Here is a 288,358-nt window from a genome sequence, read left to right on the forward strand (position 1 = left end):
AACTGTTCTAAAACAGTGTATTGTCATGTCCCTGTCTGCACTAAAACTAGCTCCATAGGCAGTAGGCTTCAACCACCAATGTGTCCCTTAGAAAAGGAAACTCAAGCCTCCAAGAAGATTCCTCAAGTGGTAAACCTCTCCATTTGATCAAATATTCAATGGTAGAATGAGATTGAAGCTTCTTCTCACACTGACCTATGACAACCTTTGGGATGTATTGAATAAGACCTTCTTCATCAATAGATGGTAGCACATCAATTGTATCAACTGGATCACTGTAGAAAGGCTTGAGCTGACCAACATGGAAGACATTATGAATCTTTGTGGAAGAGGGTAGCTCCAATCTGTATACTAAGTTTCCAATGCGCTTTAAGATCCGATAGGGGCCATAAAATCGGTGAGCAAGCTTGTTACTAGATTCATCTTTCAAAGTAGAGTACCTAGACTTGGGTACCTTTAATGAGACCAATTCTCCTTCTTGGAATTCTAAAGGCCGCCTCTTCTCATCAGCGTACATCTTCATTTGGTCTTGAGCTTTCCTAAGATTCATCTTACACTACTGAAGAAGGGTTTGCATTCTTTCCAACTCTTCTTTCCCACGAGGATTGATTCTTTCAGTAAAGATGACTGTGGGTAAGGGCACCTTATAGCCGTACATAGCCTCAAAGCAAGAAACTCCAATGCTAGCATGAGTAGAGTTGTTATAGGCAAACTCAGCCAAGTGTAACCAAGAATCCCATGAATTTTGGACATCATAGCAGAAATGATAAACATAAGTCTCTAACCATTTATTTACCCTTTCTGTCTGTCCATCAGTTTGTGGATGATAGGCCGTAGAAGGAGCCAATTTAGTGCCCATAGATGTTAATACACCCTGCCAAAAGCTACTCATAAACTTTGATTCTCTATCATGAACACCTGTGGTAATCCATGTAGTCTAAAAATCTACTCCATGAACTGACTGGCCACTTGAGAAGTAGTAAACTGGGTCTTGATTGGAATGAAATGGGCTGCCTTGGTGAGTCTATCCACTACCACATATATCTTATTCCATCCCTTCTTGGTAGTAGACAAGCTAGTAATGAAGTCCTTGGTAATGTGTGTCCATTTGCCTATAAGAATGGGTAATGGCTGCAACAAACCACCTGGCTTATGGGTGTTGTCCTTATTCTACTAACCAGGCATACACTTCATAACAAAGTCCTTGACATCTTTCCACAGCCCTTTCCAATAAATACTTTTGTTGATCTTGTCATAGGTCTTGAAAACTCCAAGATTTCTAGCTAAAGGCGAAGAATGTAGTTCCTCCATAATTTTCCGTGTAAAAGAAGAGGTAGAGGGAATGACAATCTTGCCATTTAACCAAATAAGGCCATTTTTAAGGTGATAATGTGAGTTTTCTTCCATGAGACCTTGCTGTAATTTCTGGAAAATATGGCTGAGCTCTTCATCCAAAAGATAAGCCTCCTATAGTTCTTCAATCCAATCACTATGTAGTTCAGTCATTGCTGAAACTTTGCAAGCCCACATATGAGAAAGAGAATCAACCACTATATTGTCTTTACCCCTTGTATGAGTGATGTCAAAAGCATAATTCTACAATGTAGCTACCCACCTACACTGCTTAGGAGTAAGATTGGGCTGAGTAAGGAAATACTTAAGACCATGTGATCACTCTAGACTCTAAATCGGTTGCCATACAAATAATGGTGCCATTTTTTTATTGCATGCAAGATAGCCAACATCTCTTGGTCATAAACATTCATGGCCATTTCTTTATCTGTAAGCTTATGGCTTTCAAAGGCAATCACTCCATTCTCCTGTAACAAAACAACCCGAATGCCTCTGCCACTAGCATCACATTGTATGATAAATTCTTTCGAGAAATCCAGTCATACTAGAATAGGAGTGGAAGTAAGGAGTTCCTTTAACTGGTTGAAACTACCATTTGCAAGAGCATCCCAAAAGAAAGCTTCCTTCTTCAACCTATCAGTCAAAGGAGCTGAAATAGCCGCATAATGCTTAGTAAATCGGCGGTAGAATGAAGATAGACAAGAAAACCTCTAAGAGAAGTAGTAGTAGTAGGTGTTGGCCAATCTTTTATGCATTGCGCCTTCTTAGGATCAGCATGTATCCCTTTTTCACTAACAATATGCCCCAAGTATTCCACTTCAGTCTGCATGAAATAACATTTCTTCTCCTTAGCAAAAAGCTCGTGATGTCTCAATACATCAAAAACTTTCCTTATGTGTGATAAGTGATCATGTAGAGTCTTACTGTAAATCAGAATGTCATCAAAGGACTAAGACAAACTAAAAGAGGAAAGACTGCAAAATCTTATTCATGAGGCTCTCGAAGGTAGCTGGAGCATTTGTAAGCCCAAATGGTATCAATAAGAAATGATAGAGCCCTTGATTAGTCCTAAAAGAAATATTGATTTCATCACCCTCTCTCATGCAAATCTGATGATACCCTGACCTCAAATCAATCTTCGTAAAGAATCAAGCCCCCTTGAGCTCATCAAGCAAATCATCAATCCTAGGCATTGGATACCTATTCTTCATTGTGGTCTTATTAAGATCCCTATAGTCTGACAACACCTAGAAACAATGCCTAGCATTGCAAAACTTTTTAGCAATATTCTATACAATTGACACATTGTTACCAAATTTTCACATTAATTTAATGCAAATGTGATTGTAATTTCGTCTTTGGAGGACGTGTCTCTGTAGTCCGACAAGTGGAAAATCCTAGTTCAAATGATTTTTGTGCTAGAGGGTGGACTTAGGAAAATACCAAATAGAATTCGATAGTTTTATCTAATCAGAAGGGATTATTTTTTATTAGTGGAACCATGAGTATTTGAGTTAATATGAGCAAGGAGGGGAAACATTTTGATAATGGCAACCTCATAGGCAAAAATGCAAGAGAGGTTAGTCGTATAATGAAAGTGGAAAAGAAGCTAACATTTTAGCCTAACAAAAAAAAAATATTATGTAAGAGAGGATGCTAGTTGAAAGAGAAGGGGGGGTGTTCTTCTATGTGTTATGGTTCTAAAGGTTAGGAAATGAGTTTTTTTTTAAAAAACCATAACTAAAAGAAAAAATGTTGCATGAGTATTTGAGTTAATATGACCAAGGAGAGGGCGCCCTCATCCTAGGGGGCACATCATAGTGGGAGATGAAGAGAGGGAGAATGGGAAAAGACTAACTGGAAGAGGAAGAGGAAAGGGAGAGGAAGTCCAAAAGCCAATTGGAGAAGAGGAAGGGGAGGAGTTAGTGGAAGTTGAAGAGTCATGAGAAAGAGAGAAGGGGGTACCATCCTATAAAGAGGGAGAGAGAGCAAACTAAAGGGAGAGAAGGACGCCATCATCAAGAAGGGGACACTATCATCCTGAAGGAAGTGCCATCAATTCAAGCCATCCAAGCAAGAGGATTTGAAGAAACAATTGAAGTTGGAGAGAGCAAGAAGAGAGAATTGAAGCCCATGCATATTCCATAGCCATTACCATGTCTTCTCCTTCTACCTCCATTTTGGAGCCTTTCTCTTCTCTTCTCTCTTAGTCATCAATATAAAACCATGGAAGCTAAGCTCGTATGTTTGGACTTAATCAAGATTAAGTCTTAAAAGAGTTACAAGTGGCTTTTCCATGGCAACAATGCAATTGACCAATTGATCTCTTGGGAGAGGGAAAATGATGAGCTCACCATTGGGAACGATTGGATAGACTCCCCTTTGCTGGACTTCAAAGAACACGGCTTCCAAAGACGCAATTACGAATCTCGTACTTTATGTAAGTGCCTTAACTTGTTTAACATTAAAAAAATAATTTTACATAAATATTTATTTAGTTTGGAATTTTTATAAAATACCTTTAAATCTCCATTTCAACTCTGGATAGTTTTTAGAATTTATATAGGTCTTATTTTATTTTAAAAATAAAAAACTTTTAAAAATATTTTAAATGGCTTAAAAATGATATAAATAAAATTTTATGAAATATTTGGTTAAACAATTATGAGATGTGATATTTTTTTGATAAATTATGTATTTTTGGAAGTATTTTTAATTTGTTCTAGAATTTTTGGAAACTGATTACTATATCTTAAAAATAAAAAATAGTTATTTTGGATGAACATTACATTATTTTTTTATAAAAATCATGTTTTTAATTCAACCAAAAATTAGGATCTTCTATAGAAAACCTAAGAATATAGTTTTTGGCTGTTTTATGAAAAGTTCTTAGGGTTTTAAAAAAATAAAATTAATTTGATGTTATCTGTTTGTTTGAACATTATTAATATAAAAGATGATGTGTCTAACTTTATGCAAATTAAAAGTGTTGATGAGGTATTAAGTTATATCAACATTAGAAAAAGATTTTTTTTAAAATAAAATTAGAGTTTATGGGATTGAGGGATGTTAGTTGTTAGTATTTAAGCGTCCAATATAGAAATAGAGATGAATAGCAAGATTAAGCAAACTTTTTGAGTTTTCGATATTAAATTAGTTGGACTACTACAAACGAGTGTCGTAACTATTGAGGAAGGCTAGTACAAATCATAGAAATTAGTTATCAATATCACCTATTCAGTGCAACAACTCCTAGGAGTTGGCTTGACATCCGGGTTAAAAGTGGCTTGGTCTTTGGCCAGTCATAGTCGATGCACATCCTGAAAGATTCATATTTCCTTCTTACTAGCAAAACTAGAGATGCATAAGGTGAAGAACTTGGTTCTATGAATCCCATCTCAAGAAGTTCCTTAATTTCCTTGGCCACCTCCTCTCACTCACACTTAGACAATCTGTAGGGTGGCTTATTGATTGGCTTTGAGTTGGGCTCCAAATCAATAGGGTGATCTATTGCTCTCTTGGGAGAAGGCAATGAAGTAGGCACCTCAAACAAATCCCTATACTCCTCAAGAAGAGCTGTCAAGGCTAAATGACTTGCTGACTTATTGAACTGATCTTCCATTTCTTTATTCAAATGCAAAACAAATGTATGTGAATGCTACTTGTAATCCCTTTTGAGTTATTGAATGGTGATAAGCTGAAAATATGATCTACTAGGAATTCCCTGTAAATGGATGAGCTATCCATTGAATATAAACTCCATATACAGCTGTGAGAAATCCATAGTGATTTTTCCTAATGTCATCAACCAATCACAACCGAGTACAATATCTATAGGCCCCATTTCCAAAGTAATCAGGTTTACTTTTGCTTCAAAATTTTCAGCCGTCTGTAAAGAAACTTGTGGGCATATTTGTGTGTTGATTTCTTATTCACCATTGGCCACTTGAACTCGTATAGGATGTTGTAAATCAGTGGGAAGACAATTCAGCTTGTCCATAATAGACTTATTAACAAAACTATGTGTACTGTCACTATCTATTAGAATGAACACAACCTTTCCATGAATGTTACCCCTCATACAGAGTGTATTAGGGCTCTTAGAACCTATCCAAGCATCCATGGAAATAGAACAACTAGTGGCAGCAAGTGGCTCATGATAAGTCCCACCTAGATCAAAAGGAACACTCCCACCTGGATCAAAAGGAAAAGAGTCAGATGGATCATAAAAATACTCTTGCCCAACTTCTTCCTCAAGATCTTCATTTTCAGCATTAGGTGCCATTGCATTAGCTTCATCAATCTCATCTTCAGGATCCTCAAAGACTAACATACTTTGAAGTTTGGCTTTGGCATTTTTATATACACACTTTGCAGCATGATCAAGTGTTTACTTTTTCCCACACTTGAAACATAAGCCTTTTTCCTTTCTTTCCTTATAGAGGTCCATAGGGATAGACTTAGGATTCATGTTGACTGAAATGGATTTAGGCCTGCTATCCCCTTATTTGAAGTCAACTCTAAGATTGCTTGCTGCTTTGAAATTACTTTGAGGTCTTGAAGCATTGAACGATGGATAAGTTGGCACCCTTAAGCCTCCATTTGGCGCATGATTGCTACCATAAATGTTGCCAACTTGTCCTTGTTTTAAAACAATCCTTGGCTATCCAAAACCAGGTTGAAATGAAGACTCTCTTCGATATTTCCTTCCATAGTGCTCCGCAAGCTCAATAGCTTTAAAAAGAGAAGTAGGGTTTTGTGCCATGACATCAATTGATAAAGATGGCTCTAAGCCATACATATACTTGTGGAGCTTAGCCTCATCACTGAGGCTCTCTACATACATGGTTAGGTTGAGAAATTGGTTAGTGTACTCTCTTACACTTAGGCCTCTTTGCTCCAAACCATACCATCTCCATGCCAATTTCTCTTTTTCAAGAGGAGAGACAAAGACTTCGGCCATAAGTGTTTTGAAAGCTTCCCAATTCTCTACAAGTATGTTCTCCTTTTTAATATACCTCCACCAAGTATGTGCAAATCCTTCCAAGTGTAAGGAAGCAAAATGAATCTTCATGTCATCAGTTCTAGGAAATATGTCAAAGTAAGATTCCATTTTGGAGATCCACTCCTCTAAATCAGATGGTAAAGATGACTAACCATTGAACTTGGCCAAAATGATCTTATCTTTCAGTTCTGTTTCATGGAATGGTTGCTGTCCCAAAATAGTCTGATCATGAGTGCCAGGCATTGAACCCCCAAAATGAGATGGAAATCTCCCAATATGTAGCTGAGAGCCACTATGAGTTGAGTATTCAACCCAAAAGCTTGGGAGTTGACTCTGTTCAAACTGCCCAAATAGTCATCATGCCTTTGTGAAGTCTCACCTACTTCATATTGGCTATTTGGGATACCTCTTCATCCAATAATTCTATGACCTTGACCATTTTGGTTAGGTGCACCCATTGGGAGAATTGAGCCACTATTTGAGCATTGGATTCCACTAACTTGTCAATAGAAGCCTTTGTTTGAGTCGTTGAATCCACTAATTTCTCAATAGAAAACTTCGTTTCATCAATAGATAAAACCATCTGCTCCACTCTTGATAATAGGCCCATATGACTTTGTTGATGCCTTTCTTCATGTGCACACAAGGTATTATTAAGTGCATTGATTTCTCCAAGTTTTTGAGGCTCTTCAAGGCTCTCTTGGGGTGTATTCTCCAACATAGAATCTCTGATTTGCTGAGCATAATCATTCTCGACCTTATTTTTGCATTTATGCCCTGCCATAATAGTGCACTCCTATAGTATCCCCTATCAAAAAAATGGCTATAATGTGGGCTAGGAAACTCTAATTCCAAAACTTTTTTGTTTAAATTGAAGCTAAGAATTCCCTCTTCGAGTTGAGCTATAGCACGCTATAACAGGTTAAGGATAGAAAATTCTACAACTTGATCTTTGAGTCTGAATTGTCCAGGCATGCATCCTGTTTTAACCAATGAATGCCCTGTTTCCACCCTATAAGGTAAAATAGTAACCCCAAATGGCTACCAAACCCTGTAAAAGGCTGAGTAGAACCTGTGGGTACTCTGTAGTACTTGCATATATACTTCAGTAATGAAGTTTGTACCTGTAAGAACCTGTAAATGCCCTGTATTGTTCTATAAAGTTCATGTTTTACCCTATTTTGCTCTGTTTTTCTCCTCCTGAAGGTACTATAGACTTTGGAAACTCTTGAATCTTCAATTCTCCACTCGTTGTACCTATGTGAGGGATAAAACAGCATGACAGGCTCCCTACACGAGCTTCAAATCATCGGGAGGTGGGCAAAGTCCCCCCCGGATTGGTTGGTTGTACCCCTTCGGGATCTTCAATAGTGAGGGAGGGTCACCTCTCTTTTATCCCACTATCTCCCTCGCTATTCACCTTTTTCCTCGGTGGGTATATCAACATGGCAATGGCATTCTATTCTAATCAACCAATATGAAATGCATTTCTAAAATATTCATTCAGCCCCTTTCATGAGATGCAATTGGATGAAATCTGGAAAAATTGGATAAGGAGAGGGTCTTACAAATGCAGTTCAGTGACTCACTAATTACTAGCACTTACCCTTTTACAATATTTCAGCTTGGGCAAAAGAATTCAATCAAATAAATCAAAGTTATGCATCAAACTTGGTAAATGATATCTATGATGAGATATGATTGAATCAATGTTGAAATTCAATGAAATGGGCTGAGATTCATAGAAATAATACTAATCTTTGATCTATTGATCAATTCAGAGAATAATTGATCAATAATCTCTCATCAACAAGTGGAAAAGCATTAGCAAGTGGACTATTGAGAGATTTCAAGATTAAGCAAGAAAAGTACATTGATTAAGCTTGAAGAGGATGGTAAATGTCAACTCCAATCCCATCAATGGAAGAATTCTCCATAATTTACCATGAATCCACCATAAAGCTTGAAAGATCCATGGAATCTATCTATATAAGCCCCAATATGACCAAATACATGAAGAATCAATGCCTTGAGCTTGCTGGAATACTTGGATACTAAAGATTCAAGCCTCTTGAAGAAAAGCCCCAAAATAAACCTTCAATATGAGCTCCAATATGCTCCATGAGCTAAAATCCTTGCAATTTGTTGAAGAATCCTCACTGAAGTGGTTTAACGGACTAAATTGATGAAAAATCTTCAAGAAATTGTTGGGAAATGAAAGCTTGGACTGAAGCTTTCATGGCTGCCCATGGACTGTTCATCTAGGGTTTCGAGAGAGTGAAAGGATGAAGAATATAGCTTCATTTGAGAGTCTACACATCAGAGAGTTGAAGTAAACAATGCCAATGATCATTGAGAAGCATCAGTGATGGAGATTTGTTGAAGATTGATGAAGAACAAGGCTGGAAAAATAAGCGCAAATTTCAAGTTGCTGTCCTACACACGTGGCTGTTCATACAATCATGAAAATGGTGTTCTACTTGTTGCATTTGATGCCTAGAAGGCCATTATGCATGCCATTGTTGAAGAGGAGCAAGGATCAGTGAAAGAGGAGAATATCTCTACTGAAAAACTCCATGGAAGCTTGGCCAAAGCTTGGAGAAAGAGGAAAGAAAGACCTTTTTTGAAAAGTAACCATAGTTTAATCCCAAACTAAGCCCGATTAACTCTCATTTAACCTTGTTACCTCCAAATTACATGAAAATTTGATGACAACTTGCTACTTTAGCCATCCTCTGCCATATCTAACCTTGAAGATCTCCAAATGTAGTCTCTTGCTAGCTGTAGATAGTCTGCAACCCTCCACTAGTCATTGTCTTTGCCAAGTACTTGTCTGAAATTGATTTTGATGGAGAAAAATAGGATAGAAATAGAAGGAAAAATGGATCAAAGACCAATGCTTTGATACCACTTGTCAAGAAGTGGATTGGAGAGAGAGAAAAAGGAGAGAGAATACTACATGGGAGAGAAGGGAGAGTGTAGAAGAGAGAGAAATAGAGTGACGAGGAGAGAGAAATACAGGAAAGAGAAAGAAGCCATTAAAGCTGTGAGCAAGGTGAGAGAAGGACAGTAATGTATTAATGTGTCAAAAAGATAGGAAAAATTACATGTCCTCTCCTTTTATACCAATGTCAATGTGAAATGGAGTGTCATCAATATTATTCACGCACTAAATCCTTATTATTTCTAGCTTCTTACAACCTTGCACCTTAAGAAGGGGCTTATGCACTCATCTTGGCAATATATCCAACTATTCCTAGATTCCCTCTTGTTTGATCAGCTTTCTACACTTGTTTTTTGTAGCTATGTGGAGTTGCAGATTGGTTTCTGTAAAGGATTGGTTTTTAGGTTACCATTGATATTTGTTAATCTTTTTATCATATCTTACTAGAATAGACTTTCTAATAGGTTAATTCTATTTAGCATGTGCATCCAATAGTTCCTTTAGCAAATGCTGACCCCCTTGCTAGTCTATGCTATGGAAATTGCTATAAATTACGCATAAGCATTATGTGACTTTGTTTAAGCTCCTTTAGTGGTAATTGTAATAATACACAATATTGTGCATATATTCTACAATGTCATGCATAAGTAAGGTTTGTCACCATAGGGGTTAAGCTTTGTGTTTGTTAGTACTAGCTATGGTTGACCAACTTCATCTTGAAAGTGATAAGGCAAGGTTTTAACATTAGAACCTTTATCTATGAGAGTGTCGACACTAAACCCTTTTATTGAAATCAACCTAATTCAAAGGTACATTGTAGGAATAATTGGCTCATCCTCAAAATCTAGATAGTGATTGTGATAGTTCTAATATAGAAGCTTGAAGTATTAGTTTGGGTCTTGTGATTTATGTGGCTTAGATGCACTTGTCAAGTAAGTATGTAGCTAAGCTTCAATAAAGTTTGGCAAGTTTTCCCAACTTTGTTATCTTCCCATTGTTCCCACATTGCTATGTGCACATCAAGGATGAGGAACTCCATTGGCATGATAGCATCAATCTCATAAGCTAGCCAAAATGGAGTTTGACCTATGGCTATTTTATATGTTGTTGTATAGGCCCATAAAGCTCCCACGAGCTTGTTATCCTAGTCTACTCTATAGATGGCCTGGAAGGCATTGGATGCCCTCAACATTAATGGGTGTTATAGGTCCATAATTACTTGAATATCTACAATATCCATTGCTATTCCATTCATGAGCGTAATATGATCCAAGAGAAGTCCATTGAAATGAACTTAACCTAAATTGAATTAAAATAACAAGAGATGTAAGAAACAACAATTGAATCAAATGACCATAGCCATGCCATAAAGGAAATGTACTAAATCTACTCCACAATGAAGCCATACCTAAATGATATTAAAGGTACAATGAGAATCATGGATGATAACAAGAAATTCAAGAGACAAAAATTCAATCAAATGGCCTTAGCCATGCCATAGATGAAAATGTATTAAATCTACAACATAATGAAACCATAACTAAAAGATATCAAAGGTACAATGAGAATCATGGATGAGAGGATACTCCAAGAAATCTACCTCTCGCTATGGTGGGCATTGAGTATTCACCCTCAATGTTGGTGGGGAAGGCAACAATGGCACACCCTTGCTTTTTATACTATAACCCCAATCAAGGTATTTTTCCCTAAGCTTTTAGTTTACAAAAATTGTTTTATTACAATCCATCCTCCCTACCCAAAAGTTTTGTCCTCAAAACTTGAAGACAAAGAAGGTAAATGAATGGTAGAAATGAATATAGAAGGCCTAATAGTGGAGCAACCTTGCATATTTATCTATAAGTTAATATATTAGTTTTAATCAGCAAAACAATTTGATTTGCTTAGCCAATAAGGATTTCAAAAAAAAAAAAAAGATGATCATAGAGAATCATATCGGTGGACCTAAACTAGAACATCTATGGACACGTCATGCCAGCCTTTCTTCTTTGCTTCTCGAAGACATTTGACCCTAGGAGCCGTAGCACAATAGCCTTCAAACAACAAACAACCTAAGAATTTGAAGGGAACTCCTACTGAAAATGTGAAACAACAAATGGCCTAAGAATTTGAAGGGAACTTCTACTGAAATTTTCAAATGGCAAACACCTAGATTTTGCATGGTGCCATAAAGTTTGAGAGTGATGATGTAGTGCTATGGGTGCCATATGAGGATACAGCTACAAATGCTCTTGCTTCATAGAAGCAAGGAACAATGAGGTAAAGAAAATGCCTATGTTAACATATTTCTTCACTGAAAGAAATAAAGGTAAAATGCAACACAAAACAACCCTCCAAATGTTGTTGCTTCATAGAAGAAAGCTAAAATGCAACAAAAGATAATTCTTATCATAAACAAGGCCTGCTTTCTTCTAAAGAAAAGTTTTTTAAAAATGTAAATATGCAAGTTCACATTGACTACAATATTAAATAGGCACTAAAAGAACTAACTCCATCACTGTTGTTAGTGCTATGGTTGAGCTATTTTTTGTTGACATTACTCCTTACTTTTGGAAGAGTTTTCATCCTTTTGTAAAACAAAACGGAAAATCTTTTCTAGATTACACTAATGTTTTTCCAAGTAGAACCTTCTTCAGGTCTATCATTCCACTTGACTAGTATTTGTTTTCAAACATGATCATATGTATGATGCTCATGAAAATCTAAGATCCATTCTAGTTTATGAGGTTGAAGTGATGCTCATGAAAATCTAAGATCCATTCTAGCTTAGGTTGAGGTGATGGTTCAATGATATCCATTAAGACTCCTCGATCCGCTAGAATATCATCATCATTACCAAGCTCTTTTTGCAATTAACTAAAACAAAAGACTAAATGGACTCTACTTGAGGATGGTAGATATAATCTGTATGCAACTTCACCAAACATTTGAGGATTGAAAATGGGACATAACATCTTGGAGACAACTTAAGAACCAGTCCAAACTTCAAACATTTGGAATGTTCTAGAACCCATAAGTAGACCTTATCACCTTGTTCAAAAGTGACCATATATTAATATTCATCTAAATATCTCTTATAATAGCCTTAAGCTTGTTAAATATTCAAGGATGCTACTTTTAGTGTATCAAAATGATATTTGAAGAAAGTCCTTTACATGTTGGGTTTTCTCATTGGCCAATCCCATCTAACTGTGATCGAGGTTAGACAACTCTAAGATGGGTAGATTATCTTCTCAATTAGACTATTTTTTGCTTATATATCCTCATAGCATATCTTTTGGAGCTTGGTTTACTTGCTCAATTTGCCCATCCATTTAAGAATGATTAGCCACACATAGAATAAGTTTGTATCTAACCTTTTGAATATAGCTTTCCAAAAAAGTATTTGAAAGTCAAAGATCACTTATGATATTAGCTTGCAGTCCATATAGCCACCACAAATACTATGCTAGTTTGGGAGTTTTAATAGCTATCTTTATTAGAATAAATCTACACATCTTAGTGTGTCTATATACTACCAATGGCATCATGATCATGATTGGTAGTAGAAAGTCCAATAGTAAAATCCATAGAAATACTTTTTCACTTACTAGTAGGAATCTCTAAAGAATGCAAAAGTCCACCTGCCTTTAGGCGCTTAGCTTTATTCAATTAAATATGTCCACATACATGTGCATAGGTCTTTCTTTTCCTTGGATGACTTGCACAAGGACTATCATGACACTCATTAAGATTTTGATGCCATGTGTCTAAGTCATGGGGTACACATATCTGAACCTTATGATGCAAGTATCCATCATATATTATTAAGTTCTTCCGTTGATCGAGCTCATCACTTATAAGAGAGGATCCCTATGTGGAATTCACATATTTTGCATGGATTCATGAAGGATATCTTATTATAACCACATTCCACACATTTGCATAACACTAGTCATGCTCACATTTGTCTCATGGAGATTCTAATAGATCACTCTTGAACACTATAGTCTCAACCTCATGAATTCTACTTAAAGCATTAGCTACAACATTATATCAACCCTTGCAATAGCATAGCATGTAGTCAAACTATTGAAGGAATTCAATCCATCAAGCCTTTCTTCCCTTCAAATCATTTTGGGAAGTAAACCACTTGATAATATCTTGATCAAATACTATCTCAAATGTAGCACCATACCAATTATGATGCAACTTCTTCAAAGCATAGACAATTGCATAGAGCTCATGTTCATAAGTAGAATAATTTTGTTAGGCCTTACCTAGTTTTCTTCTTTCAAAAGCCATAGGTCTATCCTCTTGGAGTAGCATGATCTGAATGGCTATGGCATTAGCATTAATTTCCTGTATAAATGGTTTGTATGGATCCACTATATATATCATTGGTATATAAGGTTTGAGCTTATCAAAACTTTGTTATTTCTCACCCCAAGATAAAGTGCGACCTTGAGCTTTCAATTAGTTTATCTCCTTTAGATTTCAATATATCTTTGTAGTAAAATCCTACCAAACTAATAAATATTTTTATCTCCTTTAGATTTGCAGGATGAGGCCATTGTTAGATAGTCCATTGTTTAGATCTATCCTAATATCTTCTTTAGATATTATATGGCCAAGGCAGTGACCTTCTATCTTGAAAAATTCACATTTACTTTCCTTCACAAAGAGCTTATGCTTCTCAAGTAAGACTAAGCAAATATGTTTCCAATATTCTTCTTTATAATAATTGTAAATAAGATTCAAAAGGCCCTTTTAGGCATATCCTTTGTATGTATTCAAACTTGATGATACCCTAACCTCAAGTTAAACTTGGTGGGATATGGTGCTCCTCTAAATTGATCAAATAACTTATCAACATGAGGAAGTGAATGCTTGTTCTTTATTGTGATTCTATTTAGACCATGATAGTCTACGCACATCCGCATGAACCCATTCTTCACCAAACAATATTGGTGGAGACCATGGAGAAGAATTGGGTTGAATAAATCTCTATTGGAGATAATTAATTAATTGCTTATCTGTTTCACTTGCTTCACTAGCACTAAGTCAATAAGGTGGTTGATTAATATGTTTACTCCCTAGTAGAACCTCACTAATATGCATTACAATAACTTCAAGAGGAAAACCTAGAAGCAAATAAGGAGGGAACACATCATTGTATTTCTTGAACAATTTTTGTATATTATCATGCACATGTGGTAGAGAAAGAGAGGAAGACTTAGTAAGAGAATGCTATGATGAGGAATTTTCTTTTAAAGAGAGAGTCAAGAGTATGCATACTTAATTTATCATAAGATCCTACCAAAGAAATATATGCAATATCATCAATATAAAGCACATACTTGTGCGAAGAAAAAAAGGAGACAATACATAGCAAAAATAGATAAATATGATTTCATTATGTTTGGATAAACAATTAAGTTCATCTATTTAAATAAGAGGGGATGCTGGAACATTCCACTGACTTAGGAACAAAACATGCATACTGTTGTCCTCAAATGCAATAGTGTTATACTCACAACTATACTTCAATGTGCTACCCAAACTATGGAACCACTCTTGACCTAACACCACATCTACCTTTGTTATGTTCAAGACTTGGAAGCTCAATTTCATAGTATACACTTGCATCTGTAATGGATGTACTTTCATATTACATACATCGATTGACACTCCCATTCATAAAAGAGATAACATAAATATGAGATATTGGGCACTTGGGGCAAACATAACTTCTTAACCATCATATAGTTAAGAAAGTTGTGAGTTGATCCATCATCCATCTGAATATAGACTAATTGCACCTTGATCATACCATGCATATGGACCAAGTCATAGGGACCAAATGTCGATTGCCATGGGGAGGCAGTCAAACAACATTGGTGCTCATCAATTTTATGGCTAACTTGTACAATTGAATACTTAGGACAAGCTTTCGAAGAAAGCACTTACACTATATCCATTACTTTTTCTTGCTCTTGTTTTTATTAGGATTGTTGCCCCTAAGTTGTATATAATCTTTATATTCATGAGGGCCTATGCAATTGAAGCATAACTTCCCCTTATGTGCTCTTGCAAGCTCTTTACTTAAAAGTGACCCTCTAGTCCCTTTGGGCTTGTTAGCACTATCATCTTTTACTACAACACTGAATTTTTTCTTCCCCTAATGTTGATGCAGAATTTTAACATGGAGATTAACATTTTCCTATCAAACATATCATAAAAATTTTGCAGACCCTTGATGGCCCCTTCTAATGTTTTAGGATGTTGAGTTTTTTCCTTGGCCTAGTACTTGTTGTCTCAACCTCAAATGAAACATCAAATTTTTTGAAAGTCATCTAAGCGATCAAGCTTGAGAATGATTCCTCCATATTTATAGTGGGTTAATGTTAGACCCTCCATATTTATAGTGGGTTAATGAAAAGAACTATGAAAAGGAAATGTCGATTGCCATGGGGTTCAATTTATAGTTCTTTTCATTCTCTAGGAGAAATTCTTTTTGAAACATTTCCTCAAACTTTTCCCACATCAAAGGATGAGTAGTGATATCAAGTCTCATCCATCACTTGTAGGCCTTGCCCTCAATTGTGGTTTTACTTCAAGGGCTCTAACAAAATCCAGTGTGCGACTTAACTAATGCAAGTCACTCTTGCAAAAAAGTGTTGACTACATCCTTGTTATGATCTTATTCTTCTCCTTGAAACATAGATGGCTTCATATTCTTTAATGCATTATCAACCTCTTGTGTAATAAGAAAGCAAGAGCCTAGAGGTGGTCTATTGATGGCGTAGCTCTAGGGGCAACCCATCTTCAAGAGGTGTGCCTAGGATGCTCGAAGCTTATTGTCATACAAGATGCTTTAAAATATCTCAAATCTTTGTAACATTTTCGTTGAGAGCAACAAAATAATTTTCTAGTATCTTCATGTAAGTAGAGAACCAAATTCCATTATGTCAACTAGTTCAAGTACATCTAAATCTTCTAGGTCACTCATGATTTGACCCCCATGCATATGTGTAGGCTTACCATACTATATATGCAATGGTGAGGGCCATGATGTGATACTTGAAACTATATGAGAGAAATTACCACTTACCCATGATGTCTTCAGTGTAGAACAATAGAAGCCTCTACATTTAGATTTATCTTAGTAAGTCCATTCACACTTATTGCCTATCCTTCAACCCTTTGGTCTATATACCCTTGTGCCCTAATGTAGGCTATCCCTTGACCCCTTAACCTCATTAGCACCTTATCATACAAGCTTCTTGCGTGCTATCTAGTGCTATAGTCAAGCTATCCTATGGCTCATGTTTGATCAAGACCCTTGTCTTGATGGGTGGGGGGGAGGAAGGGAGGGAGGGAACAAGAAATACCTAAAGCCACGATCTTGAAATCCTTGTACTACATAGAAAAATAATATTGATACTTTATCTTGTATCATAATGTAATCCTCATGTGCAAACTCTCCATTGGAGTATTTCACAGCTTGATATTTCCCATTTCTTCACACACACACACACACACACACACACACATACAACATTGGGACAATCTCTCTCCAAATCAAACATACATGAGTATGTACTATAAAAATTACACGATGTAATAGGATAAATTTTGAGCAAGGAGTAGAGAATACATAGAAAATATGAGAAGAATAGAAACTTCTTTAATTTCAAACAAATTGATATAAAGATGGCCCTGTCCACGTATGTGCATCCACTTTGAAGCTTAGATGGCAATCTAGCAGATAGATGATATGCTAAAAGCTTAAGGCTAGTTGGATGAACTCTGATTGGATGAAATATAGATTGATGATGGCTTTGGAGGGGTCTTTCTTTTATAGCATGGGAAGGTAGTCTAGTCAATCTATTCGACCATATTATAAACCTTCCCTAGTCAGCTAAGGAATATTTTTTGTTACTGTTTGGGCTGGGGACATTGCCCCTAGACCCTCATCACGGGGAGCAACGCTAGTGGCCACTTCCATGGCCCTCTGACTGTAAAATAAGGGTTCCTGATAACTCCCACACCCTGCAACTTGATGCTTTGTGCCTCGAGTTGTTACTAGCATAACTACTCTATCTAACCCAACTATTAGATCCACAAAGGTCATTTTTTTGCGATCCGGTCACATAGGCCTCATCTAATATACAAGTCAAGACCTAACCAATGTACGAGTTCACACATGGCTTCTCCTCATAATGGGGGCCTTACAACTTAGAGCACCATGGATTATTGGTGGCACTTTATGAGAGTGGGCCATTGAGCGTATCTAATATGTACACACATACTATAACTATCCACTCCAGCTTCTTTTTGTGTCATGAGTCAAAGGCACGAGGGGATGGGTGGAGGTTTATATATATATAAAATGGCCTATGAGACAAAGAAGTGTGTACATCTGGCCATGCCGTCTCGACTAGAGAACAATGAAAATGAAAATGATTAACTATGACTACTGCAAGTATCAACTACCATCATTTACAAAATGATCTCTTGACGATCCTTCACTTAACTTCTAGGATCCACCCTGATCAATTATGACTCTCTAAAAATAATGCACTCTCCTTAAGACAATAATGTTTGTCATGGGATGGTCCAAGATATCTACTAAGAGGAGGTACTTGTCTCTGATGGTGAGGGATGATGGCTCGAATTTGCTAGAGATAAGAATGTCGGGCATGGCGAGAGGTGGTAGGCATTGTGCTATATGGAGCGTGGCTACTTGATCTATTGTGATAGCATTTGTAATAGTAGCAAGTAGTGAGCTAGCTCTAGAGCTAATATTGAAAAACTCCATAAGAACCTGCTAGCTTGGTGAGAGAGAGTAGAGTAGAGCAGTTTATTATCGTCCTCCATAGAAGGCCAAATTATGACCCATGGGACCTTTCTAGATATACAATGATTCTCCTCCCCCATGGTAGGAAAGGGTAGCTACAGTAAAAGAACAATCTATGCAGCGTTGGTTCTCCCAAAAGCGTAACATGCGGGTGATGAGAGCCCCTAACTTCAATATAGGAGTAGTGGTCAAAAACTGGTGAAGTGGCCCTTGTAAATGGATATCAACCCGTATGTGTGCATATTCTGGGCATCTCATAATCATGTGCTCCTCTGATTCTAGACTTTGTAGTCCACAGAGCTTGCATAACCTCGTCTCTCTTGCCTGTCCACTCCATGCACCTATCTCGATCAATAAAGTGTGTGATCGAGTTCGAAGTCGTGCAATACTCCATCTAAATACCACTAAGAGCGGGGTCTCTGTATGGCTGTGTGTGTGCCTCTGCTTGCATGTAGGATAGATATGCATACTGTAATAAGCAAGTTTGCCATTTGCTCCCTTGCTTTTTGATGTTTTGCTTGATACGCTCTTGTAAGAGGTCTGATTGAAATGTGTCCATGCATATATCTTTGGATGCCATATCTAGATATCTATCCACTCCCCACCCTTTAAACCATTTTCGCATATCCAACACCCATCCTGTTGAAAGCACTTTACTTTTCCACATTTTCTGTAAGTGTGTGCTAGCATCCCATGCCCATTTGGGGAGCCTACTATCATCCATTTGACGTACTCAGGTGGCATATCTCAGTATTTGGATCATAGCATGTACATCAATTGGCCGACGGCTAGTTTCCAAAAGCATAAGTACATATGGCGTGGTGCTTTTGATGCCCAAATGTCTACGAATAAAAGCTTTTTGCAGCTTCTCAATGTCATTCCATGCAGATGAGGAGATGCTCCCCCCCACACTTCCACTCCATATAATACTGTTTGTAGAACATATGTATCAAAAATCATACAACGTATTTTCCAGCATTTAGTATCTATTCAACTGCAGTCGTTTTCAAAGTGATAATACTTGCTTTTCCTTGCCGCTAATTGCTGCTCCACACATGTATGCCATCTATGGTCTGCAGGTATCTCAATCCCCAAGTATTTGAAAGTAGATACTACCTCTATAGACTGTCCCGCATAATGTACTTTTGGTGGGGTCTTTGATTGCGTGGTGCACACAACCATTAGCTTTGTTTTTTATACATTCACTATCAAACCACTATCTTGACAAAACAAAGAGAGAGAGAGAGAGAGAGAGAGAGAGAGAGAGAGAGAGAGAGAGAGAGAGAGAGAGAGAGAGAGAGAGAGAGAGAGAGAGAGAGAGAGAGAGAGAGAGAGAGAGAGAGAGAGAGAGAGAGAGAGAGAGAGAGAGAGAGAGAGAGAGATTCATGGTTATTTGTGAGACATCTCACTTCAGGATAACCTTCACTCTACAAATGCAACCATGTGTGATTCAAACACCTAAATCAAGCCTTGTAAGCCCAAGGTCTAGACATCATGCAACAATATTATGAGCAAGTGTAGTTAATGTCAAAGTATCATTGAGCCATGAATGGATATAAGCCTGGATATAAGCCTAACATATTTGCTAAGGGGAAAAAAAAGGTAAAATAAAAAAAGTGAAACCATTCACAAAAGGCAAAATCATGTTACCATAATAGATAATGATCATGCATGAAGGAAAACGAACTATATCTCTTTTGATTCAAAAAGATATTTGTAATGTCTATTCAAAGAAAGCCACCATTCTAGGCATGTATCTAGCATTGGAGTTATCGGCTCCAGGTCCTTGCCATTGGCATGTGCTTACCTTGCTCATAAGAGCACTTCAATAGGTCTATTAGTGGATGGATGTCGGCTTATGACCCCACAAGAATAGAGGTTGTGTGCCACATGCATTATGGCTTAAATTGGCTAGTTTCATATGAGCATCTAGAGGCTATGGTAGTGGTGTGTCCATATGATACCCTTGGTAGTTGTCCAAACACCTCTACTAGAGTAGCATCGTCTAGACCCCATAGTATGCATGGACTTAATTGATTAGGTGGTCTTCAAAGTCTACCTTGTAGCAAAACATCAAGCCCTCATTTCAAAGAATCAAACATGAAGGTTTCTAACTTCTAAAGTCATCCTAAAATGATGTGTCAACCCCTTTGCTGTAGCATAATCACACCTCAAATTCTATCTTATTACACAAATGACTATGGTTAGTTTCCCCTAATCCTAAATAATAATGTAGAAGGCCACTTGACTAATTTGGTCCACCCATCTATAAGATGGGACGATCACAAGACCTCCATCCACCCACTTTTCAAACACATATCCAACAAGCCTTAACTATCTAAAAAATGTATGATATCACACTAATTTGATATACACAACAACTTCCTCAATCAACTTATTACACAACATTCGTTACATGATCCTTTAGGCATAACACATTAATCAATAATGCTGCAATATTCTTTTACTAGCACTAAAAGAACTTTTCATTGATGTAGTTCCACAAAAACAAAAAATGCCACCCCAATGGTAGTTGGTTCACCCCACTAACTTCTTATTTCTTTGATAACCTCGGATTCAACCTTTGAGTCCCAATGCTTGGGTATTTTCCTAAGGGACGTCACATGTCTTTGTAGGTAGCCAGTAAGGCATCACATTAGCCGATTATTCTCTATGGATCCAACACTTGATCCTTTTGTTCCTTTGAGTGATTTTGCACATTAACGAGGGTTTCGATCACCACCTTTGCTTGTCAACTTTATTTTCAAGTATGCTACCTAATAGGCAACTCAATCCACCCCATTGGCAAGCAAATCTTGTTTTGCCATCCAATTGGTAGTTTAGTTCACCACATTGGTGACCACAATCCACCCGATTGGTTACTCCCCCTAACCTTATTAATGCTTCTTATTGGCTCTAGTAGTAGAAGGGAGGAAGCTAGTAAGAAGATGGAATATTTACACAATGCACTTTAAGCATGCTACAAAAAGAAATTAACAATGCACTTTTCTTGTTTTTCATAAAATTATCATTTTTTTGGAACAATATTCAATCTCGTTTGAATTCAACTATTACCACACAACAACCATTCAATACTAGGGTGTCGATAGTTTGGTTATTTTGCATGTTTAGCATTCCATTCATTAAGGGCCAAGATATTAAGAATTCAAAGGTCATAGAAATGGAAGGTCAAAGGTCATGATAGCAAAATGTCATAACAGACCTTTGAAAAAGATCCTTCTTATTTTTGTGGAGTTCCTTTGTATAGTACTTTTTTATTTATAGTACAGTGACAACCTGAGTTACCCTTAGTTAACTTGAGTTTTTTCTTTGAAAAATTACCCTTAGTTAACTTGAGTAAAGTGGCCTATTTTTAGGAAAGAATTCTCATAACCCTTGTTTGTACTTCATTATTGTGTATTGTTTTTTGGATATTAAATGACTCCTTATAGGACTTTTGTTAGCATTTCATGTTAGAGGTGAGTTTTCAAAGAAGAACCACCTCATCATTATAAGAGCCTCAACACATGCAAGTTTATGAACTCGAGTGTGTTGGTCCACAGGCCAAAGTGTCAATGACCACACATGAGTACGTCAAAGATTGGACCCATTTTGCATCTCCATGCCACAGACCTAAGTATGGGAGAGAGAAGAAGGACGACGGGTAGCGAAAGAGAGAGAAATCTCACCTATTAGTGGGCACAACGTATCAGGTGCAGAGATGTGTAAGCACTTCTTCGACCACATCTAGTACCTCTAATTTTGGTGCGACCAAGTGGACCTATCAAGGTCACGTGTTTCTTGGAGTTGAGGTCAATGCTCCTACACCACACGCAATTTGACTTGACCTAGCTGACTCGCCCAAGTCAATGCGACTTGTGTGTGAGTGGGCTCTAATTCTTAGTAGAGATGTCCTAGGGAACTTAGAGTAAGTGGCCTAATTTTAGGAAAGAATTTTAATAACCCTTGCTTATAGTTCATAATTGCGCCCTTCAACAATGACAAATTTTAGAAACAACGGAACATTAATGCTGCTTCTAGATATCTTAATCACTTATGATTAATATTTGTGCCGATTAAGGTTGCAGGCCAATGTAGTAGATGGAATTGTGAAGTGTCCTGATTGCAGCTGCTCGATCCCAAATTGGGTTCTGTCCAGTCTCAGAGAAAATTCCCATCTCGTGTTTCATGTAATCCGCTCTTGCCTACACATATGGCCGGTATGTACTGCAGGTGTTTGCTGAATAGCTAAATACACTGCCAAATGCCTCCTGTTATTGCAACATTCAAAGAAGTCTGTGGAAGTTTTAGATTGTAAGGAGACCCAACAGAAAGAAAAAAGAACAGGTATGCTTCTACCCTCCATAACTTCCCATGCCCTCAGTGAGGAAGGGTAACAAGCATGCCCCCTTGAGTTTCTTTTTCCAATCTTTACAATCCATTTTACATCAAAGCTCGGTTTTTCGTGAACACTGCAGGTTGGATCCATCTTAATTGAAATTTGGCTTCTATAAGGTCCAATTTTCTGGTCCTGCATTAGACTGATGAAGTTGTGCTTGCCGGTGAGAGAGATTTTTTATTCTGTGCATCTTTTGTCCCATTAGGATCAATCCTTTGTTATAGCATTTCAGGTGATGAGTGATTAGGCAAGATTTTGTGACATGATCATGTGCTATCTTGGATTAGACCATCTAATCCATATGTATATCCAACTATAATGCATCCCCTATCTATCTGCTTGTGTGCTACCTTGGATTATATCATGTAATTCATATGATTATGTGCTACCTTGGGTTATACCATGTAATTCATATGTATATCCAGCTATATTGCATCCCCCATCTGTCTGATTCTAAACCATGGCACCTCTATTATGATGTGGATTGTTAAAGGGTATGGGCTAATTAATCGAAGAAATGCTCATGACAGCTCATGATGGATGAAACATCTTTCATACTGCAAGCATTCCTCGTTATGTTCTGGTTACAAGTATTTAATAGACAAGCTTACATAATGATGTGCTATTACCATGTTTAAAAGATGAATTGAGCTTTTAGCAATGTAATACTGTCTGCCAAGAACAACATTTCCGTGTAGGTCCAGTTGTAGAAAGGGTAGGCTTGGAATGCAGCTTCCTCCAAGCTTGAATATTATTTTCAAGGTGTGATCGCAGCACCTTTAGAAGTTCAAAGAAATTAGATGCTCAAACTTCATGTTGCTATCACAAGCATCCAGACTTTGGGCATTCGACTTTGGCAACAATTGTATTACTAGTTGCCTCGAGATATTTTGTATTTGTCAAGCTCATTCCCTAGCTATTCAGAACTCAGTTGTGTTGGAGTTTAATGTTTTTCCTATTTTCACAGTGCTGACATTGTAACAATAGTGGCTGCAAGTACCAACACTCCATACTATTACAACTCCATCTTAACCTTTTAATTGATGACATCGTTCACCTCACATAAATTCCTTCAGCAAATCTCTATGTGTAATTCCTCTGCATTTGTCTCCCAATTCTACACCTGTCAAGTAAACTGCTTGAGTCCCATGTTGAGTTCTTTGGATAGCTCTAGCACAATATGGTACCAAATTGGATATTGGTCTAGCTATTTCAAGTCTAATAGCAACATCCAAGCTTTTGCTAGCAACAAGATTTTGAAACACCTTCTGCCCTGTCTTCCTTTCTAAAATAGACTAACCCTCTCCATTCTCTGCACCGATCTCATCTATTGACACCATGGCCTCTCAAATTGTGCCTCCTTGATGCACCAATTGTGAACAACCTCTACACATGGAGGATGCTTGACAGGCTTCTCTTGAACCTAAATACATGCGCAAGCACTATCATCTTCTTCCATGAAGTCTTGTCCCCATGGTGGTTTTGCAAGCTCAAATTAAAGACGAAGCTACACACTCCCCACTTTCCATTTGTGCTTGCGGCAGTGAGGACACTGCTTCTTCAATTCCAACATGAGACCTTTCAAGGGGGGAAAATAAAGAATGTGATGGGGCTAACATTGACTTGTGGTTAGCCGAATGGAAAGCTTACTTTGTTTTGTATTAATTTGACAATATAGATTATGTTACAGGGAAAAGTGTATGCTTGGTGGTTGGGGCTATGCCCCAAGCCAGGGATTGGGGGACAGATTTTCAATCTGTTTGTCAGATTCAGTTTGTGATGGATGACTAGATTGAAAATTTTCATAAGTTGTTTGAGTAGACATATTGTGGAGAAGATCTTGGATGTATATTCATAGGAATTTAAGGACCTTCTTCATAAAACGAAGGTCCTAGAGAACCTGCAGGTCTTACTTTACTTGTGCTATCTCTGGTTGTTGTTGGACTACTAGAATGAGGTGCTACACAACCCTCTACATTCTTTTAAGGATGTCTATAGGTACACCGAGAACTTTGATAATACTTTGATTGCAAGTAGGGTTAGCTAGTTGATGGGTGGCTCCCATTGAGGTGCCTTTACCTTTGAGTGGAAGAAAGCTTCTACCCTAGTAGCATCTTATCAATCGCCTTTGGAGTCATGCAAGAAGAAGAATGGTAAGCTAAAGTGACTCATAGGGAGGATCACTCTAAGGGTCATTGTTTGGCATGTTCTGAGACTAGGCTTTTTTGTAGAGATAGAGAGCGTCTAGAGAACAAAAAGGCTAAGTCGACTTTAAAGGCTTTGGTAAACACCGTAGAAGCTCCAAGTATTTCTTCTAAAATTTTAGCATAGGAATCCTTTGTTAATGCAAGTAGTTGCAATGGTTGTTGTGAAGAAAAGTGACGTGATAGTATGCACTCATACCATATCAGAGAGACAATAGGGTTTGCAAGGAGAAACACAGAGTGTACAACAAACATTGAGAGAAGAAAACTCAGAAACTTAGAAGAAGAAGAAGATGAATAATGAACACCGAATTATGCTGAATAAATCAAGTTGATACAATGGGGCAAAAGCTTGAAGATGACCGCACTGTCTTGGCTGATCAGTCGGTACCGTTTGTAGGGAACTTGCATTGTGAAGGGAGCAAAACAGAGTTCTTTGGGCAGTAGGATATTGGGGTAAATGCTGAATGATTAAGGCAATGTAGAGGGAGCGAGACACAATCCTCAGGGGCCATTGAAGTCATGGAGAAGATGATGACCAGCAACCATGAGCTCCTAGGGTGTGAGAATTAGTAGGGTGGCTTGCCTCAGGGAAAAATGCAGTAGTAGAGGGCCTTCTAGCTGCAAAATGCAGCCTAAAGAGGTAGTAGACTGCCTATGGGCCGCACAACAAAGTGTAGAAAAACAGCTTTTAAGCTGGTTGCCTGGTAGCAATATGCAGTTAACAATTTGAAGAGGATGGTTGCCAGCCACTCTGGGAAGCATGGGCAGCTGGGTGACCTGATCGGCCCCCAAAACACAGCATGGAGAGGATGTAGACAGTGCACCTAGCAGCAAGGGAGCTCAAACAATAATAGTGGAGAGGTTGGAGAGAGGAGAGGAGAACGCGGGAGAATTAGAAGATGAAACTGATGAATGAATGTGAGGGATGAGAAATGGTGGATCAGTGCCCTATTTATAGGCATAGATTGTCTGGAGGAGTGGCGCCCCATTAAGTGGGTGCCATCCCTTTTTGGGGCTGGGGCTGTCAATGCAAAACCAAAAGGAATGAATAAAAGGAAATACACTAAATGACTTGCTTTCTCAATAGTTACTCCATAAATAAATTAGTAGAGAAATGCTTTGTTAATGAGAGTAGTTGCAATGGTTGTTCTGTAAATAAAACCGTGTTTGAGCCACATGACCTTTTGAAGGTCATCGACAATATAAATAACCAAATTGTTAAAATTTTGTTTGACAATGATTCTAGCCATAATTTTCTTTCTTCTAGATTAGTACAAATTAACTCCACATGGTGCCCATTGACCAAGAATATCGTGTTTGTTACGCAAAGGGCCCGACTGTAAGAGATCGATACTTCAACTCCATACAGTACGTGCTGATCAAGAATATCATGTTTATTATGCAGAGAGCTTGAATGTGGATTATTGGGATCGACTTATGCTAAGATTGGATCTTTTGATCCAACAGTACCATAAGTTTGTGGACTTTCGATTGATGAGCGTCGATTATGTCGATGTTATCCTTGGCATGTTATGGTTCTTTGCTAGATCTTCCTCTTTGTGTGATCAAGGGCTGTTCACCCTCTGGAATCATTGAATCTAATGTACATATGGCATTAGCTTTGGAATTCAATAGATGTTTTGTGATCTAGATGTTGCTACTTTTGTTTGTTTTATTGAAAAAGTATACTTGTTTGTGGTGCATGTAATTCTTTCTTTTAATAGTAATGTTGATACTAATTTAGATACGAGTAAACACTTGGAGTTGATTCGACATGAATAATTTGATGTCTTTACATTTGAATTACTTGCCACCATCTTGTGGTATAGTAGATCAAAGGATTGAGACATTGCCCAATAGCCGTCCTGTCTCTTGGCAACTTTATTGGTTTAGCTTGAAAGGGGAAGATGAAATAGCTAGGCAATTTTATGATTACCTAGCAAAGGGCTTTATTGAACCTAGTAAGTCTTCGTGGGGCATGTCTATTCTTCTTGCAAAAAAGAAGGATGGCATGATGTAGTTCTGCGTAGATTATTATTAAGCACACCTTGTGTTTTTCTTTGAGCCATTTTGGTGTGAACCCACACTATCCATGGGCACTCGTAGCCTCGTGTGGGAGGGGATTCTACCTCATGTGAGTACACTTCAATGTGTAGGCCTATATGACCTTAGGGTTGTACCTTGTACTTTCATTCTTGTGGTTCGCTTATTAGTGACGGTATTGTTACATGCTTCTTTGTGTGTCTACTCTTACTCTCACTCTCTACTCCACTTGTCTATTGAGTTGTGCATTTGATCCAACAATGGTATCAGAGCCATTGTTCCACCGGCCCGTGTGGCCATTGCCCCATCGGTTCCATTGCCAGCTTCGACACATGGAGTCCCTCTCACAGCACTGCTGCTCACAGCCGCTGTTGCTCCAACCATCTTAGTTGTGGCCCCTTTAGTAGCCACTATCCATGTCTGCCATTTTCTGTGGTGCTCTCTCTCTTTTCACAGGTTGCATGCAGCCCCTCTCATTGTGCAGGCCGCATACACCCTCTCTCTCCGCAACTTGTATACAATCTTGCATGCAGCCTCTCTCAGCCCTACCTACCTCAGCCTTGCTCGCCATTTTCTGCACATTTGAAAAAAAAGCCTTAGAAACCCTAATTTTTGAATTTGGGGGTTTTTAGAGATTTGTGCAATTTCTATTTTGTCTTGCCCCTCTCTGCCATTAAAAGGCATCCAAACCTAAGAGACATTGAATTGAAAGATTGCCACTACAATGACTAAAAGACTGCAAATTAGAATGATACACATGATAACTGCCACATATAGCAGTGCATATGATACTCAATGCTTGCGTAAGCATCCATATGATAATGTCAAACTCGAGTGTGTATGTAACTCAACATAGAATCCCCAAAGTAGATATATTGTTAGCAAATAGTACCTCCAATGAATATACAGTAGCATGAAGTGACTTCTAGACCTCTAAGCCCATTTGTACTTCAATGAAACTTTTGGCACTAAGGTCCAAAAAGCCCCAAAACATTTAGATGCGCGTCTCCACTTGTACATAAAATGATTAATGAATCCTGTGGCTCCCATTATCGAAACCTTGCCATGAATGGTATGGCAAACACAGTTACACAGAAACAAAAAAAGTGTAGCAACCACACAGAGAAGACAAACTGTAGAATGCTGATTGCTTATAAATGAATAATGAGTACAAAGATGATAGCATGAGTGGGGCCTCAAACCCTTGTACCTCTAGGACCGGGGCATAGGTGGCTGAAGGTGTGGGTGTTGGAGTGTTGAATGGATCCTGAAAACACAGCAGGTAGTCTCTGATAATGATTGAATTTAGGCAACAGGAGTCTGGGTGACCAGTTCACTGAAAATGCAGATTAGTGTGGGAAGTGATGATCCTGCCTGTCCAGAATAGGCTGGAAACTCAAGGCAGAAGCAGCAAGGTGGGCTGTCTGGAGCTGGAAACACAGCAAGTTTGATGCCAGTTGATGGTAGATGACCTCAAAACAGAAAAACACAGATGCTAGACTGCTGGCAACAGGCTGGAACTGATTGTGATCGGCTGGGTACCTCCTGGATGATGAAACACAGCTGTATGAGTAGTTGCTAGCTGTAGAATGCCTCTAAATCTGGTTGTGGCAGGCTGGAGCAGCTCCAGAATGTGTGTGACAGCCTGGGCAGCAGTGTGATAGGCTCTGCAAACTGAAGTATCTGCAGAAGGGGTGTACATAGTAATGGACATGAAGAGGGCTGATGATAGCTGAGCGGAACAAAATGAGGCATGAGGATGCACAAACAAAAGACTCCTATTTACAGAGGATTGGGGGTGCATTTGTCCTACTATCATAAAATAAAGCTATTGATTTTTGGTGATTTAGCATTACTTGCCTTTTGGGACTGTTTTAAGTAGACTAAACTAGTGGTTAACTTACCATAATTATGTCTGCAAACCTCAATATTTGTGTCTCAAAACCCATGTCCTGCACACTGTATGCACAACGTCCTGCCTACCCAAATATATAGGAGTTAATCATAGGTTAATCGTGAGCTTGGAAAAACACATCTTGGTGACAGATCGTTTGTGGTCATGTGAGTAGGCAGTTGGCATGGAGAGGGACTGTGCTTGCATGATCCTCTAATGAGTAGAGCCTAGTTTGGTGTGTATCACTTGAACCTTGTACTTGCAATCAATTACCTAGGGTAACGTTTGCTCAATGAGGTAGAGATGGAGGACACAACCTTCATCATAGAGGCTAGTTCATCCATGGTGGAAGTATTGGATACCTTGCCCAACCATGAGAAATTATACCCCCATAAAGCTGTGGTCTTTCTCGCTCCCTTTGTGGACCTTGGGAGTACCCACTTGAGATTTGTTTTCAAGGAGACTCTCAACATCAGAAGGTGCTTCGGCAACTATTCTTCTTGAGACGTCCGCCTAGGATATAGTGTGGATAGTAGACACAATGAAATGTCCCCCTAGGATCCAACCTGCATACAAGACTTGACGCTGACGCAAGCCAAACTCACAATAAAAGGGGTTGGACATTAGACTCACCTTCCAACCATAGAGCCAAATGGGCTCACCCCCGAGCCTAGGAGCTAGTAGCACTCCAGATCATGACGGCATCCTAAGGGTTGGCATCCCATGCCACCAACCCACACCATTCCGGTGTATGGATGTTGGGATAAAGGCTCGTTTGACCTCCGTGTATAGTACACACAGACTATTCAGTTGTACATGTGAATGCATCCTTATATGCCCTGACTATAAATACATTTTATTCTTTTTGTACCAACACATTGTTGGTACACTCAAATCTAATCGTACTTTCACTCTTTTTTTTTTTCGTAATGGACTTTCACACACACAGACACTCTCTCTCTCGCCTCTCTCTCTCTCTCTCTCGCCACTCTCACTCGAACTGGTGCACATTCCCAGTTGAGCTCCAACAACTGGTATCATAGCTGATGGTACAAGCTGGTAGTCACTGCACATTCTTTTTGTACCAACACATTGTTGGTACACTCAAACTAATCGTACTTTCACTCACTCTCTCTCTCTCTCTCGCCATCACTCTCACTCGAACTGGTGCACATTCCCAGCTGAGCTCCAACAACTGGTATCATAGTTGATGGTACAAGCCAGTAGTCACTGCACATAGTGCAGTCGTCATTGAGACCGATAGGTCAAACGAGCTGCTGAGGTGTAGGTAATAGCCATAGGCTATAGTCACAGCAGAGTAGGCGGAGGAGATGGACTGCATGTGATAGTCAACAGGTCAAGGGAGCGACTAGCGGGCGAGCGCTGTGCGTGATGACAGGGGTCCAGCATGGGGACCAGACGGCAGGCGCATGCGGCAACGGGCAGTTGATGGGACGGAGTCTAGCGGGCAGGCGACGTGACAGGTCACGCGACCCACGTGATAGGTCAACGGACCCTCCCTCTGTCATTTTTCATCAAATCAAAAATCTTATTTTCTTCCAAATCTCTTTTGAAATTCCTTTCTTTGACCGAGGTTCATGCTCGAAGGACAGGTCACAAATCTGTGCGAATCTGGCCCAAAAATTTGAGGCTTTTCTTGGTTTTGATCTCATCCATGCTTGACAGCAACGTTCAGGTTAGAAATTGTAGACATTGCGTGTGGTGACCTCAATTAAATTGGGGATTTTGCCAAATTTGTTAGAATTTCGCTCTTTTGAGTAAAATTTCATAACATTGGATCCCAGAAAATTGGGGCTTTTTATGTATTGGTAAAATTTTGCTCAGGTGGGTTAGATTGGCTGACATTTATGCACTTTTGGACCTGAAATTTTGGGGCTTTGTGCAGAATTTGGTAAATTTATGCATTTTTTGCCCGTGTGGTGGCTGATTCATGTACAAACAACAGAGATTTATTACTGTTTGGGGAAGAACAGCAGTGTGTTTGCTAGTTCAGCTTGTGCTTTTACAGTCCAGGGCATTTACTCTTGTGTTTGTGATAAAATGACTGCAACTTCTTCCAATTCAGACATCAAGAGTTTGATGGAAATCAAACGGTTTGATGGTCATGGCTTTGACCTTTGGAAAGACCATATGCAAGGCATATTGTTCCTAAAGGATTGTGAGGATGCTTTGCAAGAAGATAAACCCGCACAAATATTTGATGTAGATTGGGCCAGAGTAAACAAAAAGGTTGTGGCTTATATTAAGATGGGTGTCATTGATGAAATCTTGACAGACATTAAGGGTTTAGATATAGGTTATGCAATATGGGAGAAGGTGAAAACTACCTATGAGATCACCACACCTGTTAATTAGGTGCATTTAATACTCAAGTTGGTGAATATGTGACTGGATGAGTCAAAGCCTACAACTGAGCACTTGAGTGCATTTACAGGCATTTTAAATTAGCTCAAGAATGCAAATTTGGACTTTGATGATAAGTTGAGGGGGATCTTTTTGATCATTACACTGCCTAATTCTTGGGAGACCTTGGTGGTTTCTCTCAGCAATAACCCCAATCTCTCATATGATGGGGTGAGGGGTACAATCTTGAATGAAGAAATTAGACGTATGTCTAGTGGAGAATGCAACAACTCAACTTATAATATAAGAGGCAGGGCTGAAAAGAAAAATGCAAATGCAGGATAGAGAAACAGGAGCAAGAGCAAAGAAAGGAAAAGAGTGACATTACTTGCTATCACTGTGGTTGGAAGGGCCGCGAGAAACCTGATTGCAGGTATTACAAGAAGGAACAAGAGAGAGAAGAATGTAGGAGACAAAAAGGAGGATAAGACAGATGCATATGAGACAGCCAAAGGCAAGAAAAAGGCCAATGTGGCCTCTAGTGTGGTCATAGAGGAGCTTTCGGATACAGAGGCTGATGTATTATGTGCAGTTGATTATGATGCCCTTGTATGTCACATGCAGAATATGCAGATTACCAAGGCTGATGTGATTGATGCACTTTTGTTAGTTGATGATGGTGTCACTCAGACTTGGATTGTAGACTCTGGTGCCTCTTTTCACGTAACTCCTTGCTTGGAGTGTTTTGCTATGTCTTGGACTTGGTGCATTCTGATGTATGTAGTATGCTCGTGAAATTGTTGGGTGGTGCTGCATATTTTGTCTCCTTTATTGATGATTGTTCCAAAAAGATTTGGGTATACCTGTTGGAAAAGAAAAGTGAAGTGTTTGTTGTTTTTAAAACTTTTCATGCATTTGTGACCACTTAGACAAGTAGAAAGCTGAAATGCTTGAGAATTGATAATGGGGGTGAGTTCACATCTACTGAATTCAAGTCCTTTTGTGACATGCATGGAATTAAGAGGGAGCTTACAACTCTTTACAGCCCTTCTTCAAATGGGGTGGCTGAAAGATATAATAGGACTTTATGTGAAAGAGTGTGGTGCATGATGTCCACTGCTAATCTCCCTCATGAATTTTGGGGAGAGGCACTCAAAACCGTGGTTCACATTTGCAACCGCTCTCCAAACAGGTCCTTAAATAATGGCATCCCTGAGGAGGTTTGGTCTGGCAAATCGGCCTCATATGACCATTTACGCATATTTGGTTGTGATGCTTTTGTGCATGTTAGAGATGAGTTGAGGGATAAACCTGACCCAAAATCTACCAAATGCATTTTCATGGTCTATGGTGATGAGGGTGAATTTGGCTACAGAGTGTGGTTACCTCAGTCTAAGAAAATTATTCGCAGCCGTAATGTTGTGTTTAATGAGGCAAAATTACTGAAAGGTACTTTAGCCTCTAACGAAGATATAAAAAAGGTCAAATTTTAGAATTCACAGCCACCTATTACTTCAGATAATGAGCCTCATGGTGCTGTACCACAGGATGAAATTGATGATCAGTTGGCTATTTTAGAGCCAGATGATGATGGAAAGCAAATAGAAGCACAAGGAGGTCATGGACAGAAAAATAGACTTGCTGGTAATGAAAATGAAGGTGCTGTACAGCATGAACAGCAGCTGAAAATGACTTATAGCAGCCAATAAATCCTGAAGATGCCATACCTCCAGATTCAGACCCAGTTCTTGAAAATGTTGTTCATTGGGTACGCAAGTCTACACATTTAAGAAGGCAACCACATAGGTTTGACCCCTTCTTGCATTATGTGATGCTTACAGATGAGGGTGAGCCTCTTACATACAAAGAGGCTAAGTCATGCCAATTTAGCAGTAGTGGGAGCTAGCTATGCAGGAAGAGATTAAATCTATGTATGCTAATGATACTTGGGATCTTGTGTCGTTGCTCAAAGGAAGGAAGCCTCTTCCAAACAAATGGGTTTACAAAGTAAAGACAGTTGATGGGAAACCCAAGTACAAGGCAAGATTGGTTGCTAAAGGGTATGCACAGAAGGAAGGGATTGACTTCTAAGAGGTCTTCTCACTGGTTGTGAAGATGACCACACCACGTGTGCTGGGAGGTCTTCCTCTTTGCAGTAAGAGCATGTGATGCTTGGTGGAACCCAGCTTTTGAATAGGTGGCTAGGCGGAGCTCTTTTGGAGGGGCTGGGTTGGTTCTATGTGGGAGGGTGGGGGTGCTCTCGAGCAGGCCAGGTAGGGCAATTGGCTGGTACCACTTTGTTTGATCATTGCTTGATTCTCCTTACAGTTGATGCTCCCGCTTCAATCCTTGATATGCGATCCTGTCAGATCCTTGACTCAATCTACAGAAAGGAGAAGGTGAGGAGATAGATTGAGCAGCTCTGGACTAGGGAGTGGGCCAGGGTGGACCAGCTGTAGAGGAGGTTGCAAAGGTCTTAGCGGAGTTGAGCAGGATCTGCGAGGAGGCAACCCTACAGGCCATGCAATAGAGTTGGGAGGAGGAGAGAGTACTCTCGCGAGACCTAGCAGCCACTCAAAGACTACTCTAGGAGGCACTAGCGGATCCCACTCTCCATACGCAGGAGGTGCAAGCACGGTCAACCCTCGCCGGTCTTGAGGACAAACGCTCTGAGCTCTCCTTCCATACTTCAGCAACCTTTTGGGCGCGGAAGGGGGACATGATGTGTAGGGAGTTTTTTCAGGTGCATCAGCTTCACACCTCAGCAGATTAGATTCGCAGCCTCCGTGATCAGTACGGGAGGATTCGCTCTATCCCAAATGAGGTGATGGAGATTGCCACTGACTTCTATAGACAGCTTTTTCAGCAAGAGACAATCTCAACCAGAGTAGAGTGTTGTAGACAGCAGGTTTGGGATTGCATTCTGTCCCTTGTCACAGAGGAGATGGGATGCTCCCTCCTAGACCCCTTCACAGAGAAGGATCTAGTTGGCGCCTTCCATGGACAGGATGGGCACAAATGTCTGGGAGAGGAGGGTCTTTCTAAGGCCTTCTTCACTACCTACTGGGAGGTGGTGAAGGACTCCCTACTACTGGCCTTTCAGGAGATTTTCAGCTCAGGACGGATACCAGGGAGTTTATCGGCAGGTCTTGTTAGTCTCCTCCCAAAGGGGGGAGACCGGTTGGAGCTGTCCCAGTGGAGACCGATCACCTTGTTGTTAGTGGCCTATAGGGCTTTGGCCAAGATGATCGGTAGTCGACTCCGCCTCGTGCTTCCAGATATCATCCATGATGCCTAGACAGGTTTTGTCCAGGATAAGAGTATCCTAGACAATGTCTTCACTTTCTTCGAGGCGATCGAGTGGGCTCAGCACAATGGTCAGGGATTGGCAGTACTCGTGGATTTCGAGAAGGCCTATGATAGGGTTGATTGGGACTTCTTAGAGGGTACCATGGTGGTGAGGCTAAGCTTCTCCCATGCATGGATCTATGGGGTTTTTGCACTTTACAGATCGGCTACTAGCAGGGTTCTCATTGGTGGCAGGAGGGGGGAGGAGTTTTGGCTAGAGAGATCTGTCCGGCAAGGTTGCCCTCTTCCCCCGTATCTGTTCTTACTCTTTGCGGAGACGATGTCCTACCTCCTCTGCTCATGTGTGAGCGGGCTACATGCCCTTCGACTTCCGGTGAGGGAGGAGACTGAGCTGTTGGACTTAGAGTATGCAGATGATACCTCTCTCTATGTAGAGGATGATGAGTTGATGTTGGAGAGAGTGAGACTAGCTCTGTAGGTATTTTGCACTGTAGTTGGAGTGAAAATCAACTGGCGAAAGTTGGTTGGTTTTCTTACAGATCCGGACTCTAGCACGGGGTGGGGTGTCCACTTGGGGTTTAGATGGGTGAGATTGTCCGATATCTAGGGTTCCAAGTGGGACTCGATATCACTCTTGCCCAGCAGTTTCTTCCAGTTCTTGACTCTATTAGGTGGAAGTTGATCTACTGGAGCACTTCTACCTTTCCTTAGTGGGCCAAGCCTTGGTGGTCAACCAGGTCCTCCTAGCGACAGCTTGGTACATCGCCTCTTGTTGGTGCTTCTTCTCGTCTTGTGTGGTTCAGCTTCGCCGCCTAGTGTGGAATTTTCTCTGGGTTGGCTCAAACGGTTCTAGGGATTCCTGGGCCAAGGTGGTGGCATAGGCGACCATCATCCGGCATCGGTCTGAGGGAGGGCTTGGGATCATCGACCCAGAGTTCCAGAGCCTAGCCCTTTTGGGCAAGCTAGTGATCCATGGTCTCACACCAGGTGGATAGATCGGAAGGTCCTTCTGTAGGAGGGTCTCCAAGAGTGCAGGACCGAGGCTTGGTGGTGGTTGGAGGCCATCCTTGAGATGGATCTTCACGGCTGACCAGATCATGCCACCTAGATCTTCCTTCCTCCGCAACTTACTTCGAGTGTGGCAGGGCCTTCGCAAGGCCCTAGTTTAGAGGCCCCTAGGATGCCAAGAGGAGATAGACTACCAGCTGGTGGTCTGGAACCCCCAGGTCAGAGATCGGGACGGGGTACAGATTGGTGAGCGTCCCCCACATTCAGTGGGCTGGCTGGGGGGCTGGCCTTGCTGGTACTATAAGAACATGGCGGGAGGTGTATAGGATGGTGGATTAGGAGGTGTTGCAGCGGGCATCAGGTTGTCAGCGAGGAGTTGAGGTGAGGAGGAGGGAGATTGACTCAATGATCCCTCAGGGGTGGCTAGACCCCTCGATCTGAGAGCCAGTGGAGCCTGGTGAGGTGTGGGTTGCTAGATTCTCACCGGCAGGTATCCCCTTATAGGTGGCAGGTAGAGTGGGTGGTGCCCCCTACGAGAGTTTCTTCACCGTGTAGGATGGGGGGCGTTTGGTTCTTGACAGAGGATAGCAGGATGAGGAGATTGTTGTCCTTGGAGGAGGATTCGTGTGGTTGGGCTCTAGGGGAAGACCTGGTGACTGGACCCTTATGTGCCGTGGGAGGTGTTTCGAGAGTGGCGTCTTTCGATTGGGAGAGCAGGCCACTTGATGAGCTGGAGTGGAACCTTGGAGAGTGGCTATGGCCAGCCAATGCGGTCACCGAGAAGCCATTGAGGTTCTTGGAGTACACAGCTAGGATTGGTAGACATGTACGAATGTAGGAGGACATGGATTGGGCGCCTTCGTGTAGCAGATACTGGGCGGAGCATAGCATCACGGATGCCTTTCATCGGGCTTTTTTGACATCGCCTGTGGGACACTTGGAGACCAAGGAGGGTGCCGTATTTCCTTTGGCTTTTGGCACATGGGGGTTTGGATGTTGGGAGTTTGTTTGCTCAAATGCAGTAGGATGGAGGTTGTAAGTGCTGCCCACAGCAGCACTTGGAAACTCCAAAGCATTGCCTTTGGTCTTGCGAGGCGGCACAGCTCATGCACATGTTGGAATAGTAGTAGATCATGCTATTTTGACTTTCATGTTCTTTTGTAGAAAAATGAAACATGGAATACCATGCCTCTCTAAACATCCCAATTGGCATAGCAACAGATGAGACCAATTGGTATAACAACAGATCATGCTATTTTGACTTTCATGCTCTCTTGTGGACAATAGAAACATGGAATATCATGCCTCTCTAAACATCCCAAATGCTACTTTGTAGAATACACCTCACACATCTGTAGTGGCTCTTTGATCATTGGAGGAATCTATAAGCGACTTAGCAAATGCCATACATAGATCAGCCATGTATGCATTCCCAGACACCCTGCCCTGATGTAGGCTCACATGCTCCATTGCTTCCCAAAATAGCTAGTATGATGGTAAGTACATAGTTACTTGGGCTTGCTTATAGAGAAAAGTGGAGCTAGGCACTCGGACACATTGTCAAGCAAGGACGTTCTTTAAAGGCCTTGTGTGGAAAAAGAAGCGAGACTACTTGTTGAAAGTAGAGATAGAGATATATCATCTATTTTTGGGACGGGATAGCAAAAGTGCCTGGAAGATGTTTCATGAAAGGCAGCCCCCATATAGACTACATCACTAGATGCTTGGCTTGACTATGGGAGACTGTTGTATGATTTGCCAGGATAGCCACCTATGAAGCCCCCACAGGCTTGTAGGCCAACAAAGTGGTCTTTCTTTACTTGGAAAATGGTTAGGGATGTGATTTATAGGGAGGGCACAAGATAAGGATAGGCTAGTGGTAGAACATTTTGTTGAGCTAAAATATGCATTACTTGCTGATTAGCCTCTTAAACAGCCCCAAAACACACTTAAAATGCTCTTTTAGAGTAAAACCCTAAAATAGGGAGTGGTTCGAGAGAGTTCAGTGGAAACCCTAAAACGAGGAGCAGTTCAAGAGAGTTTAGTGGAAACCCTAATTTTTGGGGCGCCCTTCCACATCTATAAATCGACAGGCTGCCCCCATTCAGCTATCATCCTTGTTTGTAGGTTACCCTAGCCCACACACCCTCTGCTGCTGTTGGCGCCCAGTTTCCAGCCTGTAGCCCGCCTCCATCTACTGTCTAGCCATCATCGATTGCAGCCATATTATCTTCAGCCTGTCCATTGCTGTAGGTGACAGCTCTCAGTTGTTGGCGACTGCTCCAGACTATCCAATACTTCTGTTCAGCCTGCTGTCCATCATCTCCAGGGTCAGCTAGCGTGCATTTTCAGCATTGCAGGCCTTGATACTCTCAAACACTGTTTTAGCTTGCTGTTTACAGCAAACTGTGCACAATTTCCAGCCTCCGATCCGTGGTACACTGCTGCGTTTACCAGTTTCCAGTCTCCAGACTGTTGCATTTTGGTGACCAGTCTGCTACCATTCACTATTCAGCACTCCTACAATCTGACTGGTGGTCACACAGACTTGGGATTCGTCTTCGGTGGATGTCACACTCAGACATTGCTCTGCCCTTGAGCACAGTGTACACTCTTACATTCATTTACAACATTCATTCACTTCAAAGTTGTGTTCTCTCTCTCCCTTCTTTTGTTTGTGTTTGAGTTTTGAGTTTTGCATTTAGGGTTTGAGTTTTACCCTCTATGTCTATGTTTGTCTCTTTGTGTTTCTGTCGTGTTCGTACACTCTGTGTCCTCAGTGCAAACCCTAGCAGTTTCCTTCACACATTTCTCACATGCTTGTGATATATTAGCATCCATACTAGCACATATTTTCGATACAATAGTATGTGAGGGCTTTGCTATGAGTTGGTCAAACAATACTATAATTGCACTCTTTTAGGGTGGTGAGCCTTTGATCTCTAGCAACTACTAGACTATCATGATTGACCATAGTTTAGCCAAGGTATATCATATATGGATCTATACTCGAGCATGAACTCAGTGAGTGGGTTGAGATGCAAGGCAAGAGAGCACAGGGATAGTAGATGCAGATATACCATATTGGACTAGATCCTCACACTCAAAGCCATTATTTAGGATGGTCGCTCGAGACGAGGATCTATTGCTGCTTTGTGGATTTCTGCAAAGCTTTTGATATAGTGCCTCGTACATGCATTATGCAGACATTGCAAGTTATCGGAGTACCAAAAGATATACAATGGGTTCTTTGTGCCTTATATAAGATAGTGATGATAGGTCATGTACGAGCAGTTGGGGGGCTATCAGAAAGGATTTTGACAGTACCACAGGGGTGAAACCAAGATGCCTGCTTTCACCCACATTGTTCGGTTTATATATAGATGAAGTGTTTGATTCCATTGACGGAGGAGGAGCTAGAGCCAGCCTTGCAAGGGTGCTCATTCCGAAATTATTGTATGCAATGATATTATTTTAATTTTGGATTCACCGGAGGGATTGCAGTGCCACCTAGATGCATTCCATGTCTTTTGTAGAGACATAGACCTTAGAGTGAACCTTAGGAAGACCAGAACCATTGTATTCGATAATTCAATAGCATGGTGACTAGATCCATGTATTGGTTCACATTTGGAGGAGATAGTGTGGAGCATGTGAGGGAATATATCTATTTGGGAGTCACCTTCTTTGGCCCACGATTTTTGTGGAGAGGTGCATTAGAGGCATGTTTGGCACGAGGCTATGCAGCACTAGGAGCACTGGAGAGTCAATGTGCTCATGTATAGTTCTAGAAGCCTCGTACCAAACTATGGTTGTTTGATACCATAATCACACTTGTATTACTATATGGAGTAGAGGTATGGGGCTGTAGCTTGTACCGTAGGTGGCTTAGCCCACTCACAAATTAGACTGGAATAGAGAGAGATTATCATGATGGTTGGGATAGCATGGAAAGACCATTGATTATGATGGTGGTACATATGATTACAGGAGTAAGCCCTCTACCCCACATCCCACTATCAAACCAAAGTTGGGGGCAACACGTATAGTCATGGAGGCACTCTTTAGGGCAATGACTATTTGGCACAAATTATGGGGGCTCCCGCATCATAGATACTCCTGATTGACACTAACTTCATTTAGACAACTAGCAACGAAGGGCGAGAATTGTTGGTTTTCATATATGACTATTTGGATGAGCCTACACGGGTTGGATATTGAACCCCTTCCACCTTTTGACTAGAGCCTTGACTATTCTACACTTTCTCTTAGCTAATCAAAGCTGAACAAGGTGATAAGATTGATATCTTGAGGACTTAGACAACGAGGACATGGATCCATACTTTCTCTCAGCCAATCAGAGTTGAACAAGGTGATCAAAGTTGATATCTTGAGGACTCGTTGGACATGGATCCACACTTTCTCTTAGCCAATCAGAGCTGAACAAGGTGGTCAGAGCTGATATCTTGAGGATGGAGACAATGAAGACATGGATCCACCCACCATGCCCTTCTACTAGAGTCACTTCTTGTGTCTCTCAGATGATGGATTCACTATTCAGCCAGCGTATGTGGACATCCATCTCTCCCACAACATACGGGCTGCTATTGGACAGATTTGCACCTCCTCTCATAGGCTACAAATGGAGATAGATGAACAAATACTTCAGCAGAGGATAGGACTTGCCTGCTTTGTGGCCGAGAGCCTAAGACAAAGGAGCACTACATATGCAGATGTATAGTATACTGTGACATACAAGGACGATACCACTACCTCTTCTTGTTAGATATCATGTTTGTCATACCTTGTCATCTCTTGCCTGTAAGCCTCAGTTTGAGTTAGATGAGGACTTTAGGAGCTCTAACCTGTCTGCCACTTGTTTTGATGGAGGTAGCTCATTCTAGAGCACTTAGTTTTGTGTGCATTACCTGGGCAGTTACTGCTTTCCACAGTCTGCCTACACCTATTGAACATTGTCCACCCTTTCCGGGATTTTTTCTGAGCATTTCTGGCATTTTTCTACCAAATGCTATTCGGTCATATTTTTGGCCCTAGATTTTAGGTCAGCCAGATTTGGGGATATTTGGCTATTTATAGCCTCCCCCACTCAGTTGGCTGTTTACCAATGGTAATCGTACTTTTGATCAAGTTTAAACTTGCAATGTACCTTGTACGTCACTTGGTTTACATAATCACCATCACAAGATTGTGTGTAGGTACCATGGGACTCATTTTTAAGATGTGGACTGCCATCACACTCTTGGCTGTATTGCTCCAGTGTGCTGGACTTATCCTCTTTGTGCTGGGGTTCTTCCCAGTAAAACCTGCTCTCAAGGGTGTGAGGTCAGTGCAACTATTGTTAAATAATTTTCAAAAGCTTGTTGATTTTGGCATGTGAAAATGCTTAAACGCTTGGTGGCTCATTTACTTTGCATTCTTCCAAATTTTAAACTTTACAGTGGTATTGGGAGCCTAAAAACTGTTTGCTATGAGGAGGTGGATCATGCACCAGTTTTGGACAATGCGACACACTATCAGGTGAAGGTGTTTGCAAGTTGTTAGATTTAACTTTGTGTGGTTTATGATGGAAGTTCTTGCTGAATTCTTGCCATGAGGATGTGGATTATGCACGACTTGTTGACCATGATCCCAGTATCAGGCATATAGATTGCTGCATGTTCTAAATTCTTTCCAGGATTAGTGAAAGTTTTGGCTTGAGACTGAGTGACAATCGGAGCTGCACCTTATGATCACCTGTCATAAAATCAATGGACTGTTAGCTCTATAACACGGAAGATCAAGTTTCCTCTGCTTAGAGGATCTATTGTACAATTCTTACAAACTTGTACTTGATCCCATGGACTTGGTTGTCTCAGTTACCTTCCTGTTGGCAGGGGCAGGTTCCCACCCTGTTGCGATTGTGCATACAGCCCCAGTAGATACCTGAAAGTGGAGCATACATAGAGGTGTCAATTGAGATCATGAGGGTTGAGTTGATAATACAACGAAAAACAATCAATCTCTTTGGGAGCATGGGAGGCAGGGAGCCTATCTTGAAGGTTCACGACACCTAAGACTAGGTGGCATTCCTCGTGGTGCAATTAGAGGGACGTTTTGATGAGAGAATCAACATCTTCAGCTCACTAGCAGCCAACTGGATCTTTGTGTTACTTCTCTTTGCTATTCTCTCTCTCGGGAGGAATCTCCAGAAGAAACAGACTTCTGAAAGTTTAGTAGAATATGCTGGGTATCAGTCGTATAAAAAACAAGGAGAGTGCAAGCTTTCTTAGGTGCCTCCTTTGCATTACATGGTTTTGTTCATGAGCATCCTGCTACTGTGCATGCAAACAGAGGTATTTGGGAGGAGAACTTTTAAGTATTTGAGGCCATTAGAAGGGTTAGATCTTCTTTGTTTGGTAGCCATATGCTGACCAGAAAGTTGGAAGTTAAAGGCACAACTTCAATATGCTGTGTTAAAAATGGTAGTCTTTCTCCAAACCAGTACAATTCTTTTGCCTAAGCAATGAATTTGATTTTATGGTATGTGCAGAAATCAACCAAAGAGTCAAGGTTAATTCTTGACCAGCAACTCAGCTGACAGTGTTTTATTTTTCTGCATTTTAGACAATGTATTGACAGTGGCACCTTCACCAGTTATTAGCTCATCTTCAAGTGTTTTTTAAAGAAATGGATATACTTCAACATATTGACCTCTTTCCAGCATTAATCACTGATCTTCGATTGGTTTTTTGGCAGGAAGAGTGCCAGGTGTCCGTTCAATATAATAGAGCTGTTCTTATGGTAAACATGTCCCCTTTATCCTTTGTCCAAAATTCAAACTTCCATCATAAGTAGTGTCTGCAGATTCATTTGTCAGAATCAGATAGTTTGATTGACATTCCTATACACAAATATTACAAGATGATAAGAGGATGTATTTGTAGCCCATCTTGAAAAACTTGGTGACATTCCTATACACAAACATTAGAAGATGATACCAGGATGTATTTGTAACCTATCTTGAAAGACTTAGTGACGACTTTTATAGCAATTTATCACCAAGTAGATTAGTGTGCTGGCTGCAAGTACATGCTCTTGTTGTATAATGTGAACTGTCTTTTTGTGGGGGGAGAACATGTTATCGTTCTTGGGTATTACCATTCATTGCAAGTGCCTTTTTCGTTGAAACTTGAAGCTCATTGGGGACTGAAAAGGTTTTAGAAGTTTAATCATGTTGATTTGGATGAGAGCTTTCTTTTTCTCAAGAGTAAAAACTTGCTTCCAATCCTTTTCTTCCTCCTTGTCATGCACAAGGATAAGTATGAATAAGTTGATGCTCTATTTGATTGAGACTCTGAATATGGTCTATGATTGCTCTTAAATTCTTTAATGTTCAAAACCTATCTATAGTATGTCCTTGTGAGTGAGCCTTGGCTTTTGGTGGATGTGTATCCCCTGGCTTGTAAAGATTCATCCTTCTTTCTTGAGCATGAGACTTGGCCTCTTCTTCTCAGCAGTCCTCCACTTTTAATAGGCCCTTGGATCAAGGTTTGTCTTCCACTGAAGCAAAGAATTATGGATTTGAAGGACTCAGTGCATTGAATGACCAAGAATATCTCTTGTTAAGATTCTTAAAGATGGCTGCAACATTGTACAAAAGCTTTTGCAGTAATTCTCTTCTCTGATACTTTTCAGCCATGTCCATGTAGGTGTTAAGATATTGTACCCATCTTCATTTTGGGCATACCCACTTTAGTCTCTTGGTTGCCTCTAGTTTTGGCACACTAATGTACCTGAAGTGGCGTCCCATGTTTGGTCTATTTATAGGACATCATAAGAACCCAATATAGAAAATATTAGCGATTACATCAAAGATGAGACTAAACCACATACTTAGTCAGCAATATTCCAGATCCTCTGGAATGAGAACCAAAGGCAACAAATAAAGCTACTTACATCAATTTAATTCGCCCTTGAACTGACATTACTTAATTAATTAATACCTAGTTTCTTTGCTATGGGCTCCAGTACTTAACGGATGGGTAGAGCCTCCAAGCCGACCACTGCGCATGACCCTGCCTCGATGATGAAGATCGTGTCTTGCATCTCGGCCTTATACAGAAGTTGATGGCCTGCCAACAGAAAGCTCCCCATGAGATATATCCAAGGCTGGGTGCTATACGACGAAGGATGCGGCATGCTCCTCTCCACACGAGCTACGCCTCCTCACATGACCAAAGGTAGTGCTTTGGGGTTTCCAGAGGCTGCTGTGTGCAGCGCTTACAACCTCCCTCCTTATGCATCTGGGCAAGCCAACTTCCCACCGCCAAGCCTCCATGTGCCACCAGCCATGAGAAGTACGATACCTTCCTTGGCCTCTAGCTATCCCATAGGCTGTGCTAGAAGGTCCGTCGGAACGGCTCTGTGATGCTGTGCTCCGCCCAGTTCCTGCTACGTGACGGCGTCCAATCCATGTCCTCCTACATCAGTACGTGTCTGCCAATCCTGGCTGTGTATTCCAGGAACTTCGGTGGCTTCTTGGCGACTGCCGTGGTCGGCCATAGCCACTCTCTTGGATCCCACTCTAGCTCATCAAGTGGTCTGCCCTCCCAAATCCAAAGGCGCCACTCCCTGAGCTCCTTCCAGAAAACATAGGGGTCCAGTCGCCATGTCTTCCCCTGAAGGCCCACCACCCGAATCCTCCTCCACAAAAGGGCAACTAACCCCTCATCTTGCTACCCTCTGTCAAGGGTCAGACGCCCCCCCTCCTGAACAGTGAAGAAAGTCCCCTGCGGGGTGCCGCCCACTCTACCTGCCACCTGTAGGGGAATACTTGCTGGTGAGAACCTAGCGGCCCATACCTCCGCGGGCTCTATCAGCACTTGTATCAGGGGAGCAAGCCACTCCAGAGGTATTGCTGCATTTATCTCCCTTCCCCTCAATTCCACTCCTCTCTGGCAGCCTGATACTCGTTGCAACACCTCCTCGTCTGCCATCTTGTACACCTCCCACCATGTCCTGATGGTACGAGCCGAGCCGGCCTCCCAACCAGCCCATTTGATGTGGGGGCGCTCGCCAATCTGTGCCCCTTTCCGATCTTTGACCTGGGGGTTCTAGATCATCGGCTGATGATCTATCTCCTCCTAGCAGCCTGGGGGGCTTTGGATTAGGGCCTTACGAAGGCCTTGCCACACGCGGAGTAAGCTGCATAGGAAAGGTGATCTGGGGGGGGGGGTGATCTGGGCTGACATGAAGATCCATCTCAAGGACGACCTCCACTCACCGCCAAGCCTCGGTCTATAATCCTAAAGACCCTCCTGCAGTAGGACCTTCCAGGTCTGCCCTCTCGGTGTGAGGCCGCGTATAACTAGCTTGCCCAAGAGGGCCATACTCTGAAACTCTAGGTCTATGATCCCGAGCCCTCCCTTTGACCGATGCTGTATGATGGTCGCCCACGCCACCTTGGCCTGGGAATCCCTGTAACCATCAGAATCGGACCAAAGGAAGTTCCGCACAAGGCGACGAAGCTGTACTACGCAAGATGAGGAGAAGCACCAACATGAGGCGATGTACCAGGCTGTCACTAGGAGGACCTGGTTAACCACCAAGGCTCAACCGGTTAGTGAGAGACGAGCCGTGCTCTAGTAGATCAGCTTTCTTCGAATAGAATCGAGGACTGGAAGAAACTGCTGGGCGGGAGTGATGTCGAGTCCCACCAGGAATCCTAGGTACCGGACTGTCTGCCCTCTGCTCACCCATCTAAATCCAAGGTGGACGCCCCACTTTGTGTTAGAGTCCGGGTCTATGAGGAAACCAACCGACTTTCGCCAGTTGATTTTCGCTCCCATTGCTGAACAAAACACCTCAAGAGCCAGCCTCACTCTCTCCAACATCAACTCATCGTCCTCTATGTAGAGTGTTGTATCGTCTGCATACTCTGAGTCTAGCAACTCAATCTCCTCTCTCACTGGAAGTCAGAGGCCGCGTAAACTGCTTACACGGGACCTGAGGAAGTGAGACATCGCCTCTGCAAAGAGTAGGAATAGGTATGGGGCCAGGGGGCAGCCCTGTTGGACCAATCTCTCCAGCCGAAACTCCTCCCCACGCCTACCACCTCTAAGAACCCTGGTGGTGGCCAATCTGTAAAGTGCGGAGACCCCGCAAATCCAAGCGTGTGGGAAACCCAACCTCGCCATGTTGCCCTCTAGGAAATCCCGGTCCACCCTGTCATAAGCTTTCTCGAAATCCAAGAGAAGTACGACTAGTCTCTGCCCACTATGCTGAGCCCACTCTGTCGCCTCAAAGAAGTGTACAAAGCCTGTCTGTGTGTAATGGATGATGTCTGGCAGCACGGGGCGTAGTCGCCTACCAATCATCTTTGCCAATACCTTATAGGCCACTGACAATAAGGTGATCGGTCTCCATTGGAAAAGCTCCAATCGATCTCCCCCTTTGGGGAGAAGACTGATAAGGCCTGCCAAAAAGCTCCCTGACATGTGTCTAGAAGTGAAAATCTCTTGGAAGGCCATCGGTAGGGGTCCACCACTTTCCAGTAGGTAGTAAAGAAGGCCTTGGAGAGGCCATCCTCTCCCAAGCATTTTTGCCCGTCTTGTGTATGGAAAGCCTCTTCTAGTTCCTTCTCTGTGAAGGGGGTTAGGAGAGAGCGTCCCATCTCCTCTGTGACGAGGGACAGGATGTGATTTCAGACATGCTGCCTACATCGTTGTCCTCTAGCTGAGGCTGTCTCCTGCTGGAAAAGGTGACCGTAGTAGTCAGTGGCAATCTCCATCACCTCGTTTGGGCTAGAGCGAGTCCTCCCATATTGATCTCGGAGGTTGTGCATCTGCTCTCTTGAGGTGCGTGGCTGGTACACCTGGAAAAACTCCCTGTACATTGTATCCCCCTTCCGCGCCCAGAAAGCTACTGAGGTGCAGAAAGAGAACTCTGAGTGCCTGTCCTCTAGTCCCGCAATGACTGCTCGTGCTCGCACCTCCTGTGTGTGGAGGGTGGGATTCCCTCGTGCCTCCCTGTAGTAATCTCTGTGTGGCTGCAAGGTCCCGCTAGAGTGCTCTCTCCTCTTCCCAGCTCTGCTGCCTGGCCTATATGGCTGCCTATTTGCAGATTCTGCTCGATTCAACTAGGACCTCTGCAACCTCCTCTGTGATCCAGTCCCTCTTGCCCCATTCTCTAGTCCAAAGCTGCTCTATTTGTCTCGCCACCTTCTCCCTCTTAAAGATCGAGTCAGGGATCCGACAGGATTGTGTATCTAGGGCAGATCCTAGGGGGTCTAGTGTCAGGAGAACCGGGCAATGATCATGCAACGTGGTGCCCGCCAACTGCCCGATTTGGCCTCCACGAGAGCCTCCCCACTCTCCCACATAAAATCTTTCCAACTGCTCCAGCAGGACTCCACCTAGCTGCTTGTATCCCCAAGAGAAGTCCAGCGACCTCTCCCTCCTATGGAAGGCAGGGTCTCTCCAGGCATCGCGTGCATCTACTGCCAGTAGAAATACCTCCCATGCCTCCTGCTCCCCGGCCATGCCGTGGTAGTTTCTGCCTTTGCACTGTTGGTCCTCCAACGCCTCCAGGTTGTTGAAGTCTCCTCCAACGATCTAGGAGTCCACCTTTGGGAGTCCCTCTGCAATCTCCACCTAGAATCTGTTATGTGCCCTAACCTCTGTAGGGGCATAGACATTGAGGACTTCAAAGCATGAGTCCCTAATGTCCAGTATGATCCATAAAACCCTCCCTGCCACTATCGCCGCATGGTCTCGTACACAGGTGGTGAGACTCGGGCCGATAGAGGTGCATATGCCTCCACTCTTGCTGTGGGCACCTATGGCGTCCTCCCAGTAAGTGCGGGAGCTGCCTGGGAGTACCTTTCCTACCCGCTGGGCTTGGGTGGGCATGAACTTGTGCTCTTGTAGGAGTAGGATGTCGATCCGTCGAGCAAGGGCACGTTGCAGCTCGTGCCGAACAATCAACTTTCTAGAACCACATGCCCCACTGTAGTGGAGACTGTCACATTCCAATGCAAGGTGTAAACTCATGGGGAAACCTGTGACTGACCGAATAGACATCTATTCGATGTGGAAGCAGTTGATGAGGAGGAGAAACTATGAGGCATGCAAGTGCGTTTTGCCGCAGGTTTGGATGGTAAACTCCAATCCCCCATGGTGGCCCTTGGCCGGACCATAGGGGTGATAGATGCTCCAAGTGGTACTATCAATGCATCAATCAGCCATATTGAGATTCGTGACTCTGTACACTGGTAGAAACAGGCTGCTTGTGCCAGGAGCCACTCGATCACACCTTGCGGAGCTTTCTATTGTGGAGGGGCTCGAAAGATGATGCTCAAGTGCGGGACCTCAGCACCAGCCCACCAGTTAATGTCCATTATGCAGCCAGGCCATTGTTGCGCGAACAGTGCTAGTCCTTCATCTCCCATCCATTGGGAGATGTGGTCCTCCACCTGACTCTTCAACTCCTCCTCTATCTATGTCATTGTCCAAACCCTTGAGTGGGAGGACTGAAAGAAGAAGGCGTAGTTTGGTCCATCTGGTGGTGCTAGTAGATGGACTCTGCCCCTCCTTGACTTGCGAACCACAAAGATCCCCACCTCTAGAGGTAGTGGAAACTCTCGGCGCTCCGCAACTCTTAGGTAAGACCATGGACCACTGCGGAAGAACTCCTGTGGCAATAGCTGTGCCTGTCTCGGGAAAGTGTGGCGGGCGGCAGGGGTAGATGAGCTGGTGGCTGTGGGAGGGAGAGAACTGCTGGTGCAAGGAGGATGTAGGTGTGTGTGGCTCACCACCTCCTGTGGAAGGAGGGGGGGTGGTTCTGGGGGGGGGCGTTGGTGGCCTTGGAAGGGAGGGGGGCGTAGGCTCAGGTCAGTGGGGGGGGGCACGGGAGGTGGGTGGGTGGGTGTGGGCTCTCAGGTGAGGTAGTTTGTGGCGCGGGTGGTGGACGTGAGAGGCTGCGGCCCTGCCGGGTGGGGCGGGCAAGGGGGGGCTGTGGAGCGCTCTGCCGAGGGGGCATCACTCATTCTTCTGCTCCCTGCTGTTGAGGCTGTCTGCGGAGGTGTTGAGGCTGTTTGCGGCCCCCCCTTGCCGGGTGGGGCGGACAAGGGGGGGCTGTGGAGTGCTCTGCCGAGGGGGCATCGCTCGCTCTTCTGCTCCCTGCTGTTGAGGCTGTCTGCGGCCCCCCGGTCGTCTCCCTCTCTGTCATCTTTGGACCCGTGTGAAGCCATCAGTATCCACCCGCGGGCCTGTCGACGGAGCTGCCTTGGCTCCGAAGCACGTACAGTTTGCTGCCTGATGCCCAAAGTCATGGCAGCGCAGGCACTGCCCTGGTTGCCCGGTCATAGTGACCTGCTGCCTAAAAGAGTGACCTCCAGCCTCTATCTCCAGGAACTTGGGTATACTTTTTGTGTCTTTTATGGCCACTCGTACCTTGGGGACTCCTGCAGCTGTCACATCATCCGCGAAGGAGGCAGGGAACACTGTGCCGAAGAGCTGACCAAAGTCCTCCACTAACTGGCGGTACTCTACCGCCAGTCCGGGAAAAAGTAAAGTGACTGGGTGTCTGAGAAAACTGTTGTGGAGCTCAAATGACTCCACTGTGAAGCTGCTGTATTAGGGGACCATGTGAATGACTCCCTTCGTGGAGGCATAGGGTGAGCTCTCCACTAACTCCCAAGCTGCGTCCGCGGAGGTGAGACAAACCATGAAGATCCCACGGCCCATGAGGACTGCCTTCACGATCTGCGCTGTGCCAATGCACAGTATGGAGTGGAGCCAATCCCGAAGCTGGGCCCTGGTTGGAGAGTGTCCTACTACCTGACCGAAAATCGTTGTTTCTTTAAGCTCCAGCTCAGTGGCGCGGATGGCCAAGAGCTGTTTCTCAGAGAGGACAACGCGCAAGATGTTTGATTGGGGGGCACTCGCAGATTGCATCGGCGTCTGACCAGAGGTTTCCATTGCGCTTCCCTATTGAGAACCTACCAAACACACTGTTGTACTGCCGGAGGGGGGGGGGGGGGGAGTTGTTGCAAATGGAGGGAGCAACTAGGGGAGGGGGCGAGGGCGATGGCGGGGGGGGGGCGCAGGCACAATGTGATGGCGGGGGTCACAGGGCGGGGGATAGCGTGATGGCAATGGCGAGGAGGGGGAAGCATAATGTGGTGGCAAGGAGGGGAGGCGCAACGTTGATAACGAGCAGGGGGGGGGGGCAGTGCGATAGCGAGGAGGCGGCGCAATTTGACGGGGCACGGGGGCAAGGGCAGTGGCGCGTTGGTAGGGAGCGTACATAAGTGGAATCTATCCTTGCCATAACAAGTTATGCCATTGCCGCTCCAACATTCTTAGCATGGATTTGAAAAATTTAATTTGCAACCCTCCAATTAATCCAAACATTTCTAAAGCTTGCAAAAAAGCAACAGGGCAACTTAGAGAGAAAGAGAGACATAGACAATGGAATGTAAAACAACACAAAACCTAGATATTGATGATAAAATTAGGATTGCATATAATGCCTGAAGACGATAGTCTAGACCCATTCACAAGTGCCAATGGAGGGCAAGATGAGTGAGGGCACTAGAGTGAGGGTACGAGATGGAGGAGATGTTGAGCTAAATTACAATTAGCTTTAATTAAATAGCCCCAAAACTCAAGTCAATTAATGAATTTCAACCATTCTTTTAAACTAGGAGTGATTTAAGAGAGTTTCAGTGTCCCACATGTAAAACCCAAATTTGGAAGGTCCCAAACTTTCTATAAATAGAAGCCTGCCCTCCTATTCATTCAATCTCGTTTTTGTGGGTTTTAAGCGCTTTAGCTTTGCTGCCCATACCTCGTGCATGGAGGATATTTGAGTCGAGGCTGCCCAACATTGTCTACATCCACCCGGCACATATTTCTGGTCTCCATTGTGCAGTCTATACCATTCACTACTGCATTTATTGCATGTATTGCACCATCTACAGCTGGTGATATGTTCTACTGCTGTGTTTGTGATTTGCGGTTGCTGTGCGGACTTCCACATCATCATACTTGCATTTTTGTCGCCATCAGTCTATCACATTATCAAACTTATGTTTTTACTGCCGTCAACTTGCCATATCATCACCAACTTGCTACGCTTTTAGTTTTGTCTCTCCTCTGTCTATTTGACACTGATCCGGTGAAATTAGCCTTTCTCCTTGGATAGAGTAGTAAATAACTTGATTAAGCACTAATTACAACAAGCAAAAAATTCACATAAATTGAAAATGCATACTTTACCACTTTAATCTCGGACATTGAACATCCTGTTGGCCCCAAAACTGGTGCCCCTTGCGGTGTCTCTTTGTAACAAACCTTTTGTATATCAATTATTATCAAGATATATTGTCTTAATGATTCCAAATTAATTTGATGCTTATGTACTTTGAAAGGCGATTTGTATTATTTAAGTATTTCAAAATATGATTAAATGTTCATATTTTTATTTAAGGGCGGCCAATGGCCAGGACCCTATAATCATACTTGGGTTGTCATTGACGAGATACCCAAGAGAAATTAAAAGTTTAGTTGAGTGGTTAGATTGAGCAAAAAGCTCAGACGACTAAGACTTTTACGCTCACATAGTCACATTGACTAAAAGTCTATATAATGAGTGGTTTCAAAAAGTGAAAACCAAATGCTCATGATTAAAGAAACAAACCATGAACTAGCGAACCTATATAGTGAAGCTCTCCAAAAGCTAAATTTGGCAATTTCTAAAATTTAGGATGTTACTATTTTTGAAAGTTGCTCAAATGGAATTTCTGTTCACGTCAAAGGCTTAGAGTAGAAGATTTGGAAGCTTCTCTCTCTAGAAAAGTGACATGTGGTATCTAGAAGATGACATGTGTCATTTTGAAGAGACAAGTGTCCCTACACTTGGTCATATTCAACAAACACTTGTCATTTGTAGCCCCTATCTTCCACTTTTGAGCACCCAAGCCCTATACCTATATATTGCAAATGTCTCTCTTCATTTGGGGCAATTTCTCATTATGAAATTTCCCTAGAAGAGGACGTGTGTTAACCATCAAATGAACAAGGTGGAAATTTTGAAAAAGCTAAAGCAGAAGAAAAAGGCGAAGGCAAAGTGAAACCGAAGATGAAGGCGTGCCAAGAAAAATCTAGAAACACAAGAAGCGCAGAAAAGTCCTAAATAAGGGAAAAAGGCGTACAAGGGAAAGCGCAAGTCAATACTTTTGTAAAAGAGCGCAAGTGCATCATGATTTAATTTAAGGAGCATCGGGCGGCGGTGGAAAGGAAGCTAGGAAGATAGAAGGACAATGGGAAAAAGGACCTAGGCTACGGCCGGCAATGTAAAAAAGGGGATAAGGGGATGATCGTCCAAAAGGGATTTAGGGTTTTGTATATAAAGTGAAAAGTGAATGAGAAGCTCATTCTTGTGTGTGGCCAAAAGTGGCTCTCCTTTTTTTCTTCTTCTTCTTGTTCTTGCTTGCTTGAGCTTGTGCTTGAGAGAGGGAGTGTGAGAATGTGAGGGAGTGAGTGTGTGAGGGTGAGGGACCGGGGAGGAGAAGCTCTCCATCTTTTCCTCTCTTCTTCTCTTCTCCTCTTCTCTTCTCTTGTCTTGCTCGCGGCTATGGAGCTTGGAGCGTGGAGCTTGAGGATGGACCTTGCTTGAAGCTTGCACTTGGATTGTAGAGCTACCGGAGTGCGCGGGAGAGGAGGTAACTCGATCGGCATGGAGGTAAGCTCACTACACCCGTAGATATGGATGGCGCGTCGGCTATGTGAGAGGTAGCCATTAGTGCTCGGCTTGGAACGCTTGAAGCAATAAGCGGTCCGTTGGTCTTGGCGGTTGAGCGAAAGCTTCCACATTTTGGTTCCGTTGCTGGGACCAACGGATTCAAGCCTTGAGCGCTTGCGCGCTTCGAATCAAGCATTGAAGTAGGGTTTTCCCCGAATCGGTGCTTGAGGTAGATAGGTAGGAAGCGAGGGAGTTTGAAGAGGTATTCGATCTCCTTAGCAAGTAGGTTTTTGTTGTTTTGGACTTGGGAAAGCATGATGGAGTAGTGTAGGTATTTTCCTTATAGTTTTTCCTTGCATTTGGAAAGGATAGGAGAAAAACGTTGGAGCAAATAGTAGGGTTTTCTGTTGCTGTATAACAGGTTGAAACAGGAAAAAAAAGGGCAAGAAATGAAATTTTGGGTTAAATGTTAGTAAGGGAAGCAAGATTAAGGTGAGTGCAGGCCTGAACAAGGTGATAAGGGGCCAAGAATGGCAAGAAAGGCCACATTGTGCATTGCAGGGTTTCGGGAGAGTAGGAGAGAGAAAGAAAGCTTCGTTGAGTGGATCTGCTTCGATCTGGCCATCCGGGAGTTATTTACCCAGCCCAGGTAATTCTATACCTTCCCCTACATGAGTAGGTTGGATCTGGAGCTGCTCGACTAGTGGGAAGGCCTTCAACGCTCGGTGCAGTGAATTTTGTGAAGTCCGGCGAAAAAACGGGCCGTGCTCGGTGTGTCTAAGTGACGGCGATTCTGGGCCGAGTCCCAGAATCGGCCCTCGGACCGCTAGGCCATTTGGACCTCGGTCCACTACCTCTCGGACCACTCGACTCAGACACCCACCACTCGACCCGTTCGAATTGAGCATTCGGACCAACTTTGAAATTCGGTCCTCGGTCCACTCGACCCTCGGATAACCAGACTCGAACTGACCGAATTTGACATTCGGACCAGTTACATTCGGACCTTCCACTCGGCCCTCGGATGGGCCGAATCAGGCATTCGGCCCCTGGAATTCGGACTTGTTGGGCCGAATTTAGATTTTTTCAAATTTAATTTGAAGACAATAAAACTGACTGGGAGACCATATAGAGCCAAAACCATAACATAGATCGATCACTGGGCTGAAACTTAGAGCAAGTAGTTCAAAATTTGGCTATAAACGGTCTTTCAAATCACGTATAGCATTTACCGTAATGGCCTTGCGAGCCGGGGGGGACTGCCCCTCCTCCCCTCCCGAACCCTCGCAGATGGGGTCTCTGCCCCCTTCATACCTCCCCCGAGTAGGTTGAAGAGAAAACGCGCGCCGTGACAGGTCCTCTAAAACAGACCCTAGTGTAGTAATGGCTCTACACGAGCATGGATTCTCACTTGCAAAAGAGCAACCAAAAGCCCGTACCCGAACAGAGACAAACAGAGATCCTAGAACCTCAATGGGCCCATCTAGCCAACAAGGGCAAAAAGGCCACACTGCAAAAACACATACGTGTTGCATTCGGACTGCATCTAGTCAAAGCGGAAAGCAACAACATCAAGCTACAATAGCGAGAATGACTAGATATGACAGTCCTGACAATAGATGCTCCTTAAATAGCACTGCACTGACGATCCAAGACACCAGTGGAGAATCCACATTTGGTCGTGCAGTTGGGGACTTAAGGGCATTTGTCAGAAGGCTTAAATTTACAAGCCAAGACCCGGAAGATGAAGACATAGTACCACCTGTTTATCTTAGGGTCAAACTCACCGCGAAAAGAGAGCATACTATTGATGCTCTGATTGATGAAGGAGCAGATTTTAATGTCTTGACCTATGAAGCATGGACTCTACTAGGCCAACCAGAGCTCACACCGACTAATGGAGCTCTTAGCCCTTACGGGGAATACCCACAAGCACTCATAGGGAAGTGCAAAATCCTTGCGACAATTGAAACTGAAAGCTTGCCTATCCTATTTCATGTTCCTCCAAATAGTGCTAATTGTGAGAAGGGAACCCTCCTTGAAAGACCATTCAAAAGGGCGACCAAGTGTGAGGCCGACTATGTAGCACAGAGGATACATCTGACACTACCGGGTGTGAGGATAGTCACGACCTTTAGCAAGGGTGACCTCATCGAACCTTGAGGGAAAGGCAAGGAAGGTGCTGACATAATAGTCAAGCCTACTAACGAGAGCAAGGACTTGTTGGAAGAGTTGATACAAGCACATGTCAAACAACGAGAACCAGTGAGTGAGGCCATGCCTGAAACAAGAAGTTCAGGAGACAATGCCAAGGACGGCCTTTGGACTTACAAATATCGTAGAAGACCCCAAAAGAAACCCAAGCCTTATAGACAAAGGCATCGATGGAGAGTCAGCACAACACCACGATGGATATCCAAAGCGTTGCTACGTGCTCAAGGATATTACGTAGGTAACCGATGGATTTGGGTGCCAAAATCCCCTGCTAAACCTCCTTTGTCGATTGAAGGCCAGATTGTATCAAGAGCAAAGAAGCGTAGGAGGAGATCTAAACGAAAAACCAAGTCTCGAGTCAACAACAGTGGAGTGACCGAGCCCCTCACGGTTGAAATCAAGAAACCAAACAGGACCAATCGAAGGGTAGATCCTCAGCCTAGCGTGCTTGACAAGCAGATATCAGATGTAATCGTTGAGGATACGCAAAAGCCACTAGTACCCAAGGAGCCTTTGATTCCCCAAGAGGATAGCAGGCATCATAGGCACAACATTGCTCATGGCAAGGTTAAATGCTTAATAAAGCAAATGGTAAAATCATCTAACAGCCATGAGCAAATCTTCCAGCCAGTGTCGGAGCCACTTAAGAGTCTCAAGTCTCCTACACTCTCTTTCCCTAAACGGACACAGGAAGCACAACAACAGTCATCAAGTGCAGCCACTCAATCCTAATCTCTATCACCATCTAAGCTTCCAAATGGCCAAGAGGTTGGACATGGCATCATCCGAAGCTCTCGGCCCAAGGATATGCCTGTGTACCCTAATGTGACTAGATTAACTCATGCTCGATCTACACAGGTGAATGCTCAAAGGGCAACAAAAGACACGGCCACTTCCGATCGCCCTAGGGACTTGGCATTGCAATCCACCAAGATTAGCCAGCCCACTGGACTAGCCGCTACCATTTTCAATCAAGGATCACAATAGTCACAGCCCTTGGCCGTGACAACGCCCCTTGCGGAACGTGTCCTTAGCGGTTCACCTGTGGAGGAGGTGCCGCAACCAGCATCCTTGACAACTCCAGCACTTTCAAAGTGCTTAAAGCCTAGGCCGAAGGAGTTAAATAGAGGGGAATTGGTTGAAGAGCTAGACTCTCCAAAAAGAGAGGCAGTTGTACCCTCACAACCTAGCGAGGCTATTCAGCAGGCCACGGCTATGCTCCATGAGGACACACTAGAGAAAGAGAATGCTGAGGCCCAGCCAAGCACATCAATGACTGACCTAGTTCAAGGTCCCGAGTCTTCAAGGGATACACCTCGATTGCCTAAGAAAAAGAAGAGAAAAGAAAGAAGACAACAACAGCAGTTGCAAGTGGCTGTAGACCCCAAGAAGATTGAAACAAAGAGTGCCGAAGAGCTGAGGAATAAAGCATCGAGACCATCCACCAATGAACCCATTGATGTCTCTCTTAATAGCGGTGAAACCTTAGACACATCCGTGTGCTCTGAAAATCAAAGCAGCCATTACCATCAATGGTTGCTTTCAACACTCAATCCACCGAAAATAGAACTTGCATTGACCAATCAAGAGTGGATACAATGCTGTCACAACAGGGTGACAAATTTATACCAGTCACATCCAAGGAGAACCATGACGCAATAACAAAGCCTCAGGAGAAAGATGGAAATCCTGAGAGCATAAGCAATCCTAGCGTTGACCAATCTTGCTCATCTAGGCCTGAGCCCCCAGCTATGCTAAAGCCTAGCCAAACTCCTAGAACCTTGCATGAGATAGCAACCGAGCAAGCCCTCGTTGAACATAGAAGTGTCGCAGAATGCTTAACTGAGTTGGATGCTAAGCTCAAGGTGTTCGCATGTGTCTACGTCCTTGCGGACATGGGCGCATTCCCTAAGGAGCAGCTTGGAGAATACTTGCCATTTTCCCTATCCTGGGAAGAGCAAGAACATCTCAACGAGCACTATGACAGGCTCCTGCATGAACGTTATGTGACTCATCTCTGACGAGGAAGCTGACGAACTACGCTTAACTATAACATTCAATGATGTGCTCTACCAACCAAATCTCTTAGAGATAGAGCAACTAAAGCGACAATCGGAGGATCAAAGTCAATTTGAGAAACGTTGGTTTGAAAATTGTGTTGTAATGGCCGAACTAGGAGCCCAAATCATGACAGTCTCAGAAGAGCGATTGGCCAAATGGCGGTCTCAAAGAGATCCTACCTATGTGGCGCCAACTTCCTTTCGAGTGCTAAGTGCCATTCGGGGTACGAACTTAGCTGGAACTAGCTAAGAGAACTCTTTGGCTGATAAGGTTCTCACTGAGGAGGAGCTACATGTTGCAAGTAGACTCGGACAAGGTACCATGATACTTGTCGTTGCAAAATACCTGATGTTTTTAAGAAGGCTACCACGAGTACTGGATGCATGTGCCACACTCCAGTACAATCCTGAGTTCTACAATTGGTTTTTATCCTCATGAAGTGACATGGATTCGTAAATATGTATATAAATAAACAATGACTTTTGTGACCATGTATAGATAAGATCAACACACACAAGCAATGATAGTCAAGCGCATGAAGAAGAGTTGGGTTTGACAGGTTGAGCTCCTCAGGTCCTCCTCTCACCATGCATTTAGAAGTCATGTGACCATTCCTGCCTCGAGGAGGAGGGGATGCAACCTTCATTATCGCCATACAAAGCTCTGACCAACATCTCTGTGATGGTGTAGATAGGGCACCGTTCCTTTCTATACACCTTTCCCCTTTTTCGGTCTATCCTTCCAGGGATGAGCCCTACTCCACTCCATGACAACCACTCCACGCAACTTAGCATAAGCCAAGATCTGCAAATGGCTGGAGGCAAAACGAACATCATCATGGGGGCCATTCCTCTACAACAAACATTGCATGCCTCGCCTCTCCCCTCCTCATCATATGCGCTTGATAACCCACTGTATAATCCCTTCCATGCAAATAATTTTATCCTGCCTCAAGGCCTAATCCTTGGTTCGCATTTTGCAGGTCTCCCTACGGTAGCCGACATGGAGCACCGGTGCAGCTGGCTTGCAAGGACGCTATCTGCGGTCGAAGGGAGTATGCAGCACAAGCTCCTCCGCTGGAACGCTATGTATCTACCCTTAAAAGGTATGCAAAGAAATGAGGCCCCAAGCAACAACGCCCCGGATGTAGGCCGAAAAATCCCCAGGCCAGGGGAATAGAAGCTCAAGGGAGCACATGGGGCGTAGTAATACCGGTCGTGTAGGCCCCCACCAAACGCTTGGGCACCAGGTGCTCGAAAGAGGAGAGGGCAGCTCGAGACAAGCAAGAATTTGATGCATTGTTCAAAAGCATTTTGGAAATAGTTGTGGCTAGGGAGTACACCATTCAGGTCCCGGCCGATATCTTCCCTACCCAACCTCACAAGAGCCCCTCACCAGCAGAGCCTCAGTCACCCGACTACCTGGACTCGCCCCGCCTCATGCAAATAGAGTAGCCCCTATGATATATAAGCAGCTTAACAAGGCCATCCTGCCATAACTTTTTGTCTTTAAATGGTTAAAGGGGCAGGCTCCCCACCTGTATACACTTTCCTTACCTATTGCTAATATATGCCACGTCTTTAACAAGCACTGAAATATGCATCGCAATAAGCATCATAGGATTTTGATAAAGTAATATCTTGACATGATTGCATTTGTTCGTTGTACTTGATACATGCGACTTGCACATGTTCTCATGAAGTGACAAGTGGATGCAGGACGACACAGGTCTTCGTGTGAACGTATTCAATGCCCAAGTTATCGCAAGACCACCAACCTCACAAAGAACCGCGATAAAGCCACGCTGCCGAAAGCGAAAATCACCCTTGCGAGTGCCCACGTCGCATGGCCCAAAGCATGATCTTAACCACTTCCTCTTTCTGGGTTACACTCTACGCCGGGCACTCACGGCAGCTGTTACCTCAATCGTACCAATATCGCACATTCCAAAGAGGATTGCAAAATCTCAAGTGTCTCTTCCCATCTCAACAACTGCTTCTCTAACAACGAGGCTAGGACATAATCATCACTGTAATATTCATTTCCTGAGCCTTCGAAGATTGACATTTCCCAACCCATTGAAAGGCTGATAGCCTCAACATATTGCAATGGTTGTACTCAGGCAAGTCCCAAAAAAGAAAAAAAAAAGGAGAAAAGAGAAGAGAAGAGAAAGAAAGAAAGAAAGAAAGAAAGAAGCACAAGAAAAAGAAACGAAAAAGAAAACGGAAAAGGAAAAAAGAAAAGAAAAGAATGAAAAGATATGAAGTATCCACGATCACAACACAGCACCTAGGGGTTCTCAAATTACGTATGTCCAGTGACCTTGGTCGGCTGGCTCCGTCCCTAGTCCCCTAGCCCTTTAATATCACCCACAATTATTCAGGGCATATCAAGGGCAGGACATACCTAGGGAGCTTGTCTCGCCTATGGTTAGACTTGTCACCCTAACCCATTTGCACAATTTCCTTTTGCACTCTGCCTTAATACCATTGCAATCAATTGTGGTAAGCACCGCATGAATGGCCATGAGTACACCGTACTCATCAAGCAAGTCCAATAGCTCCCAGCTACAGAAAGTGCGATGCCCCTGTGTTCAATTATGCTATGTCGTGCAGTCACAATGCAAAGGATGTCTCATACACCTTCACGTGTACTTCTTCTCAACATGGACAACTTTGCTTCATCCACACATTGTTACGAGAAACCAGCCCGCGGTCTTCTAACTACGTAATATCTTAGTGTGCACGAGCACTCACATAATATTTGCACCGAAATATATACACAGTTTGGGTTCTCAAGTGCAGGACAATACTCTCAGCTTGCTTAGAGTTTGACCTGTCTCCCAAACTAATTGAACCATGTCTTGTGCACGATAGAGAAGACTAGCACTACCCCTAGGAAGAGACCACCTATGAGAGGTTTTCAATCGCAGGTATTGAAGACTCCAACGAAAGTGTCGTTTGCTCTTCATCGACACCCAACTCTGAATTCTTATCCTTTATCATCCTGCAAGTCTACCAAGAATCGTCATGTGCAGGATCCCCAACAAACCAACACTTGTGCTGGCCATTAGTGCAATCCCCAATAAAGAACAACCCTACCACCAACTCCAACAACCCTACCACCAACTCCAACAACCCTACCACTAGCTAACTAGGCCACCAATGTGCCCCCAACGACCTTCCTCCACAACACCACCAACACTTCTCCACGGCAACCATTGATGTTGCTTCCACCCACGTCTTCCGTGCATATCAAAGCTTGCTACCTACGACGGTGAGTGCCATGGGTCTGGCACTCGTCTAGGAGGGGGGTAATGTTAACCGTCAGACGAACAAGGTGAAAAATCTGGAAAAACTAAAGCAGAAGACAAAGGCCAAGGCAAGTGAAACCGAAGACGAAGGTGCGCCAAGAAAAATCTAGAAATACAAGAAGCGAGAAAAGTCCTAAATAAGGGAAAAAGGTGCACAAGGAAAAGCGCAAGTCAATACTTTTGTAAAAGAGCGCAAGCGCATTATGATTTAATTTAAGGAGCGCCGGGTGGCGGTGGAAAGGAAGCTAGGAAGATAGAAGGACAATGGGAAAAAGGGCCCAGGCCACGGCCGGCCATGTAAAAAAGGGGATCAGGGGATGACCGCCCAAAAGGGATTTAGGGTTTTGTATATAAAGTGAAAAGTGAATGAGAAGCTCATTCTTGTGTGTGGCCAAAAGTGGCTCTCCTCTTTTTCTTCTTCTTCTTCTTGTTCTTGCTTGCTTGAGCTTGTGCTTGAGAGAGGGAGTGTGAGAGTGTGAGGGCGAGGGACCGGGGAGGAGAAGCTCTCCATCTTCTCCTCTCTTCTTCTCTTCTCTTCTCTTGCTCGTGGCTATGGAGCTTGGAGTGTGGAGCTTGAGGATGGAGCTTGCTTGAAGCTTGCACTTGGATCGTGGAGCTACTGGAGTGCGCGGGAGAGGAGGCAACTCGATCAGCATGGAGGTAAGCTCACTACACCCGTAGATATGGATGGCGCGTCGGCTATGTGAGAGGTAGCCATTAGTGCTCGGCTTAGAAGGCTTGTCACACTTGTCATTTTCAACAAACACCTGTCATTTGTAGCCTCTACCTTTCACTTTTGAGCACCCAAGCCCCACATCTATATATTGGAGGTCTCTTTCATCATTTGGGGTGAGCTCTCATACAGAAATTTCCTTTGTATGCTTTGTACTCTCCTTTCTATCTCTCATCCAAGAAACACTTTCTACTTAGCTTGATCTAATCCAAGCACTAAAGAAGAGAATAAACTTACTGCCCGGAGTTTGCAGAAATAAGGGTTTCAAAATCCTAGTTTTTAAAATTGCAACAAATCGATCCTTTTGTATATGGTTTAAGCATTTGTTGGTGCTTGTGGTTTTGTTTCAATAAATTCTTGAAAAGGGAAAGGGGCCAGTTCCTCTCTCAGCATGGTGTTGACTCTTCTTTCTCTCTCTCTATCTTCTAATTTTCATGGTGATAATTGATCAAGTTGGTTAAGTTCAAAGTATTATCATTTTCACGTTTTTCCCTGCATTTACACTCTTTATCTTATATTGCAAATAAAAGAAGTACAAGTGATAGTCTTAATCTCCTCTGCTAATCCAAGTGGTAAAAACTCATGCCAAACTAATCATTGGCATGATGCTAGGTCACAAAGTGGCAAGTTTAGCAATGCATATATGCAATCACGGTGTTTGGGACTCATGGTACTAATGTGGTCATGTAAATGCTTCATATAGTGTTGGTCATGAGGAAAATGCAGCTATTAATGTATGCAATGTATGGGAAAATGTATCTTGGTATGGCAGGTAAAATGCATATTCCCATGCACAATCACATTGCAATGGTATAAACTATATAAATAAGAATATTTCCTAATGCATCTAGTGCTCCTAACATGTCATGTACACATGAGGGACTAGTCAACTAGGTGCAATGTTGCATAGTAGTTAAGTTCGAATTGCAGCAATGCAAAAGTATAAAGCCTAGCAATGATTAAGAGGAAGAAAGGCCTACAACCTAGTTGAGGTTTGAGGCAAGTAAAGTAAGAGGTAAAGTTTTCATATGCTTCTTGGTGAAGCTTCAATATTGTTTCACCAATCGATGCAAAGTGGATGGAAGAGGAAAACTTGGTAGGCCATCCTTAGTTGTTGCAACTTTATCGAGATGCCTTTCAATTAGAGCTTACTTTAGTTCAGGCTCAGTCAACTTCAACAAAGTACGTTCGGAACATTGCCTCATGCTCAAAGGGGAGGTAGCACTTCCACTCTGCCAGTTGTGGATAGCTCTCATCGGTAGTGAATCTCGGATATATTCAACATGCATTCAAGGTATTCTGTTGACAATATATTTGCCATGAGGTCACTACTTAAGTGTACTAGTCACTGTGAAATGTACGTAGATGAGTATGAGTTTCACCCGGGCACTGAAACACATAGCATGGAAATTGGTGCCACCACCAAAGTATCATGACTGCCTCATCATTGCATGTATGCCCTGCTTTCCAAAAAGCATTAGATTGATACTTTCAAGTTGGCCTTGCATATGCATCAATTACTCCAGTGCCATCATTTGCTTGTGCTTATTACACATATTTGGAACATCATGCTATTGTATTGTTTCTTCCTTCGGTGCATCTTGCTATCCCAAATCTCTCTCGAAGATTTTCTCTTCTTGCCTTTGCTGCCCTTCTTTAAGGGTTCAAAAAGCGCATGAATTGAGGATCATTTGCCAATTGTATAAACATTTCAATTGTTGTTCTTAGCCGATCTTTAAATTGGTCATCAAATTCCTCTTCCTATTGCTGATCATCAGCTTATAAAGGCCTAGAAGGACCCACATTTTAGTCTAAACCAACATTATCAGCTTCCTGTCCATGTTACGTGCCTTGCCCAAGATTAGGTATTGTGTTTTCCCTAATGCTTTGTAATTTTCAGATTGAGAGGCATTATCGTTGTTTGATCCCATCTCACTATCTAAAGGCATTCTTGCTGTAATGCTCAGCTAAATACAATTTCAGCCCAAGAGTAAAGCTTCTGACCTTCAATTAGGTGTCTCAGGCCCACCAAGTCAAGGGAATTGATGGTATCCCAGCCTTGGAACCATGAAACCAGCCTTCCTCCATGGATAGGGTGGTAAATAACGTGATTAAGCACTGATGTTAGCAAGCACAAAATTCATGTAAACTGAAAATACACAGTTTACCACTTTAATCGAGGACATTGAACACCCTATTGGCCCTAAACTTGGGGCCCCTTATAGTATTTATTTATCTTATATTGGAAATGAAAGGAGTACAATTGAGATCCTCTGATCTCCTTTACTAATCCAAGTGCCTCTTGTTGTCAAAATTGACTAGCAAGCCTCCAAACCAATTTGCCCCTTGGTTTGCTTAGGGATCGGCCTTCAGCCTGCTCCTTGAAAGAATTTTAGTCCCAAATCTCATATTGGCTGGTTGGCCTCTTAAATCTCCATAAAATTCCTCAATTTCAAATGCTAGAATTCAAGTCCTAGGCCCTCAATTTTGAGCATACATCTTGAGGTGGCTGTCAAACCCTAATTTCCCTATTGATCCTTAGACTGTCATTAATTAATTAATTAATGCCTAGTCTCTAATGTCACCACTAACTTTAGTGGTCAATAAATTAGTCTAGGCCCAAATCTGACACCGAGTACCACCTAGTACCTGTCAAGCATAACTTATTATAATTTTTGCCTTTGGCACCAATTGATATCTTGGGTCTTGGATCCCACACTGTGAAACAATTAACTTGGGGGTACATATGTAAGTCCCATTAGCACATGATTAACTTCTGATCAAATGCTAAACAAAGCAATAAAATTTCATGTCCTCGTGACATCCAGTATCACCCTTGCTGCTTTTGCTACTTTTTGACATCTTGGAGGGTTTGCTGTGTTTCGAGATCCATCAAGAGTATGGCACACTCTCTAGTTGATTACCTCTGCCTCGGTCCTCAAGAAGCGAGATTTTGGGGTATAGTATTCTTTCATTGCATAGTGTTTGCTGCATGAGCATTGTATTATTCAGATTCATTCATTTATAATTTTCATCGTTTTCATTGTTTGTGAGTTACCCTAACCCTAATTGTGTTCTCATGAGTTTATGCTTCATCGTTTGCTTTCATTTGTGTTTCTGCAAGCCTCTATCTATTGTGCCTAGGCTAAATATGCTTGAGGCATGCTGACGACCTATGGAAATGAACAATGCTAGAACTTCAACTGAAGAAAGACAGGGAATGGCACCTCCACTAACAGGAGTAGAAGTGACACAATTCCACCTGTTCTCTCACCCCCACCAAGATCTCCCTTCCTTTTGCAACCCCCCATCTACCCTCACTTCTCTCTATTCTTGAGCGCGCACACACACCACCCCCCAAAGTAGAAGGGAAAAAATGGGAGCAGCAAAAGCCCCTTCCCCCCTCTTACAACTCTTTACTGCACTCACCAATGTTTGTAAAGACTAAAAAGCCCTCTCCAGCTTATCAATTTCCCAATCAGCAACATTTCCTTCTCTATCAACCCTCCTCTCTCATTAACTGATATCTCCTGCCTCAATAAATCACCTTTACTTATTCTTTCATGTTTCGTGCTCTCAGCTGATTTAATTGACTCCCTTTGATCTTTCTTAGAAAAGTTCACATTACCACTGTTTGGTGAGTGCTGGGAAATATGCAGTTCATATGTTGCTGATACGTTGCCCTTGGCCACATGTCAAGCTCCCTTCTTTCCAAATGTTGATGCTTTCATTTTGTGACTCATTGACTATGATCAGAGCAGCCCCTTGTACCTCATGTACACGATAATGGATAGCACTCAAGCTACGTGCATCACATGGCAGATTGCTTGACTTGGCATGTGTTTGTGCTGGCACAGAAGATAGCTGAGAGACTTGATAATGCGAGATAAGTGGAATCTCTCCTTGCCATAACAAATTATTGCCATTACACTCAACATTCTAAGCATGGGTTTGGAAAGGTTAAGTTGCAACTCACCAGTTAATCCAAAACTTTTTAAGCTTGCAAAAGAAATCACTTCTTGTTCTTCGTTTTTAGGCATGAAGGGGTCATCAATGTATGCTGCACTACAATTTGGGAACTGCACTACAATTTTAGGCATGAAGGGGTCATCAATGTCTGCTTGCACCACAATTTGGTAACTGTCTCGTAATTTTTGCATGTGCAAATTATGTGGCTTTGTAGTGATCTATATATGGATGTGTGTGTTAGAGAGATCACAGCCAGGCAGGAGGTTACAGCCTGGTGCAGTCCAGTCGGACTGCACAGTCGGACTGCCACGTGGCAGTCCGACCTGCAGCAGGCAGTCGGCTGCATTTAATGCAGCCGACTGGGCATTTCTGGCTCCCTATTTCCAGGCAGTTGTCGGCTATAAATATCCGACATTCTCAGCAGTCTGACACACTTCTCTGCTCGCAGATTACAGACCGGTGACGCGCAGATTCTGTCTCTGTTCGCAGATTTCAGACAGTAGACAGTGCAGACTGCAGCGGACTTCGAGGTGGACAGCAGGTTGCATCATCGAGGTGGAGACACGCAGTCCAGCGCACTGCGCCCGTGTATATATCTGCATATCTTTGTATTCAGCCTTCTTTATACAGCAGATCTTCATCGTCCACTGTCTCTTTCTCTCTCTTCTCTCTCTGCGTTCTCTCTCTCTCAGTCCTACGCTTCCGCACCGCTGCACTCTGACATGGTATCAGAGCAGTGTTTGAGGGCTGACTGAGCGTAGAATCAATCTGAAGAGGAGTTTCCATCGCGACACAAATTTGCGTTTTTTGCGTTTAAGGGCGGACAGGAGGGCTGCACCTTGGAACAAGGCTGAAACGAGTGTGGGCGCACAGGAAAGGAGTACAGGTGGTGGATTTGCTGCTGTCTATTGCTGTTTGACGCGGAGGAAGTTTGAGTTTTTCAGCCTACAAGTGCAGGTTTTGCTTTTTCATCGCCTCCGGCGGGTGAAGAAGGTTCAGGACGCGGAAGAGCCTTAGCAGGCTGAGTTTTCCCAATCAGAGGGGGCTGCTTTTGCGTTTGTGAAGGCATTGCAGGTGAAGATGTCTACAGAGATGGACTTGGAGTTCCAGGCGATTATGGACCGGAAGGTGCCTGTCTTACCGGCTCTTCCTACAGATCAGAAGCTCGACGACGACAACTACCGCATTTGGCGCGTCATGATGTTGGCCATCCTTGAGTCCTATGATTTGGCGGAGTTGGTACAGGAGGAGATTGACCGGCCCTCGGTAAGAGATGAGTCCAAACTCTCTTCCGATGCTCGTGCGGAGTTGGCCAAGGCCCAGTCTCATTGGGACAAACTGAATGCCAGGATTCGATCCTTTCTCTTTCTATCATGCACTACAGCCGTGATCGCTCACATCGAGCACTTGACGGTGGCTCGGGAGATATGGCTGGAGCTTGATCAGATGTACAATCGGATGACCCTAATGAAGAGGGTTTCTTTGGAGGTACATATGCGGACCTTGTCCGTAAATAAGTCTTCTTCGCTACGGGAACACATTAACAAGCTAAGGCAGCTACAGATGCAGGTTCAGAATGCGGGGAAGCCAATTTCCTCCGAAGACATGGCGATCACACTATTGTCCCAGTTGCCGCCACGATTCGGTACATTTTACTCTGCCCTTATTGCTTCGGGGCGAGAGTCTACTCTTCGGTGGGAAGAGTTGGTTCCTATGGTCTTGGACCAAGAGGAACAGTTAAAGGGACAGAATGCTTCCAAGTCGGAGGCGCTAACAGGTCAAGCCTCTCAGAAGAAGGGGAAGGACTAAAAGAAGAAGAAGGGGGATAACAAGTCCAAGAAGGACAAGGACAAAGACTCCACATGCCATATTTGTGGAAAGACTGGCCATTGGAAGAAGGATTGCCCTGACAAAGACACGAAGGACACCAAGAAGAAGGACATCAAGGATTCTGGAGCGGTGGCTGCACCCTCATCAACTACATTTCTTCATCTAGCTGTCGTTGAGGACGCTGCTTCTGATGCTGCGATGACGGCTCCCCAGGCTCGAGAGTGGATTGTTGATAGTGGTGCCTCACGGCACATGACTCCTTCATCAGATGGTGTTGCCCAGTTGCGACCCTCGCGTGGGCAGATTCTCATTGGAGACAGCTCTTCAGTTTCTATTGCAGGTCGGGGTAAGATGTAGCTTATTCCGGATGGACGAGGTGGGACCCATACCTCAGAGGTTTTGCATGTACCTGGCTTAGGGTACCATCTCCTTTCAGTTCATAAGATTTGTTCCCTTGGTCTTTTGGTGGAGTTTGACAGTTCTACAGTGCGATCCTTGATCGTGGATCGAGGAAGGTTCTCTCATCTGGATATGAGGAGAACGGCATTTACAAACTGAAGTCTTCCACTGCCCTCACTACTCTTCTTCTTACCTCTCAGTCACAGTCAGAGTTATGGCATGCTCGGTTTGGTCACCTGAACTATGACTATCTTCGGAGGGCGTCACGTGGACAGCTTGTTCGAGGGTTGCCGGATATAGTGGTGAGCCAGCAGCCGTGTGTCTCCTGCATTCGGGGGAAACAGCATCGGGATGCCATTCCCCACACAGCTTCGCGGCGGTCTACTTCACCGATGGAGCTAGTATCTACTGATGGGCCTACTTTTTGGCATTAAAGTCAGAAGCTTTCTCGCACTTCAAGGATTGGCTTCTCTTTGAGGAGAACCGATCAGGCCGGAAGTTGAAGACCTTGCGATCCGACAAGGGAGGTGAATTTGTGTCTAATGAGTTTGCTCGGTTTTGTGCAGATAGAGGAATTCACCAGGAGTTTGCCAATACCAACACTCCTCAAGAAAATGGTATTCTTGAACGGAAGAACCGCAGTGTGATCGAGATGGAGCGCACCATGATGGAGCACCGACAGACCCCTCAGGTTCTGTGGGCCGAGGCTGTGGCTACTGCAGTCCACATCCTTAATCGATCCCCTACTTCGGCCGTGGAAGGGATGACTCCATTTGAGGCTTATTTTGGGACGAAGCCAGATGTTTCTTACTTTCGAGTCTTTGGGTGTGATGCCTATGTTCACATTCCCAAGGCTCACCGTGATAAATTTGAAGCAGCTTCCCGAAAACAGGTATTTGTTGGCTACAGCTCCCAGTCCCAAGGCTACCGACTGTATGATCCCGTCAAGCGGGATGTGTACACTAGCCGTGATGTGCGGTTTGTGGAGGTTCCGGCTACTTCAACGGGTGATGAGCATCCCGTTCTTGGAGATCCAGGGGAGAGTTGGGCTCCTTCTACAGTACCACTAGTTTGATTATGATTCTGTTTCTGACACACAGTCTACTGTTCCACCGGACACCTCTGAGGAGTTACCGCCGGTGGATATTCCAGAGTCTTCTGCTGATGGAGAACGACGAGGGGAGGTTCGGCCTCCTCCTCGCTGGGCCCGTGACACACTCCGTGATTCAGGGATCGAGGGGGTTCCTGAGAAGTGGGGACCGCAGGATGGTCCGCGGCGGTCACGGAGGCACCAGGCACATTCTACGGAGCTTGTTTGCTCCAACTATTGTTTGATGGCCCGTGTTATGCAGGATCGAGAGCCCACCTCCGTGAAGGAGGCTTTACAGTCCGCCCCATGGAAGAAAGCTATGGAAGCCGAGTTGGAGGCTATTGAGAGGAATGGCACTTGGTCACTCGTGCCCCGCCCCCCGAAAAAGAAGGTGATTGGAGTCAAGTAGGTCTTCAAGACCAAATACCTTAGCGATGGTACTTTGGATAAGCACAAGGCTCGCCTTGTTGCTAAAGGTTTTGCACAGCGCCCAGGTATTGACTGTCATGATACTTTTGCCCCCACAGCTCATATGGCGACCATTAGAGCTGTTTTTGCTTTGGCTGGCCATAGGAGATGGCCTGTTTATCAGTTGGATGTGAAGTCAGCCTTCCTCAATGGTGATTTGAAGGAGGAGATCTATGTTGAGCAGCCTCCTGGCTTTGGTTCTTTAGATGGGAAAGTCTACAGGTTGAAGAAGGCCTTGTATGGCCTCAAGCAGGCTCCGCGTGCATGGAACGAGAAGATTGATTCGTTTCTCCAGTCTCAGTTGGGATATTGGCGGTCCAAGGTCGATCCACAGTTGTATGTTCACACTTCCGAGGATGGTTGTGTACTGTTTGTATTATATGTTGATGATTTGATTGTCAGAGGTAATGATGCACAGCAGGTCCAGGAGACGAAGTCAGCTTTACATCGGACGTTCGAGATGACGGACTTGGGTCTACTCCATTTCTTTTTGGGCCATGAGATTTATCAGTCTCAGAGGGGGATCTTTATCTCTCAACAGAGATATGTACAGGAGCTCTTGGTGTCTTTTGAGATGGAGGATTGTCGGGCCCTCTCTACTCCTATGGATCCGAACTGGAAGGCCACTTCCCATTCAGCTTCTCCTTTGGCGGATGCGTCCCGCTATCGACAGTTGATTGGATCTTTGATTTGGCTTCTCAACACCAGGGTTGATCTATGTTTTGCTGTTGGGCTCTTGGCAGGGTTCATGAGTGAACCTAAGACGGTGCATTGGCAGGCTGCTCAGAGGATACTTTGGTATCTGAGGGGGACGTCTGATTTAGGGATTCATTACCCCGCAGGGACAGATGGGTCAGATCTTGTACTTGCAGGTTGGAGCGACTCGGATTGGGCCGGTGACGTGGACCATAGGCGGTCTACTACAGGTTACTGTTTTACTTTGGGTGCAGGTGTTATTTCATGGAGTAGCAAGAAGCAGCCCACGGTAGCCCTTTCGTCTACTGAGGCGGAGTATCGGGCCACGTCTTCCACCACATGCGAGGTTGTGTGGCTTCGGAGATTATTGGAGGAGCTTGGGTGCCCCCAGACTCGTCCTACATTACTGCGATGTGACAATGAGAGTTGCATTGCCTTGGCAAGGAATCCTGTTTTTCATGCCCGGACGAAGCGCATTGAGATCCAGTACCACTTCATCCGAGAAAAGCTTCTGGATGAGACCATCACTGTGGAGTATTGCAAGACGGAGGACAATCTTGCGGATTTGTTTACGAAGGCGCTTCCTCAGGCTCTACTTCGGCGATATTCCAGATCCCTCAGGCTTCTGCCCTGCCCAGGCTTTGAGAGGGGGTGTTAGAGAGATCACAGCCAGGCAGGAGGTTACAGCCTGGTGCAGTCCAGTCGGACTGCATGCAGTCGGACTGCCACGTGGCAGTCCGACCTGCAGCAGGCAGTCGCTGCAGCCGACTGGGCATTTTTGGCGCCCTATTTCCAGGCAGTTGTCGGCTATAAATATCCGACATTCTCAGCAGTCTGACACACTTCTCTGCTCGCAGATTACAGACCGGTGACGCGTAGATTCTGTCTCTGTTCGCAGATTTCAGACAGCAGACAGTGCAGACTGCAGCGGACTTCGAGGTGGACAGCAGGTTGCATCGTCGAGGTGGAGACACGCAGTCCAGCGCACTGCGCCCGTGTATATATCTGCATATCTTTGTATTCAGCATTCTTTATACAGCAGATCTTCATCGTCCACTGTCTCTTTCTTTTTTTTCTTTTTTTTTTCTAAAAGGTAATTGTATTAATTACGAAAAAAATACAAGATTACTTGATTACAAGATACATGATGACACAAAGCCATCATGTGAAGAGGTTCTCTCTCGCTTTCTGTCTCTCTTTTTCCAGGTTACAAGAAACACGAGGGCCCTAGGCCAACGTGTGGGGAATCCCCGTAGTAATGCACTAAAAAGGTTACACCAATCATGGCAACGACCCAGAGGCAATTGCCATATGCCACGGATGCAAATCCTCCCGAGGGAGCAAGTCGGAGTGTCGGATGAGATCTAGCTGCCAATGCAAGAGCCCTTTAAGCCTGGCAATATGTCGCGGTACATTAGAGGCCGAATCAAAGAGAAAAGCATTGCGCGTGGTCCAAATGTGCCAGCATCCCCAATATCTGAAAAAGTGAAATAAGATCTTCACATGCAACTGTGGCGGTGTGGGATACTTCGGGCGCACAAAAACCCAGTCGAAAGGAGTTAGCGAGGACCCCACCACCGTGCACCAAATGTGTGAGAAGAGTGTCCAGATATTCTTGGCGAGCGGGCAAGAGAGAAAACGATGTCGGGCCGATTCCGCCGGTGTGGTACAGAAGAAACAATTGCCATTCGAGATGCGACGCTTGGCAAGGGCCGAGGCCAGAGGAAGACCACCAATCATCACCCGCCAAAGAAAGACCTTGCATTTGAAAGGTGTCTTATTTAGTCAGCCCTCCATCAGCGTTTTCTGCCACCATGACAGCGATTTCCGCAGTCCCCAAACAGTATTAGCTTTCTCACCCAGCCATTGGTGATCTTGAATGAGAAGATGATACACCTGATTAGTAGAGGCCTTTTCCAGACCCAGCCGGCCTGCAAGATCCCAGTCCTGCCAAGGGCGATCCATAGCCAGGGTAGGAAAGGGTTGCCTACCTTGAAGCTCCGACGAAAGCTTTTCCCATAAATCACGGTATCCACGCGGGATCTTGAAGAGTCGCCTAGCAGTCCGAAACGATACGAGGACATTGCGAGTGGCAAGGGTAGCATCCGCAACTGACGTCACACCTAAACGGGCCATGCGGTTAAATCTTGGTCTGAGCTGATGTTTATCTTCCCATGAAAGGAGTCTCGAAACGGCCAACAATTCCAATTGAAAGGAGTTAGTCTACATGTGGTCCCCTACTGGGTGCCAACGGGCCTTTTGGAGCACCACTTTCCAAGAGCCGACCAAGTGCAGTAACAAAGAGGAAGAGGGACTGGAAAAACAAGAGTCAGCATTAAGGACATGCCACCAGGAGGCCCGAAGCCGTGTGTTACCATGGCGGAGCCCGCTGTCCTCAAGAAAATAACGGGCTATGATGGTCCACGGGTGATGATCCAGACACATAGCACGAAAAAGGGACCAACGGAGAGCTAGCATATGAGTTTGTGTATCCAAAATAGCTCCACCACCCTCCACTGTCTCTTTCTCTCTCTTCTCTCTCTGCGTTCTCTCTCTCTCAGTCCTACGCTTCCGCACCGCTGCACTCTGACAGTGTGTCCATTGCATGGAGCCAGGCATTCAATGGGCAACATTAGAACACTGATTTTCTAACGACTAGTCATCAGATCATAGTTACTGGAAACTCTGCAAAACTTCACTTTTCGTGCTGTTTCACTGGTTCCAGCTCTATATATGTTCTTGTTTCCATTTCCACCTTTCTCATTCCTATACTTACTAGGGACTCCCCAAACCTCCCATTTTTTTACCTTCTTTAGTATTCTCTCTGTTCCCTCATTTCCCATAACTATGTATTGAGTAAGTTTTGACCCAATATAGCTTCTTATGGCGTCCGCCAGGATTCCATTGGTTGGTCATCTTGAATATAGCTTTCTTGAAAGATAGGTGCCGTGAGAAACAGTAATACACTGATTTCTTAATGGCCAGGCATCAGATATGCTTGCTGAAGCTCATGTGTTCTTGTGGCCTCAGCGAGCATTCACTAGTTGGTTATGGTGCACTTTCAATATAGCTTGTTTGGAAGATGATGCTGAGCATGTATTACCTGCCCAAGCAAGTCTCTTGCATCTAACATGTTTGGAGAAGTGATGACAAGAGTTAGAGATGCATGAAGAAATGATGTAATAGTACCACCTTATAGTATAGTGTTGTCCTATAGAGCTAGGAACTCAATTAAATTCAAAACCTCAAGCAAAATCACTTCTAGTATGAAACCCTTCATAATCAGCAATGAGATAACGCTTGCAGCAACTGCCTACCAGTCATTGCTACTAAGTGAAGATCCCTAAAGGAAAAACATAGTTAGGGAGCAGAAGAACTAGCTAAGCATATAATAATTGGCTTGGAACATAACTAGAACCCAAGATAATGTTCTGGCTAGATATTCTGAACCCCTCAATTGTGATTGATTTTGGTCAGAGATTCAGGCACCCCAAGATAATGATCTGGTGAGAGCTTTAGGGACCTTCTCGCTTTACTGTGATTGATGTTCATGTCATCGGAAATATGTGGACCAAATGTAACTACAACCGGTTGCCTTATGTAGTACTTAAGAGACCTAAAGTTCGTCCATTGTATCAGCAGCTGCAATGAAAAGGTGCATGTAAGATAAAGTATTACATAAGAATGAAAAATGTTCTTGCTGATTCAGTTGCTGTATAATGAAAATATTTCTTAAGTGTAACAGTCAAAATATGTCTTCTGGATGCGATGGATGTCTCTCATGAAGCTGAACTGGAAATTTAGTTCAGGTGGTCGTTACATAGAAAGTTGTCATATAGTTTTTAAATATTGTTTTTGCCTGATTTCGACTTATTATCAGTTAAATTTACAATTTTCTTCTATTTAATTGAAGCACTCCTTATTTGAGTTTTAACTAATAGGAGTTTAAGTGAATCTTTGCCCAGGTTATTGATGGATTACCAGCAGAATTTTTACTAGGGAAAGACGGGCATCCTCCTCTGAAGGATATTGCAGCAGCCATGTCTTTCACACAGTCTTTACTCTCTGCAAAAAGGGCTATTGGATTTCATGCAAGAGCTGCACCCCCCACTGTGACAATGCCTCGTTTGAAGGTTCAACTCAAGCAACAAGCTAATAACATGCACTGTTTTTGTTGTTGGAGTCTGATCTTTGTCAAAATGCAGGCTATGACTTCAGGAGCAATTGCAGGCTTTTTGGATGTGGCATTTAACTTTAATACACAGGCCCTACTTGATGATAACCTGATTGGTGAGTGTTCTGTATTTCTTATTTCTAAGCAGTTATGGTGACAGTGTGACCATCAGATTAATGTTTGCATCTTTCAAACATTATACCGTCAATTTCTTTGTATGGAGCTTGACATAAAATATTGGAAAGTAAAGAAGTTAATGCTGTGGAACTTAAAAATCTTATTATAACATTAATACTCTCTTTGCTATGAAGAGGCAAATGGGATGAAGAAAGGAGTAAGAACAATAATTCAATCCACAAATTGACAGGGAGCCAAATATGTTTTATATCTGATGTGGTATACCCCTGAAATTACCAGAAAGTATGGATATTCTAGGAACATACAAAAAACTACTGGAGAGTCTCATATGTCAGTGATGCCTTCTTATAAATCATTATTGTGAGGTCTATAGAGATTTAAGATCCTTCATTAGGGATGTGTTAGACAAGCGTAGAAAGACGAAGTTTGACATTTTCTGTGTGTCTAAGCCTGAGGTCATGATGTTGGACAGCTGGTGTGAGGATTTATATAATCACACTGCAGCCTTGGGACATCTCACTTGGGAAGATTTTCTATTGGTCTGCCAATCAATCTCTCTAATGTAAATAATGGACACCTCCATCTGTCACACTGTTCAAGCCAACTGGGAACTTTTAGGATGCCTACCACAATTTTTGCATTGCAAATGAAGGTGACTGAATGTGCTGGAGATGTTCTCACAAATCCCTCCACCAAAGAATAGTACTCCATTGCAGATCCAGAGAAGAGGAAGGGAATCAAGAAGCAAGGTCTAGTGTGGTTTTTGTGAAACTTTCCATGCTAAAACCATTGTACTGTGGAACCAAGTAACTAATGTCATTCTTGATGATCACAAAAATATTTGCAGAGATGATTGCCAGCTGCCTCCAAAGACATGAGCCCCACCATGAATATTACCCTTGCCTAAGAAGCCAATTGCATAACTCAGCACATTTGGGAAGTGCCCCAAGTTTGTGCCATGCATTGCACTTTCCAACTAGGCTTGGGTCTTAGGAGTAGACCTCTCTAACGTCAAACAAAAGGTGTCATTCTTAGTGCAAAGAGAATAAATTGAAACACGACAGGAAATGTGGTGTACATGATGTAACAAGGAAGGCCTTTACTAGGGGCAGAGGGAACAAGGATGGAGAGGAAGGATCATGCACCATAATATGATCAGGGACAATGGCTGAGCCTTTGGGAATGGCCTTAAGAGTGGCAATGTGGTAGCAACAACCAATGTCCACCATAGGGGCAAGATGTGTAACAAAGGTGGGGGTGGATAAGCTGGTCGTGGAGTTCGTGCTTCCTCAAGATCCAACCTACACACATGACATGACACAAACTATACACGCACAAAGAACAAACATAAGGACTGACAGATCCAATGACGGGGCTTTCCCCCAAGCTTGGGAGCCTATAGCTACATTGGCCTAGATCCTGACCTTAAAGACTGGTCTCTCATTCCAATAGCCCACACCACATGTGACTATAGGGACAAGTTACAAAATGTCATGCAATTCAGCCCCCATGCTGTTTATATAGGATGACTCAGTTGCCCTAGCTATAGGGTGTATTCACACTCAAGGCCGAGATAGTAGCTGGCTAGACATCTTACTGGCTAGAGATTGTGCAGGTGCTCTATGGAGATATGCTGGGGTTTGCACTAAGAAAGCACAAGATGTACGAACGTGACTAAAACACAATAACTCAAACGAAAATACAAAAAGCACAAAAAATCAAAAATAAGGGAGAATGGAGGAATCTGATGAGAAATGGAATGAATGTGGAATGTAACTGAGTGAATGTAGACAACGCTCAAGGGCAGAGCAGGCCAATAGTCAATGACTTTCGTGGGAGTGAGCCGAGGGAGATGTCAATATGTGTTAGTCCATTGGAAACGGATCCCAAGTGCAGTTACCACTAATCAGAGCACAGGCTGATGCAGAAAAGTGATGAGAACACAACAAAACTTGATGTAAAATGAAAACAGAGATGAAGCTGACACCGAAACGTTTTGGAAAACTGAAAATGCAGCAACTAGCAGCTGCATTGATGACATGGCAGTCAGGGCAGCCTGATTAGCAGTCACTGGAAGTAGACTGACAGCCAGGCGAAGATGAGAAGTGGCTAGAAATTGTAAACACAGCCTGGTTTGATGATGGCAACAAACTGCGCAAGTAACCAGCATGCTGGAAAGCTTGAGGATGAAGCAAACATAGCAGTAGAGGACAAGGGTTGGCTACAGCAGGTTGGCCTGCTTTAGACAGCAAACACAGCAGTTGGACGGATGGCGACAATAGCTAGAGTGTGTTGAACACAAGAGCTGGAGCAATCATGGAGGTTGGTGGAGATGATCGTGAGGGATGGTAAAAGGGGATTGAGATGTGCAAAGTGGCTGGACAGATCCCCATTCATAGGCACATGAGCCAACCAACTGCCTATGGTGGTGCCCAAGCTGTCTCGGATGGCAGCCGTACACTTTGTGTTCATTAAATGTCAGCATCAGGACACTTTAGGTACACTTAATACTTGAATGTTGGGGATGTTTAATGAGCTGAAAATGGGGGGTTAAAATTAATTAACTCTTTGTTGCTCAACACCCCCTCTCAGCCCAAAAATTTGAGCCAAGAGACACCACAAAGCTTAGCTCCATCAAGAGGTCTCACTCCAAAGCAACCACGGCATCAGACAAAGGGTGCATGTCGGTTGCCCAATGGCCGAAACCACTTCTTCAATTGCATCACTTCAGTTAGGGTTTTGCACTAACAACCCCAAAAAGGGCTGATGCCCTCATTCTGGGCGCTTTATCAGTGGGTGCCCTCTTAGTGGTGCGCCATCCTAGACAGCTGAGGCCTATAAATAGGCCGCCTCTCCACTCATTCCATACCTCTTCAATCATTCTCCACCGCTCTCCTTTCGTTATCTGACACTCTTGTCTCCCTTGTCACTACTGCTCACACCCCTATCGGAGGACATTGCAGTTTGTGGCTACCTTCTTTTCTCAGCCTGGCATCATCTTCCGCACATCTGGCAACAGGTTTCTAGATTTTTGTTTGCAACATTTGAAGGATGTCCACTAGCAAGGGTCACCTTGGCATTTGCATTTTGCAGTTTGGAGGCCTTGCGCCTGCTTGGCATCATCTCCTCCAACTTGGCATGCCCTTGGTGACAGTCCACTATACCTAGCATCAATGGTTCTATCTACATTTGCAACTCATCTCCATTAGACATTTGCGTTTGCAGCTTTGTGGCTTCTGGGATTTGTGTTTGCAGCCTAGGCCATCTTCCCAGTGTCTGAGGACTGTGCTTTGCTCCCTTGACACCTAGTGATCATCTTCCTCATCTTTGACGGCATCAAAGGACTACGGTTTACTCCCTCGACAATTGTCCTTCACCTTCCAGTGATCACTTTGATAGCCCATTGCCCGAAGGACCGGATTTCGCTCCCTTCACTGTGTAGATTCCCACAAGTGCTACTGCCTAATTCGGACAGGACAAATCAGTCATCTTTTGAGCTTCAGCTCTATTGTATTAGCTTTTCTTCACATAGCAGGATTCAGTGGTTCATCATCTTGTTCTCTTGTGTTTTTGAGTTTTTCTTCACTCTCAATGTTTGTTGTACACACTCGATGTTTCTCTCCCCAAAACCATCTCTCCATATCATTGCATATTCTAACATGGTATCAAAGTGTTGGAGCTCAGAGAGGTAAACATCCTATTTTTGGGAGAAGGCAAAGACAGATTGTGGGTTCGGCATCATCTAGTGATTCCCCCCTTCATTTCTGATGCATTACTGGGAGAAAGAGATACCCTTCTCTCTCTCTCTCCCAACCTCCCTTTTACAAGCTGACACTTTGGTGCTATGACTTCTCCACATTCAGATGGATAGACCACTCAGTGCTCCTCTTCCATCACCACGAGACCCCCCACCGATGCTTTTCGACATGGACCTTTGCTCCCTACACTGCTGGAGTATATGCGTCTACCCCCAAGCACTCATTGTGCCACCTCTCCCTTTTGGGCTAAAGAGTTTATTATGTACCGGCTTTCAGATTTTAATGCTCAAGGCCATAAGACGCATCCGATGTGCACTAAGTCCTTTTGAGCCAAGGAAGGATCACTTGGTACCTCAACCTCCTTGAGACCACCACAATGCACTATGGAGGTTTTTTCTAGTTCTTTTAGGGTTTCAGGAATGCCACCTCAACAACCTACAGTTTTGCAATGTGCTCCACCGAGAGACAGTGATTGTTGGATATTGTCCCCTCGGCAATTCGCTCCTTCAACAAATAGTGGTTGTTTCACACCCTCCATTACTTCGGCTTCACAATCCACTCCATTGAGAGACCCTAACTATTGCCCACCCTTGGCTTAGCATGAGCCTCATCTTTTCCCACTCTTGCCTACTTAGGTTCAAGAGGCCACCTGTGGGAATTCTTCGACATCTTTGACACCCGCCAGATATCTTCTTTGACATGACCGGCAGTGCTTCCTTCATCATCAAATGATTCGGAGTTCGTGATCCATGAGTTTTTAGATTTCCTATCTCTTGCAGAAGGGGATTCAGAGGGGGATATACTTTCTTTGCCCTCTGCGAGGGCTTCTACTTCTTCTTCGGCTTCAAAGGGGGCCCTTGCATCTCCACCCTTAGAGGGGGTGACTCCTCATCATGAAGTTCTTCCCCCCCTACTACTCTTCTGGAATGGCTGTCTTCGAGTAGTCATTCTTCTTCATATCCACGATCTTTAAGTACACCCTAGGGCCTTGGAGGTTCAGCTGCAACTTAGTGACGAGGCCTTCAAATTCCCTCAACATGGAGCTATGGAGCTAGTGGCTCCTCTCCGAAGGTGGAGTCAGGTTTTATAGTTCATCCAATCTATTGCTCCTTACTATAAGTTAGCTTTCCGATGGAAATCTTGGATCTTTGGGATCCTCTGCATCTTCTTCTTACCTCTCCTCTCTCTTGTTTTTTCATCTCTTTTTGGGCTTGAGAGGGTGTGTTGAGAAACCTCTTCTTCAGTCTCTTCACTTCAGTTAGGGTTTTGCACTAATAGCTCCAAAAAGGGCTAGTGCCCTCATTCTAGGCACTTTATCAGTGGGCACCTACTCAATGGTGCACCACCCTAGACAGCTAAGGCCTATGAATAAGCTGCCTCTCCATTCATTCCATACCTCTTATTCAATCATTCTCCACCATTGTCCTTCCGTCATCGGACACCCTTCTCTCCCTCATCACTGTTGCTCACACCCCTATTAGAGGACATTGCAGTTTGTGGCCACCTTCCTTCTTCTCTCAACCTGGCATCATCTTCGCCACATTTGGCAATAGGGCTCTAGATTTGTTTTTGCAGCATCTAGAGAATCTCCATCAGCAAGTGTCAACTCCTACATTCCTAGTATCACCCTAGCATTTTCGTTTTGTCATTGGAGGCCTTCCCCTTGCCTGGCGTCACCTTCTCGAGCATAGCCTCAACTTTCTTACTCCTAGTGATAGTCCACTACACCTGGTGTCAGTGATCCCATTCGCATTTATTGCTCATCTCCATCAGACATTTGCATTTACAACTTTGTGGCTTCTAGGATCTGTAGTTGCAGCCTAGGCCTTCTTCCCGATGTCCAAGGGCTATGCTTCACTCCCTTGATAACTCATGATCATATTCCTCATCTTTGACGGCATTAGAGGACTACCATTTACTTCCTCAACAGCTGTCCTTCACCTTCCAATGATTACTTCAATAGTCCATTGCTTGGAGGAGTGGGTTTTGCTCCCTTCACTGTGCAGATTTCCACAAGTGCTACCGCCTGATTTAGACAGGATAGTGGAGTTATCTTTTGAGCTTTGTTTCCATCATAATAGCTTTTCTTCACATTGCCAGTGCTTCATCATCTTGTTCTCTTGTGTTTCTGAGTTTTTCTTCACTCTCAGTGTTTGCCGCACACACTTTGTGTTTCTCCCCACAAACCCTATTGTGTCTCCGAATCCTTGCATATTTGACACTACCAAGGCTACAAATGCAATGAAGAAGTACCTTTATTTTACTCCAAGAGGTCTCACCCCAAAGTAGTGAGGGCAAGGTCAATGGGTGCTTGTTGGTTGCCCAAGAAACTACTAAGACTATAGAGATGATGGTTATCTTCCCTTGTGAGCTCAAGGATTTTAAAATTTTTTGTGGGCATTTCTTTTTGTTTTCTTTGGATTTTTTTTTTCAAATTCCCCAAACTTTAGCAAGTATTTGGTGGGAAAGAGATGGTTAGCTCGCATGCTTGTCAATAGGGAAACTACCCAAACATGCACAAGGGTGTCAAAGACAAATGAATGATGAAGAGGTATGTATAATGTAGGTGACTAAACCATAGGTGGAGGTTGCTCAAGATCTGAAGTGAGCAAGGTGCTCATGGGGTGCTTTGCTCCCATAAAGAATGCTACACAATGCAAATAAGAATGCTCATGTAGCAAGGTGCCACATGGACAGTGTGTGAAGATATGCTAGGGTTTGCACTGAGGAAACACAACATGTACGACCAAGATTGAAATACAAAAACTTTGACAATGACAAGAAAAACTCAAATCCTAAACGCAAATGCAAAACTAAAAACTCAAACACAGAGATAAACATAGAGAGAAGAAACTCGGAAGTGAATGAATGCTATAAATGAATGTAAGAGTGTACAGAATGCCAAAGGGTAGAGCAATGGAGTGTCGGAGAGTGACAATCACCAAAGATCGATCCCGAGTGCTGTGACCACCAATCGGAGATTAGAGAGTGCTGAATAATGAAGGGCAGCAAGCTGGTCACCAAAACACAACAGTCAAAGGTTGGAATCTGGTAAATGCAGCAGTGTATCACCGGAGAAGATTGAAAACTAGTCACCTAAGGCAAAGAAGTATTAGACGACAACAGGAGAGGTGTGTGCTGATGTAGGCAGCCTGCTAGACAACAAAAATGCAGTAATTGCAGCAGTTGCCTGGTGGGAGAGATGGCGGCACTCTATCACCTAGCACTAGATGCTGAAAACGCAGGCTGATTAGGTGCTATGATGACGCAACAAATGGAGACATTCAAATAGCAAGGCAATGGCTGAAAATAGGGCCTAGAGCTAAATAGTGATTGGCTGCAATTGGTGATGGCTAGACAACAAATTATAGGTGGCTAATGGGTGAAATCTACACAGTAGAGTAAGAAACCTGCACAAAAGGATACGGCTGAATGGTGGGCAGCTTGTATATTTATAGATATTGAAGGGTGCCCCAAAAAATTAGGATTTTGGGGGACCATTAAAACTCTCTCAAACCACTTACCAAATTGTGTTTTTTCATTAATTAAGTATATTTTGGGATTGTTTAAAGATATTAATTAGTTGTAAAAGTGTGTTTTAGCTCAATACCCTCTCTTAGGCCCAAAATTGAGCCAAAAGGAGAGGCTAGCAAGGTTTACTCCAAGGTGTCCCACCCCCAAGCAGCCAGGGCATTGGACAAAGGGTGCACAATGGCTGCCTAGTGGCCTACTAAGACTACAGAGTCAATGGTTATCTTACCAAGGGAGTCTAAGTAGCCACCCTAGAGAGGATAGAGTCAATGGTTATCTTACCAAGGGAGTCTAAGCCCTACAAAGGCGGACGGAACCACATTGAATTTTTTATTTTTTATTGTTGAATATGAATTTTATAGATGGCAGTCGATTAAGTAATAGTGACCCAAAAGACGGGAGTAGGAATGGTATACCCAACATATCACAAAACAGTACAAGCTTATCTATCCACTTAAGGATGTCGATGATGAGGAAAAGGTGATGAAGTATCGTGTGAAGAATGATGGTGGTGTAATCCGCCGGTGGAAATAGCGTAGGATCCATCCAGTGGTGCTTTGCACAATGGGATGCATAGTATGCTACATGCTGAAGAATGCTCATGCAGCAAGGGCCACTTGGATAGTATTCCTAGTGGAAAAATTGTTCACTTGTCCAAGAGTCCTAGTATAAAGAAGATGAAATCATGCAATGCATAGGGGAAGGTACAACAGGGGGAGAAAGGCCAATGTTGAAGACAAGTGTCAAAACCTATAAAATACAAAGAAGGATTGGAACCCCCTCTCAACCTAGGTGTCCATGTTAAAGAAAGAAGAGGATTCTGATGATGTCGGTCTTCGTGTGGTGCCAAGAATCATGTAGATGAAGATGATAAAGCATCCCTACTAGAAGAGCAAGGATAGAAGTCATCATCATGATAGCATTAAGAGAGACGTTGCACAATTTGTCGCGAGAGGGGAAGCCTCCATGCTGGTAAAAGAGCAAAACACCAAGTAGATGGAACCATGAAAGGAATGGTATGCAACTCTTGTCTCCAGCTCAGGAAGGACTGGTGAAAACCTGCATGTTAGCCCTACACTAAAATACAAAAGCTTGCAAAAGAGATCAAAATCTGCAAGCACAAAGGTGAGTAGTGAGATGCTCCAAAAGATAAAACTTAAAATAAAGGAAAGCAAAGCTAAGTGCAATGCAATGAGTATGTAAGCATGTAGTGGAAGTCTAAAAAAGGAAAGACTAAAGGTATGGTCACCATTGCGTATGGTGACTAGCAGGGCTCTACCAATGAAATGCTTGATGAGGTGGTGAAGTAGTCCTAGAAGGTGCAGTGGATCCCCTAGGAATGGACACATAAAGTGCAATAAGTGAGCCACTAGCAGACCAATCAGTTAATCCTTCAGGAGTAGTGAAGCAGATAGGCTGTTGAGGCTGTCCACACACCACATTTCCAGTAGCCCCTAGAACAAATGGAGCAAATGGTGCAATAGTGGAGGCGTAGCTGCACTGGAGTGACCAGCTAGAGTGGATGCAGTTGCAGCAGTCTATTGTGGTTTTCTAGGTAGGAGACCTTGGGCCTTGGTATGACATTTCTTGTCCACATGGCCCAACCTCTGGCAATGTGTAAAAAACCTATTTTCTTAGGAATTTGCTGCCAAAGGGGTCGTGTTTCTTTGGTTCCTTCTAATGAAGGAGAGTCACCCTTGTTGTGGCTTGTCGTTATATCTTGCGAATACTTACCATTGTTAGTTTGCACCCACCCCCCTACCCCCCAAAGAAGAGGCAATCAACCCTTGCCTCTCTAAGTAAGGCTGTGTGGAGGCTTTGTTGTGGACTTGATTGTGCAGCCTTGCGTAACGCAAGAATTAACACTCAAACTTGTAGAAGGTTTGCAATCTATGTAGTGAGATAATGTGGTGGGTAAAATGGAAGTATTTGTTGGGCAACTTGTTCAAGAAGAACGTGACTTGATCGTCATCTAACTTTGGAGAGCCAGTGGTGGCAAATTCGGTGAGTAAAAATTGATATTCGGCCAACTTGACTTTCATATCATCCCCTTTCTTAATGAAAAACTCTTGAAGCTCAAAATCGAGATTGATACATCGAGTGCGAGCTTGTGCTGCATAATGGTCAATGAGATGACTCCAATGCTCAGATGTGAGGAGAAAATGTTGTAAGTGGGAGTGGAACCCAAGAAGAACTCGGTGCATCAATTCAACATTGGCCATGGCATTGCGGGCTATCCATTGACAGATGTGATCAAGGTGAGCTAATCAAGGGTCCTTGGTACCAACGAAAAGGTCCCAAAGTCCTTGAGATTCAAGCACTTGTTGTATGAAGTTCAACCAAGTGGTGAAATTCAACCCGTTAAAGTGAATCTTATTGGTGAAGGCATTCTTCATTCTTGCAACAAGAGTGGTAGTACTAGGAGATAGAGAAGGTGTGTAATGGGGACAGGGTGGATAAGAGGGACAGGGTGGGGGTGGGGGAGTGGAGTACACTTGGGAAGGAATCCTAGAGTGCCCACCATGCATGCGAGATGTATGTACAGTGTTTCCAAATATGGACGTGGGCATATTAGATATGGGCATGGTAACTGCATAAGGAGCCTAGGGTGGAGGGATAGGGACACGGGGAGCAGAGGATGGAAATCCTTGTGTAGAAGTGACCCAAGGGATGTGTGACGACAGTCCATAAGCAGAGGATGAATATCCCTGTCTGAAAGGTTGTGTAGGGACGTTATGAGTGTCCAAGGATAGTGAGGGGGATGCCCATCACAGCCATCCTAGAGTGTAAGGATATTGTAAAGTAGGGGTATATGGAAGATATAGTGTTAAAGGGTGCATTTTCCCTAAGGATGCACCAAGAGTTGGAGTGAATGAAGGGTAGATAGATGGTGGATGGAGAATAAGAAACTGGTGGGAGTTGAGATGGCAGATTCAACTCCTAGTGTGCTTTGAGTGGAAGTAGAGTGTAATCCCAGGCTTTGAAACGAAGATGTGAGGAAATTAGAATGTGGAGAAGATAGTGATGGGGATGGGAGGGAGTTAAGAAGTGTGGTTTACTTGCTCAAATGAAGAAAATGGTAAAGATAAACTTGATGAAGGATATCTACTTCGAGAGCCTCCTCTATTAAAGCTTAACATACTGAAAACCATCTGCATCATGTACAACAAAAGAAGAAACAAGAGAGGGTTTTGGCTCATACGACTCAAAAGGATTATACGAATCCAACATAAGTCCTGGTTGAAATGAAGGAGATGGATTGCCAAACGTGTTGAATGTCGTGGTCCCTCCAAGATCCAGGGAGATGGCCAGTCTCACCAATCAATCTAGATGAAGTAGTAGCACTCCTTGCAGGGGTGTAAACTTGACTATATGTGATGCGCAAGTACTCCTCAAACTCTTCATCTATAAGATGACCAAAACGAGAAGAAGAAGATGGTAAATGTAAATGTGTGTGGTTGAAAAAAACTCCCTGCCATCGCGTCGCGAAGCTGCTCCCAGTTTCCGACCAAACTGTCGTCTGCACACACACCCCTCAGTTGCTCCCTCCCCCTGCAGCAACTCCCCCCCCGGTAGCACAGTAGCGTGATAGGTAGGTTCCCAGCAGGGACGTGCAATGGAAACCTCTAGTCAGACGCCGACGCATTTTGCGAGTGCCCCCTAGTCAAATACCTTGTGCATCATCCTCTCTGAGGAACAACTCTTAGCCGTCCGTGCCACAGAGCTAGAGTTGAAAGAAACAACGATCTTTGGTCAAGTCGTTGGACACTCCCCATCAAGGGCCCAACTGTGGGATTGGCTCCACTCCACGCTGCGCATTGGCACAACGCAGATCGTGGGGGCGGTCCTCATGGGCCAAGGGATCTTCAAGGTTCGACTCACCTCTACAGAAGCAGCTTGTGAGTTAGTGGAGAGCTCGAGTTCCCACTACCTCTAAAGGTGGGAATCTTCGTGGTGCGTAAGTCAAGGAGGAGCAAGGTCCATCTACTAGTACCATTGGATGGACCAAACTGCACCTTTTTCCTTCAGTCCTCTCACTCAGGGGATTGGACAATGACACAGATAGAGGAGGAGGTGAAGAGTCAGGTGGCGGACCACATCTCCCAGTGGATGGGAGAAGAAGAACTAGCACTGTTTGCACAACAATGGCCAGGTTGCATGATGGACATTAAATGGTGGCCTGGTGCCGAGGTCCCACACTTGACCATTATCTTTCATGCCCCTCCATAGTGGAGAGCTCTGATGGACGTGATCGAGTGGCCCCTAGCAGAAGCAGCCCACTTCTACCAGTGTATAGAGTCACGACTCTCAACATGGCTGATAGATGCATTGGTAGTCCCACCTGGAGCATCTATCACCCCCATGGTCCGCCGCCCGAGGGCCACCATGGGGGATTGGAGTTCGCCATCCAAGCTTGCGGCAAAGCGTTCTTGTATGCCCCATAGTTCTTCATCCTCATCAGCAGCTTCTACACCGAACAAATGCCTATTCGGTCAGCCATAGGTTTTTCCATGAGCCTGCACCTGGCAACTTGGAATGTGACTAGCCTCCACTGTAGTGGGGCACGTGGTTCCAGGAAGTTGATTGTTTGGCAGGAGTTGCAGCCGGCCCTTGCGGGACAGATAGACATCTTGTTTCTCCAAGAACACAAAGTCATCCGAACCTAGGCCCATTGGGTAAAGAAGGTTCTCCCAGGCAAGTCATACACCTACTGGAAATACGCTATCGGTGCCCACGGCAGGAGTGGAGGCGTATGCACCTCTATTGGCCCGAGCCTTACCTCCTGCATACGGGATCATGAGGCGATTGTGGCAAGGCGGGTTCTGTGGGTCGGGTTGGATATTGGGGACTTGTGCATCGGAGTCCTCAATATCTATGCTCCCACTGAGGTCAGGGCACGCAGCATGTTCTGAGTGGAGATTGCAGCAGGACTCGCAGAGGTGGACTCTTGGATTGTTGGAGGAGACTTCAACAACCTAGAGGTTTTAGAGGACCAGCAAGGTAGAGGCAGAAACTACCAAGGCATGGCTGGGGAGAAGCAGGAGGCATGGGAGGTCTTCCTACTAGCAGTAAGAGCTCGCGATGCTTGGAGAGACCCAAGGTTCCATAGGAGGGAAAGGTCGTTGAACTTCTTGTGGGGATACAAGCGGCTAGCGGAGTCCTACTAGAGCGGTTGGATAGATTCTATGTGGGAGTGTGGCAATGCTCTCGTGAAGGTCACATAGGGCAGTTGGCTGGCATCACTTTGTTCAAATACTGCCCGGTCCTCCTGAGATACGCGATCCTGTCAGATCCCTGTCTCGATCTACAGGAGAGAGGAGGTGAAGAGGCAAATTGAGCAGATTTGGACGAGGAAGTGGAGTAGGAGTGACTAGATGCAGAGGAGGTTGTAGAGGTTCTAGCCGCTTCGACCAGTATCTGCCAGGAGGCAGCCCTACAGGCCAGGCAACAGGGTTGGGAGGAGGTCAGCAGAGCACTCCGGCGAGACCTAGCAGCTACACAGAGACTACTAACTACAGGAGACACAAGGGCATTCCATCCTCCACGCAAAGGAGGTGCGCGCATGAGCAGCCATCGCCGGCCTAGAGGACAGGCACTTGGAGTTCTCATTCTGCACCTCAGCAGCCTTCTGGGCGCAGAAGGGGGACATGATGTGTAGGAGTTCTTTCAGGCACACTAGCCCCGCACCTTAGGTGAACATATATGCAGCCTTTGGGATCAGTATGGGAGGATTCGCTCTAGCCCAAACAAGGTGATGGAGATTGCCACCGACTATTACAGACGCCTTTTCCAGCAAGAGGTAGCCCTAGCCAGAGGACAACGTTGCAGACAGCAAGTCTGGGATTACATCCCCTCCCTCGTCACAGAGGAGATGGGATGCTCTCTCCAAGCCCCCTTCATAGAGAAGGAACTAAAAGAGGCTTTCCACACACAGGATGGGAAAAAATGCCCGAAGAGGATGGCCTCTCTAAGGCCTTCTTCACTACGTACTGGGAGGTGGTGAAGGACTCCTTACTGATGGCCTTCCAGGAGATTTTCACTTCAGGACAGATGCTAGGGAGTCTTTCGGCAGGCCTTATCAGTCTTCCCCCCAAGGGGGGAGACCGGTTGGAGCTTTCCCAATGGAGACCGATCACCTTATTGTCAGTGGCCTATAAGGCACTGGCAAAGATGATTGTTAGGCGACTACGCCCCGTGCTTCTAGACATCATTCATGACACACAGACAGGCTTTGTCCAAGGTAGGAGCATCCTAGACAATGTATTCACTTTCTTTGAGGCAACAGAGTGGGCTCAACACAGTGGGCAGAGATTGGCCATACTACTCTTGGATTTCGAGAAAGCTTATGACAGGGTGGACTGGGATTTCCTAGAGGGCACCATGGTGAGGTTGAGTTTCCCTCGGGCTTGGATTCGCGGGGTCTCCACACTTTACAGATCGGCCACCAGGAGGGTTCTCATAGGCGGTAGGCGAGGGGAGTAGTTTCGATTGGAGAGATCGGTCCGACAGGGCTGCCCCCTAGCCTTGTACCTTTTCCTACTCTTTGCAGAGGCGATGTCTCACTTCCTCAGGTCACGTGTGAGTAGATTACATGGCCTCCGACTTCCAGTGAGAGAGGAGACTGAGTTGCTAGACTCAGAGGATGCAGATGATATAGCACTCTACATAGAGGATGATGAGTTGATGTTGGAGAGAGTGAGGCTAGCTCTTGAGGTGTTGTGTTTTGCAGTAGGAGAGAAAATCAACTGGCAAAAGTCGGTTGGTTTCCTCATAGACTCGGACTCTAGCACTGAGTGGGGCGTCCACCTGGGATTTAGATGGGTGAGCAGAGGGTAGACCGTCCGTTACCTAGGGTTTCAGGTGGGACTTGACATCACTCCCGCCCAGCAATTTCTTCCAGTACTTGATTCTATTCGGAGGAAGCTGACCTACTAGAGCACGGCTCGCCTCTCACTAGCAGGGTTGCCGCCTCGTGTTGGTGCTTCTCCTCATCCTGCGTAGTGTAGCTTTGCCGCCTAGTGGGGAATTTCCTTTGGTCGTGGTCAGACGGGTCGAGGGATTCCAGGGCTAAGGTGGCATGGGCGACCATCATACGGCATCGGTCAGAGGGAGGGCTTGGGATCATAGACCCAGAGTATCAAAGTATGGCCCTCCACCAGGAGGGCAGACCTGGAAGGTTCTATTGCAGGAGAGTCTTCAGGATTGTAGTCCGAGGCTCGGCGGTGAGTGGAGGCTGTCCCTGAGATGGATCTTCACGTCAGCCTAGATCACCCCCCCCCAAATCACCTTTCCTATGCAACTTGCTCTGCATATGGTAGGGCCTCTATAAGGCCCTAATCCAAAGCCCTCGAGGCTGCCAAGAGGACATAGACCGTCAGTCGGTGGTCTTGAACCCCCAGGTGAGAGTTCAGGAAGGGGCACAGATTGGCGAGTGCCCCCACATCCAGTGGGCTGGTTGGGAGGCCGGCTCGGCTTGTACCATCAGGACATGGTGGGAGGTGTACAGGATGGTGGACGAGGAGGCGCTGCAGCGAGTATCAGGTTACCAGAGAGGAGCTGAGTTGAGGAGAAGAGAGATAGATGCAACAATATGTGAGAAGTGGCTTGCTCCTCCGATACGAGAGCCGATAGAGCCCGGGGAGGTATGGGCCGCTAGGTTTTCACTAGCAGGCATCCCCAACATGTAGCAGGTAGAGTGGGTGGTGCTCCACCTGGGACTTTCTTCACCATACAGGAGGGGGGGCGAGGGTGTCTAGCTCTTGAGAGAGGATAGCAGGATGAGGGGATAGCTGTCCTTTCATGGAGGAGAATCCGGGTGATTGGCCTGCAGGGGAAGACATGGTGATTGGACCCTTTTCTCTTCTAGACGGAGCTCAGGGAGTGGCGCCTCTGGATCTGGGAGGGCAGGCCACTTGATGAGCTGGAGTGGGATCTAGGAGAGTGGCTATGGCCGGCCACTGCGGTCGCCAAGAATCCGCCGAGGTCCCTGGAGCACGCTGCCAAGATTGGCAAACACATACTAATGCAGGAGGATATGGATTGTGCGCCGTCACGTAGCAGGCAGCACTGGGCGGAGCACAGCATCACGGAGCCTTTGTAACAGACCTTCTGGCCGTCGCCTATGGGATAGCTGGAGGTTGAGGAGGGTATCGTATTTCTTACGGCTGGTGGCACATGGAAGCTTGGTGGTGGGAAGTTGGCTTGCCCAGATGTAGGAGGGTGGTTGTAAGCGCTACACACAACAGCCTCTAGAAACCCCAAAGCACTGCCTTTGGTCGTGTGAGGCGATGCAGCCCGTGTGGAGAGGAGCATACCGCATCCTTTGCCATATAGCACCCAACCTTGGATGTATCTCATGGGGAGCTTTTTACTGGCAGGCAGTCAGCCAAGGCCGTCACCTTCTATATGAGGCCGGGATGCAAGAGACGATATTCATTATCGAGGCAAGGCCATGCGGAGTGGTCAGTTTGGAGGCTCTACCCATCCGCCAGGTACTGGAGCCCACAGTAGACCGCTCTGAGGTATGGGAGATCATAGGGAGTCTTACTAGGTGGCATATCTAGAAGGCACGGTGTCAGGAGGCTTTCGGCGGAGAGAGACTTTCAGTCGAGGCGACCTTAGCAGAGCTTTGGATCTCCATCATCCACTCCCTCTGCGGCCGATGGGATCAGGTGCAAGGCGAGTCTAGGGCAGGAGCTTCAATGTCATTTCATGCGCACTTGGGGCGGCCAAGACCTATTTTTCGTGATGCAGGTAGGCAGCCCCAGATGGCGATACAGCCCCCCTCCATAGCTTCTTGCCCCCATCCCCCCTAGACCGCCTTGAGAGGCTTGTATACATGATGTATTTGTGACTTTCATTATCTCCAGCTAGTCTATCGAGCATGAGTACCCCGTTATAATCAGTTTTTTTGAGTAATTTAATCAGCCACATTTTACTCACCAAAAAAAAAAAAAAAAGTAAAGGTGTGTCTACCTCCTCAATGAGACCATAATGCCTTCTTAGAGCCTCCAATGATGGAGAAGCCTAATAGGGCATCATAAGATCCCTAGAAGAAGGTGCATGAGACATTATGAGTCAGAATCAAGGCGCGTGTGAGTCTTGCACAAAGACTAGTCTCCACAATCACTATAAGATACTCTTTAGAAGAGCACCGACTCTAATACCATGTGAAGATATACTAGGATTTGCACTGAGAAAACACAACATATACGATCAAGACTAAAACACAAAGACTCAGACAGTGATAAGCAAAACTCATATCCTAAATGCAAAATGCAAAACACAAACACAAAACTCAAAACTCAAACACAGAGACAAACATAGAGAGAAGAAACTCTAAAGTGAATGAATGTTGTAAATGAATGTAAGTGTACAAAATGCCCCCAGTCAAAGATGAGAGAGTGCCGAATAATGAGGAGTAACAAACTGGTCACCAAAACACAGCAATCGGAGGAGGAAATTTGATAAATGCAATAGTGTACCACCAGAGAAGGCTGAAAACTAGTCATTCGAGGCAAATAACTGTTAGGCGAAAATAGAAGAGGTGTGTGCTGATGCAGGCGGCCTTCTAGACAGCAAAAACGCAAGTTCTGCAACAATTGCTCAGTAGGAGAGATGATAGCAACTTATTGTATGGCACCAGATGATGAAAATGCAGGCTAATCATGTGCTATGATGACACAATAGATAGAGACCTCCAAACATTAGGGCGATAACTGAAGATAGGTTACCTAGGGCTGGATGGTGATGGGCTACAGTCGGTGAAGGTTGGATAGCAAATGGTAAGTGGCTGATGGCTGAAATCTACATGGTAGAGTGAGAAATCTGCACAAAAGGATGAGGCTGAATGGTGGGCTGCCTATCTATTTATAGATGTTGAAGGGTGCTCCAAAAAATTAGGATTTTGGGGGACCGCTGAAACTTTCTCGAACTGTGCATCAAATTTGTATTTTTCCATTAATTAAGCGTGTTTTGGGGTTGTTTAAAGATGCTAATAAATTATAAAGTGTCTTTTAGCTCAAGATAGTATCTCTCATTTGGAAAATTATTTACTAGGTTGTCATGTCCGATTAGTACCATCCAATACTAGTACGGTACTAATCAGACTAATATCTTGCACCTATGCCCAATGCTATGTCTGATGAAAGAAAACATATAATTTAAAGTCTATACTTAATATTTGGACTTAAAAACATAATTTAGAGACCTTGCTCAAAACTAAGTGCAAAAGAGAGTTGAAATAGACAGTTGAAATAAGAATATAATATGAAACCAACAACTTTATTTTGAGCCAAGTTGGCAATCTCATACAAAAAGATATACAAATATGGATCATGTGACAAAGATGATCAATCTCATAGGCTCTAAGTACTCATACACTGTTGGCATCAGAGCTAGAAGCATTCTCACCGCCACTTGAGGGGTCATCACCCTCCTCAACAAAATCACCCTCACTAAGTACATTGCCTTCCTCATCATACTCGGGCTCTCTAAGCTCTACATGTGAGGTAGTGATGTTGAGCTAAAACACGCTTTTCAGCTGTTTAGCATTCTTAAACAGCCCAAAACACACTTAATTAATGAAAAACCCTAAAAAGGGGAGCGGTTCGAGAGAGTTTCAGTGGTCTCCCAAAAACCCTAATTTTTGGAGCACCCTTCTATATCTATAAATAGGCCGGCTGTCCCCATTCAGCCTTTATTCCGTCTGTGGAGGTTTCACACTCTCTAGTGCAGATTTCAGCCATCAATCTACGTCCACATGGTTGTCCAACCTTCACGACTGCTACCACCTCTCCCTCCAACCTCGCAATGCCCTGACGCCATCCCTCCTACTATGTTTGGCCCTATTCCTCATCGCCAACATCTCCACCCTCATTTGCTCTCTGTGTTTGCAGCTTCTGGTTGTTGGCGATAGTAGGCAGCCCTCTTCCTCCATCAGGGGACCTCCAGTACCCTGCATTTTGGTCCTCCACTGCCAGGCAATTGCTGATTGATGCTCTCCTCCATCAGGCGACATTGTGTCTGTTGTGTTTGCAACTTTCTAGGGCCGCCCTCTGCCCTTTGCATCCTCTACTGCTTGCGTTTGGTTCTCCAGTAGCCTCTAGTACCATCGTTTTGCAGTTCCTCTACTTTCTCGCTCCAACTGGTGGTCACAGACTTGGGATTTGTCTCGTGTGGACGTCACACTCCGACATTGCTCTGCCCTTGAGCACACTGTACACTCTTACATTCATTTATAGCATTCATTCACTTCAGAGTTGTGTTCTCTCTCTCCCTTCTTCCGTCTGTGTTTGAGCTTTTGAGTTTTGTATTTAAGGTTTGAGTTTTGCTCTCTGTGTCTGCATCTGTCTCTTTGTGTTTCTGTCGTGGTCGTACACTCTATGTGTCCTCACAGTGCAAACCCTAGCAGTTTTCTTCACAAGTGATAGGTATATCCACATGTGCCGCACTAGGAGCTCCTCTTAAGCCACTTCCATGCCTTGTGTAGCACCTAAGGGCCCCAATATCACCATAGGAAACCAGTGTCAATGTCAAAGTAGAAGCTCCACTACTAGCGGTGCGAGGACGAACAATGACACATCAGCGTGTAGAAGTGCAAGAGACCCGCCGGTCTATCTTCTCAAGCTTCAAATAAATATCTCTAAAGAGTTGCTTCTCCAAGTCCCTCTCACGAGTCACACTTTTAAGTGTGGTAGTAGAGAGCTTGAGTATATCTATATAAGCCTTCCATTTAAAGGATAAACAACTTAGAATAAATAAATAAAATATCTTTAGACATGATATATGAACTAACATGTATATAAATATGAAATATGAGTCTTGCCACAGACATCTCATGCATGCTATGTAGCATACATAAATTAGAGTGATAATAAATTAGTTGCTCCAATTGTCGCATGCTAAGTTTGTTACGAATTTTGGTGTGCACAAGGGAATAGACAGACCAATTTCTCTCACATGCACCCAACAAGCAATCCTAAAGCATGTTGGAAAAGAAAATAAGTTTAAACTTCAAAAAACAAGCTTACAACTAAAATCAATTTAAAGGAATTAAGAGATTTGAGATTTTTGAAAAAAGGCATCACTAATGAATCTCTCTTCCAAGAAATTGTGGAAGCGAAAGCAGTGCTACTTTGATAATTTATGAGCTCTTGGGAGGAAGGCACCATGGTGCTCGTCTACCAAAGCCTTTGGGAAAAAGACATCATGATTGGCATCCATAAAGAGAGAGGATCTCTTGAATGCAAGATGCAAGAGTGCCATGAATCCATGGATGGGCTGCTTCATCCACTCCTATCTCTTCTTCGTTAAAAAGAGAATATCATCTCTATTTGGCATAGCATTCAAGATATTACTAAAAGGTATAAGAGAGAAATTCAGAGGGAGAGATAGAGGGTAGATCATTCTTGGATTGTGGAAAGAGAAAAAGTGAGACAATGTGAATTTTAAAAAATAAAAAGAGCATGAATTATGATAAAACATTTTTTTTTAAAAATATAGTGAAGAAGAAGCCTCCTCATCCAAGATGGTCAATGCTTGTATCTCTGCTATTGCCTAGGCTATAAGATGATAAAAGACGCCGATAGTAGGCCCCTCTATGTTGGCTGTGTGAAACACCTTGTATATAGAAGTGATGTCAATGACAATGCCCCTCATATCCGTCCAAAAGTCCTCCTTCAAGCCAAGCCATTCAATGGCCTTTGCTTCTACTTAACTCTATGTGGACTCTCCTTGCCCCTCATATCCGTCCAAAAGTCCTCCTTCAAGCCAAGCCATTCAATGGCCTTTGCTTCTACTTAACTCTATGTGGACTCTCCTTCAAGCCACTCCTTGAATTCATTAAACACAAATGTCTTTTGGAGCTTGTTGCAAATGTCATAGAGATGCTTGAGGAGAAGCCACATGGCTGCAAAGTGTATCTTCAATGGCTTTTTCAACACCAAGTCTAAGTACGAGTAGTAAATCGCAAGAACTCGGACCTTGGTATTGATGAAACCAACGATTGTGTAAGCATTGTCACAATGCTCTTCACCCACTACAACTTGCCTATATCTTCCATAAGAAGATCTAGGCAATGTGTAGCGCATGGTATCAATACTATGGAAAAAACCTCCACCTCAAGGTTCTATCCCATAGAGGCATTGTTCATGACAACTTGCACAATGCTTTGCGGACCAACCTACAAGATTATATATAATGAAGTTAGAATCATTAAATTTGGGAATTTTCAAGTAAACAAATCAATAAATTTGGAAAGTTATAAGCAAACAAATCAATTACCTTAATGATGGCTTGCCGTATGTGCCAAAACATAAAGGAGCCCGTGGTTCTCCTTCCATGTACAAGCGGGCAAGAGACACGGATGTTGATAATACCCCCTTTTTTATGGTCACTCCATCCATCAAATAGGATAGAGCACCCGCCAACCGGCACATAGGGACTCAAGTAACTTGTACACATGCCATGGTATGTGATACCGTACCATCCCTTGTATGGGCCGACAACTGCAATGGCTTTGACCATCCACTTCTATTGATCTAGTTTAAGGATGTGAAAAGAGAGATTGCACTCAAGTATGGTGTGTGCAATCTCTATTTCAGCTTGCCTTTGCCTCTCTTTGAGAAAAGAGAAAGGACCAAATACTTGGCTTGCTGCTTAGGCAAGTGTGCCTTGCCCCTTTGATATGGGCGCGCCACTTGAATGGCTTTTCTCGATGGGATAGAGGATGCCCCTCCAGTGGAGGAAACGAAAATGGTTGAAAAGGGATCTTTTTCTGCATCCAAGGCCTAATCATCGGGAGACACTACCTCCTCACTTGCCCTTGAAACTCATTTGCACCACTTCAATGGTAAGTATTTCCAATGAAATTCTTGGTAGACATCATTGAGAATGCTGCGCCATCGTGTGGCCTCCCCTCCCAATTTGCATATGTGAATGAGGAGGTGGGTGATGGGTGAGGTTTTCTCTTTCACTTGCTCGAATTAGGCACAATGCAAGCAAAAGGCCTCATGAAGAGGAGGTGCCATTGATGATTAGGTGTATGGGGTGAGAGAGAGAGAGAGTAGAGTAGAGTAGAGTAGTTTATGATCGTCCATGAAAGGCCCATGGGACCTTTCCAAATATACAATGATTCTCCTCCCCCATGGTAGAAAGGGTAGTTACGGTGAAAGAATGATCTGTGCAGCGCGGTTCTCCCAAAAGTGTAACATGCGGGTGATGAGAGTCCTTAACTTCGATATAGGAGTAGTGGTCAGAAACTAGTTAAGTGGCCCCTGTAAAGGGATATCAAAGTCAGCCCGTATGTGTGCATATGTTGGGCATGTCATAATCATGTGCTCCTCTGATTCTACACTCTGTAGTCCACATAGCTTGCATAACCTCATCTCTCTTGCATGTCCACTCCATGCACCTGTCTCGATCAATAAAGTGTGTGATCAAGTTCGAAGTCGTGTAATACTCCGTCTAAATACCACTGAGAGTGGGTTGGCTATGTATGGTTGCATGTGTGCCTCTGCTTGCATGTAGGATTCTCAACATGAAGGATAGATATGCATAGTGTAATAAGCAAGTTTGCCATTTGCTCCCTTGCTTTGATGTTTTGCTTGATACGCTCGTAAGAGGTCTGATTGAAATGTGTCCATGCATATATCTTCGGATGCTATATCTAGATATCTATCCACTCCCCACCCTTTAAACCATTTTCGCATATCCAACACCCATCCTATTGAAAGTACTTTACTTTTTCATGTTTTCTGTAGGTGTGTCCTAGCATCCCATGCTCGTTTGTGGAGCGTACTGTCATCCATTTGACGTATTCAAGTGGCATTATCTCAGTACTCGAATCATAACATGTACCTCAATTGGCCGACGGCAAGTTTCCAAAAGCATAAGTACATATGGTGTGGTGCTTTTGATGCCCAAATGTCTACGAATAAAGGCTTTTTGCAGCTTCTCAATGTCGTTCCATGCAGATAAGGAGATGCTTCCCCCCCACATCTCCACTCCATATAATATCGTCTGTAGAATATATGCATAAAAAATCATACAGTGTATTTTTCAACATTTTGTATCTGTACGGCTGTACTCATTTTCAAAGTGATAATACTTGCTTTTTCCTGCCGCTAATCATCGCTCCACACACGTATGACATCTGTGGTCTACAGGTATCTCAATCCCTAAGTATTTGAAAGTAGATACTATCTCTATAGAGTATCCCGCATAATGTACTTTTGGTGGGGTCTTTGATTGCTTGGTGCGCACAGCCATTAGCTTTGTTTTTGTTACATTCACCGTCAAACCACTATCTTGACAAAATCGTTCAAGAATCCCCATGAACTGTTGCATACGTTCCCCAGTATATGTAAAGAAGACCACATCATCTACATAAAGTAGGAGCAAGATGGCGAACATACCAATATGCGGGCTTTTGGCTTCCTCTTCATTCATAGCCGTGAGAAGTATTTTCTCTAGCTTATCAATGCATAAACCAAATAATGTAGGGGAGAGCGGGCAACCTTGTTTGACTCCCATATTACTCTCAAATACCTGTGACAGCCTGTTGCGACCTCTGAGGTGGCACACCACTAGTTGACATATCCTGTAAATTCCCATGCATAGATCATTTGGGACCCCTAGTTCTTGCATTCTTTGCCAAAAGCCAACCCTTGGTATGGTGTCAAAAGCCTTCTTAAAATCCACAAAACAGCAATACAAGGTTGCTCCCTCAAGCCAACTCTCATCCATAAGCACATGTAAAGTAACCAAATGGTCTATGGTGTTATGACCAGGGCGAAAACGTGCTTGTTCATAAGCTCGTTTGTTATTACTTTCTACCCATTTACTCAATTGTATTTCCAGGATAGTGTTGAATAGCTTTGCCATGGCTAAATTGACCATAATCATGCGGTAGTTTGTGAGCAAATTGCGATATCCTCCCTTATACAATGGTTGTATCCAATTATCCTGCCATTCTTGGGGAAAACCATATGCAAAAGCATGATGTATCACATGCAACATAAACAATCTCATCTCCTTTGTTGTCCATTTCAACATCTCCGTATTCAACTGCAAAGTATCACATGCTTTTCCATTGGCCATCTTGTTGAGGGTTGCCTCCAATGTTTCTAAAGTGAATAGAGCACTAAATGGCTGCGTATGTGCATCACATTTGATGGGATGTACCCCTTCATGCATGTAAGGTTCTGTAACATATGATAGCATGTCAGCATCTGTAAAATCCCCCATAACACTTAACCATTTGGTTTGCAATTTTCTCCATGCTTGCCTTTGACATTTCTCAAACTCCCTAGCATCTTCACTTTCTTTGGCCACCACATATCGTCGTCGCTTTTTACGCATGAGAGCATTATATTGTTTTTCCGCCTCACTTCGTTCTTGTCCCTTAGGGAGAATTTTCAGCTTTCTACGTGTAGCCTTACATTCATCATCAAACCATTTCTTGCATGGCAATCCTTTGACATTTTTGTGACTGCTCTTTGGTTTCCCAAAAACCTCTATAGCTATATTTAACATTGCATCTCTCAGATCAGTCCATGTACTCCTAGTAAGATTGCTCATAAGACTATCCAAGTGACCAGCATATCCTTGTTTCTTGTCTACATCAATACGGAATGCACCAGTACCTACTGTGTCCCCTACATGTCCTACATGGTGGCAAATATCAAGTGTCAAGCCCAAAGCTATATGATCTGATTCTGGATGTTTTTCAGCTAACCAGAACTCTCTGATCATGCATAAATCATTCACATGTATCATTGCATAGTCTACCACACTGGAACCTCCACAAGCGAAGTAGCACGTGTATCCTTTAGTATCAGGGAAACAATTCATACCATTCAATATCAGCATGTGCAAACCATTAACCATATCCATCAAAGTGCGTCCATGGGCATTAATGTCTATATCCTCAGATTGTCTATACCAATGTGCATCTACATCCACAACCTCTTCCTTATCTAGCTCATCACAATACGTGCATTTAAGTCACCTAAGGCCATCACATGTCCTTGTTGCATATATATGCATGCATCCATACTCAAATCTTCAAAAGGTTCTTGCGAATCCACTTCATGTCGTGCATAGAAGGGGGACTCCCTATGTGGAATGTAACATCCCGCAATGTACATCAGTGTAGTGTGCTTGAGCATAATCCATATGTACCACTTATGTCGGTCTACTTTACATACGTCAATCATTTCTTCCAAATGACATTTGTATATGCATGCAACTCCTCCTTGCCCTCTTTTTCCTACATGTGGCTGATATGCGCTATGAATTATGTACCCTGGGATATCCGGAACTCTACACATCCTCCGCTCCCATGTCTTGGCAAGGAACACAATGTCAGCATCACCAACCATAGCATTAATGCTTTCCCCTTTATGCAATAGAAACCCTCTGCAATTCCAAAACAACACCTTCACAAGCGTGCAACTCCCATGGGTCGTGCATCCCTATGCATCCTTTGAAGTATTATCACTAGATTTCTTTCACTTATTGTATTGCTTCCGACGTTCCTCTTGTTGCATGGGGGTGTGATCCTCATTTACATAAAAATCTGTTCCCTTGAGATATACTCGACTACTATCTAAAAGTGTAGTTCTCTTACGTGCATCCAATAGAGTTCATACAATGGCTCTTGCCTTCCTATCGTCTTTCTTCTTGCCAATACGTCGAGCACCAAAGACAGGTACATCTGCCATGGCAAAATGCTTACAAAAAAACTCCGTGACTTCCGTAGTAAGAGACAGTGCAGTCTCATCATCTGTTTCGGGCAATCCCCAAATAACCAGGTTTTGAGCCCGCTTTTCTCTTTCTTTACGTTCACATCCATCCACATCATCTACCAGTGCATCGCCACCCTCTGCATGAACTACATGCATGCCTCCATTTGGGGGAGTATGTGCTACTACTTCGGCCCATGTTTTTGGTGTTTCCATGCATGTGCATGTCGCCATACTCGTTTCCAAGTCTGTGATTCTCTTGGCCTGTTCCTCCACAGTCTGTTCAAACTGTGTATTCTTGCTTTCCAACACTTGACACTTGAGAGCCAAGCGTGTGATTTCTTGATTCTATGAATTGATTGATGTTTGAAGTGTCGCCAAAAAATTCCATATCCCATCCTGTGAGATTTCTCTAACACATGGCTGCTCCAACATGCCAGTAGAGAGAGGTGAACTTGTGGTTGTCGAGTCGGCTTTGCTGCGTGCGATAGATCGTCCACTCTGAGAAAGGCGCTCATTAGTATCTCCAACAGTAGTCATGTTTCCTGGTTCTCAGTTTCTACGGCAGTAAGCAGGGGACACGGGAATAAGCAGAGAGAGAGAGAGAGATCTGTCACTTGCCTGGTCTCTGGTTCTTGAGTGACCGATGGAGCATGGTGTTTGTTGTAGGCAGTAGGACAGTTATTCAATGACTAACAGTGTTTGCTGCAAACATTTTGGCGCATCCTTCTCAGTACTCAATCAATGAGCGACAAACTCTCCTGTGTCGCCTACAGGTTCATCATCAATCAGTGCAGCAAAAGAGGGATTTGACTCATTCAGATCAGCGTGAAGTGGACCTTCCACACTGTTAAAGAATCGTGCGACCTTCTCCGAGCAAAAGCGGCAGCAGGACGGCTGGCCAAACCTTCAAAAATCGGCCTCGCTGATTCTCTCCAACATCAAAATAGAACACCTCTGTGTCCAGCTGAACCTCGGTGCTCTCGAGTGGTAAGTCTTTGTTTGCAAGCTCCGAATTGTCTCCTGCTGTGTAATACTTAAACAGATCAACAAAGATGCTTATTCCGGAAGCAGGCACAATTATCATGGACCTAGAACCAAAGGTCTTCTCTAAGATCTTCAAATAGCAGCCACAAGGATTCTCCTTCAAATTGAAATACAAAAGCTTGTGCTCCACCTTCAACTTGTGTTGGCTGTTGAGCAGTCATGAAAAGGTCGATCACTGTTCTGAGAGAGAGAGAGAGAGAGAGAGAGAGAGAGAGAGAGAGATAGTGAGAGAGTGAGAGTGAGAGAGGAAGGGAGAGCTTGAGAGTAAAGGAGAGAGACTCAAGAAGGTGGACTTGGAAACTTAAGAAGGTGGAGGGTGGAGTGATTGAGGGCGTAGAAATGGTAGAGAGATTACGTGAGGGATAGAGGGGTTGAGAGAGTAGAGAGAGAGGAAGTAGACATAGCTTGAGGGAGTAGAGAGCTTAAGATGGCAAGAGTGCTCAAGGGAGTAGAGAGTGTGGGAAGCTCAAAACTCAAGTGAGTAGATAATAGAAAGGATGAATGAGATGGCGGAGAGGGGGAGTATTTTAAGGTTTAGAGTTGGTAAGGAAGGAAAAGGGGGAAGGAGAGAGAGGAGAGAATGAGAGAGAGAAAATGTGTATGGGCAACAAGTATGGCCCATGGATAGGTTTATTACAACCCTTGCCTATGCCTAATAGGCCATAGTAGAGTATTGCTATGGATTTTTATCTTTGATCTTCCAAGGACTCCTCCAAGGAATGATGGGATTTGGACTATCATATGCAAGTTCTATAAGCAAGTCCCTTTCATTCCTACCACGTAGAAGATCGAGGCCGATCATATGGCACAATTGTTTATACAACACATATTTAAGTATCGTGACATGCCTGAGAGGATCTTTTCGATGCTTTGCTTAGCATTTGGCGTAGAGCTTGGACCAATCGGGAGACCCGATGAAAAACAATGTGAAGTCTCCCATGCTTGGTAACCTATACTATTTTTGTTGCCTCCACTTATATCAACCTATTGCAACTAACTTCATATTCAAGAGGAATAGTCTTTATAAAATACTTTGCAACTTTAAGTTAGTCAAACAACTCTTTTACATTGAAACACAAGTTTAATAATTACCGTATTTGAAGCTCTATCAATAATCCAAAGATATATCATGTCGTCTTTCTTTTTCACTAGCAAAATGGGTAAATAATCAGTGATTTCCATTAATATCAGTGGGAACATTAGAAACTAGGCATTAATTGATTAATTAGTTAATTAATACTAGTTCATGGGCTAATCAATGCTCAGGTTTTCTCAGGTGACAAATTGGCCTAACCAATTTACTTGTTGACTAACATGGTTTTTTTTTTAGCAATAATTAATAATCAAATCAATTTTCAAAATCAAAATTCTGAAAATTAATTAATTAGGCTGAAATTTGTATAAGAAAGGCTGCTGCTTGGCAAAACTTCCCATGCAAAGAGTGGAAAAGCTCTTTTAGGGGCTGGAGGAGAGAGAAAAGGCTGTGATACTAATCATGCCAAGCTAACAGGAGAGGAGTTTGGCTGCAATTGCATGCTATTTGGGCAATTTTTTACTGAGAAGGCATTGATTTGCAGTAGGCAATAGCATAATCAAGGCCTAGGAGACCAGGTGAAAGCTGAACAGAAGGCTCCCAAGAGCAAATTTGATACCTACAGGGGTTAGTGACTGCTGGTTGGGCTCTAGAGCAGGTTGGGCTGCTGGTTATCAAACATTCATGGCAGACTAATGTTGAGTTTCAGCCATTTTTGGCAATGACACTTTGAATTCTCTCTCTCTCACAGGCAGTTCACAACTTTCCTCCAGAGATCTTAATCCAATTCAATCATTGGATGGTGTAATCAAAGAATGTCTATGGTAAACCCTAATTTACAAGCAAAAATTAGGGTTTACTAGTACCTGAGGACATATGCTCAGAAATTGGAGGTCCAACACTTGAAATTCAGATATTGAAATTTTGGGGTCCTCTATTGTTGTATTTGCTTCATCTTGGAGTTTGGTCTACTTTTGGTGTTTGCTAATGAAACCAGCCTTCCTTCTCCAAAATGGTGGCAATGTCATATAAATTGAAAATACAAATGTTACCACATAATCTTGCATAGTAGAATGTTGGTTGGCCCCAAAATTGGCACATCCCTTGTGGTATTTATTTAACTTATATTGAAAATAAATAAAGTACATTAAAATTGCTCCAATCTCCTTCACTTTCCAATGCCTCCTACTATCATAAAAGACTGGCAAGCCTTCAAACCAATTTGCCCCTTTGTTTGTTGGCCTTCAAGTTTTCTCCTTGGATGAAAAATTGAACCCCAAATTCGATTGTGATTGGCTGGCCTCCTAATGTTGAATAGGTGTTGAAGTAGTAGTGGAAAAATCTAATAGAGATGGTGAAAGATGGCAAAAGGGATTTAAGATATGTAAAGTGGCTAGGAAGATTCCTATTTATAGACACATGAGCCAACCAACTGTCTATGTGGGACCTGGCTATCTCCAATGACACTCGGACACTTTGGATGCATTAATTGTGGACGTCTAGACACTTTCTATATATTCAACATTTGGGTTTTGGAATTCCTATGGAAATGCTTCATTCTATACTCTAACACCAACTCAACGGATGTGGAGGATAGCATGTGTAACCCTCCAAGTTAGTGATCTCCTTAGTTAGGACCACATATTCATCATGTCCTATCCAGTATTTAAGGGGGGTTAACAAGGAACATTGAATGAATAGTAATGTATGAGGATAAATCAACTATATAGGACACACGACTTATTATCTTGACAATTGAAGGGGGCCACAATATCGTGAATATAATTTTAGGCCCTTGCAGGTATGTATTGGTTTAGAGTCCTCAAATACACCACAGTACATCCACATCCCTCCTGGAGCTCATGGGGTTGTCAATGTTGATTAACAAAAAAGTTGGCATGATTTTCCACAATCTTTATACTCTCCTTTGCAATCTAGTACTAGCATTTACATATGTTGAAGAAGATCTATCGGAGATTGCATTTTAATATCTTTAAGTACAATGGAAATTGGCACTTTTCTCCTTTTCCACACCCACATGGTTTGGCATTATATACCTCTCGAGTGGCTATTCAATCAAGCTTTGTAATAGACTTTCCCTTGTTACATAATTCTTAATATGGAAGTCCCTTACAAGGTTGCTTTGTATTTTGCTTTTTTGCCTTGAGACATTTTGTACAATGGAAATTGGCGCTTTTCTCCTTTTCCATACCCACATGGTTGGCATTATATACCTCTCGACTGGCTATTCAATCAAGCTTTGTAATAGACTTTCCCTTGTTATATAATTCTTAATATGGAAGTCCCTTATAAGGTTGCTTTGTATTTTGCTTTTTTGCCTTGAGACATTTTGTTTGGAGTATTGATAGAATTTTTACTTTTCTTTAAAAAAGAGCAAGCCATAACCATCAATTGCATTCTTTGTACTATTGTGAGCAAACTCAATCCGTGAGAGATACAACTGCCACTTGAGTAGACAACTGGAGATGCTTGCAGCATATCCTCCACGATTTGATTCATGCGTTTTGTTTTTCTATAGGTCTCTAGGTGTGACATGCACAAACTAGTCTCCAACTTCTAGAAGAAAAAGGTTTGCTGGAAATTAGTACTAAGCTCTAGGTCACAATCATTGAGAATCTACTTGGGCAAACTATACAAGTTACACAAATGCTCCTCAAAAAGTTTAGCCAATTCATAACTTTCTATTATGGACTTGGTGGATATAAATCTTGCCATTTTAGTCAAGCCATCTATAATGACCCATATGTTGGTTCACTTAGGTTCTCAAATTTGTAGTAAGGATGCAAAAATCTCCCTCATTTCTGTTGTTCTACTTTATTTAATTTGAGACTAGGACATTCACACACAAACTTCCACGAAAGCCTTCCTGTGTGGCTAATAAAATTACTAGCTCACCAAAGCCAAACTCTTGTATATGCGTGTGTATTACACCACGTGTGCCATAACACTTGAATAACATTTTCTTGTGGATATCCTCATAGACCCTAACCCAACCACTTGCTTGATGGTAGAGATGGAGACACTAGGCATACTAGAGGAGGCCCTTGTAGAGATTACCATGGGACCCTAGGAAAGTATGGAGAGATCCATTCCTTGATAGGCATAGTGATATAGCGTTCTTTAAGTACACCACTAGGTTAGGGAGAAGCATGTGCAAGATGTGAAGAGATAGGGGAGACTTAAGAGGCACTATTTAAGGAATAGACTCGAAACCCCAGGAGGTGTGGAGGAGAGGAGCCCTTAGAGTAGTCTTTCATGGTACAATTGAAACTATGGTAGTGACTTGAGGGGTAGTAGCATTGAGTCATAGACAAACGCCGAGCTTGCGGATATGAGGATGTTCAAGGGAGCCACTCTTTTTTCATTGTTGGTTATATTTGAGCAAGATCTCCACTCTAGATTACTCATAAACTCTATGGACTCAAGGGCATTGTCATAGATGGGAGTTGATTGCTAGCATCATTGCTTGGTTTGTGTGGATTGCAAGATGTAGCCACACTATTGACCTTCAAATGTCTTCACCTTAGAGATTATATTTAGGATTTGGACAAAGATAGAATAGCAATATGAATCAATCAGACTGAATGCATCCCAAGGAAAATGGAATCAACTCATACCATAGCAGCCAATTGGTTTTGTGAAAGGGCAACACTAGTTTGGACTTTTTGTAACTATTTCAAGTTGGATTTGATGTGTATGAGATGGGATATGATGCTGAATTTTCATACGGATGGGAGGATCACATTTCATGTACACATTGACCCTTCCAAGATTGCAATTGGAGCAATGTTGTGTTAGCCCGGTGAACACAACATGGATTTCCTTGTGAGCTTCGCCCGCCAACAACTCAACCGCTAACAACTCATCGAGGTTGAGATGGATTATGTGACCACAAAACGCAAAGGCTTAGCAATGGTTTATGCTGTAAAGAAGTTTCACCATTATCTTCTCACTACGCATTTCACTTTATTTGTGGATTGTTAAGCGTTGCTTTATCTTGTGAATAAACCTTGTGCTACTGGGCGCATCACACATTGGATTCTCTCGTTATTGGAATTTGATTTTTTTGTTGTTGTATGGAAAGGAAAACAACACTTCATTGTGGACCACTTATCACGAGTAACCAGTGACGAAAAGTCCATAGGAGTTGATGATTAACTCCCTGATGCTCACCTATTCCATATTTATCAAGAAGCTCAACTCTTCAAGGCCAACTAAATCCCTCAGTGGGATGATGACATCGTCCAAATCCTTGAAAAAAGGTCTACTAGAATGACCAATCAAGAATGCACGACTCACATGCCTCTTAATTAAAACCGGAGCTTACCAATTGATCGTTGGTCAATTGTATCGGCTAAAGCAAGATGGTCTTCTTAGGAGATGTATCTATGAACATAAGATTGAGGCTGTGTCACAAGAAGCTCATTCCGGCATTGCCAGAGGACACTTGGGCCATTGTCAAAAAAGTGATACAATCATAGTTATGGTGGCCCACGCTATTTAAAGACACCAGTCGTTTTGTCAAGCACTGTGATGAGTGCCAACGAACAATGTTACCCATCAGAAAGGATAAAGTGTAACTCACACCAATAATTGTCTGCCAACCCTTCGAGAAGTAGAGTATAGACTTCATGGGACCTATTAGCCTATTCGCTTAATCCTCATAGGCCCCATGCATCATTGTGGCTATGGATTATATGACAAAATGAGTAGAGGATAGGGCCACCCGTAAAAATGATGCGAGAACCACTACTCGATTTCTCTGGAAGCAGGTCATCTCACATTTTGGATGCCCCATTGAGATCATCAATGATCAAGGGATGCACTTCCTCAATGAAGTGATTTAGCATTTCCCATCCACGTTCTTGATTTTCCATCGAAAGTCCAACCCCTACTACCCTCAAGAAAATAGCAAGGCAGAAGCTACAAACAAAGTCCTCGTTAATGTCTTGACAAAAACAGTGTTATCTTGACGATTAGATTGGGATCACAAACTCATAGTAGCACTTTGGGCCGATTGCATGGCCTACAAGACCACTACAGGTCAAACTCCTTTTTGCCTTACATATGACACTAACACCATTATGCATGTAGAGTTCTTGATTCCCAGCTTGCGCATTGTTGTCCAAGAGCGATGGGAAGGCACCAAGGCTTGAAAATAGCGCCTAGAGGAACTTGAGCATTTGATAGAAACCTGACTACTAGCAACTCATGCCTAGCTTGCTGAGAAGGCCCAATGCAAAGCCTGGTTTGAAAAACATGTCAAACAAAGATTCTTCAACAAGGGGGATCTTATCCTGCTCTACTCAATTAAAGGCCATAAGCAGAAATTAAAATTATGAGGCATCATACCTTTTCGTGTCCATACGATCAGCAGGACATGAAATGTTTAGCTAGAAACCCTAGACAGCCAACCCATCAGCCATTTTAATGGCAGCCGAATTAAGTACCATCCACCTAGGCATCCATTGCACGAACCACCCACGGAAAATGCAGAGAGCCCCTGTTGCATGTAGAATAGACGTTCTATGAACAGTTTGAGCAATGCCAACACCTGACCTTATAGCTTTCCACTCTTAACCCAACCATAGTAAATGTTAGAGCTGTTAGCATTAGTAGCATAGAGCCTGTTGATGAACCTCTAATCCCAGCCACACGTCTTTGCATTCGTCTCACTTCAACTAGCTAAGTGATGGCTGACGCTCTCATTGATTAGGGATTAGACTACAATACTCTGCCATACAACTATTGGAGAGAACTAGGGCAGCCATCGTTACAACCAACCAATGCAAAGTTGAATCCCTATGGAGGACAACCTTACACATTGTTGGGTCATTGTAAATTGACGATCATGATCAAGACTGAAAGCATCCCAGTTCTCTTGTATGTTCTCTCAAACACCAAAGGAGTAGGTATCGAAATTCTCTCAAGGTGCACCTTTAAGTACTTGACCAATTGTAATGTCAACTATGTTGACAAGCGCATTCATCTCTAGTTAGTTGATGCTTGTGTAATCACCACCTTTTCCTTCAGGGAGATACGGTCTGAAATCGCTCACACCGAATGCACTTCTCAGCCTAGTCAATTACCCTAAACTGCTACCTTCTTGACCCAGCTCCTAGCAGATCACAAGCATAAAAAGGGGCCCATTAGCACACCACCACAGTGGCAGAGTGGAGACCTAAAACCTCATTACGAGCCTCCACATCCTGCACATCACATAAGCACAAGCACCGGCCCTCAGGTCGACGTTATCAGCCGAATTCCAACCTGCGCATCACACAGCTTTGGGTTCTTAAAATCCTCCTAGAGACACAAGGATACTATGAGGGTTGTCACAGGCTATGGTTGCCTAAACTGCCCATGCCTGGACCTAGGAAAACAGGTCTTACTCGACTCGGATCTTTTCTTGGATTTACATAGAGCCCAAGCACCACACTCCTATCACAAAACGGGACTCCCTCTCAACCTCTCCCCTTCCTTCTCCATCTACTCGACTTCCTCAAAAGAACCAAACCCATCTCTCGTTGGAATTGTCAACACCCACCCCGCCTATGTGCTTGGAAAATGATCCACTACCTTTAGACGAGGCCATTTTTTCTGCTCTTTATACATCTCTCCCATATCAAATTAGCAGGTATTAACCCTCTCCACCAACCAATATCAAGAGACCACACTAATGCCAATCAATCTACAAAATGGTTGAAGACTTGTTGATATTCTCCAACAAGGCCAGTCACTGATTGCTTTGTGCAACTGGACTCTGCCTTCGGCACTTTTGCCAAACTCTTTGCTCTCATGGACCTTGGATTAGACAACCCTGACATGCTCTTGCTGGCGTCTCAATGGCATCCTACATGTGAAGAACACGAGCACCTCTTTCACAAAAGTCTAACCATTCTAGATCAATTAGCACAAGAAATCCCACAAAAACAACTAGAAATGTGCTGAATACTTCCATCCTATGTGAAAAATACAATTCTTAAGGACCCTTGTGTTGTCAATAGTTTACAACAATTATGCAGCTCTACCACTCGTTTCTTGAATAAATGGTATTCCTTTCAACATGAAGCCACCATGCTCTGAAGCAAGATCGTCACCCTGGCTAAACGTAGAAAGATTGTAAGCTTCTTGAAGAATGATCCTACATACTATGAGGCCATCTTTTTATGCCATCATCTAGTCTCATGCACTGACTCCACCCAAACAGTCGCTTCACGATCCACTCCTTGACAAGCTACTATCCAAAGAAGAACTCCATGTCACTAGTGGCTTTAATGGACTGTCACTCCTAGATGACCTTATCTCATACCTTTGTGAGCTTCTTGTCCAACTTGGACTCTCTTGCTGAATTGGAGTACAACCTGGGTTGCTACAATTGGTGGATTTTGGAACCCTCTCCTCTTGTACAAAAATAAAACAAACTATTCTTTTGCAAATACCAATAACATAACACCATAAAACTCATTTAAAAGAATTTTGCCGCACTCACTTGACTGCCTCTCCCAAGCTGAGAAGCTCAACTCTCTTTTGCAGGAGGGAGGGAGACCAATGAATGCTAATGACCATGACCAAAGATCAATGCCAATGATCATGATGACTGACCAATGACTATGATGAGAAACAACCAACAAGCAACTTACCACGACCAACCAACCAAGGCCACCAAAACAACAATTATTGTAATAAGATGGTAAGAGGGGGTAAGTTGTGAATTTTTTGCATAATAATACGCATGTGCCGCAAAGCATAGGTACAAAATCATTTGACATATTAATTCAAAAGCATGGTTTGAAACTTTATGAGAAAAAGTAACTCGTGAACACTTGTATGTGGCTTTACATGGAGTACAACAAGCTAGCGAAGGGAACAAGCATGTCCTTGTCAAGGACACCTTGAACAAAGATAAGTCCATCTTCATGGCTCAATAATGTGCCGATTTTAGCATAATAGTGAGCATGTATGAAGTGGGCTATCGCCACTTGCGGGCAACCAACAGCATTGAGAGTCTAGTGGCTCATTATCTGCTACTCCAACTATCAATAATAGAGTGTGGATTGGCAGGCTACCTGAGAACCACCACATACCCATTGCATTATGCAACACGTGAATCCGCTATTTGCTATTCTCAACTAGAAAGGAAAGCTTTCACAATTAAGTATGACCTCAAAGATGGAGACCAATGGGAAAGGGAAAAGGCTTTCATCGAGCTCAACCTTGAGACAATGGAAAAAGCATTAGGGATAAAAGCAAAGTCAAGAAAGTATGAGAAGAACCCAAGGTTGATGGAGGTGCCAAAACATTGGCAAGACTCGGTTCTTACTCTAAAAAGGGGTATTGTCAAGCGGCATGCAGAATGAGCAATTGCAAGTCATTGCACAAGTCTTCCATCATCTTTTCTCCAACAGTAAGCCCTCGATTGGACAGAGAAGAATCCCAAAGTGGCTCATGAAAGATATATTGACCAAAAACTTGGTAAAATAAGACCTAAACGGACTATGAATAGAATGCATCATAGAATCCCTTACCAAGGCCCAAAGTTCCATTCCCGTAAAGTACACCACTTGTAGTCTAAGAACATCTTCAGTAATTACGGTGGTGCTCTACTCCATCTTATTGCTCGCTAGCTTGGCATCTTTAACAAAGAAGAACTCAAGCCTATTTCGCCACCAAGTATACATGACCTAGAAAGAGGACAACAAGAAAAGGGAGAACAATTAAGGCAAAAGAAAAGACAAAGGCAAGAGGAAAGTGATGAGGAAGAAGATAGAGCTTTAGTGGAGAAAGTTCTTAAGATATCTCAAGAGGAGTATCACAAGAAAGAGCATGAAAAACAGGAGGAGCATACGAGATATATGAAGGAATACTAGCAAGTGGTGAGGCTGTCCATCAAAGATTGCATCTGCAAGAAAGTGGGCAAGCTACTAGTAGAAAGAGCAGAGACCAATTCTAGCAAAGGCAAGGAAAAGGCCGATGAACTTCCTTCAGCTACCTCGGGTCTCCTACTCACTCTATAGGTGAGAACCAAGTGGAGCAGCTACAACACTTACAATCATTAATAGCTGAGTTGATCAAGGCAAAACCCACAGCAAAATCCGGCATTACAACACACCAGAGAGAGTAGCAACAACACGAGAACACCCAAGGGCCTTCCAGGCAACTAGGCAGTGTGGATGGCCTAGAAACGCTAGCGAAGATGTATGAAGAACTTAACGAAAGCAGGGCTGCAACACTAAAAGAGAAGCAAGTGACCCAAGCCAAGCTAGCGGCGACTGAGGAAAACTTTAACAACTTCATCATCCAAGCCAAAAAGCAGAAAAATGCAAGAATTGATCAAGTAACTATGATATGCTTGCATCTCAAGTCCTCCCTACTACCTACTTATTGTGTTGAGCTATTAAGGGACATGGTAGAGAGTAGATTTGCCTTGTGTACACACCCATTCTTCCTAGAATCACGTCTACAGCTATGCAGCTCATTGAAGAAGTAAATGCTTAGCACATGGTTTCTTCAACATGCACTCAAACCACTCACTAAGTGATGTAACACCTGTCATTGCATTTATTCACCAACCAAATAGAGAGAGAGAGAGAGAGAGAGAGAGAGAGAAGAAAAAAAGGGAAGAAATAAAGAAGGCACGCACACAACACCTAGGGATCTACCCTAGCCCACTTCCCCCCACTCCACAACCTCAGGCCCCATCAAAGGTAGGATATTGCAAGCTGGCTTAGCAAACTTGTCACCCAAGGTAGGATATCGCAAGCTGGCTTAGCAAACTTGTCACCCTAGGGTTAGCACAACACAATAACCTCTCACAAATTGGGTTCTCAAGTGTGGAACAACTTTCCAAGTTTACTTAGAACTTGACCTATCTCCCAGTTTCACTGCACAAGCATCTCAGCCCACCAAAATAGGTAGTCACACCCTTAGGGAGAGCACCCTGACAAGGGCATGCATCACATGAAGACCCCATCTGTTAGAGTCATCACTTGGACAGGCGGGGCCATGCAAGCAGGTGCCACATGGAAGGCAGTTGGCCGGCTGCCACATGGCAGCAATCGGCCGCATTAATTGCAGTCGACCTGATTATTTCCTGCCATTATTTTCAGCCTATAAATAGGCTTTGTATTCAGCAGCCTCAGTTAGTTGTCTTTTCACAGATTTCAAGCTGTAGACCGCGGAGATTGCTCTCGGGGCTGATGGAGACTGAGATCTTCAAAGTGGAGACATACGCAAATATTCTCTCTGCGCCCATGTATAATTATGCATCCTTATATAGTATTCTTCACTGCAGATTTTATGTGTTTCACTGTCTCTTTCTCTTCTTTGTGGACTGATGAGGAAGGAATCCCTTCGAGGGAGCTTGTATTTCATGCTCATTGTAGATGATTATAGCAGGATGACATGGGCCTATTTCTTGAAGCTGGAGTCGGAGGCTTTCTCCAACCTTAAGGATTGGTTGCTCTTTGAGGAGAACCAATCGGAGCTGAAGGTGAAGACTTTACGATCGGAAGGACAGAGATTTTGTTTCTAATGAGTTTGCTCGGTTTTGTGCAGATTGTGGTATTCACCAGGAGTTTGCCAATACAAACACCCCTCAGGAGAAGGGCATCTTGGAGTGGAAGAATCGCAGTGTGATCGAGATGGCCCATTGATGGAGCATCATCAGACACCTCAATGTCTATGCATTGAGGCTGTGGCTACTGCACTTCACATCCTTAATCATTCCCCTACTTCCGTTGTTGTTGGTATGACTCCTTATGAGGCGTACTTTGGGTCAAAGTCAGATGTTTCTTATTTTAGGGTTTTTGGGTGTGATGCTTATGTTCACATCCTGAAGACACAGCGTGATAAATTTGAAGCGGCTTCCAGAAGATGGGTGTTTGTGGGCTATAGCTCGCAATATCAAGGTTAGCGATTGTATGATCCTGTAAAGCGGGATGTCTACACGAGCCGCGACGTTCGGTTCGTGGAGGTTCCAACCCCAGAGGGGGGTGAGGACCACCCTATACTTGAAGATCTCGGTGATAGGTGGGCCCCAGCGACTGTTTCTCTCGAGCCTGTGTCTCTTGACGACTCTTCTTCGGATGAGGAGCCTACTTCGCAACCACCGGATTCACCAATTGGTCCTCTATTGACGGTGGATTTTCCAAAAACTTTAGCAGATGGAGAGCGCCGAGGTGAGATCCGGCCTCTTCCTCGTTGGGTCTGTGAGACGCTCTGAGATTCAGGGATTGAGGGGGTCCTTGAGGAGTGGCAACCGCAGGATGGACCACAGAGGTCATGGAGGCACCAGTCACATACTATGGAGCTTGTTTGCTCTAACTACTGTTTGATGTCCTGTGTTATGCAGGATAGAGAGCCTAGATCCGTGAAGGAGACTTTACAATCTGATCATTGGCGGAAAGCGATGGAAGCCAAGTTGGAGGCTATTTAGCGGAATAGCACTTGGTACCTTGTGCCTCGTCCCTCTCATAAGAAGGTGATTGGTGTCAAATGGGTCTTCAAGACCAAGTACCATAGTGATGGCTCTTTGGACAAGCACAAGGCTCGCCTTGTTGCTAAAGGTTTTGCTCAGTGCCTAGGTGTTGATTTCCATGATACTTTTGGACCTACTGCTCGTATGGCAACTATCCGTGCTATTCTTTCCTTGGCTAGTCATAGGAGATGGCCCCTCTTTCAAGTGGATGTGAAGTTGGTCTTCTTGAACGGAGATTTGAAGGAGGAGATCTATGTAGAGCAGCCTCCTAGCTTTAGTTCCACAGATGGGAAGGTTTATAGGTTGAAGAAGACCTTATATGGCCTGAAGCAAGCTCCGCGTGCTTGGAACGAGAAGATTGACTCATTTCTCCAAGCAAAGTTGGGATGTCGGCGCTCTAGGGCTGATCCACAACTTTATTTACACACTTCCGAGGGTGGTCGTGTTGTTTGTTTTGTATGTTGATGACTTGATTATTGTGACCATGCCCAAAAGGTCAAAGAGACGAAGGCAACTTTACATTAGAAGTTCGAGATGACAAATTTATGACTTCTCCATTTCTTTTTGGGCCATGAGATTTATCAAACTTAGAGGGGGATTTTCATCTCTCAACAGAGATATGTGCATGAGCTCTTGGTGACTTTTGAGATGGAGGATTGTCGGTCTATTTCTACTCCTATCGATCCAAACTCGAAGGCTACTTCACACTCACATTCTTCTTTGGCGGATGCTACCTGCTACCATCAACTGATTGGATCATTGATTTGGCTCCTCAGCACATGGGTTGATCTATATTTTGCTGTAGATCTCTTGGCTGGGTCATGAGTGCACCTCAGTAAGTGCATTGGCAAGCTGCTTAGAGGATACTTCGGTTTTTGAGAGGGACCTCCGACCTTGGGATTTCCTATCCAGCAGGTACAGGAGCTTCTGATCTTGTTCTTGCAGGTTGGAGTAATTCGGATTGGGCTGGCGATGTGGACCAAAGGCAATCTAGTACAGGTTATTGTTTTACCTTCGATGCTGGTGCTATCTCTTGGAGTAGCAAGAAGCAGCCCACAAGAGCCCTATCTTCGACTGAGGCAAAGTATTGGGATGCGTCTTCTACCACATGTGAGATTGTGTGGCTTCGGCGATTGTTGGAGGAGCTTCGCTATCCTCGGACTCATCCTACGATTCTACGGTGCAACAATGAGAGTTGCATTGCCTTGGCACAAAATCGTGTATTTCATGCCCAGACGAAGCACATAGAGATCCAATATCACTTTATCAAGGAGAAGCTTCTAGATGACACCATTGATGTGGAATATTGTAAGGCCAAAGACGAACCTTGCAAATTTGTTTACCAAGGTACTTCCCCAAGCTCTACTTCGCGGACATTCCAAATCCCTCCATTTGCTGCCTTTCCAGGATCTGAGTGGGGGTGTTAAGAGAGTCATCACCTGGACAAGCAGGGCCATACAGGCATGTACCATGTGGTAGGTAGTCGGCCAGCTGCCACGTGGCAGCAGTCGACTGCATTAATTGTAGCCTACCTGATTATTTCGTGCCATTATTTTCAGCCTATAAATAGGCTTTGTATTCAGCAGCCTCAATTAGTTTTCTTTCACAGATTTCAGGCTACAAACCGTGGAGATTGCTCTTGGGGCTGACGAAGACCGAGATCTTCGAAGTGGAGACATACGTAGATATTCTCTTTGCACCCATGTATAATTCTGCATCCTTATACAACATTCTTCACTGCAGATTTTCTGTGTTTCACACCCACACACACACACACACACACACACACACACTCTCTCTCTCTCTCTCTCTCTCTCTCTCTCTCTCTCTCTCTCTCAGACATGACAGACGCTGGACATGATGGATGGGGCGTGATGGATCTCTGATGACTTGCTGGTGTGACGGATACTGGTGTGACGGCTCACTGGCGCGACGGCTCTCTCGGACGGATGTTGGCGTGACGGCTTCTGACAGATGCTGGTGTGAGGCTCTCTCTAACGGGATGCTGACGTGACGCTTCTCTCTCTCTCTCTCCCCCTCTCTCTCTCTCTCTCTCTCCCTCTCTCTCTCTCTCTCGTGCTCAGTCGTGGTGAGCAGTCGTGGCATGAGCGGTCGTGGCGTGAGGGACCTAGCATAAGGTGATATACCTGGCATGATGGAATGCAATCGTGAGCAGGTCTCTCTCACTCAGTCGTGAGCAGTCGTGATTAGAGAATGCAGTCGTTCTCTCTCGCATGCTAGCCTGAATGAATGAATGCAGTCATGAGCAGGGTCTCTTGCATGCTGGTTAGCAGGGAATGCAGTCCTGTGAGCAGTCTCTCGCACATTGGTTTGAATGAATGCAGTCGTGAGCAGGGAATGCAGTCATGAGCAGTCGTGACCAGAGAATGCAGTCATGAGCAGTAACTAAAACACATTTGGGCTCGTAAAAGATTACTGGGCTTGCAAAAATTTAGTGAGGGGTTGGGGAAACCTTGGAAATTTGCAGGAATTTGCAGGAAATCACAGAAATTGCTTTGATCTAACAATACAAAGTACAAGTTGAGTGGCTTTGCACACAGTGTATGAGAGATGGATAATGTAGACAAATGCAATCATCAAACCGTGGAAAATGAATATTTGGGAGACAAATCTGATCAGGAACTAACACAACCGTCCATGGAAGCAATGTTCAACCCCTTCTAAGAACACATGGTACAAGACGTATGGCCGTAGGGTCCGTGATTGGACCGTCTCCCCAACATCTGACAGGCATGGAAAGACTTCACGCACCATGAATGAAAAGAAATACGAAGAAATTCATCTCATGATTCGCTTTGAACTATGAATTATGAGACAATAATTAGAGAAAGAAATACGAGAGCAGGTCAAAGCCGAATTGATAGTAAATCAGAGGGCAGAAATGCAAGACATGCAGACAAAGATTAAGAATGACCTACAAGCACAAATGTTGTTCGAAATGCACACACTGAAAACTGAAATGTTGAAAGTTGTAGATGCCTACAAAACTGAAATCTTATAACTGGGGGAAGAATTGAATACATTTAAGAAAAAAGAAATGAACGCGCAAGAAGAACTACAAAAAGAGAAAGAGGCTTTGAAGGCATGTGAAAGGAAGATTCACTCATGAGCAGAAGTGGCAAAGACAACACAGAAGCAGATAGAAGAAGCCAGCCCATGGATTGAGGCAATAAAAAAGAATAAGGCAACATCAGTGAACAAAACTGAAGTAATGAATGCTACCTTGGAAGAAGAGGCTAGGAGATGGACTAGGGTTTTACATGTACGGGTAGTAGGATGGGAGGAGAAGAGCAGCCCACAGGAAGATACTAAGACACTTGCTAACAAAATTGGGGCTTTTGATGTACCTATCATTAGTGCTTGGAGAGTGGAGAAAGAGGACTCTTAAGTCCAAGGCTCTAATTCTTCGCTTTGGAGACAGAGAAAAAAAAGGCCTTCCTCTCCAAGAGGAGAGCCCTCAAGGGTCAGAAGATTTATTTGGATGAGGACCTTACCCCAGCACAGATAGCGCATTGCAAAGAACACATGCCCAAGGTATTGGAGGCTTGCAAAGAGGGAAAGTGGACTGTTTATAGGGATGGACGAGCCATCATCACTGACAAAAGGACTTCATGACGGTATGAGGCCTATGAGACTTCGGATGTCAATATGGAATTGTAATGGAGCCCTGCGCTTGGATGCCGGTTACTTTGAAGATAGCTTCCGAAACATAGATATAGCAATGTACATAGAAACACACCAATGTAAAGGTAGCCGACTACCAAACGTACGGGGATACAGGTGGGAAAGTGCATTTTGTCCAGCAGCTAGAAAACCAGGAAGCACTAGGGGTTCTGGAGGTGTGGCCATACTATACCGGGAAGACCTCAAAGGGATAGTGCAAGTAATGAAAAGAGATGATGATGCATGATATTTATGAATTAGGATACATGCAAGAAGACCACGGGATATATTCATCACAATATGCTACTTTCCTCTTGCAAATTCTACCTATGCCACATGAGATGGATCTCCCTTTGATGTACTCTATGAGGATATCATGAGATATGCTAGCATTGGGGACATATTATTAGTAGGAGATTTCAATGCATGCACTGGAGATAGATAGAGTGACTTTTATATGCATGACAGTGCCATGTTCAAAGAGATCAACATAGATGAAATAGGCCTACGAAGGAGAGCCTAGGATAAAGAAGTGAGTACCTATGGGACACACCTATTGACTTTGGGAAGTGCACATAGACTAGCCATCTTTAATGGTCTACCACAATGGCCAGGATCTGACAATTTGACATGTTGGAATCACAAAGGAGAGGCAAGTACTGTGGACTACCTGATGGGCTCACCAGCATTGATACCAAACATCCAAAATTTCAAGATATCTAAGAGGCCAATTGGCATAGCAGCAGATCATGCTATTCTGACACTCATGCTCTCTTGTGTACATATGAAACATGAAACACGAAACACCATGCCTCCCTAAACATCCCAAATACTACTTTACAGAAGACACCTCGCACATCTACAGTGGTTCTCTACAGACCAGTTTACATACATTGGACTTGAGTAGATCGTTGGAAAATGTACAAGGGATTTAGCAGAGGCCATACATGGATCAACCATGTATGCATTCCCACACACCTTGCCCCGATCAACCATACATGGATCAACCATGTATGCATTCCCACACACCTTGCCCCGATGTAGACCCACACGATCTACTGCTCCCCAAAATAGCTGGTATGATGATGAGTGTAGAGTCACCCGAGCTCGCTTACAAAGGAAAGTGGAGCTAGGCACTCAAACACATCACCAAGCAAAGGCATTCTTCAAACGCCTTGTGCGGAAGAATAAACAAGACTACGTAACGAAAACAGAAGCAGAGATATATCAGCTATTTTTGGGGCGGAACAGCAAGAGCGCATGGAAGATGTTTCGTGAAAGACAATCCCCCATACAGATTACATCACCGGATGCTTGGCTTGACTATGGGAGATAGTTGTATGACTTGCCAGGACAGCCATCTATGCAATCCCCCACAAGCTTGTAGACCAACACAGTGGTCTTTCTTCACATGGAAAATGGTTAGGGATGCAATCTATAGATTACAAAATGGGAGGGCACAAGATGAGGATGGACTAGTAGCAAAACATTTCTCACATACTGGTGACATATTAACACCCATATTAGCACATATGTTCAAGAGAGCAATACGTGAAGGTTTCCCTATGAGTTGGTCAAACAATACTATAATTTCGCTATTTAAAAGTGGTGATCCCCTAATTCCTAGCAACTACAGGACTATCATGATCGGTCATTCTTTGGCCAAGATATATGGATCTATATTGGAGCATGAACTCAGTGAGTGGGCTGAAATGCAAGGCAAGAAAGCACCAGGACAGGCAGGTTTCAGACGAGGATATACCACACTGGACCATATTCTCACACTTAGAGCCATTATTGAGGAGGGTCGAGCCCGAGACAAGAGGATCTATTGTTGCTTTGTAGACTTTCACAAAGCTTTTGATGCAGTGCCTCGTACACGCATCATGCAGAGATTGCAGGGCATTGGAGTACCAGAGGGTATACAATGGGGTGTCTATGCATTATATGAGGCAATGACAAGTCATGTACAAGCACCTGGGGGGCTATCAGAGAGGATTGACAATACTATAGGAGTGAAACAAGGATGTCCACTTTCACCCACATTGTTTGGTCTATACATAGATGGAGTGTCTGATTACATAGACCGAGGAGGAGCTGGAGCCAACCTGGCAGGGGTGCTGATATCAATATTACTGTATGCAAATGATATTGTTATCATTTCAGATTCACCGAAGGGTTTGCAGTGCCATCTAGATGCTTTGCATATCTTTTTTAGAGATAAAGACCTCACAGTGAACCTTGGGAAGACCAAAACCATGGTTTTCAATACTTCAGCAGCATGGGTGACTAGATCTATGTATCAATTCACATTTGGGGGAGACATACTGGAGCATGTAAGGAAATATGTCTATTTGGGAATCACTTTCTCTAGCCCACGTTTTTCGTTGAGAGGGGCGTCATAGGCACGTTTGGCACGTGGATACGCAACACTAGGGGCACTTGAGAGTCAATGTGCTCACATACAGTTCCAGGAGCCCCGCACCAAACTTTGGTTGTTTGACACCCTAGTCTCACCTACATTACTATATGGAGCAGAGGTATGGGGTTGCAGCTTGTACCATAGGCACCTTAGCCCACTCACTGATCAGATTGGAGTAGAGAGGGATTATTATGATGGCTGGGATAGCATGGAAAGGCCATTGATCATGACGATAGCATGCATGATTAGGAGTAAGCCCTCCACCCCACACCCCATTGTCAGAGCAGAGCTAGGGGCAACACCCATAGTCATGGAGGCACTCTTCAGGGCAGTGACCTTTTGGGACAGACTATGGGAACTTCCACGCCATAGATACTCTAGATTGGCTTTTAATTTTGAGGACAAAACTATTTGAGGTAGGGATGGTTTATAATGTAGGAAAAATTTTACCTTAACATTAGAAAAAAGTTAACCCAAGTCATTAGCATTAGGAGTAGGTTTAAAAGGGGAGACGTGTAACATTTATTAGTATGATCTTTTTTTCAATTGGAAATAGTATCCTTGTCATCTCCATTGTTGGAGCTTTGAGGTTTTATCCTTCTACCATGGCCTTAGGTATGTTTCATGCTCCACCATAGCATGTGGTGAGAAACATGCTCCACCATTTTCTCATAGGCCACATTGGCCTTATGTAGACGTTAATATATCTTTCTTTCTTTTCTCTCTCTCTCTCTCTCTCTCTCTCTCTCTCTCTCTCTCTCTCTCTCTTTGTCTCATTCATTTGCTTCCACATTGCTTCACTCTGACACCATCAACATTGGTGGCCCCACTTCCCAAGCATAGCAGCCAGAAATGTTAGAAACGTTAGAACATTTAGAAACGAAACGTTTGAAATGTGTTTCATAAGTTTCTTTCAAGAGGGGTTAAAATAAGAAACGCATGTTTTTTTATGTAGGGATTTTAGATAGATTTGACTGGGGAAAGAGGTTCTAAACCTCTATGGAACTCTCTCTTAAACAAAGAATGGCTAATTGAGCTTGAGTGATAATAGAGTCAATTGAGAATAATACATTATACATTACATATCCATGATCCATTATTGACTTATCACTTAAGTCATAGTTAGTCTTTGGACAAGCCATACTATGGTTTAGAACTCAAACATTACGATTCATACATATTGTCACGAGGACGTGAAAATTTGATGCTTTGCTTATGTTTAATTGACATTTGATTAAAGGATTAATCAAATGTGCAATTAAAAGATGCACATGTGTTGCACATATGAGGTGCAAGCTACTTTCTCACAGTTGAAGACTGAAGGACCCTGTGAAAAAGATGGGTGTCAAAGGCAAAAGTTGTAACAAGTTATACTTGTTAGATTCTAGGTGAATTTTGTTGTCAGTTTGCCCCTAGGACCATTAATTGGCCATTAAGTGTCAGTGGTGACACTAGGGACTAGGCATTAATTAATGGATTAATGCTTGTTCAAGGGTCAATTAATGCATGGGACCACTTTGGGTTGCAAAAGGCCTAGCCAATTAATTTTTGGATGGGCAAGGTCAATTTTCTGAGCATGGATTAAGGGCTGAATGAATTTTCTGAAAATTAATTAAATGGCTGGAAATTGCTGAAAATAGATTAAGAAATCTGCCACTCGGCAAAACTTTCCCATGCAAGTGGGGGAACGGCTAAATAGGGCTAAAGGGAGAGGGAAATCTCGTTTTTTCATTTTGGAGCTGTTGGAAAGAGGTGTTGGACTGTTGCTGCCAGCTTTTGGGGCCAATTCCCAGCCATTGGAGACCATTTTGGTGATGGAGATTGCATATTCTTGACCTTGGGAAGCTGGCAATTGCTGCTGATGCACTTTCTCCTAAGGATCAGAGTCTCTAATGCTCCTATTGTTGTTGGTGCATCCGTTTGGGGTTGGTACAACAGGGCAGCAGCTGATTTTAATCAGTTCTTCGCAACAAATCTCAGAATTTTCTCTCTCTACAGCATTCTCTCATCTCCTCCAGCCTATGCTCAGCCATTCTCAGTAATTCTTAGCCATTTGGAGGAGATTTCAGCCATTTGGAGGAGATGAGAGAATGCTGTAGAGAGAGAAAATTCTGAGATTTGTCGCGAAGAACGGATCAAAATCAGCTGCTGCCCTGCTGTACCAGTCCCAAACAGATGCACCAACAACAATAGGAGCATTAGAGACTCTGATCCTCAGGAGAAAGTGCATCAACAGCAATTGCCAGCTTCCCAAGGTCAAGAATATGCAATCTCCATCACCAAAATGGTCTCCAATGGCTGGGAATTGGCCCCAAAAGCTGGCAACAACAGTCTAATACCTCTTTCCAACAGCTCCAAAATGAAAAAACGAGATTTCCCTCTCCCTTCAGCCCTATTTAGCCTTTCCCCCACTTGCATGGGAAAGTTTTGCCAAGTGGCAGCTTTCTTAATCTATTTTCAGCAATTTCCAGTCATTTAATTAATTTTCAGAATTAATTAATTCTGAAAATTAATTCAGCCCTTAATCCATGCCCAGAAAATTGACCTTGCCCATCCAAAAATTTATTGGCCAGGCCATTTGCTACCCAAAGTGGTCCCATGCATTAATTGACCCTTGAACAAGCATTAATCCATTAATTAATGCCTAGTCCCTAGTATCACCACTGACACTTAATGGCCAATTAATGGTCCTAGGGGCAAACTGACACCAAAATTCACCTAGAATCTAACAAGTGTAACTTGTTACAACTTTTGCCTTTGACACCCATCTTTTTCACAGGGTCCTTCGGTCTTCAACTGTGAGAAAGTAGCTTGCACCTCACATGTGCATCTTTTAATTGCACATTTGATTAATCCTTTAATCAAATGTCAATTAAACATAAGCAAAGCATCAAATTTTCACGTCCTCGTGACACATATCATACAAAGAAAATTGAAATTAACATGTAAATGGCCTTTTAATAATATGGACTGAGTCAAGTTGCAACATCATGATTCTCACTTCAAAAAAAACTAACAAAATGTCAAAATCGAGAATGAATCGTAATATATCATAAATAACTCACAAATGATACTAAAGTGGTATAATATTCAAATCTCAAGACAAGAACAGATACTAGATTGACAAAGTCCAATAACTAAACAAAATCTCAAAAAAATCCATCTCTCATCCAAAATCTTGAGCCCTCACAAGTTATTACACATCATCATCATCATGTTTAGTATTGCCCAATAGTTTTTATCAAAAAAACCATGTTTTGAGTTCCAACTCACCATAAAAAAATTTTAAAAAATAAAAACACCCACGTTTTTTACTCTAAAAAACGTTCCGTACTTTAAGAAATGTTTCGTAAGTTTTAAACTCAAAGAAACGTGTTTCTTAGCTGCTATGTTCCCAATTCATACAACTTCCTTCATCACTAGCCACCACATAGCTCTCCAAGATCTCTTCATCCACTAGGTTAGCACTACACACTCCTTCGGCGTAAGTGCCATGGGACTAGCACTCCACTAGGAGGAGAGCAAAATGTTAACCGTTTTTTATGCAGGAAGAGAAAAATAGGCAAGCCACAAAATTGTTGGAGAGTTTGTTTATATTTTTAGGAAATAAACCATTTGATGTATCAAGAGCCGGGCTCCCTCCCAAGCAAATTGTAATCTTATTTGAAGCACTAGCATGAAAACACAAATTAAGTGCATAAGAAAGACCGGTCTATGGTCAAAAAATGGGTAGGATTCCCAAGGCTCAAAGGGAACCCTACCTCTACTTTTGTATAAAAGAGTTGAGAATGAATAGAACTGGCTATTCTTGTGTGTGCCAACTTTGCTCTCACCTTTTTTATTTTTCATTGTGTGTGTGTGTGTGTGTGTGTGTGTGTGTGTGTGTGTGTGAGGAACTAGGTTGTAAAGCTCTTACTTTCTCTTCTCCAAGCTCTGCCATGCCATTACCATGCTTCTTCTGTGCATATGGAAGCTATAGAGGGTTGAGAAACGAAGGGAGTGCTACTTGAATCATGGAGCTTGCCTTGCGCATGCATCTTGCTTGGTGTATCACCTCTTGAGCTCCCTACAAGCAAATCACAAGCTCGTTGCATGTGCAAGTTGCTAGGTGAGAGCCATCCTGACGTACTTCGTGATTGAGCCACTTGAAGGAATAAGAGGGTGTCCAAGGTTTCCGTCGTTGAGCGTGTGGTGCCCAACAGTAAGGGCAAAGAAAATAAAGATAGGATAGTACGTCTATGCCCATAGACTAGAGTACAACTTCAACATCAAAGGATGTTGATAGTGCAAGTAAGGATCCTATCATTAATTCCATTGATATACAACCTAGAGACCGGTCATTAAGGGTGAGAGGACCCTAGCGTTAATTCCACTTTATGTATAACCAAGAGAGGGGTCATTAAGCATGAGGTAATTATATCCTTAAAAGACATGAGACGGGAGTTGCATAGGATTGAAAAACACCTCATCTAAGTATCATGTGCTTGAGGCTAGCACGTCATTGGGACAACAAATGTAGAAGTGGTGGTCAAGGTTGTCACGTCCAATGGCATCCAACTAATACCATCCAATACTAGTAGGGTACTAATTAGACTAATAAATCTTAGACCTATGTCTGATGCTATGTTTGATGAAAAAAATGCATATAATTTAAACTTCTAGTATAGATCCATATATCTTGGCCAAAGTACGGTTCATCATGATAGTCTTGTAATTGCTAGGGGTCAAAGGATCACCACTCTTAAAAATTGGGTGCTAGTATGTTGCAAGCATGTGAGAAATGTTTTGCCACTAGCCCATCCTCATCTTGTGCCCTCCCATTTTGTAATCTATAAATTGCATCTCTAACCACTATTTGGCCTACAAGCTTGTGGGTGCTCTATAGATGGCTGTCCTGCACACCATATAATTGTCCCCCATAGTCAAGCCAAGCAATTGGTGATTGGGGGGGGGGGGGGGGGGGGGGGGAGTGTGTGTGTGTGTGTGTGGAGAGAGAGAGAGAGAAAAACAAAGATGTATTTACGCCTTCAAAAAGCCAATCCTAACAATTGCAAGTATAGGCTATGATCATATATAAAATAATCTCTCAATGATCCTTCAACTGAACTAATCCATGTATCCTAAACCATGATTGCATCTTTGCATACTAGCAATGTGTCTCCCCACTCTCTAATAAGTGTTTGGATGAAATCAATGCTTAACATAGATATCTACATCTAGGGAGCTCCCATATCCTCTTCAAGCAACTGATTGACTGAAAAATGCCTATGTAACCACAAATGCTACCCCAATTTCTACTCTAATGATCTCATGGGGTACCAATGGTTTGCACCATATCATGCGAGCAATCACCATCACTAGTGGCCCCTCAATACTCTTACGAGTTTTTTTACAAAGACCTAGGTCCCATATTGGGGGTCCTTATAGCAAGGTTCAAGTAACCAATGTATCAAATAACTAGAATTTAGTCCAAGGCTCTTGGAATTAAGCATACACACATTTTCCCTCAAGTGCTTCATGTGTTTCATAACCTCTATGAAACCTAGTAGCTATTGCATCCCACAATGAAAATGTAGGTCTTATAAATGTGACCTCTAGATATACATAGGATCTAGCATATTCTCCCAGAGAGAGAGAGGAGAAGAAAGAAAGAAAAAGTTATATTAACATCTACAGAAGGCCAAAGTGGCCTATGAGACCAAAATGTTACATCTAAAAGTTGGGAAACTTTTTCAAATCCCTAAAAAGAATTGCCATCTAATGCTATGACTAACCATACAGAAAGTAAAAAGAATTGTCATCTAATGCTATGACTAACCATACAAAAAGTAAATAGTACATAGCTGATGAGTACAAGAATATGTCTAGACCAGATACAATGTGGAAGTGCTCTGGGAATACTCTCATCCCAAGATGTGCCTCGTGGACCTATCCACATAGAAAAGTTAAAGCAACGAGGTAGGGCTCCTCAATGACAAGCTAATATCCTTTGTATCCACCTATGATACCTCCTGTGGGGGGCGTGGATCAGCTGGGCATGGGCAGCAAGCTTGGCACCTCTCAATGTCTCTATCCAAGGTTTCTCCGTGTAGTGGGACTACTAGTCGTAGAGGTGCTCTGTGGTCGTGGGGCTGGTCTAGGATTTGTCGAACTCTGTGAGTGTACGCTAATATGTCACCATAGCTCCAATAGGAAGAACCCTAGGCATCTCTAATCTAGGAAATCCATCACCTTGGATAGTGATCCAAATCCCTCTCTAAAGAGACAATGAAAGCATCCTCTAATCTCATTGTACACTAGGCATCTACATATATAGTGCTCCTTTGTCTCTGGCTCAAGCAGGGAAGCCTTTGCATAGCACCTTGTTAAACAAGTGGCCTAGGAGGGGTGATAGCACATCTCTAGCATATGAGAGGTGCTCCGCTACGAATCCATCATGGTCCTGGACCTCTCCATTCTAGAGTCTCTTTATGGCATTGCAAGCCATAGCTACATTGAAGAAGGTGGATGATGTGGATGTGTCCTTTGATGGTGGTTGAGGCAAAGGGGGCTATGCAAGTATGTGATACAGTTGATTCCATCACTTGTCTACAAGGTATCATGTCTATTATCTATTCGTCTTGCTCATGTGTCTGTTCGTTCTTGTCTTGCATGCTATTGCTTTCAACTTCCATTTAGTGTGCATTCTCATAGATAGGCCAAGTAGATGAGTAGGTGTGAGGTGGTGACCAATAGAGGCCTAATTATCCTAGAGGTAGGAAGTGGATATGGAAGAGTTGTGCAATTGCTTTATGTAGAGGGTTAGGATATAATCATAACAACATGGAATGGAGGAATAGGAGCTTGAAATTCTGGAATACTACACGTGCATGGCTTATAGGCTGGCATGGTCGTTCGAGCTATGCACTTAAGAATGTACGGATGAAGTTGCTCATTCCTGTTTTTGAGGATCTTGGCAAAAATAGGTGCAATTTTTCACACGAGTGATGCCTTAGAAGAGGCAAGAGGCACGTGTTTAGACCAAGATGCCTTGGCTCAATCAAGCTAGCATGTGGTTGTTGATCCTACCACACGTATGCCACTACCCTTGGTGCATCCACATTATGATTGAACATAGCTACATCCTTTTCCTCCAATTCCCAAAGTGTATTTTAGATGCATGCACCATCATCTACTTCTACTACACCTCGCGTGTGACTACAAGGTGGGATCCACAAAAGGAGACAATGCAGCCATCACTTGCTTCTTCTACCAATATTATTGGCTTTTATGTTGCAAGGTAATAATAATAATTTGTCATTTATTAATGTATTAACACATTGTTTTTTATATTTATGAGATATTCACCTATATGTAATGATGTGCACAATTAGGTTGAAATATTTCAAGGCAATGGTAAAGAAAATTGGGGAATGGCTCCACATATGCACTACCCTTATGAGAGACCTTGCATATTATAGTGTTTGAGGAGAGATGCAAGGTAGAGCAAGCTACAAAGATCACAAAGAGGCTTATGGGCAAGCAGTGCAGTGGCCCTTGTTGCAAATGGTTGGAGTGACACTTGCAGTAATGGCAGATGTTGACCTACTAACTAGAGTTGTTAGCATTATTGTTAAAGGGCATTGTTGTCACATTATATTTTCTTATCACATGGCTCACTGCTTGAGTAATCTTATAAGGATATTGGCAAGCTTTCATGGGCAGAGTCGATTATTACCAAAGCTAGTGGGATAGCCACTTTTGTACCCAACCTTCAATTCTTAAGTACTCTAACCATCAATTCTCCAAGAAGTCTAGAAAGATTCTCAAGTACTCCGACACTCGTTTTTCTTTCAACTTCTTGATTCTAGGTCACTCAAGGGAGTGCAATGGTGTACTGAGGCAGGCCTTCATTAGTAATGAGTTTAGGAACTCTCCTTTGTCTTCTACTTAAATTTGGGATGCCATGCCTAGGATAGCCAAGGACATGGACTTTTGGGATTAGGTGAACCGGGTGAAGCCATGGTTCCACCTACTATGCATTTATTGTGCCTTGTAGAGGCTAGACTAGCCATGTATCTGGAAGCTCTACAAGGCTATGGATAGGATGATTGAGAGGCTATGGGAGTTGGTGCCAAATTAGGATCAATATGATAAGATTCATACCTTATTGTAACGTGTTGGGATGCCTATGGATCTCATTTGCATGCAATTGCATTCATGTTGAACCCAGGGTTGTAGGGTCATAGACGAGAATGACGAGAAAGTCAATGACGACTAGAGGTGCATCTTGGAGTGCATGGTACTCGATGCTGCCATGAGACGCATTGTAGTAGATCATCTTGCATCTTACACGTCTTTTTGTGGCTCAGTGGGTTGTGCCGATGTATGAGAGGACAGGTCACTAGGGGTGCAGCCTTGTGGTGGGTTGTGCTGATGTACAAGAGGACAGGTCACTAGGGGTGCAGCCTTGTGGTGGGTCTGAGCTTCAGCAGACAGTGGTTTGTGTTCTGAGCCACACTATTAGCTTGTCTTGTTTGGAGCAATTGTGCAGTTCTCAGTCACATTGCCCCCAAGAAGAGAAGCAACCTTGTTTAACAAAAGGCCAATGATCTTGTTTTCATCAATGATCTCGTCTTCATCAATGCAAACTTGTGAATACTTTGCAAGAGTGTGATTGTGAAGGCTGATCCCTTTACTCAGTGAGAGATGGAGTAGGAGGAGCAATAGGTAGGAAGCATGTCTGAGAGCTTTGGCAATCCCTTCTGCTCCTTTGCCGTGACTTTTGTATCTTTCCTATGATCTAACTTTTGTACTCCTATGATTTGATATAATATGACTACTCATTTGGGGGGGGAGGGGGGGAGATGTGGTGGGAGATGAGGATGCTATCATGGACAGGAGGAGCCTAGCAGCCCTTGAGACTTGAGTCTTCACAAATACAGCTTGCAGCTTGCCATCTATGATCTCTAGCATGTGCAATGTTTTGACTTGATTTATATTTTCAAAGGCCTTGCCTTTTCTTGATATGTACTCCAGGTTTTTCCTATGTTTATGGCTCTTTTTAATGTAGTTCTTTGAAGCGATTCTTTTGAATTGTCTTTGAATGCTTGGGAATTTATCTCATAAATATGATTCTTCTTTTATTTCCTATTCCCATTCTCTACCTTGTTTAACAAAAGGCCAATGATCTTGTTTTCATCAGTGATCTCGTCTTTGTCAATGCAAACTTGTGAATACTTTGCAAGAGTGTGATTGTGAAGGCTGATCCCTTTACTCAGTGAGAGATGGAGCAGGAGGAGCAATAGATAGGAGGCATGTCTGAGAGCTTTGGCAATCTCTTCTGCTCCTTTGCCATGACTTTTGTATCTGGACTGGAGGAGCCTAGCAGCCCTCGAAACTTGAGTCTTCACAAATACAGCTTGCGGCTTGCCATCTATGATCTCTAGCATGTGCAACGTTTTGACTTGATTTATATTTTCAAAGGCCTTGCTACTTGGGCCTTGTCCTTTTCTTGATATGTACTCCAAGCTTTTCCTATGTTTATGGCTCTTTTTAATGTAGTTGTTTGAAGTGATTCTTTTGAAGTGTCTTTGAATGCTTGGGAATTTATCTCATAAATATGATTCTTCTTTTATTTCCTATTCCCATTCCTATCACATTTCCGATTCCCTATTTCCCATTCTTGGTCGGTATGACTAGAATTGGGCATGTATGTGGATCCTTACCCATTTTCAAGTCTATTCAATGATTCCTTGCACAAGAGAGGATATTGACTCAGTGGGGACCAAAAGGTAACTGAATGTGATGCCTTTCTTCCATCTCATGGAGTTGACTCACCTTTTCTCTAGTAATTGGCTTTTTGCGAAGGAAGATTTAGATGGCTAGGATGATGCACCACAGCTGCTAGTGATCATCAAAGCACACATGGCTTATGTACAAAGTTGACAAAGATAATATCATACACTTTGGACAATTTCAAATGTAATAGGTGACCTTGTGGTCTAGTTGATGGCTCACGCGTCGCAACTATTTGGATGTCACTCCCCCTAGATTATTGTCCTCCTCTCTATCTTATTGAAATATCTCTCTCAATAACGATATAAGATATTTAAACCTTATATACTTACTCAAAGAGAAGAAGTATCACAAGCTGCACTTGTGAATCATGACTATTACAATCCATGTCTTCTCTGTGCCCTAATCTCCACTACTCCAAAATCACAAAAATGGCACCCCACTACGATCCGTCTTCCCCTATATTAGCATCCTCGTGTCTACCTTATCAAAATCTCTTTTTAAATGACCATGTAAGAGACTTAACCTTATACAAAGTACATTCAAAAAGAAGAAGTATCACAGGCTGCACTTGTGAATCATGATATGATAGTCCTCTCTTCTCTCAAGCACATGCAGGGGCACTCCACTATAATTACAGCAGTGCCTTTATAGTTAATGTTGATGTTACTCAAAGATATCACATTTGTTGTTGCCCCGTAACTCAGGAGGTTTGGGTAGAAAACCCTTTTTATTAGTATGTCTTTTGTCAAACAAAAGAAAATCATGTAGTAGTGTATCAGTTCACATTAATTGTTAGAACCTCCAACTTACATTTGTAGAAAATGGTTAACATCCCACCACCTAGGTGACCAATAGTTGCAAAAAGGTAATCCTGTCTAGTCACTGTGGTAGCCTTGACATTTGTGATATGCTTTTCCACATAGGAAGTCAACCCCTCACCTATCATGTGAGCTTTCAACTTCAGTAGCAATGTTGACTGAGAAAATGAAGTACACAGTAAGGTCATGCTAATGGATGCTACATAAATTTCAACTTTGAAGGTGATATGTTCTCTCAAACAAAAAAACTTCAATGAAACATTGCAGGATGCAAGTTTTCTGTAATGTTATGGTCTAATATTAATGATTTTTCTGGATTCAGGTCAATTGAAAGCAATGGGCTGGAAGATAGTTATGTATGGTGATGAAACATGGCTTCGCTTGTTTCCCAATGCATTCAGTCGTCAAGATGGTGTGACCAGTTTTTATGTAAGAAGAATCTCCTTAGTCTGAATAACTCGTGGCAAGAAAAGCAACTATATATCCAAACTCTCCTTGAACAAATATGTGGATGCTGGAGAGAGAGGGATGAGGGAGGGAGGGAGTGAAATGAGATGTTACATGAACATCTACAATAAGTCAAAATAACCTAGGAGATACATTATTTATCATACTACAGCAATAAAAAGTACAAATATACTGCAGCAATAAAAGTATGGCAAACTCCCTCATATGTCTCTCCACCGTTTAATCAATCTCTGGCAGACGCAACCATCTGGAGGACCTTTGCTGATGTCTAGCAATGATCTCTTGGACACTCTTACGCAACTTGGATTATTGGATAGGAGCCCTTAGCCTTGGTTGTCTAGCTTGACTAAGTTCTCTGGGTCACTCCATTCTTACTTCTCAGTAAGCAGGATGTCTAATCTGAAGTAGTCTGTTGGTGTCTTGGTCCCAGCCCTGTAGTGGCTTATCCACTGCTCCTTAGCAGTGAAGCTTACGTAGGAAAAGGCCCAAGCATCTCTAGTCTCTGTAGTCCATCGCCCTAGAAAAGAGGCCTAGATCCCTCATGGAAGGGGTAGTGAAATCTCCACCTGATCTCACAGTACACTGGACAAAGACATGTATAGGGCTCCTTTGTCTCGGGCTCCATATGGCATGGTAAGCATATGCATTGTCTGGTCACAATCTCTGAGGTGACAGGTCCATACCTTGCTGTCTCAATTCTCAACTTGTGTGCAAGGACTGGATCTGCCCAGTGGCACACCTCAAGCCATTTGATAAATGTGTGCCTGAACATTTGTGTAGTGTCTTGTCCCCAGCCGTCGTGTGGGTGTGAACCATGTCCTCTAAATATCAAGTTCAGTGAGATCCCTAATAACCATGTTGACCTGTGTGTGCTCTAGTCTTATTGATGGGGTATCCTAAGAGTATTGCAAAAGGGACAATGAGGTCATAAGGGTTTGAAACCATGTAGATAATTGTGCATACCAGCCAGCATCCTTATGTGCGCCATAGAGCAGTGGTGCCCCCCCTTAGACATGATTAAGTGGCCACTTGCCTAAGCTGCTTGACACCACATGTCGGCAGAGGTCTGATTGACAGCTGGATTGATGGAGGTGCACTTTGCCATTCAGGGGCAAACAGCACCCCCTACTATGCCCATGAGATAGTAAAGGGGAGTGGAGCTCACCATCTAAACCAGCCACCAAGTGTCACTCTATAGCACCCAGCTCCCTGCTTCCTCATCTTCAATCATGCCAAAAAGGAGTCTGTTCAGAAAATCCTAGATTTTCCCCATGAGTATAAATCTAGCATCCTGGAATGTGAACACCCTTCAGTTTGGTCGAGCACAGGGTCCTAGGAAGCTAATTGTTTGTAAGGAGCTGCAGCCTGGATGCATTGACATTCTGTAGCTTCAAAAGCACAAGCTCTCCTCCTCTCAGGCCAGCAGGGTCGAGAAGGTGCTTCTAAGAGGCTCATTTACCTACTGGGAGTACTTCATTGGCACTCATGAATGGAGTAGCTTGTGCACTCTACTGCAGGTAGACATTGGCCAGCCTTGCTTCACCTCAATGGAACCTTCCTGTAAATCTGGTACTGTTGCAGTCTCACTGGCTCGTAAAGGGCTATGACCCCCACGTGAGCTCATTAGGCAACCCCATATCATATAGCCTTCTCAGTGACCAGGCCCATCATCTAGTATGAAAGGCTGCAAAATCCATAAAACAACAAATGTTGACCATGTGCTCTGTTCTCTTCTGTAATAGTTCTCAGTGCAAGCATATGATCAAAACTGAATAACCTCTACAAAAGCCTGCTTGCAGTGGAGCTTTGAGTGATGCTTCCCACATATCTCCTGAGCTCATACTCATACATGGAGATGTACAACTTGGCCAGTGTACAGCCAACTAGGATAGTGCAGTAACTAGTGGGAAATGCAGGATCATTTGTCTTCAGGACGGGCACATTATTGTTTATACTCTAGCTGTATCAGTGGATGGGATGGCATACACATGACCATATTGAACATGAGTGTCAGCAACAGTGCAAACATATTTCTAGCATAAACAAAATGTACAGTCACTATCATGATCTGGAGACTCTTGATTTCATCTTGTCAATAGCATCATGCACGATGCTCACTCTGAACAAAGTAGACGCTTGTGGGTGTGTCTCTAGGGGGGTGATTTGGAATCTGTCAAAGAGTGGTGACATATTGGCTCCATATTGCTGGTGAAGTAAGATGTGTGGACTGGTGTTGGTGTTGAAATAGCTGCATGCCCTCTAGAGTCCTGCTCTAGGGATAGCAGTAAAGCTCTCTTTCCTAACCAAGCCAAGAATGCTCTCTTCTTATGCCAAATAAGATGACAACATAAGATACTACATGACTTTTTCAGTAGAGATGGATGGCAGACTTAGGTGCGAGGATCTGGATCAGTTAGAGTTCACACAATGCTCTCGACAAAGGATTAGAGTTGTAGCTCAATGTGATAGAACTTGGTACTTAGACCCAGACCTTCAAACTTGTATGGAAGATGGATGGAGGCATTGGGCATGTAGGAAGAGGCCACTACAGAGGCTTCAGTGGGATCCTAGGGAGTGGGTATGGAGAGATCCACTTGCAGAGATGCCTCAAGATGTCCCCTTCTTTGGCTATACCACTAGGTTGGGGAGGAGAATACAGATGAGCAGGACTAGAGTGGTGCCAGCTGCAGCTGAGCACTGGACTATGCAAGGTATATCACAGCCTTTCCTAGCAGACTTCTAGAGGAGACTGGAGGACAGCTTTAGACCAAGAAAGATTTCACTCTTTCTTTGTTTACTAGCACACAGGAGTTTAGCAGTTGGTACATGGTTTGGTAGAGAACCTGTTCCTTGTGCTAGATGTGGGGAGCATGAGGAGACTTGGAGGCATTGCTTATGAGATTGCCCACAGGCTGTGGCGGTCTGGAGGAGAGCCCTTAGGATGGTGTTTCGTGACACACTAGAGTCTTGATTGCTACATGGGGAACAGTTGCATGGGTCGCTGACAGAGGCCCAGCTTGTGGGTATGAGGATGCACAAGGGTGTCAGGCTTATCTCATCTCGGGGCAAGTTGTGAGTAGGACTTTCATGCCAGATTTCTCACAGACAGTATGGACTCAGGGACATTGTCACAGATGGAAGCTCATAGCTAGCATTGTTGCTTGGTACACATGGACAGACAAATGTAGCCAGGCTATTGATTTATTGGACATATCTACTGCAGAGACTCTTTCCAAGATCTGGACAGAGACTCTGCATACTCTTTTTGGGAGATGGGAGACAATACAGGGCAGCTCGGAGACTATGAGGAAGAGGAGAGATTGTTCTGAAGCATGTTAATAGAATTTCACTTTTCTCTTGAAAAGAAAAGAATCAAGGCATTCCTCATATACCACCAGGTTTGAGGCATGGTCCCCTGTAAGGGGCTACTAATGGCAGTACAGGTGGAAACCAGTTGCAGTAAACACATAAAGTGAGGCTGCAAGCTGGGTTGTAAGATGGAATATACAGATCCATGTCGGCCAGATATTGGTGAAAGTGAGACCCTTAGTGGCCTAGCCGATTTAATTTTTTAGAGGAATAAGAAAGTGTGTCATTGCCACACGGGTTCACACATACAAGTGTTCTAAGGCTCTCTACCTGTATTTGACAAAAAGATATCCTCTTTATCTGTCAAGAAATGTGACTGGCAGTCGGCAGTCTGAGCATTGTGATGTAGTAACAGAAATAGCAATCACTGTGTTTCTCATGTTCTTTAAGGTCCTAGATGTTGATCCAGAAAGGCACCACATATTATTATAATTTATAAAACAGAATAGTGGCCTCAACTAAACAAGTGCATCATGGGGATATGCATGCATGGTATGTATTCATTCATTCTTCTGCATGTATTTTTATGCTCAGAGTAGTGACCTCAAGATGGCTCATTTGTTTGCCTTTCAAGTCTAGGCACGCTTTGGTCTGGATCACGACTTGCATCACAAATTCCCATGTTTTCACACTGTTTATGGTAATATTTGTTTGCTCTTTAGGTCAAAGACACTGTGCAAGTGGATGAAAATGTTACTCGCCACTTGGATGAAGAACTAGCAGCCCAAGATTGGGATCTGCTTGTACGTTTCAACTTGTTTGTTAATTTTCTATACAGTCATTTAGCATTTTTACCTCATGTGTTCGAGGTTGGGCCTTGGCAGTCGAAGGTCCTTTGACATTACTTAATCTGTTGATAGAACTATGAAAACAGATTCTACATTATTTGGGCCTGGATCATGTTGGTCACCTTGGAGGTCGGGCCAGGTAAAATGGCCAGCTAATGTGGTTCTGTTACATGCAAGCACAATGATGATTGTTTTAAGGAAGCCTCTTCTGCAGTCCATTGATGGCTCTGAAATTGAAGGAGATGGATCTTATCATCCAGCACCTCCATTCATCCTTGATTGAAAATAACACTCAGCGTGAGACAATTCTGGTTAGTATACAGTGTTGGCTTAGTTATTACCTCCTGATATATACAGGAAAATGTTGAGTTATATTCTGTAGACCTTGTGGATATTTTAGGCAGGACTTATTTGGGGCAATGATCACAACAAACTAAAGGACAGGAAATGTTGTGTTATATTCAGTAGACCTTGTGGATATTTTAGACAGAACGACCAGCGGGATTTTTTATCATTGGTCATTTTCCTATGGAAAGCTAAAACACAGCTGCTAACAGATGGTGGTGAGTGATCATGGCATGACAAATGGAGGTAACCATGGAGGTGCCAGTTTTGAGGAAACAGATTCTCTTGCACTCTTTATCAGCAGAAAAGCTTTCTTGAAACCCACGAGCATTGAAGTGCATGAAACTTTCCAGGTCTTAAAAATTTAGCCTCTTTATTAGTCTACAGAGTCTCTAGCTGTTTCAAGGAGAATAATATCCTTGCAAATTTAATTCAGTTCATTGTCTGCTTTTATGAAGGTCGACCTAGTTCCAACTCTGGCATTGCTTTTTGGGGTTCCAATTCCCTTGAATAGTGTTGGGGTCATGTTACCTCGGCTCTTCAACAATTTGACAGGCAAGTGTTTGAGACCTGAAAATTTCATCAACTGTTGAAATAAAATGCACAAATTATAGAGTGGATGAAGCATACGAATTTTTTGCCTGCTAAAATCTACTTCTTCTTTTTCCAGAAAAAGAAAAGCTTCGGGCCTTGCAACTGAATGCATGGCAAATTTTGCGGTTACTTAGAGTCCGTGCTCCTAGATCACCATGCCTTGCATCGATCTGTTCCGGTCAAGGAAGCCTGACATGTTCACAAGACCAAAGCGATGATAATGAAATTTGCAAGTTTTGTGAACTGTTCATAGTGGCTGAAGATTTACATTTAAAATGGAGAGAGTTACCTTGCAACAAGTAAGTATCATGCTCAATGAATGTTTTCGTTGCCATGTCCACTATCTTTATGTATTAAGAGGCCAGGCTCCTTTTATAAACTTAAAACTCTTGTTCTTTATATATCCTGTTAACAACTTTAAGAGTGCTTTGATATCTGCAGGGAAAAGCCAACTTGCACTCCAACAGATTGGGAAATAGCTGCAAAAGAGTATCTCTCATTTCTTCATGGCGCTTCCAATTGGCTAGCAAAGGGGATTACTGAGGTCTGATCATTGAGATACTTGTAGGAATTATTATTAGTTAAACTGTGTGGCTTCCCCTCTTAAAATGACTGTTCATCTAACGTACCAGAACATGGGCAGCTTCCTGTCACATACTCACATGTCTTCAGTTCACACGTCTCTCTTTGCACAGAAAGCATGAAGAGAATAGCATAAACCATTGATCAAAAAGCACCTTCTTGTCCTTTTTCTGGTGATGGTTCTTTAATGTAAATTTGTGCTGCAGAAAAACACTCGATTCATCTACACTGGTGGATTGCTGATGATTGTTTCAGCAATAGTACTTATCAGCATGTCATTCTGGGCAAGTAAAGAGATCTTACAACCATGTAAAACAATGTCATGGTTGCAAACAAGCAAGCTGGAGAATTGGATTGCCCTTGCCGGAGTTGGTGGACATGCACTGAGTTTCACCTCTAGCTCTTTAGTAGAGGAGGAACAGTTTACTTTACATTTTTTGGTGGTCACTCTATTATGTTGTTTTCTTCGAAGAGCATGTCAGCAGACAAGCTTATATCAAACAACACCATATAACAGGATAAACATGTCAAGGACTTTGTTCCTGAGTACAAGGAGCCGTCAGGGTGGAAACAACTTGTGTGATGAATATGTAAAATTAGACAGTTCAGCTACCTATAAAAAAGAGAGGTTCTGTTATCAGGTTGCTGCTATAGTTATAGTGTTAACAGCAGGAAGATTGTTGCGTAGCTGGCATCGAAGTGGTGTAAACTGGGCACACCTACCAGATGTGGCTAAGTGGCTAGATCAGGCTTGTCCACAGGTGCTTCTAGCAGTCAGAATTTTAGCTTTAGCATGCACAACATCAATTTGCTGTTTACTAGTTTTGGAGAAAATACCAACAGGTATCATGCAAAGACTTGTAGCAGGAAATATCAGTGTGGCTGCTTTGCTTATTTTGCTATACAATATTTTGACCAAAAACATCACTGTGAAAGTTTTCTATCAACTCCCAACTTTGTTAGCACAATTAGTATATGCAATATTGGGCTCCACAGCCCTGGGTACTTTTTTTGCTACTCCTTGGATAGTATCCAATTCTGTGCCAGGAATGAGATTCACAGAGGGCTCTAAAAGAACAAGTGAAGTGAGGCCAATCAAAACATGTGGTCACCAGTTTTCAGTATTTTTATCAAGAGAGGAGGCATGCCTCAACTTCATTGGAAAAGTTTTTGTTTCATGCTGGTGCCTGTTGCAACTTCTGCTTCAACAGTCTGTTAATACTGTGCCAGTTTTGTTGCTTCTTCTGCAACTCATCTTCACCATAGTATTCTTCAACCTGACAAGCCCTGCAATCAGTCCATGGTTGAAAGTAAGCACCCATTACTCTTGTGCATGTTTTCATTGCTTACTAGTAGGGCAACCAAACATTGGCCACAGGAGGGTTTACAAAATTCGCATCCATCTTATAGTTTTGTTGGTTTACTTTAGCTGTAAAGGATTGTTCTTGTGACCATTCTGGTTTGCAGATACTAACATTTTATTGGTTGGGAGCATCTGGCCACTTTGGAATGGGCAACACTAACACCCTTGCAACTGTTGATGTTGCTGGTGCTTACATTGTATGTGCATATTGAATATCTTTGTCTTTCCTTAGCAATTGGAAAGAGTCGTATTGCTCATGACTGCTATTTGTCTATACAGGGTTTGAGCCATCATTCAATTTTTCTCTCGGGTGTGCTGGCTTTTGTAATTACGGGTGCAGCTCCGCTATTGTTCATGTTAGGATCTTCACTGATGGTTTCATTTGGTGAAATTAAGCAATCTCAAACAGAAACAGATACACAATTCGGCCAGTTACCTCGGTGGCAATTAGAGGTGATTGCAGTTCCGTGTTTTGTTCCCCTTGCACTAAGCTCTGTGATCTTGGTAGTATTCTCAATGATCATGCTGCTAATGCAAGGTCATCTTTTCATCTGGAGTGTCTTCTCACCCAAGTACGTCTTTTTAATCTATCATGTTCATTGAGCTTAGCATTGGAGTAATCATAGAAATGTCTAACTTTCAGGGCTTTAATGGTTATTTGTTCCAACTTTTTTCTGTAGGTACATATATGTGATTTTTACACTGCTGAGTACATACTTAGGAGTTCTGATCAATGCCATGGCCTCACTTTATACGAGTACTATCATTTCAAGAAAAACAAGAAGTCTGTTCAAAGCAGACTGAATAAGAATGCCATACTTGAAGTGGTAAACTTTGTAGGTCTGATTCATATAATTTGAGCATGGGTAAAATGTCCGAGAGACATACCCAGAAACAGAGTTCACACTTGCACCTGGTGCGGCAAGCTTAAACCTGGGAAGGACTAACTTGATAAGACTTTCCTACATTTCTTTTTCCAGGATGTGTGTGCTTGAACACTCCATTCTCTGGGAATTGGTATAGCATTGCTGAAATCACTCAGCTTAAAACTGCGGTGCCTTTACAAATCATTGCCACATCAACATTTACAACCTGTCGCAACTCTGGATGCCCCTATCACTATGTGACACGATCAAGGCAGGTGAATCAATCAACTTCCACAGACCTGTTTAAGCAGTGTAACAAAAGGCCTACAAAGGTTAAAGGATTTTCTGCATACACAGCAGACTTACCAACATGAACAATCAATCTAAAATCACAAGGATAAGAATCAACAGCTATTTCCTAGCATCGTTGTCTGTCCCTCAAACTCTGCAGTGCTTGTTCACCTTTCATATCCTCATATGCAAACCAAAACTCTGAATACGAATGTTCGTAAGGCAGAAATCCTTACAGAATCTGCAGATCCCATTGATCAATATGGCTGCAAGGAAATACTTCTGGAGCATTCTTAATGCAGACAGGAAAAAGCAACATGACTTATTGAAATGGACAAAATAAAACCATGAGATAGATCAGTATAGTTTCATGGAGTTTTTCCAAAGCAACAGTATATCAGCATATGAGTAACAAAAGCTCATTTCAGAGAGGATGATTTAGCTTATCACTTCAATGGGAAAGTCCAGAGGGTGAACTTTTATTAAAAGCTAGAGAATCCAAGCTACTGGCTTTTTCTCATTATTAAGGTGCAAAAAATTTGTGTGCACTGCCATGTCTATTCATATTCTTACCCCCCCCCCCCCCCAAAAAAAAAAAAAGTGAATCCTGTTAATTCTGCAAAAAACTTGTGTGTTCCCATATCTATTCATATTTGTCCAACATTTTTTTAAAAAGTGAATCCTGTTAATTTGAAACAATCAATCAATTTGACATTAGCCACTAATTTGATGGATATCATCACCATAGTCACAACCCTCATCAATTCAGATCAGGTACTGAACACATGCACATTAAAGAACCCTCGGAATTTGTTTTCTGTTTCCATGAAAAGATTTATCAATGACACCTTAACTATAATCACCATTACAGTAAATACACAATGTGAAATCTAACACAAAATAAAAACAAACCATAAAGATTTACAAAATCCTTGACTATTTGTTCAAGAGATGTCTAGTACAAGGATGGAAGAATAGGAGTTAAGCAATCTGTAATACCAAACCACATGGGGAACCCCTCAGCAACTACCTTCTTCAGGGGCGAAGCATCTGGTGCAAAAGAAACACCATTTTGGTGGTACATAATACCAAACTATACAGTGATTCTGAAGTGAAACGTGCTAGTGCATAAGGTCACATGCCCTAGCCTCTTGTCTACCTCATAGAGTGTTAATGGTCTTTATGCATGTATGGATAAGGGTTCAAAATAGGACTTTGATGTTGCTAAGCCTTGGTACACCTTGCCATCTGTATATACTCATCAATTATTGTCCCAATGAGCTCCAATCTATTGCAACGATTTGCAGTCCACCCTATTTGAGAAAAGCTGGGAATGGGTATGATCCTCAATTGTTTGTTTGATAGGTGACAGGCCTTCTTGCTTTATTTATTTGTTTATTTAGAATAGAAGCATTTCAGTTGTGTTATGAATTTGCTCTTATTATAGTTCTAAGAGTTTACATAACAACTATGGAGTTGTATTGAAGTTGGTCTTGTTGCTACTGAATGATTGTTATGTTCTTTGGTAAGGTATAACAGTGAATATTCTTTTTTAATCCATCCACTTGATTTCATGTTATCATAGACTTATAGTAATACTATACTTATTATTTACAAGGTCAAGGAGGATGTCTTTGATCATTCATTTGCATATGTATTATGTGCAATGAGATTGCCAAAACGTCGTGTTGCAGAGGAAGGTCAATGAGAATGTTATGGAACCCTGTGAAAAGGTCGGAGAACATAATCATAAAGGTGATGCATTTGTACAAAACTTGGTACATATTCAATGGTTTATTATTCCACACTCCCTTATAATGGTAGATTTCGTACTAAGTGGAGAAAGAGCAAAGGAAGCTACATTTTCTCTTGATTCTAAGGCCCATATGATGGTTTATAATCCCACTCTCCCTTATAATGGTAGATTTGATACTAAGTGGAGAAAGAGCAAAGGAAGCTACATTTTCTCTTGATTCTAAGGTCAACCAATAGTTTGATTTAGGAACAAATGTTGTCTTTTACAATTTTGTTGATGGAGAAGTTTTGGTTTGTGGTGGTAGGTGGAAACACTCTTGGACAAAAGGTTGGAGAAGAAATAAAGTTTGGTTTCATATAGTTGTTAGTAAGTAAAGTGCTGCTGACCCATTTTGTGAATCTGAAAGTTTGGAGTATTCTATCGCAACAATGACTAGTGGTCTTAAGTGATGCACATGTTGGAATTTCCAAACAAAAAGTGTCTTGATAGACTTTATGGAATGGAAGGGTCAAAAAGAATTCAATTTGTTTGGATGACTTATTCTTTTGTGAAGGAACATATCCAGCATTATATAGCATTTGTATATCAAGTGAGGGATGAGGCATCATTCTTAATCATGTTGAGAAAGAGAATGATAACTTAGGCCAAAATATAGGCAAGAGTGTGTATCAACCCAAATGTCTGTTGCCTTTTGTAAGGTATTCAAAAGGATGTGTCATTTGCTATGTAATGCATATTGATTGAGGGCATGCTGCTAGATTTGGACATGCTCAAGTAAATTGAGCCCCATCATAAGCATCTAGAGGAAGAAATGGCTATCGCTATTTATTCAAGAAGAAATTCAAGGAAAAGACAATTGCTTTTTGTCATCTAGTACCTTGGAGAAGGGTGTGTGAAGGAGATTTTTTTTTTCTCCTTGTACCATGTTCCTCAAATTTTTGAAGCCAAAGTATTATTAACTAGCAAATACAATAAATTTAATATGCCACAAGGTGACTTTTGAGTTTTGCCCTCCTATTAATGCATTTGCTCCCTACCTCTTCATCCCCTTTTGTTGAACCAAAATGTGGTCAAAAGTCTGAAATGTGCAAATAATATTGAATAGAACTCAAAAGGCATTTCAATTGGCCGTATCCTGATCATATTTACCACCATCAATGATGGTTCAACTCAAGCTTGTTTCTTAAGGAAAAATATGGAGTTGAAGGCAAGGAGAGTCAAACATGAGGTAATAAGAATCTATACTTGTAACTTGCATTCAATTGTATAAAGTCAACCTAACTCTTGTTGTCCTATAGCATGTTATTGGCATGGGCCCTAGGGCAAGTGAAAAGGAGTTCATGATGAGTTTTCTACAAAGTTGCATTTGTTGCTTAGTGCCCTTCAATAGCATTGTAACAATGCATGTAACTTGGAGTTAAAGTATTGATAGCTATTTAAAACCTTAATCAACCATAAAATAGAATAGTTAAAGGGAAAACATCTACATAGAAGAAGCATAAGAATGAAGTACCAAGAAGAAGGGACCCACCCATCTCATAGGACTAAATCTTCCTCACTTCAAGATTCACTAATGTTATCATGTAAATGTTGAAATTATGTCCCATGATTATGTTGTGTGGTATTTTTTCTTGAGATGACGCACACTAACACCCACAAGGGGGGTGCCTAATTATATTATGTGCTTTGTTAACATATTGATATTAACCTATATTAACATAGCATGTCACCGATTAACTAAGAGACTTGATATTAGAAATCCTATCTAGCTATTAAATTAGTTTGACAAGCTTGTATGCTTCACCAATTGTTTGGCTAGCTTTTATTTCACAAAGCATTTCCTCCTTTAACTTTAACAATAGCTTTGAGGATTCCTCTTGATAGTGTATCATTGCTATCCCTAACTATAACTATCCTTGAGAAAGAACCAAGAAATAATTTATTAATGGGACCATTGTCATAATATAGAGTGATGTCAATCCTCAATATAAGCAATGATAGTACTTGGATCTTCAACAATTATGGGGAGTTTATGTGATTTTGGTCAAGGCACTAGTCTAATTGTCTTTGAACAATAGTAGTCCTTATACCTAGATACATGATGCATGTTTATATGACCATTGTGATATCACTTGTGTAGCTTGGGAAATTTGCCTTACTTTTAGGAAAAATAGTCCTTGTATGGTACCAAGAGCTTTTGTAAATCCATACACAAATGAATAGTGAGTTGAGCTAAGACTAGCTAGATCTAAATGTTGAAAATTTCACCCTTGTATTCTTTCAATTCTAAACTTTCACAATGGGGAGAAAAACACTACTTGTCTCGCTCAAAACAAAGTCATATAATCCTTGTATGGTACCAAGAGCTTTTGTAAATCCGTAGGCAAATGAAGTAGTGAGTTAAGCTAAAGCTAGTTAGATCTAATTGTTGAAAAATCCACCATTGTATCCTTTCAATTTTAAATTTTCACAACGGGGATGAAAACACTACTTTTCTTGCTCAAAAAAAGTTATACCACAACAAGTGCCTTGATCTATTTAATCTCCCAAACAATGAAGTGTGACTCCTTTCTTCATAAGCTAGGTTGCCAATGTCCATACATTAAGGATAGGTTCAATGTTAATGTGGAAGAAGTTGAGCAATTAGCATAGCAAAATGATCAAGGCTAAATTTACGATAAAAGAACCAATGTAATCATTTTCATTATAGTCTAGAGAATTTCTATCAGAGTATAAAAACTAATTTTGAGATAGTAGTTATGTTTGTCCATTCGCAATGTTAATTCTAAAATAGACCAACTTTATTTACCAAATCACTACAATCTAGGGAATTCCTATTGGATTTCAAGAACTTGCTTTGTTTCCATTTGCAATCTTAATTCTAAAATAGATCCACTTGCTTCCTTACATCATATCTCTTTGATGATCATTCATGAATTAGAGTTCATGAAACATTAAAGAAAGAAATATGCATTTACAAATATCACCAAGTCTTCCAACAATGGTATCCAATATATACATGCACAACTGTAACCTCTACAACACAACCATGTAACAAACATAACATGCAACCAAGGCCAAACACCTCATGGTGGCCCACTCATGTCTCCTCACATTCTCCTTTCCTACTCATGAGTGGTGCCTTAGGGAATAACCTCAATGATATCCACCCTAGTTAGTTTGTCATTGTTAATGTGCATGTCATAAAGGTTTTTGATGTTATCCAAAAAGTAGATTAAAAGCTTGCCTAAAATCTTTGATGCCCAAAAGGTTCACCTAAAGAAGCTCATTAGAAAAGTTTCTACTTGCAATAAACTTTATTTACCAACTATGTATCATGGAGGTATAGTTAAGAGGAGTGTTAGATACATCATTGCACTATATACTATGAGATCGAAGGGTGATACCATTTCCTTTCTCAAGAGGGATTTGGGCCATTACGTCAAGTGATGGAGTACAAGGACTAGAAATGTATAGTGTTGTTTCTTGCTTGAGCTTAGATCTCAAAGGGAGACCCTCCTAAGATAGGAGAGTAACACCTTTAAACATGCTAAGATAGGTTGAGAAAAGCCATGCTTACAAACTTACATCACCACAATCATCACCAAAGGTCAACCCCCTCCATCGCATGGGTAACTCTTTGTATCTACATAGATTAGCTTCATGAGCAATCACCCCTAGAGAAAGCCACATCTCTATATTGGGTGACGCATTATTGGCCCCGAGGACAATCACCCCACCACCCTCACCACCAATTAATTTGAGCCACTATCATCTAGGAGAGGACATCCCTATCAAGACACTCCAACTTTCCTAGGTTAGATCAAATCACACACACACACACACACACACACGTCACCCCACCACCCTCACCACCAATTAATTTGAGCCACTATCATCTAGGAGAGGACGTCCCTATCAAGACACTCCAAATTTCCTAGGTTAGATCAAATCACACACACACGTGTGTGTGTGTGTGTGTGTGTGTGTGTGTGTGTGGCACGTGTGTGTGTGTGTGTGTGTGTGTGTGTGTGTGTGTGTGTGTGTGTGTGTGTGTGTGTGTGTAATCTTCAATGTTTCTTGAGGAACATATTATGTGATACAGCTTGGTCAAATTTTCTATTTTCTATATTTTTATGTTTTAATGAAGGGGGAGGTCAAGATACCTATTATTTAGTTATATTGGAAAAGGATCTCATAGCTAGATTGTGCAAAACTATCTACTCGAGTGACTTTAGCTAGTGACTATATTCAAGATTGCAATCTTTTGGGCACAATATCTATTTCACTCTAAGAGTTCATAGAAAATACTTTGGATCACAATGCAAACATCTTTGGCACAAAAGTTTGTAGGTCATCTCCAAAATCACGAATTGTACTTTTCTAAAAATTTGAAACTGAAATTACCTCAAATTATGATTTTTAAACCTCCCCTTTAATGTTATTCTTTTTTTGGGTGTGCAATTCTTACCATTCATTTGATAATAAACCTCAAGCTCTTGGGGTGTTGCTCCCTCACTGAAGTTGGCAATCATCCTCCCTAACAACAATAGCTATTCCATTAGGGTATACTACTCTTTTTCTCTTATTTCCTTTGTCTATTGTTGCACGCTCTTTGCTTCCACTTAATTGCATGAAGGAAAAATTAGCACCCATAAAATGGAAAGTAAAATTTTCAATAGAAAATACTCACTTTGATGTGCTTCCTTGCAATGCTTGGCTTCATTTGATGGCTCCATAATCACCCTCTTAAATTATCAAAATGAGGTAAAGCTTAGATCATTTGAATAATATCTAGAGTTATGTAGAGGAAAGGCTATACAAGCACATACTAACATCCAGAATAAAAATTAATCGATCTATTTTGGATATTTTATTTCATAAGTGGATGCCCTTTCTATTTACCTTGGGTAATGCCACAGAGTAATTGAATGCCATTACCTTATCATTTTTGTTTGCAACAAGACTTTGTAGTAGCCTTCTTAACCCACAAGGATCTTGCTAACGTTTCAACCCTGAGTATGGTGTCATGCCCAAAACTAATATGTTCGCCTACATAATGTACACACGTGTCATTGACCCTCTTTATGTCCCAACATGATGTAGGGTATATGACAAGCATCCGTGTTGTCAAAGTTACACTACATATTGCCATCATTTCTTTGTGCGAAACTCTTAAGTGATGTATAAAACATTTGAGTATTGTCATTTCTTTTAAAGCAATAAACATTGGATAATTTATTCATGTGATTCCCTTTTTGAAAGAGAGAATCATTGAGTTGATGCTCCTCTTTCACATCTGATACTCCATGGAACCCTTCCCACATCAGCCTAAGATGATTTTAAATGAAGTATGAAAGTTAGCCCTCTTATCATGACAAATTTTCCAAACTTGATTCTACTATTGTACATATGCAATAGAAAGTAATTGTAAATAATTACAATAGAATAACTTACAAGGGGTGGTTGTAAGTACTCAAGAGGTGATGGATAAAATCAAACTATGGAGCAAGCATGTAAAAGCCTCCAATTGTTTTTCTAAAGCTGAAAAACATATGATTAGTGACCAAGAGTACAATTTTAAGCATTGACCTCTCAACCAAAAGGTTGTCTTAACCAAGAGGTTACAGCCCAAGAATTGGAGAATGAAGATTATTTTAGGGAATGGAATGAGTACTTCTAACTATAACCGTAGTTTACACCTAATCTCTTCAATTCTTGCAATTACCATGTCTTTAGAAGCCACCTTTTATAAGGCTCGTGACTTTTCATTATCACCATCGATCTACCCTCCATTGTCATCACTTTTTTCTTTTGGATATCTTGAACCTTAGTTTTCATAACCCTTGACCTTTCACTTGCATGCCTCTTTGTACTACGATCATTAGCCAACATTGACATTGCTCTTCATTGTTATTGCTCTACCAAACAAAAGAGAGAAATACATCCTTAACCTACACACATTTAAACTCTATGCATTCAAACCATCTAATAACCTAGGATGGTGCAAGTCAAATCCTATGTATCCTGATAATCCTCAACTATTGAAACCAAGCAAAGTCATATGGATTGAATAGTGGGCATTGCCTTCTTTAATTGTTGTAAAACTCAAAAGTTCAAACCAAGTGGGTTGTATAGATCAAATATTGGACATTGCCTTATTTTCAATGACAGATGTCACCTCTTATATACTATACATTTGTCATATTGTAATAGAGTGCAAGACGAATTTACACATATCAAATCTTTAGGTCACTATGTATATATATATCACACTTTCTAGAAGACGGGACTTAAACATATAAAAAATTTTGGTCACAAAATACAGAATTTTGTATGTTTAAATCCGTCTTCTAGAAAGTGTGAGTATACATCATAGTTATGTTTTCCTATATATATACATATATATATATATGACCAAAAAAATTTATATGTTTAAATCCGTCTTCTAGAAAGTGTGAGTTTTCATATATAGGAAAACTCAACTATGATGTACACTCACACTTTCTAGAAGACGGATTTAAACATATCAAAAATTTTGTTCACAAAATACAGAATTATGTAAAAGACAAACTATGGAAACCCTTGAGAAGTCACAAATGCTCAACTGTATGTGAACCAATTATGAAAGCCAAGAAATCAACAAGGCAACTTCCAAGAAGAAAAAATATAACAAAGAGCTGCAGTATATCCAGTAGACTAGCAATTCACTAACGAAAGCAAATTCCTTTTCACTTTAAAAATAAGGTTTGAGTGATCTGATTAATCATTTGTTGAATGGAACTAATTAACCCTTTTAAAAACTCTGGAGAATACACCTTGCTTCATAAAGTTGTAGGGTAATGCAAAGTGCCACACAGCCACTCTGCAGAAAACGACAACAACATTTATGTGTTGAAAATCAAGCATTGCACATGTGAGACGGCATGACCATCATACAATGCTTTAATGAAAAAATGATTAAATCATATTCTCTTCCATGGAAAAGCCAGCAGTTTCCACCAAACATCCAAGTGGACCACAGAACCATGCGGTTGAAGCATTAATGAACCAGTTAAGAGTAAACCCAACAGCCATAAGTGGCAGGAACAAAGAGGTTAATGAGTGTATAATTCAACACTAGTTTTTGGTGCATGAAGTTACATTGATCTACGCTGCTCCTCAACTTTAGTCCAAGCTTAGTTTTTTTTTTTTGTTCAGTAGAACTGCTTGCTTAATGAGCCTGGATGATGTTCAAGGCCCATTAGGTGCATGTTTCGCGCCCCAACCTCCCCAGTTGCTATCTTAAGCTTCTGAAGTTGCTCCTTCAAAATGACATTTAAATCTGCAAGTGTGTTTCTTGTCAAGAAAATCAGTTGCAAGAGAATTAAATTCTGACACACAATCACATAAACTTGATGTTCCCTGGACTTTGAATTTGGATATACATACTGCTAGACTGTAAAATAGAAGCCGACACTGAGGAGCATTGAATTGGATCCACAACTAAAAGGCATACTTTTTGCCTGCCATATACACTTGGCCTGTGTCCCACAAGTTTTTGCAAGATTATAGGACTTCAGGATTTCAGGAGAACAATAATATCATTTGAAGCTATGACATGGACATCCAATTCAAAGAATGCAGAATCTCTACCTTGAAAAGCCAGCAGTAAAGCGTTTCTACATGAAAATTTGGGTGCATTTTCCACTGTTTAGTTCCTGCAAGCAACAGTTTCGCAAATCCCCCTTCCTCTGCTTACTGGATATATTCAGGGTGTGCATACCAGAGCTACATTCACATTTCACATGCTCTACTTCTTAAATTGGGAACTGGGCTGAATAACTAGGCATTGAAATCTAGGAGATCGCAAAAGCTTTTATGAGCACTGCCCACCAGTTTAGTCATTCTTGTATAGATCTACAGTTAGAATTGATAGATGGTTTGCGACTGGAGAATGCAGCCAGAAGCTGGCTGATGCACCTCAGGAAAGACATGGCTATCTTTAGCGGGTCTTCCCTTTGACAAAGTGTCCTGGAATGAAATCCTCAATTGGAAGTTCAGGACCGTGTAGCTCAAGTTGCTCAGAGCTTTGACTTACCAGAGAGGAAATAACTGCAATATAACAAGAGCCATTGTCAAGGGCTACCATTACAGTAGGAAAATCATAGAGCCAAGTGGGTTTCAAGTTTTAACAATGTGACAATTGAGGAAATTTACATAACAATTCTTTGCAGGCAAAAAGAAACAAAATTGTTGTAGTTCTTATTTTCATTTGAAGTCTTGCTCTGCTGTAGCACAGGCAATCAATGTCTCCATGTAATAAGCTTGGGAACAGCTGAAACATCACGCTCTCCTTGTGCCTCCCATCTCCTAGGAACCACGGTTGACCAAGTAAAAGCTGTTGAGGGGTTAATTGCCAAAACATGCATGATGATAATTGAATGGTGCCAGAGACTTTTGTAGATGTCCTGAATTACAGGGTTCTGCAATAGCTCTGTTCGGTAATTTGGCAACACCCCAATGATACAATTTACAATCTCACTTTTTTTCACCCCAAAAAGAAAAAAGAAAACCTTGAAGAGTCTACAGTGGAGACATCCTGCAGGTCTACCACATGGCTGCATCTCCTAGTCCAAATGTACCGGATTATAATACTAGCAATTATCTCGCATCTATGACAAGGTCTCTAGGGCCACTATGCCTGTGAGTAATTTGGAGTTGGATTCTGCACTGATGATAGCCAATGATGAGAAAAGAGTGGTTCCCTTGAAAATCCTCATACCCACACGTTGAACTTCAATATGTGCCCAAGCTACAGTCCCCTAAGTCACAATCTATTAGCCTGCCACTTTTAGTGTTGTCGGTCTATCATCTCCCTATCGTTGTTGGGTATTGAGCTCATGACAATAGACCAGCATGCTATAGAGGGTGAAGATCCATGATAGGGAGAGAGAGAGAGAGAGAGAGAGAACTCTTGCGAGTACACAACAAGCTGAATACATTGATATGATAGTTTGTGATGATAGTACAAGTAATAGAGCCTAAATATATAGGCTGAGATATCCTCCTACACCTTTGACCCTTATTAGATGCTAAGTGGTGTAAAAGATATTCACACCTAAACATGCACATTTACACACAATAATGTGTGTTCATACACAAGGACAAATAAATCTAACAAATGCCCCCTTCGGGTCATGGGTGGCTCAACCCGTGACACGAAACATAGGGAAAAAGGAAAAAGGAAGGTCTTACCTCAAAAAGGCAGTGTCTAATCCCACACGATGATTTTGGAAAGGAGATATGTAAATGAGAGAGATGCATCGTGAGGAAGATCATGACATGGTCTATCAAAAAGTTCAAGGACTTGAAGTAAGGCATGGTTCAGAGTTGCATGTGCATGGGTCAAAGGCTGATGAAAAACCAACGTGGCTCAAAGGCACTAGGCGCATGACCAAAGGCCAAATACATAAGTATAGCTTTTGAGATCAACTCAAAGGTCATGCGGTAAGTAGTTACAATCCCCCCTAAAATATAGCTCCTAAAAGAACCATGAAAGGGAAAGTACAAATCTTTATGGATAAAAATCCAAGCAGAGAACCCCACATAGTAAGTGTTTGGGAAGGTCTTAACACATGCATCTACATGGTCAATGTCTAATTCCAAAACACATTTATTTATTTATTTAGGATTTGATTTAAAAAGCATACTAATAGGGTTCACCATTGCCAAGAGACAATGACTAAACAGATACATTAAGGGCCTTGTCAAGACTAGTAGGTGACTCATCAGGGTCACTATCTAATAAGGTATTAGCAATGGCATATTGGGCATGTTTGCTTGTCTTGTTGCTTGTCTTTCTTCTTGTAGTATTGGTCAACAATGTAGCCAATACGTTTGCTGTATCAACACTTGCGCGGTTGTTTCTTGGTGTAGAAGGCTGCTGATGCTATGTCAGCATCTTCGTTACACCTTTCGTCATCCAAAAGGATGGCAACCATTTCTTCGTATTTCATCTCTTGAGCCACCTTGAGACCTTGAGAGTTGTCACCGTTTCATGGAATTATTCTTCTTTCATCAAGCTATAAAGAAGTATAGCCTTGTCTAATGGAGACATGGGAGCTCTTCCCCTATGTTTGACAGTCCGTTTACAGCTCTTGCCAATGCCTACCTACTTTCAGAATGTCCAAGATGCCACCTCATTATGTCTAGTCTTTGACTTCGAAGGACTAAGCGTCTCAAATTGTTCCTCCTAATTCAACACCGTAGGAACAAGCTCTTCCCATTCAGTAGTGTCAAAATGCCCTAAGGTGATTTTGGGGGGGGGGGGGGGGGGATTGGGTTGGTTGTAAACTATGACAACAAAGTCACAACCATATTTTTGGATGAAATCACCTTGCCGACATTTAGAATTTGCATCCACAATTGGAAAAGCTTGTTAATGTGCTTGTGCATGGAGGTCGACTTGTTCAGGTTCAAAGTTCACATTTGAACCTCCAAAGACACCTATTTCACAGGTGTCATTTGATTGTAAAGCTGGTCCAAACTCCTGCCAACAAATCTCACGAATGCCTGTCAAATGCTTAATGTGAGCAATCATGGCTGGTGTGCATGAGAGGAAAAGGAATGAGCAAATGCGGGCATTCATCCTGTCCCAATGTGCTTCAACCTTCTCCAACAGTTTTTCTTGTCTTGAGAAAGAGTGGAAGATTTTTCCTGGCTTGATCAACCTTTAACCGGCTCTTATACCATGTCAGAGTGCTGCATTGCAGAAGCATGTGCTTGAACTGATTGAACGTGCTGAATGCTGAGAGAAGAGAAAGAGACAGTAGAATGCTGAGAAAGAGAGCAGAACACTGAAATGCTGAAGAAGAGACAAAATCTGAGTACAAGACGGTGTGCATATCAACAGCCAGAAGAGGAGACACAGAATCTGAATCCAAGGCTGAGTGCACGTCAAGTTTCAACAGCTGAAGACCTCAACTTGCATACACTACAATGGATGTGAGCAGTCTGACAATGGTCCTCAAATAGGCTAGGGAGGGGAGAGAAAAACCAGTTGGCCTGTTCAGATCAGGCCAACCCGACAGATCCTGTTGCCTGCCACATGGCAGGTCTGTCAGACAGACCTGCCTGACTACTGTGCCCTTCCCACCTGCACCTGAAGTGACCCAGCACACTGCCCATGGTGGAATAGCCTGCCCATCTGCCCGTCCCAGTCCTGGCCACCTGCCTGCCTAGTCTAGGAGGTGCTCACACCTACACACTAGGGCTATGATAGAGACTCTGATAGAGGGACTATGTCTCAAGTGAAGGTCAGAGAGCTCCTTCTGAGACTTGGATTGGTCTCTTCTCTAGAGGGGACATCCTTCTTGAGGTCATTGCAACTAGCAGAGAGAGGAGATTCGCTTTCACAATGGAGGAAGATGGTCACCTTCAGGGAGGACTTGGATTAGACAGTTCACAGGATGCTCTAGACAGAGGATCAGAGCTGTGAGCTGTGAAGAGGATGCTCTAGACGGAATTGGACCTAGTCACCTTCTTAATGGATGGATGGAGACACTTGGCTTATGAAAAGATGCCCCTTAAGAGAATACAGTGGGATTTTGAAGAGTGGGTTCAAAGAGATCTGTTCTTTGATAGGCCATGCAACATGGCCTTCTTTTGGCTCCACTACCAGGTTGGGGAGGAGGATTCTAATGAGCAGGATTAGAGCACAACCAGCAATCACTTCCCATTGACACTGATAAGGTATCTTAGATCTTTCTATTAGAATTTTCGAGGAGGTCGATGACAGCTTTAGGCCTAGGAAGATATCCCTCTTCCTATGGCTATTAGCTTAAAGGAGCTTAGTAGTTGGTACATGGCATGTGCAAGATGTGGTGACCGCGAGGAGATGCAGAGGGATGACCTTTGTTGGGATTGTCCCAGAGTTAGGAGGCATGGTGGAGAGCCCTTAGGATGGTCTTTCACAACACGAGAGACCATGATTGTGTGAGAGGGTGCAACAGAACAAAGAACATGAAAATGAAGAGAAGGAGATAGCAGAAAGAAGAAGGAAGAAAGAAATCTGCACTGACTGAAATAAATGATGAATACAATCGGAAGGACTGATTAGTCCATGCACTCAGCCCAAGGCATCAGTGAGGGCACCAGATCAGGTTGAAAATGATGACAGCGGCAGCGGCACCAAAGATGGAGGAGAATGCCCAAAGTAGGAGAAGCAACCTGCAAAAGATGATGGCCAAAGTAAGGACAGACCAGCTGTAAATAGCTGAAGTCCACCAAATCTGGCTGACTTGTAAAAAGGACCCTAAATTTGACTGACCTATTGCAAATAACCCAGGGGCTGTAATAAATGCAGTCTGACCACATAGGAAAATCCGACAAATAATGAGGTGGCATCTTGGATAGTCTAGGAGGAGGTAGGACCAACTGACACACATAGGAAAAGGGCCTAAAACAGGAGAAATGCATACTAAAATACCAAAGCTCCCATGTCTCCATCACACTCTAACAGGAGCTCACAACCGGGAGATGACATTGACAACACTAGAAGTCATAGGCTAACACCCCCACTCAGATCTTGGGTGTTTGAAAACCCAACCATCTCATGTGATGAAGCACAGAAGCCTTGGGCAAAGGCTTTGTGAAGAGATATACTACATTGTCCTCAGCAGGATAGTAGGCCACCGCTAACTTGGAATCCATGATCCACTCTCAAACAAAGCGGTACTGAACTGCGATGTACTTCGTGCGAGCATGAAACACCGGGTTCTTCGCCATAGTGAGGGCACTCCGGTTGTCCACACAGAGGTTCATAGGTCCTGTCTAGGGAATGCAAATCGCTGCCAACAGTTGACGGAGCCAAACTACCTCCATGGCTGTAGAACAAAGTGCATGATACTCAACCTCTATAGAAAATAGGGCCACAATAGGCCGCTTCTTACTGCTCCAAGAGATAGCTTCTAATCCGAGGGAGAAGGCATAACTCGTAGTGGACTATCGCGTATTCACATCATCTGCCCAATTAGAGTCACTCCATCCAAAAAGAGTGGCCCCCTCACTATACATGATCCCATAGAATTGTGTCCCCTATAAGTAGCACAAGACATGCAAGACGGCTCTCCAATGAGCCTCCATAGGAGTCTTCATGAAAGAAGACAACAAAGCGATCACAAAAGAGATGTCTCGCCAAGTGTGAATCAGCCAAATCAAAGAGCCAATGAGTGCACCTGTAGCGGGAAGCATTGATAAGGGGATCACCTATTGCTAATAACTTGGACTCGGGGTCCATGGGGCAAGAAATAGGGCGATGTGGACAAACTAAACTTCAAAAGAAGCTCGGAGACGTATCAGTGCTGGAACATAAAAATGCTCTGTGCCATTTGATAGATCTCTCAGCCAAGGAAGAAGGGTAGGATCCCAAAATTAGTCATGTCAAACTTTTGGCCCAATATCATCCGTGTTTATCAACCTCCTATATGTTGCTCCCTGTGATAATGAGGTCATCAACATATAAGATGACAAACATGCTCCTGTTCTCCGCAGCCTTATAATAAAGGTTGGGGTCACGATTTGATCGATGGAGGCCACTATCCAAGACAAATCAATCAATCTGCTAATGCCAAGCTTGAGGAGCTTGATGTGGACCTTCCGAAACATGTAAACATGGTCCTCCTTCCCTTGCACAAGAAAACCAAGAGATTGTGAGACATAAATCTCCTCCTTCAAGACGCCATTCAAAAGGGTCAACTTCATGTCCATTTGATAAACCGGTCAATGGTGATGAGTGGCTAAAGCTAAGATAGCTCGAATAGTGAACATCTAAGTTGTCGGCGTGAAAGTCTCAAAGTAATCCAAACCTGCCCGCTGAGAGAATCCCTTGGCAACAAGCCATGCCTTATGCTTGTCCAAGGTCCCATCTACAAGATACTTGGTCTTATAGGCCCACTTCACACCAATCACCTCCTACTTCTTTGGATGAGGAACCAACTTCCAAGTCTGGTTCTACTCGATATACTGCACCAAATATACTATGCAAGAGCCTCATCAACTACAGTAGGCTCATGGTCTTGAAGGATCGGTGACATAAGGGTATAGTTCACGCAAAGTGAACTATCCCGTCGGGCTTGAAGCCTAGCTGATCTGGGAGGGCCAAGAAACGTCTCAGGGAACTAAGTAATCCCGAATATTGCATGATCCTTTGATACTACTAAGGAATGGTGATAGGCTCAGCTTGTTGCAAAGGAGATCGAGAGACTTCCGGTACTTGTAAAGTACCTCTTTGTGCAAGGGACTCATCCTCACTAAGGGAAGGTCAATCCTCCTCATTTGATGAAGAAGAATCCTCCTCTAACGACTCAATCCCTCAAGAGGAAAAGTTAGGAGATGGGAAGGGTAGAAATACTCGATGGCAAAGTAGTAGATGAAGTAGCTGTCAAGGGTGGAAGGGGAGACGATGAGGGAGAAGGCGACTGAGGGGGAAGAGTCGCAAACGAAGAAGGTCCAAGGGGTAACTTGGAAGAAGCCGCCGGGGGGGGGGGGGGGGGGGGGGAGGCGGAAATGCACTTACACTCATTACTCACTCAATACGGCACAAAAAGGTAACACGATATATGAGAGCAAGATATACTCTTGTATTATTCAATCAAAGAAATGGTACAACATAGGCACATCCCAAGACTACATCCTCGTAACACCGCACATAAGAGGGTTCACCACTGGGTATAGAGAATCACACATAGAGTGGAAACCAAGCAGGGCTCAGAGTCACTACTACTCCCTATATAGGTGTTTCCGGTGATAACGCCATGGTATAGCTACAAAGCCCTTACACTCACCCCCACTTACTCGATTGCTGTCCTCAGCAATATAAGGGTAGCCTTTATTTCGACTCATCCAGGATCTTAACACAGCTTTTGCTAACAATCTGGGCAATGTCTGCTAGTCTAGGACTTGGTAAGACATTCGCAGGGTCTTAACACAGTCTATGCTATCAAACTCGTCAGTGTCTTCCGCACTAGGACTTGGGGGTCTTAACACAGCTTTTTCTAGCAAGCTAGTAGTTAGTGTCTGCCCATCTAGACTTGGTGGGGGACTATTTGGGTTTTTGGTTTGGGTGACCATGCAAGTCCACCCTCGACTCAAGTATATTTGAGGAGTGGAGGTGTTACTGGGCCTATGATTGGGGACCGTTTGTTTGTGCAAGCTCAAGAGGTGTTGGAAGAATTGGTGGGATTCTCCTTGAGCCAGATGGCGAAGGCATCTTTGCCGCGTTCACGCGCCTCCACTTCCAAAATCCAAGTGGCTTCCTTGAGAGGACGCCCGCACCACTTGGTGAGACATTCAAGGTATCCTTTTTGTTCCCGACGTCAGAGGAATGCTTCTACTTCGAAGGGTGTGTAACTTGTGGCAAAGTGGATGGAGCTATTGTAGTGGAATTCCAGCACATCGAGGTACAGGGCCCAATCCTTTTGGTCCATCCGAGCGTAACTCTTGAGATAATCTTCAATGCCTTGGTTGACTCTTTCTGTTTGCCCATCTATTTCAGGGTGGAAGGATGATGAGAATCGCAACTGTGTTTCCAGGGTCTTGTATTGTTCCTTCCACATGTCACTCATGAATCTTCCATCTCTATCTGACACTATGGCTAAGGATAGGCCATGTAGCTTGAACACATGTGTAACGAAGAGGCGATGACATCTGTGAACTTCTTGGATTCATAAGCTATGGGGTGGCCTTCTTGCACCAATACACCCCCAATGCCATAGTCGGATGCATCTGTGGAGATCTCAAAGGGTTTGGTGAAGTTAGGGACTTTCAAGACAGGGGTTTGACTCATGCATTTCTTCATTTATTTAAAAGCATCCTGTTGCTCACTACCCCATGTAAAAGTGTTGTCTTATTTGGTGAGGTGGGATAGGGTTGCGGTGATGAGGCTGTAATCCTTGATGAACCTTTTGCAAAATATTGTGAAGCCGAGAAACTCCCGCACTTCCCTTACAGTCTTCAGTAGTACAAGCCATTTTTGGACAGCTTCTACTTTCTTGGGGTCCACTTTGATACCAACTGCTCGTACAATGAAGCCTAGGAATTCTAACTCTTTTACAGCAAACTCACATTTTTCTGGTTTAGCATATAGCTTATGTTGCCGCAGCTTCTCAAAAACTAAGCGTAAGTGTTGTTTGTGTTCTTCTAAGATTTTGCTATAGACTAGTAGATCATCAATGTAGATAATGGCAAATATGTCTATCTCATTCTAAAGACTCCATCCATGAGGCCACAAAATGCCCCTAGGCCATTGCTTAGCCCAAATCCTAAGACTAACCATTCAAAACTACCATATCTAGTGCGGAAAGTTGTTTTTGGGATATCTTCTTCTGCTATGCGAATCTGGTGGTAGCTATGCGGCTAAAGTGCTTGGCTCCATGTAGCCTATCTAAGAGGTCCTCCACTAGGGGCATGGGATATTTGTTTTTTATGGTGATTTTATTAAGGGCCCTATAATCTACACATAGTCTAAGCCTCCCATCCTTCTTCTTAACAAACAACACTGGGGCACCAAAGGGAGATTTGTTGGGGGGGATGAAACCTTGTTCTTCTAATTCATGCAGCCGTTTCTTCAATTCCATGAGTTCTATGTGATTCATGCCATAAGGGGCCCTCGCCAGTGGGGTGAATCCTGGAATAAGCTCGATTTTGTGATCCGCATCCCTTCTGGGTGGTAGACCCTTAGGTAGTTCTACCGGCATTACATCTTTGAACTCCTCAAGTATTTCTACCACTTCTGTGCTGCTAGTTAGGGGTTTAGGCTTCTTGGTGATCTCCTGCTCAATGGGTCAAATCATACATAGATAGACCATGTCTCCTTGCTTAACAAATTTCTCCACTTGCTTGGCATAGCATGTCATGATGCGTGGCCTAATAGGGTTCACTTGACACGGTGTTGCTTGGGTTGGCACTCCTGATTGGTTTGGCCTTGACTTCACTGTTTGGCAAGCAACTCCAAGCTTGTTCTCCTTCATTTGCACTTTGATTGGTGTCCTGCCTGGTAACTGCATTCTTTCACAAGGTACTCTGACACCTTCTCCTAGCATATCTAGCATTCTCTCATTCACTCCCTTTCCAAACATTGCAATGACATATTTATCATAGAATTCCAAGCCTAAGATAACTTCAAAATCATCCATGGGGATTACTAAGAAGTTGAGCTTTGCTCTCCATTTTCCGGCCTCTACTTGTACTGCAAAGACCTGTTTCACTTCTTTGGCCTCTCCTTGTGTAAATGTTACTATCAATCCTTCTTGGGCCTTAGACAATTTCAATCCATGTTTGGCTGTACACTCCGGTTTGATAAAGTTGTGAGTGGCCCCTGTGTCCACCATAATAGCCTGATTCCCTTTGCTCACTCTGCCTTTGATGTATAGCTGGTGGACTGCTCCTACCCGGGCCGCCATGCAATGGTGGTCGCGCACTGATTGTCCCCACTCTTGAGTGGTCCACGCTTTCATCACTTCTGCTTGGGATTTCTTGGATGTGTTGGGGTTGTGGTTCCTCTCCTCCATACGCACTAGTGGCCTTCACCCTAGACACGCTTGATGAGACAGTCTTCCATGGGGCATCTGTTTTGATAGTGTGGTCCCCCGCATTTGAAACATCTGATCCCTGTGGTTGGGCCTGGGGGTCTCCACCATGATGTGCTTAATCCCATGGGACCATATGGCGCACTTGGAGTCAGCCTATAGTGGTTATTCCCCCATCTACCAATTGCTCCTCTTGGTACTAATGCGGATTGTGGCGCAGCTGGTGTTATGCTGGAAGTCTCGATCCGCGTCTCCGTGAACTGGCCTCTAGGAGCATTGGGTCTCGAGGTCCATGAGTTGTTGTTGAGGTTGGTATTGAATCTGTTATGGTTCCCTTGGGCTGTCCTCCTGCCTTCCAAATCCACTAGTTTTTCAGCCATTCTCATGGCCTCGGCTAAGTTGGTTGACTCCTGCCTCTCTACGTCTCTTTTGGCCCACTCTTGCATCCCAAATAGGAATCCATGCAATTTGGTGTCAATGTCCATGTTGGGTAGTTGTAGCATGATCTGCTTGTATTTACTAACATACTCCATCTTCCCTTGCATTTGCTTGAGGTTTCTCCATTCATCTCTGACTTTGAATTTTTCCATCTTTGAAATGAAGTAATCTTTGAGTTCCTCTTGGAGTTTTTCCCATGAAAAGATGGTGTGTCCCTGCTCTTGTTCCAGCAAGTACCAACTAGCAATGTCCTCCAAGTAGATGGCTGCCACCTCTGCCTTCCTATCTTCGGTAATCCTGGCATATTTCAAGTATCTGTCCACCTCTGTAATCCACTTCTTCAAAACTAACCTGTCTCTCTCTCCCTTGTACTCGGCCGGTTGGGGCATCTTGAATTTGCCGTAGTCGTCTTCCGAGCTATCACTATCTTCCTCTTCTCTATGGCTATGTTTCTTGTCCTTCTTCTTACTTCCAGCTTCTACTACCTTCTTGTCTTTTCTTGTATCTTGTGCCCTCCTAGAAATCTCCTCTTCCTAACCTATCCATCTCCTCTTGTACTTTCTGCCTTTTCTCCTCTTCTTCTTGTTGTAGCACCCATTCTCTATAGCCCTACTCTACTTCTAATTTTCTTCTCCTTTCCTCTTCCTCTTCCTTCATCTGCATGTTCCTCCAAATTGACTCTAGCATGCCTAACATGCCCTCCAATTGTCTCTCTAATCTGACTACCTTCTCCTCTTGGGCTACTCTCCATTCTTGCCCTCTACTCCTCTTCCTCTCTTCCATTGTTGGGATGGGTACATTCTCTCATGTGGTCGTTGGGGTTGTCAACGTGGGGAAGCTGCGTTTTGCCTTTGGGTGGTGGTTGTGCAGCGGGGAAGCTGTATCACGTCTTCAGATAGTTGATGGTGTCGAGGTCACCGTGCCGGGGTGTCACGCCGGGATCGACACGACGGAGGTCAACGTGACATGGGGCGACGAGACGTGGGGCGTCGCAACATGGGGCGACACGACGTGGGTCGTTTCGACTCGTTCTCTTTGGGACACTGGATCTTTTCTCCTTCCGTGAGCACTCCTTCACTGCGAGCAAGAGTTGCTCTAATACCAAGTGTGATGCACTTGTACTCGTTACTCACTCAACATGGCGTAGAAAGGTAACACGATATATGAGAGCAAGGTATACTCTTGTATTATTCAATCAAAGAAACGGTACAACATAGGCACATCCCAGGAGTACATCCTCGTGACGCCACACATAAGAGGGTTCACCACTGGGTATAGGGAATCACACATAGAGTGGAAACCAAGCAGGGCTCAGAGTCACTACTACTCCCTATATAGGTGTTTCAGGTGATAATGCCATGATATAGCTACAAAGCCCTTACAAGGGGGGGGGGGGAGGGGGGGGGTGTCAATTGATGATGATGAACCACTTGGAACACAAGAACCATCAATCGAATCTTCGAAGGTGGCAACCTCATTGAAGATCACATCCCTGCTCACCTCGATCTTTTGAGTCTTCAAGTCATAGAGCTAATAGCCCTTTGTAGTCATATGTAACCGATGAAGATGGGTTTCTTAGACTTAGCGCCAAGTTTGCTCCCTCTTTTATTTCATAGTTGCCAAGTACGAAAGGTACAATACAGTACGGTACGATAAAATACAGTACTAAATGGTACCTTAATCATCGGTGTTCCTTCATGTGGAAGTTATTGAGTCTTCTATATTTAATGCAACATTGATGGCTCCTCGGTCTCAAAAGTAAATCCTAGATATTGGTGCTTCCCACTATATGACTCCTCTAAATGGTATTGCCCATACGCATCCAATGCATGGGTATATTTTGATTGTGGTGATAGTTCTTCAGTTTCTATACAGGCCACTAGTCACATGTAGCTTCTTCCAAATGGGCATGGGAGTGTTCATGTTCGGAGATCCTTTTATGTATTAGGCCTAGACTACAACCTTCTTTTAGTGAGCAAAATTTGAGAGCTAGGCCTCATGGTAGAATTTGATGCAGTCTCTTTTTGGATTCTTGATGGCAAGACCAAGAAAGTGTTGTACCAAGGGCAAGAGGAGAGTAGCATCTGCAAGATGTGCAGTTCCACAATACTTACATGTTTCCTTTTTTCTTCACAAACAAACCGAGCTACGGCATGCTCAATTCAGCCACCTCAACGACAAGTATCTTCAGAAGGTGGCTCATGACCAGCTCGTTCACGGTTTGCTAGATGTTGGGGTGAGCCATCCCCTTGTGTGTCTTGTATTCAGGAAAGACTGCAGCATGATTCGATTCCTAGCAAAGCTTCTCGACACGCTACTAAGCCCATGGAGCTTGTTTCCGCTAATTTGTGTGGACCTATGGGAAATGAGTCCCTTAAGGGGAGTCTTTATTTCATGCTAATTGTTGACATTTCTGAGACTGGCTTATCTTGAAGAGAATTGTTCTAGGTGGAAGCTAAAGACAATGAGATCTAACAAAGGTAGGGAGTTCACCTCCCATCAGATGGCTCGTTTTTAGGCGGAGTAAGGAATTCATTAAGAATATCCCAACATCAACTCTCCTCGAGAAAATGGTGTTTTCGAGCACAAGAGCATGCATGTGATCAAGATGTCCCAAACAATGATGGAACATTGATCAATATTGCAATATCCATGGATCGAAGCAGTGGTCACTACCGTTCACATCCTTAATTGATCACCCACTCAATTACTTTGGATACAACTCCATTTGAAGCTTATTTTGGATTGAATCCTAATGTGTCTTATTTTAGGGTTTTCATATGTGATGCTTATGTCCACATTCCAAGAAAGAAGTGTGACAAGTTTGAGTGAAAGTCCGAGAAGCATGTGTTTATTGGCTATAGTTCCCACTCACAACGATACCAAATCTATGATCCAATCTCCACGAATGTCTAAACGAGTCTTGGTGTTCAGTTTGTTGAGCTTCCAATTGCAAAGGGGAGTGAGGAGCTCCCTATTCTTGGTGATCTTGGTGACAATTGAGCACTTGAGACATTTCGTGTGGAGCCTATAGAATATGCAACTCCTAATGCCGAGGAGATTGCTTCTGTTAGCCTGCTTTATTTTGTTAATCTATCATCTCTTGGTTGTGAGCCCTAGTTAGAGTGTGAGAGGGACATTTGGAGCTTTGACTGTGGTTTCTCCTCCATTTAGTGTGCATTTGTGTTGTCCTGCCACTGCTAGCCACTCCCCAGATTGCTGCAATTTTTCCTAGCCTGCCACATCATCATTTCACAACATTTGTTTCAATTGGCTGGCTTTCAGGTTGGCCAAATCAGCAATCGGCTAGTTTTGGCTATTTTCTGCAATTTATAGCAGGTTTGCTGGCTAAGCAAATCACTCTTCTCTGTCTCTTGTAGGTGCTCCGACAATGGAGCAGCTTTCTCCTCCCCCTTCTCTCCATATTTTTCACACAACCCGCTATACTCGCTTTAAAATGCCTAACATGGCACCTCCCGTACAAGTGCATGTCCTCCCTTCTTTACCCAAAGAGAACAAGCTAGATGATACCAACTATTTAATTTGGTCATCTAAGGTGGAATGCATTCTTGACACCTTTAATCCTTGGGAACTTGTTACCCTATCTATAACCCATTCTGTGGAGAATCCCCCAAAGGGATCATCAATGGCTTGTGTAGCCCTATGGGATTGGCTAAACTCTCAAGCTTGGTCCTTTCTTTTCATGGGCTTATAAGATTTAGTGCATGTTCACAAGTTAAAGACAACAACAGAAGTGTGGAAGAAGCTTGCGTCAGAAGTGTGGAAGAAGCTTGCATCTTTGTACCATCAGAAGATGTTTGCCCCACACAATCTCTCTTGAGGAGAAACTTCATATGCTAAGTGTTGATGACTCTCCTCCATAAAGGATCACATCAACAAACTGGAGAACATGAGGAATGAGCTTGCATCCCTTGGGAGGACTATATTTTCAAAGGTGTTAACCCTCAGACGAACAAGGTGGAAAATCTGGAAAATCTAAAGCAAAAGACAAGGCCAAGGCAAAAGTGAAACGGAAAACGAATGCGTGCCAAGAAAAATATGGAAACACAAGAAGTGCAGAAAAGTCCTAAATCAAGGAGAAAGGCACACAAGAAAAAGTGCAAGTCAATACTTTTGTAAAAAAGTGCAAGGCGCATCATGATTTATTTTAAGAGCGTTGGGCTCTTACCTGTGCAATTTGTAAAGGTAGATGGGCAGTAGGAAAAAAGCTAGGAAGATAGGAGGACAATGGAAAAAAGGTCCTAGCGGTCGGCCATGTGAAAAAGGAGATAAGGGGATGACCACCCAAAAGGGATTTAGGGTTTTGTATATAAAGCTGAAAAGTGAATGAGAAGCTCATTCTTGTGTGTGGCCAAAAGTAGCTCTCTTCTTCTTCTTCTTGCTTGCTTGCTTGATCTTGTGCTTGAGAGAGAGTGTGAGAGTGTGAGGGAGTGAGTGAGTGAGGGTGAGGGACTATGGTGAAGAAGCTCTCCATCTTCACCTCTCTTCTTCTCTTCCCTTCTCTTCTCTTCTCTTGCTCACGGTAATGGAGCTTGGAGCGTGGAGCTTGAGAATGGAGCTTACTTGAAGCTCGCACTTGAATCGTGTTGGGTGTCTAATCTGTCACTACAAACTGGTATCAGAACCATCACGTTCTGTGCACTTCCCGAGATCTAACAAGACCAGCATTCTTGACGATGTGTGTCGGGCTAAGGCAGAAGGCACATGCGCAGAGGATCACCAACGTGGTGACTAAGCAACGTGTGGTGTCAAGCAGGCGTAGATTGCCAAAGATTCACGTGGGCAGAACCAGCCGACAGCACCAATCGACAAGTTCAGGTAGCTGACGAGATGGCAACCAAATGTTAGACGAGCTGACAACACACAACAAACGACGTCAGACAGGAATAGGACTGCACGCGTTAGACGAGGACAACAAGCATCAGACAGGGACGGTGACTTGGCAATGACAGGGCACGTAGGCACCAAACGCGCCACGCCAACAACCAAGCACTAGCGCATGGTGTCACGAGACGGCGGTCCGGGCAAGCTACGTGACGCTGGCAGGTCACGCAACCTGCCCCACAGGTCAACGGGGTCACTTTTTTTTTCTTCAAAATTCTTCTTGAATTTTCCCTTGGCCTGATGGGGATTCGCACACATAAGCACAAAATTCAGATTTGTGCATATTTTGGCCCGAAATTTTGGGGCTTTTCCCAGAATTGGGGATTGTGATGTAGAGCAAGATCATTTGTCTCAAAATTGCAGGAATTTTGTGACATTTTGTCCCCGACATTTGGGGCTTTTCATGTACATGCACAAATTGGGCTGAAATTTACCCAATTTCTCGACATTGATGCACATTGGACGAGCAATTTGGGGCTTTTGCAGTTTGGGCAAAATCTGTGCAACACTTGGTCATTTAATGTACATGCAGGTTGAATTCCACACAGTTTGGACATCAACACTTGGTAAAATTTGGGGGTTTTGCTGAAATTGCTTTATTTTGGCAAAATTGGCTTGTTATATGCATAATAGAGAAAATGCAGATATGTGGTTGATGCTTTGAGCACAAAAATTTTGGGGCTTTTGACCGTGTGTGTCAAATATTATGCCCATGGTTACATGTACAACAGAAATTGCAGCTAAAATTTGGGATTTCTCATGTAATGTGATGCATATGCCCTTGGAACAGCTGTAATCAGTTGGATAATGCTGTAGCACATGGTTTGGTGCTTCTGAAAATTCAATTATCTGTGCTTCTACGTGGTTATTTATTGCTGATTGGTACTTGTTTGTACCTTGGTCACTTGGGTGACAGTTTTGGGCCTGCATTTGCTGATTTTTTAGTCACATTTGGGCTAAAAATCATGGCTGGCAGAAATGACAGTAGTAATTTGATGCACATAAAGAAGCTTGAAGGCACACATAACTTTGCAGTTTGGCAAAAGCAGTGCTACAATATCCTATTACAAAAGAAGCAGGCAAAGCCGATCAAGACACAAGGGGCAAAGCCCGCAGATATGGAACAGGATGATTGGGATGAGTTAAATGAGCTTGCATGCTCAACCATCGAGCTATCGATTTCTGATACCTTGCTGTTTAACATTGAAGGTTTGGATTCTACATATGCTATATGGACTCGACTAGAAGAATTGTATGCACAGAAAAGTATTGCAAGCAAAGTGTATTGGCTGAAAAAGCTTATGGATTTGTGTATGAAAGAGGATACAGCAATGTCTACTCACCTAAGTGAGTTTAACTCCATTTTCAGCTAGCTGGTTGCCTTGAAGTTCATGATTGATGAGGAATTTAAGGCTACTTTCTTGCTTTGCACTCTACCACAGAGTTGGGATACATTCAGGACTGCTATGAGCAATTCTAATGCGATCCTTTTGTATGCTGATGTAGAGAGTGCTCTACTCATGGAATAAATGAATCGATAGAACAATGCATCCACTAAGTCTTCCAGTGCTTTGCATGCTAGGGACAGATCACACAACAGAAAGGCAAATATGATAGCAAGGGACGTAGTAAATCACGTGGCAAAGATGTTGAATGCCATCATTGTGACAAGAAGGATCACTTTAAACATGACTGCTACAAATGGAAGAAAGAGAAAGGAAAAGGCAAGAAGACGAATGATAGCAAGGAAGAGAAGAAGGACAATCAGCCTAAGAAGAGCAGTGTAAAAATTGAAGAGGTGAATGTAGTCACTCATGACAGTGATAGTGGGAGTGACGTACTCTTTGTCTCTTCACACTTTGGTGCACATGTTTTACTTGCAGATACAGAAGATGACATGCATACCTGGATTCTCGATTCAAGTACTTCCTTTCATGTCACCCCTCATCGTGAGTTGTTCTCTGCCTATACAAGGGGTCGACATGGTGTTGTTCATCTTGGGAACAACTATGCATGTGAGATTGCAGGTATTGGCAACATGCAGTTACAGTTTCAACATGGCTCTGTCTTTACACTTCAGCATGTATGGCATGTACCTCAGCTTAAGAAGAGCTTAATTAGTACAGGGCAGCTAGATGCTAATGGTTTTCATATCACCTTTGGTGATGGAAAATGGAAGATCTGTAAGGGATCTAGAGTGATTGCCAAAGGTTGCAAGAGTGATACTTTGTATCCACTTCATGTATCAGGTGTGCATGACCATATTGTTGCCGTGACCGAGCAGCCAAGTGTTTCTTTGTGGCATGGCCGGTTGGGACACATGAATCAAACGAGAATGAAAGTGCTTTCCTGTTTGGGTTACTTGCTTGTTTTCATTATGCTAATTTTGAGCATTGTGATCATTGTATTTATGGTAAACATGCATAGACGTCTCATAAAAAGTCTCTTTCTTTGAAATATTCTCCTGTAGAGTTAGTACATTCAAATGTACGTCAGATGCCAGGATTATCTTTAGGAGGAAAGAAATATTTTGTCACCTTTGTCAATGATGCTACACGAAAGGTATGGGTTTATCCTATTCGTAGCAAGGATGAAGTTCTTGACAACTTTAAAAAATTCTTGGCATTGGTTGAAAATCAAATTGATAAGACACTTAAGTGTCTTTGCTCTAACAATGGTGGGGAATATGTGTCCAAGGCCTTTCAGGCATTTTGTGACAGCAAAGGGATAAAGAGGAAGCTCACTGCCCCTCATAATCCGTTCCAAAATGGAGTTGCAAAGCGTATGAATTGGACCATACACGATAAGGTCCGTACGATGCTGTCTCATGCTGCCTTACCCCATGGTTTTTGGGCAAAGGTTGTTATATGGCAGCCATTCACTTAATTAATCGATCACCAAACAGGTCTTTTGGGGGGGGGGGGGGGGGGGTTTCCCCAAGAAGCGTGGTCGGGCAAGCCATCTTCATATGCTCATCTAAAAGTGTTTGGCTACGAGGCTTTTCTCCACATTCGTAAAGAAAAAAGCAACAAACTTGAGTCAAAGTCCTGTAATTGCATTTTCCTAGGATATGGTGACGAGGGTGAAATGGGATATAAATTGTGGGATCCCGAGAAAAGGAAAGTAGTACGCAACAATGATGTTATCTTCTGGGAAGATCGCATGCACAAATAGCCCGAAAAGACTGAGGAGGTCCGTAGGGTTGTATTCCGCGAAGAAATACCTTTTGGACAGCAAAATGTGCCCGCTGTACAGTAGCAAATACCTGCTGTAAATGAACCTGTAAATGCAGAAAATGATGTTGGAAATGATCAGCCAGCTATTACCCATGATAATGAGCCACTACATGTGCAGGAACAGCCAGGACAGCAAGTTGTTAATGCTGATTTGCAGGCTGAAATACCAAGACAGCATGCTGAAAATGGAAATTTGCGCGAACAGCCGGCAAACAATGATCATTGGGTTAGGAGATCGTCTAAGGCTACTAGACAACCTGATAGATTTGTTTCTGGTGCAAATAATGTAGCTGAATATGTCATGTTGACAGACTGTGGTGAACCGTCTTGCTTCAAGGAAGCAATAGACAGACAGGACAGCAAGAAATGGTATAAAGCCATGTTTTCAGAAATGGAATCTCTTGAGAAAAATGGCACTTGGGAGTTGGTGCAGTTGCCTAAAGGGCAGAAAACACTTCCATGAAAATGGGTTTACAAGATGAAGGTCACTTCTAGTTCCTCACCAAAGTACAAAGCAAGATTGGTTGCAAAGGGGTATAAGCAGGAGTATGGAATTGACTTTGATGAGATTTTCTCTCCTGTAGTCAAGATGACTACATTGAGAACCATTTTGAGCTTGGTTACAATTGAAGATATGGAGCTCATACAAATGGATGTAAAGATTGCATTTTTACATGGTGATCTGCATGAAAACATATATATGCAGTAGCCTGAAGGGTTTGTGGCAAAAGGAAAAGAAAAGATGGTATGTAAACCCGAAAGGAGTTTGTACGGGCTGAAACAAGCACCGAGAGAATGGTATCATAAGTTTGATACATTTATACAGTCTCAAGGTTTTCATAGAAGTCAAGTGGATCACTGCTTGTACACCAAGAAGGCAGCAGATGGCAGCCTAATTATCTTGGTTTTGTATGTTGATGACATGTTGATTGTTGGCAAGGATACTCATGCCTTGGACTCACTGAAGCAAAGTCTTCATGGCAGCTTTGACATGAAGGATCTCAGTGATGCAAACCACTTCTTGGCATGCGAATACTCAAAGATAGATCGATTACTCTATCTATCTCAGCAGGAGTATATCTCCAAGGTTTTGTAGCGTTTCAATATGGAGGTGGGGGGGAATTTTTGGGGTTCCATTGCCTCCATATGTGCAACTCAGTGCAGATGACAACCCTACATCTGATGATAAGAAGGCTGAAATGGCCAAGATACCATATGCTTCAGCTGTTGGAAGTTTGATGTATGCCATGGTTGCTACACGTCCTGACATTGTCTTTGCAGTGGAAGTGGTTATTAGGAGATACATGGCAACCCCTGGCAAGAAGCATTGGGATGCAGTGAAAGGTATTATGAGATACCTCAAAGGCACAAAGGAGTTGTGCATCTGCTTTGGGAAGCAGAAGGCATCTATTGTTGGCTTTACTAATGCAAACTATGCTCGTCATGCGGACTGCAGAAAGTCCACTTCTGGGTATGTGTTTACTTTCACAGGAGGAGCAGTCTCTTAGATCTCCAAGCTACAAAAGTATGTTGCATTGTCTACGACAGAGGCAGAGTATGTGGCTGCCACTGAGGCATACAAGGAGGCTTTACGGCTTTCACATCTGGTGGGAGAGCTTGGCATCATAGAGTTACCTATTCTCCATTGTGATAGTCAGAGTGCTATCATGCTAGCACGGAATCCTGTCTTTCATGCAAAGACAAAGCACATATAGGTGAAGTACCACTTCATTAGAGATATACTTGACAGCAAGAGCATTGAGCTTGTCAAAGTGCATACAGATGATAATTCTACAGACCTTCTCACAAAGGGTCTTCTAGCAGAGCGGTTTCAGTTTTGTACATACTAGACTTAGCTCATTCTTTTCTCCTCTTAAGGCACATTGCCTTTAGGTGGGAGGTTGTTGGGAATAAAGGCCTTGTGCCTTTAAATGTGCTCGGGTGTGAACACACCCTTATCACTCGTACTTACACATATATATCTATCTAAAAACCTAAAGGTACACACTCGTCATTGTATCTACAAACGTGCTCATTCTCTACTCTGCTCTATCTCACTCTCTCTGCCTCTCGCTGCGTGTAAAGACTGATTGTCTCGATCTCCATGCCTAACCCGTCACTATAGATCGTGGAGCTACCGGAGTACTCGAGAGAGGAGGTAACTCAATCACGCATGGAGGTAAGCTCACTACACCCGTAGAGATGGATGGCATATCTGCTATGTGAGAGGTAGCCATTAGTGCTCGGCTTGGAACACTTGAAGCAATAAGTGGTCCGTGGGTCTTGGCGGTTGATCACCTCCACAAAAGGATATAGCAATGATTCTCCTAACTCAACTACTATCTCCAGAGTTCAATGTGTTCTATATCAATCTTCTTACATAAAGGACCCGAGAGAAACTTCTTTAGGAGGAGCTTGCCCCACTAGGCTTGGAGCATGCCGAACGGCTCAAAGAAGCAAGAGCCAATGAATCCAACTCCATGAAGACTTTCACAACAAGTTCAGGAGGAGGGAAAAAAAAAGGCAAAGCCAAACGCCAAGAAACAAGAGAAAAAGAAGGATGATAAGAAGAAGCCTTAGTGCCCACACTATGGGACAGGGTTGTCTCCGTACGTAGTACGAACTAATCCATACAATACGATGCGTAAAGTACAGTATGGTACGTATCCGTACGATTTAGTACAAAAAAATAAACACTTTTTGGCCTCTTCTTCAAGCCTACAACTTTCTTTTTTTCTTTCTCCTTTCTTTTCTTTTTATTCTTTCTTTCTTATTTCTCTCTCCTCCAAGCCTCTCTCTCTCTCTCTCTCTCTCTCTCTCTCTCTCTCTCTCAAGCTTCTCACACCCTCTTTTTCTCTCAAGCCTCTCTTTCACACACACACAACCTTCTCTCTCTCTCTCTAGTCTCTCCCTCTCTCTCAAGTAGTATGGGAAGGGTACATATCCTAAGGAAGTGTTGTCAGAAGTACACCCTCATTTGAAGCCCAAGGAGGGGACTAAGGATTCAAAGGTTACCCTAGCTACCACTAAGTCTGTCTTCATACATGTGTTCAAGGAGGAGGATATAGCTCTTGCTTTTTCCACTACAAAGAAGCCTTGGCTCGTGGACAATGGGGCTTCTTGTCACATGACCTATTAACAAGTTTGGCTTCAAGATATGAATTCTAGAGGGAGATCCATCACCAATGGTGACAACTCTTCCGTACCTATTCGTGGAATGGGGACCATTTCCCTATTGCCGAATGAGGAACATTCTTCCACCAAAGTTCTTTATATACTAGATTTGGATTTTAACCTGTTGTCTCTTCATGGTCTTACACAGCTAGGTACCCAAGGTGTTTTCACACAAGATGCAGTGATTGTGGAGGATGTTTCTACAGGAGTAATTCTTTGGCCAAGTACAAAGGAAGGTGGGCTTTATACGCTCACAACCCTTGCTACAAGGACTTCCCACAAGATGCAATGATTGTGAAGTTCCTATAAGAGCAGTTCTTTGGCCAAGTACAAAGGAGGGTGGGATTTATACACTCACAACCCTTGTTGCAAGGACTTCCCACGAGCTAAGACTGCTTTGGCATGCCCGATATGGGCATCTAAACTTTGATGCTATCACGCAAGCTTCTCGAAAGAAGATGGTAGAGGGACTTCCTGATTTTCCTCCCATTCACACTCTCTGCCCTAGCTGTTTAAGGGGCAAGCAACATAGGCAACCCCAGCCACACGTTGCCTCTCGAAGGGCTTCTACAACACCGACCTATGCAATCCTATGGTGGGCACGGCCTCCGTTGGAAAGGCCAAGTATTTGATGTTGATTGTCGATGACTTCAACCATTATATGTGACCTTATTTTCTAGAGAGCAAAAGCAAGGCATACTCCAACTTCTGCAATTGAAAGATGTTTGCGGAAACACAAATGTCTTTCAAGGTTTAAGGTGTTCAAGCAGATCACTGTGGCAGATTTTATTCTAACCTTTTTTCTCAGTTTTGTAGGGATAATGTCATTCAACTGGACTACTCCCATCCAAACACACCATCTGAGAATGGTGTGGTGAAGTATGCCAATCGAACCATACTGGAGATGGCCCGATCGACATTGGAGCATAGAAATCTTCCTCACCCCCTTTGGGTTGAGGCGATGGCTACTACAATTCACATCTGCAACTAGTCTCCTACCTCTGCATTACGTATCACTCCCTATGAGGCTTTCTTTGGAAAGAAGCCTTTCACTTCCCATTTTCGCATCTTTGGGTGAGGTGCTTTTGTCCATGTGGACAAGAAGAAGAGAGGGAGCAAACTCAACTCCAAGTCGGAGATACCTTTCTTCATGGGCTATAGTACAACCATGAAGGGCTATCAGCTCTAAAACCCAAAGAAAAAAAAGATTGAGGTGAGAAGGATGTGATCTTTGATAAGGTCTCAGCCTCCCAAGATCCTATTGATGATTCTTCTTTTGCAAGTGGTTCTTTATCTTCAGCTGAGTCCCCCCTCCCCTCCCCCGCACCAAAAACCATCATCCCCTCTACTTCCCTATAATATCCTGAAGGCGCAGGCACGCATGAACTGCCTCAATAAACTGGATTTGGATAATTTAGTTGATAAAAGCAAATTTTTTTAATTATTTCCCCTCTCCTCCAGCCGACTGTCGAGCTGGAGGAAGAGGGGAATAGTATGGTAGGCAAGCTCCAGCAAGGTGGAATTTCAAAAAGGAGTTGCAAAGCCGCATCCACGACAGAAAGGCTGCATTCGCGATGCCTCCTAAGAAAGCCCAAGGCGCAGCCCGCAGGAGGGTCGTCTCCTAGCATCCACGTGGACATCTCACCCCAAGTCCAGGGTTTCCTTCCTAATTTTTATTTGGTATTGTTATAATTCAATCGTGCAAGGGTAATTGTTGGAAATAGGATGCATTTTTCGTCTTAAATGCTTTAGAAAAATTAGCTCACGACGGAGGAATTTAGTCATTAATATTTTCAATCAAACAAGCAAAATAAAGGGAGCATAAATGCATTTCTAGCAAAAAGCTTTATGCATTGCAATGAATTAAAATTAGATTAATGTCCATTGTTATAAAACGGAATTAAAATAGTATACTTCGTTTAAACATGGAAGTATAAACTGCATATCGCATTATTAAGCCATATCCTCTTCGCAATGAATCATCATGGGAAGTGCTAGGAATCCTTAGGAAAGTGCAAGGCATTAAATGATTCTTACGATTCATAACTCTAGGCAATTATCGTTTGTCAACTACATAAATTATTAGTAAAAGGTTGCTTGTTGGCATGAATTTTGTTCGCAAGTTATAGGAAGATAAGTTGGAATTAACCTAACCTATGCCTGACCTTAAATCGATAAGTTAGGGTTGAAAATCAATTTACGCGTAAACAACGAGTCATGTGGAAATGATAACGTAATTATCTTCAAGAGTTAAACAAATTGGCATAAACCTAAACACCTAAACCGCGGAGTACTCGTTTAGAAAGAGTTAAATTCCAAGAAATTCACTAGGAATTAATACGTGACCTAATCGCACATATTGCTAAAACTGAAACTCCTATACCCAAAATACTTGCCCACATTCACCGAATGTAGGGAGAGCAGATAATACTTGAAAAGTGATCTAGGGTTTGTCCCTAAGAATCTTACGCTAAAAAGATGGAACTTGGAACCCTAGGACTGACGACATCAGCCTAAGGTAATCAGGAACAGATGGTTCCGTGACTCCATTCGATGAGTAGAATAGTCTCATAGTTCGATGCAACACTTGTGCAAAAAGTGTGGAGTCGTATGATCTTGTGATTGGATCACAAGGGAATGGCCAATTCTCGCAATGAGGTTGGCAGGTCCTTACGCAAGTTATCTTGCAAGAGGATGAATAATCATCCTAATTTAGTATCTTTCTTGAGTAAAGAAGATTGCTTGGAAGCAAAAGACCAGCTGATAAATTGGAATAATCTATGAACCTAAGGTTTGACCAAGTCGGGTTAATGGGGTACGCCCTAACCCAGGATATAGGGGATCTTGCCAAGTCGCAAGTCATCCCGAATCGAGTGCTAGACGCATTCGAAAGGAAGGATTCATTCCTTAGCAGTTGCCAACAAAAACGACCAATGAAAATGTTTGTGCTTGTTATAGATTTAAGAGTACTGTTTGGCTTTGTTGATAAATGAATTAAAAGATAAAGAATATCTAATACTTCAGGTTGAAGGCCTGAAGGGAGAGGCAGCTTCAATTACCCTCGACTGTCTGCCTGACCCTAACCAAGGGGATTGTTAACCGCGCCGGGAAAGTGGACCGAACCCGCCGCGAGAGGTCTCTCCGTTGAGCGCTACTTGGAGCAGGAGGACGCTTGGGTGCTGGGGGGGGGGGGGGGGGGGGGGGCTCTGGCCGTAAATCCCTCGCCTTCCGGGCCCTGCACAAGAGGCTGACGTAACTCGGGATTGAATCTCGAGGTCCACATACTAGTCTACGAGTGGAAACTTGAATTGGTAATCCTTGTGGATTGCTGGACAGCCTTCGGGCGGATTATGGATAAGCCTACGGGCTGGACTTTTTGTATTTCAAAGATAAATATGATAACCTGTTAATAAGGAACTTGTTTGACATTGTTTTTCTATATCAAGTGATATGATTACGTGAAAGAACCAGTGCCTAACGGGCTAATTAAAGAAGCTGATTGATACCTGTCCAACTAAATGTGTTAGGTAATTAAATAACTAAAACAACCCGAGGAAAGTGCGAAGGATGGGCCATAGGTCCGTCCTACGGATGGGTGGTCCCGGTTGGTCGGGAACTTTTCTCAAATCACGATGGATAGCAGGAAGATCATCAAAGAACACGAACAACAAAAGCGTTGACCTAGAGTTATGATTGATCCCGATTTACGCTGTTTTAGGGGAACGGAATGGGACTATGCCTTATGGCAAAGAGGTTGAGCTTTGCATCCCTCTCGTTTCCCATTCTCCTTGAACCAAGTGCAGCGTGAATCCGCTTCGGACCTGGCGTTTCTGCGTAAAGTAGTTCGCTTGGGTCCGACGCTAGTTGCCGTTAGGAAATGACCAATAAGGAAAACCCTAATTCAGGTCGATCCTAAGTGGGAACAGCCGGAATACTTTCGCTACGTGGCAGACGCGGAAAGCCCTAGATCGCAAACCCCGTAACATTCCATGGGAGTGCCGGGCAGAGCTTTCTAGACATCCTTTCCGATGGACTACTAAGACGTGTCCTGAAGATACAAGTGGACACGTTACATTCCCAAGTTATCTATTTGCACTTCTTCTTCATTTGCAACTCTCCTCTCCCCCCCCCCCCCTCCCTCTTCACCTTGCTTCCACTCCTTTGACGATTCCTTCTTCTACTACCTTGTCTTCCAGCATAGTTGCCTGGAGTTTCGAAACGGCGAAAAAAAGCATGTTACAGAATCATGAAACTGAATTTCAGCCCAAGGCCGAAATGGCGCAGCAAGGAAATGGATTTTACAACTATTTCCAGGAAATTTTAAATATTAGACATATATAAAGGGGTAATACCATGTATATGTTGAATCTCTACACCAAACACTTAAAATTTCTCAATAATATAGAGTATACATGTAGCTTTAGAAGAGATTATACATGTAGCTTTAGAAGAGATTTAACAAGTAGACATGATTATACCAAAGATTTAAGATAGTAAGATTGTAAAATCATAATCCATGAGTTTCAAAAACTTTCAAGATCGAGATTTGAATCTCAATATAAAAGATTGCAATATGCCATGGCCTATGAATGATGATGACTGATGTCAAGATTGAAGACTCAATAATTAACAGCCATAGACTCACATTATGTCTATAGACTCAAAAAAGAGGGTACTCATGTATGATATATCATGTATGTGTGTCAAGACTCAAGTGATCACAGTATCTCATCCAAATGCCAATGAACCATGCACTTGATCGACTAATAACAAGTCTACAAAGTACAAGTCTATGAATCATGATCTATCCTCTAATGACAATCACTCAATATCATCCAAAGGCATGTCCTCCTCAGGGCTACTAGCAAGAGCACTAGTACTATTGCTAGAGGAAGAGGAGATATCATCATTATCATCCTCGTGTAACGCTCATGTAATACTCCATGTGTGTAGTAGCATATGACATGGCAGTAGTTGCATTCACACCACTTGGAGCCACCACTAGCTCCATCATTGCTCATGATGCATGTGCGGCTCTAGAGCATATCCTTCACCATGGTTGTAAATTGTATCTTACTCGAAATAGAGAAAACCAGTAGCAAAAGTAGTTTTAGAGTTCTAGACAGCAATAGATGTGAAAGGGGAGAAGCAAACAACAACCAAGAAGAGTGATCAGCTGAGAAAGAGGATGGAGAGCACATAAAAATAGGTTGAATCTGCATGCAGTGAGGCAAATGAGGCACTTGTCACAAACTATGTGAAAACTCTCCCTACTCAAAATGACTATCCCAAAACGCATTCTAGAACCAAAACATTTCCGTTTCAAACAACCATGTCTTCAAGTATTCCTACTCCTTCCCGTTCCCCTCAAGTTTCTTCTAAGGGTGTGAACCATCACAAGGGGAGCCTTCCTCTTCAAGTGAGGGAGATTTACCTTCACCTTGTGAGGGGGAGTCCCTATCCTAGATAGGTGCATTGCAAGCACCGGAGGCTAGTTAAATCTCCTTCGTAGTAGGATGACCCTATTACCATTCCTAGGTGGTATCATCAGCTTATGCAAAAATTAGGTGTTTCCTAGTTTCCTACTACCTTAACCAAACTTGGGAGTTAGTTCCGTATCCACAAAAGCGAAAGATGATTGGTGGAAGTGGGTCTATAAGACCAATTGATGGATCATTGGACAACCATAAGGCTAAGCTTGTTGCCAAGGGATTTGCACAGAGGGCAGGGTTGGATTACTCAAAGACTTTCTCACCTACAACTCGGATGTCTACTATTCGAGCTATCTTGGCTCTTGCAACCCATCACCGCTAGCCTGTCTTTCAAATGCACGTGAAGTCTACCTTTTTCAACAGCATCCTATAGGAGGAGTTTTGTGACTCACAACCCCCTAATTTTCTTGTGCAAGGAAAGGAGGACCATGTTTACAAGTTGCAAAAGGCCCTCTATGGCCTGAAGAAAGCTCCTCGAGCATGGTATCAGAGGATTGATCAATTCTTCTTACAATGTGGCTTCCATCAATCAGAGCATGACCCCGACCTTTATTATAAGGTTAAGGGTGATAAGTGTGTACTCGTCATCTTGAATGCGAATGACTTGATTATCACACGAAGTGAGTTACAAGAGGTTGATCGGACTCAGGAGATCTTGAGACAAGAGCTTGACATGACAGAACTAAGGATCCTATGCTTCTTCCTTGGCTTGAAGATCTATCAAATGGCACAAGGATCCTATGCTTCTTCCCTGACATGACAAAACTAAGGATCCTATGCTTCTTCCTTGGCTTGGAGATCTATCAATGGCACAAGGCATCTTTATATCCCAGTACAAGTACATCTCCGAGTTACTTTTGACGTTTGATATGGCTAAGTATCAGCCTATTTCTTGCCCCATGGACCCAAAGTCCCAGCTTTTGGCTACAAGAGATCACCTCCCAAATGCTACCCATTACAAGTGCCTTGTTGGTTCATTGACCTAGCTTATTCACACTCAGCCAAACATTTCCTTTGTGGTGGCATTGCTATCTTCTTTTATGAACTCCTACACAAGCTCACTGGAGAGCCACTGCGCATTCTACGCTATTTACAAAGGACTCGATCCTATGGGATCATGTACAGAGAATATGCCACTCTTTCTAGATGGGGAGACTCAAATTGGACAAGCGATGTGGATTCGAGACAATCCACTACAAGTTATGCTTTCTCCCTTGGATTAGGAGCTATCTCGTGGAGCAATAAGAAGCAGACTACTGTCTACAAAGGCAAAGTACCTTGTCCTTTGTTCTACAACTATGGAGGTAGTTTGGCTCCATCGTATGTTGGCGGAGATTGGCTTTTCACAAACATGGCCCACTCAACTACACGTGAATAACCACAGTGCCTTGGCTCTAGCAAAGAACCCCGCGCTTCATGCTCACATGAAGCACATAGAGATTCAATATCATTATGAACAAGAGCGGATCGTGCATTTCAAGTTGGTAGTGCCTACTATCCTATGGTAGACAATGCATCAGATCTCTTCATGAAGCCTTTGCCTGAGGCTTTCTATACTTCATTACATGAGATTGTTGGATCTTCAAACACTCCCACGATTGGAGAGGGGGTGTTAGCATGTCTTAATTTATCAATTTATCGTCTCCTAGTTGTGAGCTCTAGTCAGAGTCTCACAGGGACATTTGGAGCTCTCACTGTTTTTTCTCATTTGTTTTGTGTGCATTTCCAATGTTTGTGCTATCCTGCCAGCTGTTGACCACTCCCCAAACTACTACGATTTTTCCTAGCATGTCACATCATCATTTTGCTGAATGTATTGCACTCGGACTACGTTAAATGCAATCTGCCAATATTTTCAAGTCGGCTAGATCAATAGTCAGCCAATTTTGGCTATTTTCTGCTATTCATACAAGATTTGCTGTCTTGGCAGATCATTCTTCTATATCTCTTGCAACTATTTTGACAATTGGCTTTACACTCTCCGTCTCCGTTACTATCACCATCTCTATCATTTCACTAGTGTTGTCATCATTCTTCATTCTAATCTCGTGCCGTCACTGACACCTTGGGCTGCATGCCAGGACTACTCAATTTACATTGTATTCAGCTTCCTTCATTGTTCAATTTAAATTTATCTTCTCTTCCTGCTTTTTCCTCTTCTCTCCTTTTCTCTCCACATTCATGATTCTCTTCCATTGCACACTCTCACAACTTCACCACCAGATTCCCCATTGATGGACGTTCCACAGTCTTCAGCAAAGGCACAGTAGCAAGAGGAGTGTCAATCTCCTCACTGGGCATGTGATACGATCATAGGACGTGAAACTTTTGGATGCTTTGCTCTTGCTAGTAACATTTGATTAATTTAATAATCAAATGTGCAATGTTGTAAGTCACATGTGATGCACATAGCAATTATTTCATGGTAACAAGCCAAGGATCTCGAGAAAGCAATGGGTGCCAAAGACAAAAGTTAAAAAGTTATGCCAATTGGGATTTGGATATCAATTGCTGTGAGTCGGCCAGCCTAGGAACCCAGCTAATTACATTGTGGACACTGGATGGGCACATCTAATTTTGGGCAGGGTCAAAAAGGTTGAAATTAATTAATTGGCTGAAAATTGCTGGAAAATGGGATTAGAAGGCTGCCACTTGGCAAAAATGCCCATGCAATGGGAGAGAAGGCTGTTTGTGGCTGGAAGAAACTCATTCACTACATTCAGCCTATGAGGAAGAGAAAGGAGCAGCTACTGATCAGATTGTGAGGCTATAGACACCTCCTGGAGGCAGTCAATTGCTGTAAGAGAGCTAGGAAGGGCATGAGACAGCATATATAACACCAGGAGCTGCTAGCGACAGCATTTAGTACAGGTGATAGCAGTTCATGGCTCCACATTACAAGCAACAACATTTATGACTGATCAGTCAAGGCAGCAAGCAGTTTTGAAGCATTTCCCACGAGGAAACTCTGATTCTCTCTCATCTCAACGTTCTCTCACCTTCTCCAATCCATTGCCTCAGTATCTCAACATTTCTCAACCAATTGAAGGTTTTCTTAGTCAAATTTGGAGAACAACAATGAGAATTCTACTATAAACCCTAATTCTCTATAGATATTAAGGTTTAGCATCCACCTTGGGACTTGTGCCAATACACAAAGGCATTATGCACTAAAATCAGCAACTGAAATGGAAGGAATTATCAAGCATTTCAAATGCCAACCCATCCAATTTGATTTGGGGAAGCATTATTTGTGCTTCTATTTGTACAAGTCCTAGGTGAAGATCAAGGGCCAATTTGTCTGAATGATTTGCTAATCAATTGTAACAACAAGGAGCTTTTGGATCAGGAAAGGAGATTGTAATATCCCAAATGTACTCTATCCAATAGCAATACAAATTAAAGAAATACTGTAAGGGGCGCCAATTTTTGGGCCAACAAGGTGTCCAATGTCCAAGAATGTTATGGTAAAGTGGGCATTTCAGTTTATGTTCATTTAATAATTGTTGTAATTAAGTGCCTGATCAAGACTTACCATCCTCTCAAAGAAGGAAGGCTGGTTTCATGGTCCATAATGAAAATACTGGAAACTTGTCAAAGTTACAGAAAGATCGCATTTCATTTCTGAAGACGTACGCTATTTGCTTCTCTCGGTCCCTTCTAGGGCAGCTACTACCTAAAAGGCCTGAAGATCATGGTATAGAACTTATCCCTGGAAGTAGCCCACCTAATAAGCCACCTTACAAAGTAAATGCAGCCCAATCGTGTAATTATTGCCAAAGATAGGACACCACATCATTGAATGTCGCAAGTGCATTGCATCGAAAAAGAAGGAGTCGTCCGCTCTTGCCCTCACAAATGAGACCATGAACTATTCTCGGTTCAAGGATTATACTTTTTTCATTCAATGTTAGTATAATCCTTCTATTCATGATGCTTGTTTTTCTATTACTAATGCTTACTGATGCAGCTTTTACTTGGTATTTTGATAGTTGTGCATCTAAGCACATCATCTCTTGTCGTACATTATTTTTCTCTCTCTTTGATGTACCTAAGGGGGATATCATCATGTGTGCTAACGATGCCTCTTATGTAGTTAAAGGCATTGGACATTTGCAAGTTGTCTTCGTCTTGGGCACTCCTTTGATATTGCACAATGTTCTCTATGTGCATGGCATCAAGAAGAAAAATCTTATTTTCATTTCGAACATTGCAACTTAATGGTTTCGTATCATTTTTTATGGCCCCCGACATGCAATACATACTGATCAAGTTTCTTCTTCCATTGTCTTGACAAGCACCCTCACTAAAGATCTCTATCGTCTTAATACTTATGATCATCATGAGTTAAGTGAATGAGCTGTTAGAAAAAGAACTAATTCAGTCCAAACTCTTCACCATTTTTCTCTCTAGTGCTTTTGGTGTAGAAAAAGGATGGATCATGGTGTATATGTATTGACTATCCTGCTTTGAATAAAATCACGATAAAGAATCTGTTCTCGATCCCTCGAATCAATGGTGTGTCTGTCACAGGGACATGAAATTTTTGAGATGCTTTGCTCTTGCTAGTAATATTTGATTAATTTAATAATCAAATGTGCAATGTTGTAAGATACATGTGATGCACATGGCAATTATTTCAAGGTAACACGCCAAGGACCCTGAGAAAGCAGTGGGTGTCAAAGGCAAAAGTTATGCTAGCTGGGTTTTGGATGTCAATTGGTGTCAATTTGGCCCTAGAACAATTAATTGACAATTGAGTGTCAAGGTTGACGCCAAGGACTAGGCATTAATTAATTAATTAATGCCAATCTACGTGTCAACTAAGGTTGGGAACCACTTGAGGTTGCAAATGGCCTAGCCAATCAAATTGTGGATGGGCAAGATTAATTTTGGGCAAGGTTAAAAGGGCTGAAATTAATATTCAGAATTAATTACTTCTGAAAATAAATTAATTGGTTGGAATTTACTGGAAAATGGGATTAGAAGGTTGCCACTTAGCAAAAATACCCATGCAATGGGGGAGAAGGCTATTTGGGGCTAAGAGAGACTCATTCCTTGTGCATGTTGGCTAGGAGAGAGAGGAGATGATGTTGATCAAGTTTGGAGGCTGTAGACACCTACTAGGGGCAGCCAATTACTGTAGGGAAACCAGGAGCAGCAGGCGGCAAACATTTATGGCACCAGGGGCTGCTGGCAACAGCATATAATGCAAGTGACAACAGGTTTGAGGGCTCCAAGCAGCAAGCGACATCATTTAATGCTGGTCAGACAGGGCAGTGGGCAGTTTTGAAGAGTTTCTCACAAAGAAACTATGATTTCTCTCACATCTCAGCATTTCTCAGCCAATTGAAGGTGTTCTTAATCAAATTTGGAGAACAGTGGTGAGAATTCTATTGTAAACCCAAATTCTCTATAGAAAGTAAGGTTTAGCAACCACCTTGGAACCTGTGCGTGCTGACAAAGGCATCACACACTAAAATCAGCAACTAAAATTCAAGGAAGTATCAGGGATTCAAATGCCAGCCCATCCCATTTGATTTGGGGCAGCATTTGGCCAATTTGTGGTCCCATTTGTACAAGTCCTAGATGAAGATCAAGCGGCAATTTGCCCAAATGATTTGTTGATCAGTTGTGACAAAAAGGGGTTTTTAAATCAGCGGAGGAGATTGTGAAATCCTAGTTATACTCCATCCAATAGCAATACAAATTCAAGAAATACCGCAAGGGGCGCCAGTTTTGGGGCAAACAGGGTGTCCAATGTCCAAGAGTGTTATGGTAAAGTGTATATTTCAATTTATGTTTATCTATTTTTTTTAGCAATAAGAAGCAACCAACAATTGCCCTCTTGTCACAGAAGGCTGAGTACCAAGCGGCATCTTCTACCACTTGTAGGCTTTGATGGACATTGGGTGAGCTTGGATGTCCTCAAACCCAAGCTCCCATTCTTCTATGCAATAATGAGCTCTTGCAAGAAACCCGGTGTTTTATGCACACACAAAGCACATAGTGATCCAATATCACTATATTGAGAAGATCTTGGATGGTACTATCAAGGGGGAGCATTGTAAGATGAAAGACAACTTGGCAAACTTGTTCACCAAGGCTCTGTGAGTGCGCAATGGAAGAAGAAACATGAACACGAACACGGAGAGAGAGAGAGAGAGAGAGAAAGGAAGCAGAAAATGAAGGAAGAAAATCCGCACTGACTGAAATGAATGCTGAATACAAAGTTGTGGACTGATCAATCCTTGCATGCAGCCCGGAGCGTCAGTGAGGGCACCAAATCAGGCTGATGATGACGGCAACAGCAAAGACGGAGGAAGATGATGGAGTGGAAGTGTGCACCTGCCAAGAAAGGAGGGAAGATGATAATACAACTGACTGCCAAGTGGGAAATGGCTATAAATAGCCGAAAAACCCAAAAACTAGCCAACCTGAAATTTGAGGACAAAAATATGTCCGGCCAGCATTTAATGCTGGTAAAAATGGCAAAAATGCTCCAAAAAATCCCGAAAAGGGTGGACAGTGTCCAGCAGGTGAGACAAGCTGAAGAATGCAGAAACTACCACGGGAAATGCACATAAAATCCTGACTAGAGGAGAAAATGCATGGAAATGCAATAAACTGAGTGCTCCAGAATGAGCTACCTCCTCGTCAAAACAAGTGATAGACAAGTCAAAGCTCCTAAAGTCCTCGTCTGACTCAGACTGAGGCTCACAGACAAGAGATGACGAGGCATGACAAACATGACTGCTGATAGGCTCTTCCTCAAGCCGTTCTCTAACAACATTCCAAATCCCTTTTCCTTATCTGTGTCCAGGTTCTGAGAGAGGGTGTTAGCATGAGCACCTCCTAGACTAGGCAGGCAAGTGGGCAAGACTAGGACAGGTAGACAGGTGAACTATTCCAGTGTTAGCATGGGCACCCCCTGGACTAGGCAAGCAAGTGGGCAAGATGGGTGAACTATTCCAATGTGAGCAGCAAGGCCCTTCGTGGGTAGGCATAGGCAGCATGGCCCTTCGTGGGCAAGAGGCAAGCAACAAGTTGGGTCCCTTCAAGCGCAAGCAAGCAAGGTACAACAAGTCAGGCAGGTCTATCATGTGGTAAGCGACAAGATCCATCCAATCAGCCAATCTAAACAGGCCAACTGATTTCCTTCTCTCTCCTCCCTACCCTATTTAAGGCCCATTGTCAAACTACTCCCATCCATTGTAGTGTATGCAAGTTGAGGTCTTTCAGCTGTTGATATGCACAAAGCCTTGTACTCAGATCTTGTCTCTTCTTTAGCATTTCAGCATTCTACTCTCTTTCTCAATGTTCTACTATCTCTTACTCCTTTTTGTGCATTTGGCACATTCAATCAGTTTGAGCACACACTTCTGCAACACAACACTCTAACATAGTGCCCCTAAGGCCCCTATAGTCTTTGCCTCCCAATATCCTGAGGTAGCTCAGGAAATGCAACCTAGTCTCCAACAAAGGAAACAACTTGAGTAGAGAACCTCCCCCAAGATGAGTCCATCCTCTATCCAAGAGTGTGGCACAACTCTAAATTGCAAATAGTGATTGCAGGCAATAAGTTGCCTCTTCTTTTCTTCTTTTCAACTGTAGTCAATGGTAACTTGTGGAGGCCAAATAAAACAGATTCCCATGCTCTAATGATAGCAGTTGCAAATCTGACCTCAAAACTCCTCCCTAAGTCTCTAGTCCTAATCTCTTGAAAAATCAAATGAATGCTAGTCTACCATGGTTCTCCGTGTGTAGGTGCAATAGACTGAATCCTCCATACCAAAATTTTCTTCCAAGGCTCCTCATCTAGAAGGAAACCCTTGATAATGAGCTCAACCAATAAGGCTTTGCTCTGATTGTCTAGATCTGCAATCTCCAAGCCTCCTTTGGGATCTAGGTTGTATAATGACATCCCAAGCCACCTTCACTCTAGCCGAGCCCCTGTATCCTCTTGACCAAAAACATGAAGTGACCTACCACACGGTAGCGAGAAGAATCTGGTTGAAAACCACCACTCTCCCCCCAATCAAAGCCTCATAAAGTTCCAACAAAGGAGCTTCTTTCTGATTCTCCAAAGAAGAGGTGCCAAGTGCTACTCTAAAGTAATGCCAAGTGCACATGGCATCTAAGATATCCAACCACAATCCCACAAGGAACCTACGTAAAATCCACATGTGATCACTGTTCCAGCTGCCCAGTGTCAAATACCCAAAATCTATAGGACTTGTGCCAATTAATTAAGCCACATGACACACTGCAAAATATCTCCATGGCTAGTACAAAGGTACTAAAGTTGCTCACATCCCTGTCTAAATAAATTGCCCTAAAATCTTCTTGCCGTGTCAAAGGAGCTCCTTAAGATCCAGGATGGGCAACCTCATGCCTCTGATACCAATGGATCAATCTATCAAGAAAGAGCTCATGGCCCTTGCTATAAATTGAAACAAGAAGGGGGGTAGTGACAATCTTGTCTCACCAATCTCTAAATACTTAATCTCTCCTCAAGCCCCACCGACAACCAGCTGGCTATGTGCTAAGGAATAAAAAGACAATAATTGTCTTGATCCGCTCCTCTACAAATCCCATCCTTAGTATAATGCCCTCCAAAAATTCCCAATGCACACGGTTATATGCCTTCTCAAAGCAAGTAGGAGTACAATGAGGTCCTAGTTCTTGAAATGAGCAAGAGCGATGGACTCCCAAAAGGTGAAAATGTTGTCCAAGGACCAAGATGTTGTACTATCGGACAAAGCTTGTCTAGGTGGGCTGGATAATATCTAATATCAATGGGGCTAGTCTGAGACTAATCACCTTTGCAAGCATCTTTTAGGCAACTCCAAGCAAATTGATCAGCCTCCGTAATGTGATCTCAAATCTATCCCCACTACCCTTGCGAATGAGATGAATCAATCCCTCAAAAATTCTCTATGGCATATCCCCTTATGCCATAATCTCCTAGAAAGTGATGATCAGCCCTACATTGATAAGATCCCAATAGCTCAAAAAAAAGCACTTGCCTAGCCCATCTTCTACTAGACACTTGCATGAGAGCAAGGCTAGAAGTGCCTTCTCCAAATTCTCCTTTGTAAAAAGTGCCATTAGTTGACTACTCATCTTGTTAATGACCACTCTCCAAGCATTTTGATATATTCCTCTCTTTATACCTCTCATAGCCCAGAGATCTACTCATGGATCCTAGCAAAGATGTATAATACTTTGCAGCCACCTACCCCCACAAGCCCTACCTCCAAAGAGCCATGTGCCATGGATTCATAAACTCTCTTAAGTCTTCATAAAGCTTGTCTAGAGCATTTTGGTATTGTCATGTGGAAGAAATCTTTGTTAATCCTATCTCTTGCATGAGTCCAAAAGGAATCTTTTACATGCAACTTGCACTCAAATTGTCACAAGGATGTGTATATTTAATGCTTAGCTTTGACATTATTAAGTTGTGCACGACACACATATGAAATGGACGTCGGTTAAGTGACAGTGAGACCTTAATAACCCCGGTGATCAATGGGTGACATTGGCAAAAGTTGTAATTGTCAAAAATGACGGGTATGCTCTAATACCATGTCAAAATAAGCAATGATGCAGAGAGACAATAGGGTTTGCAAGGAGTAACACAATGTGTACGGCAAACACCAAGAGAGAAAAGAAACTTAGAGACACAAGGAGAACACAGTGATGATGCACTAAATCATGCTATCATAAAAAAAGCTAATACAGCAGAGCAGAAGCTCAAAAGATAACAGCACTATCATGTTTGAATCAAGCGGCACCACCTGTGGGAAATCTGCTTAGTGAAGGGAGCAAAATGCAGTCCTCCAAGCAGTGGGCTATCAAAGTAATCACTGGAAGGTAAAGGATAGTTGTCGAGGGAGAGGAACGTAGTCCTCTGATGCCGTCAAAGATATGAAAGATGATCACCAATTGTTGAGGGAGCGAACCACATTCCTCTAACACCGAGGAGTGACATCGGCAACAAAACGCAAATCCCAAATGTCAATGCTGTCAAACATAGGGAGAGTAGCCTAGATGCTAACGCCAAATGATGGAGGATTAGCGGGGCTGCAAAAACGCAGGTCCTTACAGCCTCAATAACAGAGAGTAATGCCAAGTGATGGAGAAAAAGCCAGGCTATAAAAACACGTCTCAATAGCCTCTATGACAAAGAGTGATGCCACGTGATGGAGGAGGAGCCACGCTGCAAAAACGCAGGTCCCAATAGCCCCTGTGATAGATGAGTGATGAAATCGTCGATGCTCGGTGATGTAGACTATCACCAAAGGCTAGGATGATGACGTCAAGCAAGGAGGAGATCTCCACACTAAAAAACGCAGGTAAAGGTGGAGCCTAATGGAAAAGGGTGCTGACGCCAAGCAGACGATGGCGATGCCAAGTGCAAGATGCTCCAAATGCAAGGCTTGATGAAGGAACAAGGTGCCTGAAGCAAAAGAAGAAGGGTGAAAGCAACCATGAGCCACGAACCGCAATGTTCTCCTAAAGGGGTGCGAGGGCAATGGAAGGGGCTAGTGAGAGAAGGAAAGTAGTAGTCGTAACCAAAGAAGGTGGTCAAGAATGACTAAAGAGAGAGGTGGTAGGAGTGAATGAAGTGATTGCCTATTCATAGGCATAAGCTATCTAAGGTGGCACACCACTCTGCAGGCACCCACCACTGAAAAAGTTGCCAAAATGTGGACATCGGCCCTTTTTGGGGCTATCAATGCAAAACCCTAAATGAAGTGTGTAAACTGAAGAAGTGGCTTCTCAACACCCCCTCTTAGACTCAAAAAGGGATGAAAAAAGAGAAATGAAAAGAGATAAAGCATCAACCATACATTTGCATTGTCTCTAACATGCATAGAACACACCAATTTTACCAAAATAGAGCAATTTCAGCAAAACCCCAAATTTTTCCAAGTGCTAGATGTCCAAATTGCATGGAATTAAACCCACATGTACATAAAATGACCAAATGGCGCACAAATTTTGCCCAAACAGCAAAAGCCCCAAATTGCACAGGGTCCAATGTGCATCAATATCAAGAAATTGGGTAAATTTCAGCCCAATTCTTATATGTACATGAAAAGCCCCAAATGTCAAAAGCAAAATGTCACAAATTTCTGCAATTCCTAAGACAAATGGTCTTGCTCTGCATCACAATCCCCAAATCCGGGAAAAGCCCCAAATTTTCGGGCCAAGACTGCACAAATCTGCACTCATGATTATGTGCGCAAACCCCCGTCAAGAAAGAGGGGTAGAAACTGATTTTTTTTTGGAGCAAAAAAGGAAAGGAAAAAAAAACGTGACGGGGGGTCTGTTGACCCGACGTGCAGTCGCCACATGCCCGTCGGCAGGTTGTCGCCCTGGAGCGTGTCACCTGATCCAGTCGCAGCCCGTCTATCGCCACGCGTTAGCTGCCCTGTCGTGCCTGCAACAACTGTCACCCACGACCTCACAACCTGCTCGCCTTCGACAGCCCGCCATCTGCAACAGCTGCCATTTGCTGCTCGTCGAGCCCACCTAGGACTCCTGCAACACTTGCCGTCTATTTTGTCTCGAGAAGCGTGCACTCCTTGCCGCTCTGATACCAGTTTGTTGTGGCCGGTGGCACAAGGATCGAGACACGCAATGCTTTCTCACAGGAAAGAGACAGAGAGAGAGTGTGCAGAGTAGAGAGGAGAGTGAGCACGACTTGTGGGTACAATGACGAGTGTACCTCTTTAGGTTTATATATATATATATATATATATATATATATATATATATATATATATATATATATATATATATGAAAGTACGTGTGCTAAGGGTGTGTTCACACCCGAGCACATCATAGTGACAGGAAACGGCCGGAACGGCCCTCCGGCACACAGAATCACCATCCCCGACATGTATCCGGCGCGGACCGCGTTTCCAAAAAATGGAACGTTTCCTGCTGCGTTCCCTGTCTGAAACGGGACAGGGAACGCCACGTGGCAAGTGACCTGCGCCCAGTTTTCGCCCGCACCCAGTTTTCGCCTGCGCCCTGTTCTATTTCGTTCCGCCTACTCCTGCCTGCATCCCGTCTGCTCCCGCCTGCGTCCCGCCTGCTCCCGCCTGGCCCATTTCTCCTGCTCCCGCCTCAACCTGGCCCAGTTCTCCTGCCCCTAGGCCCAGCCACCTTCTTCCTTCTCTTCCCTCTCTTCCTTCTTCTTCTTTCTCTTCTTTCTCCTCCCACCTCCAACCTCTTCCTTCTCTTCCTTCTTTTTCTTTCTCTTCTTATTCTTTCTTCTCTTCCTTCTTTTTCTTTCTCTTCTTATTCTTTCTTCTCTTCCTTCTCTTCTTCCTTCTACCTTCTCTTCACTTCTCCCTTCTCTTCTTCCTTCTTCCATGAACCTTCTTCTTCTTCTTCTCCCTTCTCTCCCTTTCCCTTCTCTCTCGACTCTTGAGTGAGTCTTGACTCTTGAGCTTTCTCCCTTCTCTCGAGCCTTCAATAATCAATTTTCAGCCTTCAAATTTTCCTTCTCTCGACTCTTGAACCTAAGGCCTTCAATTTTCAGCCTGAAATCATAAATGGCTTCATCTTCCCGCCCCGCTCGTCGGGTTGGTGGTCGAGGAAGAAGGTCTGATGATTGGTCATGGTGGGAAGAAGTAAATGCTGACCGCCCTTTGAGTGGTGGAGGATCTCGACCATGGACTTGCAAGCTTTGCCCATACAAGCGAACTAGTGGAGCAAACAAGGTAATCCATTGAGCCGAGCATTTGTATTTCAAAATTTTTATTGATTTTAATTTTTCAAAGTTACTTAAATATTAGAATATGGACTACCAATTGCCACTTGTTCCATTTTAAATTTTAATATTTATGCATAATCAGGTCCGAGCTCATCTCCTACATGAGCCAAATTCAGAGGTGCAGTTTTGTCCAAATGTGACCTTGGAGAAGCAAAGGGAGCTTCGTGACCGTGTAGCAGGTCAACAAGCTTATCTTGCATCTAGACCACGACGTGCTGCAGTTGACCCTGCAACTTTTGTGACACCATCCCCATCAGATGTATCTAGAGCAGGGTCAGTATCAAGAAGTGCTACCTCCACACCTACTACAGGCATTGCATCGGCCATGGCATCAACAACACCACATGTTGCACGTAGACAAAGCACACTTGATGCTAGTTGGGATCCCAAGAAGAAGGAAGAGGTGGATACATCAGTGGCACGCTTTTTTTATCATGACCACATTCAATTTCGTGCAGCCAGGTTAGAGTATTTTAAATTGATGTGCAAGAAGATTGGTAAGTATGGCCCTTCATATGTACCTCCATCATCAGAGACCTTACGCACCACTTTGCTCGACAAGGAAAAGCGCCTTGTTGAGCAAGCAGCAGTGACTAGAAAGAGCATGTGGGCTAAAAATCGAGTTTCCTTGATTGCTGATGGTTGAAGTGATACACGCAAGCGATCCATTCATGGTATGGTTGCTTATTCTCGTAGGGAAATGTATTTTATATCTTCATATGATGCATCGAGGACAGGAAAGTCAGCAGATGTACTTGCAGCAGAGTGGGTTACAGGTGTTGAGCTTATTGGCCCAGAGCATGTTGTGGGATTTGTTGCAGATGGAGAGCCTGCAAATAGGGCAGCAGGTGCTATTATTCAGGGATATTATCCACATATCACAATTTCATATTGTATGGCTCATTGCTTGAACAACCTACTAAAGGATATTGGTAACCTGTCATGGATTGCACCTGTCATAGAGCAAGGAGCTCAAATGGTTAGCTTTGTTTTGAATCACCAATTTCTTCGCCATCACTTTTCTTTGTGGTCGAAGAAGACACTTTTAAAATACTCTGATACCAGATTTGCCTTTAACTTCTTGATGCTAGGCAGGTTAAGAGAATGCAGTGGTGCCTTGAGGCAGTTATTTCTTAGTGATGAGTTTACCTCATCAACATTGGCAGATACTCCTACAGGTATCTTATGCTTGGAGAAAGCAAATAACTCCATTTTTTGGGATGATGTAAAGCTGATAGATGCTATGGTATCACCCATTGTACATTTATTGAGGGTTATGGATGCTATGCAACCTTGCATTGGCAAGGTATATGAGGCTATGGACAGGTTGAATGAAAAGTTGCAGGAGTTGGCACCAAATGATGAGGCGTATGAGGAAATACACCATTTAGTTGTGACGAGGTGGAACTCCTATAGCTCACCCATGCATGCAGCTGCATTTGTTGTGGATCCTGAGTTCCAGGGCAAGGGTCAAGAGAATGACAGTGAGGTTATGGATGCATGGAGACTTATATTGTCTTGTCTAGTGCCTGATCATGGCACTAGACGAAAGATCAGAGATCAGCTTTCATGTTATAGGACCTTTCGGGGTTCTTTTGGTTGTGGGGATGCACAGGAGGATCGCTGTAAGATTGGGGCAGCTTTGTGGTGGGAGGACTATGGTTCGGATGGTCCTAAGTTGCAGCAACTAGCCATCCGTATTTTGAGTCAGTCAGTTAGCTCCTCTTGTTTGGAGCAATTGTGGAGTACCTACACTCACATTGCTTCAAAGAAGAGGAACCGTCTTGGTGTGGAGAGGGCAAACGATCTAGTATTCGTTAGTGCTAATTTGAGGATGTTATGTAACAGTATGACAACAAAGCCTGATCCATTCACAGAGTGGGAGATGCAGCAAGAAGAGAAGACACATGCTGATGTTGAGGGAGATGCAGCAATTCATGGTACACATGATGATGAGGCTGGCACTTCAGGAGTGGCTAGAGCAGCCTCAGAGCCCCATCATGATCTTTGATTTAGCTTACTTATCACGAGTCTCATGATACATGACACATTTACATTATATATGATATTATGATCATTGATGACACTGTGACACTTGGGTTGTTAATAGTTGTGCCATGTCGATATTATACTTGTACTTGAGTCTTGCAGTCTTGCAGTTGCCCTTTGGGCTATTTTGGCATGCGGCAAGCCGCATTTTGCTTTAGTCTAGAGATTAGACTTTATATTTGCAGTCTTTTTTGGGGCAATGAGCATGTTCTTTCAAAGATTAGACTTCAATTTCATATTTGTAATCTTTTAAGTTTTTTGGCAATGGTACCATAGGCATGTTCTTTTAGCTTAGACTTTTAAGTTTAGTTCATTGTTCATTGTTTTATCATTTATGATTTTTGGCATATGTATTATGGATTTTATTATTTATAATTGAATAGCTTACCTCTTGAGCCTTGTAAGTTGCAATTCAATTTCTAATGAGTAGTTTTAGAATAATGCATGATATCTTAAAGTTAAAACTTAAAATGATTTGTCCTTGTGGATTATATACCTTGGTTTTAAGTTTTAACACTCCAGAGTCCACATGGATTATGAGTGAAATATTAATTTTTTTTCATGAATTTTGATTTTTTAAATGCCGTTCCCGTTCCCACGTCCCCGTTCCCTAGGTTTGGCGTTCCCGTCTCTGTCCCCGTCCCCGTTCCCGTTCCCCGTTTCATGTTTCTATGGAGCACATATAAAAGGAACGAGGGCCCTTTATTCCCAACAGTGTCCTCTCTCTCAAGGCTCTAGACTAGGTACACCTTTGTTTTCTTACCAACATGGAGACACAGATCTAGTGGCTTGTCTCCCAAGGTCATGTTTCTGGCATCATCAATTATCACCTTGTCTATTGTTCTTCCTTACATGTTTCCTTTCGAGTGGAGTTCTTTCTTTTTCTTGGATTACAAGTGTTCCCTCATGATTGACTACCTTTCCGCTAACTAACCTCCTTCGGGATCCTACCGTGCTTCTCTCTCTTAGGGCACCTTTTTGGGCCTGGGGGGGGGGGGGGGGGGGGGGGGTGTTGTTGGGCAACTACAATCATTAAGTGCATCAACATTTAATTGTACTGCAATGATTCCTCATGTTGATCTCTATTAACAGCCCCAAACTGGCTTTATTGCATTTTTTGGCATTTTTGTACCGGTAGGACAAATGCACCAAACTTCTGTTAAAATAGGGCTTGTTATGGGCATTGTTGATACTCCCCAGTTCACTCCATCGTTCTTCAGCCCCTTCAAGTAATGTCCAGCTAAGCACCCTCTTCACATAACCTGGCAACACCACCACTCAGCAGGTGACCTAATCCTATTACTGTGTTTGGGTTCACAGCAGGCCGGCCTGCTGTCCACGACATCCTCAATGCAGAGCTTTGCATTTGCTGGACTGGCGGTTCCATCAGGCAGACTGCAACCAGTTTCAGTTGGTTTACACTTGTGTTCTGCTGTCTAGAAGGACATGCAGCAGATGACGACATCATTTCTCACTCTCAGCTGATAAAGATCTAATACAGCCTGTGTACACCTGCATTGGCAGCCTGGACACTCCCCTAATGGCTGGCATCCTCTGCATGCTTGACCAGTTTGCAGCCCTCTCACTGCTGCATTTGGTGGACAGCAGATCTTTGGCATCAGAGATCTTTGAGTTTCTCCTTGCAATCGGCTGTCCAGCAGTCACCTTGATAGCTGCCATCATTCCAGAGAGATTTCAGTATCTTCTTCATCACCGACAGCTCTTGAGGACTGGGTTTCGCTCCCTCTACTGCTGTCCATTATCATCAAGTCTCATCTCCAACATCCCCCTGCCCAGAAGACTGCATTTTGCCCCCTCCACAAAGCATTCCTTCACTCATGCTGCCACCTGATCAGCCAAGACAGTGCAGTCATCTCCAAGCTCTAATCGGCAATCATCAACTCAACCCTGCTCACCTTAGTACCAGGCCTAGAGACACAGAACTCTGAGGCTCACTCCTACACTATAGCATTCAGCACAATTCATTATTCCATTCATCTTCTGTGTTTCTGAACTCTGTGTCAGTGTTTGCCATACACACTGTTCCTCCCCACAGACCCTCCCGTTTCTCAATGCTTACTGCCTAAGCGCATGATCTTGTGATGATGTGAGCACACTCTCTATAAGAAGTTGGACACCAAATCCAAACGGCATATCTTAATTGCATACAGTACCATAGTTAAGCTTCATTATTTCCTTGACACAGAGATTACATATGATGAGCATGGGATCTTTCTTTCCCAAAAGTAGTATTGTCAAAAGATTCTTTCTACCTTTGGCACAGCCAAGTGTTACCCTATATCCACTCCAAGTCATGTATGCATTGGAATCATGACATTGTATTTGTTGGGTCTCATGGACCGCTTGGGCCTCCCCCGCCCCCCCCCAAATGGATACAAGCACCAGGCTTGCACTTGAATGATGGTTCAGAGCTGATAAATACCAACAAATATTGATTGTTGGTTGGGTCCCTTCTATATCTTAGCCAATATCAGATGCCTCTTTCGTTGTTAATGTTTTCAGGTAGTTTTCTACCTCCCTCATCAAACTTATTGGCAGGTCAGCATGAGAGCGTGATGCTATCTTAGGGGTACAACTTCTCTTGGCATTTGATATGTCATGTTCACTCCTCTCTACACACCTATTCAGATTCAGATTGGGCTGACAACATCGAGACAGGCCATTCCCAGGGAGGATACTGCTTCATCCTTGGCTCGGGACTCATTTGTTGGTCTAGCCAAAAGCTGCCTACCACTACAGGATCTTCAGTAGAGGCATACGTGGAGTATTGGACATGTTATAATGCTACCTTGGAGGTATTGTAACTTCATCACCTTAAGGAATAAGGGCATTCATAAGATCTGCCCAACCTCATCTGCCCCCGCAAGCAAAGTGCCATTGCACTAGCCCTGAACCTGGTTTTCAATTTGAGGACCAAGACATTGGCGTAAATTACCATCTTATCCATGGGTAAATTAACCTGGTAACCCCTAGATTGGACTACATCCCTAAATGTTGCAGATGCTTACACCAAGACCTTACTTCCAAGCATCCTTGGAGACCCTTTACACCGTGTTGAAGTTGGATGACCACAATTTTACCTTTCCTTGATTGAGAAGGGAACAGTCATTTTCCCATCGGTCCTTCATAGACATGTCTTTGTTGTGCCTCTGCTCATTCAGGTTTTTGTACCCCAGGAGAGAGGGGATTGTGATTAAGCATGTCCAGCTCCATATCTGATCAGTATAGATTATGGACCCCTACTTTCTAGGATCTGTCCCTGACCATTTCAGTGGGCATTTTCCCTATTTTGCACCATTTTGGGAACCATACTTTTGTCCTGGCCATATTTCCCATAAAGAGGCAGCCATGCACATTATACTCAGTTTTCAGTTCTTTCGTCTGGAGTATACAGCCTGGGCCCTTGATTCATTCCACCTTATCTTCGTTGTGTTCATTCTTCTCTCTTCACTGTCCACTCTCTCTGCACCTCTGTTTCCATCAAGAAATACTGAATCATTTCAAAGTAGAACAAAAGCTGATGAATTACAGCAGCAATCAATTGCTTCTATAATCACAGCATGATGAGATCACCCACATATAAAACAAGAATACACAAATAAGCAGACAAAAGCAAAATACTTGTCAAGACTTGCTGGAGAACAATGCAAAACACTTTCCAAAAAGTTAAGTCTCTATTTTCTGGTACGAGGCCCGTGGCAATCCTTAAAGCCATACATGAGCCTTCACACTTGCATGCCTATTAAGATCTTTTAGACCCCTTTTGGATACTGAAAAATCAGCAATCAAGTATCCAGGCATGACAACTATACAAAAAGTGGTGTCTCTATCATTCAGAAAACAACCCATTCACAGCTTTGCATACAGTTTCATCAGCTTACATCAGCATGGTGTTATCTAGCACCCTAGCTACTTGGTAAGAAAATATCTGTAAGTGAACCTCACTACACTCAGTGATAAAGCACTTACCATCACTTTGCTGCGTCTGTTGCTCCAAAGTTTGCAATTGAAATTTCAGATCATTGTTCTCTTTTGTCAAAGCTGTTGTGTCATCCTGTAACAAAAAAGACCATTCACAGCATAACCCCAATGTACTGAATGAGATTTGTATGAAAATCCCAAGTCTAGAAAAGAAGACAGTAAAGATGCTAGTTACAATGCATCCAAAGGAAGCCTAATGATATGTTCAAACACCTCGCATGTCTGCAGGGCAAACACAGATTAACACCTGCATGATTGTTAGGCGTGCTGAGAGGGCTCTAGCCTGCGTCTGAAGAGCTTGAACCTTGCCTTCTAGCTCTGCAATATAGCGCATTTTGCGTTCCTTTGATCGAGCAGCTGATTGCCTGTTTGCTAGAATCCTGAGCACCACATGAACAATTCTGTTATAGGTGCACATCGATAGATTACAAAAATAAAAACATAGAATCATGAAGAACAAGTGATCCAGATGATCCTTTGAATTTGACTTGTGACAGATAAGATCATGGGCCTTGCAATGTGATGCCACAGGCACATGCAATACAGAAAGTACACCCTACAAGTCTGGATGGATGTATCAAATATATATGTCCACATATTTATGGTGTACACATAAGAGAACCTAACCCATGGGCACACTTAACTATAAGTGATATGTGGGTATATACCAATATACACAAACCATCGATTTTTAGTTATGAACATGCTAAGACTGAAAAACTGAGAATTGCACAAAAACTCACCTCTTAGCCCGTTTTGGATCAACCAATGCAAGCTCTGCTAGCTTACTATCAGAGATTGCTTTAGATGTGTTTGATGCAGATAACTCCTTCTGTGAATCAGTATAACCATCCATTGAATGGCTATGAGAATGCCTTGGCTTCCCTCGTTCTACAGGTGCCTCATCGATTAACCCAAAGGCATCCTCATTAGTGTTGAAGCCAGCCAGCAAATGGTCAACTGAGAGGCTCCTTGCATGGTGCGAATAAGTAGCAGGAGGGCGACTAGTTTCAATAACTGGCTGCATTCCAGGCATAGCCATTGACACAGAGGGAGCAATTGCATTTGCGTTCAACTGCAGCTCATACAACCTGTCTCCTAATGTATCTGCTGTGATTGAATCCAATAGACCAGGTTCATCATCAAAAATTATGTCATCTGGTAGTCGAAATGCAATTTCAGACTGTGCTCTGCGGTGGCCTCTTTGACGAAAGGGCATATCAGATGACTTGCTGAGGGCAGAGCTATGGTTGGGTGGCACATGCATTAGTCCTGATGAGGTAGCAACGTCTTCCTTGGGCATGTCCACAAAGGCATGCCTCCCTCTCATCGATGATTCCATGGGGAAAGAAGACTCCTCTTTTTTCACAGTAAATGCATTCGCAAGTGAAGGATAGCCGACGTACTTGGTTTGATGTAGTGGCACATGGGGTGGGTGTGAAGGAAACCCTCCTTGCCTTGTGCTTGATCCACCCAGGGTGTTGGCATTGGCATTTGCATTGGCACCTACATTCTGTCCAGCACCTTTGGACACATTTGCTGCCGGAAACTCAGACTGCAAGCGCTCGACAAATGCTTCATAACCCTCACCTAAACCCTCCATTTTGATAACCCTTTCCAGAGAAGATGGAATCAATGTCACGGGCTACTTGTGAGCAGTTTATAAACCGATGAGCAATCTAAAACCTGTCTCTGAGCCTGATTGCTCTTGGATACAGGTAGAAATCTGCCAGAGCTATGGAGTCCCACGTATCTGATGGAAATCAATTGCCAATTACAGAGACTGCATAAACAATGAACGCGCCTGAAGACTGTGTACAAAGGGTGAGGTACTGCAACGAACGTGAGACCTCATTCTTACTGATGAATCATTTGCGTCTCCTTCTTCTTCGCTTTTACAATGATTGTCTCAGAATCGTGCAAGGAGAGGGCAATTCCAGCCATAACCAGTCCATATCTGAGGCTCCTGCGACAAGGAGCAGTGAATCTCCTCCCTCCTTTAAACCTTCTGACTCTGATCTCTGCTGTTTCGAGTCTCGAGTCGAGATCATGGCGGCATGATAGCAAGACAATCAACACTCAAGAAATCCATTTCTTTCATAAACAAAACATTACACGCTCAAACAGGCACGCGAGACTTGATGCACAAACGATTATTGATCTTCGGGTCCTTATAATTTGTGTTATTATAATCTTTTTATTACTAACAATTTGTGCTACTAAGTTTTTTTTTTTTTGGTTAATCTCGTCTTTGCATATAAGGCAATATAAGGTTTACATGTTGCAGATTTGATGGGTAAATTGACTGCTATATCTGGAGATTTAGGAACTCTATGATTTTTGAGAAGAAACAATCCCATAATGTTGACTTTGGCATTTGCAAGGAGAAGATACCAATAGTCTTTAAGGAGTTAGAAAGGAAAAGAGCAAGCTTTAGAGTCTTTCATAAGTTTTTGAGTGCATCCAACATACTCAGTTGTTTTGTTGCCGTATATTGGCCAATGTATTTATTTTCCACATATTAATCAATATAACACATTATATATATATATATATATATAAGAGTGGGATTTTTTTTGGCATCTCTTTTTTATTTTCCCATGCCCTCTTTCTGGCCATAGTGTTGAAGGCCCAAACCCTTCTAAAGGGATTTTACCACTAAGAGAAGGGTATGAAAAGATTCTACCCTTTAAAATAAGAGTTAAAGTTTTAAAATTTTTCAAGGGTACCCTTCTTCAATTAGTATAATGAAAAGTATGTTTAAATTTTTCTTATCAGAAGATAATATAGGTTTATCCTTAAAAACTGAGAGCACATGTTAATAAGGGGGATGGACTTTCACCAAAAAAATCTACAACAGAGATTAACACAAATAGATGGCGAGTGTGAACACAAAGCTAGATATGCTAGAAAAAGCATTGAAAGTGCTCATCAACAATAGTAGCAAAAGTGCACACTCATCTTGAGGTTTCGAGATGAGATGGAGAGAATGGCTTTCATTAGGAAGAAAGCCGTACTATAGAAACTCTCAGGGGATCCTATCTACCTTGACAATGGCCTTACCAAGATGCGAGTGAAACATAGGTGTGCAAACATGCCTAAAATAATGCAAGCTAGGAAGGAAAACAAGAAGGCAGTGTATAGAGATGGTTTGTCATCATTGATGGCAAGGCAGTTAAATAGGGACGCATGGCATATGAGACAGACACTTCAAAGATGTATGACAGTATGGAAATGTAATGGCTCATTATGGATGTGCTCATAGAGAACACAGGAGGTGATGGAGGCTCGTGAGTTGATTTTGATCACAAAGACACACTAGAGTCCCAAGAGGGGATTGCTTATTAGTATAAGGATATGTATGGGAGTCCACACACAAAGAGCTGCATGAGATATCAGGGCACTAAAGGGAGGGAGCCCTGAAGTGAAAGCATGGAGTGAAAGCAAGAGCTATGGTGGAAGGAGAGAGAGAGAGAGAAGATGTGGGAACTCCAACCATCACAATGTGTGATTGGCCTTCCTTTTATTCAAATGTCACTGAAAGAATAAAGAATGAAATGACAAGTACATTTACCCCCAACAACCTTCCACTTAAAGGCGAATGTGTCCCTAGTGAGGAGAGAACAAGAAAGAAGTGACAAAGTAAAAATGTATATAAGTACAACAGGATGAGGAAAGATGTCATCTCATCCAACACCCATCAACTTCCTAAGAAAGGAAAAACCCTCTGCTAGCAAACTCTTAAATAGTAGATCTATAGGATTTTGGTCAATTGAGATCTTAACAAGCTCAATGGGCTTGTCTTCAACAATCTCTTGAATAAAGTGATAATGCATCTCAATGTGCTTCATCTTCACATGGAAGAATGGGGATAGCACTCATAGAATCAGAATGCAGTGTAGGGACCACGTCAATAATACCAAGATCTGCCACCAAACCGCCTAACCATGGAGCCTCCTTGCAAGTCTCAGTGGCTACAACATACTTTGCCTCTGTAGCAGATAGGGCCATGCATTTCTGTATCCTAGATATCCAAGAAACAACACCTCCAACAAAGGTGAAGACATAGCCAGAGGTGGACTTCGTATTGTCTGCATGTCCTGCATAATCAGAGTTAGTGTATCCCACAACTCTTATATCTTGGCCACCATAATATATGCACAATGCTACTATGCCCTTCAAGTACCTCGTGATATCCTTAATGTTATCCCAATGCCATCGGCTAGGTGTAGCCATATAGCATGCCACAACTCCCATTGTAAATGCTATGTCAAGATGAGTGGCTATCATGGCATACATCAGACTACCCACTACGAATGTATAAGGGATCTTGGCCATCTCAGCCTTTTGCTCATTAGATTGTGAACAATCGACCTGATTAACCTTCACATGAAGGGGTAAAGTATAGCCAATAGGTTTAGCATCCTATAGATGAAACCGCTTAAGGACCTTCTGGATGTACTCCTTCTAGTAGAGGAGCCCCTTAGAGCGATCACACATAATGCATATCCCAAGAATATGTGAGGCATGTCCCATGTCCTTTATCTCAAAGCTCTTCTTGAGCTAACCTTTCAAGGCATCCAGCTCATCATGAGTACTCCCGGCAAAATCAACATATCATCCGCATAGAGGATCAAAATCATAAGGCTGCCATCATGAGCCTTCTTTGTGTATAAACATGGATCCATATCACTGTGGAAATATCCTTGTGAATGCATAAAGACATTAAACTTGTGGTACCATTCCCTAGGTGTCTACTTAAGGCCATAAAGGCTCTTTCTCAATCTGCATACTAGGTGTTCCCTACCATGTTCTGCAAAGCCCTTAGGCTGCTCCATGTAAATCTCATCGTGCAAGTCTCCATCAAGAGAAGCCATCTTGGCATCCATTTGATAAAGATCCAAGTTAAGTTGAGCAACCAAAGCCATTATTGAGTCATCTTCACAACAAGAGAAAAGACTTCATCAAAGTCCACACCATGTTCGTGCTTGAAGCCCTTAGCAACCAATCTAGCCTTGTATCTCAACTTGGGGTGTCCAGGGGTACCTTTCAACTTGTACACCCACTTGCATAGCAAAGCACGCTTGCTACTAGGCAAAGGAACCAAATCCCATGTATAAATTTTCGACAACAAGTCATGCTCTGATGGCATGTCCCTCTCCCAAGAGTGATTATCACCTCAATACATGGCCTCATCGTAAGTAAGAGGCTCACCAGCATCTATCACCATAACATAATCCATAGAGGGCTCAAACCGTGCAAGTTGTTGTCTATCTCTAGTAGATTGCCTCAAAACTAGCTATGGGGCTTGTGCATCTTGTGGAGTATCAAGAACTTGGGCCACTAGGATATCAACTACTACTGTAGGCTATCTAGCTAGCTATACAGTAGCAGGAAGCTCCTCGTAAAATATCACCCTACGTATCTCAATGATATGATCAGGCTGCTTATGCACTTTCTCCTCATGGAAAATAATATCATGGCTATGGATAACCTTCTGAGCTTGCGGATCCCATAGGTGATAGCCCATCTCACCTACATCCCCTTAACCAAGAAAGATGCATTTTCTAGACTTAGGATCCGGCTTATTGCTCTTGTTCCTTGGGTACATGGCAAAAAGCCTCACAACCAAAGACATGCAAATGAGCATATGAGGGAGATTTTCCAGACCATACCTCCTTTGTAACCACAGACGCGTAAATGAGCATATTCAAGGGTAGTACATGGGGACCGATTGATCAATTTATGACAATAGCAAGTGCTTCAACCCAAAAATGTTGTGTTAAGCCTACCTAGCTAAGCATACCGTGAACTCGCTCCTAAATTGTCCTATTCATGCGCTCAGCCATACCATTCTAGGGTGGGGTGTATGGGGCGGTCAACTGATACTTAATACCCCCCTTGTCTCACAAAACTGCTCAAAGGCTTTAGAGACATACTCCACCCCATTATCTGACCTCAGGTATTTTAGCCTACCTAGACTGGTTCTCAACCAAAGCAAGCCAATGCTGAAATGTAGCCAAGACTTCTGATTTCTGCTTAATAGAATATGCCCAGACCTTATGCGTATAGTCATCAATCAAGGTAACAAAATACTTTGCGCCACCTAATGACTTGTAGGGCAAGGGACCACATACATTTGAATGTGCAAGAGCCAATGTCTCACCCATGCATGTCATACTAGAATTTTTATGCATAATATATGTATGTCTGGCATATAAACAATGATCACAAGACTCAAAGCACTTGTAGTTAAGGAGAGGAAGATACTACTGTGGGAGCTTTCACTCAATCGCCAAGACCCATGGACCACTTATTGTTTCAAGCGTTCCAAGCTGAGCACTAATGGCTACCTCTCACATAACCGATGCGCCATCCATATCTACGGGTGTAGTGAGCTTACCTCCATGCCGTTCGAGTTACCTCCTCTCCTGCGCACTCCGGTAGCTCCACGATCCAAGTGCAAGCTTCAAGCAAGCTCGATCCTCCCGCTCCAAGCTCCAAGCTCCATTGCCACGAGCAAGACAAGAGAAGAGAAGAGAAGAGAAGAAGAGAGGAGAAGATGGAGAGCTTCTCCTCCTCGGTCCCTCGCCCTCACACACTCACTCCCTCACACTCTCACACTCCCTCTTTCGAGCACAAGCTCAAGCAAGCAAGAAGAAGAAGAAGAAGAAGAGAGCCACTTTTTGCCACACACAAGAATGAGCTTCTCATTCACTTTTCAACTTTATATACAAAACCCTAAATCCCTTTTGGGCGGTCATCCCCTTTTTACATAGCCGGCCATAGCCTAGGCCCTTTTTCCCATTGTCCTTCTATCTTCCTAGCTTCCTGTCCACCGCCCATCTACATTTACAAATTGCACGGGTGAGAGCCCAGCACTCTTTTACAAGATTTTAGGGTGCGCCTTTCCCCTTTTGCCTTTGCCTTGGACTTTTAAGGTTGCCCTTGCGCTTTTGGCCTTTTCTCCTCTTCTTTCTTCGGTCGGGCTACCTTTTTTCCGCCTTTGCCGTGCGTCTTTTCCGCTTCCTTTTGCTTTCTTCATGTTGAGGTTAACATTACCCCCCTCCTAGATGAGTGCCAGTCGCATGGCACTCACCGTCGTAGGTAGCAGGCTGTAGCATGCACCGAAGACATGGGTGACAAGGATGTCTGTGGTTTCCGTGGAGGAGTGTTGGTGGTGGTGTGGAAGAAGGTCCTGGGGGCCTGTTGGTGGTCAAGGTGGCTGGTGGAAGGTGGTTGGAGTTGGTGGTAGGGCTATTCTGTGTTGGGGATTGCATGGATGGTTAGCACAAGTGTTGCGTTGTTGGAAATTCTGCTTATGACGATTCTTTGCAGGCTTGTCGGATGGTAAGGGATAAGCATTCAGAGTTGGGTGAAGATGAAGAGCGAACGACACTTTTGTTGGAGTCTTCAATACCTGCAATTGAAAACCTCTCATGTGGTCTCTCCCTAAGGGTAGTGCTAGTTTTCTCTATTGTGCACAAGACATAGTGCAATTAGTTTGGGAGACAGGTCGAACTCTAAGCAAGCTGAGAGTATTGTCCTGCACTTGAGGACCCAAACTGTGTATATACTTCGGTGCAGGTATTATGTGAGTGCTTGTGCATACTTAGATATTACTTAGTTAGAAGCCAGTCGGCCTGGTGCCTTGTATAGCAATGGGTCAGTGAAGCAAGGGGCTAAGTTGATGGAAGATTTTATCGATGAAGACAGGAGTACACTTGAAGATTGCTTGAGACATCATTATGGTCTTGTCAAGGCCATGTAGCGTAATTGAGCTCCTTGATGTCTAGCTCTTGGTAGCTAGTGACTACTTGTAGTGCTTGAAAAGTATGGTGTACTTTTCCATTGTCTTTCATGCATTGCTTACCATTGTTGATTGTAATGGCATTGAGATGAGTGCAAAAGAATTGTGCAAGTGGTTCAGGGTGACAGGTCTAACCATAGGCGAGGCGAGCTCCCGAGGTATGTCCTGCCCTTGATGTGCCTTGAACAATTGTGGGGGATGTACAAAGGTCTAGGGGATTAGGGATGGAGCCAGCCGACCAAGGTCACTGGACGTACCTAATTTGAGGACCCCTAGGTGCGGTGCTGTGATTGTGTGTGTGTTTTTCTTTTTCTTTTCTTTTCTTTTCTTTTTTTTTCTTTTCTTTTTATTTCTCTTTTTTTGTGTGGTGGAAAAATGAATACAATCAATGCAATACTTTGAGGCTGTTAGCCTTTCATTTGGATTTGAGAAATGTTGGGATCCAAAGGCTATGAAGAATGGATATTACAAAGATGATTGTGTCACCAGCCTTGATGCTAGAGGAACTGTTGTTGAGATGAAGAGATACACTTGAGATTTTGCAAACCTCTTTGTAACATGTGAGACATCAAACAATTGAGGTAGCACTTGGAGTGAGCTGTGCATGGACAAGGGTAGAGCATCTTGCGAATTGAATCATGGATGATGAAGAGACGTTTGCCCTTGTTGAGAGTGTGGCTCCTGCCCAAACATTGAGTTTTACCAAGAAGGAGGGGGTAATCGACGATTATGCTTTGGCCATGCTCAGTTGCAATATGTACTTTTTCTGCAGAGGTGTCCTTGGGTTCTCATCCAGTGGCGTTTCCGTCATGGCTTTGGTTTCTTGGTATGTTTGTCACTTCCTCCATAATGGTTCTTTGTGGGGTTGGTGGTCTTGTGGTGACTTGGATATTAAACACTTTTAGACCTTGACCTGTGTCATTTTACATCCACTTGTCACTTCGTGAGAGTATATGCTTGCTTGTGTTAAGTGCATCGAACCAATGTAATCATGATAAGACATGATTTTTTAGAATTCTATGATGTTTATTGGGATGCCTATTTCATTGCTTGTTAAGGTCGCATACATTAACAAGAAGTAACAGGAATGTGTACAAGTGGGGATCTTGCCCCTTTACTCATCAAAAAACAAAATGTTCTAGCATGCTGACTTGTCGAGCTACTTGTACATCATAGGGATTTAGTCGATAGGTATGAGGCGGGGTGAGTCCGATTAGCTAGGCGACCGGGGCGGTGCTAGTGCGGGGCTCTCGTGAGGCTGGGCAGGGAACATGTCGGCCGGGACATGAATGGTGTAGTCTCGGGCCGCGACCATTTCCAAAATGTCCTTAAACAGTTCATTAAATTCTTCCTTGTCTCGGGCCGCCTTTTCTGCCCTTGAGCATCTTGTGCCCAAGCGTACGTTGGGGGTTTGTGCCACTGGCGTTGCCACCTGCTGCACGTTTCTTTGAGTCTCGACTTTCTTGACTAGAGGATTCTTCGGCCCTCGTCCGGGACGGTGTCGCTTAGGGCCTCGCTTCTTGGCATACCTCTTGAGGGTGGGCACATAGCGCTCCGGTGGAGGGGCGCATGCCACATGCTCCCATCGTCTGTGAAGAGCGTCTTTGCATGCCAGATGTCCATGGTTTTCCATGTGTTCCATTTGGAAGCCTGCAAGATGCAATCCAAGGGTTAGACCTTGATACAGGATACAACTGTTCGCATGGAAGGGATTTTAGTGTGGTTTATCAAGCGCATATGACAAGAAGGGGAGGGGTGAGGCATGCAGTGTTTGTCGTAAAGGGATGGCCCCCATGATGATGTTCCTTTTGCCTCCAGCCATTAGCCGATATTGGCTTATACTAAGTTGTGTGGACTGGTTGTCATGGAGTGGGATAGGGCACATCCTCAAAAGGACAGACCAAAAAGGGAAGAAGGTGTATAGAAAGGGACTGCACCCTGTCTACACCATCAGTGTTGTTGGTCAAGGCTTCCTATGGCAGTAATGTGGGTTGCATGCCCTTTACTTGGAGGTGGGGATGGTCACACGGCTTTTAAATGTGTGATGAGAGGAGGACTTGAGGAGCTTAGCCTGTCAGACCCAACTCTTCTCCTTGCGCTTGACTATCATTACTTGTGTGTGTTGATATTATTTATACAAGGTGACATAAGAATCAGTGTTTATTTATATACATAATGTCACTTCACGAGGATAAGAACCAATTGTAGAACTCGGGGTTATACTAGAGTGTGGCACATGCATCCAGCACTCGTGGCAGCTTACTTAGTACCAATAGATATTTTGCAACATCGAGTAGCATGGAACCTTGTCCGAGTCTACTGGCAACGTGTAACTCCTCCTCAGTGAGAACCTTATTAATCAAAGGGCTCTCTAGGCTAGTTCCAGCGAAGTTCGTACCCCGAATGGCAGTCAGCACACTCGAAGAGAAGTTGGTGCCACATATGTTGGGTCCCTTTGGGATCGCCAGTTGGCTAATCGCTCCTCAGAGACTGTCATGATCTGAGCCCCTAATTCGGCCATTACAACGCGGCATTCACACCAACGCTTTTCAAATTGACTTCGGCCCTCTGTTAGTCACTTTAGTTGCTCTATGTCTATGAGATTCGATCGGCAGAGCACTTCATTGAACGTGACGGTTAAGCGCAGTTTGTTAGCCTCCTCGTCAGAGATGAGTTGCATGCGTTCATGTAAGAGCTTGTTATAGTGCTCGTCAAGATGTTCTTGCTCTTCCCAAGATAAGGGGAATGGCAAGTATTCTTCAAGCTGCTCCTTAGGGCATGCGCTCATGTCCGCAAGGACGTAGATACGTGCGAACACTTTGAGCTTAACATCCAACTCAGTTAAGCATTCTGCGACACTTCTATATTCAGCGACGAGGGCTTGCTCGGTTGCCATCTCATGCAAGGTTCTAGGAGTTTGCATGGGCTTTAGCATAGCTGGGGGCTCAGGCCTAGATGAGCAAGCTTGGTCAATGCTAGGATTGCTCATGCACTTAGGGTTTCCATGTTTCTCTAGAGGCTTCATTATTGCGCTATGGTTCTCCTTGGATGTGACTGGTGTGAGTTCGTCACCTTGTTGCGACAGTGTTGTATCCACTCTTGATTTGTCATTGCGAGTTCTATTGTCAGTGGATAGAGTGTTGCAAGCAGCCACTAATGGTAGCGACTGCTTTGCTTTTTCAGAGCATACGGATGTGTCTAAGGTTTCACCACTATTAGGGGAGACATCTATGGGTTCATTGGTGGATGGACTCGATGCTTTATTCATAAGCTCTCTAGCACTCTTCGTCCCAATGTTCTTGGGGTCCGTAACTACCTGCAACAGTTGTTGTTTTCCTTGTTTTCTCCTCTTTTTCTTGGTCAGCGCAAGTGCATCTAATGGCTCAGGACCCTGGGCTAGGTCAACCCGCTGATGTGCTTGGTTGGGCCTCAGCATTCTCCTTCTCTAGAGTATCCTTACGGGACATGGCCGTTGTTGAGATTAGCAAATGATGCTTGGTATGTATGCCCATAGAGGCCAAATATGTGCCCAAAAGAGGCTTGCCCATAAGTGGCTTTGTATGGGAGATATGACAAAGATGTATGCTCTAGAAGCTCTAGAAAGAGATGTCCAAAATCCCATATGCACAGTGACGTACAGTGGTACTATCCAAAAAGCTATAAAGGCATGTACTTGGTTGACACTTTTTCCAAGGAGAATGGAACTTTCAGTTTGAGTCACTCAAGATTGTGTTTATGAGTCCAAGCTAATCTATCTTGGAACCTAATTCACTTGAGTTACAATCTCTTCTCTCTATCATGTAGTTGAAAAAAAAAAGGACCTAACTCAATCTCTCCTTTCACACTCAAGCTAATTCTTTTAATGTGTGTTCACACTATTGCTCTCAAAAGTGGTCCAAGCAACCTTATTCACTCCATACTTTGCCTTGAACTGATTTATGTAATCACCTTAAGAAGATGTGTGGTTTTGAAAGAAGATCCAATGTTAATGTAATGACAAACTATATAGCCAATAAGCCAAAAATCAATCCTATGTATCCCAAGACCAATGTAATGAATCATCAAGCCATGTATGTCAGAGAGAATCTACTAAGCCAAAACAATGTATTCATGTGTATCCATCTCAAGTTCATTAAGCAGAAAAAATGTGCCAAGAAACTGAAGCAAAAAGAGAAGTATCATGTACCACACATCAACAAAAGGGATAAAGAGCACAATATAAGAAAAGAGCAAGAAGACAAAGAAGACTAAGAAGATCGAGCAAAGGACCAAAGGATGCCAAAGAAGATGAAGAAAATATTCTCTGCCGCCGATAACAAAACCTTCCCATAATGGATCCTTATTTCCCGTAGTGATTTTTTTTTTGTTTCCCTTAGTGGAATTGCTTTGTAAAACAAAACCCTTGCCAAAGATGTAAAGTTTCAAGCTTTAACTTGACTAGGCTACCTATGAGCTAGTCTCCCGGGCCATGTCATCATGAAGGGGGGGCAAACGCCAGCAAGTATAGAAACTCATCATTTGAGGGGGGTATTGAGATTAGCAAATGATGCTTGGTATGTATGCCCATAGAGGCCAAATATGTGCCCAAAAGAGGCTTGCCCATAAGTGGCTTTGTATGGGAGATATGACAAAGATGTATGCTCTAGAAGCTCTAGAAAGAGATGCCCAAAATCCCATATGCACAGTGACGTACAGTGGTACTATCCAAAAAGCTATAAAGGCATGTACTTGGTTGACACTTTTTTCAAGGAGAATGGAACTTTCAGTTTGAGTCACTCAAGATTGTGTTTATGAGTCCAAGCTAACCTATCTTGGAACCTAATTCACTTGAGTTACAATCTCTTCTCTCTATCATGTATCGGTTCTATGATTTGCGTCCACCATAGCCAACTAGCTTAGATCCGACATTTTTAACAGTCGTGGCCTGCTGAATAGCCTCGCTAGGTTGTGAGAGCACAACTACCTCCCTTTTCGGAGAGTCTAGCTCTTCAGCCAACTCCCTTGTGTTTAACTCCTCCAGCCTAGGCTTTAGGCACTTTGAGAGTGCTGGAGTTGTCAAGAAAGTTGGTTGCGACACCTCCTCCATAGGTAAACTACTAAGGACACGTTTCGCAAGGGGTGTTGTCACGGCCAAAGATTGTGGCTGCTATGGTCCCTGATTGGAAGTAGTGGTGGCTAGTTCAGTGGACTGGCTACCATTGGTAGACTACAGTGTCAAGTCCCTAGGCAGATCAGAAGTGGTCGTGCCTTTTGTTGCCCTTTGCACCTTCACTTGTGTAGGTTGAGAAGCGGCACGAGGTTGCTGCTGCCGCGCTTCACGTCTCAAATTAGGTGAAGAGGATGTAGGAGATCTGGGACTCCTACGTGGGCTTGGCACTGACTGGAGAATTTGCTCGTGATTGTTAGACGATTCTGTCATTAGCTTTGTTTAGTGATTAACCTTATCATGAGCAATGTTGTGCCTGTGGTGCCCATTATCCTCTTCGGAAGTCAAAGGCTCCTTGGGCACTAGTGGGCCTTGTGCACGCTTGACAGTTACCTCTGATATTTGCTTGCTAAGTATGCCAGGCTGGGGATCTACTTTTTGATAGGCCATGTTTGGTTTCTTGATTTCAATAGTAAGGGGCTCGATCACTCCAATATTTTTGGTTCGAGACTTGGCCTTTTGTTTAGTTTTCCTCCTACGCCTCTTTGCTTTGGACATAATTTGGGCTTCTGATAGAGGTGGCTTAGCAGGGAGTTTGGGTACCCAAATCCAATGATTTCCTGCATAATACCCTTGAGCATGAAGCAACGCCTTGGATATCCATCGCGGTGTTGTACTGACCTTCCATCGATGCCTGCGTCTATAAGGCTTGGGCTTCTTTTGGGGTCTTCTACGATATTTGTAAGTCCAGAGCCCGTCCTTGGCATTGTCTCTTGACCTCTTTTCAGGCCTGGCCTCACTCACTGGTTCTCGTTGTTCGACCTATGCTTGTATCAGTTTTTCCAACAAGTCCTTGCTCTCGTTAGTAGGCTTGACTATTACATCAGCACCTTCCTTGCCTTTCCCTTGAGGTTTGATGAGGTCACCCTTGCTAAAGGTTGTGACTATCCTCACACCCGGTAGTGTCAGGTGTATCCTCTGTGCTACATAGTCGACCTCACACTTGGTCGCCCTTTTGAAGGGTCTACCTAGGAGGGTTTCTTTCCCGCATCTAGCAATATTTGGAGGAACATGAAATAGGATAGGCAAGCTTTCTGTTTCAATTGTCGCAAGGATTTTGCACTTCCCTATGAGTGCTTGTGGGTGTCCCCTGTAAGGGTTAAGAGTTGCATCAGTTGGTTTGAGCTCTGGTTGACCTAGTAGAGTCCATGCTTCGTAAGTCAAGATATTGAAATCTGCTCCTTCATCAATGAGAGCATCAACACTATGCTCTCTTTCTGCGGTGAGTTTGACCCTAAGATAAGCAGGTGGTACTATGTCTTCATCTTCCGGGTCTTGGCTTGTAAATTTAAGCCTTCTGACAAATGCCCTTGAGTCCCCAACTGTACGACCAGATGTGGATTCTCCATTGGTGCCTTGGATCGTCAGTGTAGTGCTATTCAAGGAGCATCTATCGTCAGGACTGTCATATCTAGTCATTAATTTTGAACTACTTGCTCTAAGTTTCAGCCCAGTGATGGATCTGTGATGTGCCTTTAGCTCTACGTGGTCTTTGGGGTCAATTTCGGGGTTTAGATGCGTCAGAATTTGTGTTCTGGATACTTGTCCGATTTTGACAGTTTTTGGTCCGATTCTAAGATATCCGATTTTCAAGAGTTCGATTATCAGAATCGAACATCCGATTTTGGGTTGGTCCGATCGAATCAGTGGTCCAATTTTTGTCACGTCCGATTTTGGGAGTTGGATCAAAAAGTGGTCCAATTCTAGGACTCGGACGGCCTGGTTCGATTCTGAGGTTCGGACGACCTGGTCCGATTCTGGGTGGTCCGAGTGCCATGTGGCACATCCGATCGGACTGTCCAATTCTGGGACTGGTCCGATTCTGAACTGGTTCGATTTTGGGGCTCGGACGGACTCGGACAGCCTGGTTTGACGACGTCTACCACACCGAATCGGCCAGCGCCTGGTTTGACGACGCTTGGTGTAGTAGACGTCGTCAAACCAGGCCAGTGCCTTCCAGATAGGTACAAAACACTACCATGAAGTGCCAGACATGCCTGGAATCACTATCGTGCTCGAATCGAGGGGCACTCCAAAGATCTGTACCCTATTTTCGTGTTCAGCATGTTATACAGCAACATAAAACCCTACTGTTTACTTTTTTTTCTTTGTTATTTTCCTACCTTAAATGCATACAAATCACAAAGTAAATACCTACACTACTTCATTCCACAACATAAATCTCAAGAAAGCAAAAAACCTACTTGCCAAGGAGATCGAATACCCTCTTCAACCTCCTCACTTCCTACCTATCTACCTCAAGCACCGGTTCGGGGAAAACCCTACTCCAATGCTCGATTCGAAGCGCGCAAGCACTCAAGGCTTGAATCTGTTTGTCCCAGCAACGGAACCAAAATGTGAGAGCTTTCACTCAACCGCCAAGACCCACGGACTGCTTATTGTTTCAAGCGTTCCAAGCCGAGCACTAATGGCTACCTCTCACATAACCGGCGCGCCATCCATATCTACGGGTGTAGTGAGCTTACCTCCGTGCCGTTCGAGTTACCTCCTCTCCCGCGCACTCCGGTAGCTCCATGATCCAAGTGCAAGCTTCAAGCAAGCTCGATCCTCTCGCTCCAAGCTCCAAGCTCCATTGCCACGAGCAAGACAAGAGAAGAGAAGAGAAGAGAAGAAGAGAGGAGAAGATGGAGAGCTTCTCCTCCTCGGTTCCTCGCCCTCACACACTCACTCCCTCACACTCTCACACTCCCTCTCTCGAGCACAAGCTCAAGCAAGCAAGAAGAAGATTACATGGCCGGCCATAGCCTAGGCCATTTTTCCCATTGTCCTTGTATCTTCCTAGCTTCCTGTCCACCGCCCGTCTACATTTACAAATTGTACAGGTGAGAGCCCGACGCTCTTTTACAAGATTTCAGGGTGTGCCTTTTTATTTTAAAATGCGCCTTTCCCCTTTTGCCTTGCCTTGGACTTTTAAGGTTGCCCTTGCGCTTTTGGCCTTTTCTCCTCTTCTTTCTTCAGTCGGGCTACCTTTCTTCCGCCTTTGCCCTGCGTCTTTTCCACTTCCTTTTGCTTTCTTCGTGTTGGGGTTAACAACTACAAATGAGTAAGCATTTTTATTCCTTTTAAGGACATATGCTTAAGGCAATGATGCCAAAGAGATACATGTGGAATCGCATCCACTGCCAAGATATGGTCAATTGACCTAGATATAAGCAAGAGATAGAGAGTGTTGGACTTAGCACCATGTGCAAGGATAAGATTCCCATAGGTGATCTTCCATGAGGAATCACGAAAAGAAACTACATAACCTACATCATCCAAAGTACCAAAGTAGAGATAAGGCTCTTCATAAGAGCTAGTACATGACGTACATCATGAAGAGTAAACATGCAACTTGAACCAAACTGTAGCTATGGACATCACCAATACCAACTATTCCAATGTCAGGTCATTACCCAAATGGACAAATCTAGTCAAACTGTGATAAGAGAGAAACCACTCTCTACGAGGAGTCACATGAAAAGAAGTCCCTAAATCTATCAACCAAAAATAAGTATACTCTGACAAAGCATCAATCAACTATGAAGTATCAAGAGAAGAAGTTACACGTATAAAATCATCATAAAAATTAGTATGCACAATATTAATCTCTTCAATCTTAACATTGGACTTGTTAGGGACAATGTTGCGATCATCATTTTTATCCTGTACTTTACCCTTGCCCTTTTCTTTGTGCTTGTCCTTGTGCATCTTATGGCATTGTGGCTGAATATGCTCTGCTTTCCCAAAGTAATGATGATTCAGTGAGGACTTACTACCACGGGACTTACTGCAAGACTATCCATATGACTGAGAGCAAGATTTCCGAGAGTCTCTCCCACGGTGGTCATTACCACTCCTATGATCATTGCCTCTAACTATCAAAGCATGAGAGGTGCGGAAAGCATTGACATTATTTTTCTTAACCTCTTCAGTTAAGAGTGCACCTTCTACATCCTGCAATTGTAACCCATTAGTAGGTATGTTGGCATACATGGTAGTACAAAAGGTATCCCATTATTTAGGCAATGTAACTAAGAGGAACAAGGGAAGAAGAGTGCCCTTGAATTCAATCCCCTGTGAAGACATATGATTGATAATGGAATGAAACTCATTTAAGTGAGCTAACACAGAAGTGCCCTCCTTCATGCAAAGGCCCATGAGTTACTTTAGCCAATACATTTGAGAAGCAGGGCTTTGCTTGTCATAGACATTGCAAATCTTTTTTCATAATTTCCAAGTGGACTACCCATCAGAGGCAACATTATAGAACACATGCTTAGAGAGTGATAATATGATAGTGGACTTACATAACTTATCGAATTCAGCCCAATCTTCTGCATCAATAAGTTCGGGCTTGACACCCATATGTCTCAAGGGCCTAGCTTGCATTTTCTACACTAAAACTAGCCAGATTTAGGCCTTTTAGTAGTTGTAGTTGGTGCCATCCAACTTGTCAATATTAAAGATAGCACTATTAGTCAAACCACTAGATAATAAAGGCAAAGAAGTGCACAAACTACCAAAATAGGCTATTGTAATTACTGGAAATAGTACTAAAACCATTGCCAAATCAAGCTAAAAACAAAGGGATATTGATCAACTAACGAACTATCCACAAAATCAATGCAAAGAACTATCAAATGAAGGTGACTGCTTGCATAAACAGTGCAGTAAAAAGTGCAATTACAGCATACTGAAGATAAAGTACATCAATAAGAAATCAATGCGAAAGAGGGGCAATCACTGACATAAGACAAACTGCAACTTCTAGGGAATAGCTCCAACTAGTAGTGAGTGAATATGTGACTAGCACTGAGAACTGTTAAAGAATCAGTGTGTCATACTGAGATACATCCCATAGGCATGACTATCATGCATAAAGTGGGTCTCATGGGTAATAGAAGAGACCAAGTAAAGGTACAAATGGACCAAGCAATGTAATAGAAGCTCAGCACATAATTAACCAAGATGCATATGTCATTGACAACATAGATAGGTGCTGGCCCAAAAGTAATGTCGAATCAATCCACTAAGCGTCAACTACATACATAAAGCATGACATGAGCATGTACATGTCAGTAAGTTCTATATTCTCACTGTAAGACCCTCAAGCTCAACTGTGTAACCAAATGCTCAATGTAACATCCAAGTGTCAAGAAGTGGCTTCCATTAGAACGAAAGTCAAATGCTAGATGAGCAAACAAAGCTCAAAACATCATCCAAGTAGTATATATCTAGGAGCATCCAACACAAGTAACTTGTAAAGCGCATATTGGAGCATCAAATAACCATACATAACAGTGAATGATAATCAATGTTAAGATTTAAAGCTCGAAGCTCAGCTCAAAGGCAATTCGGAAGCATAACCAAGCATATAACATGAACCATAAGCATCAATACATCAACCCAAGTAGTCAGTAAGCACCTAGGAGCAATAGGCATGCATTTGACTAATTAAATGAGTTTCAACCTTGTTTATTGTAGTAGTAAAAACCCTTTGTAAAACTAAGTAAAAGAGTTCTCAAATCAATCCCATAGCATTCCAATACATTGGCATATCATCCCCAGATGATGTGGCATCAAATAGACATCCCAGGAAGCATAAGTGACCTCCAGACGATGGGTGAAGGGTTGTCCAAAACTGTCATATAGCAAACTGGCATAAACTTGAGCTAATGGCTGAATTTGAGAGCTCCAATGGATGCCCAAACTCACATCAAAGATGTAGGGAAAGATTCCAAAGATTGTCAAGAGCCGAGAGGAGTGCCAAAATATGGAGGATGGGATAGACTGATCAGGAATGAGGGGGATAGAAATGAGGCACAAATCACATTGATGTTGCTACTCCTACTCTATTGGTATTGAGGCCTTCAGAGCACTCTAAGGGATCAAACAAACTAAGGGATGCCCTGGATCAAGTTGCAAAGGGGGGAAGAAGCCGTTAGAGCTCAATGCATACCTCAAGGTGAAGAATCCATGGCTACCATTGAAATTGTGAACTAAAGCTTTTCTCCACAAGCTGAAGCAATGTCGAGTTGAGCTCCTCAATGCCAGTGCAATGTCGTTTATAGTAGTTGAAGGCAGGGAGCCCTAAAGTGGAAGCACGAAGTAGAAATAGGAGCTATGGTGGAAGGAGCAAGAGTGAGAGAGACACACACACACAAAATGTGGGAACCCCATAGTCACAATGTGTGATCAGCCTTCCCTTTATTCAAATGTCACTATAATAATAACATATGCAGTGATAGTGATGGGTGCTCACCACCTGCAGTGTACAGATGTGTGGATATGTGGATATTGTCAGTGTAACTAATACATGGGCAGCTAGGCACATGCACCTTTACCCCCACAGGCACCACTCGAGGATCAAGAGAAGTGGCAGTACTGATGATGTGGGATCTATAGGATAGAGTCCACATCATGGCACAAGATCCTGACACACGATACATGTGGATCAAGCTAGAGATCTTCGGCAGTCAAATGCTATATATTGCCCTTTACTACCTTCTCTCATTGAGGTCGAGATGTGCCATCGAGGAGCCCCAACAACAAGATGGAGAGGGGGATGGAGGAGGAGAGTCCCCTTTCATAGACTTATCAAATGAGATTGTACACTATTCTAGACATGGAGAGATTCTCTTGCTAGGAGATTTTAATGCCAAGATGCAGAGCAGACAATGTGACACATGTTTTTGAGGATCCAAGGAGGCTCCAAGTGATGGATACAGAGGAGGGAAGCACATTGCTAATACCAGAGGAGATAGTACTTGCTATAGCCAGTACCTACCAAAGCTAGGGTTGTGACACCATCTCATCAATTACAACACGATGAAGAAATGGTTGGGATCCAGAGCATTGACTTGCTTCTAGCCCACCAACTCAAGCATAGTAGACTATGTATTAAGCTCCATTGAGACAATAGAATTACTTAAATCCTTCAACATCCCCGCATATGACCAAAGCAGACCATACCTACCTATCCCTTACCCTATCCTCCTCACCACAACCACACATTCCACCCATTGCCCATACCTTGCACACCACTTTCTATTTCAAACATGAGCTAACATACATATATAATCATCATATATATGAGGGGCTCACATAGTTTCAGCATAATGCCCCCCTAGGGACACTCGGCTCCTAGCTCACCTCCATCGTCCACTCATCTTCTCTCTAAAGCTTTCCACACTCCACACACACAAATATATCCAGTTGATTGGGCACCATGCCTCAAAACAAATGATATGATGATGAATGCAGAGTGTTTTACATGCATCTCCAAATTCAAAAAGGATTATGGACCATTACAAGGAGAGAAGTTCGCATGTAGATGAAGGACTTGACTCATTGTAAACGACAAGCATATGAGAAGGCACAATATTGGGATCTATACCATTTATTCATGAACAAAGATGTAGCCACATCATGGCATAGATAGCAAGAGCCATGCTGCCCCACACCCGTCAGTGACCCAGAGAGTATATGATGTACCACACCAGTCATCGATTCCGTACCCACCAAAGCCAACCCTACCACATCCACCCTCTTCACACATGATATGGTGAGGAAAGAAATGGAGCACCTACAACATGGCCAATCAATAAATCACACAAGCGTACATGGTGAGCACTTCATTCATGCAACATACATTTTGGCTCCTCTCCTTACCTTTATGTTCTAGCAGAGGGGTTTCTAGAGGAGTGGACCATGCATACCATCATGCCCATCCACAAGTCTAGAGACCCCCTAGATCTAGTTAACCACACAACCATCATGGTGGGCCACACATTGGCAATATATATATATGGAGTAGTGAGATAGATTCGAAACTCAGTGCTAATGCAAAGAGAGGGATACTGCGAGTAGTAGGACACGCTAGTTTTTGATGAGGGTACTCTACACTCAACCACATCTTCACCTTGAGGAGCATAATCGAGTAGGCGAAAATGAGATGCCCAAGAGGACTTTTAGACATGGTCTCTAGCTCCATTGGAATGAAGTAGGGGTGTCCTCTCTCCCCCACACTCTTTGGTCTCAACATCGACAAGATAGAAGATCACATCACACGAGAAGGCAACAATGGGGTGGAGATAGGATGTATACTTGTCTCCATTATTCTTTATCATGATGATATTGTTTTGGTCTTTGAATCGCAAGAAGGTCTACAACAACATCTCCACGCCCTTCATGACTTCTATATGCAACATGGATTGTTAATTAATCTTGGGAAAACCAAGATCTTGATCTTTCATGCATCAACCCTAGTGAGGAGGAGATCAATATTCACCCTAGGAGCTGGATAGGTGGAGGTTGTGGACTCATATGTTTACTTAGGGATAACTTTCACTACATTTATTGGGAGATTTACTATGGCATAGGCATCTAGAGACAGACTCACATGAGGATATGCAGCATTGGCCATGATGGAGAGATAGTATCACCATGCACACTTCGAGGAGCCTCGCACACGAAGATGGCTATTTCACACACCTCGCTCAAACTAGTTATGGAGTCCCCACACTAGTGCCACTTGGGCCAATTCCTAGTTGAGATTTAGAGGCTCTACACATCATTACTATAGGAGGCTGACACTACATAGAGAGGGGGGCATCAACGTCACAGCTTATCAATTTGTTCTAGACAATGATCACCCACAAATGGGGTGATAATCTAGAGAGCTAAGGAGATTAGAGGAGCATGTTTCCTATGGAAACATAGGTACCAAACACAAATACTACATCATAGAGTGATGAGGGAGATCTGCCCCCAAAGACACGAGTATCAAATTGACAGAGTTGAGGACCTAGCCTAGATGCTACCCTCATACTATTTCATCTAGGATGTATGACATACTCTACCCATTGATCCTGACTGGGTGGAACTAGATATATGAGTATCATTCAACCACACAACTAGACATGTACTATTTCATCCTCCCATTGTACCCTTATATGACCACTATTTGGTCTTGTATACCACCTTGGCTTCTTTTACAATATATCACTTCTAGCACGTCACATTTTGATGTCTAGTTTGACATTTTACATTATACATGATTTTGTCTCATAGGTTGATTTTGGCCTTAGAAAACACACACACACACACACACACACACACACACACACACACACACACACACACACACACACACACACACACACACACACACACACACACACACACACACACACACACACACACACACACACACACACACACACACACACACACACACACACACACACACACACACACACACACACACACACACACACACACACACACACACACACACACACCAAGCATGCACACACACACACCCAAGCACGCATGCACGCACACACACACACACACAAATTGGCTAGTGAATTCAATCATGGTCCAAGCTTCAATGAGTTGTTAAACACCAAGGCTCTTAGGTTAGGCAACTAAGCCTCAAGGCATCACAAGATGCAATATGAATCTAAGTCTAGTTCTCTATTTTTCATGTCTTTCCTTTCAATAAAATTTTTGAAGTGATTTGTGGGCTAAGTTTCATGTTTGAAGTAATTAGTTGGCATGAAAATTGAATTGAAGAGCCTGTATGGATAGAGTTTGTTGCCTTTCCTCCCTGTACTATGTACTACCATATGCATACCTCAAGCTACTTTAATGAGACTTTAACACAATAATTGGATATGGTAGAATGATCCAAAGGAGCTATGTTAATCCTTTAATTGTGAAGGTCTATGGCCAAACAAATATAAAAACACTATATCTTTGCTCTTTTAATGCTCAAGAGGAGTTATATTGATCCCCTCTTCTCTAAGTCAATCATGACACCAGGGAATAGTCATCAAAATAATAAATAATCTAAATGCATCCACTATTGTTCATCAAGCTTATAGGAAATCTAGTTGGAGAAGCCCATGATGTAGTTTTTTTCCTAGGTTTTATTATAGACCCAAGCCACGGACTAGTAAGACACACACACTAGTCCAAACTTATTGAGTGTAATATCCCCCCCCCCCCCCCAAATCAAACAAATGGAGGGAAGGAGAAATCGACGATGGAAAAATTGAAGGTAGGTGATGATGTCTATGACAAAGATCGTGATAAGAAGGCCACGGGCCTACAAAGTTTCTCTGCAATGCCATGCAGTTGACAGGTGGTGGGTGGGGGAGACCACCACTGCTCCACGTTCCTCCCCCCCCCCCCCCCCCCCCCCAATTGCAATAAAGGGGGGGCTTTGGAAGGACTGGAATGACACGCCAAAGGCAAAGAGAGAGAGAGAGAGAGAGAGAGAGAGAGAGAGAGAGAGAGAGAGAGAGAGAGAGAGAGAGAGAGAGAGAGAGAGAGAGAGAGGGAGGGAGGGAGGGAGGGAGGGAGGGAGGGAGGGAGGGAGGGAGGGAGGGAGGGAGGGAGAGAGACTTTCCTTTCGCCCTCCTTGGAGGGTATCCACATGCGTTCCTTCTCTCCCCATTGTCATGAACCCATACCTCGTTTCCACAAGTTTATCCTTCAATTGCAAGCTCATTACGCTCCCCAATTGGCCCCACTAATCGAGCACAATGTGAAAAAGCCTTATGCGATTCATGTCTAAGGGAGACAAAGTTTGAGAATGGCCCCCAAGTAGAAATCGATGCGCTCAGATGGCAGTCCCTCAATGAGCAACGGAGCCTTAGCCAAGGGCATCATTGCCTATCCAGCTGTGATACTGGTCGTAAGTAATGTACTTCCAATTTGACGAATGTTTGCTTGAATTCCCGCATGAGATGCATTAGATCCACATTATGTCGCATGAGAAAGGAACGTTGAAAGAGATAAATTTCATCTCAAGTATTTGAAAGATGGAGTTTGCGAAGTGCATGTGTGAAACATACATCGATGGTACACAAATTGATCTTGTGTAAAAATCTTGCTAATATCACGAGCTATTAGTTCATTGGGATCTTGAAGTTATGCATAGCTAGTGCAAACAACAATCGTTAGGATTATAACTATGATGCCTTGAGATCCATCCGATAGAAACTATGTTTACCAATACTATTCGGGAATTGGAATAGATACAAACAACTCTCGGCCTCAAAGGCAAGTAGAGAGCTCAATAGGTTAGGAAGACCCGAGGCAAAGGAAAGACCGATGCTCTTGTGCTGGTTGGGAAGAAAGCTGGGTTATTGATCAATGTAAATGATTAATAGAACTTATGTCTTGTACAATGTTTAAAACCTTAACATATGCCTTAGTCGAAAGAAGGGTGTGTTAAGTAAATTTTACATGGAACCGCTCCTGATCCTAAGGGGGAGAGCAAATGCATGATGGAAAGGTTATCGCGACTATTCCTGAAATGTTGGAAAAGGATATCATTGTTTTGTTGATTGATCTAACATCGTTTTAAATGCTTTTTGCATTAAACTAATTGTTGGGATGTGATTTCAATGATTATTCCAAGTGCTTATGCTTGATGATAAATGCATGGCAGGGGTCAGTGATGACAAGTTGCCGTGGGGAAATAAATGAATTTTTTCTTGGAAGATGATATTAGGCTGATTGCCTTGATTGTGCTTGATTCTTAATTGGATTAATTAAGGAAGGATATTTTGCGTGGGTGGATCATCTCCAAGGTCACTCCGCGTTTCAACCTGAGAGGGCACTGCTCGATTCACAAACCAAAGGTCGAGTGGTGAAAAGGCCAACCACGAAAAGTGTGTCTCATTCCTAGGTCGATTGGGGTTAGTGGAGCTTTAGACACCCCTTGCCTAGTCTGGAACAGAGTTGTAGACTGCCGTGAGCCCAACATCTGTAGCATTGGAAGATCCTATTCTAGATAAAGGATGGAAATTGTGGTGCCATGTGATTTGGACCGGGTACTTCTGTTGGACAGAAGGGATACATAATTTCTCATGTATGGGCAGAAGACAAAGATTAACGTGATGATAAGTTAAGGAATTTGTTTGAACTTGTTGTCAAAGGATTGCTTGCTCTGTATTCGTGTTTGTGCTGTAAATTACATGAATGAACAATGTTCCCTAAAGGCTTAATTAAGGAAGTTGGTTTTAAATGTCACACGTAATTGTGGTAGGACCTAATTAGAAAACTAAAGCTATCAAGGAAAGCGGGTGGGCAAAACCCCCGATGGGTCTATCCTATGGAAGGGTAGTCCTAGAGAAATGGGAGGCTTCTCACAAGGTTTTACCGACGTTTGACCTTTAGGTATTGTTAGGCTAGAACCTTGATTCATGCCTTTTCAGGGGACCAGAATGGGACTATGCCTTACGAGCAGAGAGGTCGAGCAGTACATCCCTCTCATTTCCCATTCTCTTTGAACCAAGTGCAGTATGGGTCAGCTTCGGCTTGGGTATCTTTGCGTAAAGTAGGATGTCCAGGACCTCGGCGATAGAATGTTGTCAGGAGACCTTGACCACCAGGAACCTAAATTCCGGGTCGATCCTAGTGGGTTGGGCCACGAACGTTCTGTTACGAGGCGGACTCGGGAAACCCTAAGCAACAAACCTAGAACATTCCATGGGAGTGCAGGTAGCGACGCTTAGATTCGTTTCTCAATGGACCGCTAAAACATGCTTGGATAGTAGGCGATAGGCGAGCACGTTACATTGAGAGAGAGAGAGAGAGAGAGAGAGAGAGAGAGAGAGAGAGAGAGAGAGAGAGAGAGAGAGAGAGAGAGAGAGAGAGAGAGAGAGAGAGAGAGAGAGAGAGAGAGAGAGAGAGAGAGAGAGAGAGAGAGAGAGACTGTGTGTGTGTGTGTGTGTGCATGTGTGCACGCACTTGCTCGTGCCCATGTGTGAGCAACAAGCACTTCCAAGCTGACATATTGTAGTTAGAGATGCTAGGAGGTGTTAAGATAAATTGTTACCTTTTCTATTCTCTCTCTCAATTGCAACAAGTCCTTCTTTGTCTCTTCCACATCACATCAAGGCTCTTTTGTATTGCCACCTTAAAATCAAGGAGCTTACATCATTGTGCTTGTGGTACTCATGGTTGCTTGGAATTCTCACCCCTCTAAGATTTGTATTGTTAATGTTTTTTCATGAATGAAAAACCTTAAGTTTAGCAAATGCAAATGCATGTTTCCTCAGCATCTGTTGACACGTGTTGTTGCAATAAGTAGTGGCATATATTGATCAAGAGCTATTGTCATTGAAGCAAGTGTGGCGTTGTGGACAGGAAAGAGCTGCAAATTTTGCAAAGGGCACCATGGATGACGGGAAGTGATCTAGTTCACCAAATCAAGTATTGTGAGAGACATTAAAGGTCTTCAAGTTCCTACACAAAAGGCCTAGAAAAAGGCTAGTAAACTAAGTAGTGGCAAGCACCAACTTTTGGTGATATGTGTGTGTGTTTATTTATTTATTTATTTTTATTTTTATATAATGTCTAGACAATACTAAGCTTCTCTAAATTTAATAGATGCAAAACCAAAAGGATAAAAGTACAAGGTTGTGGAGGGCATGTTCCTACAACTATAGACATTCGAGTCTAATAGGAAGGTGAAGCACAATATTAGCATGGATAAATAGAAAAAGGGGCTCAATCTACAAGAAGAGTAGGGGTTGTTTATGAACTATAGACATTTGAGTCTAATAGGAAGGTAAAGCACAATATTAGCATGGATAAATAGAAAAAAAGGCTCAATCTACAAGAAGAGCAAGGGGTGTTTACCAACTATGAGAGAAAAAGTTTTTAAAATAGAAGGAGAGAAAGAAGATGGAGAAGAGCTTTACCTTATCAAATCCCTCACTCTCTCATTATCTCACAAACTCACACACAACTCCAAACTCAGCCCTCTTACCATGAATGGAAAGAAGAAGAAAACCAAGAAGAAGGTGTAGAGGTTCATTTTTCCTTAATCCCTCACTCAACACACTTCTCACTTCTTTCTTTCTTCCTCACTCTCAACAATGGAGACAAGATAATAGATTTGAAGAAGTAAATGAATGCTCAATAGTTACACTAACAGAGCTTCCATTGGATGGATGTATGCAAGGATGATTACAACTAAGACCTCTCGCCCTTAGATACACCCAATTTAGGGTTAGGCTTAGGCCCCTTATCTAAGATGGTGCCTAGTTTATGTTTTAGGGTTTACACCCTCTTTTGGGCATCTTACCCACTTTGTGGGCTCTTGGTCTATCATTTCTCAATTTATACTTGTAGCTTAGTCTAATTGAGCCTACCCTACCCTATTGCAACTATATATTCATGTGCACAATCCATACAACAATTACAAGTATAACAAATACAATTACAAGTAATAACATAGTGTGCATGGGATTGAGTCCCCGACTCTCACAAAATATGACACGTCCATAAAGTACCACAAATAATATAAGTGCCCGATAATACACAAAAGCTCCAAAAGTAATAATCCTCCAAAGAAGAAATTTGGTACTTATGCTTTGACTTTTCTTTGATCTTATTTGACATTGCCTTCCAAATTTACTGTTGGCATCACTCCCCTCTAAGATGAGTACCAATGCCATGGCACTTACATCAAAGGTAGTATATGTAGCTTGCACTAAAGACGTATGATGCTAGGGCAATCATTGTAATGGATGAGTACGGAATGTTGTTAATGTGAAGAACTATTGTTGATGAGGATGATGTTCCTACTAATGGCATGGATGATATTGCTAGTATTGTGGTAGAGATGATGGTCCTTCTAATGGAAAGAACTTGATTGGTCATTAGGAAATGAATGGGAGATTCCAAAAGACAAGAGAGTTGACATGAAAGTAGAAGCAAGTGTCGAGACCTAAAATGGATTCGACACAATTTGGCTCTAATAGCTCTAGTTGGGGCTTTTAAACACATCAAACAACCCCACATGGCCTTGTGGCGAGGAGCTTTTGGGTATTAATTTATAAATAACTCTTTTAACTATTGTGTTTGTAGATATAATTTTGGATTTTAGTCCAACTAATTACCCCTCCCAACTCCAAGCAAAAGAGTTTTCTATATGTAGATGACTCACCTTGAATCACATATATAAAGGGCACCCCCCAGTTGACTATTGTGGCCCCTATGGCTCTCTTACACCCCAAGAATTGGCCTCGGGATGCATTGCTTGAAATATATAAAACACTATAATGAACTCCTCTCTTTATATTTATCATTTTAGAGAACATTTCATAACCTCACATAATCTTTTCCCCAAGAATAAATGCGCTAACCTATGGCTAGGGTCCTCTTTCACTCCATGTGGATCAACACGTTTTTTTTAGCAATTGTTATACATCCATGAGATTTTTTCTGATACCATGCTTTTATGATCTTTCTATGCAAGGTGGAATGCTCTAAAGTTCATGAACAAAGCGAAATCAACATCATATTCCATGTGTACAATCATATCTTTTCATGCTTTTCACCATATGCATTGTGGCAATGTAGAAGACAGTGTAAGAAAGCCTATGCTGCTATCTTCCTTACATTTAAAAATGGCCCATATGTATATGAAATAGATAAAAAAATTGGGACATTTAATATCATTTTCTCCTTATCACCACCCCCTATCAACAAATTTTGCAAGAGTTGTCATATTCTTAGGTATGTGGTAAAATGAAAAAAACCTCATAGGAATGCACCTTGATGCACAATATGAGGCTACACTGAAGCAATCTCCATGCCGTGGAACCCATAAAAACATTGCACAAACATATTTTTACTATTACACAACATCGAGATTCATCTAATCATTCAATTCTCCTCAAAACTCCATTTTTCGTAAATTTTCTGAATTTAGTTCATATGATAACGCCTTTTAAAACCCAATTATTATTATAAAAAACACATTGATCAAGCATTTAGAAAGTAATTTTCTAATTTTTACTCAATAAGAACACTTTATATGCACATATATCATTCAATTATTGCCATTTTCAAATAAAACGAGACTTATAGTAAAATATTTCATAAAATTGCTTTTTTTAAAATGATTTTGGGATCGCTTATTAGGTAGCCCACTGACGCTCCACATAGCCATTAATAACCACCTTCATGCTCCTTCACTCCATTGCTCATATTATATCACGTTCTAGCACCCCTTTCCCCTCTCCTTCTTCTTAGTTCGTATGAACATCCGCTATGTCAAGAGAGAAAGAGGAGAGAGAAAAAGACAAAAAGCTGATAGTGGGATAGAATACATCATTTACATCAATTTTTGTGGTGATCAAGAGTGAAGAATTGCAGAAACTCAAGGCCAAGTGTCCTCCCCTTGAATCAAACATTTTTCCAAAATTCATTTTTCCAATAACTGGAGAGGTGATGAAAAAAATATGCCTCACATAAAGAAATTTGAGCTATAAGCTCTTTTTAATTACTTATTAACAATTAACATGTTCATCTCTCATTTGTTCACATTGCTAGCAAGTGGTTTGGCTCAAATTAGAAGCATAAATGAACTTGAATTTGAGATCTAAAAGCATAGCCACGTTCTTGGCGTTGTTTTTTTACTGATTGGGCCTCTTAGACACTATTTTTGACCTCTAGATCAAGTAGATGCTTTGTAACACTAAAATTGCACCTCTTTAAATGGGCCATCTAATGAATTCCAATTGATAAATGGATACTTCCAACGCATTTCGGCAGTTCTGCTTTTGCTGAGTAACCTTCTATGCCTCTTCACTTTTACTACAAATACTTTAGTTTTGGTCCCTAGTCGCACCTCTCATTGGCGACCACAAGATAGGGCAATTCAAATCATCAAACACATGGATTGATTTGTACACAAATAAAACATAGCGAGCATCAAGCTACTTTAAATAAAATACACAACATAACACAAAACACGGCTCTTACCCTACCCTCATAAAGATCAAGGCATGAATTTCATAAGGGATAGGCCAAGCATAATTTGGCAAAGAGATTAAGAGGTTACAAAGAGGAGGTGTCTCACTAATAATCAAGGAGGTGGAGGGTCATAATGAGGAGGCTCAATTTCAAAATTGAGCTTCTTAATAAGAGAGGAGGTGTCTAACATGCTCACTTCAAATTTTTATCAAACTAGACCTCATCATGGAGACTCAATTTTTAAATTGAATCTCTTAGTAAGAGAGGAGATGGAGGGTCATATATCCTAAGGAAACTCAACATATGAGCCTCCTAATTGGAGAGGAGGTTTCTTACTAATAAGAGATGAGTTGGAGAGTCTTTGTCTCACATGATCACTTGAAACTTGGAGTTTAAGTTGGCCTCCTCATGGAGGATCCTCCAAACAACAAAGGGGATGATGGATCATATATTGAGAGATTTAATTTTTGCATTGAGGCATCTAAGGATGCCTCCTCATGAAGACTCAATTTTTAATTTGAGGCTCCTAATAATAGAGGGAGTGGAGGGTCATATATTGGAAGTCTCAATTTTAGAGTTGAGCTCTCCAAGAAGCCCTCCTCATGCAGGTTAAATTCTGAAATTGAGTCTCCTAATGCTACCCAACTACTCCAACACACAATAGTGAAAAGGTCTATCAAAGAGGTCATCCTAAGTGGTGGTCTAACTCGCCTACTTGGCCTAGGACAATTGTACTAGGAACTTCTACTAGGCGAGCACTACTATAACCTAATTCACTTGAATTCATAATTTTTTTAATTTTTTGCATTCTCTATTCTTCATTATTTAGTACTCGTATGTGTAAAAAGAAGGGAGCTAAGTGTATTGTGACCTAAGGAAAACACAACATTGACTCAAGGAAAACACAACATTCTCTCAGTACCCTAGAACCTACCAAGCTCTCATAAGGCAACACTAAATCCTTTTTTTTTGCTCACTTTTATTTTCACTCCAACCATCCATATTTTTGTTTGGCTAGATGGTACCCCTAGGGAGGGAAGGCATCGTTGACTTGTCCCTGGGAACCTACCAAGCTTTTGGAAGGTGATAAATATATGCTCTTCTAAGTTTTCTTTTTTATGTTCTTAATTTAGGAGTTAGAACCCTTTTTATATATCTCTGTATTGTATGTATTTCTGATGCATTCATCCTTTTCTTCTTGTATTTGTAAGGCTTTACTAGTTGCCTCACAACTAACAAGAATTCTTAGAACCAACTTCCTAATAGGTTAGGAGGATAGGGTCACTAGGGCTACCTCTTAAGACAAATATTTGTATGCTTGACAATGTCTTTGCAAGAGGTGGACAACTTCTCAAACCTCCCCAAATATACCTAACCTAATACTAGGACTTCATGCCTTGACTGTTGGTCCCCAACAAAGAAAGAAACATCCCTAAATACACATACACATGCTGCTTAAGGGGAAAGAACTCGAAAAGAAAAGGCACCACCTAGACTGGCCACAAGCAGCTTTCATGCTGCAATTGACTCCTACCAAGTGCTTCTTCAAACCTATTTAGTGCATCACTAAGACAAAGAACAATCAAATGCACCTGCACCAACCAAACACATGGCCCTTGGCCTAAGTAAATCATTTCACTTTTAGAAAAGTAGCCCTCTTGGCCTAATGAAATATAATATTTATATCCAAAACAATCAACCCTCTTGTCCTAACGTGATAAATCAATATAACTTATGCCACATCCCCTCTTAGAATGGTATTGGACATGTAATAAGATGCTCCATTCCAAGAGAAAAGAGCACTAGGCTCCCTCATTTGCAAAATTGTAAAAGGTAGGCGGGCATAGGTAAAGAGATAAGGCAAATAGAAGGAAATGGAAAAGAGGACCTTGCCACAATGACCAGTCATGTAAAAAAGAGATGACCACATGAAAGGGATTTAGGGTTATGTATAAAAGCCAAAAAGTGAATAGAGAAGCTCATTCTTTGGTGTGTGGCAAAAGTGGACTCTTCTTCTTCTCTTCTTCTCTTCTCTTTGCTTGCTTGTGTGTGCTTGAGAGAGGGAGTGTGAGGGAGTGAGTATGTGAGGGTGAGGGATCTTGGAGGTGAAGCTCTCCATAATCTCCTCTCTTCTTCTTCTCCTCTCCTCTCTTCTCTTCTCTCATCTCGCACGCGGCTATGGAGGATGGAGCTTGGAGGTGGCGGTTTGAGGATGCTTGAGTTTGCATCACGAATCGTGTAGCTATCGGTGTGCTTGAGGGAGGAAGCAACTCATTTGGGCATCGAGGTAAGCTCTCTACACCCTTGTAGGATCGAAGGCGTGTTGGCTAGGTGAGAGATAGCCATAGGTGCTCGAACAATAAGTGGTTCATGGGTCTTGGCGGTTGAGTGGTGAGCTCCCTCTCCATTTTGGTTCTGTTGTCGGGACCAATGGATTCAAGCTTGAGCGCTTGCGCATCTCACTCTACCATTGAAGTAAGGGTTCATCCTCAGCTTGAGATAGATAGGAGGTTTTGGGTTTTTAATCCTTGAACCAAGCAAGTATTTTGTGCTTTTGATGATTAGGCAAGTAGGAGAAATCATTTCAGTACTTTACTTTTGATTTTTGTTGCATTTAGAGTAGGAAGGGTCGAGAAATCGAAGTGGAAAGCTCTAGGGTTGCTATTGTAAAACTGGCCCAAACAGGGCATAGATCAAGAAAAAAGGGAAAAAAAGAGTCCTTGAAAGGTTTTATTTCGCTAAGAGAGTGATTGGAGAGGTTAGGGGTTTATAACCCAAGAGGCCAAGAAAGAGCTCATTTGCAACTATTGCATGGAGAGAGAGAGAGAGAGAGAGAGAGAGAGAGAGAGAGAGAGAGAGAGAGAGAGAGAGAGAGAGAGAGAGAGCTATTGCTCGCATTGGATCGATTGCTTCACCTAGGTGTGTTTGGCACATTGCAGGTACACACAACTCTTCTCCTCTATCTATAGCTTTGATATGGAGATGTGTGCTACATGGTGTGATGAAATCTTGCGATTCAATCGACTCGTCATTGTATTGGCTAAAATCATGCCGCATTCTGTTCGAGTGATGGTGATTTTGGGCCAAACCCCAAAATTGGCCCTCAACCCTCGTGCGTCGGCCGTTCAACCCTCGGACAACTACATTTGGATGGTCCGAATTTGACATTTGAACCAGTTGCATTCAGCCTTTCTCATTCGGCCCTCGTTCATTTGGATAGGCTGAATCGGACATTCGGCCCTTGGAATTCGGACCTGTTGGGCCAAATTTGGATTTTTCCAAAATTTTAACTTGAAAATCACGACTGACCTAGGCCATTGTTGTGCGAACTCTCGAAGGCCAAACAAACACTCAAAACACATTTTTGGCACAAGAAACAAGAAAATCGGCGAAACACGGACCTAGAAGTGACTCTAGCCAATTAGCTAGAAGTCCAAGCCGCTAGTAGCACCAGACTAAGTCATAGATCCCCAAAGAGATCTCAATCAATTTGAACAATGCAACACAGACACTAGGGCCAATGAGAATGCCCAGAGACTGAAATTACAACCTATGAGGCCAAATCCGTAAATGAGAGTGTGACAGCTGCATACTCAATTTACCTTTGCACTGGTACTGTTTTCTAGCACTTGAAGTACACCTAAGAAAAACCAAAAGCTTGATTGCACACAGTGCATGGAAGAGAGTATACGCACATATTGAGTGACTGTAAATTGAGGATTGGTTGTAATTAACAAGGAGCACACTCAGACGTAACCCTAGAATGAACCCATCAATAGAAGAAGACCTGGAGACATAGTTAGGTGATCAAAACCCCAAGCATAGGACCAAGTGGAAGACGCAACAGAGAAGCCAAATGCAACAAGGACAAATACCATTGGAGGAGTGGATCTACCCAATCTAATCAATCTCATCGACAACCTGGTGGATAGAGAGACTGTTGACATGGCAGAGACAAGCACTAACCATGGACATGACGAAGAGCTCAACCTAGGTAGTCTCACAATAGAGATCCAATGGCTAGTCACCAATTACGATCTACAGGCTCGGATAGACCACCGTGGTAGGACGTCCGAGGATGTCATAGTAGACCTAGAAGAGGAGAGGAGACTAGCGTGGGAAGCTTTGCGAGGCCGAGTGACCTACAATAAGGAGTAGTAAGCCATGAGCTTGTGGCAGAGCATGGTATTGCACAAGTTTCAATGAGTGCTAGTGCTAGCAAACAGGAATAGGACAGGCCTTGATGCCGAGAGGGAAAGAGTGCTGGAAGGAGATCTTACATTGAGTAAGCTTCTCATGAAGCTACTGCTAGAGACAACACTTCCATCGAGGGGAGCGCTGCTGCAATGGCAACCTCGTTGCTTGCAGGATTACCTAGGGCTCCAAGAGCCAATCTAAAATCCATGTAGTCATGAAGCAGCTAGAAAAATACCAACCACACAATGATCCTAGATGCCATAAACTAGGTCTTACACCTTATATACCCCAGTAAGTGTGATTGGGTAGCTAACCCTAGTTCCCATCTATCCCACTCATTATAGGTATGTCCTACCAAAGAAGAAGAATGCATCTCTTGTAATATGCATTGCTTAAATGATGTCTGAGGACTCAAGTACACTCTCCCGTTGAACCAAAGAAGTCCATTTTGGCACTTAAAATTGGGAAATTAAGATTTATTACGTTTCTTAAATTTCTTCATTATATTGGTAGTGTGCTCATCCAATGAATATTCCTCCTAAATATCATGGATCCAATCTTTATGTAGGATAGAAATAGTGGAAACATAGCATGTCCACATAATAGATAATGCATCTACCACTACATTATCCTTGCTTGCTATATAGAGAATCTCAAAGTCATAGCCTTATAGAGTAGCTAACCACCTTCTTTGTTTAGGAGAAAGATTAGGTTGTGAAAGAAAATACTTCAACACTCAGTGATCACCCTTAACTTTGAAATGGCTACCATAAATGTAGTGATGCCACTTCTTAATGGCAAGAAGTATGGCTAGAATTTCATGCTCATAGACATGGAGTTCCCTTTTGTTATCATCTAGCTTCTTGCTTTCATAAGCAACAACACTATGACCTTTGCATAAAATAGTCCCAATACCATGACCACTAGCATCGGTAAATATGGTAAAATCCTTAAGGATAGTTCTAGAAATCCTTGACATTAAGTAGAATTTTGTAGTATGGGACAATTCTTGATGCATTGTACCTTCTTTGGATCTAGTATGATCCCTTTCTCACCCACTATATGGCCCAAATATTCTATCTCATTGGCCATAAAAGTATACTTGCTTTCCTTTGCAAAAAGCTTATGTCTTCTCAATGTGAGGAGGATTTTTTGGACATGCTATAAATGATACTGGTTGAAATACTCTCTAATTGTAGAGTCTCTTTGCCTAAGATCATATAATTTTCTTTCTACTCTCTCTTTTTCAATGGGAGATACAAATACTTGAGTCATGGTTGATTTAAAATCTTTCCAAGTCTAAAAATTTTGCCCAAATTTTTACATATATCTCCACCATGTGTGTGGATAATCCTCTAGGTGTAGGGTTGCATAACATATATTTGCTTCATCATTTATGCTATCCATCGATTCCTCTTATTGCCAAATGAATGATGATCAAGTGAGATATTCCCATGTAGCTAATGATTTTGGTTGGACTGGCCATGGTGCGCAAATCGGATGATGTATGCTTGCATAGTGAACTCTGGAATGTCCCCAAGAACAAAGAATTCTACAAAAGCTTCATAAAGACAAGAAGAGAGTTTGCACGACATGAGACAAAAAGACCAATGGGATACAATCTCCCCCCTTGCCTTGTGTGAGCGCCTCACAAGGCATGCATTTATAAATTTATTAATCTCCAAGCTAAAAAATAGCCCAATTTACAATTAGCATGCTTTTGACTTTTGTGTTTGCTTTTGCCCAAATAAAGAACAAATCGTTTGGGCATCCAAAAAGTCAGGCTGTGCCCAAAAACAATGTCGAATAATGAAATATTAAAACCGAGCATCTATGTGCATATAAAAATAATAATTTTTTATCAAGCACTTTAATAAATAAGCGCGCCTAAATAAATATTGACACCACGCCTTTAGTGATAAGATGCGCGCACATAAAGAATAATAATTCTTCTAGGTAATCTGAATACATGCCATTGCCCGATGCTTCCCAACGCCACCGCTGCCTACTCTACACATCAACTGAAGCATTCACAATTATTAGAAAATAATAAGATAAACAAGTGAATACCTACAGTCTTTGGCTACAAAATAACTAAATAGATTGAAACTCTATCCTAATCTTAATTTAATACGAGTGCACTCTAAACTCATAAATGCCCATTAATTTAAATATGTATTTTATGGAATTACCCGATGTGGAATCACCCATGTGCACATTAAATTAACCTGACGCCCAAAAAGGACAGACGTCCCCGTCAACTTCTCGCACAAGGAATCCACCTTATGTGCGAGCCCCGACAAATACATATAGTTTTACGAAATCCACCAAAAAACTTCACAGAATCCACCATGGAATATGCCTCATGGCATCATACCCTCGAGGTGGGATATCAATTGTCCTCAATTACTATTAGCTCAATCTGGAGCGGGCAGTGAAGGGTAAGCACTTAGGTCGCGGGTGTGCATCCATTGGGCCTCTTCAACATGATGATTTTTAAACTTAACCAAATATCTAGAATATCTATAGCCAGTTCTAGTGGTCATAAAGTTAGTGTCTAGAATAGTTTTAGGTTCAAGGATTTCACTTTCTTCTTCTAACAAAGGAGAGTTTTCATAGATAGGGTGGACAGATAATTGGCCTCTAAAAGGTTGTAACAAACTGATGTGAAAAGTATTATGTACCTTCCAATGTTGGGGTAGTTCTAATTTAAATGCATTGTCATTGATCTTGTGAATTATTTTGAAAGGTCCATAAAATCTAGGTGCTAATTTAACAACAGGGTGTTTCTCAACGCTTTGCAATCTTCTCTTTTCAATGCATAACCAAACATAATCATTAATATTGAAACTCATGGCTTTTCTTTTCTTATTAGTTTGTTTAGTGTATTATTGCTAGGCTTTCACAATCATATCTTTAACTTAATCAAAAATAGTAGCATGCGTATTGGCAATATCATTAGTAGCTTTAACTTTGTTAGACAATGATGTAACAGGTGTAGGCAATCTATGTCCGTAAATCCTAAGAAATTCTACACACTTGCTGTAATCGACATCTTGCCCGACCTTCTCTATGTACTTCTATAGATTGCACTGGTCCACGAGTTATTTTATGGCTAGCTCCTCCATGATGGTTTCTTCTAGGTTTAGGGTAAGCTTGAATGTGAACTGGCTGAAACCCCTCTTTTCTATCGTCAAGTTATACTTTGCTTGCTCTTCCTCTGTGAACAGGAGCTTGCCATGTTTATCTTGCCCTACCATTTTAGGCAATAGTAAAGTCATTTATTTAGATCAATAATCTTTCTCTGTAATACATCAATTGAAAGTGTGTTTGCACATATGTACCTTTGCATGATCCAATTTGCCAATATATTGTGAGAGAATTGCATCTTTATGGCCTATTGTCTTGGAGCTGCTAGCAGCCGCCCAATGTCCTTAAGCCCCTGCTTGAATAATAAAGTCATCGCTATTAACTAGCACATGCTTGCAAATATACATTCTTAGAAAAGAAGAAATGAAGTATTCTACACTAAGAATAAGAAGAGCACACATAATTAATACTTGTTGATTTTCATCACTTTCAAGAAAACATAACATCCATAAAGGGATTGTGCCACCCTTGCTTTCTTCTAGCACTGACATTTCTCATGACATAATCTTTAACATCCCTGCAAATTCCTTTCCAATAAAAGCTCTTATGGATATTATCAAATATATTAAACAAACCATGATGACTTGCTAAAGGTGAATAGTGCATCTCTTGCAAAATACGCTCTTCGAAAGATGAATGAGAAATCAAATAGACCCATTCATGATACCAGAGAAGACCATTATGCCACTTATAATTTGGATACTCTTCTTGAATGTCATGGATCTAATCTTTATGTATGATTGAAATGGTGAAAATGAAACATGCCCACATTCTTGACAGGGAATCTGCTACCATATTATCTTTTCTAGCTATATATGATATCTCAAAGTCATATACTTGAAGAGTATCCAGCCATCTTCATTGTTTGGGAGAGAAATTTGGCTACGAAAAAAAGTATTTTAGCACATGATGATCTCTTTTGACCTTGAAATGGCTACAATAGATGTAATGATGCCACTTTTTAATTGCATACAATATTGCTAACATCTCTTACTAATAAACATATAGTTGCTACTCCTTGTCATCAAGCTTTCGACTTTCGTAAGCTATGACTCCATGATTTTGACATAAAACAGTCCCTACTCCTTTTCCACAAGCATTCACATATGTAATAAACTCTTTAGAGAAGTCTGATCATGGAAGGATAACTGCTGAAATTAAAAGAGATTTCAGCTCATTAAAGCTTTTGTTAGCTATGGAGTCCCAAAAGAAAGCTTCTTTTTTAAGCCTATATATCAATGGAGCCACCACATGAGCATAATTCTTGACGAACCTCCTATAAAAAGAAGATAATCCAAGGAATCCTCTCAAAGATTTCAAGTTCATGGGGGTAGGCCATTCTTTGATACATTTCACCTTGTTTGGATCCACTCTAATTCCTTGCTCTCCCCCAATATGACCTAAGTATTTTACTTCATCTTCCATGAAAGAACACTTTGCCATCTTGGCAAAGAGTGTGTGTCTTCCTAGGGTATCAAAGACCTCCTGTACATGCTTCAAGTGCTCATTCTTGGACTTGCCATAGATAAGGATATCATCAAAGAATACAAGGAATGTTTTGCACAAGAAAGACTTCAATATTTTATTCATAAGGGCTTAAAAAGTAGCAAGTGTATTGGAAAGCCTAAATGGCATAGCCAAGAAGTGATATAATCCCCTTTCAATAATCCAAGGTTGTCTTGAACTCATCTCCTTCTTTCTTTCGAATTCGATGGTAACCCAAATGAAGATCTATTTTAGTTAAGACCCTTGCATCCTTAAGTTCATCTAATAGATCATCAATTCAAGGAATAGGGTACTTATTCTTAATTATTAACTTGTTCAATTCCCTATAATCAATGCACATGTAAAATGATCCATCCTTCTTCTTGACCAATAGCACAAGAGAGGCAAATAGTAATTGACTTGACCAAATTAAGCCCATTTGTAGAAACTTCTTAACTTATCACTCCACCTATTCTCTCTTAAACTTAGATAAGCAATAGGGAGGTTTGTTGATGAGATTTTTGTTGGGCAACAAGCCGATAGTGTAACGTGTCCACTAGAATCATCCAGGACATGTCTTAGCAGTCCATCGGAAAGGATGTCTAGAAAGCTCCACCCGGCATTCCCATGGAATGTTACGGGATTTGCGATCTAGGTCTTCCCGCATCTGCCACGTAGCGGAAGTATCCTGGCTGTTCCCACTTAGGATCGACCTGAATCAAGGTTATCCTGATTGGTCATTATCTAGCAGCAACTAGCGTCAGACCCGAGCGAACTACTTTACGCAGAAACGCCAGGTCCGAAGCGGATTCACGCTACACGTGGTTCAAGGAGAATGGGAAACGAGAGGGATGCAAGGCTCAACCTCTCTGCCAGAAGGCATAGTCCCATTCCGTTCCCTAAAACAACGTGAATCCGCTTCGAACTTGGCGTTTCTGCATAAAGTAGTTCGCTCGGGTTTGATGCTAGTTGCTGCTAGATAATGACCAATCAGGATAACCTTGATTCAGGTCGATCCTAAGTGGGAACAGCCAGGATACTTCCGCTACGTGGCAGACGCGGGAAGACCTAGATCGCAAATCCCGTAACATTCCATGGGAATGCCGGGTGGAGCTTTCTAGACATCCTTTCCGATGGACTGCTAAGACGTGTCCTGGATGATTCTAGTGGACACGTTACAGTTGGTATCAGAGCGAACCAACAAAATACTTGTTTTTAAGAAATTTTAATAAGAAGAAGTAAAGCAAATGCTACTGTCCCAAACATTTCCTTACTTTCAATACTGTCTCGCAGAATTATGAAGCATGGAATAGGCTCTTAGTGTTCCGAGTCATGTTTATGACCGCGATGCATTCCACGGATTATCGACAAAGGGTTGAGATGATGAACATCCTAGGCCGCATTTACAATCCATCGCCTGTGTACGTGGAACGGAGATGGATGGGTGTTTCAGGGATCTATTACATAACTGCCCATCGACCTACGTACCTTCAAATTAACTTGAAGAGAATCAAGTGGATGGAGGATTTGAATATCGTGAAGTTGTTCGTCTTTGTTGAGGCTCACGCAAACGCAACCCTACAGGTCGGGGGTCGAAGGGTTAACCAAAATAAGTATGTGTACGGGGAAGTGATTCAAAGAATCCCTGCCGACCGAATCAAGGTTTTGGTACGTCATGAGAAGAATGGATATAAAAGGAAAATATACCCTAATCTTCCAATGAACTATCGATTCCTGAAAATCGATGACCCCAATCCGTACTACTACTTAGTTCCTGTAACTGAATGCAACAACATCTTATTCTCCTCGAATTAATGTATCAACTTGTTCCATCGCCCCAAGAAATAATTGTACCTCGAAAGGGCTATGCTGATATGAATGGAATAAAACTTTTTTTTAAATCAACGATTGTCTTGACTGTGAATATTGATAAAGAAGTAAAGTGATTGGTCACTTGACTAAAGGAATACGCGGACGTAGTTCCTGAAGAGTTAACAGAACTCCCGCTTCATAGAGAAGTAGATCATGAGATCAAGCTAGTAATAGGAGTTGCGCCAATTGCGAAGAGACCCTATAGAATGTCTATACCGAAAGCAATTGAGCTGAAGGAACAACTCAAGCAACTGCTAGATCTGGGCTACATCCGTCCTAGCAGTTCACCATGGGAAGCACCAGTACTGTTCCAGAAAAAGAAAGATGGAACACTTCGACTATGTATTGATTACAGTGGGTTGAATCAATCAACAATCAAGAACAAATATCATATTCCTACAATAGATGAGCTTCTTGATAGTCTTCAGGGTGCCAAGATCTTCTCCAAGATTATCTTAGGTCTGGTTACTATCAGATAAGAATCAAGGAAGAAGATATTCCAAAGGCGACCTTCAACACTAGATATGGACACTTTGAGTTCTAGTTATGTCATTAGGGCTTACGAATGCGCCGGCCACCTTCAATAGGTTAATGCAGGATATTTTTAGACCATATCTTGATAACTCCGTGCTCGTCTTCTTTGATGACACTCTAGTCTATTCCAAACAAGAAGGAGATCATGAACCCCAACTTCGGATTTTCCTTGAGATAAGGAGGTCACACAAGCTGTATGCTAAGATGACGAAATGTGCATCCCTCTCGTTTTCCATTCTCCTTGAACCAAGTGCAGCGTGAATCTGCTTCGGACCTGGCATTTCTGCGTAAAGTAGTTCGCTCGGGTCTGACGCTAGTTGCTGCTAGATAATGACCAATTAGGATAACCTTGATTCAGGTCGATCCTAAGTGGGAACAGCCAGGATACTTCCGCTACGTGGCAGACGCGGGAAGACCTAGATCGCAAATCCCGTAACATTCCATGGGAATGCCAGGTGGAGCTTTCTAGACATCCTTTCCGATGGACTGCTAAGAGGTGTCCTGGATGATTCTAGTGGACACATCTCGATTCCTCCAAGGGGGAGAGAATGTAATATTCCCGCATATGCATCTCCTCTTAAGTTAGATAATAGCAATTTTTTAAAAAAATTATCCCCTCCTTTCCCCAGCTGACGGTCGTGCTGGAGGAGAGGGAGGGGAGGCACGATGACTGAGCACCGTGCTGGAGCTCATGGAAGGCTTGATGCTCATGCATCAGGCCGCGTGGGGAGGGGAGGTATCTCTCCCTCTCCCTATAAAACCCATCGCCATGGGAGTTGGGTAAGGGGGGAGAAGGTAGGCATGAGGAAAAAAGGATACGACATGCTACTAGAGAGGAGAGTAAGGAATTGCCATACTCCGCTGACTGTACAAGTGTGGAGGAAGGAGGGAAGAGTGACGAAACACCGTGCAAAGGGTGGTAGGCGGGAGAGAAGAAGGCTACGACAGGCTGTGGAGTGAGTGGAGGGAAGAACAGTGAGGCATCAAGTGTCGTGCTGGTTGCGCAGCTGCCGCCGTCCTAGAGAAGCCACCGCCGCCTGAAGCCTGGGGCCGCCGCTGTCATCGCCAGAAACCGCCATCCAGCCACCAAGATGCCGTCTACAGATTGCTAGCTACCAAATTGATCGGCCTTCTTCTTCGTCCACGTGGCCATCACACGCCCCAGAAGCTTCTTGGAAGCTTCTAAGGGGCTCCTCCAAGCCCCCCCTTCCCATGGATTCCCCACCCATGCAAATTTTACCCCCGGTTTTCATTTAAATCCCCTTTCCCCTTGCATCCCCCCAAAAGCCATTTTTCCTTGGTTGTAAAGTCCTACCCGTGGAGACCCTATTAAGTCCATTGTAACCCGGGATTTAAAGCCCTTTTCCATTGCATCCGCGTCACAAGCCCAATCTCCTTGCCGGGTTTAAGGGCTTTCCCATTGAACCCTCCTAAAGATAACATTTCTTCCCTCCGAGCTTCGAGGAGGAAGCCTATAAGGCTCTCCCCATTAGATCCTCAAATAAGCCCATCATGGCTTTGAAGAAGAGGGGTTTCCCTAAGTCCCTTTCCACTCGAAGTCCCCCATAAACCCATCTCTAAAATTTCCCCTCACAATCCCTCTCTATAAAGATCTTTATCCCTGGAACTTCTATGAAAAGAAGGAGAAGTTCATAAGTTCCCATTTCCGCAAAGCCCATAAAACCATTCCTAGCCAGAATTTCAAGGAGAAGAATCTCTCAAGCCTCCGTTTTCGCAAGGCTTTTGCAAGAACCCTCTCACAAATTCCTATTTTCTGAAAGAAAGAAGGCCCAAGCTTCGAACCCTAAGGCCTTCCAAAGCCCAATTTCGCAAGTCGGTACATCGGTCAAGGAAGCCGTACCTCAAAGGGAATTGCTCGTACGAGGGAGATGGGCCAAGATCATAAGACTGCGGCCAAGGCAAGAAGGTCGAATTCATGATGGACCCTAAAAAGGAACACGGCGCAACCACAAGAGGATCATCTCCTAACATTCATGTGGACATTTCACCAAACCCACAAGTCCAGGTTTTCTTCCTATTTCTTGATTTACGTTGAAGTATTACAATCACGCATGGTTAATTCATGGAATTAGGATGCACTTATGCTTGTCAAATCCACCTAGTTTGATGAGAAAGAATTACATTGGCTATTTCAAAAAGAAATAACTCATGATTGAAGATTGGTCATTTGTATTTTTCCAACGAAATGAACGAAATATGTCCATGCATTTTTAGCAAGTTGCTTTTGTATATTACAAAATAACGAATTTAGAATAACTAATGACTATCATTACAAAATCGAGATTATTGTTGTACACCTTCGATTGGGCATGGAAAGATTAAAACATTGCATGTCACATTATTAGACAAATCTTTCTTCCTAATGATTCATTAAGAAAGTTGCTAACAATTGTAGGAAATTGCAAGGCATGGAAATGATTCTAGGTTGCATAAAGTAGGATTAACTCTAGTCAATTGGCATAAATCTCATTCAACTACGTAGTGGTTAGGAAAGATTGCGTAATTCTCAATCAACGTACAAATATTTCATTCAGAAATGAAGTTAGGAAAAGGTTGCATGGTTTGTTTAACATAAAACCTTAAAAGCTTAGTAGCATGAGTTGTGAATGCATATCCTAGTAGGATCAATGGAAGTTATGCGAATTTTAAATGTGCTTGGTCTTAATAAGAAAAGTTAGGGATTACGAATCTAGAGGATATGAATCGCATGCTTACATGAATTATGATGTAATACTACTAGTTTTTCCCCTCTTCGATCAAGACAATATCTTTAGGAATAGTTCGTCATTATCATAAGACAAGTAAATTGGATTACCCAAGACACCTAAACCACAAAGGATTCGCTTAGAAATGGTTAAATCGATACAATATACTCCAAGTGCTAACTAGGGCTTAGCACGTTAAGGACTTGACCTAGTCGCACTTATTGCCAAGTCGAAACTCTCATACCCTAAAAGTCCTGCCCACATTCACAGAATGTAGGGACAATAAGACATACTTGCAAGAAACAAACTAGGGTTTCTATCCTAAGGATCTCTCGTTAAAAAGATGAAACTCAGATTGAGTTGGAATCCTAGGACCGACGATGTTGGCCTAGTGCAATCGGGAATGGATTGGATATAAAGACATCCTAAACCCTGTTTCCTATCTAATCAAGATTCCGTGATTAGAAGAAGTCATGCGATGGGTGAAATAGTCCCATGAATTAGATGCAAAACTTGTGCAACAAGTTACAACGTCACATGATCTTGGTTTGATCACAAGAGAATGGTCAATTCATCGGAATGAGATTGGCAGATTTTTATGCAAGTTTATCTTGCAAGAGGAGAAATAATCGTCGTGATATAGTACCTTTCTTGGGTAAAGTAACCAAGATACGAGGATTAGATATTTGCTTGGAAGCAAAAGACCAATTAGTAAATTGGAATAACATATTGCTAATAGAACTTAAGGTATTGGTTAAGTTGGGTTAGTAGGGTACGGCCCTAACCCAAGGATATAGGGTTAACAAACAAACCCTTGGGGATCTTGCCAAGTCGCAATTGATCCTGGATCAAATGCTGGATGCATTCGGAGAGAAGGATTCACTCCTTAATAGTTGGCCAAATAAACGACCACAGGAATTGATTGTGCTTGTAACAGTTTAAAAAGCACTGTTTGCATTGTTTGCTCAAAGAACTAAAGGATGAAAAGATATTTAATGCTTCAGGTTGAAGGCCTGAAGGGAGAGGCAGCTTCAGTTACCCCCGACTGCCTGCCTGACCCTAACCAAGGGGGTTGTTGACCGTGCCGGGAACGTGGACCGAACCCGCTGCGAGAGGTCTTTCCGTTGAGCTCTACTTGGAGCAGGAGGACGCTTGGGTGCCAGGGGGGGCTCTGGCCGTAAATCCCTCGCCTTCCGGGACCTGCACAAGAGGCTAACATGACTCGGGATTGGATCTCGAGGCCCGCATACTAGTTTATGGGCGGAAGCTTGGAATAGTGATCCCTGAGGATCACTGGATAGCCTTCGGGCGAATTATGGACAAGCCTACGGGCGGAACTCTTTGTATTTCAAAGATAAAATGATGAAATGTAAAAAAAAGAACTTGCTTGGTATTGTTTTTCTATGTCACGTGATAAGATTACGTGAAGGAACCAGTGCCTAACAGGATTAATTAAAGAAGCTGATTGTTATATGTCAAATTAATGTGTTAGATAATTACATAACTAAAAAAAATCGAGGAAAGTGCGGAGGATGGACCATGGGTCTGTCCTACGGTTGGGTGGTCTCGGTTAGCCGGGAACTTTTCTCAAAAATCCCAAAGAACAGCGGGATGATCATCAAAACGAATAACGAGAGCGATGACGTAGAAATACGTCTTACCCGATTTACGTTGTTTTAGGGGAACGGAATGGGACTATGCCTTCTGGCAGAGAGGTTGAGCCTTGCATCCCTCTTGTTTCCCATTCTCCTTGAACCAAGTGCAGCGTGAATCCGCTTCGGACCTGGCGTTTCTGCGTAAAGTAGTTCGCTCGGGTCTGACGCTAGTTGCTACTAGATAATGACCAATCAGGATAACCTTGATTCAGGTCGATCCTAAGTGGGAACAGCCAGGATACTTCTGCTACATGGCAGACGCGGGAAGACCTAGATCGCAAATCCCGTAACATTCCATGGGAATGCCGGGTGGAGCTTTCTAGACATCCTTTCCGATGGACTGCTAAGACGCTTCCCGCGTCTGCCACATAGCGGAAGTATCCTGGCTGTTCCCACTTAGGATCGACCTGAATCAAGGTTATCCTGATTAGTCATTATCTAGCAGCAACTAGCGTCAGACCCGAGCGAACTACTTTTCGCAGAAATGCCAGGTCCGAGGCGGATTCACGCTGCACTTCGTTTAAGGAGAATGGGAAACGAGAGGGATGCAAGGCTCAACCTCTCTGCCAGAAGGCATAGTCCCATTCCGTTTCCCTAAAACAACGTAAATTGGGTAAGACGTAACTCTAGGTCATCGCTCTCGTTATTCGTTTTGATGATCATCCCGCTGTTCTTTGGGATTTTTGAGAAAAGTTACCGGCTAACCGGGACCACCCAACCGTAGGACGGACCCATGGTCCATCCTCCGCACTTTCCTTGGTTTGTTTTAGTTATGTAATTATGTAACACATTAATTTGACATATAACAATCAGCTTCTTTAATTAATCCCGTTAGGGACTGGTTCCTTCACGTAATCTTATCACGTGACATAGAAAAACAATACCAAGCAAGTTCTTTTTTTTACATTTCATCATTTTATCTTTGAAATACAAAGAGTTCCGCCCGTAGGCTTGTCCATAATCCGCCCGAAGGCTATCCAGTGATCCTCAGGGATCACTATTCCAAGCTTTCGCCCGTAAACTAGTATGCGGGCCTCGAGATCCAATCCCGAGTCATGTTAGCCTCTTGTGCAGGTCCCGGAAGGCGAGGGATTTACGGCCAGAGCCCCCCCTGGCACCCAAGCATCCTCCTGCTCCAAGTAGAGCTCAACGGAAAGACCTCTCGCGGCGGGTTCGGTCCACTTTCCCGGCGCGGTCAACAACCCCCTTGGTTAGAGTCAGGCAGGCAGTCAGGGGTAATTGAAGCTGCCTCTCCCTTCAGGCCTTCAACCTGAAGCATTAAATATCTTTTCATCCTTTAGTTCTTTGAGCAAACAATGCAAACAGTGCTTTCTAAACTGTTACAAGCACAATCAATTCCTGTGGTCGTTTATTTGGCCAACTATTAAGGAGTGAATCCTTCTCTCCGAATGCATCCAGCATTCGATCTAGGATCAATTGCGACTTGGCAAGATCCCCAAGGGTTTGTTTGTTAACCCTATATCCTTGGGTTAGGGCCGTACCCTACTAACCCAACTTAACCAATACCTTAAGTTCTATTAGCAATATGTTATTCCAATTTACTAATTGGTCTTTTGCTTCCAAGCAAATATCTAATCCTCGTATCTTAGTTACTTTACCCAATAAAGGTACTATATCACGACGATTATTTCTCCTCTTGCAAGATAAACTTGCATAAAAATCTGCCAATCTCATTCCGATGAATTGACCATTCTCTTGTGATCAAACCAAGATCATGTGACGTTGTAACTTGTTGCACAAGTTTTGCATCTAATTCATGGGACTATTTCACCCATCGCATGACTTCTTCTAATCATGGAATCTTGATTAGATAGGAAACAGGGTTTAGGGTGTCTTTATATCCAATCCATTCCCGATTGCACTAGGTCGACATTGTCGGTCCTAGGGTTCCAACTCACTGAGTTTCATCTTTTTAACGAGCGATCCTTAGGATAGAAACCCTAGTTCGTTTCTTGCAGGTATGTCTTATTGTCCCTACATTCTGTGAATGTGGGCAGGACTTTTAGGGTATGAGAGTTTCGACTTGGCAATAAGTGCGACTAGGTCAAGTCCTTAACGTGCTAAGCCCTAGTTAGCACTTGGAGTATATTGTATCGATTTAACCATTTCTAAGCAAATCCTTTGTGGTTTAGGTGTCTTGGGTAATCCAATTTACTTGTCTTATGATAATGACGAACTATTCCTAAAGATATTGTCTTGATCGAAGAGGGGAAAAACTAGTAGTATTACATCATAATTCATGTAAGCATGCGATTCATATCCTCTAGATTCGTAATCCCTAACTTTTCTTATTAAGACCAAGCACATGTTTAAAATTCGCATAACTTCCATTGATCCTACTAGGATATGCATTCACAACTCATGCTACTAAGCTTTTAAGGTTTTATGTTAAACAAACCATGCAACCTTTTCCTAACTTCATTTCTGAATGAAATATTTGTACGTTGATTGAGAATTACGCAATCTTTCCTAACCACTACGTAGTTGAATGAGATTTATGCCAATTGACTAGAGTTAATCCTACTTTATGCAACCTAGAATCATTTCCATGCCTTGCAATTTCCTACAATTGTTAGCAACTTTCTTAATGAATCATTAGGAAGAAAGATTTGTCTAATAATGTGATATGCAATGTTTTAATCTTTCCATGCCCAATCGAAGGTGTACAACAATAATCTGGACTTTGTAATGATAGTCATTAGTTATTCTAAATTCGTTACTTTGTAATATGCAAAAGCAACTTGCTAAAAATGCATGGACATATTTCGTTCATTTCGTTGGAAAAATACAAATGACCAATCTTCAATCGTGAGTTATTTCTTTTTGAAATAGCCAATGTAATTCTTTCTCATCAAACTAGGTGGATTTGACAAGCATAAGTGCATCCTAATTCCATGAATTAACCATGCGTGATTGTAATACTTCAACGTAAATCAAGAAATAGGAAGAAAACCTGGACTTGTGGGTTCGGTGAAATGTCCACATGAATGTTAGGAGATGATCCTCCTGTGGTTGCGCCTTGTTCCTTTTTAGGGGCCATCATGAATTCGACCTTCTTGCCTTGGCCGCAGTCTTATGATCTTGGCCCATCTCTGGAGCCCCGAGAGGAACACCAAGGAAAAGGGAATTCTCTTGCAAGAAAATCTATCTTGTAACATCAACAAGCTTGTTTATCATGTTTCATATGATCACAATGAAGAAAAGAACACCAGGCATAACAAATCTTCATGCAGCATCATGTAAATCTCCCACGGTTTTTAATAGAATCAACCATATTCTTCAACATCTTCACAAAATCCATCAATATCACAAAGAAAACAAAGAAATACACCATCTTGAATGGAAATACATCACATAGTATTCATCTTCAATATCTTCATAGTCTTCTCTCTCAATCTCTCATATACAATCACTCTGTTTCAATAGAATTGGCTATCTCTGACTCTCTCTCACACACTCCATCAATAATACATCATATCCTCACTACAATCTCTCAAAATTACTCTCAATAATCACTCTTAGGTCGTGGATACCCCTCCCAAGAGGTATGTCTGATATGAAAGGTCACCAGAGCCACTACAGTGTCTCTTCACAGCTCACTACTGTCACTTCACTCTAGTCTTCTCTTGAGTCTTCAACAGCTACTTCTTTCACTTCCTTCAGCTCTTTTGCACTTGTATTCACCTCTTTCCAAGGCTAGAAAACTTTCCCCAAAGTCACACATACATTCCACAGAACACTTACAGAACAGTCTACAGAACAGTACCAGAACAGTTACAGTACAGAAACAGAACAGAAACAGAAGCTCTACAGAAGACCTACAGAAGGTTACAGAAGGTCATCAAAACTACATAACTCACTCTCAAACCATTCAAAACTCTCACAAACCATTCACTAAGCTTTCACAATATCTCATTCTTCATCAATCCATACTCCATCCCTCCTTACAGAAGACAATCAGAACAAAACAGACCAAAACAGAACAAAACAGAAGGTATACAAAACCAATCAGAACCTATCAGAACATCACAGAACCATCAACAAACATCATGATCTTCCAAAACACAATCAATATCATCTAAAACACTCTCAAACCACTTCCAAACCAATCAATCATCTCATAAAATCAACCATTCAGCTCTCAAAAACAACAAAAATCAGCCAAAAAACAAGTCATTTCAACACTCAACATATCCCCACACTTAATAAGGAAGCGTCCTCGCGACCTAGGAAAAAAAGGTAATACAAGTTCATTTAAAAGCTTCACTTTGATCTTCAATATCTTCATACAAAGAATCCATCCACCACGACCCCAACTGATAACCTGTTTCTGATATAAAAATACAAAGAAAGGAAAACCCTTTTTACAGTAACACCTCTTATCAAACTAAAAATCATCACAAATTTGTAAAGGATATAAGAGTTTGATTCTTCTTCTTCTGCATCAGCTTCAACTCTCCAACCACGACCCCAACTCGACAAATCTCCAAAACATAGCTCGTACACAAGATCCAATAGGAAACCACCACGTTCGTTTGACATAAATGAACTCACAACACAAACACTAAGACACAACACAACCTTCTGAATGACTTCTTCAAAAAGAAGAGTTTGGCATTAAAAAGCTTGCACCATACATTGGAAAGGTATCAATGAAGATGATCCCTCTTAAAAGATTGATGTTGTCTGAATCGATCCATAGATAAGGATTCATCTACAAAGTTTTTAGGAGGATTTTGAAAAAATTGGAGACAACACATCCTTTCCAACAGGACTAGGTATCTGCTAGGCAAACAGAGGGCATGAAAATACAATATCTCCAGCTGTTGAGAATCAATGCTAACATTGACATTCATGCACAACTTTGGGATAGGCTTTGAATCAGTATGGGAGTGCCTATGCATATACGCCAGATACCAAGCAAAGTGAGCAGTTAATCTCACTGAGGGATCTGCAGACTGTGAATATTGTTGGGCAAAATGAACATAGTTTTGATAAGCTTGACTTGAAACTGTCCATTCCCCTGGAATTACTGGCCAATTAATCTGCGGTCCTGTAAGGCAATCATCCGAACTCCATCCCCTTCTTCTGGAAATCTGAGTATCAAAACCGGCACAGTCACTAACCAACTGAGGTGGTTGAGATATGGAAGTGTTAGGAGAGGGTAATGGAATAAGAGAAAGTGGATGTAGGGAAGGATAGGAAAAATCATAAAAGGAAGAAAATGTTAAAGAAGGAGTGGCAGAAATTTGTAAGGAATCACTAAGGAATGGTGTTAATTGATAAATAGGAAACGTGGAGGGTACATTTATGAGGGGTGAAGGACAGGGTGGAGAAGGGGAAAATACCCTATCCTCAATAAAGGAACAATAGGTGAAAATAGGAATTTGAGGGGAAGATGAAGGTTGGAAAAGAAGTGGTAAAATTACTGTGGAATTAGTTTGACAAAGGGAGAAATATATAGCATAACGGTGAGCCAATTGTTGGTAATAAAGGAGGGTAGGAACAGAAGGTCCCAAAAGAGATCGTCTCTGATAGGCATCAAAGAAAGTAGCATCAAACGGATTATGTTTGGAAAGATAGGTTAAAAGATCCATCCTCAGTTGGTTAGTACTCTGTACAAAGGTAGGAGCTGTGTTTTGTCTTTGATTTAGGACCACTGACTCAATCATGGGATGCCACGAATTATCCTGACAATCAGCCACTTTGGAGGAATAACTTTGAAACATTTCAGCTATACGCAACTCCAAATGATTGACATAGAGAACAGCCTGTAAGACCACATCCCCCACATACCATGCCATATCTACTTCATCTGGAATTAACAAATCTCCTCGGAGATACATGTATGACATCAACATGGTGTCTGGCGTGACAGAATCTTCAAAGAGCATTCTGACTACCTCTGTCAACAACTCAGCAGACCAAGCCCCACTCCAGCCATCCTCTGGAAAAGGTAAATCCATCGTGGAAAGCTTCATATAGAAGACCAGCTTCTGTAAATGGTAGTGGACAAAGAAAGAATGGTCTGGTAAGACATAGTCCTGAAACTGTTCAAAGGTAGACCATAACAAGTCCATTCTGGACTGCAATCTTTCCACTTTGTCTTGGAATAGAGGGCACAAAGTAGCCTGTCTCTGTAATGCAGCCAAGTCCTGCTGTGAAAGATAAGGAATGAATGGAACAGGAGGGCTTGGAGGAACAGAGCGGGACTTTGCAAGCTGATCTTGCAACTGCTGGATTTGGGAGGCTTGGTTGGCCACTGTGTCATTAGCCATTTGTAAAGCTGAAAGCTTGTCATCTAATTGAACTTGGAATTCTTTCGCTTCACTGGACATCCTCTCCTTCTCTGCTGAAAGGCTAGTAACCTGTGACTGAGCCTCGAATAACTGGGTCTTCAATGAAGAAATCTCATCACTTTGGGTGGCAACCAGTTGGGTTTGCTGTTCCATTTGCTTGAATAGATCTGCTAGGGTATCCTTAGTAGAAGCTAATTCAGAGGTTGCTTTATGCAACTGGTCTTTGGACTGCATGAGCTCCTCATAGAAAGATGCGTACAGCTGTTGAACACAGGCTGTCACTGACAACTCAATGGAACTTTGAATATCCTTGCAGAGGAAAGGAATGGCATCTCCTGAAACGAGACTGTTTAAGGAAGGAACGGAGATCTCCAAGGATCCTTCTCTATGTGCCCTGAATAGGTTATTGCAAGTGAGAAACTCAGGGAGGTCACTGCCAGAAGTAGCAGGGATAGGCACTGAGGGAAGTACAGCAGGGGCTTTGTCCGCTACCCTCTTCAAGCGTTTGCGCTGTATAACCAGGGGAGGCGGAGAATCATCATCCTCAATATCAATAGGTGCTGACTCTTCTGAAGGTGGAGGAGGAGGTACTGGATCGGATGCTGGAGGTGGAGGCACAGTCTTCTGTAAACCTGAATAGGTCAAGAAGGCAGACAAATAGGATCCGTAGGTAACATTGGTAACATTACCCCTCGTGACTTTAACAAAATGCTGATCCATCTTAGTAAGGAGGTATGTGCTCCAATCAATGGCAACTCCTTTTAGCACCATCCTGGAAGCTGTGAAAAGCTCTTTGGACAAATAGTGGGATGGCGTTTTGGCAGGCATGAACCTGTCCTGAAGGAACTGGCACATCGTCTTCCAGACGGGATCAGTGATCATCGAAAACGAAACTCCTGAAGAGTTTATCACTTTCTTAACATCAAGGACCTCCCTTGTCTGCTTCTGCAACAGTTTGAGAATCTCTTCATTAGAGAAGAGCTGTCGAGTGGTCACGAAAGGTTCCCCTTTAGAGGGTAAGGACAAAGCCTTCCCTAAGCCTCGAGACGTCAATGTCATAGACATGCCTTGGACTACTCCTGTCTTCTTGCTGTAAGAGGCCAGGAACTCATCACAGACGGACGGATCCTCTGGAAGTAATGGAAAAGGAGTGGCCACAAAAGCAGCAAGTCCTGCCTTCGTGAGGGGCTCAAAAGTAAGTAGGGATGAGTAATCCCTACTAACTAGTGGGACGTACTGAATAGGGGGAGGAGCATGAGAAGGCGCCATTCAGATGGTTACACACACACCACAAACACAGACAATCAAGGTGAATGCCTGGCAGGGTGTGTATGAAATGCAGGAATGCGCACGGAAGAGTCCCAGGAGAGGAAAAGCAAAAAGCACTGATGAAACAACAAATAACACCTTAGCAGATGTGTGAATTTGATTGATGTTGGGTTTTTATTTTTATTTATTTAATTTGATTTTTAGTTGTGATTTTTTTATGTTGGAATAAATAAAAAATGAGCAAGGGAGGTGAGGGAAATTTTTTAGAATGTTTGTAGAAATTTTTAGAATTTTTTACAATTTGTTAAATGATTTTTCCTATTTTTTTGGCAATTTATGGGTAATTTAGGAAAGATGGATTTTTCTAAAATTATAGGAAAGGCAATTCCTAGCAGACAAAGGTCCAAAAATTAACAAAAGACAGAAGGAATTTTTAGAAATTTTTTTGAAATTTTTTTATGAAAAAATGAATATTGTGATTAATTAAGTCACATTAATCACTTAAGTCACATAAGTCATATTAGTCCTATTAGTCATAAGTCAGGTTAGTCAGGTAAGTTAAGTTAATCAGGTAAGTCTACCTAGGTTAGTCTGGTAAGTCTACCTAAGTCTAGTCAGGTAAGTCTACCTAGGTTAGTTAAGTTAGGTCTAACTAAGTCTAGTTAGTTAAGGTTAAGTCTAACTAAGGTCTAACTAACTTAAGTTAGTGATTAATTAAACTAAGGTTAGTAACTAATGAAACTAAGGTTAGTAACTAACCTGAGTTAGGTGAAAGGGTGGGAGGAGGAGGAGGTGTAGGTGGTGGAGGAGAAGGGAGGTGGGGATGGCGTTTTGGCGAGGAGGCGGCGACCAGGCGGTGGTACTGGCGGCGACGGCGGGCGAGGGCAGAGGCTGGCGCGGCGACCGGGGGCGTGCTGGAGGAGTAAGGGGAGGGTGGAGGAGGTCGTAGAGGGAGGTCGTAGAGGGGCCCGCTGGAGGAGGCGAGGAGGGTGGAGGAGGGCGTAGCGGGGCCCGCTGGAGAAGGCTGCTGGCGGGCGGAGACGGCGGACTGGGGGGAGGAGGAGGAGTGGGGGAAAGAGAAGGAGTAGGGGAGGGGAAGGAGGAGAAGGCGTGGAAGGAAGGAGAAGGCGTGGAGGGAAGGAGGTCGCTGTGGGGGGCGCAGGGAGGAGAAGGCGTGGGGGGAAGAGAAGGAGTGGGGGAGGGGAAGGAGGAGAGGGAGAGGAGGAGGAGTGGAGAACGCAAGGAGAGGAGGGCGCTGCTGAGAGGTGGTAGAGGGGGAGGAGAGGAGGAAGGAGGAGAAGAAGATGGAGGGAGGGAAGAGAGGAGGAGAAGGAGGAGAGAGGGAGATGGAGGTAGCGATGGAGGAGACACGCAGGGGGAGAGAGAAAAAGAAAGGGAGAGAGAAAGAGAGAGAGGGAAGGGCGGTTGGGGAAGGGGTGGACAGTTGGGGGGAGAAGGGGTGGGGGGGGGCCCATGGGGGGGGGCCAGGGGGTGGGCAAGTGGGGGGGAAGGGTGGATGGGCAGGGTGGATGGGCAGGGGCAATGGGCGGGTGGCAATGGGCGGGTGGCAATGGGCGGGGGGGAAGGGTGGATGGGCAGGGGCAATGGCGGACGTAACCCCGTCCCGTGCACATGCGCGGGGCGGGGTAAAAAAAATTTGCCGTGACGGGATTGAAACGACGCTGGGATGACGGTACGGGTTACGCGGACACGACTGGGGCGCGTGGAGACGCGTTAAATCGAAAACGGGCGCGTTCACGCGCACAACGAGCGCGAGAAAAAACACAAAAATACAGAAAAATTAATAACTCCCAATCCGGATGTCAAAACGAAATACCGTAAAAACGAAAAGTGGACAGGACGACAGGGGGGAAACAAGAAAAATATGGGACGGGGGTTCCGGGAGGGGTAAAGGGCGTTCACGTGCAAAAAACCCAAAAAAGAACCAAAAACGCAATTTAAAAATTAATATCGAAAGATCCGTGCATCGGAATGAGGTGCGGAAAAAAGGAAAACTGGGCAAAAAGGTGTGCCCGACAATCCTATCCTGTAAAAACAGAATTCCGACTAAGATAAGACGCGTTCACATGGGAAAAACCCAAAAAATAAACCCAAAAATGGGTTTGGAAATTAATATCGGACGAACCGTTTACCGGAATGACATGCAGTAAGAAGAAAAAATGTCCGCAGGAAGGGGTGGCACAGGGTTATTACATTAAAACGCAGTTCCGGCGGGAATAGGAGGGGTTCACATGTGAAAAACTCCAAAAAGACTCCCGAAAAGTCATTTAAAATTAATAAGTAAAAATCCAGAAGTCGAAAAAGGGTGGAGGAAAAAGGAAAAAGGTGGGGGAAGGCACAGCGGACACGGCTGTCAAGTCAAATTGGAATTTCGATGCCAATAGGGCAAGTTCACATGGAAAAATATCAAAAATACGCACGAGAAAGGCTTAAAAACCCGGAAAATTAATAACGGACAAACCATGTATCGGAAAGATGCGGAATAAAAAGGAAAAATGTCAGGGGAAAAGCGTTGGTCAGGGCTATGACGTCAGATCACGGTTTCGAAGCAAGAAAAGCGTGTTCACATGGAAAACCGTCTAAATTGCGTAAAATGCTTCAAAAATTAATAACTCAAAAACCGTGCACCGGAACAGGGGTAGGTAAAAAGGAAAAATGGACCGTTCAAGGGGAGGAACAGGGCTATAAGGTTGGATGTGGATTGAAGTGAACGTAGGGTGCATTCACATGGAAAAACCTCAAAATCAGGGAATGAAGGAAAACAGCAAGGAAACAGCCCCAAGGGTGAGTGAAACATAACCGGGTGGGCGGGAAGGGACCCCAGGAGGGTAAAAGCAAGTCATGGGATACATGTATGAGCAAGATAAGGCATATGTAGATGAGTATGCAATGTAGACGCGCAGGGACGCGTCCCCACACTTAAGACCTTAACGGATAGGGTTAACCGCTCAACAAGGACCTAGGACCATGCCACAGACCATCCACTAACTTCCCCACACTTAAAACATGAACATCACTAAGAAACAGAAGTTGTAGGGTTAGAAAAACTTGGCCCATTTCGTCAAGAATCAAGGTTGAGTGTCAACGGCACGTCCAGTGTGGTTGTCGGCGCTAGAGGGACCAAGGCATCTTCTTGGCACACGTTCGTCATGGCAGGGACCACGGAGCAGCACCCAGGGAGGTAACTAATGGAAGGAATCGTAGGAAATTCGTTGTCGATGAGGGATATTGCACTCAACTCACAGTCACCCAAACGAAATGAAAGAACAGTCACTCGCCCCATGACTAATATCACTTGAGGAAGAATGATTAAAACCCATAACTCATACCCGGTTGAGGAATCAACAAGGGGGGAATGGTGTAGAAGGAGTATGCCAGGGTGCACAGTTGATGGTGCATTAGTGCGTCCAACCCATCTGGCATAAGTGCAAGGAGGAAGGCAAGGGAGCCTTACAGTGCAGTGTACAGAACAAGGTGATGTGTCTTGTGTTGACAGTAAAGACCCATACCGTGGGTGCATAGGGAAACGGGAACATACCTGACTCCAAGTGTCGTAACGTCCCTCAATCTCACCTCTCGGTAAATGATTGAAGAAACTCCAGTCACACTCAACCCACCCTCTGTCTCACTCTCTGTTGATAGATACAGGAGGGCAGCCTTTTCCTGAAACCCATTGATGTAATCCTCACAATCACTTGTGCAAAAGTGTATGCCTTGTGCGCATTTGATGGTGCAACTGTGCATCCCGCCCGGTGCCGGCATACGGTGCGAGAATGAAGGCCAGGGAGCCTTATGGTGCAGTGCACAGAAACAAATTGTGCTTTGTGCTTTGAGAGGCCCATCCCGTGCGTGCAACACTTCATTCATACTTCGCACCTCTCATTTGAGTTGAAGGGAAAAGACTGGTCTCTCGACCCACCCTCTGTCTCACGCTCTGTTGATAGTTACAGAGGGCAACCATACTCACGTCCCCATCCGGTTAGGATGAAAGCTCACATCACTCAAGGGGTTGTCGATGAAGATCGCGTCATCAGTTGTTGAAGAGGCGTACCCAGGGAGGTAGCCATCAAATCGAATATTGTGTTGGATAGGAACATATCGTCTAGTAGAGGACAGGTAGTCACTTTGCAGAAAGACCCAGGACACAGCGTACCAAGGGAGGCAACTTCGGAATTGGATCCTAGGGATATCAATTAATGAATCCGCTTTCTGGACTGCTGGGTGTTACCACCTTTTCCACAGCCAGCTTCTCGCCCAAGGGTGTGTATCACCTTTTCTCGAAACGAGGCCTGCTATGACAGGGAATTGCTTCCTTTTCTCGCATAACAGATTTGTTTTGTTTTTTTTTTTTTCTCTTTGATTTTTTTTTTTTTTTTTTTTTTCCTATTCCCGAGGGTGTTTCCACCTTTTCTCGAAGAATAGGTCGGCATGACAGGGACCTAAGTCCTTTTCTCCCATGACCGATATGTTTTGTTTTTTTTTTTCCGTTGTTTTTTTCTTTCTTTCTTTTTCTCTTTTCTTCAAATTGAACAAGGGAATGGTAGAAAGACCATGTGTCAGAACCCACCTCGCCACTGTCGCTGGTGGAAAATAGAGGATAAGAGATCAAGGCTAGAAGGGGGTTTTGAGGGGACAGAGGGTTGCGTCCACTTCATCAGGATTGATTGAAGAACGACTAACAGAAGTGTCAACATAAGAAGTACAGTGCTGCGCCAACGAGGGAAAGGATCAAGTGTCCATAATTGTCAAGATCCCCAAGGAGGGAAGTACTTCTTCAAGCGATAACCATTGATCAGAAAGGGATCATCAGAGGCATCCAGGGTCTGTATTTGGACAGAACCATTAGGGTTGACTGCAAGTACCTTATAGGGGCCCATCCACCGCTGTTGGAGCTTGCCAGGAAACTTGCCAAATCGTGAATCATAGGCTAGGACCAAATCACCTTCTTTGAACTCCTTGTGCTTGATAAAACTGTCATGGTAAGCCTTACGTCGAGCTTGCGTGGCTTCCATGCACTGTAGAGCCATCCTGCGAATTTCGTCCAAACATTCCAAGTGCAAGAGACGGCGTTGCAGTGAATCGTCATCCCCCAAACGCTCTTTGATCGCCACTCTCAAAGAGGGTAGTTCCAGTTCAACAGGAAAAACTGCTTCTGTACCATACACCAACTGGAAAGGTGTTTGTCCCGTTGCTGCTTTATGGGAGGTTCTGTATGCCCAGAGGGCCTCTGTAAGTCGATCGTCCCAATCACGACGATGTGCGGCAATTGTTCTTGTCAGAATCGAGCAAAGGATGCGATTGGTGACTTCGACTTGGCCGTTGGCTCTGGGGTAATAAGGAGTGGACTTGCGATGGCGGATCTTATACAATTCTGTCAACTCTTCCATGACTTTGTTAAGGAAATGAGTGCCTCTGTCACTTACCAGCTCTAAGGGACTGCCAAACCGGGTGATGATATTCTCGTACATGAACAGGGCCACGCTGTTACCATCGTCCCGCTTGAGGGCTTTAGCTTCACACCACTTTGTGACATAATCCGTACATACGAGGATGTATCGGTTCTGTTTCCTTCTGGTAGGAGGATCGATCGGACCTACAAAGTCGATGCCCCACTTCTCAAACGGCTTCAACGGAAGGATAGGTTGCAATGGCATGGCACTTGTCTTCGTGGGTTTCCCCATTCTTTGACAAGCATCACATCTTTTACAGTAATCATAGGCATCCTTATGAATGGTAGGCCACCAATATCCCGCTAGCAGAGCCTTCCTGGCCGTAGCTTCTCCTGCAAAGTGACCTCCACATGGCTCGTCGTGGCAAGCCTTCAGAACAATCCCAATCTCGTCTCCTGCAACACATCTTCTGAGCACTTCATCTTTGCCTTTCTTGTACAGTGCACCGCCTAGCAGGGTGTAGGGGGATGATTCTAGCATGAGCTTCTTCCTTTCCCGACTAGAAATACCAGGAGGGTATTGTTGGGTTGCCAGTAGATTGGCAATGTCTGCATACCAGGGAGTTACAGTTTCCACCAAGAATAGGGAAGCATCAGGGAGGTCTGGATCATCCTGCTCCTCGTCTGTAGTTTGTGGGATACGCGACAAATGATCAGCCAGAACATGGGAACGACCAGGCTTAGTAATCACCTCAAAGTCAAACTCCTGGAATAAAAGGAGCCATCTCATCAATCGTCCTTTCACATCTGCTTTGTTCATCAAGAAGGAGAGGGCCTCATGATCCACATAAAATTTAAAGTGGGTAGATAGGAGATAATGGCGAAACTTCTCCAGGGCAAACACCATTGCCAAGCACTCCAGCTCTGTCACTGTATAGTTCCGTTCCCTATCAGTGACCTTTCGGCTTGCATAATAGATCGGTTGATCCAACTTCGAGGAGCCCTTTTGGCAGAGGACAGCACCTAAGCCTTCAATTGATGCATCAGTGTGTACATGGAACTCTTTCGTCCAATCAGGAGGTTGCAAGATGGGTGCCTCTATCAGACACTGCTTCAGAGTGTGGAAGGCTTTGTCACATTCTTCCGTCCAAGTAAACTCTGCATCTTTCCTCAGAAGCTTGTGCAAGGAAGTTGCCTTTGTCGCAAAATGGGCTATGAACCTTCTGTAGTAACCCACATGGCCTAGGAATCCCCTCAACTGTTTGAGGTTGGTGGGTGCTTGCAGAGCTGAGATCTTTTCGATTTTTGCAGGGTCTGTTGATATCCCTTGTGCTGAGACAATGTGGCCCAACAGAACTCCAGAAGAGACCCCAAAGATGCATTTGTCGGGGTTAAGGGAAATCCCATACTCCCGGCATCGATCAAAGCATTGCTCCAGGTGGTCCCAGTGTTCACGGATCAAACTATAGACACAAAAGTCATCCAAATATACCTCAATAAAGTCGTGCAGATGATTTTGAAATGCAGCCATCATGACTCGTTGGAAAGTAGCAGGGGCATTGCAGAGCCCAAATGGCATCACTCGGTAAGCGTAGGTCCCCCATTCTGTGGTGAAGGTTGTTTTGGACTGGTCTTCTTCTGCGATCTGCACTTGGTTGTATCCACTGAATCCATCCAGAAGAGAATAAAGTTCATGTCCTGCCACTGTGTCCAACAGTTGGTCTGTAAAAGGGATAGGAAAGTGATCCTTCTTTGTCTTGGAATTAAGCTTTCGGAAATCCACACATATTCGCAATTTTCCATTCTTCTTGGGTACAACCACGATGGGTGAAACCCATTCACTGTTTGCCACTGGATAGATGAACTCGGCCTCCAGAAGCTTCAGCAGCTCCGCTTTCACTAATGTGGAATAATTCGGGTTCATTCGCCTCTGGCGTTGCCGTACTGGTTTGGCATCAGGCTCCAAGTCAATATGATGTTGACATATTGTGGGATCAATCCCCTTTAGGTCTTTGTAAGACCATGCAAACACGTCCAAATTTTCTTTCAACAAGTGGTACAAGGTTGACAACTCCTCTTCTGGGAGAGTGCTACCCACCTTCAAGTGGCGTTCAGTGCCTTCTGCATCCACAAAGGTTAACTGCCTTTCACCTTCTACTTCACGGATGAAGGTCCCGCGGACTGCTTCTGGGTAGAGATCTGACTCCTTCAAGGGAGTGATGTCCTCTTCTGATGTCCCACTAGAACCAACTTCGTCTTTTGGTGGAGACTTAGGTTGCTCCTTAAGACGTTGGAATGGGATAAGCGCCGTTTCGGGTTTGGTTTCAAGATTAATTACGTCTTGGCTTGAAGACTTATCTTCTGATGATACATCCAGGAACGTCACATAACAGGGACCCTCTGATGCCTGTTGGGTTGGTGGGATTGGTGCTTGTTGGCACGGTGCATCATCATCATCTTTCTTTGGCAAAGATAGGTTAGGACGGCAGGAGCCACTACTGAAAGACGGCTTGTTCTTCTTAATCCACGTCTTATAAAGGTTTTGCATATGAGAAGATCCATTTACCAGACCAAATGGTACCATTGCAATTCTGTCCCATAGCATGAGCTCATCGGCTTCTGATGCTTCTGGAACTTCTTCCCCAAATATATCCTCTTCAAGGGGGATAGACTCTTCTGGCTCACTTTCATCATTCTCTTCGTCCATATCATATTCATCCTCTTTGGTCTCTGTCTCTGCTTCTGCTTCTGTCTCTGCTTCTGTCTCTGCTTCTGTCTCTGCTTCTGCTTCTGCCTCTGTAGGAGCTCTGTAACAGAAGAACAGATTCTCTGTTTCCTCTCCTGCTTCTGTCTCTGGCTCTGCTTCTGTCTCTGTTGTGGCCATGTAACAGGGAGAGCAGTACATCCATGCTTCTATCTCACTGTCAGAAGTGATTTCAGAAGGCATTCCTGGTTCAGGCAGGAAGTATTCACCCATTGATAATGGCTTTGCATCTTTTGGAAGTCGGCTTGCTGTATCCACTGTTAAGGAATGTGCCACTGTTTTCTTAGGAAGGATCTGTTTGACAGCATCTTCGTCTGCTGACGTTCCATCTGTAGCCTCGTTAGGGGAATCAGAAGATAATTCCAAGGAGGTGGAACCATGTCCTTTTTGAGAACCATACAGTTTCAGCACCACTTTGTTGGGTCCTCTGCCCAAGGTCAAGGTTCCTTTGAACCAATCCGTCCTTGCTCGGGCTTCAAAAAGCCATGGTCTGCCTAGTAACAGAGGATAGGATGTACCATAAGAGTTTGGCTTCACCACCAAATAGGTTAGCCAATAATCTTTTCCAGCCACTGTAGTCTTCACATATGGGAGAATGCCCAAAGGCTTGATCCTACTCTGATCCGCCAGTCTGATGAGCCATTGGGTGGGTTGCACACCTTGTAGGCCTAGATCCTTCATTGTCACATCCGTCATAATGTTCACTGATGAACCACCATCAATCAGTGCATTTGCAATGAAGCAGCCTTCTATCCACACGCCAGTCTCTGGAGTACCCGGATCTAGAAAAGCATCAGCCACGTCCACTTCTTTTACAGGCTCTGGAGCCTTGTTGGACTTTGTCACTGTTGAGGGAGCAATCCTTAAACCACGTCTTGTTGTCAGTATGCTTTTGAATCTTTTCCGGCAACTGGGAGACAACATCAATAATTGTCGGAATGTGAGGTTTGGTTTAAAGGTATCTAGATCTCTGACCAGATCGTATTCCTTAATAGGATCCACTGGCTTCTCTAACCGGTTAGGAAATGGGGCAACACCCATTTTCATTTTCCCTCTTTCTTCCAACAGAGGAATTACAGGAACTTCTTCTGCCAATTTGGGCACTTCCTCCTCTTCTGTATCCTGGACCTCTGGTCCTGCCTCTGTAACTGTCGCTGTAACTCTCTGTGGCACTGTAGGGCTCTGTACGGCACTGTTAGGCTCTGTTCTGTTCTGTTCTTCTGGTGGAAGATTGAACTTCACTGTTCTGGTAGGAGGATTATTTTCTTTCTGGATAGGTGGTTCCTTCTGCTTTGCGCGCGTGATGGCAGCAACTTCCAATTCTACCAAATTGGAGGTAGGCTCTTGGACCTTGGACGGACTATCAGTAGCACTGTTTTTCACTGGGGCTGGGCTTGGACAGTCTTTTGCAGTGTGGCCTTCTCCTTTGCAACGACTGCATAAGGGCTTGTAATCCACTGACCTTCGAGGATTTGGACAATTTGGTGAGATGTGGCCCTTTTCTCCGCATCTGTAACACTCCACTTCTGATCTCTGACCACCGCCAGACTGTCTTCCCCTGTAACTTTGAGAAGGAAATCTTCTGGGTCCGAAATTAGGACCAAATTCTCTAGGCTTGGGTCCAATATCTTGTGTTGTCATTTTGGATTCCAGCAAGTTAAATCTTGCGTCTTCTTCCTTCCTTCTCCTATCATGCATCTCCTTCAGGGAGCAAATGTCCTCTGTATGGTTCTTCCGCAAACAGTAGGAACAGAAGGCTCCAGGGATGGTTGGCTTCCGTGTACATTCAGTGGCTAAATGGCCTGCTTGATGACACTTACCACACCAAGTATTTGACCGCATCACATCTCTTCCTGCTCCTGCAACGTTGGATATGCTCGCTGTGTTCACTTTCAGCGTCTGTAGTTGCTCTGTAATCACATCCATCAACTCCTTTTTGATGTTTGCAACTGAGTTGGATAAATAATCCTTCAAGCTTTCTCCTCCAGACGTACTGGCAGGAGGGTTTTGAGGAGTCTCTGTAATTACTGCATAAACGGGTTGGGCTGGTACAGAGGGGTCTCTGTTCTGGTTCTGATTCAGAGCTCCTGTTTGAACTGTTGGCTGTTGGCTCCAGTTGGTAGGATTCCACTGTTGCTGCTGACTTGTCATTGAGGAAATTGGTTGAGACCATGGTTGTTGTGGTTGAACCATCATTTGAGGCATGGATTGTGGCCACTGTGGATTTGGTGCACTGTACTGTGAGACCGGGGGCATCTGTTGGTATGGATAAGGAACAGTCCCTGGGACTGCATTTGGTGGGTACATCATTCCTGGCACCAGAGGAGGTAGGACTCCTCTTCCTGTATTCATTGCTAATCTAGCTTCCACCTCATCGTATAGTCTTGCACCTTCTGTTGCAGCTTGCAGGGTGGCTGGTCTTTGTAGCTCCACAAACTTACGGACTTTTGGTTGTAATCCTCTGAGAAACACTCCCTTCTGAATGCCATCATCTAGATTATGGTTAGTCCATCTCTTCAAGATGGATTCCATTCGTGAGACATAGGCTTCTACTCTTTCTCCAGAGGACTGACTTAGGTTCATAAATTCCTCTCTCATCCGCTCTTCAAAACCTTCACGCCTGAATTTAGTGAGGAAGGCCAACTTCAGGTCATCCCATGTGCCAAAAGTTCCTGCTGCTTGTCTCTCATACCACTGAAACGCCGCGCCCTTGAAAGTGGCGGGGAATATTGCTAACCAATGCTCAGGGGTTCTGGCATTGTTAGCCACACATGCTACCATAAACTCTGCTACATGAAGATCGGGGTCTTCATTGTATTCTCCCTTAAAAACTGGCAATGGGACTACATTCGCTGGTCTGTCATCAATATTTCCAGGACGGATCTGGCTTGGAAGTGGACCTCCAACAGGAGGAGGAAGGGCTTGATGTGCCATTGGGACTTCTGTAAAGAGTTCCGCAAGGGCGTCAAAGGCGGCTTCTGCTGCGAGCTCGCTCTCGGCTCTGATTCTTGCTTTCTCTCTTCTTACGTACCTCTGGACTCGTTCTAACGCTTGCCTTTTTATCGCATCATTCATCAGGGGGTTGGCTCCACTATATTATTAGTGCTCCACAGAGGGTTAACAGAAGGCTTCAGTCTCTGGAGGACTCTCTTGCCAACATTTCTTCTACTTCTTTCTTTTCAACGTCCCTAAATTCTGCTTTCATGCCACTACACAGAGGAAGGTATTCGGTTCTGAAGGTGTCAAAATGCATACGTCTGAGCATTGTGGTGGTGCCATCATCATAGTAATGCCAGCTTCTGATGGTTTCAACAGTGTATGTTGTGAAAAACACTCTGTCTACCAACTTCCAGTGGGTTGCTAATTGAACAAACAGAAGATTATCAGTACACCAAGCATCCCATGTATCTTGCTGTTGAGCATCCACGAACAAATTCCAACTCTTTTCCTTCTTGTCCCTGTGAACCTCTACAGACCAAGACTCCTGAAGCTTCTTCACAATCTCCCACTTGATGTTGTCTGGAAACTTCTCAATGAATGCCAAATCTTCCATGGATGGTCATTCTCTCTGTTTCTGCTCTTCAGTTTGTTCCCAAACAGTTTGCCACCAAGATGCAAGTTTCTGCTGCTTCAATAGGAAGAGGAAACTGTCCACTACATAGAGCATGCATCATGATGGTGATGTGTTTCCGCCATTGTGGGATGAACTTCTTGTGGAAAGTGACTTTGATTATGAGAAATTCCAACTCTTCAGTGGAAGAAGGAATTTTACAAACATCCATTGAATTCTTCTCTTCTTGGCAATGCCAATTCCTTCATTTTCAGCCTCTTCTGGTGCTTGTTGATGGCAAGGTTCCCCGGCTGCGCACCAAAAACATGGAGCCCCGAGAGGAACACCAAGGAAAAGGGAATTCTCTTGCAAGAAAATCTATCTTGTAACATCAACAAGCTTGTTTATCATGTTTCATATGATCACAATGAAGAAAAGAACACCAGGCATAACAAATCTTCATGCAGCATCATGTAAATCTCCCACGGTTTTTAATAGAATCAACCATATTCTTCAACATCTTCACAAAATCCATCAATATCACAAAGAAAACAAAGAAATACACCATCTTGAATGGAAATACATCACATAGTATTCATCTTCAATATCTTCATAGTCTTCTCTCTCAATCTCTCATATACAATCACTCTGTTTCAATAGAATTGGCTATCTCTGACTCTCTCTCACACACTCCATCAATAATACATCATATCCTCACTACAATCTCTCAAAATTACTCTCAATAATCACTCTTAGGTCGTGGATACCCCTCCCAAGAGGTATGTCTGATATGAAAGGTCACCAGAGCCACTACAGTGTCTCTTCACAGCTCACTACTGTCACTTCACTCTAGTCTTCTCTTGAGTCTTCAACAGCTACTTCTTTCACTTCCTTCAGCTCTTTTGCACTTGTATTCACCTCTTTCCAAGGCTAGAAAACTTTCCCCAAAGTCACACATACATTCCACAGAACACTTACAGAACAGTCTACAGAACAGTACCAGAACAGTTACAGTACAGAAACAGAACAGAAACAGAAGCTCTACAGAAGACCTACAGAAGGTTACAGAAGGTCATCAAAACTACATAACTCACTCTCAAACCATTCAAAACTCTCACAAACCATTCACTAAGCTTTCACAATATCTCATTCTTCATCAATCCATACTCCATCCCTCCTTACAGAAGACAATCAGAACAAAACAGACCAAAACAGAACAAAACAGAAGGTATACAAAACCAATCAGAACCTATCAGAACATCACAGAACCATCAACAAACATCATGATCTTCCAAAACACAATCAATATCATCTAAAACACTCTCAAACCACTTCCAAACCAATCAATCATCTCATAAAATCAACCATTCAGCTCTCAAAAACAACAAAAATCAGCCAAAAAACAAGTCATTTCAACACTCAACAATCTCCCTCGTACGAGCAATTCCCTTTGAGGTACGGCTTCCTTGACCGATGTATTGACTTGCGGAATCGGGCTTTGGAAGGCCTTAGGGTTCGAAGCTTGGGCCTTCTTTCTTTCAGAAAAGAGGAATTTGTGAGAGGGTTCTTGCAAAAGCCTTGCAAAAACGGAGGCTTGAGAGATTCTTCTCCTTGAAATTCTGGCTAGGAATGGTTTTATGGGCTTTGCGGAAATGGGAACTTATGAACTTCTCCTTCTTTTCATAGAAGTTCCAGGGATAAAGATCTTTATAGAGAGGGATTGTGAGGGGAAATTTTAGAGATGGGTTTATGGGGGACTTCGAGTGGAAAGGGACTTAGGGAAAACCCTCTTCTTCAAAGCCATGATGGGCTTATTTAAGGATCTAATGGGGGGAGCCTTATAGGCTTCCTCCTCGAAGCTTGGAGGGAAGAAATGTTACCTTTAGGAGGGTTCAATGGGAAAGCCCTTAAACCCGGTAAGGAGATTGGGCTTGTGACGCGGATGCAATGGAAAAGGGCTTTAAATCCCGGGTTACAATGGACTTAATAGGGTCTCCACGGGTAGGACTTTACAACCGGGGAAAAATGGCTTTTGGGGGGATGCAAGGGGAAAGGGGATTTGAATGAAAACCGGCGGTAAAATTTGCATGGGTGGGGAATCCATGGGAAGGGGGGGCTTGGAGGAGCCCCTTAGAAGCTTCCAAGAAGCTTCTGGGGCGTGTGATGGCCACGTGGACGAAGAAGAAGGCCGATCGATTTGGTAGCTAGCGGCGTGTAGACGGCATCTTGGTGGCTAGATGGCGGTTTCTGGCGATGACAGCGGCGGCCCCAGGCTTCAGGCGGCGGTGGCTCCTCCAGGACAGCGGCAGCTGCGCAACCAGCACGACACTCGATGCCTCACTGTTCTTCCCTCCACTCACTCCACAGCCTATCGCAGCCTTCTTCTCTCCCGCCTACCACCCTTTGCACGGTGTTTCGTCACTCTTCCCTCCTTCCTCCACACTTGTACAGTCAGTGGAGTATGGCAATTCCTTACTCTCCTCTCTAGTAGCATGTCGTATCCTTTTTTCCTCATGCCTACCTTCTCTCCCCTTACCCAACTCCCATGGCGATGGGTTTTATAGGGAGAGGGAGAGATACCTCCCCTCCCCACGTGGCCTGATGCATGAGCATCAAGCCTTCCATGAGCTCCAGCACGGTGCACAGTCATCGTGCCTCCCCTCCCTCTCCTCCAGCACGACCGTCGGCTGGGGAAAGGAGGGGATACTTTTAAAAAAAATTTGCTATTATCTAACTTAAGAGGAGATTCATATGCGGGAATATTACATTCTCTCCCCCTTGGAGGAATCGAAATGTCCTCATCTCGAGACAAACTGGGGATATTGATGGTTGAGAGTGCTTTCATCTATCCAAGTGGCATCCTCTTCAGGATAATCTTTGCACTGGACGAGGCATTCTCTCAAGGTTTTGGATCTCAGTTGTTTCTCCCTAACATCTAGGATCTATCAGGCCATAGCTCAAGGACTCCTTGACTAGGTATTGCAACTTGTTGGTCATCAAGTACATGGTTAGGATTAGGTATATACTTCTTCAATAGGCTGATATGGAATACATTATGAACCTTTAGGTTTTCAGGGAGTTGCAGTCTATAACCATTAGGTCCTAGGCACTTAAGGATCTTGTATGGTCCACAATACCTTGGACTTAGCTTCTTGCAATCTCCTAAGGATAGGGAACTCTTCTTTGGGCATACGTGAATGAAGACCATGTCTCCTTCCTCAAATATTCTATCTTGACACTTCAAATCCGCGTATGCCTTTTGTTTATCCTTGGCAGCTTGGACGTCCTATCTTATTGACTTTACTTGGTCATCCATCTCTTCCAACTTCTGCCTTGAAGCTTAAACCCTCAAGGTTGGATTTGAGAAGTTTAGGGGACCTCAACAGTCATGACCATACAATGCTTGAAAAGGGGTCATCTGAATGCTTTGTTGGTAAAAAGCATTGTAGGCAAATTCAACTAAAGGCAAGTACTGAATCCACCTTTTTGGCTCATGACAGCAGTGTGCCCTTAGCATATCCTCAATGACTTGATTGACTTGCTCTGTTTGGCCATTAGTTTGGGGATGGTAAGCTGTGCTAAAATTGAGTTGAGTCATAATGGCTTCGAAGATGGCTCTCCAGAAGTGTGATGTGAAGAGAGAGTTACGACCACTAATGATTCTTCTGGGTAGCCCATGTAGCTTGAATATCTCCTTGATAAACAACCTTGCAATGTCTGAGGCTTTATAGTTTGTCTTTGCAACCTTAGTCAGCATGTCAACCACAACCATGATGGAGTGGTATCCTCTTTGAACTTGGGGTAGGCCAACAACAAAGTCCATACTGATGAATTTCCATTTCATTTGGGGAATGTCGAGTGGTTGCAACTTCCTTGGCATCTTGACATGTTTGATTTTAATACGTTGACAAGAGAAACACTCAATGACATATTTGAAAATGCCACCTTTCAGACTCTCCCAATAGTAGCTCTTCCTAACTGCATTGAGAGTCTTGGCATAGCCAGGATGTCCTGAGGAAGGGCAATCATGAGCGTCGTACAATATCTTCTGCTTAAGTGACTGGCTTGCCGGTATACATGCTCTCATTCTATAGTAGACAAGTCCACTATTGACAGAGAATTCATGATACTCAGCCTGTAGCTTTTATTCATGGTCCTTGATAGAGATTTCCCTTAGCATCTTTTGATAGGCTGGATCGTGGCATCCTTCCTTTCTAGCTAGCTCAAGTATTGGGTTTGTTTGGCATGGACACCTTTGTGACTAGAGATCTAGCTATTGATGGATTTTGCAAGATTAGAGAATTAAGGAATGCCTTGCGACTGAGTGCATCAGCAACTACATTCTCCTTTCCAGGTCGGTATTTGATTTCAAGGTCATACTCCTCCAGCACTTCAATCCACTGACATTGCCTCATGTTGAGCTTGTTCTAGGTAAAGTTCCACTTGAGACTTTTATGATCAGTCACTAGTGTAAACTTGTTACCCAGCAGGTAGTGTCTCCAAAGCTTGACAACTAAAAGTTCAAGATCATGGGTAGCATAATTCTTCTCATGGCTCTTCAGTTTCTTGAAGATTATGCTATAGGATGACTTTCCTACATGAGCACACATCCTAAGGCAAGCATGCTAGTATCAGTTACTACCTCAAACTCCTTACTGTGGTCTAGAAGTTTTAGGATCGGTGCTGATACCAAACTTTGCTTCAACCTATCAAAGCTAGTTTGTTCGGTAGTTGACCATGCAATGGACGTTTGCTTCTTCAGTAAGTCTGTCAAAGGTGCTGCAATCAAAGCATAGTTTTTTATGAAGACCCTATACCATCTTGTCAAAACCAAGAAAGCTACGTATTTCTTTGACAGTTGTTGGTATTTGGCCATCCTAGAACATTTCTAACTTAGGCCGGCTCCACTGAGATTCCTTCTGCTGATATGATGAATCCCAGATAACCAATCTGATGTTTGAGGAATGCACATTTCGTCATCTTAGCATACAGCTTGTGTGACCTCCTTATCTCAAGGAAAATCCGAAGTTGGGGTTCATGATCTCCTTCTTGTTTGGAATAGACTAGAGTGTCATCAAAGAAGATGAGCACGAAGTTATCAAGATATGGTCTAAAAATATCCTGCATTAATCTATTGAAGGTGGCTGACGCATTTGTAAGCCCTAATGACATAACTAGAACTCAAAGTGTCCATATCTAGTGTTGAAGGTCGCCTTTGGGATATCTTCTTCCTTGATTCTTATCTGATAGTAACCAGACCTAAGATAATCTTGGAGAAGATCTTGGCACCCTGAAGACTATCAAGAAGCTCATCTATTGTAGGAATATGATATTTGTTCTTGATTGTTGATTGATTCAACCCACTGTAATCAATACATAGTCGAAGTGTTCCATCTTTCTTTTTCTGGAACAGTACTGGTGCTTCCCATGGTGAACTGCTAGGACGGATGTAGCCCAGATCTAGCAGTTGCTTGAGTTGTTCCTTCAGCTCAATTGCTTTCGGTATAGACATTCTATAGGGTCTCTTCGCAATTGGCACAACTCCTATTACTAGCTTGATCTCATGATCTACTTCTCTTTGAAGCGGGAGTTCTGTTAACTCTTCAGGAACTACGTCCGTGTATTCCTTTAGCCAAGTGACCAAATCACTTTACTTCTTTATCAATATTCACAGTCAAGACAATCGTTGATTTAAAAAAAAGTTTTATTCCATTCATATCAGCATAGCCCTTTCGAGATACAATTATTTCTTGGGGCGATGGAACAAGTTGATACATTAATTCGAGGAGAATAAGATGTTGTTGCATTCAGTTACAGGAACTAAGTAGTAGTATGGATTGGGGTCATCGATTTTCAGGAATCGATAGTTCATTGGAAGATTAGGGTATCTTTTCCTTTAATATCCATTCTTCTCATGACGTCCCAAAACCTTGATTCGGTCGGCAGGGATTCTTTGAATCACTTCCCCGTACACATACTTATTCTGGTTAACCCTTTGATCCCCGACCTGTAGGGTTGCGTTTGCGTGAGCGTCAACAAAGACGAACAACTTCACGATATTCAAATCCTCTATCCACTTGATTCTCTTCAAGTTAATTTGAAGGTACGCAGGTCGATGGGCAGTTATGTAATAGATCCCTAAAACACCCATCCATCTCCGTTCCACGTACACAGGCGATGGATTGTAAATGCGGTCTAGGATGTTCATCATCTCAACCCTTTGTCGATAATCCGTGGAATGCATTGCGGTCATAAACATGACTCGGAACACTAAGAACCTGTTCCATGCTTCATAATTCTGCGAGACAGCATTGAAAGTGAGGAAATGTTTGGGACAATAACATTTTCTTTACTTCTTCTTATTAAAATTTCTTAAAAACAAGTCTTTTGTTGGTTCGCTCTGATACCAACTCAACAAGTTAGATCAAAAGCAAGAGTCTCATGAAGGACCTTCTTGGCTAAAGGAATACGCTGACGTATTCTCTGAGGAATTAATTGAACTTCCACCTCCAAGAGAAGTAGATCATGAAATTAGGCTAGTGCCTGGAGTTGCACCAGTTGCAAAGAGACCTTATAGAATGTCCATACATGAAGCAATTGAGTTGAAGGAACAGCTCAAGCAACTGTTGGATTAGGGTTACATCCGGCCTAGCAACTCACCGTGGGGAGCTCCAGTACTATTCCAGAAAAAGAAAGATGGGACACTTCGACTATGTATTGATTAGCGAGGGTTGAATCAATCAACAGTCAAGAACAAGTATCCTATTCCTAGAATAGATGAGCTTCTTGATCGTCTTCAAGGTGCAAAGATCTTCTCCAAGATTGATCTCAGGTCAGGTTACTATCAAATAAGGATCAAGGAAGAAGATATTCCAAAAACGGCCTTCAATACAAGATATGGGCACTTTGAGTTCTTGGTTATGTCATTCGGGCTTACAAATGCACCTGCCACCTTCAATAGATTAATGCAGGATATTTTTAGACCATATCTTGATGATTTCGTGCTTGTCTTCTTCGATGACACTTTAATCTATTCTAAACAGGAAGAAGATCATGAACCTCAACTTCGGATTGTCCTTGAGACAATGAGGTCTCATAAGCTGTATGCAAAAATGAAGAAGTGTGCATTCTTCAAGCGTCAGATTGAATATCTGGGATTCATAGTATCATCAGAGGGAATATCAGTAGACCCAGCCAAAGTCAGAGATGTGCTTGAATGGCCAATACCAGCATCCGTCAAAGAAATACGTAGCTTTCTTGGATTGACAGGATGGTATAGGGTCTTCATAAAAAACTATGCCTTGATTGCAGCACCTCTTATAGACTTACTAAAGAAGCAGGCTTCCATTGCATGGTCAACTTCCGAAAAAAATAGCTTCGACAAATTGAAGCAAAGTTTGGTATTAGCACCTATTCTAAAACTTCCTGACCTCAATAAGGAGTTCGAGGTAGTAACTGATGCCAGCATTCTTGCCTTGGGGTGTGTACTTATGCAGGAAGGTCATCCAGTAGCATACTCTTCAAGGAAATTGAAGAGTCATGAAAATAATTATGCCACGCATGATCTGGAATTATTAGCTGTCATCCATGCTCTAAAGCTTTGGAGACACTACCTGTTGGGTAACAAGTTTACTCTAGTAACCAATCATAAGAGTCTCAAATGGATTTTTACCCAGAACGAGCTCAACATGAGGCAACGTCGGTGGATCGAAGTATTGGAGGAATATGATTTTGAAATCAAGTACCGACTAGGGAAAGAGAATGTAGTTGCCGATTCACTCAGTCGCAAGGCATTCCTAAATTCCCTAATCTTGCAGAATCCATCAACAGCTAGATCTCTGGCTACAAAGGTATCTATGCCAAACAACCCTATACTTGAACTAGCTAGAGAGGAAGCATGCCATGATTTGACCTACCAAACAATGATAAAGGAAATATCTACCAAGGAGCAGAATCAGAAGTTGCAAGCTAAGTATCAGGAATTTTCCATTGATAATGGGCTTGTCTACTACAGAACAAGGCTGCGTATACCAACAAGCCAGTCACTTAAGCAGAAGACATTATGGGAAGCTCATGATTCTCCTTTCGCAGGACATCCTGGCTATGCAAAAACTCTTAATGTAGTTAGGAAGAGCTACCATTGGGAGAGGCTCAAAGGTGACGTTCTCAAGTATGTCACTGAATGTTTGTCTTGCCAATGTATCAAGGCCGAACATGTCATGATGCCAGGGAAATTGCAACCGCTTGACATTCCCCAAATGAAATGGGAATTCATCAGTATGGATTTTGTTGTGGGCTTACCCCAAGTCCAAGGAGGATATAATTCCATTATGGTTGTGGTTGACATGCTTACCAAGGTTGCACACCTGATTCCAGTAAAGACAAACTATAAAGTCTCCGACATTGCAAGATTGTTTATCAAGAAGATATTCAAGCTACATGGGTTACCTAAAAGAATCATTAGCGATCGAGATTCTCTCTTCACATCACACTTCTGGAGAGCTATCTTTGAAGCTATTGGGACTCAACTCTGCTTTAGCACCGCCTACCATCCCCAAACGGATGGCCAAACAGAGCGAGTAAATCAAATCCTTGAGGATATGCTTAGGGCATACTGCTGTCGAGAGCCGAAGAGGTGGATTCAATACTTGCCATTAGTTGAATTTGCCTACAATACTTCTTACCAGCAGAGCATTCAAATGACCCCTTTCCAGGCATTGTATGGTCATGATTGTCGAAGTCCCCTAAACTTTTCTGATTCAACCCTAAGAGTTGAAGCTTCAAGACAAATGTTGGAGGACATGGATGATCAAATAAGGTCAATAAGACAAGACATACAAGCAGCCAAGGATAGACAAAAGGCATATGCAGATTTGAAACGTCAAGAAAGAGTCTTCGAAGAAGGAGACATGGTCTTCATTCGGGTACGCCCTAAAAAGAGTTCTCTATCCCTAGGAGAATGCAAGAAGCTAAGTCCAAGGTATTGTGGGCCGTATAAAATCCTTAAATGCCTAGGACGCAATGCTTATAGATTGCAACTCCCTGAGAACCTAAAGGTTCACAATGTATTCCATATCAGCCTATTGAAAAAATATGTACCCAATCCTAATCATGTACTTAATGACCAACAAATCGTAATGCCTAGTTAAGGAGTCCTTGAACTAAGGCCAGAAAGGATCTTAGATGTTAGGGAAAGACAATTAAGATTTAGAACCTTGAAAGAATGCCTTGTCCAGTGGAAAGATTATCCCGAAGAGGATGCCACTTGGGTAGATGAAGGCACTCTCAACCATCAATATCCCTAGTTTATTTCGAGATGAGGACATCTCGATTCCTCCAAGGGGGAGAGAATGTAATATTCCGCGTGGAGAAAATAAAGGGGACTTACGGAAATTTTTTAAATTTCCCCCCTTATCCCTCCACCCGACTGACGAGCTAGAGGGGGAGGGAAATAGAAGGAGTTGTAAGCTCCTTGGTGGAGCCTGTGGAGGGAGGGAGGACATGCGAGCCGACACGCCATGAGGAAAGATCCCCCTCCCTCCACTATTTAAACGAGGGGAGGGGGGCCGCTATACAGAAGAGGAGAGCCGTGTGAAAGGAGAGGAGACGACGTCAGACCAGACCAGGAGTCGCCGCCATCAACCGTTGGATGCCGCCGTTGGATGCCGCCGTCTGCGCCAACCCTTCCGCCGCCTGAAGGCCGCACGCCACGTTAATCTACCTTCTAGCCATCATCGACTGGGGGAGTCAATTTTCCCCCCCACGTGGCCCTTCCAGAAGCTCCTTGGAAGGTTCCAAGGTGGGCTTCTTAAGCCCTTGTTCTCCCCCCCTCCTCCCGGGGTTTTAAATCCCCCCCCCTAAGCCCCTTGTTCTCCCCCCCGCTCCCGGGGTTTTAAATCCCCCCCCTTAAGGCCTTGTTTCCCCCCCCTCCCGGGCTTTAAATCCCCCTTAAGGCCTTGTTTCCCCCCCTCCCGGGCTTTAAATCCCCCTTAAGGCCTTGTTTTCCCCCCCCTCCCGGGTATAATTCCCCCTAAGGCCTTGTTTTTCCTCCTTCGGATTTTTTTAAATCCCCCCTAAGCCCTTGCCCTTTTCCCCTCCTCATAGCTCTTTAGACTATTCAAGTCACAACCATAGGCCTACTTTGTCCTTAGGCTACCTTGCAGACTTCCATTCTCTTGCATTAATTCCTTCACTCACTTTTTAAATCTTTTTGTGCAAATGCTCTCGTAGTTGAGCTTTGTGTTCTTAGTCTTATCAAACAAGCCGGTGTCCACACACTCCCATGTCCTAAAAATCCAATTCATCATCATGGCCTCGTATGGTATCCCGTAAGGAAGAAATAGGCATGATGCATGAGCATCAAGCCTTCCATGAGCTCCAGCACGGTGCACAGTCATCGTGCCTCCCCTCCCTCTCCTCCAGCACGACTGTCGGCTGGGGAAAGGATAATTTAAAAAAAAAATTGCTATTATCTAACTTAAGAGGAGATTCATATGCGGGAATATTACAGATAGGATGGTCAACCTCTTGTTTAGGAGGCAAGGATAATGGTGATTGAAACAAATCCTTATATTCCTCTAACAACTCTTTCAATTTTGGGTCCCTTTTCTTTGGAGAAGAAGATGATTGATTTGGTAGCTGATCTTCCTCTACTTTTGTAAACAAAAGAGTGAAGATGCATAACTTAGCATTGAAGAAGCTATGATTGCTATTTGTATCCACAAGAATATGTGCAACCTTGCCATTAATGATACCTTTGAGTCTAAGTGAATTTTCTCCTTTGGAGCCCATCCATACATCATGCAAAATAGCACATAAGGAAGAACAAGAATCAGTGGTGCCACTTGGATCAAATGAAAACCCATCCATAGGATCGTAAAATTTCTCATTGGTGACATCCTCTTCTTTGTGCATTTCTTCCATCATCAGATAAGCATCAACATGCAGTAAATTTCCATCTTGTTCCTCTTTTTCTTCAACTTTCACATCTTAAGTAATCACCATGTTCATTTTGGAGTTTCTAGCTTTGTACTTCAGCTTTTGACCTTGGGACTACTTCTCTCCACATTTAAAGCACAATCCTTTGGGGTGCATTTCCCTAAGCTTGTCATGAGGGAGGAAGTTGCTGTTGGAACTATTTTGGGTGAGTTTTGGAGCACTTTCAGCCCTTGAAAATTTTCCTTTTGCCTCAAACATATTTCTAAAATTTTGTCCCTAAATTGGAGAATAATTTCCACTCCATTTTGGAGCATAAATAGTGGAAAAAGTTGGCACATTATTATAATTACTATTATGATTGCTAAAACCCTTGTTTTCTTAAAACCCTCTCTTGGTTGGCTAAAAACTTGTCCATATCTTGTAGATTGATTGGAGGAATTACTCCCCAAACTTCTTTGCTGAAAATTCCCTACATCTCTTTTGTATTTCTAAGAATATATTTCAAGTAAGCCAATTGCTTTATGTAAAGTTTTTTATTGTTGAGCTCCCACCTTCAATGACAAAGTGGGGTCAAGGCCAAAGATACATTAGTTGAGAATTGCAAAATCTAAAATGCTCTCATCATACATAGAGAGATTCAAATAGCTATTTGAATAATGTCAAGCAGATATCCCTCTTTGGGACCATGCATACCATCTTCTTTGAAGTATCTTCTTTTCCAAAGAGGAAACAAAAACATCAAACATGGCTTGTTTGAACTCTTCCCATGTGGAAAAATATTGGACAACCTTGCACATACATCACTACCATGTAACGTGCCTGGGTCGTGAGACATTTTAGTAGTCCATCGGGAGTCTGATCTAAAAAACATTGCCCGTCACTCCCACGGAATGTCACAGGGTTTGTCAGTTAGAAAATCCCCAGTCTACTTTGCAATGAAACGTATCAACCAACCCTGTTAGGATTGACTTAAATCTTTGACCCAAATATTTTTGGATTTCTAATGGTCAAGTCGTTCTACAGCCTTGTAGCATCTGTCTTCAGATGATCTACTTTGTGCAAAGCATGTAAACCAAGGTGGACTTATATCGCACTTGGTTCAAAGAGAATGGGAAATGAGAGGATGCATTGCTCGACCTCTCTACCCATAGGGTAAAGTCCCATTTCGGTCCCCTAAAACAATATGAGCCAGAGTTCTACCCTACATTATCTAAGGTCAATACATTATTGTGATTTGAATGTTGACAAGCCTCCCAGTTCTCTAGGACTACCCTACCGTAGGACAGACTCTGTTGGGGGTTCTATCCATTCGCTTCCCTTGATAGCTTTTGTTTTCTACTTATCTCAGGGCACATTAGTGGTAATACATACAAGTAGCTTCCTTAATTAATCAGTTAGTAGTCACATGTTCCTTTACGCAAATTTATGCACTGACACGAAAATAGATCATACAAATTCCTTAAAAGTAAGCTTTATATTAAAATTTCAATTGAGATACAAATCCTGTTCATGGGACAATTCCCACAATCCATAAGGATGCGTCTTATTTTCCTCCAAGTTTCCGCCCTTGTACTAGTAACAGGGCCTCGAGATTCCTTCTCGAGTCACATAGACCATATGAGTAGTACCTGGAGGCAGGGGATTTACAGCCAGAGTCCCCTCCCAGCATTGGAGCATCCTCCTACAAATAGACATTTCTACGGAGAGATCTTTCACGATGGGTTCGGCCCACATTCCCGACATGGCTACAAAACCCCCCTTGGATAGGGTTGGTGGCTAGTTGGGGATGCTTAACATACCTTTCCCAGGTGTTTCAACCTAAATCCAATTTGAAAGATTTTCTTCTTATCAATTCCTTTGTTAGATGATTCCTTTTCCAAATAGGTGTTCCTAAGTTCAAACACAAGCAGAAGTGCACAATGTGTACTAGACAATTCTTTGTTCTCTCTACCAAAGGAAATTCCGATTTGATGTGATAGTATCTAGTCTCGGCTTTATCCTTGTTATCGTTTGAGATTTCAAGAGATAACCTAATTTAATTTCCTCATTCTTTTGAATGAAGGAGTATCTTTGCAATGCTGATTGCAATATGGAACATTGGCTTCCCTACAATGAACCCCTATGTATTCATTTGAACTAGGGTTTGTTGCATAATTCATAAAGTTACTTAAGGACTTTGAATTCCTTTCAGCTTCAAGCAAGATGGGCCTTCAGAAGAATCCTTTTAACTTCTAACACTTTAGGGTTTGAAAATCTTTCAACTTCCTAGGAACCCTATGTATTCTATCACAAGTTCAATCTATGTTTTGTGAGATGTAATAAGATTTTCTATTATTTCAACCAACCAAATGGACGCGGATGCCTAAATTCTATCTAGATTAATTGCAATTTAATGCATATTCTTAAAACTTTTCATATATATATTAGCATGAAATTTCCATGCAATTTAACGACTTCTAAGTGCAATTTTAATTGATTACTTGAGATGAATGCGAGGAACAAAATTTTCCTAGTACACTCATTATCTCGAACCATGCTCAATTAAATTGCGATAATTAATGTAAATGTTCTTTTCTCCCAATTTCTTTTCCTTAATACAATGGGGTGCACCTGATTCATAAGAGATGCATTTCCCATAGCTGCAGTCCCTTGGTTTGCGGTCATGTTGGTTGTGATGGGAGTTTTAGTGTTTGGAGAGATCTTTCACTTGGGGGCCATCGTCCGAAAGTGGATTCAAGAGATAAAGGAGGAGGAATGAATTTGAGATGAGAAAGCGTAAGAGAAGATGGCTTAGTCGAAGAACGAGATAGGGGGAATTGATTTAACTCTCTCCCTCGTAGCCTCTCGGGGTAACTCCTCTCTCTCTGTGAAGGGTGGCTACAGTCCTTGTCAATCCAAAAAAAGTATCAGATTATGATTCTCAAAAATTTAAAAATATTTTTAATTAAATAAAAATTGTTAGTTACTAATATTAGTTAGTTTTTACTTTAGTTAGTAACCTTACTAACTTATTAATTGACTAACTAGCTTTCAAACTAACCAACTAAATTTTTTTATTGCATGGAAGTATTACATCCTCCTCCCCTTAGAGAAATCAAGATGTCCTCATCTTGAGAGAACCCGTGGGTATTGTTGATGAAGAGCATTCTCATCTATCCATGTAGCATCTTCTTCAGGACAATCCTTCCACTAGACAAGGTATTCTCTAAGGGTTCTACTCCTCAATTGTCTCTCCCTAGTATCTAGGATTTTATTTGGCTACATCTCAAGGACTCCTTGGCTAGGCATTACAATTTGTTGATCACTTACTACATGGCTAGGATTAGGCACATATTTCTTTAGTAGACTAACATGAAATACGTTGTGAACTTTTATATTTTTAGGGAGTTGAAGTTTGTAAGTATTAGGTCCTAGGCTTTTGAGGAACTTGTAAGGCCCGCAATACCTTGGGCTAAGCTTTTTAAATTCTCCCAAGGATAAGGAACTCTTATTGGGTTGTACACAATTGAAAACCATATTTCCCTCCTTGAAGAGCCGCTCTTTCCTGTTCAAATCCACATAAGCCTTTTGCCTATCCTTGGCGGCTTTGATGTCTTGCCTAATGGCGGCTTTGATGTCTTGCCTAATGGCCTTAACATGTTCATCCATTTCTTCTAGCATCTTCTTGGAAGCCTCTACCCTTAAAGTAGGGTCTGCGAAATTTAATGGAGAATGGAAATCATGACCATATAATGCTTGGAAAGGTGTCATTTGAATGCTTTGCTAAAAGGAAGCATTGTAGGAAAACTCCACCAAGGGTAGATATTGGATCCACTTCTTGGATTTGTGACAACAATATGCTCTAAGCATATCTTCAATCACTTGATTGACCCTTTCTGTTTGGTCATCAGTTTGAGGATGTTGGGCTGTACTAAAACAGAGGTGAGTCCCAATAGCTTCAAATATCCCTCTCCAGAAGTGAGATGTGAAAAGGGAGTCTCGATCTCACTGATGATCCTTTTGGGTAGACCATAGAGTCTGAATATCTCCTTAATGAATAGTTTGGCAATATTAGAAGCCTTAATAATTTTTCTTTACTGGGATGAGATATGAAACCTTGGTGAGCATATCAACTACAATCATAATTGAGTTGTACCCACCTGGAACTAGAGGTAACCCAAAAACAAAGTCCATGCTGATAAATTTTCACTTTATTTGAGGGATGTCGAGGGATTGTAGCTTTCCAAGCATCTTGACACGCTCTGCCTTGATGTGTTGGCAAGACAAACATTTCGTGACATATTTGAGTACATCTCCCTTAAGTCTTTCCCAATGATAGCTCTTCTTGATCATGTTGAGGGTCTTGGCATATCTTGGATGACCAAAGAAAGGGGAATCATGTGCTTCCCAGAGTATCCATTGTTTAAGTCTTTGGCTTGAAGAAATACATAGTCTTGTCCTAAAGTAGACTAGGCCTTCATAGAAAGAATACTCTTGGTATTTAACTTGAGTTTGGGACTTTGGTCATTTTCTAAGATCTCCTTCATCATTTTCTGATATTGTGGGTCATGTTTAGAGTCCTCTCTAGCCAATTCAAGGGTGCCTGGCATTGACACCATGGTGGCTAGTGATCTAGTCGTTGAAGGTTCATCCATAATGAGAGAGTTGAGAAATGATTTATGACTTAAGACATCATCGACCACATTTTCCTTGCCAGGTTTATATCTGATTTCAAAGTCATACTCTTGTAGCACCTTGATCCAGTGGTGTTGCCTCATGTTGAGGTCAGCCTAGGAGAAGATCCATTTGAGGCTCTTTTGGTCCGTAACTAAGGAAAATTTTTTGCCGAGAAAGTAGTGCCTCCAGAGTTTGAGGGCATGAATGATAGCCAATAGTTCCAAGTCATGAGTAGCATAATTTTTCTCATGGGTTTTTAACTTCCTTGAGGAATATGCCACGGGATGACCTTCTTGCATTAGTACACAGCCTAATGCAAGTGAGTTGGCATCTGTAAAAACTTCGAACTCCTTGCTTAATTTTGGGAGCTTCAAAATTGGTGCAATCACTTAGCTATGTTTGAGTTGGTCGAAGCTTGCTTGTTCAATGGCTACCCACACTATGGCAACCTGCTTCTTTAGTAGATCTGTGAGGGGTGCCGTAACTAAGGCATAATCTTTGATGAAGATTCTATACCATCCTGTTAGACCAAGAAAGCTACACACTTAATAGTGGTTGGTGGGGGCCATTCTTGTACATCTTTAACCTTTGCAGGATCCACAAAGATTCCCTTTTTTGATACAATGAAGCCTAGATACTCAATCTATCATTTGAGGAAGGCACACTTCTTCTTTTTGGCATAAAGCTTGTGTGTCCTCATGATTTCAAGGACTGAGGCTCATGGTATTCTTCTTCCTTGGAGTAGACCAAGGTGTCATCAAAGAAAACAAGTACAAACTCGTCAAGGTATGGCCTAAAGATATCATGCATTAGCCTATTGAATGTAGTAGGAGCATTGGTGTAACTTGCCCATCTATCGGTTCTCAAGGCACGTTTTTAAGCGACACTACCTGGCACTCCCATGGAATGTTATGGGTATGTCGCCTAGGGTTTCTTGAGTCCACCTCGCAATGGAACATTTGTAGCCAAACCCACTGGGATCAACCTGAAATTTGAGTCCCTAGTGGTCAAGGTCTCCTGACAGCATTCTAGCATCAGTTCTTGGACATCCTACTTTATGCAGAGATACCCAAGCGGAAGTAGACCCATGCTGCACTTGGTCAAAAAGAGAATGGGAAATGAGGGGATGTGCTACTCGATCTCTCTACCTGCAGGGCATAGTCCCAATCCAATCCCCTAAAACTGCATGAATCGAGGTTCTAACCTAAAATCACTAAGGGTTAGTAAAACCTGTGAGAAGCCTCCTAGTTCTCTGGGACAACCCTGCCATAGGACAAACTTGTCGGGAATTCCGCCCACCTGCTTCCCTCAGTAGGCATTATTTAGTTATTTAATTAGGTCCTATCTTATTTATGTGTGACATTTAAAATCAGCTTCCTTAATTAATCCTTTTAAGGAACAAGGTTCGTTCATGTAATTTATGGCACTGACACGAAAATAGAACAAGCAACCCTTTTGACAAACAAGTTCCTTAACTTATCTAAAAGTTAATCTTTGTCTCTTACTCATACAAGAGAAATTACATGTCCCTTCTGTCCTGTATAAGTAACTGGTCCAAATCACATGGCACCACAATTTCCATCCTTTATTTAGAATAGGATCTTCCAACGCCACAGACGTTGGGGCCACGTAGGTCTCTCAATTCCGTGCCGGGCTTGGCAAGGGGTGTCTAGAGCTCCACTTGACCCACAAGCTGCCTAGGAGTGAAACATTATTCTCGTGGTTGGCCTTTTCACCACTTGACCTTCGGCCCATGAATCAAGCAGTTTCTTTTTTGGGTTGACCAGCGGTGCGATCTTGGAGGTGATCCAATTGTGTAAAATATCCTTTCCTTAATTAAATCATTTAAGAATCAAGAAAAAACAAGGTAGTCAGCCCTAATATCATCTTTCAAGAAAACATTCCTTTATTCCCATAGCAATTTGTCATCATAGATTCCCGCCATGAATTTACCATCAATCACAAGCACTTGGAATAATCATCCAAACGACAATCCAACAATCAGTTGACTGTAAAAGCATTTAGGATGTTGTTTAACAAAACCAATGGTATTTTTCCAACAATGCAAGAATAGACACGATAACATTTCCATCTGCATATTTGCTCTTCCCCTTGGGATCTAAGAGCGATACTATGAAAAATTTTACCTAACACCCCCTTCCTTCAGCTAGGGCATATGTTAAGATTTCAAACACTATACGAGACGTAAGTTCTATAGATCACTTACATTGATTGATAACCCAACCTTCTTCTGAATGAGTTTAGAAGTATTGGCCTTTACTTTGACTTAGGGTTTTTCCAATCCTTGATCTCTCCACTTGCATTTGAGGTTTGGAGTTGTTGTTTGTACTTAGCCTACCGTGAATTGACTTGATGAGAATAGTAGTTATCAGACGGATCTCAAGGCATCTTAGTTTTAATCCTTATGGTCATTATTTGTACTAACTATGCACATCAACAAGACCCTAGTTCTATTAAATATGAGCTATCTGTTAGTGCTATTAGCAAGAGCTTGGGCAAAGATCTAGAGTTTCTAGGATAAATTTCCTTTAGGCTAGATTGCCTACCGTGCAATCCGTCAAGCGTGCATGCTACAACATACCTTCAATGGGTTGAAAAACATACTTATTATTTACAAGAAAGGGGAGTTGTCAATACCTTGGAACCTTATATGCTGTTTATGCTACGTATAGATTTGTCGCATAGCACCTAGATGAAATTAACTTCTCTTGATACATGCATCTTGGAAACTCAATATTTGAATATTTGAGACAAAGTTTATCCCTTTCAATGATTTTATTTGGGTACAAGGATTTGTGCGAACCTCAATGCACCATATGTATAAATCTATGCAAGGTCATTTATGGTTATGTTGAACTTGATGCAGAATGAATCATCCCGATCCCCTACGAGCTCATTAACCATTGAGAAATAAATTCAAGCTACTCATTTAAATGAATTCATGCACATGCCAAAGTGATATAATCTATGTCTTAATGAATAGAGGAGATGGCAATTAGTACCTAGGTATTCAGCGATGAATTATCTTTACCCAAGGTTGTATTCGTATTAGTTGCAATGCCCTGGCGGGTGGCTCTAGTTTTAGGGTGCAGGATTACCATTGGTGCATGCCATCCTTCGTTTTGGAGCCATACTTTTTGCTTATGAATCTCTCTCTCCCTCTCTCCCTCTCTCTCTCTCTCCCCCCCCCCTCTCTCTCTCTCTCTCTCTCTCTCTCTCTCTCTCTCTCTCTCTCTCTCTCTCTCTCTCTCTCTCTCTCTCTCTCTCTCTCTCTCTCTCTCTCTCTCTCTCTCTCTCTCTCTCTCTCGTCTGAGAGATAGCGTGCCATGGTGACTCTCTTCTATTGCGATGGGGGGGGGGGGAGGTAAGCTTGCGGAGAAGAGGAAAAGAGTAAACATGTATGGCCACCCTCTAAGGAGGGGAGAAAGGAGAAACCTTCTAGAAGGCTCTCTCTCTCTCTCTCTCTCTCTCTCTCTCTCTCTCTCTCTCTCTCTCTCTCTTTGTCTTTGCTTGTGCAGCATCGGGGTGCCCTCCTATGGCATAGGGGAAAGGGAAGAGGGGGTTTTGTAACAGAGGGGAAGTGGGGAGGAGGTGGAGTGGTGGTAGTGGTGCTCACCAGCTGTTGCCATATGCATGGGGATAGGGCTTCTTAGCCCCTCCAGGTGGTCGCAGAGCTCGATATGCCCAAGGGGGGGTGGTAGGCCACGTGGCCTCCCCCTCCAACATCACCGTCATCGTCTTCCTTTTCCTCGTTGCCATCTTCCACTCCTTCCCCATCATCATCTACAACTTCTTCTTCATTGTTGTCGTCTCCTTCTTCTCCCCCCCGCCACCTATTTGGTGACGATAGCGGGGGGAGGATAAAAAAAGTTGAAATAATTTAATTGTTTTAGAAGGGGTGGTTCCTATGCAAAGGGGGCGGGTGGGGATATTACATCCTCTCTCCCTTAGAGAACTTGAGATGTCCTCATCTGGGAAGAAAGTGGGGATTTCATTCCAGAACCTGTGGGGTAGGACCCATCATGTATTCATTGTGACACTTTGACCACTCATAAGCATGCGGTCTTTTGAAACAACAACTTATTGTATTTGATATATCGGAGTCTGGATTACTAAAGTTTATTATAGTTACATCTCATGAGTAACTTCTAAGATGTTCCTAAGTATCTGATAATTTCCTGGTAGGTTTTGGATCAGCGAAGCTTGTACAACTTCATTTCTTGTAAGTTCAACTTCCCCTTTGAGTCTTGTTGGGACAATTTTTGTGGATATGTCCAATGTTGTGGCACTACAAGCATCAGCGTTTAGGGTTCTTTGGACATTTCCTTTTGAAATGACCTAACTCCTTGCAATAGAAACATCATGGAGCTTTATTACTTGAGATCACAAGATTCTTGGTTATTCCTGGTAGGATTTTCTTATTTAGACCAAATTGCCCTAAGATTCTTTTAGCGGCCCAAAGTGGTTCTTTATCTCGGAGACTTTGTTTCCAAATTGTCCTCTTCTTAGATCTAGACTGAGATCTATGGAAAATTGGCTTTGCTTGTAATACGAAAGAATACTCTCAAGCTTCGACATTCTGGTAGGACCCAATCTATATTAGTTGAGAAGGAAACAACTTAAGAGAAATTCATTGCAAGTCATAATTGTTATTCCTTGCTAAAGTATCTTTGATAACTTGTAAGTTCTAGGCTCAAAATTGATGCAGCTCATATTGCTCGGGTTAATTGTAGGACGATGGTAGGCGCTTGTCACCCGTAGTGTGCAGTGATGGGTACTGTCAGTGTAGTAATACATGGGTGACTAGGTGGAGGCACCTTTAGCCTCAACAACCTTCCACTTAAAGGTGAATCTGTCCCAGTGAGGAGTGAAAAGAAAAGAAAAGAAAGACAGTACAATGTACACATGTACAATAGGATAAGGAAAAACATCATCTCATCCAACACCCATCAATATCCTAAGGAAGGAAAAATGCTTAGTTGTGAGGCTTTTCGTGAGTAAATCTGCAAGATTTTCATTAGTGGAGATCTTGACAAGGTCAACAGACTTGTCCTCCATGACCCCAGGTATGAAGTGATACCTCACCTCAATGTGTTTCGTCTTCGCATGGAAGGCCGGATTCTTGGCTAGTTGCATAGCACTCATAGAATCTAAATGCAGCGTAGGTATAGAAACAATCCCAAGGTCATGAACCAAACGACCCAACCATATGGCCTCCTTGCAAGCCTCAGTGGTTGCAGCATACTCGACCTCAGTGGTAGAGAGAGCCATATACTTCTAAACCCTAGACATCCAAGAGAGAGAACCTCTAGCATAGGTGAATACATAGCCAGAAGTGGACTTCCTACTATTTGCATGTCCTGCGTAATCGGAGTCTTTGTACTGCACAACTCCTATATCCTAGATGCCATAGCAAATGCACATATTTTTTGAGCATTTTAGGTATCTCATGATACCCTTCACAGCATCCCAATGTTTCTTGCCAGGTGTAGCCATATAGTATGCCACAACACCAACTGCAAAGGCATTTTGTTGGACAAGTGGCTATCTTGGCATACATCAAACTGCCCACGGATGATGCATAAGGGAACTTGGCCATTTGAGCCCTCTGCTCATTTATCTATGGACAATCGGCATGTGAAACCTTCACATAAGAAGGTAATGGGAAGCCAATAGGCTTCACATCGTGCATGCGGAAATGCTCAAGGACTTTATGAATGTACTCTCTTTGTGAGAGGTAGAGTAGTCCATGATGCCAGTCGCGCTTAATGCACATACCAAGAATGTGAGAGGCCTATCCCAAATCCTTCATCTCAAAGCTGTTCTTCAGTTGAGATTTAAGAGTATCCAGCTCATCATGAGCTTTCCCTGCTATCAGCATATCATCCACATAAAGTATCAAAATAAGAAATGAGCCATCACGGGCTATCTTTGTGTAAAGACACGGATCGATAACGCTCATGTTGTAGCCCTGTGACTGCATAAAGGCATCAAACTTATGATACCACTCCCTAGGTGCCTGCTTTAAGTCATAAAGACTTTTCTTCAACTTGCATACTAGGTGCTCCCTGCAAGTTCTGCAAAGCCCTTTGGCTGCTCCATGTATATCTCATCATGCAAATCCCTATGCAAGAATGTAGTCTTGACATCCATTTGATACATGTTTAAGTCAAGCTACGCAACTAAGGCCAAAAGCAAGCATAGGGCGGTCATCTTGACCACAGGGAAAAATAATTCATCAAAGTGAACTCCATGCTCCTGTTTAAAACCCTGAGCAACAAGACTTGCCTTATAAGCCAACTTGGGGTGCCCAGGGGTACTTTTCAGATTGTACACCCATTTGTATGGCAAAGCCTTCTTGCCGTTAGGCAATGCAACCAAATCCCAAGTCATATTCTTATGTGGGGAGTCTATCTTAGACTACATAGCCCTCTCCCAGGAGTGATTGTAACCCTTGCTCATAGCCTCATCATAGGTGAGGGGCTCTCCTCCATCTGTAACCAAGACATAATGCATTGAGGACTCAAATCGATTAGGTGGACGTCTAGCTCTAGTAGATCACCTCACTGCAAGCTCTGTTGCATGTCTAGCATCTTGTCCAACACCCTGGCCATGTGTACCAAGTGTTGTTGAAGGCTGTCCAACTGGTTGTGCAAGAGCACGTGGCTCTTCTTGGAATATAACCATGCATATCTCTACCACCCTCTCAGGCTACTTAGGCATCTTGCCTTCATGGAAGACTACATCATGGCTGCGGATGACTTTTTGCGCTTGCAGATCCCAGGGGCAGTAACCCATCTCGCATGCATCTCCATAGCCAAGGAAAATGCATTTGACACTCTTAGGATCCAGCTTACTATGCTTGTCCTTGGGCACATGGCAGAAGTCCTCACATCCAAAGACATGTAGATACGCATAAGACTGAGGTTTCCCTATCCATACCTCCTCTGCAACTTGAAAATCCAAACCACTGGAAGGTGATCTATTTATGACATGCACATTTGGATTGGGTACCTCAACCCAAAAGCTTTGTGGTAGGCCTGCATGGCTAAGCATACTATGTACACACTCCTAGATGGTTCTATTCATCCGCTTAGCCAAACCCATTCTGGGGTGGGATACAGGGAGCGGTCAACTGGCGCTTAATACCCCTCTCGCCACATAGCTACTCAAAGGCACGTGACACATATTTTTCCCCATTGTCAGTCCTAAGTTATTTTAGCCTATGCCCAAAAACTAATGCAAGCCATCTCTAAAACACATCCAAGACATCTGACTTAAGCTTAATGGGGTAAGCCCAAAATTTACGCGAAAAATCATCAATGAATGTCACAAAATACTTTGCACCACCCATAGACTGACAGGGCATGGGCCCACAGGCATCCAAATGTACCAAGGCCGAGGGCTCACTCATGCGTGTCCTACCAGACTTTTTATGCATATTCCTAGTCTGTCTACCATAAAGACAATGCTCACATGAATCAAAACATGCATAGTCAAGGGGCGGTAAGTATTGCAAACCAGAAAGCATTTTTGTTCCCTTCAAGGGCATATGGCCCAAACGGGCATGCCAAAGAGATACATGTAGGATGGAACCTATGGAAAAAACATGGTCAATAGAGGACCCATCAACTACAAGAGGATAGAGGCTACCAGCCTTGGCACCTCTAGCAAGCACAAGTCTGGCACGTGTGATCTTCCAGGCAGAATCCTCAAATGAAACATGAAACCCAGCATCATCAACCTGCCATGTAGACATAAGACTGCATGTAAGCGTACGTACATGACGTACATCCTATAACAGAAAAGTACTGCTAGTAGAGAACTGCAGCCGTACATCCCCAATGCCAACAATCGCAAGTGACTTGTCATCACCCAAGTGAATTGAACTAGAGACAGTGCGGTAGGAGTGAAACGACTCATGTCATGGTGTAACATGAAATGAAGCACCATAATCCAAAAGCCAGCACTGCGCATACATAGAGTGAACCTCAGTCAACGGTGTAGCATCACAAGAACTAGTTGCAAGTATGTACTCCCCATCAGAGTCATCAGTCTCCATGACATTAATTTCCTCTATTTTCACACTGGATTTCATAGGTAACATGTTGCAATCAGAGGAGTTTTCATGTACTTTGTCTTTCCCCTTCTCTTTGCACTTCTCATTGCGCAACTCATGACACTATGGGCATATTTGACCCTTCTTGCCACAATGATGACATGTCACATTAGCATTTCTCCCACGAAACTTGTTGCATGACTTACCATGCGACTTAGACCTAGACTTCTGCGAGTCTCTACCACGGCCATTCCCACGGTCATTCTTTCCATTACCATCTCTGCCTCTAACAGTCAAAGCATGCGACACACGAGAGGCATCCAACTTCTTACAAGTGATCTCTTCCTACAAAAGAGCACTCTCTATATTAGGTAAGTTCAGAAAAGTAGTAGGAGCACATAAGGTAGTGCAGAATACATCCCATTTCTCACTCAAAGTCCCAAGAAAAAACAATGGAGTAACCTCATCATTGAAGGTAATACCCTACGAAGTCAAGTTCTTGAGAATAGCATGGAACTGACTCAAATTAGCAGACATCGTCATATTCTCCTTCATGTGTAGGTCCATAAGTTGCTTCAGCCAACACATTTGACTTGCTGGACTTTTCTTATCATAGAAGTTATTAATTCTATCCTAGAGATGCCAAGAACTCTGTGCTTCCTCAACCACATTGTAATGCACCTATTCATTGAGAGACAAGATGAGGGTGGACTTGCATAACTCATCAAGCTCATCCCATTCATCATCAGTCATAGTTTCAGGCTACTCGCCGTGCATCCTTAGTGGCTTGATCTGAGATTTCTACATCAATACCTACCAAACTTGGCTCTTCCAATAGGCATAATTCGTACCATCAAGCTTATTGATGTTGAAGATAGCACTATCAGTGGAAGAAGATGCAATACTGTAGTCCAAAACGATGCAAACAATTGAAAACTGCTTGTTGTTTTCTGCTATAAACAGCCAAAATACCACAAAAAACAAGGCAAAATGACCACGAATTGATAGCTAATGATACTGCCCACTAAGTACAATCAAAAGTACATAAAATCAAGATGATTCAACATGTAAATTCCACGTCACAGTCCATGCATAACTACTTGCTGTGATAAATTACATCCAGGTACAATGAGAGCAAACTGTAGGCAAAATGAATGCACCAAGTCAACCATTGACAGTCAAATTATAACCAGCATCAAGCGGGCATAAATCATCAAGTCACAATCATACAGACATCGAACAAACACCCAAGCATGTCAAAGAATCAGTCAGTAAGCCGACACACCCCCTGTGTAATAGGGCAAAGTGTACACAACACTGGCAAGACCTGACACAAAGAGGTGTATGCTCAGGGAATGCTCAGGGAGTGCAAAGCCCAAATCACCCTAAATACATCTGTGAGGACCACGGCATATCAACCATGCAACATCTAAGTGAAGATCCCAGTCTCAAGTATCCGAATGCTCAAGTAGCATAAACTTCTTACTCAATGTCGTCAAGCATATTAAGATGCTCCCATTGGCACAAAAGGCTTGAAATATCAAGCAAAGAAGCTCAACAAGGCCATATGATAGCACCAGTACCATAAGATCCAAGATCAAGCATCAATAAGACCTCATGAGCATATAGGGCATGTAGCATCCGTACATAACATCCATAGACATCAAGTATATCCACATTGTAACTATGGAAAGCCAAGAAATAGCCAAAGTAAGCTCTGGGCAATCAAAAGTCAAGCCAAAGCAAGGCTCAATAGCTTCCAACTCCAAACAATGTAATGGGCATATAGTGGTGGCATAGGCCAAGCATGTTAAGTCCGGTCAGACATAAGTAAAGTACATGCAATAAGTACATCAAAGATGGAGATCCAAATGCTATGCAAAGAAAGCTCAAGCTCAACCAATGATTGGAAGCAATAGCAAGCTCAAAGTCAATGCCCGATGATCAATATATCAAAGTACATCTCCAAAGCATGTCCCGATTCCAAGAGGCTAGGCAAACATGAAGCAATAGAATTCAGCCCATTGCTGTACATCAATGATTTACTATTCAAAACTGAGATTTTTCAGCCCAAAAATTAGTCCAAAAAAGGCATGGCAAAACACTAGCATTACATCCACCAACCAATATGCATCAATGGCCTAGTATATGGGCATCAAGTAAAGTATAGACGAGCTCCAATCTTCATGTAGAGATCTGTGACAAATATAAATAGCAAGCCTGCTATATACATAGTCAAATTGCAAGTGAATATTAGTGCCCCAAAGCCTTTACAAGGCTCAATGCATGTCAGGGATCAATGCAAGCGGTGCCACAATGCCCAAGAGACCAAGCTTGATCATCAGCAAGAGCAGGGGAGCTATCCAAGGGTAGCAAGAAACATGCACAAATCATGCTGATTTGCTGATGGATTCTACTACTCCTACTGAGGGTAAACTAGATGAAAGAGGGCTCAATCTTGAGCCAATGAAGGCCTAGTACAAGCCTAAGGTGGCCTAGAAAGGCTTCAAGCAAGATGTGGTGAGAACAAGCTCCAATGGTGGGAGCTATGGCTGCCCCTGATCTTGCAAACCCTGTTGTACGTGTGAAAAACAAATGAGACCTTGAAGCAAGAGAATGATTACCTTTGTTGGAATGCCCTAAAGGTGCCCAAAGGGGCCAAGAAGGTATGCTCAGGAAGCCAGGGAGTGACGGGAGCTCAAGAGAGTCAGCTATAGCTATCGGGAAGGAGACCCAATGAGTGTAGATAATCAATAGGAAGCTGAAGGAGTCACGAACCAAGTCGGAATTCTCAAGCAACCATGCTCTGATACAAGTTGAAAGGTGAGAAGGATCGAAGCTTGCTTGAAAGAGCTATGCTGGGAGAGCAAGAGCAAAAAAGAGAGAGACACAAAATGGGAACTCCAATAGTCACAATGTGTGACTGGGCCTTCCTTTATTCAAACTGTCATTGAAAGAATAAAGAATAAAGTGATGGTGATGAGCGCCTACCACCTGCAGTGTGCAATGGCAGGTACTGTCAATGTAGTAATACATGGGCGGCTAGGCGGAGGCGCCTTTACCCCCAACATTGGGTAAGTTACTATCATGAATATATCTATGCATCACGTGGTTTCAAAAAAAGGTATTTTTAAAATACCATTTTTATACATTTTTTACACACAAAGGGTGTAGTATAAGGGGGTTATTTACAGATTGAATAGAAAAGTGTGTGAGAGGGAATAAATTTTCTTGTGTGTTTTACTCACCTCCTAACCAAATATACCCTCTTCCCACCTCCTAATCAGGTCTCTAGGGCCTGTCTTCATGGTGCACCCGACCGATGTTCTTGAATAGACAAGTGGTGCCCCATTTGGCAAGAAATTTGAGGGTATCCCCTGAGCTTCGGACCTTGGCACTTCTTGCCCTTGTCCGAGACACACTAATTAATGGCTACCTTGGGCTACTTGCCCGACCGAAGGTTATTATGTCTGACATTCTTTCTCCCTTTCAAAAAATCATTGTCCTCAATGATTTTTTGATTGTCCTCAATGATTAGTGATGGAAAGTGTTGTCATCACTAATCATTGTCCTCAATGATTAGTGATGGAAAGTGTTGTCAAATCAGAGCTTCTGATTCCCATCTAGCATCTGGTAGACCCTTCCAGGCAACTAGACACTCGTGGAGAGTACGATTACACAACCATTTCTCTCTCTGATCTAGTATCTTGTCTGGTCCATGGTCAACAACCGAATCGTGTTCCTGCAAAGGTACCATACCATCAATTAGATTATCATCACGTGAGATATACTTTCTTAATTTGCTAACATGAAACACTGGATGAACACAACATCCAGGATAAAGTTCCAATCGATAACCTACATCACTTAGCTTCTGAATAATTTTCCACAGTTCACAATATCTTGGAGATAACTTTGGAAATTTGCCAGTCGATAAACTAGACAACTTGGCTGGTACTTAGAAAAAAACTTTTTCTCCTAATTCAAAGATCCTACTTGACCTTTTCTTATCTGCAAAATGCTTAGCCCTATCAGCAGCTTGCTGTAACTTGGCTTGAGTAATTTTAATATTAGCCTGTATGTCAGTAAGAAATTCTGTTGCAGTTGGGAATTTCTCATCCGACCTTACTGTACTAGGAAAACTTGGATTCATTCCATAATTTATTTCAAAGGAAGACAAACCTATCGCCTTATGAGGTCTGTTGTTATACACAAATTCTAACAAAGACAAATGCGTATCCCAATTTGTTCATTTATTAGATACATATGCTCTCAGCATGTCTTCTACCATCTGATCGACTCTTTTTGTTTGACCATCTATTTTTGGGTGATCACCACTTGACATGTTTAAAGACACATTTAAACGACCAAAGACATGAAGCCAAAAATGACCAACAAACCTGACATCGCTATCAGACACAATGGATGTAGATAGACCATGCAACCTAAACACATGATCAATAAACAAATGTGCAACTTGTGGAGCTTCCACAGTTTCACGAGTGGCTATAAAATGAGCCATTTTACTGAAGTGATCCAGTATTACTAGGATAGTGTCTTTTTGTCTCTAGGTTCTAGGTAAGTCAACAATGAAATCCATGGAAATACTTTTCCAATTAGATTCTGGAATTTGTAATGGCATTAGCAGACTTGGTGGCTTCACCCTTTCTACTTTATTAACTTGACATTGAAAGCATTGTTGGACATATTGGCAAACATCCTTGACCAACTTTGGCCACCAAAATGTCCTTCTAACAAGCTGTATGGTCTTATCAATACCAAGATGTCCTACACAAGGCACATCATAGTTATCAAACATAACTTTCTTTCGTTGTTCCCATGCACTAGGAACACAGATCTTGCATTTTTGTTTAAGAAACCCATTCTCAATTGAAAGGTTCTTAATGAACTTGCCTTATCAAAAATAATAGTAGGTAATGAAACATAAGTATCTGGTCCCCATCCCTAATCAAAGAGTCTTGTTCTATGGCCTGATAAATTTTTGCCATATAAGAGTCCTCTAATTGTGCTTCCTTTATTTCTTGAAGCAATGAGCTTTCTAAAATTGTAAAGCTCATTTGATACATTATACAAGATAATGCATCAGAAACAACATTATCCTTATCCTTCTTGTATAGAATTTCCATATGAAATTCTTGCATCATTTCAATCCATCAAGCTTGGTGCCCTTGAAGATCTGGTTGACTACAAAAACACTTAAGGGTATGGTGACCTATATAAACTTTAAAATTTGCACCATATAAATAGTGCCGCCAAACTTTAAGGCAATGAACAATAGCATAAAGCTCTTGTTCATGAACTGGCCAATTCTATTGGCTTGGGGAAAGCTTCTTGCTTTCAAAAGCTATAAGCCTGCCTTTTTGGCTAAGGACTACACCTATTGCGATGCTACTTGCATAAAACAAATGGTTTCTCAGGATCAACTATCTTGAGAATAGGGACAGTAGAAACTGCTTGTTTCATAGACTCAAAACTTTCTTGTTGCATTGATGTCCACACATAGGGCACCATAGCTTGCAACAAATCTGTCATAGGAGCAGCTATATACGAGTATGCGTATATAAATCTCATATAGAATCCTGAAAATCCCAAAAAGGAATGAAGAGCTGTTTCATTTTGGGGTGTCGGCCAGCCAAGTATCACAACAACCTTCTTGGGGTCCATCTTGATCCCATCGAGTAGATACAATATGACCTAAATACTCTATCTCTGCTAAACATAGAATCGTCTTATCTGGGTTAGCATAGAGTTTTGCTTCTCGCAAAGTTTCAAATATTGTCACCAAATGTGACTCATGTTCATGGATACTCTTACTATACACAAGCACATCGTCAATAAAATCTACAACGAACTTGCCCATGTATGGACTTAGTAAATCATTCATTAACATCATAAAAGTAGCAGGAGCATTTGTTAAACTGAAAGGCATAATCAAATACTCATATTGACCAAATCTTGTTCTAAAAGTAGTTTTAAAAATATCTTCATCTCTTACTCTAATTTGGTGATAACCACTTTTTAAATCAATCTTACTAAAGATAGAAGCACCACCTAGAGCATCCAAGAGATCATCAATACGAGGCATATGATATCTATGCTTGACAGTTATTTTATTTAAAGCCCTGTAGTCTACACACATTCGAAAAGAACCATCTTTCCTTTTTATAAGTAAAACAAGGGCTACAAAGGGTGAAAAGCTAGGTCTAATCAATCCTTTGCTTAAGTACTCATCCATCACCTTACGGAATTCATTCTCTTGTTGTAGACTCATCCTAAACAGGGGTCTAGCAATTAGATTAGCTCCTGGGATGAGCTCAATCCTATGCTCCACGCTTTTATGAGGAGGTAAACCAAGAGGTAGTTTAGATTTAAATACATGAGAAAATTGGGCTCTTATTTTACTTGATAAGGTTGAAGGGATACTTGTGGAACTTCCACCTTTATTCGTGTCATCCTTTGACACACATTTAGAAATATTTAAAATATAACAAAAGTAAAGAGACTTATAGTCAATCTTGAGCGCCTTGGTCATTGAGAGAATCTTCACTTCTTGAAGATCTGGTTCTCCACGAATCAACGATGGTTGACCCTCGTGCTCAAATTGATAAATATGAGAAGAGAAGTCAATGATAGGTCTCTTTTTTGTGTACCACTGCTTGCTCAACACTATGTCAAATCTTGCAAGCCGTGTAATTTCAAAATCCAATCTGTCCTCGTAGGACTGGATCTGTATAGTGAGGTCAACAACTCGTTGATCCCATGTCTATGCACCCATCTCGTCAGCTAGCTCTACCAAATAACTATATTCTGAAGGGGTAGTCTTGAGCTTCAGCTTCTTGACGAGATTAGAGCTAATAACATTATGTGAAGAGCCTGTATCAAATAAATACGCACAGGCATCCTGCCACTATGCCTTTCATTACAATGAGCTCAGTGCCAACAAACTGGTATCCCTTTTGTGCCTCAGGCGATAACACTACATCTGGCATAGTTGGTACTTTCTTTGTTACTGTGACAGCTAGGATCTGCTCATGATAGTTAGAGTCATGTGGAGGTGACTCATCTAGGTCATCTCTCACCTTATCCACATCTTGCATTGGATTAAGCACGATTTGAGCATTGACTCTTGCCTTCTTAGGACAAGCCTTAAATTTATGCTGCCCCAGGCATCTGTAACAGAGTCCTCTCATTGCTTTCTCCCTTTGCTATGGAGTGAGCATGGATTTATTGTAGGCTCTCTCAGCCATAGTAGATACCTTCCTCTTGGTACCTGACACTTTCTTGATCATATGCACCTCTCTAGTGTCC

At 42.9% G+C, this 288,358-nt stretch overlaps 2 protein-coding genes and 1 pseudogene across 9 annotated transcripts; 2 read left to right on the forward strand and 1 right to left on the reverse strand.

Annotated features, from left to right (window-relative positions):
- Window positions 1-22,209: 22,209 nt before the first annotated feature.
- LOC148017161 (Alkaline-phosphatase-like family protein) lies at window positions 22,210-137,798 on the forward strand. 7 transcript variants are annotated; one of them, XM_087663540.1, is made up of 20 exons: window positions 22,211-22,509; window positions 22,641-22,724; window positions 40,603-40,729; window positions 40,846-40,924; window positions 42,143-42,187; window positions 72,871-73,038; window positions 73,111-73,195; window positions 128,860-128,966; window positions 133,037-133,117; window positions 133,249-133,301; window positions 133,377-133,473; window positions 133,720-133,860; window positions 133,966-134,062; window positions 134,178-134,400; window positions 134,543-134,645; window positions 134,890-135,993; window positions 136,151-136,243; window positions 136,326-136,618; window positions 136,727-136,873; window positions 137,027-137,798. In XM_087663540.1, exons 3-19 carry the CDS (start codon window positions 40,608-40,610, stop codon window positions 136,848-136,850), a joined length of 3,015 nt encoding a protein of 1,004 aa, XP_087519666.1. In that variant the 5' UTR covers window positions 22,211-22,509; window positions 22,641-22,724; window positions 40,603-40,607; the 3' UTR covers window positions 136,851-136,873; window positions 137,027-137,798. The 7 variants fall into 7 exon arrangements, with proteins under 7 accessions (XP_087519667.1, XP_087519666.1, XP_087519664.1 ...); XM_087663538.1 differs by having other exon boundaries at window positions 22,212-22,509; window positions 136,727-137,798; XM_087663541.1 differs by lacking the exons at window positions 136,727-136,873; window positions 137,027-137,798 and having other exon boundaries at window positions 22,210-22,509; window positions 136,176-136,243; window positions 136,326-136,464.
- Window positions 137,799-145,903: 8,105 nt separating this feature from the next.
- On the reverse strand, window positions 145,904-194,769 carry LOC148017162 (transcription factor RF2b-like). Of its 2 annotated transcripts, none has more exons than XM_087662787.1 (4): window positions 193,360-194,769; window positions 192,864-192,996; window positions 192,605-192,689; window positions 145,904-146,283 (listed from the first exon to the last, which is right to left on the reverse strand). In XM_087662787.1, exons 1-4 carry the CDS (start codon window positions 194,217-194,219, stop codon window positions 146,156-146,158), a joined length of 1,206 nt encoding a protein of 401 aa, XP_087518913.1. In that variant the 5' UTR covers window positions 194,220-194,769; the 3' UTR covers window positions 145,904-146,155. The 2 variants fall into 2 exon arrangements, with proteins under 2 accessions (XP_087518913.1, XP_087518914.1); XM_087662788.1 differs by lacking the exon at window positions 145,904-146,283 and adding an exon at window positions 146,344-147,053.
- Window positions 186,599-188,576, forward strand: LOC148017163 (uncharacterized; annotated as a pseudogene).
- Window positions 194,770-288,358: the final 93,589 nt, after the last annotated feature.

The sequence above is a fragment of the Lygodium microphyllum genome, chromosome 22 (genome assembly GCF_053477565.2).
Source record: "Lygodium microphyllum isolate KBCC chromosome 22, Lygodium_microphyllum_v1.1.10, whole genome shotgun sequence".
In the NCBI taxonomy this organism is placed as follows: Eukaryota; Viridiplantae; Streptophyta; class Polypodiopsida; order Schizaeales; family Lygodiaceae; genus Lygodium; species Lygodium microphyllum.

Coding starts and splice junctions, on each gene's coding strand:
- LOC148017161 (XM_087663540.1), top strand. CDS start 40,608: ATGGGACTCATTTTTAAGATGTGGACTGCCATCACACTCTTGGCTGTA. Junction 40,925..42,142: donor ACAATGCGACACACTATCAG/GTGAAGGTGTTT, acceptor GTTTTTTGGCAG/GAAGAGTGCCAGGTGTCCGT. Junction 134,401..134,542: donor AGAGAGTTACCTTGCAACAA/GTAAGTATCATG, acceptor TGATATCTGCAG/GGAAAAGCCAACTTGCACTC.
- LOC148017162 (XM_087662787.1), bottom strand. CDS start 194,219: ATGGAGGGTTTAGGTGAGGGTTATGAAGCATTTGTCGAGCGCTTGCAG. Junction 192,690..192,863: donor CACGCCTAACAATCATGCAG/GTGTTAATCTGT, acceptor TTTTTGTTACAG/GATGACACAACAGCTTTGAC. Junction 146,284..192,604: donor ACAGACGCAGCAAAGTGATG/GTAAGTGCTTTA, acceptor ACACACTTGCAG/ATTTAAATGTCATTTTGAAG.